The sequence below is a fragment of the Diplodia seriata genome (genome assembly GCF_021436955.1).
Source record: "Diplodia seriata strain FDS-637 chromosome Unknown scaffold_4, whole genome shotgun sequence".
NCBI classification, from domain to species: domain Eukaryota; kingdom Fungi; phylum Ascomycota; class Dothideomycetes; order Botryosphaeriales; family Botryosphaeriaceae; genus Diplodia; species Diplodia seriata.
This window is the reverse complement of record NW_027117311.1, coordinates 1-258,826: the sequence shown is the minus strand read 5'-3', so window position 1 is coordinate 258,826 and position 258,826 is coordinate 1. Positions and strand designations below refer to the sequence as shown.

The 258,826-nt window shown below is 57.2% G+C and overlaps 61 protein-coding genes and 1 non-coding gene across 62 annotated transcripts; 24 read left to right on the top strand and 38 right to left on the bottom strand.

Moving 5' to 3' along the window:
- Positions 1 to 1,265: 1,265 nt before the first annotated feature.
- SLS55_003934 (uncharacterized protein) lies at positions 1,266 to 4,631 on the bottom strand (the record flags this gene model as incomplete). Its single annotated transcript, XM_066775397.1, has 1 exon — positions 1,266 to 4,631. The coding sequence occupies one exon, from the start codon at positions 4,629 to 4,631 to the stop codon at positions 1,266 to 1,268; it is 3,366 nt and encodes a 1,121-aa protein (XP_066633278.1).
- A 1,455-nt stretch (positions 4,632 to 6,086) lies between these two features.
- Positions 6,087 to 7,557, bottom strand: SLS55_003933 (uncharacterized protein; the record flags this gene model as incomplete). Its single annotated transcript, XM_066775396.1, has 3 exons — positions 6,087 to 6,811; positions 6,870 to 7,130; positions 7,281 to 7,557. The coding sequence occupies 3 exons, from the start codon at positions 7,555 to 7,557 to the stop codon at positions 6,087 to 6,089; spliced, it is 1,263 nt and encodes a 420-aa protein (XP_066633277.1).
- A 451-nt stretch (positions 7,558 to 8,008) lies between these two features.
- SLS55_003932 (uncharacterized protein) lies at positions 8,009 to 9,169 on the top strand (the record flags this gene model as incomplete). The annotated part of the gene is made up of 2 exons (XM_066775395.1): positions 8,009 to 8,606; positions 8,664 to 9,169. 2 exons carry the CDS (start codon positions 8,009 to 8,011, stop codon positions 9,167 to 9,169), a joined length of 1,104 nt encoding a protein of 367 aa, XP_066633276.1.
- Positions 9,170 to 9,297: 128 nt separating this feature from the next.
- On the bottom strand, positions 9,298 to 10,401 carry SLS55_003931 (uncharacterized protein; the record flags this gene model as incomplete). The annotated part of the gene is made up of 1 exon (XM_066775394.1): positions 9,298 to 10,401. One exon carries the CDS (start codon positions 10,399 to 10,401, stop codon positions 9,298 to 9,300), a length of 1,104 nt encoding a protein of 367 aa, XP_066633275.1.
- Positions 10,402 to 10,869: 468 nt separating this feature from the next.
- SLS55_003930 (uncharacterized protein) lies at positions 10,870 to 11,921 on the bottom strand (the record flags this gene model as incomplete). Its single annotated transcript, XM_066775393.1, has 3 exons — positions 10,870 to 11,288; positions 11,660 to 11,776; positions 11,840 to 11,921. The coding sequence occupies 3 exons, from the start codon at positions 11,919 to 11,921 to the stop codon at positions 10,870 to 10,872; spliced, it is 618 nt and encodes a 205-aa protein (XP_066633274.1).
- A 542-nt stretch (positions 11,922 to 12,463) lies between these two features.
- SCP1 (calponin) lies at positions 12,464 to 14,549 on the top strand (the record flags this gene model as incomplete). The annotated part of the gene is made up of 3 exons (XM_066775392.1): positions 12,464 to 12,633; positions 12,726 to 13,216; positions 13,270 to 14,549. 3 exons carry the CDS (start codon positions 12,464 to 12,466, stop codon positions 14,547 to 14,549), a joined length of 1,941 nt encoding a protein of 646 aa, XP_066633273.1.
- A 4,264-nt stretch (positions 14,550 to 18,813) lies between these two features.
- Positions 18,814 to 20,594, bottom strand: SLS55_003928 (uncharacterized protein; the record flags this gene model as incomplete). Its single annotated transcript, XM_066775391.1, has 3 exons — positions 18,814 to 20,382; positions 20,544 to 20,550; positions 20,590 to 20,594. 3 exons carry the CDS (start codon positions 20,592 to 20,594, stop codon positions 18,814 to 18,816), a joined length of 1,581 nt encoding a protein of 526 aa, XP_066633272.1.
- Positions 20,595 to 22,737: 2,143 nt separating this feature from the next.
- On the bottom strand, positions 22,738 to 23,546 carry SLS55_003927 (uncharacterized protein; the record flags this gene model as incomplete). The annotated part of the gene is made up of 2 exons (XM_066775390.1): positions 22,738 to 23,097; positions 23,541 to 23,546. 2 exons carry the CDS (start codon positions 23,544 to 23,546, stop codon positions 22,738 to 22,740), a joined length of 366 nt encoding a protein of 121 aa, XP_066633271.1.
- Positions 23,547 to 24,247: 701 nt separating this feature from the next.
- SLS55_003926 (uncharacterized protein) lies at positions 24,248 to 25,471 on the bottom strand (the record flags this gene model as incomplete). The annotated part of the gene is made up of 3 exons (XM_066775389.1): positions 24,248 to 25,145; positions 25,199 to 25,315; positions 25,368 to 25,471. 3 exons carry the CDS (start codon positions 25,469 to 25,471, stop codon positions 24,248 to 24,250), a joined length of 1,119 nt encoding a protein of 372 aa, XP_066633270.1.
- A 503-nt stretch (positions 25,472 to 25,974) lies between these two features.
- On the top strand, positions 25,975 to 26,569 carry ORM1 (sphingolipid homeostasis protein orm1; the record flags this gene model as incomplete). Its single annotated transcript, XM_066775388.1, has 2 exons — positions 25,975 to 26,107; positions 26,154 to 26,569. The coding sequence occupies 2 exons, from the start codon at positions 25,975 to 25,977 to the stop codon at positions 26,567 to 26,569; spliced, it is 549 nt and encodes a 182-aa protein (XP_066633269.1).
- Positions 26,570 to 33,950: 7,381 nt separating this feature from the next.
- Positions 33,951 to 38,433, bottom strand: SLS55_003924 (uncharacterized protein; the record flags this gene model as incomplete). The annotated part of the gene is made up of 3 exons (XM_066775387.1): positions 33,951 to 34,451; positions 34,498 to 38,091; positions 38,287 to 38,433. The coding sequence occupies 3 exons, from the start codon at positions 38,431 to 38,433 to the stop codon at positions 33,951 to 33,953; spliced, it is 4,242 nt and encodes a 1,413-aa protein (XP_066633268.1).
- An 808-nt stretch (positions 38,434 to 39,241) lies between these two features.
- On the top strand, positions 39,242 to 40,737 carry SLS55_003923 (uncharacterized protein; the record flags this gene model as incomplete). Its single annotated transcript, XM_066775386.1, has 4 exons — positions 39,242 to 39,428; positions 39,487 to 39,560; positions 39,726 to 39,809; positions 39,862 to 40,737. 4 exons carry the CDS (start codon positions 39,242 to 39,244, stop codon positions 40,735 to 40,737), a joined length of 1,221 nt encoding a protein of 406 aa, XP_066633267.1.
- A 604-nt stretch (positions 40,738 to 41,341) lies between these two features.
- Positions 41,342 to 42,880, bottom strand: SLS55_003922 (uncharacterized protein; the record flags this gene model as incomplete). The annotated part of the gene is made up of 1 exon (XM_066775385.1): positions 41,342 to 42,880. The coding sequence occupies one exon, from the start codon at positions 42,878 to 42,880 to the stop codon at positions 41,342 to 41,344; it is 1,539 nt and encodes a 512-aa protein (XP_066633266.1).
- Positions 42,881 to 43,363: 483 nt separating this feature from the next.
- On the top strand, positions 43,364 to 44,495 carry rrp4 (Exosome complex component rrp4; the record flags this gene model as incomplete). The annotated part of the gene is made up of 2 exons (XM_066775384.1): positions 43,364 to 43,563; positions 43,643 to 44,495. The coding sequence occupies 2 exons, from the start codon at positions 43,364 to 43,366 to the stop codon at positions 44,493 to 44,495; spliced, it is 1,053 nt and encodes a 350-aa protein (XP_066633265.1).
- An 8,471-nt stretch (positions 44,496 to 52,966) lies between these two features.
- SLS55_003920 (uncharacterized protein) lies at positions 52,967 to 53,395 on the bottom strand (the record flags this gene model as incomplete). The annotated part of the gene is made up of 2 exons (XM_066775383.1): positions 52,967 to 53,243; positions 53,268 to 53,395. The coding sequence occupies 2 exons, from the start codon at positions 53,393 to 53,395 to the stop codon at positions 52,967 to 52,969; spliced, it is 405 nt and encodes a 134-aa protein (XP_066633264.1).
- Positions 53,396 to 54,205: 810 nt separating this feature from the next.
- On the bottom strand, positions 54,206 to 54,311 carry SLS55_003919. Its single transcript has one exon. It is a non-coding gene; the product is annotated as a tRNA-Ile (tRNA).
- Positions 54,312 to 54,918: 607 nt separating this feature from the next.
- SLS55_003918 (uncharacterized protein) lies at positions 54,919 to 55,595 on the bottom strand (the record flags this gene model as incomplete). The annotated part of the gene is made up of 3 exons (XM_066775382.1): positions 54,919 to 55,098; positions 55,181 to 55,486; positions 55,542 to 55,595. 3 exons carry the CDS (start codon positions 55,593 to 55,595, stop codon positions 54,919 to 54,921), a joined length of 540 nt encoding a protein of 179 aa, XP_066633263.1.
- Positions 55,596 to 56,525: 930 nt separating this feature from the next.
- Positions 56,526 to 58,196, top strand: SLS55_003917 (uncharacterized protein; the record flags this gene model as incomplete). Its single annotated transcript, XM_066775381.1, has 3 exons — positions 56,526 to 56,745; positions 56,947 to 57,343; positions 57,404 to 58,196. 3 exons carry the CDS (start codon positions 56,526 to 56,528, stop codon positions 58,194 to 58,196), a joined length of 1,410 nt encoding a protein of 469 aa, XP_066633262.1.
- Positions 58,197 to 60,829: 2,633 nt separating this feature from the next.
- On the top strand, positions 60,830 to 62,149 carry SLS55_003916 (uncharacterized protein; the record flags this gene model as incomplete). Its single annotated transcript, XM_066775380.1, has 1 exon — positions 60,830 to 62,149. The coding sequence occupies one exon, from the start codon at positions 60,830 to 60,832 to the stop codon at positions 62,147 to 62,149; it is 1,320 nt and encodes a 439-aa protein (XP_066633261.1).
- A 13,738-nt stretch (positions 62,150 to 75,887) lies between these two features.
- SLS55_003915 (uncharacterized protein) lies at positions 75,888 to 81,624 on the bottom strand (the record flags this gene model as incomplete). The annotated part of the gene is made up of 4 exons (XM_066775379.1): positions 75,888 to 76,671; positions 76,819 to 79,355; positions 80,191 to 81,275; positions 81,621 to 81,624. 4 exons carry the CDS (start codon positions 81,622 to 81,624, stop codon positions 75,888 to 75,890), a joined length of 4,410 nt encoding a protein of 1,469 aa, XP_066633260.1.
- Positions 81,625 to 82,102: 478 nt separating this feature from the next.
- Positions 82,103 to 83,958, bottom strand: SLS55_003914 (uncharacterized protein; the record flags this gene model as incomplete). The annotated part of the gene is made up of 2 exons (XM_066775378.1): positions 82,103 to 83,848; positions 83,953 to 83,958. 2 exons carry the CDS (start codon positions 83,956 to 83,958, stop codon positions 82,103 to 82,105), a joined length of 1,752 nt encoding a protein of 583 aa, XP_066633259.1.
- Positions 83,959 to 87,288: 3,330 nt separating this feature from the next.
- Positions 87,289 to 89,483, bottom strand: SLS55_003913 (uncharacterized protein; the record flags this gene model as incomplete). The annotated part of the gene is made up of 6 exons (XM_066775377.1): positions 87,289 to 87,877; positions 87,958 to 88,080; positions 88,259 to 88,415; positions 88,478 to 88,891; positions 88,964 to 89,181; positions 89,266 to 89,483. 6 exons carry the CDS (start codon positions 89,481 to 89,483, stop codon positions 87,289 to 87,291), a joined length of 1,719 nt encoding a protein of 572 aa, XP_066633258.1.
- Positions 89,484 to 90,989: 1,506 nt separating this feature from the next.
- SLS55_003912 (uncharacterized protein) lies at positions 90,990 to 92,021 on the bottom strand (the record flags this gene model as incomplete). The annotated part of the gene is made up of 2 exons (XM_066775376.1): positions 90,990 to 91,690; positions 91,763 to 92,021. 2 exons carry the CDS (start codon positions 92,019 to 92,021, stop codon positions 90,990 to 90,992), a joined length of 960 nt encoding a protein of 319 aa, XP_066633257.1.
- Positions 92,022 to 92,475: 454 nt separating this feature from the next.
- Positions 92,476 to 94,309, bottom strand: SLS55_003911 (uncharacterized protein; the record flags this gene model as incomplete). The annotated part of the gene is made up of 4 exons (XM_066775375.1): positions 92,476 to 93,100; positions 93,149 to 93,442; positions 93,493 to 93,753; positions 93,804 to 94,309. 4 exons carry the CDS (start codon positions 94,307 to 94,309, stop codon positions 92,476 to 92,478), a joined length of 1,686 nt encoding a protein of 561 aa, XP_066633256.1.
- A 1,638-nt stretch (positions 94,310 to 95,947) lies between these two features.
- On the top strand, positions 95,948 to 99,248 carry SLS55_003910 (putative NRPS-like protein biosynthetic cluster; the record flags this gene model as incomplete). The annotated part of the gene is made up of 3 exons (XM_066775374.1): positions 95,948 to 96,216; positions 96,270 to 96,327; positions 96,387 to 99,248. 3 exons carry the CDS (start codon positions 95,948 to 95,950, stop codon positions 99,246 to 99,248), a joined length of 3,189 nt encoding a protein of 1,062 aa, XP_066633255.1.
- Positions 99,249 to 99,982: 734 nt separating this feature from the next.
- SLS55_003909 (uncharacterized protein) lies at positions 99,983 to 103,507 on the top strand (the record flags this gene model as incomplete). Its single annotated transcript, XM_066775373.1, has 4 exons — positions 99,983 to 100,020; positions 100,072 to 100,831; positions 101,173 to 102,969; positions 103,496 to 103,507. 4 exons carry the CDS (start codon positions 99,983 to 99,985, stop codon positions 103,505 to 103,507), a joined length of 2,607 nt encoding a protein of 868 aa, XP_066633254.1.
- A 30-nt stretch (positions 103,508 to 103,537) lies between these two features.
- Positions 103,538 to 104,493, bottom strand: SLS55_003908 (uncharacterized protein; the record flags this gene model as incomplete). The annotated part of the gene is made up of 2 exons (XM_066775372.1): positions 103,538 to 104,386; positions 104,443 to 104,493. The coding sequence occupies 2 exons, from the start codon at positions 104,491 to 104,493 to the stop codon at positions 103,538 to 103,540; spliced, it is 900 nt and encodes a 299-aa protein (XP_066633253.1).
- Positions 104,494 to 110,761: 6,268 nt separating this feature from the next.
- Positions 110,762 to 111,982, top strand: SLS55_003907 (uncharacterized protein; the record flags this gene model as incomplete). Its single annotated transcript, XM_066775371.1, has 2 exons — positions 110,762 to 111,072; positions 111,121 to 111,982. The coding sequence occupies 2 exons, from the start codon at positions 110,762 to 110,764 to the stop codon at positions 111,980 to 111,982; spliced, it is 1,173 nt and encodes a 390-aa protein (XP_066633252.1).
- A 998-nt stretch (positions 111,983 to 112,980) lies between these two features.
- SLS55_003906 (uncharacterized protein) lies at positions 112,981 to 114,579 on the bottom strand (the record flags this gene model as incomplete). The annotated part of the gene is made up of 3 exons (XM_066775370.1): positions 112,981 to 113,032; positions 113,116 to 113,620; positions 113,676 to 114,579. 3 exons carry the CDS (start codon positions 114,577 to 114,579, stop codon positions 112,981 to 112,983), a joined length of 1,461 nt encoding a protein of 486 aa, XP_066633251.1.
- Positions 114,580 to 116,453: 1,874 nt separating this feature from the next.
- SLS55_003905 (uncharacterized protein) lies at positions 116,454 to 117,614 on the top strand (the record flags this gene model as incomplete). Its single annotated transcript, XM_066775369.1, has 1 exon — positions 116,454 to 117,614. One exon carries the CDS (start codon positions 116,454 to 116,456, stop codon positions 117,612 to 117,614), a length of 1,161 nt encoding a protein of 386 aa, XP_066633250.1.
- A 5,623-nt stretch (positions 117,615 to 123,237) lies between these two features.
- On the bottom strand, positions 123,238 to 126,245 carry SLS55_003904 (uncharacterized protein; the record flags this gene model as incomplete). The annotated part of the gene is made up of 3 exons (XM_066775368.1): positions 123,238 to 125,557; positions 125,615 to 125,941; positions 125,992 to 126,245. The coding sequence occupies 3 exons, from the start codon at positions 126,243 to 126,245 to the stop codon at positions 123,238 to 123,240; spliced, it is 2,901 nt and encodes a 966-aa protein (XP_066633249.1).
- A 4,315-nt stretch (positions 126,246 to 130,560) lies between these two features.
- Positions 130,561 to 131,436, bottom strand: CMD1_1 (Calmodulin; the record flags this gene model as incomplete). Its single annotated transcript, XM_066775367.1, has 6 exons — positions 130,561 to 130,595; positions 130,677 to 130,889; positions 131,011 to 131,136; positions 131,238 to 131,253; positions 131,321 to 131,377; positions 131,434 to 131,436. 6 exons carry the CDS (start codon positions 131,434 to 131,436, stop codon positions 130,561 to 130,563), a joined length of 450 nt encoding a protein of 149 aa, XP_066633248.1.
- Positions 131,437 to 134,640: 3,204 nt separating this feature from the next.
- SLS55_003902 (uncharacterized protein) lies at positions 134,641 to 135,897 on the bottom strand (the record flags this gene model as incomplete). The annotated part of the gene is made up of 4 exons (XM_066775366.1): positions 134,641 to 134,814; positions 134,867 to 135,181; positions 135,235 to 135,254; positions 135,783 to 135,897. The coding sequence occupies 4 exons, from the start codon at positions 135,895 to 135,897 to the stop codon at positions 134,641 to 134,643; spliced, it is 624 nt and encodes a 207-aa protein (XP_066633247.1).
- Positions 135,898 to 142,013: 6,116 nt separating this feature from the next.
- On the bottom strand, positions 142,014 to 143,663 carry SLS55_003901 (uncharacterized protein; the record flags this gene model as incomplete). Its single annotated transcript, XM_066775365.1, has 1 exon — positions 142,014 to 143,663. One exon carries the CDS (start codon positions 143,661 to 143,663, stop codon positions 142,014 to 142,016), a length of 1,650 nt encoding a protein of 549 aa, XP_066633246.1.
- A 2,491-nt stretch (positions 143,664 to 146,154) lies between these two features.
- On the bottom strand, positions 146,155 to 149,941 carry PRP24 (Splicing factor; the record flags this gene model as incomplete). The annotated part of the gene is made up of 3 exons (XM_066775364.1): positions 146,155 to 149,662; positions 149,742 to 149,835; positions 149,899 to 149,941. The coding sequence occupies 3 exons, from the start codon at positions 149,939 to 149,941 to the stop codon at positions 146,155 to 146,157; spliced, it is 3,645 nt and encodes a 1,214-aa protein (XP_066633245.1).
- Positions 149,942 to 150,939: 998 nt separating this feature from the next.
- Positions 150,940 to 152,109, top strand: mrpl22 (mitochondrial 54S ribosomal protein uL22m; the record flags this gene model as incomplete). Its single annotated transcript, XM_066775363.1, has 3 exons — positions 150,940 to 150,979; positions 151,101 to 151,919; positions 151,970 to 152,109. The coding sequence occupies 3 exons, from the start codon at positions 150,940 to 150,942 to the stop codon at positions 152,107 to 152,109; spliced, it is 999 nt and encodes a 332-aa protein (XP_066633244.1).
- Positions 152,110 to 152,474: 365 nt separating this feature from the next.
- Positions 152,475 to 154,153, bottom strand: utp15 (U3 small nucleolar RNA-associated protein 15; the record flags this gene model as incomplete). Its single annotated transcript, XM_066775362.1, has 2 exons — positions 152,475 to 152,810; positions 152,870 to 154,153. The coding sequence occupies 2 exons, from the start codon at positions 154,151 to 154,153 to the stop codon at positions 152,475 to 152,477; spliced, it is 1,620 nt and encodes a 539-aa protein (XP_066633243.1).
- Positions 154,154 to 155,117: 964 nt separating this feature from the next.
- On the bottom strand, positions 155,118 to 156,466 carry MRF1 (Peptide chain release factor 1, mitochondrial; the record flags this gene model as incomplete). The annotated part of the gene is made up of 2 exons (XM_066775361.1): positions 155,118 to 156,119; positions 156,197 to 156,466. 2 exons carry the CDS (start codon positions 156,464 to 156,466, stop codon positions 155,118 to 155,120), a joined length of 1,272 nt encoding a protein of 423 aa, XP_066633242.1.
- A 490-nt stretch (positions 156,467 to 156,956) lies between these two features.
- On the top strand, positions 156,957 to 158,839 carry SLS55_003896 (uncharacterized protein; the record flags this gene model as incomplete). The annotated part of the gene is made up of 2 exons (XM_066775360.1): positions 156,957 to 157,121; positions 157,178 to 158,839. The coding sequence occupies 2 exons, from the start codon at positions 156,957 to 156,959 to the stop codon at positions 158,837 to 158,839; spliced, it is 1,827 nt and encodes a 608-aa protein (XP_066633241.1).
- A 23-nt stretch (positions 158,840 to 158,862) lies between these two features.
- SLS55_003895 (uncharacterized protein) lies at positions 158,863 to 160,260 on the top strand (the record flags this gene model as incomplete). Its single annotated transcript, XM_066775359.1, has 2 exons — positions 158,863 to 158,869; positions 159,281 to 160,260. The coding sequence occupies 2 exons, from the start codon at positions 158,863 to 158,865 to the stop codon at positions 160,258 to 160,260; spliced, it is 987 nt and encodes a 328-aa protein (XP_066633240.1).
- Positions 160,261 to 163,228: 2,968 nt separating this feature from the next.
- Positions 163,229 to 165,427, top strand: SLS55_003894 (uncharacterized protein; the record flags this gene model as incomplete). The annotated part of the gene is made up of 4 exons (XM_066775358.1): positions 163,229 to 163,287; positions 163,343 to 164,190; positions 164,270 to 164,599; positions 164,652 to 165,427. 4 exons carry the CDS (start codon positions 163,229 to 163,231, stop codon positions 165,425 to 165,427), a joined length of 2,013 nt encoding a protein of 670 aa, XP_066633239.1.
- A 2,078-nt stretch (positions 165,428 to 167,505) lies between these two features.
- On the top strand, positions 167,506 to 169,038 carry SLS55_003893 (uncharacterized protein; the record flags this gene model as incomplete). Its single annotated transcript, XM_066775357.1, has 4 exons — positions 167,506 to 167,646; positions 167,991 to 168,487; positions 168,545 to 168,902; positions 168,958 to 169,038. The coding sequence occupies 4 exons, from the start codon at positions 167,506 to 167,508 to the stop codon at positions 169,036 to 169,038; spliced, it is 1,077 nt and encodes a 358-aa protein (XP_066633238.1).
- A 1,956-nt stretch (positions 169,039 to 170,994) lies between these two features.
- SLS55_003892 (uncharacterized protein) lies at positions 170,995 to 173,041 on the bottom strand (the record flags this gene model as incomplete). The annotated part of the gene is made up of 2 exons (XM_066775356.1): positions 170,995 to 172,983; positions 173,033 to 173,041. The coding sequence occupies 2 exons, from the start codon at positions 173,039 to 173,041 to the stop codon at positions 170,995 to 170,997; spliced, it is 1,998 nt and encodes a 665-aa protein (XP_066633237.1).
- Positions 173,042 to 175,801: 2,760 nt separating this feature from the next.
- Positions 175,802 to 177,709, top strand: SLS55_003891 (uncharacterized protein; the record flags this gene model as incomplete). The annotated part of the gene is made up of 3 exons (XM_066775355.1): positions 175,802 to 175,842; positions 175,902 to 176,321; positions 176,383 to 177,709. 3 exons carry the CDS (start codon positions 175,802 to 175,804, stop codon positions 177,707 to 177,709), a joined length of 1,788 nt encoding a protein of 595 aa, XP_066633236.1.
- Positions 177,710 to 179,343: 1,634 nt separating this feature from the next.
- On the top strand, positions 179,344 to 180,487 carry SLS55_003890 (uncharacterized protein; the record flags this gene model as incomplete). The annotated part of the gene is made up of 2 exons (XM_066775354.1): positions 179,344 to 179,638; positions 179,772 to 180,487. 2 exons carry the CDS (start codon positions 179,344 to 179,346, stop codon positions 180,485 to 180,487), a joined length of 1,011 nt encoding a protein of 336 aa, XP_066633235.1.
- Positions 180,488 to 185,963: 5,476 nt separating this feature from the next.
- On the top strand, positions 185,964 to 190,234 carry SLS55_003889 (uncharacterized protein; the record flags this gene model as incomplete). The annotated part of the gene is made up of 5 exons (XM_066775353.1): positions 185,964 to 186,021; positions 186,105 to 186,388; positions 187,074 to 187,468; positions 187,556 to 189,878; positions 190,211 to 190,234. 5 exons carry the CDS (start codon positions 185,964 to 185,966, stop codon positions 190,232 to 190,234), a joined length of 3,084 nt encoding a protein of 1,027 aa, XP_066633234.1.
- A 935-nt stretch (positions 190,235 to 191,169) lies between these two features.
- Positions 191,170 to 193,951, top strand: SLS55_003888 (uncharacterized protein; the record flags this gene model as incomplete). The annotated part of the gene is made up of 3 exons (XM_066775352.1): positions 191,170 to 191,322; positions 191,377 to 191,781; positions 193,256 to 193,951. The coding sequence occupies 3 exons, from the start codon at positions 191,170 to 191,172 to the stop codon at positions 193,949 to 193,951; spliced, it is 1,254 nt and encodes a 417-aa protein (XP_066633233.1).
- A 354-nt stretch (positions 193,952 to 194,305) lies between these two features.
- On the top strand, positions 194,306 to 196,342 carry SLS55_003887 (uncharacterized protein; the record flags this gene model as incomplete). Its single annotated transcript, XM_066775351.1, has 3 exons — positions 194,306 to 195,383; positions 195,438 to 196,275; positions 196,327 to 196,342. The coding sequence occupies 3 exons, from the start codon at positions 194,306 to 194,308 to the stop codon at positions 196,340 to 196,342; spliced, it is 1,932 nt and encodes a 643-aa protein (XP_066633232.1).
- A 3,176-nt stretch (positions 196,343 to 199,518) lies between these two features.
- On the bottom strand, positions 199,519 to 201,465 carry SLS55_003886 (uncharacterized protein; the record flags this gene model as incomplete). Its single annotated transcript, XM_066775350.1, has 4 exons — positions 199,519 to 200,782; positions 200,861 to 201,055; positions 201,109 to 201,247; positions 201,369 to 201,465. 4 exons carry the CDS (start codon positions 201,463 to 201,465, stop codon positions 199,519 to 199,521), a joined length of 1,695 nt encoding a protein of 564 aa, XP_066633231.1.
- A 639-nt stretch (positions 201,466 to 202,104) lies between these two features.
- SLS55_003885 (uncharacterized protein) lies at positions 202,105 to 203,956 on the bottom strand (the record flags this gene model as incomplete). Its single annotated transcript, XM_066775349.1, has 4 exons — positions 202,105 to 202,722; positions 202,779 to 203,439; positions 203,502 to 203,664; positions 203,884 to 203,956. 4 exons carry the CDS (start codon positions 203,954 to 203,956, stop codon positions 202,105 to 202,107), a joined length of 1,515 nt encoding a protein of 504 aa, XP_066633230.1.
- Positions 203,957 to 206,182: 2,226 nt separating this feature from the next.
- SLS55_003884 (uncharacterized protein) lies at positions 206,183 to 208,565 on the top strand (the record flags this gene model as incomplete). The annotated part of the gene is made up of 4 exons (XM_066775348.1): positions 206,183 to 206,357; positions 206,443 to 206,837; positions 206,887 to 206,980; positions 207,028 to 208,565. 4 exons carry the CDS (start codon positions 206,183 to 206,185, stop codon positions 208,563 to 208,565), a joined length of 2,202 nt encoding a protein of 733 aa, XP_066633229.1.
- Positions 208,566 to 209,238: 673 nt separating this feature from the next.
- SLS55_003883 (uncharacterized protein) lies at positions 209,239 to 212,084 on the top strand (the record flags this gene model as incomplete). Its single annotated transcript, XM_066775347.1, has 4 exons — positions 209,239 to 209,431; positions 209,484 to 209,522; positions 209,575 to 210,700; positions 211,154 to 212,084. The coding sequence occupies 4 exons, from the start codon at positions 209,239 to 209,241 to the stop codon at positions 212,082 to 212,084; spliced, it is 2,289 nt and encodes a 762-aa protein (XP_066633228.1).
- A 661-nt stretch (positions 212,085 to 212,745) lies between these two features.
- Positions 212,746 to 215,538, bottom strand: SLS55_003882 (uncharacterized protein; the record flags this gene model as incomplete). Its single annotated transcript, XM_066775346.1, has 8 exons — positions 212,746 to 213,099; positions 213,171 to 213,258; positions 213,319 to 214,826; positions 214,883 to 214,939; positions 214,993 to 215,050; positions 215,106 to 215,202; positions 215,249 to 215,312; positions 215,359 to 215,538. The coding sequence occupies 8 exons, from the start codon at positions 215,536 to 215,538 to the stop codon at positions 212,746 to 212,748; spliced, it is 2,406 nt and encodes an 801-aa protein (XP_066633227.1).
- Positions 215,539 to 217,906: 2,368 nt separating this feature from the next.
- Positions 217,907 to 219,695, bottom strand: SLS55_003881 (uncharacterized protein; the record flags this gene model as incomplete). The annotated part of the gene is made up of 5 exons (XM_066775345.1): positions 217,907 to 218,076; positions 218,127 to 218,704; positions 218,754 to 218,953; positions 219,003 to 219,283; positions 219,338 to 219,695. 5 exons carry the CDS (start codon positions 219,693 to 219,695, stop codon positions 217,907 to 217,909), a joined length of 1,587 nt encoding a protein of 528 aa, XP_066633226.1.
- Positions 219,696 to 221,313: 1,618 nt separating this feature from the next.
- SLS55_003880 (uncharacterized protein) lies at positions 221,314 to 223,143 on the bottom strand (the record flags this gene model as incomplete). The annotated part of the gene is made up of 5 exons (XM_066775344.1): positions 221,314 to 222,239; positions 222,302 to 222,333; positions 222,386 to 222,445; positions 222,507 to 222,974; positions 223,079 to 223,143. 5 exons carry the CDS (start codon positions 223,141 to 223,143, stop codon positions 221,314 to 221,316), a joined length of 1,551 nt encoding a protein of 516 aa, XP_066633225.1.
- A 1,377-nt stretch (positions 223,144 to 224,520) lies between these two features.
- SLS55_003879 (uncharacterized protein) lies at positions 224,521 to 227,905 on the bottom strand (the record flags this gene model as incomplete). The annotated part of the gene is made up of 4 exons (XM_066775343.1): positions 224,521 to 224,760; positions 224,796 to 225,166; positions 225,378 to 225,972; positions 226,859 to 227,905. 4 exons carry the CDS (start codon positions 227,903 to 227,905, stop codon positions 224,521 to 224,523), a joined length of 2,253 nt encoding a protein of 750 aa, XP_066633224.1.
- A 450-nt stretch (positions 227,906 to 228,355) lies between these two features.
- Positions 228,356 to 230,012, bottom strand: SLS55_003878 (uncharacterized protein; the record flags this gene model as incomplete). Its single annotated transcript, XM_066775342.1, has 2 exons — positions 228,356 to 229,738; positions 229,800 to 230,012. The coding sequence occupies 2 exons, from the start codon at positions 230,010 to 230,012 to the stop codon at positions 228,356 to 228,358; spliced, it is 1,596 nt and encodes a 531-aa protein (XP_066633223.1).
- Positions 230,013 to 230,697: 685 nt separating this feature from the next.
- On the bottom strand, positions 230,698 to 232,572 carry MgSUC1 (putative beta-Fructufuranosidase; the record flags this gene model as incomplete). Its single annotated transcript, XM_066775341.1, has 1 exon — positions 230,698 to 232,572. The coding sequence occupies one exon, from the start codon at positions 232,570 to 232,572 to the stop codon at positions 230,698 to 230,700; it is 1,875 nt and encodes a 624-aa protein (XP_066633222.1).
- Positions 232,573 to 233,042: 470 nt separating this feature from the next.
- Positions 233,043 to 235,088, bottom strand: SLS55_003876 (uncharacterized protein; the record flags this gene model as incomplete). The annotated part of the gene is made up of 2 exons (XM_066775340.1): positions 233,043 to 234,809; positions 235,026 to 235,088. 2 exons carry the CDS (start codon positions 235,086 to 235,088, stop codon positions 233,043 to 233,045), a joined length of 1,830 nt encoding a protein of 609 aa, XP_066633221.1.
- A 956-nt stretch (positions 235,089 to 236,044) lies between these two features.
- SLS55_003875 (uncharacterized protein) lies at positions 236,045 to 237,696 on the bottom strand (the record flags this gene model as incomplete). Its single annotated transcript, XM_066775339.1, has 11 exons — positions 236,045 to 236,069; positions 236,128 to 236,379; positions 236,437 to 236,649; positions 236,697 to 236,759; positions 236,811 to 236,994; positions 237,044 to 237,146; positions 237,193 to 237,260; positions 237,309 to 237,378; positions 237,429 to 237,466; positions 237,587 to 237,633; positions 237,686 to 237,696. 11 exons carry the CDS (start codon positions 237,694 to 237,696, stop codon positions 236,045 to 236,047), a joined length of 1,074 nt encoding a protein of 357 aa, XP_066633220.1.
- A 2,867-nt stretch (positions 237,697 to 240,563) lies between these two features.
- Positions 240,564 to 241,943, top strand: SLS55_003874 (uncharacterized protein; the record flags this gene model as incomplete). The annotated part of the gene is made up of 2 exons (XM_066775338.1): positions 240,564 to 240,570; positions 240,655 to 241,943. 2 exons carry the CDS (start codon positions 240,564 to 240,566, stop codon positions 241,941 to 241,943), a joined length of 1,296 nt encoding a protein of 431 aa, XP_066633219.1.
- Positions 241,944 to 244,041: 2,098 nt separating this feature from the next.
- Positions 244,042 to 245,092, bottom strand: SLS55_003873 (uncharacterized protein; the record flags this gene model as incomplete). The annotated part of the gene is made up of 3 exons (XM_066775337.1): positions 244,042 to 244,080; positions 244,131 to 244,300; positions 244,825 to 245,092. The coding sequence occupies 3 exons, from the start codon at positions 245,090 to 245,092 to the stop codon at positions 244,042 to 244,044; spliced, it is 477 nt and encodes a 158-aa protein (XP_066633218.1).
- Between the last annotated feature and the right edge of the window lie 13,734 nt (positions 245,093 to 258,826).

The following is a 258,826-nucleotide window of genomic DNA, read 5'->3' as shown; positions in this document are numbered from 1 at the left end:
GGGGGGAGCAGCGATGCTGGTGGTAGGGGGGGCGCTGGTGGTGGGAGTAGGACGTGGGGCGATCGCTTCAGTAGTTGGAGCTTTGGCCGGGCTGCGGCGGAGGAGCCGGTGAAGACGCCGCCGAAGAGGCTGCAGGGAGGAGGGGGAGGAGGGCATCCGGGGGAGAAGAGGAAGAAGAGTGGGAGGGTGCAGCAGCAGCAGAGGCATCAGCAGCGGGATGAGGATGAGGAGGGGAGGAGCGAGGTTGTGGATTTGGATTGAGCGGGTGGGGGGGGGGGGGGGGGGGGGGGGGGGGGGGGCATTTGGCGTGGGGAGTCTGCCGTGGTCTTGGGACTGGGCGCCCTGCGCTGGGGAGGGTTGGATGCGAAATAGAGAGATCGGTGAGGGAGGTGACGAGCATGTTGTTGGAGGTGAAGAACACACGGGCAACGGAAGCACACATGGGTAATACGGCGTTAACGGGAACGAGCGAACAGGATTTGTAGATGATACCCCCCTTCAACCGGGTCCGTTTAATCGGACGACACAGGCAAAAAAAAGAAGAAGAAAGACGCCTCAGCGGCAGCACCGGTACTATTGTGTTGAGGACTGCCAACACTTGATAGATAATTTTTGTTCAATAGTCATGCATAACGATTCAAAAGCGAGTTTCTCCATGTGATATGCGTTGCCCACATGCACTTGTACATGAACTCAATGTCCCCAGCTCCCAACCTACCTGACGCGGACTAGTAGTGTTATCAAACAAGTAGAGAAATCATCAACACTACATCCCATCCATGTACCAACCACATTGGGGTGCAAAGGAATAGAGCCTCCTAAGCCGTCTCACAGAGATATCGCACTCGAATTACACGGGCATGTCCGGATGTATTCGTACAATCTTTAACACTCACGTCTAACGTCCGAAAAATGCGTGCGCCAACTACTACCCATATGAGAAGATTTCGGCTCCTTTGCATATGGGCTACGGAGCGGTCGAAATCTTTTTGCAGAGGAAAAGGAAATCCCGAATAGAAAGACAAACGAACGAACGCAGAGCCGAGGCCAAAGGATGAGGGAAAGAAACAAGTTCGAACCGTAATGAGGTTCAAGATGGTAGCCGGAACCCATGCATCGCTAGTATTCGGGAGAGAGAGAGAGAGAGAGAGAGGGAGGGAGAGAGAAGAAAAGCCAAGCCAAACCAAGCCAAGGCTCCGACAGACAGACATTCTCTCAAAGCCAGCCAGGTGGGAGGTAAAAAAAAAGGACCGGCCAGCCTCATCTCACTCTTTCTTACTCTCCCTCTCCTCCCCCACATCACCCTCCCCCTTCCCGTCCCTCCCATCCTTCCCATCCCCCTTCCCCCTCTCCACATCCCCACCACCACCACCCTCCTCCACCAACAACCCCCCCACCTCCCTCCCCAACGCCCTCCAATACCCCACCAACTCGGGCCACCACTCATCGCGCCACCCGGCCCACCCGCTCCGCCTCAGCGCATCGACGAGCGGCCAAACGGCGCAATCGGCAACCGACAACGCGTCGCCGGCAAGGTACGGCGACGAGGCCTTCCCGCGCTCCTCCCGCTCCCGATCCGCCGTCGTGCCGCCATTGTTGTTGCCATTGCTATTGCTGTCGGTGCGGTGGCGGCGGAGGGTCGTGGCGGCGCGCGTTTCTTCGAGGGCGGCGAGGTCGATGGAGAGGGCGCGGGAGAGGTCTGGTGGGACGGATGGTGGCGAGGGGGAAGAGGGGGAGGAGGAGGAAGAGGAGAAGAGGGTGGATTGGGGAGCGGTGCTCGTGGCGCAGAGGTACTTTGCCCACAGCCGGTGCAGGTGCGAGGCGTGCGACAGGTACGTCTGCGCGGCGGCGGCGGCGGCGCGGTTGACGACGGGGACGGCACTTGCGCCGGCGCTCCCGCCGCCGCCGCCGTCTGATGGCCGTGGCCGGCGTTGGTCGTCGTCGTCGTCGTCTGCCGCGGCGGAAGGAGAGGAAGAAGAAGAGTTGGGCCGGGGTGGTCGCGGTTGTTGTTGTTGTTGTTGTTGTTGCGAGTAGTGGCTTTCGAGGTAGGAGAGGATGAGGGTGGCGCCGCAGATCTCCGTGTGGTTGGAGGCGTCCGTGTCGCGGAGGCAGATGCTGCGGCGCTCGAAGTCGTCGGCGTGCCGCACCGGCGGCGGCTCGACGACGCTGTGCGCGAGCCCGAGCGCGGCGAGGTAGAGGCGGACGGCGTGGTTCTCGACGGAGCTGTGCGACGCGTACAGGGTCGGTGTCTCGGGAGGGGGGTCCCGGACGGCGAGGTGGAGGACGTCGGAGCCGCGGCCGTACGTCTGCTCCCAGTCGAAGTCGGTCGCCTGGTTCTCCGCCCCGAAGGCGCGGACGAGGGCTTCGGCCTGCTTCTCGTCGCCGTTGACGACGGGCTGGGCCGTGTCCCTGCTCTTGGACGTGGCGCCTTGGCCCCAGATTTTGCTCGAATCGTTGCTGAGGAAGGTGCCGATGTGACGGAAGGTGAGGCTTATGCGCATGCCGGCGAAATCTTTCTCTAGGCTGGATTTCTCCTCGGCGGGGCGCTTATCGGCGTTGATGCCGTGTAGCCAACGCATGTTCGTTTGTTGGCCCAGAACGAAGGCCGAGTTGTGCGGCATTGCCACGCGTTGTGTCTGTCTGACAGCCGTGGCCTCGTCGTCAGCTTGAGTAGGCTTCGCTGATCGCTTCGTGCGGAGGCGCATGGTGCGTTGCGCGCCGAAGCTGACGTTGACGATGCTGGAGCCTCGTACAATGTCGAGTGTTTTGTCCGAGTGCTCGGAAATATAGTCTTGCCCGTCGCGGTAAAGCTGAATCAGGACGTGGTTGACTGGGTGTTTGACAAGCTCTTCAACCTGTTTTCGTATGCGTAACACTGCAGGGGAGAAATGCAGCAGTGGGAGGGATTGGTCCGAGGGATGTCTGTAGACCGGCATGGAGCCATCTGCTCCCATTTCGCCTTGCACGGAAACAAGGCGTGGCACCTCACCCTGGTTGTGCAGCATCTTCTGCCACCGTACTTCATTGTAAAGCTTGTGGAAAACGACTTCTTGAAATGTCTTTTCCGGGGCTGCAGACGCGCGTAGTGACTCGGGGAGGAAGTCAAGTACAAGTCGTGAATCGCCTTCACCAATCTCGTCACACGGACCCAAAGTAGGCAGGGTAGACAAGCTTTGGATCTTTCTTCTCGATCGTGATGTCGACGGTCTAGGTGATTGAGAACCGTGACTTTCGTTCTTGGAGACTCTTGCGCCATCTGCTGTGGGTTGAGGCGTCTCAGGCCGCGACGTCGACGACTTTAGGGTCTCGTGTGGACTGCATTTTCCACCGGTAAGTTTCGCAGCCGAGGCCACTGTTATTTGGCCGCCCCTTGATGGTGGTGCCGTCGCTTTCTCGCTCTCGTTCTGTGGGCTGTTCGATGTGTCCGGCGGCGACTGCGACTTTTGAGACGGTCTCCGACGCACTCGAACCTTGGATTTGACCGAGCTGGAGCTGCGCGGCGTTGGTTGCGGCTCGACACGGGGACGAGAGCGGATGGAATGCCTCTCCAGAAGCAGTGTAGTCTCGTCCAGCAGCGCATCGTCGCTGTCGGCCACGTCTGCTACCTCGAGGGGGGTGGCCGAGATGGAGACGGCGCTCTCAGAAGCCGGCTTGTTCGCAAATTCAGCTGGCTTCGGCGGAGAAGAGCGGCTGCTCTGGGCTTCGTCCCTGTTGTTGGGCTTGAGGTTCTTCGGCATCCCACCCAAGTCGCCGTCGGCGCCAGCCTTGCGAGCTTGAGAGGTACCACCTTTCGCCGCCTTTGCTGCAAGCTCCGCCATCAGGCGTGTGCTGGAGATGGTGTGGGCGCCCATGTACTCAACCATCTGGCGGATGGCCTCCTGGTGCCTGTTAAGCTGGCGGTAGCCGACGCAGTCGTCGACCAGGTAGATCTCGATGCCATGGCGGGCGGCCTCGACTGCGGTGGCATAGACGGAGATGTTGCTGATGCAGCCGCAGACGTACAGCTCGGTGATCAGCTTCGCTCGCAGGGTGAGGAGCAGCGTGGTGTCCTTGAGGGCCGAGTAGCGGGTCTTGGTGATCAGAGTGTCGGCGGGCTTGATCTCGCCCGCGACATCGTCAGCCCAGTCAGCCCCCCGGCTGCCCGCCACGCACACTTCCCGCCCCGAGCCGCGGGTAAGGAACAGCTCATCCTCCTGCGTGGCGTCCGCATCCTGCTCCACGGTCCGAGCCCGCGCTTGCAGGCGCCTGAGCAGCTCGTTCGGGCGGCGGCGGCGTTGGCCCGAAGGGGGCGGCAGCTCGTCCTGGGTCAGTTCGGCACCGCTGCTGGCGTCGTCCTCGGGGCTGGGCCTCTGGCCAGGGGGCCCGGTGACGATGGCGTCGGCATCGTCGGCGTCCTCCACGGGCCTGTTGGGATCCAGCTCAGTGCGGACCCAGATAACGTGGCCGGCATGGTCGCGAAAGGCCGGGACGAGCTGCTTGATGCGGTCCAGCAGGCCGGGCGGCTGCGTCACTTGGAGCTTGCCATCGGGCGAGCAGAAGTCGTTCTGCAGGCCGACGGCAATGAGGGCCTGGTGGGTCTGGAACTGCGGCTGTTTCTGAGCAAGCAGGTCGGCAAAGAACGACGAGGCCATGCCGGGGAGCAGACTAGACGGAATCGACGAAACGCGTGGGACTGAGAGGCGGCTCGCGGTTCTGCGTCGCGGCCAAACAAATAGCGCTACGCGCTGGAGAAGGATCAGCGAAGGGGCAGGGCAGAGGCAAGCTATCGACGCCGAACCGGGCCAGCGGTCACATAGTGTTTATCATGGCAGGCCCTAACGTCGAGTCGCACTGGACGCTGATGCTCGGGGCTGGAGGGGCTGCAAAATTTCCAGCAGCGGCGCGAGAGTGGGCAACGGCTGGCACCCGCGTCGCTGCAGGGCTGACAGGGAGCGCGGCGCTGACTCGCTGCGTGTTCTTGCAACAGCGTCTGCCAGCCTTCGCCGCCGCGGTGGTTGTCAATAAGGCAATAAGCGCGCGGCCCTGAGTGCGCAAGTGTGGGAGGTGCAAAACCGCCACTGCCCTCGCCCGCCCACGGGCCACCGCCACACGCCGTTTCGAGCTTTGCCTGCCCCTCCCCCCTTCGCTTGGAGCCGCCGCTCTCCGGCCTCTACACGCTACACGGCCTTGCAGAAGTGACGAGTTGCATCGCCGCGCCACTGCCGTTTCTTTTTCTTTGCGCCGGCCATGGCCTCGCCTGTTCAGGAGACACGTACCGTAAGGGCACGATGCATGGGTGCCCGTTGCGGGCCAGGGGAGCGCGCTCTCGCAAGCCCCGTCCGTGTCCTCCTCACTTCGCCGCCCACACGAGAGAGGGCGCGCCGAAGACCGATGCAACAGAACGCAACCGGAGACGGTCCCGTGCAGGGGAGCGCTCACGAAGCCACGCCACCAAAAAGAGGACACCACAGCGTTCCGGCGCCCTGGAATTGCCAACTCGAGCAGTCGGCCTCTCTGCGGCGCCGCCTCTGCCTCCATGCCCACCGCGAACGCCCTCACCAGTCCCCTGCGCATATGTACAATGCTTGACCTTCTGTGCCACCCACCCGCTATTCTTCACCAACATCGCCCCGGTTCACGCCCGCGTAGCATGCAAAGACTCCGCCCGCAGCCCAATCGCGCCCCTCCGAGATCCCGATCCTATGCGCGCAATTTCCCATGCGCCTAAGGCCACGGATCTCGAGCCTCCAGCAAACTATTGATGCCGTTCTGTCGGATCCGATCGTTCGATGCGCAAAAGACCCGTGACCATATAAATGACTCTGTCCCTTCAAACGCGCTCCGCAATTGGCGCCCGCCAGGCATCCACGCCGCTTTGGGCCAGCCAGCATCCTTTGAGATGCATAATGAGAAGTCGCCCCGACGCACTCGCAGCACCCGTGCTGGCGCGTCAGGCACACGCGCCGTTGCAATTGGGCGGCGGAGCTGTCTCCCCCAGGACCGGGTGCCATGCGTCGCAGGCTGGACGTTGACAAGAAAGCAACGGCGCATGGGCTGTCCATCTGCAGGGTCCTCGCCGGCCCGCTTCTTCTTTTACCCGACTTATCTCACTTTCCGAAGAAAGCCGTGATTTTCCTGCTGCCGTCGCCCGCCGTCGCCGCACGGTCCTTCTGCGTAGTGCCATTGCTTGTGGCGCTTCTTGTCTTCCTGCCTGGCTTGGTGGAGCCATTCGCCTTGCTTTTGGCGGGAGAAACACTGGCCTGGCTCGACTTGGCTGCCTTCTGGCGCGGCGGTGAGCCATGCGTTTCATCTGGGTCGTCTGCGTCTTCGTGCTCCCGCTTGATACCACGCTTGTCCTCGTTACCAGAGAGCGCTGGCAACGGTGCATTGTGCTCTGTGCCATCTTCGTCCGAGGTGCCACGAGCCTCACCTTTGACGTGCCCGATCTTGTCAATCTTCGCGCCAGCAACCTGGTCTTCCCGCCTAACGGCCTTGGCCTCGCCACTGCCTTTGGCAGCTTTCCTTTGGTTGTCGAAGAAGTTGGAGATATTGCTCTTGTTCTCCTTGGAGTCTATTGGGATAATGAAGGAAGGCGAGTCGTTCCCAACCTTGCCCACCTCTTTGCTGACGGGGTAGCACTCCAGTTCGCCGTCAAAGGGCTTGAGAAGCGACTGTAGGTCTGAATTCCACCGAGTGCGGCCCGGATCAAGCCACTTCCAGAGAGCTTCAGAGCCATTATTGAAAACGACAGGCATGCGGTCATGCAAGAAGCTGAGCTGCTTGTTCGAGTCCGTGGTGATGATCGTGTAGGTGTAGAGCTTCTCTTCCGATCCTGCACGTCTAGATTAGCGGCGGCCCAGTCGCGCAGTGATGTAACCTGCATGCTGTACCTTCGAACCTGACGCAGTCCCACAGCCCCGCGAAGCACATCAGCTGGCCATCCTTTCGCTTCACGAAGTAGGGGATTTTCTCCTTGCCGCCGTTCTTCTTCAGCCATTCGTAGAAGCCCTGGCACACAACGATGCAACGCTTCCGATGTTTCATCGAGTTCCAAAGCCCCCGGTTTTCCGCGAGCGAGTCGTCACGGCAGTTGATCGTTTTCATCATCGAACCGTAATCCGGCTTGCGTTTCATCCAAGACGGAATAAGACCTGCAAGGTGATCAGCGACAGTTTGTTGAGGTTGAAGTCACACGAAGTTGTGGTAGCTGATATTCGTCAGAGCATATGGTTTGACTTGAACTGGCCCTTCTGCACAGATAGAGTGATGTTCTCCGCGCCAATAAGTCATGAGTGTCTTACCCCATTTCATCGCCTGCAGCTTGTACTTGGTATCCTGTGATGTAGTGGCTTCGTCGGCGACCGGGACATGTTCGGTGTTCTCGTCCTTCTCGTCAGACTCTCTGAAACCGGAATCGGGCAGTTCAGCTCGGTAGACGAGCCCGTTGTAGCTGGGAGCGAAATTGTAGGTTGACCGGACTTGATCGTCGCCTGGAGCTTCCTCGGAGGGCATCTGCGACTGCTCGAGCTGCTGGCGCACCTCGGCCGGGCGCAGTCTCAGAACGTATCTTCCACACATTTTTGCTCGGTGTAACGTTCGTTCGACGGTACCTAGTGAGAAAGAGGCGATGCGGAGGTTCCGTGGCTCTGCTGCCTTTTTGATCGCGTCGTGCGGACGTCAAAGGCGGCAGTAGCAGCGATGACGCATGCCAGTTCCGGGATCCGCGCTCAGGCCCGGGCAAGCGCGACCGTAAGGCTGAACAAAACCTCCACTTGACGTCCAGCGCCAATCTCTCAAGCCGCCACCACAACCCACCATGCTTTCGCGCGCAACTTGCAGGACAGCGCTGAGGAGTGCCCGGCGCCTCCCAGCTGCCAGGCCTCCGGCGACCGCCAACGCCCGCACCTTCGCGACGAAAGCTCCAACGCGCCCACGTCTGCTTCCACCGTCGCCGTCGTCACGCCTTGGTCGCCGCAATGGATCGACCATCGAAGGCGCCAAGATTCTCTTCAGAAAGCACCCCATCTCAATGACCGTGGTCTCAGCAGTCATTCTGTTTGGCTTCGGTGTCCTCATCTACGCGCCATATGTCTACCATTACTACATCGTCGGCGCATTCCACAACTTCCCCGAGCCAGTCGCAAAGAAGCTCCGTCGCGCCCTATATTTCAGCCAGGAAAGGTCTCTAGATCCGAAGCTAGCTATCAAGTACTACCGCGAAGCTTTGGCCGCCGCAGATGAGGAGGGCATGGACCCATTCAGCAACGAGGTTCTCGGCATCAAGTTCCAGCTTGCCTCGCTGTTTGAGCAGCTTCAGAACTACCAGCGAGCCATTGACATCTTGGAAATTGTGAGGAGGGATTGTTTGAGATGGGTTGATGAATTCGGCGACAAACACTGGAATGATGGCAAGAGGACGAGAGTGCTCGGCAAGACGATTGGCATTAGCGTGAAGCTCGGTGATCTGTACTCCAACCAGTACATCCAGGACACCGACAAGGCGGGAGAGAAGCTTATCTGGGCTGTCGAGACTGTTCTAAGGGAGAAGATCAGGCGTGAAAAAGAAGGTGTAAAGGAGGGTGAGGGTGACTGGATTACCGATGAAGAGATGGGCGCGTCGATGGAAGGTAAACACCCTAAACGTTGCATCGTCTCAAAGGAATATTAGCGCTGACAGTTTTCAGCGCTTGCACACCACTATGAGGGATTGGACCAACACTATCTTGCAACTCCATTGTTTCTTCAAGCGCTTACCGCTGCTAACCCCAAATCATGTCATGCTGCCACGCTCATGAACAACCTCGCCATATCGATCTCTCAGCAGCGCCCGCCCCCTGGCTTCGGTACGCCTGTCAACAACATCTCCCCTCCTATTTCGCCTTCGAATCCTTCTACCCCGGCACCGCTTCACACTCTACCACCGGTAACCGAGCAGGCTCGTCAATGGGCTACTAAGGCCGTGAATCTTGCATCGTCTCTTGCGCCCCCAGAGCGCGATGAGGAGTGCGACCTCGCATGCGCGGTGGCCACCCACAATCTTGGCGAATTTGCAGAGATGGAAGGCAGGATCTCAGAAGCTAGGAGGAGGTACACCGAAGCGTCTAGCTTGGCGAAAGCTATCGGTTTCGAGGACGGTTATCAGAATTCAGAGGAAGGCATCAAGAGGCTCAACGGAAAGGAAGACAAGTAGGGACGCGGCGCATACCATCATTGAGGAACAAAATAAAGGCTGATGCCCGTCTTTTATCCGTAATTCAGCTAAGGCCGGAGAGCCTTTCTCTAGCCAAGACTATCAAATCGATAGCATGATTTCTCCGCTCACATGCTGAGCTTCTCCCTCAGCCACTGCTCCACCCCCGTGGACTCGATATTGCGCTCCGCATGGATCGTTTTCTCCTTATCCCAGCTCACGCCATTGCCCTCTCCAAAGAACACGCGGTACCTCTTAGTCTGATCCTTAGGGTCCTTCTCCAGCTCCGCCCGCAGGTGCTCCAGACTCCACTCCTCGCGCCGCACCTTCGCCCTCCTCCCCACCACCTTCTGCACCACATCCGCCAACTCCCCATACGTCAGCGTCTCCCCCGCCGCAAACACCACACTGCCCCCATCCTCGCCTCTGCTCCCCTGATCCCCCGCCGGCGGCGCCACCACCAGCTCCGCAACCACGCGCCCGATATCCCGCACATCCGTCAACGTGACCCTCGTATCCCACCCGCCCAGCGCCCTCACGACGACGCCGCCGCCATCGCTCAGGGGTTCCGGCCCGCCCGCCCGCAGCGCCGGCCCCAGCCCCTCGACCACCCCGAACCACTCCTCGAACACGAAGCTCATAAACATGCCCGTGCTCACGACCGTCCAGTCCACCGCGCCGCCCGTCGTCGTCGTCGTCTTGGCCTCGCGCAGCAGCGCCCGCACCCCGCACTGCTCCGCCATCAGCCCCCCCGCGGCGTCCGGCCCCGTCACGTCGTAGTCGGCGCCGAACTGCCACGGGAAGAAGTGTATTTTTTTCTTCTTCTCGTTGTCGCTTTTGTCCGCGGCCGCAGCCGCCAGCACCGCCCGCGCAATCAGCGCCTGCGTCCCGCTCGTCGCCGTCCCGCCACCACTACCAGCATACCCCGTGCAGCCGATGACGACGTCGTGCGGCCCGCGTAGTATTAGCGCTGTCAGCTCGCGCTCGGCGGTCGCTGACCCGAGATCGAGTCCTGCGAAGGTGATCGCGGCGGCCGGGGCGAGGGCGCGCAGCGAAGCGAGGCGCGGGGTGTCGCTGAGCGTGGACGGCCGCAGGGCGATGGTGAATTGCGTTGGGCCGGTGCTGAGGGCGGGGTGGGTGGCGAGGGAGGTGAGGATGGCGGTGCCGAGTTCGCCGGCGCCGAGGAGGAGGATGGATTTTGGGGGCGGGGGCGGGGGGTGGGGTGAGGGCATTTTGTTGGTGTTGTTGTTGTGGTGGGTTGGCGCTTGGTGTGGATGGGTTGTTCTGGTGGGAGTAAGAAGACGTGGTTGGTTGACGATCTAAGTGGTTGAGTGAATGGTTGGATTGGAGTTGAGAGAATTGATCTTGATAATGTTGGAGGAAGTGAAGATAACAGGATTGTAGATTATATAGAGCACCCCGCTACCCCTCCATGTAAGTGTGCTGCAGATTGGCACTAGGACTCTTGGCTTGCCTGATGCACCTTCCGGATTTAGGATATAAAGCAGGTACATAATTATTCAGCCAACCCCGCCAATCGTTGGTGCTAGAACATTGATTGGCTGCGGAGAAAAGGCAGCATTCAAGGATGGGCATCTCAAAAGGATATAGGAATATTCCAGAGTGTGGATTGGTAGTATCTTACTCAAACACCGATTTTCCGTCTATTATCTCCGCACTGCCCCACATCTTCCATTCCCTCACTTCTTCCTCCGCGCAATCTTTGGCGTCCAGGGTGCCGGCTGCCATTCCTGACTTTTGGCTTCTTCCCACGGTGCCGGTGTCTTCTCCTTCGTCTCGCCCTTGAAACGCCCCTTGTCCACGTTCTCTTGGCCCTTTGTGCTGGCCTTCACCTCGTCCGGCGCGCCAGCGACGTTGCGCACACCCTGTCTCTCTTCAGGCTCCGTCTGTGATGCGTGTGCTCCCGGATCACGCGGCTCTAACTGTGGAGCGGGCTGAGGCTGCGGCGGGGGGTCGAGAGCGGACGGCTTGGCGGCCCAGCGGGCATCAGCCGCGGCTGCGAGCTGTTTCAGCTGTGCCTGACGCATCACATCCAGTTGCTGTTCGCCGATGGTAGGCGGGTCGGACCGAGTGTGACGGAGCCATTGGATCCATTGTGCTAATAAGGGCGTTCGTTAGCGTTTATGGATCGGCCGTGCATATATATAGTGCACCGCTTAGGGAAGCGAAATGGGCATGGTAGCAAAACGGTACGTGTTTGCGTGCGCCGAACTTTTTTATGAGCTTTGGTATGCGGCTGAAGCTGTAAGGAGGCTACATGCCAGAGTCCTCCAAGCAACGGCTTCAGAGGAACTCCGCTGCTTCGTGCGTGCCATGTCTGCTCCGGTGTATGTCTACAGCAGAGTGGCGCATGAATCCCAAGATTGTGCCATTTCGCTTCCAAATTCTTCTCGAGCCTCGATGCAAGATATAGGGGTGGATGTTGTGGCGTTGAGATGGGCAGAAATTGGTGGAAGACAGGAGACGTACGGGTCAATTTAACGTCGCCGAAGTGGGTGCGGCGGCTGTACTTGACAATGCGACGGAAGCGCTGGGCCCCGTAGACTTCTTTGAACTCCCAGAAGGTGTTGCCGGCCAGGTCGAAGCCTTGGGTAAATTGTTAGCCTGGTCATATTGCGCCGACGAGGATGATGCCTGGGGAGCGCGCACCACGTAGCCATTGCTTGCGCCAGGGCAGGTTGAGGGCCTTCCACCTATACCACAGCTGACTGAGGCGCCCGGGTTGCGGCATTCTGGGTCGTGGGGTGCATCGCTGGAAAGCGCAGAAGTCGACGCGGCGAATGGTGATGCAAGCATTGACAAGCGTCGGCGGAGCTCGTGCTCGCCTCCGGGGCTGCCGCCGCCCGCCCGCAAGGATGACCTCACGTTTGCCAGGCTCCAGGGGAAGTCGCGGCCGGGCCCTGCGCGACGGCAAGCTGGACATTCCCGTGCAGCGCGTTGCGCCGCCCAACCACGAAATTCGGTGGCGGGTCTATAGCAACGGCTATAACGCCAGCACACTGTAGAATGCCAGGCGCCCAGCCACGCGACGGCTCTGACGTCTTGGATTATATCTTGCGCCCGACATCGCGTCGCACGCCGCCCGCTCCCGCCCAAGATCCGCACTAGCTGCGCGGCCACGACTTGGGCGCATTCCACCCCCGAATCCCTGGCCGTGCCCAAGGACACGCCCCTCCTCACGGATTACCACTCCTAATTTCTCACCCTCAAAAGCACCCCTCACCCTTTCTTCTCCCGGAATCGCTCCAAAGTGCATGCCTCTCCGTCGCAACCATGGCCAGCGTCAGCAGTCTCGACCAGGATATGCGCCGTCTGCGCATGCAGAAGGCCAAGGACCCCGCCGCCGTCAATGAGACAACCCAATGGATAGAAGAGACGCTGGGACAGAAGCTGCCGCCGGGCGACCTCATGGACGCCCTGAAGGACGGCACCATCCTTTGCCAGTACGTCCGCTCCCTCGCTGCGCGCGCCGCGCTCTCCGGCGCAAACCCGCATTCCCCGCGCGCCACTCTAGGCTGACACATTCCCTGCGTAGACTGGCCAACCTCGCGATCCCGCCGCCCGGCATCAAGTTCAAGAAATCCGCCATGCCCTTCATGCAGATGGAGAACATTTCGCACTTCCTCAAGGCCTGCGAGAAGCAGCCCATCGGCCTCCACGCCCACGACCGCTTCCTGACCGTCGACCTGTTCGAGAAGAAAGACCCTGCCCAAGTCCTACAATGCCTGGCGTCGTTCAGTCGCATTGCCCATTCCCTCGACCCGGCTAAGTTCCCCACGTGCATCGGACCCAAGAAGAGCAACGGTAGCCTGTCGCCCGGGTTGCCAGGGCGTGACAGGGGCCTGAGCAATGCTAGCACCGGCAGCGGATCCGCCAACAGGCCACCGCCGCTCAGGGCTCTGAGCCCCGCGGGGACCGGTGGCTCGAACTCATCGAGCGGAGCCAAGTCGCCCGGCCCGGTCAGCAGCTGGAGCAAGAGAAATGACGAGCGTGTGACCTCGCCGGCGTGGAACATTGCACAATACGGTCAGTACGGCGGTCATGATGCATCAGCTGGATGCTAACGGTGTTTGATATAGGTTATATGGGCGGAGCAAACGCAGGTAATCAAGGTGTGGTATACGGCGCGAGGAGACAGATCACTACGGCAGCGCCTCACGTCCCCAGTTATGCGGAGAAGGAACGCAAGCGTAAAGAGCAGGAAGCAGAGGCGGAGCGTAAGCGCATACAGGCGGAGGAGGCTGATGCGCAGCAGCGCGCGGCGCGTGAAGCGGAGGAACACCGGGCTCAGGCGGAAGAGGAGCGCCGGTGGGAAGAAGAGACGCGCAAGCAACGCGACCAGGAGAAGCTGAAGGTGGAACAACAAAAACGTGAGTGGGAGGAGCAGGAGCGTAAGTGGAAGGCAGACGAGGAGGCCAGGCTACGCGCAGAACGAGAGGCTGAAGAGCAACTCGAAAAGGAGACACAGCACACCAGGGCCAACAGCGACGCTAGGCTCCGAGGCCAGTTCCTGAGCCAGTACCAAGCCGAACAAGCTTTCAAGCCCCGTAGCCGACAAGTCAGCCGCAACGACCCGGAACTCGAAGCCGAACGACAGCGCGTAGCCGAACTCGAGAGACAACTGGCCGAGGCCAAGGAACGGGAGCGTCAGTACCAGCGCGAGCGTGAGGAGCGCATCCACGGGTCCCGTCCCGGTTCGGCACGCCCTCCCTCTCCCCCTGAAAGTAATGTATCTTGGGCAGGCGACGAGCGCGAGTACCTCCGCCAACAGTGGGATGAACATAACCGCGCAGCTCCAGCTCTCCCCTCGCGTCCGCTCCCGGATCCGGCTACCGCCTCTCCTCCTCCTCTGTCCCCTCGGCCTCTCCCTAACCCTGCAGATTACATGTCCGCCAAGTCTCCCCTGTCTCCCAAGTCTCCCTTGTCTCCCAAATCTCCTCTCTCGCCGCCTCCATCAAGCCGTACCGACCGTTTCCTCGCGTCCAACCCCGCTCCCTTCTCTCCGCCTGCAAAGCGTCACACCGCCGCCTCGGAGATCGGCTTCAGCTCCGCCGCAGAGCGCTCAGCCGAAGACGAGCGTCGTGCCGCCTCCCAGCAGAAGACCAAGGCTGGCGGTTGGGCCAGCAAGTCGCTCTTGGAGCGCGAGATGGAGAGGGAGCGCCAAAGGCAGAAGGAGTGGGAGGAGGGCCAGCAGCGCGTGAAGCAGACGCCGCGCGACGCGAGCGCGGGTAGCAATCCCGGCCAGAGCTGGGATGTCAACCAGTACGGCTTCACCGGTGGCGATAGCCAGAACAGGGTGGGAAGCGGGATCGCTTTCGGCGGACGGAGACCGATCATCGGGCCGCGTCCCAGGCCTTAAATTGGAGAGGCGGTTGGACAGTCTTGTTTGTTGCTACGAAAGGCTTTTTAACGTGTTCGATGGTATGAATCAGGAATTGGTGGGAGTTGAAAACGTCATGAACTGGTCGGGGAAAAGGGGTCGGTCGGCTGGAAAAGGGGATGGATGGATGGAAGGAAGGTGTTTTCTTTTTTGCTTTTTTTGATTTTGGGGGATCGATAATCGGAGGGCGATCGGGAGAAGGGAAGATTGGGATTTTCTACTTTCCCTTTTTGCTGTGCGTAACGGGAGCTGGTGGATACCTGGTTTTTGTTTTCTTTTTTCTCTTCCCCTGTTTTGCTTCATACCTCTTTTTGCTTTCTTGAGTTTTGACCGACCCACCTCCTTTTTGGGGTCTCTGCATGGTGTGGTCCAGCAACATGGCTACTACCCTGACTGCGCTAGATATCAATTTGAGCTTTGTGTTTCTTCGTTCTTCTTCTGGAGCTGCGGGGATTGACGGGAGTTGTGAATCGGTCTCCTGTGGCGCCACCGATTACCCCGACGTTTTGATAATCTCTTACGTCGCACGATATATGCCAACAGCAGCATGTAAGACCTATATTTCTAGTCGGTGTACATAGCCATTCGTGCTCATGCTGCCGCATCAGGGCCCCATGGCAAATACTTCGGGTTGACTTTGGGCAGTAGCTTCGTCCGCCCGCTGCTAGCCCCCGCAATTGCACTTCTTGCTCTCTCGCCACCTCTGCCACATATTGTACCAGATATCCCGCTTATGTTTAAGTAGAGTGAAAGCCACAAGCGGAAGTGGTGTGGACCGCAGTTGCCGTTGACCGGGTGTCCGACACCTTGTAGCAACATCTTTTTTGCCTCTCGAGATTCCCGGTTCGAATATCGTCGAGCTACCTGACATTTTGCCCTACTTGTTGGGGTCCCTCTCTGCCTACCCGTCGCGCGCTCAAGTCACTATGCCCCTTCGCCACAATGCAACGCAGCTCACTTCCGCGCAAAGACACTCCCTCGCACAACGTCAATAAAAGTCACTTCAGCACAAATACTGGCACCATCCTGCAGACATGTCTATGGTTGAATTCAGAGCCAAATCTACACTCCGTACACGATAAATGAAGAAAACATGACTTCGACCTCCAGATGCGTACATCGATTAGCTGTGAGCATGGATGGACAATACCTTCCTGAAAGACAAATTTACACGATGGTCAACTCTACATCTGAGTATCCTTTCAGCCATAGATAGTCTCCGATGCTGCTGAAAACCCCAACTCGACAATAAAACACCCCACGTGGAGATTCGAACGGTAGCAACAAGATTCCGTATATTCTGTTCCATCTCTTTTGAGTTGCAAGCAAGAAATGGAGATTGTCCTCAACTGCCCTGTCATCCGTGTACTCAGCGGTCGAATCCCAATCAAGGTAATAATGAATGCGGTCCTGGTCCTCAATGGGTCTGTGAAATTTGTCGACTTTGAGCTCGAACCGGGTTATCAGTTTACCACTGAGCGTAATGGATGATCCAGGCTTGACCGCAATCATGGGGTCATTCGAGGCAGCCGGCAAGTGGTACTGAATCACGCGCAACATTGGTGTATGCCCCCAGCGATGCCAAGTCACACCTTCATCCCTGGACGCCCAGCTCCAGGAAGGAGCACTGTATGTTTCCTCGTTTGTCAGAGCGACGACCATGTCCTTGAATGATTTTTTGGGATGATCAATGTACCAGCACAGGTCAGAGACGAAGCAATCATCTAACCATAGTCCGGCGAGGTACTGTTTCGGGTGGCCTGCGTCTTCCATTGCCCTGCTGATGAACTTTGCTGCGCCAGAAATTGCACTCAGCTTATCGCGCACAAACGTGATCTCTCTCTTGGAATATGTCCATACTACGTCGGACCAATAAGCACTGTTCTCGAAATCACGTTCTATACGCAGCAATGGTGACGTGTGGTAACCATCCTCCAAATGGATGTTTTCAAGGCATCTGAACTGTAACATCTTGTTTCCAAAGATGAGCAGTTTTGCAGAGAATTCTTGCTCCTGCCATACCCACGCACGGCTGTTCCATCTGGATGCATCCATGTCGACGGTCTCTGGGTGTGTATTTTCACCATCCAGAAAGATTGTGTAGTGTCCAGAGATATCTGGGTCCAACGATGATCGGAAAGGGATGCGCAAGGTTGGTGCCCTTGATCGGCGAAGAAAGGATTCGTCGCACGCAGTGCTAGCAGCTGCACCAATGGTGATAAAGGCGTGAGCAAAGATGTCGCTCATTTTCCCAGATTCTTGCTCCCAATCTGTGGGACTATCTTGGATGATACAGAGTGCATCGATCCATAGATACCGAATTCTTAGCTTCCGTGCGACAGTCACTGCCTCTTGGAAAACCTGTGGCAAGTTGGACACAAGTATCCGTTGTTGGTGACTAGCCAGTGATGCTAAAGTTGTTTTCATTGGCACTGAAGACCCCCAGCAATAGCTGAGAGCCGCATACATTGCCCCACCCTGTTCGTTCTGCAGAGGTAGTCCAGTGATGTCAATTAGTGCAATGTGATCCGTGTCGGCGTCGGCGTCGGCGTTGGCGTCCAGGTCTAGTAAGCGTGTTGGCAAGAAGCCAGCCTGTGAGCGTTTGGCACTACAGAGATCATGGTTCGCGGAACAATCCTTGATCCACGTGTTGATCAAGTGGACGTTTTTTGCGGACAGAGGACCTTCATGGTCCAGTGGGTATCGGGAGATCCCTAACCAATTCCTGCACTTTCCTAAGCATAATCGTTAGCAGGATTCTTGTCATGTATGTACAAGCAAGAAATTTGACGCCACAAAGCTTACCTACCTGGCCTGGCCCCCACTGCGAATTGGAACATATCAGCCGGCTTGTCATCGTTTCCAGGATGGCAGATGAGCACTTCCAATGCTCTGAGACGATATTGAGGAGGATCATATACCCTGCGGCGTTCCCCGACCCATCTATATCGGATGCGGAAGCGGATAATCGAGGACGGCGCTTGCCACCAAGGCTCTTTCTTGTATCTGTCGAGAAACAATTGCTTGAGTCTGTGGCAAAGTTGGCAGCCTCGCACAGCAGCACAGGCTGGAAGCTCGGACAGATCGGGAGGCTTAACAACCCGGACCCATCCCGTATTTGCAACACACCGTCTGACGTCGTCGATGTCGCTACCCAAAGTACTTTTTTGCCATCCAAATAGATCTTCTTTCGTCCAGCCACGGTCTCTGTGAATCTTGAAGAGGTATCCATCCCCTGAATAGGGATAGAAATCGAATTTGGCGGTAGCGAAACGAGAAAAGCCCAAAGCGGTTGATGCTCCATAGGGACTTTTCTGTATAGAGCCGCCGGCACGAGCGTCGTCGAGAATCAAGTCTCGTAAGCATCGCTTGCAGAGTGTGTTTTCAGAGGACTGAACGGAGGGACAAGGCTTCTCTTCCGCCGAGACATTAGTCTGGGCAGAGTGTTGCTGGCCGGCGGCCATTTGTGGAAGAGAGTGGATGCTGTACGGAGCTTTGATGAGGCTGACGAAGGACTCGTTGAAGGCGGGGCAACAATGCGCGACTGCGTCTGCTATATACCCTAACCTTGCTTACTCAGTAGCTACCCCCCAGCTTAGCTCAGCCACCAAAAATTGGTCGGGTTACACAGCATGACGGGCAGAGAGGCATGGATGTTCGGACATTCGCCGGTAACGAAATCTTGTACACCTCCAACAAAGGAGGATGTCGTTGCCGGTGAACCTTAGAATTTTAGAGTCTATATGCCTACCGCTTAAAACCTATCTTAAGAAAACCGTGGGAAAACATATATGTTATAATTTACAAAGCTAATATAAAAAGATTCGTCGACTGAAGTATAATATTATGTTGAAATAGAGCAGGCAAGATAGCTTAGTCATATAAGCGGGGTATGCCAGGGACCCTAGGGTCGCCCTCCCCTTCGCTCCTCATGCTGATACAACACTCTTCACTACTGCAACAGGTTAATAGTCGAAACGTTCCCACATGGGCAGAAGCGGCGATACGACAGCTTGTTCGAATATAGCGAGTTTCAACCACTACAACGGATAAGGAAAGACAATAGAAGAAAAAGAAGAACGAAAAGAAAGAAGAGAAAAAAAACCCGCTATGTACACATCCACCCCCCATACCCTCCTCCAGTCCTCCTCAAGACCCAGCAGCCCATCCCCTTGAAAGCCACGACCGCATCCTCTATACAACAGCACATTCACCATCACCTCCCCTCCCATCTCCATCGCCCTCACACCGCCCCAACCCTCGCCCTCTGCGCCACCGCCGCACCGACCCTCACCGGCACCGGCACCCTCGTCGTCACCCTGCCCACCTTCATAGCCTGTCCCTGTCCCTGTCCCTGTCCCTGCACCCTCACCTTCCCCTTCCTCCCAGCCGCCGCCGCCGCCCCAACAGCCTCCAGCACCGCCACCGTCGCCGGCTCGAAGCTCGGCACATCGTCGTCATTGTCGTTATACGCCAGCGGCGAGTGTCTAGAGGCGCGTAATCCACCACCGCTGGCACCACTAACACCACTACCACCACCACTACCGATAGTAGTAGTAGTAGTAGTCGTAGGCGTGATGACGACGCTGCGGAGCGGGAACCTCTCCGTCGGTTTGGAGGCGGCGGCAGCGACGGTGGGAGATGGGTGGCGTTTCATCTGCGGGAGGGCGGAGGCGGAGGCGGGGGCGGAAGAGGTGGTGATTGTGGTGGAGGGGGAGGGGGATTTGCGTTTCTTGGTGGTTGTGGTGCTGCGGCGGTTGATGTTGTTGTTGACGTTTTCGACGACGGCGGGCGCTGTCGCCGTGCGGCCGTGGTTGATGCGGTTGACGATGTCGGCCTGGGCGTCGCTGATGCTGCGGGAGTGCGTGCGGGTGGCGGTGGTTGTGGTGGTCGGGAGGAGAGTGTGGCGGCGCTTGCTCGCCAACGAAGAGGGCGGTGGGAGCGACGGCGATGGAGATAGCTTGGCGGCAGCGGTGTTCGGCGGTTTCGCAGGAGAAGGAGGCGGGCGGAAAGTGGGAGGCTGGACGGAAGAAGGGGAGCGGTCGTCGAAGCGCGAGACGAGCCCTCTGCGGCCCGTCGTCTCCTTCAACACCTCCTCCAGGTCGTCCTCCTTCCTCCTCACCGCATGGTCCGGCGAGCGGAACACCCTCCGCCTAGACGACGCAGCAGCAGCATTGATCGCCTCGACAACAGCCGCAGCAGAAGCAGCATCGCGCTTCCCGCCCGGCGCACCAACACTCGGCGGCGACGACGACGCCGACGACGACGACGCCAAGCACGGCGACGACGGCGGCGTCCTCGCCACGCCGCCCACACTCTCATCACTGCTGTCCTCCTCGTCCTCCTCGACCACAACCCCACACCTCCTCCCCACCGTCTCCTTCAACCACGCCGGCGTCTCCCCCACGCCCACACCCACACCCACATCCCCACCACCCCCACCCTCCCTCCTCCTTCTCTCCACCGCGCACTTCATCTGATACCAATGCGGCACGGCGCCCACGCCCACCTTCTCGCGCAGGGTGCGCAGATCCGGCATCTCGTGCTTGAACAGGCATCCCTGCTGGGTGAAGTCGCACTCGCCCGTGCGGATCCAGTAGGTGCAGTACTCCTTTTTGGCGGGGTCGGGTTCGCGGCCCGAGGGGGGGAGGAGGGGCCCGGGGGCGGCGTCGTCGTCGTCGGCGGCGGTCTTCTGCGCGTGCCGCGGCGGCTTGGTGGGGTTGTTGGTGTTGTCGTTGCCGAGGATGAGGGGGCGGAGGGTTGTTTGGGAGTAGGTGCGGTGCTGGAGCGGGTAGCGCTGCTGCTGCTGTTGCTGTTGCGGGCGTGCGGCGGCGGCGGTGGTGGTGGTGTCCGTCGGACGCGTGGTAGCGGGAGTCGCAGGCTGCTACAACAGATAACCCGTCAGCACAACCTACTCACTTCGCCGGGGGAAGAAGAAAAAAAAGGGAAAGGAAAAACTCGCGGATCACTCACAACGAGACTATACATCTGGCCGCTGGACGGAAGCTTCCCGAGGTACTTCATGCCCTGGGCGCCGTCTTCCTTCAGGCGGCGCGGCGCTTCTTCCAGCTCGACCCCGTGCGGCAGCTCGTCGACGGGGACGACCGGGACGTAGGCGCCGCCGTCGCGTCGGATGAACCAGGTGGGGCGCAGGTACGCTTTGTACGGCGTCGTCATGGCCGCGGCGGGCGGCGAGGCCGGCGGCGTGTTCATGTTCGTGTTGTTGGGGTTGCGGAGCATGTGGCAGGCTGAAGCAGTAGTAGTGGTGCGCAATGTCGCAGTGGCTCTTGACGGAGGGTGGGATCTTGCAGTGGCTGGCCATGAAATGTTGGCGCTTATATTATAGAAGCTGAGGTGGGAGGAGGGTGAAATCAGCAGCGGCGTGGAAGTGCGGAGCAAACATGTTAAACAACGAACCGCGTGCAGCTTGCTGTGCGAGCCCGCTTAACCGTGACGGCGGCGGGCCCCCGGGGGACTCAGACAACGGGGCTTTGCGTTGTTGTTTGATCTCATGTCATCCACGGTTGACATGCGTGTCGTGAACCATTTGCCACCACGAGACGGAACTGCAGCTGTGTTTTTTGTTTGGAGCTCGTGGGGATGCTGGGAGTCCGCGGGAGGGGCAGCGGTCACGAGCGACCTGATGTCTGAGACACAAACAGCATGCCGAGCCTGCTGTACGACAAACGGTACCAAACCAGGTTGCCGGCATTCTAGAACCCATCTAGCCTGGAGTTTGCTTTGCAGTGTCAGGAATAAGCGAGCGAGGATTGCGGCATCATGTACCTAGATATGCGATCAGCTTTCTTACTTCCTGCTTGAGTCGCATGCGCAAGCAGGTTTGGATTCCGCGGTATTGTGATCGACAAAGTAAACTTCAGGAATATGTGCGTAAACTTTGGTTCCGGTCAGAGACATCCATGTCACACCCCCAAACAATCCTCAGGGCCTGGAAACCCTAAACAATAAGGATGTTTCAACCCGGGACTGCACAAACCCCATCGTCTCTTAGGGCAACGAGCCGAATGTACGGCATCCGGCGTGAAAGAATGCCTGCCCAAAGCGGCAGTCAGTCCAAGTCGAAGCCCAGACGTACCATCACCAGCCCAGCCCAGTCGACGAAACACCCAAAACCTCGAACCCAGCCGCCCGGCCAGTCGTCGCCCCCACCAGCCTCGCCGCCGCCGCCGCCGCCTCCCTCCCCTCCCTCCACCCCACCACCACCTCTCCCACCTCCCCGCCCCGCCCCAAAACGCCAACCAACGGCCCACCGCTCCGCCCACGACGCCCCGCCATCACGCCGCCCCGCCACGAGCCAGAACGCGCGCCGCGTCTGCGGCAATATGTCGCGGATATGTCGGCGACGTTTCACCTCATGCCGCAAGAAGCTAGCTGCGTCACGCAAACGACAGCGGCAGGAAGACGACGTACGGTGACGATGGTACATACGTGAAGACGAGGATATCGCCTTGCCGTACGTACGTGGTCCGCGAGCCGCCATGCATGTTGACCGGCTGGATCGTACGTGCGGTTGGCCAGCGAGCGCGTTGCTGTTGGAGCGCAGGTCCGCGCGCGGCTGGGCGCGAGAGGTTGGGGATGACGACTGTGCTGGTGGTGCTGGGTGGGGACGGGAGGGGCGCCGTGGTGGAGGAGAGGTGGCGGTGGGTGGCGCGCGTTGAGGGGGGGAGGGTCGTGTCGACGTTCTTGTTGTTGTTGTTGTTGTTGGCGGGGTTGTCTGGGGCGGTGGGGGCGGCGTGGTGGTGTTGGTGATTTGGGATGCCGCGCGAATGCCGTTGGCCTTTGATGGATATACGTTCTGAGGGGAGGGGTTCGTGGCTTTCGAGGATGTCGTGGAGCTGGGTGATGATGTCGAGCTGTTGCTCGGTGATTTGTATGATGATGTTGAGTTCTTCTTGTGCCTGCAGGAGGTCTATGACAAGTCTTGTACTCGGCGAGCGGTGTAGACGGTATTGCTGCAACGTTATATTGTTGGCCAGAGGTTCTTGAGACGTTGAAGTCGGAGGGTGTGTACGTACCAGATGGCCCAGATAGTCGGCATAGCGGTCGACTAGACACAGCTTCAAATCTGCCCAGAAGCTCCGATGTAGTATGCCACTGCTCCGCTTAAACAGGCTACGGCTTGCGTCATCGCAGTGTAGTCCGGATTCTACTCCAAGCGGAAGAAGCTGTTGCGGATGTCGCGGAAGGTGACCTCGGCGATTCTGGAAGTCAGCTGCAGAGGTGACCAGCGGGACTTCCAGCTTTGATTTCTTGAGAAAGTCACAATATGCCTTTCATCAACGACTAGGATCCATAGTTCGTCCACATTGAGTCCGCACGGATAATGACCATACAAGCTGCGGACTTTCAAGTCAAGGCCGCGGTCGTTTGTCCACGGCTTATGTTTCGAAAAGACCTGGTTGTGCTCCCGATCGCTCATGTCCTCCAGGCGGTAGAAGTACTGCAGAATCGACCTCAGCATGTGCGAGGACCCCCTACTGGACGGGAACCCTTCGCTCGGGTCGACCTGGAAGCGAAGCGGAGGCGGTTCCCCTGCACCGTCCAATCCAGGAACGGCACGCTGATGAGCATCGGACAGCAGCTGTCATCCTCGGACTCCCAATCCAGGCGCTGCACAAACGGCGAGAAATACCGCCCGTGCCTCGAAAACCGCTCGTTCTCATAGATACAGTGCTGCACCTTCCTAAACGCCGCAATCACACGCGCGGGGTCCACGCTCCAATCCGACAAGGCCAGAAGGCACTGGAAAAAGACACCGTTAGCCATCAACCCGTCGCGACACGAAAGGCAAGCCGCACTCCTTCCAAATACTCCGAGAACTTGCTAGAGATATGACTGCAACCTCTTCATCAGCCAACAACCCTACCCAGCGCGCCCCCTAAAAAGAAGGCCAAGACCAAAAAAAAAACCCCAGGCGCGGGAGGGGAACGAGGGGGAGGGACACCGCACCGGCATAGTCGGTGTGGTGGTGAAGTGGGAGAGAGAGAGAGCGAGAACGAGGAGAGAAGAAAGTGTGTGGGTGTTGTGCAGCAACTGATGGGAGGGAGGTAGGTCGGGTAGGTAGGTGGTGTACTGCACGCGCTAGCAGGCATTGCCGTGTTACATGCTACCATTAACATTTGTGCTTGCACCGCCACGCGGCGCATCCATGCTGACATGCGTTGACGTGCTGACGTTCCTTTTTTTTTTTTTTTTGGCGCGCCTTCTGTCGATCATTCCCCAGTTGCCGTCGATCATGTGGGTGGACATGGCCGCAGGCAGGGCGACCCGACCGTTCCTGCAGGCTGCACTCTCTCGTGCTTTTAACCGGACGGACGCCATGCCGGATCGAGTGCGCATTACATACAGCAGAAAATGATGGGCGATTGATTCGCAGATTGACTCCACGTGCAACGAGCAGAAACCAAAGGTTAGGCGAAGTGATAATCGCTCGTTCATCCATGGTCCCCGTTCAATTTTTAAGCAGCTGAAGAGAATAAAAAGACCCATTGAGCATTCTGGTGTTTTTGCGCCGTCTCATCACCAATGTTAAACCCCGCTGTCGATGGTATCCCTCCGTGCGTAAGCCATTACGAACCAGATCATCCCAGCGATGCCATGCCATGCCACGACTGATAGTACAGAAAAACGCCACAAGCAACCCGACTCTGCAATCTCTATGAAGCGGAAGAAGCAGCGGCAGCCGCCGCGGCAGCAGCAGCCGCAGCCCCTCCTCTGGCCGCCTTCTTCCGGCCTCCCCTACCGCCGCCGCCACCCTCGCCATCCTCCCTCTTTCTCTTGCTCGGACGGCTGCTGCCGCCCTTCGGCCGGTACGGCTCGTCATCCTTGTTCTTCTTGCCCCTCCCACTGCCCGTCTCCGGCACGAAGCCATCCTCTTCGTCCGGATCGCCCTTGATGGGCGTGGTCGTAGCAGCCGCAGCCGCCGCCGCCGCGGCCGCCGCCTGGCCGCGCTTGCCGCCGCCCCTCCCGTTGCCGGCGCCCTTGGCCGGCTTCTCGCCGGGCTCGCCCTTTTCGTTTTCCTTGTCCTGCAGGAAGACCTGGGGCTGGTGCTTGCGCAGCCAGTTGTAGACCGAGTCCGGGTTGCGGATCTGCAGCTCCTTCTCGCTGGGCACGTCGCGGGCGGGCAGCCGGATGGGGCGGCCCGACGTGTCGTTGGGGTCGTACAGCGCCGGGTCGCCCAGCGCCACGTCGAGCTCCTTGAGGTACTCCTCCTCGTGGTTCGGGCTGAGGTAGCCCGCCAGGCTGTCGCCCACCAGGTCGTCGGGCAGCGACTCGGGCGGGTAGTGCGTGTGCGGCACGTGGACGAGCTCCGCCAGCGCCTTGTGGTCGAGCCCCGAGAACTTGGCCGTCAGCGCCGCCGACCGCTCGGCGAGCTCCTCCTGCGATATCCGGCCGGCGGCGAAGTCGTCGCGGGCTTCTTGCAGCTTGAGGTGGATTGCGTCGGGGTCGGACGGCACGTCGGCTTCGCGCGAGGCGGCGAGGTTGAGGTCGTAGCGCATGTGCTGCGGGACTTTGGGCTGCTCGTTGATGTCGAGCAGGAGGTCCAGGAGCTGGCTGCGATGCGTGTCAGCGAGGCTGGTGACGGGGCGGGGGGACGTGTCGCGTACTCGTTCTGCTCTTGCAGACGGCGGGCCAGGGCAATGGCCTTGTGCTCCTCCCTGAAGAGCGTGTTGCTCTCGCGCATCCGCTCGTCGAAGCGCACGCGCATCTTGCGATACTTTTTCCTAGACACGTTCAGCGGCACGGCCGGCGGGGGCAGAGAGCGACGAGACGGACCTCCACGAGCGGATCGAGGGCTTTGCGGGCGCGTCTGCGGCGTCGTGGTGAGCCGGGCGCAGCGGGGCGGCAGCGGCAGCGTCGTCGGGCGGATGCGCGGCCATGTCGTCGTGGGAGGCCATGCGGCGGGGCGCGATGATTCGATGGCGGTGGTGGTGTCGGGGCTGGACGCGAGGTGGATCCTTGGAGTGAGGTTGAGGATCCGGCTGGGGCCAGGTGCTGCAGCTGCGCGCTGGCGTCCGGGGCGGGTGATCCCTGCGCGCTCGGCGTGGAAGCTGACGTTCGCCCTCTCTCGCACTTGAAGGGGGGCCTCCACCGTCTCGACCTACTCTTCCCGCCCCCCGGCTCCAATCCCTCTCTCTCTCTCGCCCACCACTCCCATCGCTGCCTCGCACTTTGGCCGCCCACAGCCGCTCGTTACCCCCGACCGCATCGTCCCGTCGTGCGCACCCGTCTGCCGGCCAGCCACCACGCGCAACCCACGCCCTTTGTCCGACCCCAACGACCCGACACCACCGCCAAACTGTCGCCCATACTCCTCAACCGGACTACCTCCTTCCAGGTAGATCCGCATCCCGGCCACCTCACCACCGCCCATGCCGAGAGGATGAGCACCGAGAAAGCCGGCCGCCGGCGGCGCTCGTCGAGCCTGATGTACACGGAACCCCCGGAGTCTCTCGAGCACATCAGCGACCAGGCCGCGCTGCCGAACCTCAACTCGCAATGGGTCAACGCCAAGGGTACGCTCCCCGCCGCGCCCCCCGCTACGCCTTCTAACGTCCGCAGGCGCCTGGGCCATCCACATCGTCCTCATCGTCTGCCTCAAGGTGCTCTACGACATCATCCCCGGCGTGTCGCAAGAGACGTCGTGGACGCTCACCAACATATCGTACATGTTCGGCAGCTACATCATGTTCCACTGGGTGCGCGGCGTGCCGTTCGAGTTCAACGCCGGCGCGTACGACAACCTGAACATGTGGGAGCAGATTGACAACGGTGACCAGTACACCCCGGCCAAGAAGTTCCTGTTGAGCGTGCCCATCGTGCTGTTCCTCATCAGCACCCACTACACCCACTACGACCTCACCTTTTTCCTCATCAACTTCATGGCCACCATCGCCGTCGTCATCCCCAAGCTTCCGGCGGTGAGTCTTCGATTCTGTCCTTTTTTCCTTTCTTTTTTTTTCGTAGAGAAGTGCTGACATGCCGCCGCAGACACATCGGCTGCGCCTAGGTCTTTTCTCCGACCCGCCGGACGAAAGCTAGCCCTCCGAGCCGTACGTCTCTGGTCTTCTTCCTCCTGTATTCTATATTTGAAGAGGTGCTCAAACAGCATGTCATGCATTCCTTTTTTGTCTCCCTCCCCCTCAGCCAACGAAAAAAAACCGCCAGCCTGGAAAGAAGAAGAAATTTCCAGAAAAGAACACTCGGGTCCAGGAAAGAAAGAAAGAAAAAAAGCCACACCTTACTCACCTCTGCCTACCGCTACTACTTATTACTAAATAATCTCCGCGCTTTAAACTCGGGCCTCACTTTTTGTTGTTGTTGTTGTCGTGAACGGAGAGACAGCGCAAAACCAACAGGCAACACAGCAAGAAAAGCGATTCAACAGGGTTCTTTTTTGTCTCTTTTTCAGCGAGGGGAGGGCTCAGAAACCACCGAAAGAAGAAAAGAACACTTGAGATCTGGGTCTCGGTTGTAGCTGTCCTCTTGGAGGTTGGGGGGGAGTAGATATCGAATCTAGTTCCCGCGATCTGCGATGTTTTTCTGCCCCATTCTTCACCCTCGTGCAAGGCCGGCCACATTCTCGACTCCAGCGATGTGATGACCTTTTTTTTTTTTTGTTGGTTTGTTGGTCATCCTCTTCTTCTTCGCCGTTTCTTCACCGCAACCTTCGATAAAACATGAGGGAGCACTCTATCTGACACGCACGACCTACTCTACACTCCCCCCAAAGAAAAACCCGGACCATTAAACCCGACCGAAATCAGGGTCCCCGCCTGCCGGCCGCTCGGGCGGAAAAAAAAAAAGGAAAGGAAGCGCCGAGAATCATGCCGGGCCTATCGTTCGAGAACCTTGTTTTTCGAGATTCGCGGTGAGGACCGACCGACCGACGGAGGTGGTCCGCGTACATACCTCGGGAGATACGATACGATATGGACAGATACTGCTAACGAGGGTGAGGTGAGGGGGCCAGACGAGGGAACGGACCATGAGCGTGTCAGGGTCGCGCGCATATAGTTTGGAGAGGGGGGAAGGGTCTGCTTGGCTGTTGTTTGTATGTACTGTACATCGGACGGTATGATGGTCTGGCATGGCGTGGTATGGCGGGTGTGTGCGCGCGCGCCCGTTGTGGTCGGCGTCGGCGCACCCGCGGCTTGGTTCCTATTTGTTTGGTTGCTCGTTTCGGTGCTTTGTGTGCACTACTGTGTAGGATGATGGGCTTTTGGGCTTAAGCTATGGCTTTTTTTTTTTTTTTTAGAAAGATAAAATGTCTTGTCCTTTTGATTGTTTTCCTATCCTCGCTCTTGGTTGCTGAAGCAATGGGAGCGTGATGTCGTCGTGCCATCTCACCCACGCCCGCCCGCCGCCGCCGCCGCGCGACAACGAAAAGGGGAACGCGCGAGAGTGCGCTTCCATTGGCGGGGGGGAGGGGGGAACAAGAATGCGCCGATTAACACGCGCGCGCGCACATGAAAAATAAAATGGTCGTCGTTGCCTGGGAAAACAAAACGAACGACCGTTCCAAGTTGGCTGGCGCGCGCAGGAACGAAATCCGTCGGTCTGACGACGGCCTTCCGCGCGGTAGTTGCCCTCTTCGGTTAGGCCGGGTAGCGTCACGTACCCGGACGAGGGGTGGATGGTGCGAGCCCGGGCGAGACGAGGAACAACGCGTCGTTTCTGCGTGCCAGTGTGGCATGAGCGAGACTCTACGATGGGGCGACAAGTGTGATGTTCATTTTTCTTTCTACTTGTTTCTTGGTCGTCGCGAGTCGGGGAACAACCGGGTGAGGCGTGGTGTGGTGAGGTGAGGTGCGGTGGTGGTAGTGGTGATGATGCGAGCGCAGGGATGAGTGGATTTCCCTGGCAACTCGTTTCGAGCGGCCGCGTGTGGGGCAAGGGTCACTAGTGGGGAAAATAACGGCGGCGCATGGTGCGCATCGCGGGTGCTTTGGAGAAATTGCGGTTTGTTGTTGCCTCTCCTTTTTTTCGTCTTCTGCTGTTCGCTTGGTGTGCGTGTGGGGAGAAGGGGAGCATGCTCGGGCCACTGAGGGGCGAGCGAGGGGTCGGTCGTCTTGTTGGTGCGAGGGTCTTGTTTAGGGTTGCTTCTCTACGAGCATGAAGACTTCTGCTGTCGCTTGTTGGCATCGATTGATGTTTGAGTAACTGCGCCGCTGAAATGGACTTTATTCGAGGCGTATGATTTAATCTTAATAGAGAGAGAAATACAGTCAATGGACATTAGTACTACACTTGCTCAAAAAGCCGCAAGAAATGATCTCCGTCTGTAATTATTTTTGAGCAAGGCCCAAGACCTAAAAAATATAGGGGCTACCAATAACCAGGAAGATATTAACTCCAGAACTCGGTGAGCTAGGAAATAGATCGAAGGGCGTTCCTTACTCCATGTTAAAACTTGAAGCTTTCCATGCGGTGTCCTTCCGTCGGATTTTCTACATCCCAGCCGTGATATTGGTGTATGAATGGCTTTGCCCGCCGGTACTCGTCAATGGGAAGTGTCGACAGGTTTCTCCTTTGCATCCAATGGTCGTGGTTATAAGGCGGTATGACCCATGTCATATATCCTCGAATACTTTCTATGCTTAACATATAGTTTTGGACATGGTAATCTAGCCCCACTTGGACCACCATCACTTAATGGATACTGTTTCTTGCGTTTCGCCTCCATAAGTTCCCAGATAGCGCCTCTTCGTGCCAAGACGTGGACCAGCCGAACTTCCCAGTGCCCCTCAGAGAGTGGGCGATCCTGCTCGAGGCGGAAGCCGAGTTCGCTTTCTTCGTCACGTATCTCTTCCCAGTCTTTGTACACTAACTCAATACTTTGGCGGCCATGCTTCCATCCGCAATATTCCCATCCTACTTCGCCTCCTTCCGCAAAGTAGGGTCCACATAAAGGCCGGTACTTAAGCTTTCTGCGAATTAACGTGCAGCAGCAAGTGTGTGTTATACCAATCTCATCGCTCCTTTAAAACCTGTCCAGCTACTGGCTATAAACGTACCTTAAGGTATCCATCTCTAGACTCTATTAAGTCATCGAAATCTATAACGCCACATCTGCGAAGAGTTTTCGATTCCCCAATAGCTTCCTCGAAGGTTACTTCGTTCTTAAGGCATCGTTCAATAGCCGCGAACCCAGAAAGTCCGCCTTTACGATGTTCTTAAGTTAAATCGAGTACAAAAGTAAGAGACCATTGGCTCAGCTCGCCTCTAGACTGAACTGGATTGACTTACCGAGAACTGTAGCGCTCGCCACATCCCGCTCGCTGGAACAGTTGCATATAATGGGTCGAGTAGGAGAGCATGCACTCTAAACACTGCGGGGTACTCTATAGCAGCGGCAGGTACATTTATCTAAGAAGCGGAGGCTTCCATTGTCTTCTGCCCTTTACTAACGCCGGCTACGTGAAACGTTCGGAAGGACCTTCTGCACCGAGGACGGTAAAAGCGTCCACGGAAGGCACTCACCCGCACGGTCGTTGGCAAAAGGTCCTTGTCGGTAAGTCGACGTCGCGCTCGCTCAGCATTTCAACCTGACAAAACTGTATCCATAGATTCTTCTTGGGAGTTTAGCAATGCGTCGCATTACTCTTATAAATGTTTAAGCTCAAGTTAGTGTGTTGCTCTTCTATTAGCAACTTAGATCCTAGTTTACTCCTTTACTCCGAATTTCTTCAGACCAGTCTTGCGCCACTAATCTCTTCCCGACTCTCTCACCACGGACTAACTAAACATTGCAGCCAAGAAATCCATCGAATAATAAGGTTATTTTAAGAAAAGGATCAGCAACCAGCCAAGACGTTAGCCTCGAATCCTTCAGCGCCACCCTAATAATGGCAACCGTGTTCACAAAGGGAATAACTCAAAGTATGTTTTTTATGTATTTTATTTCTCTCTAGAACCTAATGGATCCACACACCATCTAACATGAAGCATCGCAACAGGGAGCCTTCGATAGGCTCGTTGAGTTTAACACTACTCATTCTGCTTAGCCTTTGCTGCGCCCCTGCTCTCGCTTGTCCAAACTGTTCCATGGGCACAGACGATGCCCCTACATCCCAAATACCCGGCGTCGGATTCACACTAACAGCTGAATATGGGTAAGAGTCAACTCCACATCAACTCCAGCGTGACATCTGTCTCGTCCAATCATGCTTGTAGTCAGGCCCTTCACTATCCGAAGCTCGAAGTCATGTTTTCCCCGATCTCCATGCACGTGGAGTAGTTATGGCCCTATAATGAACCATATCCACTACCTGAAAACATGCCGCAAACACTCCTAGAAAAGACACGACTAACCACCCCCAGCACCGCCTCCATCTACTACCCCAACGGGACAACCGCCAACATCGCCAAAATCGCCGGCGGGCCCGCCTACAAAGCTTTCATGCGCCAAGTCTACCACCACGCCTTCGACCCCCGGCCGCCGCCATCGACCCCTCCCGCCCCGCCACCACCACCACCACCATCCCACTACTACCCGACCACCAACACCACCAACCCGCTCCTCTGCATCCTCCTCCACACCCTCCAATCCCCCCTCCCCCCCCTCCGCCTCCTCACCCCCTTCCTCTGCCCCGCTTCACCACCGTCCCCCGCCCCCGGAGATATCACAGCCGCCATCGCATCCCTCACCCCCCTTCTCTCCCTCCTCAAAACCGCCACCGCGCAGCACCTAGACTCCCCCAATCCCCTCACACACGCCCTCATCGCCGGGCCTAAGGGCGACAGCGCCAGCGCCGACGACCCACTGCCCGCCGCCGACGGGGCTGCTATAAAAGCGGCGCTGGAGGGCGTGGGGATGCGGTATGTCGGGCGGGAGAGGAGAGACGTCGTGAGCGCGGAGGTTGCGGCGGCGGCGGCGGTCGCGAGGGATGGCGATGGGGATGGCGATGGGGGGGTCGTCGGGTGGGAGGAGGAGGAGGTTGGGGTTGTTGTTGTGGAGGTGGTAAGGCGGGGCCAAGGCGGGTTGATGGCGGTGGTGGCGTTTTTGGGGGTGGATGAGGGGGTGGGGGTGTATGAGAGGTTTGGGACGAGGATGGTGGTGGTGGGTGGTGGTGATGGTAATGATGATGATGGGGGGTGTTGGGGGCGGTTGGAGGCGGCGGTGAGGGAGGTCGTGGCGGGCGAGACGCCGCTGGAGTTGGGGGTTGAGAGGGTGGTTGTGCATGGGGATGGGGCGGGGGTGGCGGGGGTGAGGGAGGCGTTGGGGAGGGTTTTCGATGAGAGGTTGGTTGCCGAGGCGTTTGATGGGGTGGTTGATCCGGTTTTTGCGGCGTCGGTGGGTGTTGCCGAAATCGCGCACAAGTTCATGGCCGAGTGGTGAAGCGGGACTCCGGGGGCGGCGTTGGGATCACTTCAGTCAGGTCTGGTCTGTACGAGGATGGATGGAGGAAAGCCGTCACCTAGTATGGGTTGAGGAAACTTCAGTAGAAGGTCACAAGCTCAAAAAGTTCACTGAGACAACGCACAAGTCAAGAGCCAGAGAGAGTCAAAAAAAATAAATTAAAAAAAGGATGCCCCCAGCACAAAAGCGCTGCAGCCCGCCCAACCCCGACCTTAGGTAGTCGTCACCGATCCAGCCCTCTTCTCTCAATCTCGAGCCCGGGCGCTCTTCCGATCTTCAAGGCTAAGACAAGAGAGTTCCATGACCTGCCCGGAAGCAACCCCAGGGCCGCAGCTGGACCCTTCAAGCCTGCCCGGACGCCGGCACTTACACTCTTCGTGACCAACCCCCGGCCGGCGGGCTAGCCAAGAAGAAGTGTAAGCGACTGCGCGCGGACAGGGAAGGGCAATCAGCCAGGGTGAGGTTGTCAGGAGAGGCGATGGAACTCTTGTCTTAACCTTGAAGATTGCAAGAACCTCGAGATTAAGAGAAGAAGAGCCGGATGAAGAGGAAAAAGGAAGAAAGATGGAGGGGCGGTGCGGTTTATATATGGCGGCGGCGAGAGGGTGGCACGGGGCCGGGCTGCGTCGTTTTGGCATGGCAACGCGTCGCGCTAGACCGGAACAGGGCGGGCTTGGGGCAGATGTGACATTTGGGAAGGCGCGACCGGGTACTGTGCCTGCCAGGTGCCAGGGTCACGGGCGCGCCGCGCTGCCTATGACGTCTTTGCCAGCGACCGTGCGGGTGGGTGCCTAGGTTCCGTGAGTGCCTTCACCATCGTCGGTGCAGATTTTCAGTGAGTGAGTGAGTGATATTTAGGAAACTGTCACCACCACCATCTATCTCCCCTCACCATCGACCGAAGCTCTGGTGACCTCCCGCGAAGCCCTCAGCTCCTCCCACCAAGCTTTTCGAAGAGAAGAAAAAGCCAGGTAGGGCGACCCCGAGCACTGTAAAGTAACCTCTCCCAGCCAACCACCAAGCCCTTCTCAGAAGCCACGCCAGAAACCGGTTCACTTCCAGTGCAATCCCCAGTACTTTTCAAAACGCCAACGCCCCAACGCACATGCTCGATGCCGCATGCCCACCCATTGCAATGCCGCCAACGCCGTGATCCCAGCCGCAAAAGAAGTGCAAGGTGAGAAAGAAAGAAAGAGAGAAACCACCCCTCAGGCACCAGCACCACCCGCCGGCCGCTGCTGCGACTGCGCCAGATACCCACTCAACGCCGCCGCAACCGCATCGTCGCCATCATCATTCCGGCTTCCACCGCCTCCGTTCACACCACCACCACCACCCATCGGCGTCGACGCGCCGGAACCATCATTACTCCCCAGCACAAGCGGCGGCGGATGCGGTAGCGCCGCATGATGACCGTGACCCGGCAGTCCACCACGCGCGCCCTGCATCCCCAACGCTTGTCCCTGTCCCTGCCCCTGCTGTGCCGCATACAGCGCGGGCAAGCCAGCGCCCCTCCTCTCGCCCTCGGCCTGCAGCTTCTTCTTCTGGACGAGGTGGCCCTTGACGCCGCGCAGGTACTTGACGGCGGCGTCGACGAGGTGGCGGGGCTCGGAGCTGTGCTTGAGCGCCTGCAGCATCTCGCGCACCTGCGTCTCGGACCCGATGTGCGGGCACGTGCGGCCCGCCCCGAAGTGCGCGAGCCCGCACAGGTTGCAGTGCTCGGCCCCCGCCAGCTTCAGCGGGCAGGCCCCGACGAGGTGCGTGCGCGTGCACGCCGGGCACCGGCGGACGTGGCCGGGCGGGAGTGCCAGGTCCGACGGGTAGGCGGGCGGGAACTGCGGTTCCGCGACGCGTTGGAAGCGCTTGACTGGGGAGGAGAAGGTTATGAGTTAGAAATGACTGTGGGGTTGGAAAAGGGAATGCCGTGATGGTTTTGCTGTTGGAAGGGATGGGGGGAAAAGACTGCTGAACGACACTAGGGGCGATGGGGTGGGTGGCTATTTACGTCGTCGTTTTTGAGTAGGCGCCTGTGTGCGAGTGGGTGCCTTTTGCTTCGGAGACGAAAGCTTCCTTGCCTCCTCCTCCTCCTTGTCGGCAAGTTCTCTGCGGACCGCAGACTCAAGAGCTTCCCTGAGCTCCGGCGTGAGGATCACTCCCCTCATTACCAGCCGGGCACGAGCAGCAGCCATGGCGTTGTTGAAAGCGGACAGAGAAGCACTAGAAGACTCACCAGTAGGGCCAGGAAGAGGCTTCCGTGGCTTCTGTGATGCCTGGCTAGCCGCGGCCAGACCCGAGACCTTGCCGTCAGGAGCCGGCCCAAGCTCGCCAACGTCAACTTGGTCATCCCCGTGAAGACTTTCCTCCTCATCGCTGCCTCCGTCTGCGTGGAAGTCCGTGTCGCTGTCGCTTTCAACGCCACGTCGAGGACGACCGCGTGGTTTGGCTGGGGAGCCTTCGGCAGCATCGGCGCCGTCTTGACGGTCGTTGTAGTCGACGAGCTAGATATTGTCAGTGGGAGCGTGCGAAGGGTACGGGCATACTTACACCGCGAGCACGTTTGCCACGACCAAGTGCTTCAGCCTTTGCCGCCGCCTCCGCCACTGCCGCCTTTTCACGTTCTTGGAGGATCTTGTCCCACACCGACGGGTCAGGCGGAGCCTCCTGTTCGTCCCCAGCGGGCAGCGTATCTTCCAGCGCCCCAGCGTCATTCGCCCAAACACGAGCAAAGCTGAATTGTGTCTCTGCTGAAGCGTCCGTGCCGGTCTTGGTGTTTTCCATCTGGGTACGATCCAAGAGCTGCTCGATGGATTTATGGTCGTACTTGATATCCTGGTCGCCACTGTCGGAGAACAGCTCAGCCGCACCGTGTCGAAGGACGGATTCAACGTCCTTGTCCTCTATATCCTCATCATCTAAGGATTCCACCACGACGTGATCCAAGGCCATCTTCTTGCGTCCGATCTGGACGATCTTTTCTTCGGCACTGGAGCGAGTCATGAGCTGGAAGCACAGTACCTTCTTCTTCTGGCCAATGCGATGGGCACGGGAAAGAGCTTGAATATCCTGGTGGGGGTTGAAGTCGGGATCCAAGATGATCACCGTGTCGGCAGTCGCCAAGTTAATACCGACACCTCCGGCCCGGGTAGATAGCAAGAATGCAAATAGAGGAGAATCAGGAGCGTTGAACTCGTCAATCCGTTTCTGCTTCTCCAGAGAGCCGATGGTACCATCAAGACGCCGGTAACCCATCTCTAGGCCATCCATGAAGTCTTCGATAATATCCAGCATATCAAGGAACTGGCTGAAGATTAAGACGCGATGGCCCCGCTCTCTTAGCTTAGGTAACATGAGTTCAAGAAAGTGAAGTTTTGCCGAAGCTTCGACCAGGTTCCTATGCGAGATTGCAGCAACGTCTGTTCTCTCTTCAATCTCTTGGCTGTAGATGAACGGATGACACAGGCACTTCCGTAGCTGCATCAAGATGTTGCTGAGATTAGCCCGCTCATTAGGTTTGAGCTGGCGATCTGTAGAGAAAAGAGCCTTGAGAAGCTCTGGGTTCTTCGCAAGGATGGACTTGTAAAGCTTTTTCTGAAGCACACTCATCGAGAGCGGCACGATAATCTGTGCCATAGGTGGTAGGAATGTAAGCACCTGCGCCTTTGTACGCCGGAGAATGTACGGACGGATGAGGTCATGAAGCTTGATGATCTTTTCCTTGGTCATCTCTTCATATTCCTCTTCAAGGGAAGCCGCATCGATATCATCGTCAAGAAACTGTAGAAGATTAAAGAGCTCGCGGGCGTTGTTCTGTAGCGGAGTGCCAGTGAGCAGCAGACGGAAGGGAATCTTGAGAGCGTTCAGGGAGTTGTAGAGTATGCTGTTGTCGTTCTTAAGGCGCTGGCCCTCGTCGACTATCAGACCAGCCCAGTTGACGCTCCTAAAGAACTTCCTACAGCTGTCGTCCGCGGCAGCATCATATGAAGTTACCACGATATGACAACAGAGGCTCTTCTTTCCCTCCGGAAACATCTCATACTGGTATGCCATGTTCCGGGCCTGCGAGGAGCCGAAGTAAGTAACGACGCGGAGAGATGGAGCCCAATGCTTAATCTCCCTCCTCCAGTTCGCGCACGTCGAGTTTGGCACCACAACCAAGAATGGGAAGCAACTGTGGTCTTGGATCAAAGTCGCTAAGAAGGCAATGACTTGGATGGTCTTGCCCAGACCCATCTCATCAGCCAGAATACCATTCTTCTTGGAGTACCACTGGTAGTAGAGCCAGTTGAGACCGTCGATTTGGTACTTCATTAGCTCCATTCCAGACTGAAGGATATCCGGCTGCTTCGACTTTTCCAATTTGGTAAAGGGCTGACCACGAGCCTTCTCAAGGCGAACCTGCAAGGGGCCCTTCTTAGGTGTGTTGGTGTAACGGCCAAGCACCCAGTCGTTGTAAGCGGTGACAAAGTCGGTCCAGCGATCACCGTCCTCAGGTACCGGAACTTTCTCCCAGACGGCATCTTCATATCCAAGGCCCTTGTATTTGATAAGAGCTTCGTCAACCTCCTTGATGCGCGCCTTATCGATCTCCTCGCTTCGAATCTCGACGATGCTGGTGTACTTGACATCCAGGACGATGTCAATACGAAGGAATTCCTCCGGAATTGCGTCTTCCGTCCTCATCTTAGGGCCGGTATCCTTCTTGAAGAATGCCTTGCGCATGGTGAATGCCGTCACTCCCCAGGTCCAGGCTCCTGGCATCCATGCTGCACGAAAGTAAGACAGCTTCTCCCACTTTACGAGATAAGCCTTGTCGTCCTCGTCGACGTTCTCGCAGGACGTGCCGGCAATGTAGTTTTCTTCGTCGACCGGCTTCCAAGCGATCAGCCCAACGACCTTTGCTGGCATTTCCATGCACTCCTTGCACTGCCAGGCCTGAGAGTATTCCGAGAACCTACGCTCGGCGGTGTCCTCTTCGTCTTCTTCGATATCCATATGGTGAGGAGACTTTGGCGGAAGATGGTAGAAATGAAATCCACGCCAGCACGACAAGCAGCGGAAAAGAACGTTGAACCGGTTGTTGATCAGACCCGGGCTCACATCGGTGATGGGATCCTCTCCATCGTTATCCTCGCGCTCACGCTGTTCCTGTATGGCCGACTTTCGTTGACGAAAAGCCTTGCATGACTTGCCCGACTCTTTACAAACTTGACACCTTCCAAGGTCGGGTGCGAGCATGTCCTTCTTGTGATGAGCATTGACGCAACGACGGCACTGAAGGACGAAGTTGTCATCTGCCGTCTTGGTCACCAGATGCTCGCGGCCGGTACGATGGCCAAGACAACCTTTGTGGTACGCGAGGATGCACCCCTGGCAATAAATCAGTGGCCCAACGGTCGTGCCCTCACCACAGGTGTCGCACTGCTGGATGTGCCAGTTTCGGAATGGATCATTACGATCGAGTTCCTGGAATATCTCGCGGGCGCCAGTAGCCTTGGGTGCAACCTGACGCGTAGGCTCGTCGTTTCGGAACAATTCCTGGTCAATGCCCAGCTCTTCCATGGTATTCTGGTGCCGGGTAGCGCGGTCGGAGCGGCGTGTTCCGGTGCGCAGCATCTTGGATGAGAGGTCCGCATCTGAACCTCGCTTTCTCTTCCGGCGAGGAAAGACGTCTGACTGCACAATGGCGTATGGATCCGAGTCTGACTCGTCTTCCTCATCTTCCGAGACCTGCTCACGATATGCTTGCCTGGTAAGCCGCGTTGCAGGCCGAGAGGCCGGTTGTGGCTTCTGACGGGTGCGCCCGCTGCGCCTCACCCGCGGACCGCTGTCGTCGCTTTCTTGCTCAGTCTCAGCGTCCTCATCATCGTCGTCCTCGCTGGAAGCCAAGGTGATCGGGCTGGTCAAGCGACTCGTCCGGTGGGAGGGCTTGGTGAAGTGCATGCCTCTCTTGCCGCGTCGCTGAGTCTGACTCCTGCTTGTGGAGACGCTACCTTCATCCTCGCGGTCCAGCCTCAGCCGCAACCTCATGTCGCTGGTGAGGTCAAGGTCGTCTTCCGAACTTGACGGTTCTGGATTTTGCTGGAAACGTTCAAGGGCAGGAGGCCCGTTGTCCAGTTCCAAGAGCCGCTCAAAAGGTATCTTTGGGTAGATTGTCAGTAGGTGGGAAAAGAAGGTGGAGTGAAGGATCGAAGAAGACTGGCTTTAGAGCAAAGGGAGTAGCTGGACTTGTGAGGCAAGCGCAGCAGCATGAGCATCCGTGCAAGAGCAGGTGATAGTCCCATACACGATTCTGTCACGTGCACTCAATCCAGACGAGCAAAGAGTCCATCTCACCTTCTGAGTATGCGTATCACCAAACATGACGGTATATTCCAGAGAATCCACATCTTCATGTTCTCTCAGGACCTTGTAGATCTTCTCCCAGTCCTCCAGATATTCATACTCGTGCGCATTCGCGATTGGCGACGGAATGATTTGCATGGTGTGTGTCTTCGGTGCGGGCGTGCGGGTAGATGCGCTTCGTGATCTCGGTGGAGAGGAGGGCTCCGCGGCGGACACCACCTCCACGTCTGAATCATCCGACATTGTAACTGAGCTGTTCGCGTTGCCTAAAGAGTGGAAAGAGTCGTCGATCGCAAAGTGCTGCTTGGGCGGGGCGAACGGTGCTTGATGTGACCAGAGGAGCGGCGGCGGAACAAGACTCGTACCAACTGGCCCGGCTGACGGCGGTCAATTGCAGTATTGTTCAGGGATGGACATGAGACGAGTTTCGGAAGTGCGTGTCGCGACCGGTTCGCTCCACTGGCGTTTTGGTGGCAAGTGAACGCGGGCGGCGAAAGATCGCAGGTGGATGAGTGGTGAACGCGGAGCGGGAAGACGCGTCGCGGCCACGACTTACTTGAAACAAGCTAAGCAGTACGAGATCGCCGCGGCTGCGTCACCCTACACTTTGACATTTTCTAACCCCGACGGCCGCTCGTTCGCCACTTGTACGCGCTGCACGAACGCTCGCAACCTCCGCACAATGATTGCGCCCGCCTCCCGGACCTGCCAGGCTTGGTCGCGCGAGCTTCTGCAATCCGTCGGAATAGCGCAATGCTGCCCGCGCGGCAGTCGCGCAATTTCAACAAACTCCGCCATCGCCCGCGGCTTGCGCGAGACCGCCGCTGCTGAGCACCGCTACCCTGCATCCAGAGGGCGTGCTCTGTTTCGTAAGGAACTAGAGGCTTATGATGATAGAAGGGACGAAGACCTCAAGCGAAAAAGGACCGAAGATCACTTGGCCAAGATGAAAGTCAAGATGGACACCGCCAAGAGAAGGGCAGCGGAGACTATGAGCGGCCAGTCGGTGCATTTTTCAGAAGAGGCCTTGGAGGACTGGGACTCTGAGGAAAACACTCTCGGATTCGGAGGAGAGTCCATGGACATGGAGGAGGCAATGAGATTGGAAGAGCGACAAGTGCACGGGTATCTAGGTTGGTACGGTCTTTGAACTTCCTGCGGACATATTTGCTTACTGACACTTTCCTACAGAACCTCGATATGACGGGCCAGTTGCTATACCCTACACGACGGCTGCCTCTAAGTTTATATATGGAGCTTCTGCCGTGAGAGCAGCACTCATTGCCAAGCGAAGAGAATGCTACAAGCTCTACATACATGATCGTGCTCTCCGGCGAGCAAGCAATCCGGTCAAATCCGAACGGAATCATACAACAGATGGGGCGGAATCGGGGGGAGAAACCGTAAAAACACTGGCTGATCTGGCGGAGAGTATTCCTGGTCTTACGGTGAAAATGGTCAACGACAGCTTCCTACCTGCCATGGACAAAATGAGCGACTATAGACCACACAACGTACTGCAAATCTTCCCGTTCAACAACAACAGCTCCACTGACATGGCAACAGGGCGTAATCCTCGAAGCATCTCCGCTCCCCGTCCTCCCCGTAGTAAACCTACGACCCGTTCAACGAACACGCCCTTATTTCGACATTGATCTCGACAAGCAAAGCCGAGAGGAGGCCCGCATCAACGGCACCAACAGCCGGCTCAAGTACAACAGCCACGGCTGGCGCTACCCCTTCATCCTCTACCTCGACGGCATCGTCGACGAAGGCAACATCGGCGCCATCATGCGGACGGCCTACTACTTCGGCGTCGACGCCGTCGCCCTCTCCAAGCGCGGCACGGCGCCAATCGACAGCGTCGCGCTCAAAGCATCCTCGGGCGCCGCCGAGGGGCTCCCCATCCTCACCGTCGCCAACCCGCACACGTTCCTGCACCGCAGCACGCACAACAACGGCTGGCGCCTCTACGCCGCCGACGTGCCGCTGCCGCCCCGCGACAACTTCAACGTCACCGCCGACCACACCTACGCCGCCCTCGACCCGCTGAATACCTCGCCCCTCGTCTCCTTCACCCGCCCCCACACCCTCGCCACCCTGCGCGACCACTCCCCCCTCCTCCAGCATCCCGCCATCCTCATGCTCGGCGGCGAGGCCGCCGGCTTCCGCCACAGCATCCGCGCAAAGGCCAACTACCTCGTCGGCGTCCGCGGCACCGCCGGCCTCGCCATGGGCGTCGACAGCCTGAACGTCAGCGTCGCCGCCGCCCTGATCATGTTGGAGATGTTGCGGAGGCCCAAGGTCGCGGATGTGGTGAAGAGGAGGGTGGACCAGAACTATGATTACGGCAGAGAGAAGAGAGAGAAGGCGAGGAGGGACGCGAATCAGTTGGCGAGGAAGACGGACGACTCGGTGAGCAATGATGAGTTGCTGTTTTAGGTGTGGATGGGGGGTTGTGGCGGGAAAGATGGAACGCGGCTTTATGAATTTGTATATATATGGCTGGAGCGTACGTCGTGCACTCTCAACTACTGTAAGCTTGGAGTAGGTGTGCTTCATTTTTCTGCTCGCATGTCACCAAGCTATATGTGTTGACACATGCTGCATCATGCATTGAAGACTATTATTGGTGACAAGAGTAGAGAAGATACGCAATTAAGGAGGTAGATGGAGAATGGGGTTCAGCAACAAACATTAGATATCCTTCGTGTTGGGAATGCATACAACAAGAACGTAGCAAACATCCCGTACTCGAAGCGAACAATGATGCTCAGACACCACGTAGGTGCCACGCCTATACGAACCTCGCTTCCTTGGTAACTCCGTTATCCGTGTGCGATAGCACCGCATTACCATTACTTATCCGTGTTCGGGGTCATCGTTGCTGAAATCGTCGTCGTGGTGTTGGTGATACGCCGTACAAGAAGAGAGAAAGAAAACGCCCTCGCTATGCAAAACGCAAAAAAATCCGATTTGAGGAAAAGAGAAAAAAAAAACCACTTAATCAGTCGATTAATCAATCGAAACCGGCCGCCCGCGTTCTTCATTCCGTCTTGGGAAAGTGAAGCTTCAGCCTGCCCTGCAGATTCTTCCGGACGAGGGCGTGCACCTCGGCGGCGAGGTCGGTCGACCAGAAGGCGACGCCGAGCTCCTGCGACGTGTACCAGCTGGCGCGGTCCATGTTGCCGCTGCCGAGCACGACGAACTCCTCGTCGACGACGGTGAGCTTGAGGTGCGACTGCACGGGCTCGTCCTCGACCTTCTCGCCATCGCCATCGCCATCGCCATCGCCGCCGTCCTTGTTGCGACGTCGCGGCTCGTAGTACTCGATGTGCAGGCGGCCGCGGATGGTGGGGTGGCGGCCGGGCGGGTCGCGCTCCGTGTCGTAGATGGGCGTCTCGGCGGGCAGCTTCTTGTATTTCCGCACCAGCCGCTTGACCTGGGCCGACGTCGTGGTGCCCGCGGTGCCGAGCTGCTCGAGGATCATGAGGCGTTCGCTGGTGACGATGTCGACGTCGACGCCGCGGGCGAGGGCGGCGAGGATGGCCTTGATGACCTTGGGGCAGGTGAGGTTGGGGGTTTGGATGTAGACGGAGAATTTGGCCCGGGCGAAGAGTTTCAGGAGGAACAGGTTCAGCGGGGTGGAAGGCGGCTTGGGTGCGCTAAGGCACGGGATGGGCTGGAACCGTGGGTTGATGTGGTGCGGCGACGGCAGGAAAACCGTTGGGATGGTTTCGCCAGTGGTGCTGTTCAGGTAGGAGAGCCAGGGGGGAAGCTCTTGGACGACGCTCAGACGACGGTTGAGGATGGTGACGGGATCCTCCTTGGTCTGCAGAGGGGGGAGCGGAGGGAGTTCACCGCTGCCTCGGCCCCAGAACTCGTGCCAGAATCTGATGAAGTTGTTGACGACTGGGCCGGAAAGCGAGAGACAGCCCTCAAACCACTCCTCCCAACTGACGTTGCAGCTTGGAAGAAAGACCAGCTGGCGGTCTACGCAAACGAACTTTGGGTGCATGACGCTAAAAGGCCTGACAAAGATGCTCTTGATCTCCAGGTCGAGACCAGAGAGCTCCTCTGGAGGAGGAAGGCCGAGCTTTGATACCCATTCCGACGGGGGGTAGACGTATCCATTCAGAGAACCAGTCTGGAGGAGCTTCTGGGAAATGGAGCGAGAGGAGAAGCCAATGCGCACGCGGATCTTGGGGGCGCCGGAGTCGCTGGCATGGCCAGATTTGCGAGATAGGATCTTCAACGACTTGCACAGCTTCTCCAGAGAGGTCGAGCGGGCCCAAAAGCAGGTGACGAAGAGGATCTCGGACTGGGCGTTCTCGATGCGCGTCAACGTTTCAGCGAAGATGCTGTCGCCGGTGCCAACCTGGAACGAGTGGGCGTGTGAAGAGGTCACGAGGCTTTTGGCATCGTTGGCAAAATAGTTCGGATCGTCGCCGGAATTGGAGGTGGTGCGTTGTGAAAGGGATTCCGACCAGTCGGCGACAAGGTCAGTGAAGTTGTTGCGCTCGTTTGTGGCCGGCGGGCTCGTATTGTCGGGCCGCATCAGCGTCTGCGTGCTGGAGTCATCCATGACGGAAAGCGAGTGAATGGTAGCGAACGTGGGACTGGAGGACGATAGCTGTTTAGCTAGAGTAGACGGGCTGGCATATATGAAGCATCAACATAGCCACTTCTGGATACGAAGGAAAGTGGGCAGGCTGCGCCCGTGGACGGATCCTCTGGTACCAAAAATAGCGCCGGCCAGCTGGGGCATACCGCGCATGAGAGCTGCGCTGATCCTGGAGAGCTTGCGTAGTGTTTTTGCCACGGGAAGCGTGCTGCCTGGAGAGCGAGCGAACAGGCAACCTGGCACGCTGGGGGTAGGTTATAAGCTGGGCCTATGACGCGACTTGCCGCGTCGCCTTTCCCCTAGCGCGAACTCAATAGTCGTGGCCGTTATGCGGGCCCGGCTGAACCCCGGCTACACTCAAGAATTCCAGCAACACCAGAGCTGCTATCCGCAACTTTCTGTCTGCCACTTCAGACCCGCTCACCGCTGCGCCCCGCCCCAAAAATGCCAATCACCATCCTGCGTCCCGCTGCGGCGGCGCCCGTATACGCCCGGCCGGGTTCCGACGACGAAGATGAGGCTTTCGACTCTGACGGTGACGTCGACATGGAGGGTGCGTCGCGCGCCTCCAAGCGGGCCCGCACTTCGCACAAGAGCATTGTCACGCCCGGAGAGACGGTGACGGATGACCCCCAGTGGATGCGGTATGTCCAAGTTCGGAAACGCACAGGCGTCTCCATGCTCACGCTGATCCTCGAGCCAATGCTAACGGCACTGCCACAGTGGTCACGGCACATACATCCCCGACGACAGCACTGAGATCATCTCCACGGTCGCTGGCACCGTTCTCAAGACGAACAAGCTCCTCTCCATCACACCCCTCCGCACGCGTTACATACCAGAAATTGGCGATCTCGTCGTTGGCCGCATCGTCGAGGTTCAGTCTAGGCGTTGGCGGGTGGACATCTCCGCACCACAACTTGCCGGTCTGCCTCTGTCCGCTATCAACCTGCCTGGTGGTATCCTGCGGAAGAGGACGGCAGTAGATGAGCTGAACATTAGGACTTTCTTCACCGAGGGAGACTTGCTGGTAGCTGAGGTTCAGACTATTCATCAAGATGGAGCTGCGTCGCTACACACAAGAAGCTTGAAGTACGGAAAGCTACGCAACGGATACTTCCTGTCCGTGACCGGAACCGGCGGCGGCGGTGGTAGGCAAGGTGGTGTCGCTCGCTCGAGACGCCAGGTCTTCACACTAAGCACAAGCCGCGGCGGAGAGATTGACATTGTCCTCGGCGTCAACGGCTATATTTGGATTTCGAAGCACGTGGAGCCTCCGAATGCGGGCAAGGATGTCAGCATCACTCGTATCGAGGAGAGTGTGTCGAAGGAAGTCTACTCCAGCCAGAACGACGATATCGAGGTGGAGACAAGAAGAGAGATCGCCCGAGTTGCCGGAGTGATACGAGCGCTTGTCGAATCAGGGGTACGTGTTGATGAAGACACGGTTGTGAAGGGCTACGAGGCCGCCCTGGAGCTGGAATTCGAGGAGGCCGGTGACGGCAAACAAGGAGCATATTACCTCGGAGGCGAACGGGGAAGAAGGGTTGTGGAGATTGCTCTCAGCAACGCTTGAAGCTGTTGCTCAACAAGCTCAAGGAACCAATAAAAGCTGCAGGTAAGAGAGGTATACCCCTGCTCTCAATTAAGAAAAAAAAAAAAAAGACAATTCCCGCCATCGACTCGCATTGCACAGTGGAATGATGTCTCCGCCGCATTTCCACCTCGGTCGGTGTGGTGATCTGTCTCATGCAACGCTCGCGGCTCATCGCGGATCCTTCAAGACCGATCTATACATGTAACAGTTTAGATTCGCGACACATCCGGTACGAAAGACGACGATTGGCGATGACGCTCCCTGTCTGGTTTGACGTTGTCTTACGCGACACATATGTTGACAGCCTTCGTCTCTTCGCTTCGTTCTCTCGGGAACCCTTTCATCTCCCAAACTAGTGTTCGGGGCTTATGTTACCCTATACTTCTTTTTGTGGCGTGCACTCGATCCCGATCCGAGTCTCCCCGCAAACGTTCTCTTTTTTCAGACAGGGAATCAGCCTCTCTGCAGGAGACACGAGCGTCTGCGCAGCCCCAAGCAGGCTGCCATGACGCACCACCCAGTGCGTTGACGGCGCGGGAGCGGCAAGCTTGCAGCCGACGTCCCCTAAAGTAGTCCGATGATACCCGACGCGTTGAACGCCGGGGGTCTGACGAGATATTCGTCATGGCGAGGCTGGCTAATGAGTACTCTGCATTCCAGTTCCGGGAGTCGTTCCAACGGGCCGTCTTCCGCGCGCGATGTTAGTGGTCAGCCTTGCGTCGCGGAACGGCCCAGGATGCCGTTTCTTAACAATCCTGCAGTCCCCATGAAACAAGCGCGGATCTACGAGATCGGTGGAGGATGACCATTCGGAAGCCATTGATCTGCTGCCGAATGCCAAGTTCCGGAGACAGCAGCGCTGCATCGGCAAGGGCTCCATGGCCGGATCTTGACGCACCTCGGGGGTGGCAAACGGGCGCACTTCCCATTGGCCATACGCAACCTTGCAGATCTCGTAGCTACCGAACTCCTGCACCACGTGGACATGGGCGACGAATCTAGCCAGATACACTGGACAAACCTCCTGGGGCGGCTCTTGATCCCGATTCTCCCGTCTTGCAACTGACAACGTTCCACAGCATACTCCCCTTCCCCTCGGGCGCAGTAGGAGACGTTGCCGCCCAACTCTTGCAGAAGCAAATGCAGAACTACCTTATCTTGATTGCGTTTCTTTTCCCCATCTAGATGGCTTCCCTTGCCCGCGACCTGTAGTCATCTTTCAGATCTGCATACCGTTCGCACTGTCGGTGCAGATCCTCGGCTTTGCCGCAAGGAATGAGCGCGTCTGCCTGGTGGTGCCTGATCCGGATTCGGTAGGTCAGCCTACCTCGCCGTCGCCACATTGCGGGCCTCCTTGCTGGGTTTCCGCCACCCCGGAAAAAACCTTCCTGTGCCACGGAGTAGCGGCGCCCATGGCGTACCTTACAGCCTCTTCTGTCCAACCGGATTCCTTTCCCTCCTTCCCCGGCTACAGCTGTGCTACAGTGACTACAACACCAAGCCACAGCAAAGTAAATACTTACCGGCCAGCGCGCGTCGGGGGGAAAAAAAAAAGAAAAGCCAACATCAGGGAACAGCGAGCTGTCATCTCACTACCAGACCGGTCCCGCCCCCATTGGGTGTCCTTGATATGCCTCATGCACTCGACGCCGCTCTCAGCGGTCTTTACGGGAACCCTTAAATGTCGAGGGGGGGAAGTCGCCCGTTGGCGCAATGTCCAGCCTTGTTTACCAAACACCTTCATCCGAACCAAGACGTCAGGCATGGCGGGACCCCCCGGCAATGGTACGTTGCAAATGACCTACCTCCAAGAGCTTGGGACCCGGTTAACGAACGGCCTTCAGTTTCCACGGCGGCCGCTCGTCCAAACGCCCCGAGTCTCGGCGCCATACTCCTTAGAGACGACAGCGCTCTGGCGTCCTTCCTTCGAACCGAACCTCTTCTTCTCGATGACGCCCCCCGCATCATCCCCTTCGGCTTGAGGTGCGAGAGGATCGAGGGAGATGTACCACCACCGCGAGATGCGACGAGAGGTGTGGGCTCGACACCCCGCCGGAACTCGTGGCCGAGGGGCCGCGACCGGCCAAGCAGCGTTGATGGCAGCAGTCTCCGGGTGTCTGCGTCCGTGTCGGATCTGGAATGCCGAGGTGATGTGGCGACGGTCGCTGCTACGAGGTCGAAGCGAAGGGTCATGAAGCAACGGCTTGAGCTGGAGAGGACGCCGATTGAGGAGGATATACTGTTTGTTGGAGCATGGGCTGAGTAAGAGCATCGCAGGTTTCCGAAGGCCCAACGAGAGTTCGGCTAGTGCTATACAAAATCGTATCAGAAAGTTTCCCTAAACTTTAAATAGACGGCGGTTCCTGCGTTCGGGGCCTGGACGGTGCGGCCCGTATGGACGCACGCTCTGATTGGTGGGCTCGGGGCTGGAGTACCGAGCACCGGCACTGACATAAGCCCCGACGCCCGTCTCGCGCTCACGAAACACCGGAACGCCGAATTACAGACCCGTGTGTGACACTTTCCTCTCGGAAAGACGGACTCTCAGCTCGCTTGCAACACTCAATGCGATCGCCCGGGCTGCGGCGGAACGAACATGTCAGTTTGTGCAAAGCCCCATTGTCTTACCCGGCGATCCAACGCTTGATGCCGCCCTCACCGCACATCGAAGACGACGCGGCTCCTTGCGATGGCTACGAATCAAGCTTCCGCCCAGGCAGCAAGTCAGCATCTGCAGCAGGATAGGCTGATGATGTGCTGATCCCAACGCCTCGCTGCGATCCTTCAAGCTCCACGTGGGGAATCCGGCTTCGTCGGCAGCGGCCTCGCGCCCTCGGCCGACCCGACGGGACGCCGCATGCACAACAACAAGCCACTCCCATCCCACGAGGCCCTGCTGCTGACTCGGCTTGCAGCCCAGCTACAGCCCATAAGTACATACTTTCCCTTCGCTCCCATCCAAAATTTCCAGCATCCATTGCGATGCCCCCAACACCGTAATTCTTCGCCCCCAACGACCATCTGCATTTCACCCGCACCGCAAACGACATGTCTCAGATCCTCCGCCCCCTACGAGCGAACCTAGGCACCGTCGCCGCCGTCGGCGTCGGCGCCGGCCTCATCTACGCCTACGCGAAACCCAAGCCCCCCACCGTCTTCGGCGGCTTCTTCAACCCGCAATACCTGCGGCTCGAAAGCGTCGAGGAAGTCACCCACAACATGAAGCGGCTACGCTTCGCCTTCCCCAACCCGGACGACGTATCCGGCCTGCCATTGACGTGTACGCCTTCCATCCACCCTCCCACCGTCCCCCACACACGAAAAAACACCCGCCGCGGCTGACACACCACCATCCAGCATCCCTCCTCACCCTCTCCACCCCCTCCTCCCGCACCCTCCCCGTCCTCCGCCCCTACACCCCCACCACCACCCCCTCCACCCGCGGCCACCTCGACCTCCTCATCAAACACTACCCCGGCGGCGCCGCCTCGCCCTACCTGCACTCGCTCGCCCCCGGCGACGCCCTGCTCTTCCTCGCCGCCATCCCCGGCTACCGGTGGTCCCCCAACGCGTATAAGCGCATCACGTGCATCGCGGGCGGCGCGGGCGTGACGCCGGTCGCGCAGCTGGTAGCGGGGATTGTGGAGGGGGAGGGGGATGAGACGCGGGTGGATGTCGTGGTGGGGGTGGGGAAGAAGGGGGATGTGGTGGAGGGGGTGTGGGAGGGGCTGGTGGAGAGGGCGGGGGGGAGGGTGAGGGTCGTGCATGTGGTGGGGGATAAGGGGGAGGGGGGGTTGAAGGAGGGGTGGAGGGAGGGGTGTGTGTCGAAGGAGCTGTTGAGGGAGTTGGGCGTGGAGAGGAGGGAGGGGGCGGGGGCGGGGGAGGGGCAGAGTGAGATGGTGTTTGTGTGTGGGCCGCCTGGGATGGAGGAGATGTTGGTTGGGAAGGGGAGGGGGGGCGGGGGCGGGGTGTTGGCGGAGTTGGGGTTCGGGAGGGATCGGGTGCATAGGTTTTGAGGGAGAGGGCGGGGGCGATGGGGGTGGCTGTACGATGGATGGATGCTGTTGCGCGGAAGCGGCACCTTTTGCTTGATGCGGTGGATATCGTGAGGAACTTGTTTGATGTAGGAACGTAGGCAGGTAGTGCAGTGCATCTCACCGAATATGCTGATGAAGCTAAATTTCTTGGGTACCCACTGTGGCTCTTGGTATGGAGGATCGGACGGCATTAGGATTGATTGACGTGTGAGAGGCTAGAAGGAGTCGTTGCAGATCGAATTCCCTGTTCTGTGTGGAGAGGGACCTGGTGGATCTCTTGGACATCATCTCCGAGTATTATTGATAGTTTCCGTGTAAAGTTGGGGTTAAGTAGAGTAAAGCGGAAACGGATAGATAGAATAGATAAAGTAGATAGAACAGAACCCCACGATGTAAACCCGCGACCCCACGCTTCACAATGCACGCAACATAGCGCCTGGTATTTATATCCAAGGCGGACGAGAAGCCGCATCCGCTGATTGAGGGCGTGTCGAATGTGGAAAGTATACGGTGGAGTCGAAGAGGGGCTGCTTGGAGCATACGATTGTGAATAAGGATGAGGAGGATGGGACGTTTAAAAGGTCGATTACCTTTTTTCCCCCGCGTATGTCGGTCACGGTTACGTAAGTTCATTCGATATGATGCAAAGAGGGACGGCGCTGCTGAATGTGTGGCTGTAGGGAACACTTCTTCCACATTCAACAGATGATCCCTGTTACGGCGACAACAACCAGGATCGAGAACGAAGTGTATCGCCATAAGAATACAACCGACAAGAAGTTCAACGATTTGTGCGAGTTCTACAAGCAGGTTCTGGAGGAGGACAAGGAACTCTGCGTCGGAGCCCAGCGAATTGGACTCGGGCGTTTACGTAAACGGAGAATTCCATCCCGACAAGGAAAGAGTAAGATACCAATTGATCGATTGACGATGCTTTCCACGAACACGAAAGCAGGAACCACTACACTTCCAAGAATCTATAAGAAAAGAGCTGATGGAACACCGAAGCAAAGAGAAACAGCAGAGTGGCGTGGAGATCTGGCCTGGGGCTCCGAAACCCGCTTGAGAGATGAAAACATGTAAGCTAAAGGAAGAAGAAATGTTTTGTTTAAAATTGAAGGCAGAAAACTGCGTAGCTCGGTCAGAGTTGGCGCGGTGAGCTCATGATTGGCCAAGCGATCGATCGCCGCCGTATCATGCAGCATCGCGTTCTAGACTTATTGCCCACGGCTGAATAATTCGGACAAATGGTGACAAAAAGCACTTGGACACACGTGACCGTGCGGCGAATAAACTGAGGTAGGTCAATAATGATTTGTAGATAGGTATTTTCCCCCTGTCCGTATAATTTCCGCAAGCTATGAATTTCAGGCTCAGCAAATGGCCATTTGGTCTCTGGAGTTGCGGATTGTGGAGGGCACGTGGGTAAGCCTGAAGGCTCAGCCGCACAGCCCCGCTCCAGTTTATAGGTATAAGTAGGTGGGGCTTCGCTTGTTCAACTTCTCCAGAGCCACTGCAATCTTTCGAGTTACGCAACAAAAATGGACGTACAAGAAACCTGTTTCACTTGTAAACATCTCTGGCCCGACAGGGACTCTACTCTTGCTCGCAGTTCAAGAGCTATCATATCAGTTGATCAACTCATGATGACCACGGGATCCGGTTGCCAGATTTGCGGCCTCTTAAGACGATTGATGGAAGCCCAATCTTTGAGCACTGGGTATCTTTCCTACGATATAAAGGAGAACCTACCAGTCCACCTGACATACCGCAAAAACTTTCAGGAAGATCATAGGGCTTTCCGCGTTTACAATGCTTCAGGTATATTATGATCTCGTAGTCTTCTATCGCTATCAGCTGATTCGGTTGCACAGAAGCAAGTCTTCCTCAGACTCGGTTTTTCGGTAATTCGAGCCCTCCGTCGTACGACCAAGAATCGAATAACAGCGAAGAGTCTTTCAGCTTCATCCGGAGCTGTATTGCGGACTGCACGGCCGGAAAACGGGACCATGTGGACTGCGAAAATAAACACTTATCGCCGCTACCTCGCCGTTTACTTCGTATCAGACCACACCCGTTCAGGCTCATTGAAACCCATGGAGAATCCGGGAAGTACGCTGCACTGTCTTACTGCTGGGGTCGTGAACCAGAGAAGCACTTCAAAACGCTTTCCTCGAATCTGGAGAGGATGAAATCAGGGGTTCTGTGGGAAGATCTACCTCCGGTATTCAAGGATGCTGTAACAGTGGCGCAAAAGCTTGAGGTCGACTTCATCTGGATTGATGCGCTGTGTATCGTGCAGGACGATGTCATAGGTAAGACCCCAATTCTTGATATCGCAGGACTCATTAGTGTCGAATCGCCGCTCAAGGCTAATTAAGCAGACTGGGAAACAGAGTCCTCGAAGATGGCACAATACTACGAAGGAGCTTATTTCACCATTGCGGCGGACTTATCCAAGGACCCTTCGATCCCCTTTTTGGGTCGGCTACCCCAAAAGTACCAGACCATTAGTGAAACGGTTGATTCCCATACCATTTCTTGCAAAAGGATCCAGAGCACCATCGACATGTTCCCTAGTGACGCCAATCCATTAGTGAAACGAGGATGGACTTTTCAAGAGTCGGCATTGTCAAAGCGAACTATCCATTATCTAGCCGGTGGCCTCCTGTGGGAATGTATATCAACAGTGGAGACTCAGCAGGACATTCAAGGCCAAGAGGTATTGCCTCTATCTAATACGGGGCTTTCGAAGCAATTTCGCCGCATTCTAACTAGTCAGCACAATGAGAGGCAAGAACAACTCTCTTGCTCTAAGCGAGAGTATAGAGCCTACTGGTGTCGGCTTAAGGGGTGGTCGAATCTATTATGCATATATTCATCAAGGCGCGTTACCAGGGGTACCGACAAGCTACCGGCTTTCAGTGGGATTGCAAGCGCTGTTCATCAAGCCTCCGGCTGGACTTATCTTGCAGGAATTTGGAAGGAGACACTTCCACATGCTCTTCTTTGGCTCACTGATTTCAACACTGGCGTTGGAAATCCGCCGTCGCCCATGCCCGCCAGCGAAGGCTCCCCGAGCTGGTCTTGGGCGTCAATCAATGGGGGAGTGGGATTCTACATATCTGAGGAAGCACAGGCTCGAACAAGCGACGCAAGGGTCTTGCATGCTGAGTGCGCGGCGGTCGGACTTAACCCGTTTGGTCAGACAAAAGGTGGTTACATCACGCTCCGGGGAAAAATTACCGTTGCTCGTCTATCGTTTCAAAGGCCTGATTATCTTCTAAAACCATTGAACGGTCTAGTTCAAGACTACCCTTGCATGGACACTGACGTGGAGGAATGTCTCTGTATGACCCCAATATTCTCTGGGGTGAAGACTGCACGAAGGAAACCTGCATGTGCGATAGCTGGTCGGCGAGAACTAAATAGTGTCTTTGTTGAGTTACTTCCGATTGCGAGAGAACCGTGGGGCACGATGTACTACCTCATTCTTGGGCGATCGGATGTGGTTCATGGTGCGCATGTGCGTCTTGGTCTTGTTAGATTCTACCGGTTTGATGTGGAGAGGTATCGTTCCGGGGAGTTGGAAACCCCTATCATAGTAACGATCATATAGATAATGACATTTCCTTTTCTATAAGTTGTAATTCTGTATACTCGTCAAAGGTGAGAGCGATGCACGATCTTCAGGGCTGCCTTTGGGAGATATTTGAACATGTCGACCCCTCTAATGTACTTAGCGGGTTATATTCCGCATATATTAGCTTTGTATCCCCACTGAGCTGATGGTTTGCCTGCTTCAAAGGCTCGTAAGAATTTTATAACTGCTTTTCTGAGCGTCGCCGTGGATACTGAGCACCGGTGTGGTTGGCGCAATAAGGTTCGCTGTGATTACTAAGATACTGAAATTCGGGCCATGGCTGACAATATCGAGATGAGTGAGACGTTGATTAGGGCTCTTCTGATCATAGTAGTCAGAGAACGGAAGGATAGGCGAGCTACATATCTTTCTTTATTATCTTGAATTACTCTCTAATTAATGTTCCCTCATGGGTTTATTTGCGATTCAAAATACATGGATGATGGGAAGGTGCGTGTATCGAAGGATTTCACTGCCTCAGAAGAGTTTTTAACTTGTTTAATGGTTAACAGAAACACTGTAATGCTTCAAAAGTAGAAACAGCAAAAGCAGAAAAGTCGCCGGAAAAGAGAGAGTGACCGCGATAATGAACTCGTGCTAACTCGTGCTTGGAATGAAGGTCATAGTTCATAGACCATAGCGCTGTGCAAAAGCCAAGAGGTAAGAAGATGATGGAGATGTATGAGAGCCATTTCACATTGTCTCCCAGCTAGTTCGCATAGAGTGAGGCCCTGGTCTGCGAGAGATCAATAATCTGGGCCACCGTAAGCTTATGTCCACACGCCGTAGTCCATGTGCACGTTCTCTCTGTCTTCAACGACATTCCTGATCGACTGCCCGAGGATCCCCAGGCTCCGGGAGAGCTTGTGCACTTGAATGAGGGTGCCGTCGACCACGCCGCGCCAGTACGACGTGTCTTCCATGCGCTCCCGCGTGTCCTTCTCAAAGGCGGCACACACGTCGTCGATCGACCTTATCGAATCTTGCCGCTCCTTGGTGATGTACACCAGCGCGATCTGCATCAAGCGCGCCTTAAAGAAATCCGTGCTCTAATACGCAGCCCATTCTCACCGGCGAACCTGTTGGCGTTCCTCGCGCTTGGGGGCACGGATGCCACGCATAAAGCCCTCGTCTTCCTCGACGTTGAAGATGGAGCAGGGGTCGACGACCAGCGGCGTCCAGCTGGTGCTGAGGCCCATGGCGCGCTTGTGCTGCCTGTGCTGTTTCTCGTCTTCGTCATGGTTGAAAGCGCACATCTGCCCACACAACCATCAGCACCGCGAGGCTGCAGAGTAAGCCGACGGCTGGCCACTGTATTGCCCTGTTGTGGGTCAGTTTGGGAACACATGCCGGGACTTGCTGAGCGGGGGCTGAGTGACCGGCTGTTCCATCACCGCAGAGCCCTACGTATTCATTCTTTTGCTGTAATCTGATAGGCCGCAACCGAGCTTTCGATCACAAGGAGATGACGACCGAAGTACTGTAGGTTATGTGTGTTGACGGAGGGTACGTCGATCATGGTACCGATGCCATTGTTATGTTGAAGTGTTGACCTTGTTATTGGATAACTGAAACGAACCGCTAAGGAAATGATTGGCGCTTTATACCAGAGGTACCTGTCAGGGCGAAATCGCTATACGTACTTTTCGGACTTTCGCCCACACGTACTGCTTTACATTTGAGAGCGTAGTAGCCACAGGAACGTAAAGATAAGCATTCCGGCACGCTGTCTTCTACGTGGGTGATATCGAAACGTAGGTGTACAAAGCATCCGGTTCCTCCTGTAGCCAAAACAGTGCACAACGACAACTTACCTAATGGCCTTGGTGGGTCCTCGTGAGAACTGCACGTTCGACAGCATCCTCGGACAAAAGGGGATGTGTTCAGACTCTTGTCCACAAACATTATGGCTCCTATCAAGGTTGCAGTGTCCTACTCTCGTACCTCCTGGCCCGGCGGCAAAAAGGGAACCCTCCCAGACATCCAGGAGGCAAAAGAAGAGGATGTGATGGTCACTACGAGGGTCGAACTCGCGACCTTGGCGTTAACTCTTTAAGCCCTCTGGGAGGACTGCCAATATTAGCACCACGCTCTAACCAACTGAGCTAAGCGACCTCTGAGACCAGCAGTCACTACTGTGACTCCTGATTGTTGAGGTCTGCTCAGACAGTCGCGTTTATATCTTGCACGTCAGAAATCAGACGTTCGAAGAAAGCGGTCGTGTGAGTAAAGGAAAATTTTGTCGTGGGTCAGAGCTCAAAGCTCGGACCAGGATAGGAAGGAGCACGGATGGGGTAGTTAGTTAGACGAGAGAGCAACACACGGAATAAATAGAGCGATATGTTCATGATAATTGTGGTTTGTTGACGCAGCGTTGATGTCCGCTATGATGGCGTCTTTTGTTGGCATTCTGAGATTTCCCGGGTAATGAGAGGACGGAACAGAAAACGATGTGCGTGCTGTGCTGTACTGCAAGGGACCAAAAGCCAACCAAGAGTGATGCTTTGTGGGATATGTCGTGGAAAACAATGTGCGAGCATGCCGGGGGACGTGATGACATTAACGGCAGCAAGAAACTGAAGACGTCGCAGATTTGCAGCCAAGAGAGATGCGCGCTAAGCACAAGAGCTCGCGAGCGTGGAAGCCAGTCCACTTCGCGCTCCGCGGAACCAACTACTCCGTCCCATGTCTATGAAACGCGTGCGGGTGTTGTTCAGGTGGTTTACATCCTGCCCTCGGGTATCAGCTCGTAGTCGCCCTCCTCGGGGAGCACGATGGCAGCGCCGACGAGGCCGCAGGCCGTCAGGATGGTGATGGACCAGCTGACGGTGCAGAGGATCCACGAGCTGTCGAGGCGCCAGCCCGGCGGGAAGAAGCGGTCGTCGTGGTCGAAGAGGAAGGCCTGGAGGTTGCCGGTTAGCGCACGCACGAGCATCACCCCACAAGGAAAATCTCTTCCGTCCCAGCCCATGCCCAACACGTACCACGATGGCCATGGAGGCGCAGGAGGTGGCGCCGGCGACCATGAGCAGGCTGGAAATCATCTTCCAGCCCTGGTCGCGCTTCTGCTTGCCGCCCAGCAAAACGACAGCGTATCCGATGAGCACGGCGAGCTCGATGACAACGGCGAAGGACATGAGGAAGCCGACGGTGCGCCAGCGGCTGCAGAAGGACCACGAGTCGCCACGGCAGTCTTCTTGCAGGGGGAAGTCGCGACAGCTGCCCGTGACCGAGTCGCAGAGCGTGTGCAGGCCGTACGACACCTGGACGGACTTGCCATGTTTGCCGTGCTGCGGAGCTTGTAAGCAGGGACGCGCGAGGCGTTGAGACAAGCTTCAGACTTACGCCTTCGACGTCGTAGGCAAGCCAGCGCGGCTGGACGATGCTGGCAATGGTCATGGCGGTCGCTGTGGCGGAGCGTCAGCGGGAGCGGTGCTGGCAGGCAGCGACATGGACGTACCGGCCAGCGTGAGCCACAGGCCAATGCCGTAGACGATCCGCCGGGTCATTGTGGCAGACGGTGGTGGGTGTTCTGTTGGGGTCGGTGGCGTGCACGTTGCAGCCTGGAGAGCGGAGCAGCGGGGATGGCGGTGGCGGCTGGCCTTCGCAGGCAGCGGGAATGGGAAGGGAAGATCTGGTAGTGCGGGCGGCAGGGAGCAATATGTACGAGTGCGGATCGATCGTGGTGGTGCAACGGTGGTGTGGACGCAATTGGCTGGGGCATATTACGTAGGTGCACCCGGCCTTTTCACCGCCATGACTCGGGTGCCAGCCTGCCACACCTGCCCAGGCCCGCGTGACGGCTGCCAATCCCGTCCCCATCGAGCCGCAGCTAGCCCTCACGCTTTCCATCATCCTCGCCCCGTTTCCCGCAGCTGCAGCACCATCGAACTCAAAAAACCACTCGCCCACTGTCGGCGCAGTCCCGCTCAGGAACGCGAGGCCCCGGTCCCAGCCATCGCACCACTGCTGCTGCTGATGCTGCTGCGACGATGCGCGCAGCCGCACTGCGGCGCACCTGCCGACTTAAGACGCGCAGTCCCCGCGCTTCCCCGCGGACAGTCCAGTTCCAGTCCCGACGCTCTTTATCGCCACGCCCAATAAGCCGCAATCGTCCTCGCTTGATAGCGATGCGCCCGATCACCTCTCGGGCCGCTTCCGGCCGCTGAGCCTGTGCTCACTCAAGCCTCAGTCAACCACTGTTGTCAAGGCTCGCGTCGCCCCGAACGGCATGCCGGAGATGGCCGCCGCGACTTGGAGATATCTTCGCCCGGCCCTCGTCCTCTGGACGCGCAGTGCATTATTCCAGCTCGCCCTTCCCCGCCCGAGATGCTCTACGCGCATGCAACGCTTATCACCGTCAACGCGGCGCGTGAGATTATCCTGGACGGCGCAATTCTCGTGCGGGGCGATACTATCGCTGATATAGACAAGTCCCATGTGCTGATTAGCAAGTACCCCGGCGAGGAGCGGACGGACCTGACTGGTCGGATCGTCATTCCGGGCTTGATTAACACTCACATGCACACCGCCCAAACCCTACTCAGAGGTACTTACTCATCCTTTGTCACCACCTTATCTCTAATATCTCACCCTTGGCTTTCCTCAACAAAATGCGCCACTTTCCTCACTTCCTGTCTCTGATTTTGTTTTCTGCACACGTGGTTCAGATGAAAACAGCGCAACTGGCGCCGTGAAAGAGCTTGGAAATGCATCTTACAGGCCCTTGATCTGACCACACCGCGCTCAGGAGCTGCCGACGATCTTGAACTTGTCTCCTGGCTGTGCGAACGCATCTGGGTGTTGCAAGGCAACTTCACCGCCGACGATGGTTACGCCGCCGCCCGCCTCAGCATTGCCGAAATGCTGAAGTCTGGCACCACCTGTTTCCTGGAAAGCATGTTCGCCGACCGCTACGGCTTCGACGGCTTGTGCCGCGCCGTCGAGGAGAGCGGCATCCGCGGTTGCCTGGGCAAGATTGTCATGAACGTCGGTACCTACGCCGCAGACCCCAAGTGGGCCATGCACCCAGGCCTGATCGAAGACCGCGAAACGAGCCTTCTCGGCACGCTGAAGATGTGGGAGAAGTGGGACGGCAAGGCGAACGGCAGGATCAAAGTGTGGTTCGGAGCAAGGACGCCCGGAGGGTGAGCAGCTCCCACGCAAACCCCTTCCATCAAAGCTTGCTCACAAACGCACCCCCACAGCGTCAGCGACGACCTCTTCCGCGAAATGGCCGCGCTCTCGCAGCAGCACGCCATCCCCATCACCATGCACTGCGCCGAAGTCGCCGCCGACCGCGCCTTCTTCGCCTCGCGCACGCCCCCGCACAACACGCCGTCGTCGTACTGCGCCTCCGTCGCGCTGCTCTCCCCGCGCACCGTCCTCGTGCACATGGTGCACCTCGACGCCGCCGACATCCGCGCCGTCGCCGCGTCCGGCACGCACGTCGCCCACTGCCCGTCGTCCAACGCCAAGCTCGCGTCGGGCCTCTGCCGCGTCCCCGACCTGCTCGCCGCCGGCGCAAACGTCGCCCTCGGCACCGACGGCGCCCCCTGCAACAACACCTGCGACCTCCTGCAGGAAATGCGGCTCGCCGCCATCGTGCACAAGCCCGCGTCCGCCCACCACGGCGCCGATCCGACCCTGGTCCCGGCCGAGACGGTCCTCGAGATGGCAACGATTAACGGTGCGAGGGCGCTGGGGTTGGAGGAAGTGGTCGGCAGCTTGGAGGAAGGGAAGAAGGCGGATTTCGTGGCGCTGGACATGAGGAAGGTCGAGCTGCAGCCGTGGTACAGTGCGGTGAGCGCAGTGGTGTATACGTGCACGGGGCGAGATGTGGAGCTGGTGGTTGTGGATGGGAAGGAGGTCGTGAGAGGTGGAGCGTTGGTGTCGATGGATGAAGAGAGTGTTTGGCGGGAGGCTAGCAGGAGGGGAAAGGAGGTTGTGGAGAGGGCTGGCCTGGCGGGGAAGGTGGGTGGGAGGTGGCCGACGAGGTAGATTGGTGAGGGAAGTGGGGTGTATCTCGTAGGAAAAGAATGGAGAGACGGCGTGGAATGCGAGGAGGTGCACGATCGTTGCAAGTTCTCAGTTTGCGCGTTACTGTGATCTCTGAGAGAATATCCATATTGACGTCCTGTATACAGTTATGCTGATTGGATCCTCTTATCGCATGCAATTGCCGGATCAGGAAACGAGTATCGACGGCGTATGAGCTCGACCATTGAAACCGCTAAACTTTCTCCAGTCCAATCCCGAACCAGAATAATAGCCGGCCCGAGCAGAAGAGAAAGATGTGATTGGACCGTAGCTGCTGTCAAAAAAAGGCGGCTCTTCAGCCTTACCCTATGGGTGACTAGTCACCGTCGGCTACTCCGTTTTGGGTCTAAACCGCAGGCTTACAACACTACTCCCAAGCAGACAGTCACGAAGGCCGAGTTCTCTCTACTTTCAGCTGTAATTCGGGCTCGTCGTTCTGTCATTACCTCTTGGCCGATTGAGGCGTCATTTCCTTATAAGATCCCTCCCGACTGGCCAGAAAAGGAGCATCACCGCCGACCTCGCCGACCTCGCCGACCCCGACCAAAACGACGCTCGTCTCCACCGCGCCGCGTTCGTCCTGCCGCCTCGTCGCCACCACCAACGACGACAACGACGACGACGACGACGACGACGACGGCAGCAGCAGCACCACCCCGCCGATGCACGCCGCCGAGGACGAAGACGAAGAAGAACAACAACAACAACAAGCAAACCTCCTCGGCTCCGCCCTCCTGACACGCACCTCCAACACCAACGCCGCCGAGCCATGCATCGCCGTCACGCACCTCGCCCCCGCCCGCAGCGACGCTTGAGGTGCAGCAGCTGTATGTCACGGCGGCGGCGGCGCAGGGGAGTGTGGGGAGGGGGAGGGGGGAGGGGGAGGGGCGTGGGCTCGCTGCTGATGCGGGCAGCCGAGGGCGTGGCGCGGGCGGGGCGGAGGGTAGGCGGCACGTGTGGCTGGGCTGGGCGTGTGGGAGGAGAATCGGGCGGCGCAGACGGGAGGGCGTATGCAGGGCGGTGGGGGTATGGGTGGGGTGGGGTTGTGCAGGCGGATTGGGTTTGGTTTGGCGAAGGTGGTGGGGGTGGAGCGGGAGGGGTGACTCGTGAGCTGTGGTTGGGTGGGGTGGTGGGATGGGTGGGGCTGGTGTTTTTGGGGTTAAGGGTTGTGTGGGTTGGGCGAGATGGCTTTGGCGCGTGGAGGGCTTGCGGGAGAAAGTACTGGAGGTCGGTGGGCGGTATATCTTGTGGTTCTTCTTAGATCTTGAGGTGTATAGTGTGGTAGAGAGGTTGTGGAAAGTAGAGAATTTTCACTTTACAGTCATTCCAGGCGACGGCTGACGGGAGGAGGTATCAGCTTAGCCGTCGAGTACAGTTGCTGAGCTTTTCCCGTGCTTCATATGGAAGTGTAGGCCTACACTCCGTTTTCACTTGTGTAATATCCCTTCCGTTGCCCCCATAATCCCACCTCGGTGAACGAACGCGTTTTCCTTCAAAGGTTCATCCAGCCTCTTGAGTCTTGCCCCCAGATGACACTAGTGCCAAATAAGTAATATGTTAATCTGTTAATGGTGGCGTTGGTGCAATTTATCGTGCTGGTGCTAAGAGATGCCTGTGGAACGGGTGACTCAGGGGTTGCGTAAAAGGTGGGAGAGGCGGATGGGCTACTGTGTGAGCGGGACTAATTGCGAAGTACCAGCGGAGCGAAACCGTCGGGTGCGAGCAATCTTTCGGAACTTCTTTCCATTCCCTCGAAACTTTGCTCATTTTCGGCGGTGTGGTAGTACAAAGTGCGGGGATCCCGTCGCTTTGGTGGGGGCTGTAACCATGGCCGTCGACGCAATCCCATATGTACCTTTAAATTCACTTACTGCAGGCATAAACACTGTGTTCGAATTCGAGTTCTGAATCCGAAAAATTGGCGTTTGTACCGAGCGTAGATATGAGATTTCCAGCGTTTCTGATGAAGGCTAACCAGGCGGATGCAGCAATGCTGACAATCGAAGATTCGATAGACCCCGTTGGCGCCCAGACGTTATGCAAGCAATCGCACGCGAGAACCCCGCAAAGCTCCATAGAGACTCTACACATGTTTCAGCATCATATCCCAGGCAATCCTTGCGTCTTCCGTCTGTTGCTCTATTATTATTGGTTTTTTCTTTTCGCTCTTGGCAGTGTTGCTTGCAAGGTATGCTTGAGATTACGTACAAGGCTGGAATGGTTAACATGAGTCCGCCTTGAGGGGCTTGGCGAAGCTGTGCTGGCTGTCAGCCTACTCAACACGTATCAACGCCTCCGATATACTATTGGTGAACTGTTCATGTGCCCTCCGCCCCACCTTTGCTGATAGGTAGGAGTCTGCCTTGCAGCCTAGAACTCAGCATGGATTCTTCTTACGACGAGGCTGAGCCAAACTTTCTCATAGGCACGACAGCCCCCGGTGCATTTCTCTAGCTCTCCATCTACGCCTTTCTCATTTCCCTCCCCATCTTATCTCTAATCACACTGTCGAGCGCACCCAAGCCCCAGAGGTCTTGCGCAGCCAGCCAGAGGGCTGCGCTGCTCATACGCAGACCCGACCGACAATTTCAAAGATGGCTGATCCTTTATCTGTCGCAAGCGGCATCGCCGGCCTGCTCAACATCACTGGGCTCATGTTCAGCCGCATATACAAATTCGCAAAAGCCGCCAAAGGAGCCGAGTCCAGCATTCAAACACTTGCCAACGAGATCCGAACGCTTGCAGGCCTCTTGCAGAGTCTGTCTCTGGTTGCCATCGAGCTTGAGACAGGCCCTGTCGATTCAGCCTTTCAACTTCACCACGTCATATCATGCCAGCAGGTCTTGTTCAAAATTGAGCGGAGCACTCGCGAGGCTGACCCGGCAGATGCAGGCGACAACAAAGTTCGGTCTTTCATGAAGAAGCTCAAATGGCCTTTTACGTCCGCGGAGACAATGGAGCTGATCGCAGAGATTACCCGCCATCAACGCCTAATCACTGTTGCTCTCTCGGCCGACAGTATCACTCATCTTCAGCAACTTCTATCCGGCCAAGATGACCTTCGCAAAGGGATCAATGATATTCAAGATAAGCTTGACAGGCAACGGGAGCTTGCGACACGGATTACAATGGGCGAGGAGCGCAGAAAAGTCTTGGCATTCTTCGGAGCCGTGGATCCATCGACGAACCATGAGACCAGCAAAGGCCTTCGACACCGTCAGACTAGCCTATGGATACTATCCAACGAGAACTACCTCGCCTGGGCCAGCACTTCTGGGTCAAGGCTCTGGCTCTCCGGCATTCCCGGCGCTGGCAAAACTGTCCTTGCGTCTGTCCTTATCGACGAAATGATGCGGCAGAGTACTCCCGAGAAGGCGATCGCTTACTTCTACTGCGACTACAAAGATGAACAGCGTCAACAGCTTCCCAACATCTTGGGTGCAATTGCTTGCCAGCTCGCTCGGCAAGATGAATCTCAGCGCAATTTCGCACTTCTGCAGGATTACTACACCGCTTGTCATCCTCCCGACAAGCCGCCATCAGCACCCAAGGCTTCCATATTAGTTGGACTCATCCAGGACATGAGAAATTCCTTTGACGAGGTCTCAATCGTTGTCGATGCATTGGACGAATGTGGAAACAACCGAACGGAGGTCATGGAATCCCTGGCCGGTCTTAATGATGGCACCCTCAGCAACATCCGGACGGCTTTCTTCAGCCGTGATGAACTCGACATCAGGATAATACTGGAAGACTCCATGCACATTCCCATTGCAGCCCACAGTGAAGACCTCAAGATCTTCGTAGCCGAAGAAATTGAAGCTAGAATTCGGAAGAAGAAACTTCGCATCAAGAACCCTGCATTGAAGAATGAGATAATGGAGAGGCTGATTCATGGCGCTGATGGGATGTGAGTATAAAGCATGCCGGCAATACATGACATTAGCTGATTCATCTTCGGACAGGTTTCGCTGGGTTGCCTGCCAGATTGACTACCTTTGCACATTACCGCATGACAGAGCTCGTCGTGAGGCATTGGCCAGTTTGCCGCCTGATTTGAACTCAACGTACGAGCGCATCCTAGGCCGTGTGGCGAGCCAGCCGTCAAGCACGCAAAGGATTGTGCGAGATACTCTCTTTTGGACCATTAATTGCGCGGTCCGACCGCTTTTCATCGACCAACTCTGCGAGGCGCTCTCAGTAGATGAATCGACCACTCATCTGGACGCAGACTCAAGACCCGACGAAGAGGACATTCTGAAGCACTGCAGCAGTCTTCTTCGGAAGGGTGGGTGGGGTTTGGAGTTGGCACATTTCACAGTACAGGAGTACTTGTGTTCGGATGCCTTGAAGGGACATCGGGAGTTGGCATTCTTCTACGCAGGTCCACAGAAAGCCACCGAGTACATGTCCAAGATATGCTTGGCATACCTGAATTGTAAAGATTTCAGCCGTTTCCCGTTTCAAGACTATAAGGAATGGAGCGCATTCTTTAGATCAAAGCACCCTTTTCACTTCCATGCAAGCCACGGATGGACACATTACGCCTCCAAGCACTGGAACGATCAAGTCATAAGAGAGCAGGCTCAAATCCTGTTCCATCCACGAAAGTCCTTACAGTTCCTCAACTGGGCTCAACATGCTGCCATAGCTAATAGTTGGTTACATCAAGTGTATTTCCCCACAATGACGTCGGCAGTGACAACCAATGGCATCAGCCCGCTTCATCTGGCCGCAATGAATCAACTCGAATGGGTGGTAAAGTGGCTGTTGGAGGAGAAAGTCGATGTCAACCAGTCGAGTATGATTGGAACGCCGTTGCATTGCGCATTGCTGGGGTCTGGAGCTATCTTTGGCCAACTGCGGGACTTGGAATTCTGGGCGGACGGAAAGACTGAAGAAAGCACAGTACTGGAGCCCCTGTCTGTTTCCAAAGCAGATCCCACCTTGTCGTACAGGCACCACAGTGGCGAACATTACAACGCGCTAGAGATCTGCATTTTGCATAAGCGCAGCCCTAATAAGCTATTTGAGCTGTTCCCAGGGATGTCAGCTTGCCTCAATAGCCGTTGTCTTCGCAATCTGGAGGATGAAGTGTCGCATGGGAATTTCGATGTTGCCCAAGAGGTTATTGATTCCGTTGAAACAAAACAGCTCGATCCAAGTCTAAAGTCCCGAATAGACAAATTGGCTAAGACACTGGAACTGTCTAAGAAGTTTCCGGATCTGAGCCCGACAATCAACCTACAAGGGAAAGGCGATCGCGAGACATCGATGTCAATTGCTCAAGCGGTAATCCATGATAGGGTGGATGTCCTGGATGATCTACTCAAGGCTTCACCTGAGTGCGTGAGCGGTACTTTCTTGGACAAAGGAAAAAGGATGCTCCATCTGGCTTCTCGCCACGGTTCAGTGGGTGCAGCAAGCCTACTAATAGCACGCGGAGCAAACGTGGAAGCTGAAGATGACAATGGAAGAACTGCGCTACACGAATGCGTCTATAGCACAAGCGTGGAAGTGCTCAAACTGCTACATGGTAAAGACGCCAATCTCGCCAAAGTCGACAATGGAGGGAGAACGGTTTGGCATTTAGCTGCGGTTGAGAACAATGTTGCAGCGCTCGAAGTCCTGCTTCAACGAGATCCAAAAGTTACCGACAACCTTTCAACAGCAGACCCCAGAGGATTGTCCCCATTTCTCAGTGCCGCTGAAGCTGACTCGAGGGATTCGATGCTTGTACTGTTTCAGCATATGACATCACTCGACACAAGGACTGAGGAGGGCTACAGATCCGTGCACTTCGCGATCCTCCTGGACTTGTCGGACTTTCAAACCTTCATCGAAAGTGGCATAGATCTTCATGTTAAGAGTAATGACGGATCTTCCGTCATGCACTACTACGCGAAGAAACTTTCGTCAAAGGTGTGCAGAGACAACCTGCAAAACATGCAACACAAAATTTGTTACCTTTCTCACATGGGCATCAGTGTGACTGAAACCAATGAGAATGGGCAAACGCCCCTCCACGTACTTCTCTCTGAGAGATACAGGAACCAACGTACAGATCTGGATTCAGGTCTGTTTTGCGCCATCGTCAAGGAACTGGGCACGAGCGAAACGATCAGCCTCAAAGATTGTAACAGGAGAACAGCACTGGAGCTCTTCTGTTGCTCTCAAGTACCGAAAGAGAAGGAGGACTCTGAGGTCTTGCGAACCTTGATCACCTTGGGAGCTGACGTCACCGCAAAACTTTCATCCGGAATGTCACCCATCCAAACACTCTTCGAAGCGCAGTCAAAGGTGGGATCAACGGGCCATTATGCTCCAATGCTCAGTCATCTACTTTGCATTATGTTGGATCATACGAAAGATGACAATGAGCTCTCAAACACGTCTCTTGGAGCAAGAATCCTGTATTGGGCTGTGGAAGCAGGGAAAACGACTTTGATCGAGAAGTTACTAGCAAAGTCTGTTGATCCAGCCTGTCGTCTTCCAGAGAAAGGCTTCAACTCGGCTCTCGACTGTGCATCCCTCGTCTGCAGCCCGAAAGAAGTGTTCAGGGCTCTCCTTGAGAAAAGCAACAAAGATGCTCCTAAAAAGCCACACCCCAGGACTGGACGCAACCTCCTTCACAATTTGTGCTCTACCAACTTCGCCTCCGACTCGAAGTTAGACCTCATGGAGATGCTCATACATGAAGGTCTAGACATGGAACTCAAAGACCACGAAAACCACACTCCACTCCTTTCTGCAATCTTCATCAAGGTCTCGTACAAGACAGAGGTTGTGCGTTACCTTGTCCGTGCTGGAGCAGATACATCGGCTCAGGACAAGTACGGTTCTACTGCGGCCCACTTGGCGGTCATTTGTGGAGATTCAAACATTCTCCAGATCCTCGAAGACGTTGCCGTTCTAGACGAACTATGCAAGAAGACCGTTACAGCGAGCTTGGGTAATAGGTTGAATGCCACGCTGACAATCTCGGGTTGTACTTGCTGGCATATGGCAGCCTGCAATCCAGGAGGAGCAGCAGATGTCTTGCGGTATCTCTTCGAACAGCGTATATTCACCAATGTCGATTGCCGTACGAAGAGTGGAGAGACATCGTTGCAGATCATGGCGTACCTCGGTAATGTCGAGGGTTTGAAATACCTCCTCTCGATAGGGGCAGACCCACGGTCTTCGAATGATGCAGGCGAGACAGCTTTGCATCTTGCCGCAGAATCAGGAGAGGTTGAGATCATCAAAATACTGGCTTCGGCAGACGTAGAGGTGGGTGCTTCAGCCTCCGCAGGCAGGACGCCGCTTCATTACGCTGCGAGATACGGAATGGAAGAGGCGGTAGATGTGCTTCTCAAACTCAATGCATCATACGCTCCTGACAACGACAATATCACTCCATATGGATACGCACTCATCGGATCTCACGAAAGCACCGCACGAGTTCTTCAAAATCATGATTTCAACAGCCGAGGTACGTCACTGATCTGTCAAAATATGATATACCATCACTCACATTTTCGAAGGCAAGAGACTGTCCTTTGAGCAAAACATGAACACCGCATTAACGGTTTCTATTGAGCGAGGGGACTTCGATCTCTGCAAGCAGATCGTTGAACAAGGTATCAGGCCGAAGTATCTCCATTCAAATTGCGAGACTTGCACCCCCTGTTGTCCTGCATTCGCTCGAAACGACTTGGATATGGTGAAGTACCTCGTGGGGCACGGCTTCCCAGTCACTGGTCAACTTTGCGGTGATTGGCCTGATTCAGGGTTTACTCCCATCCTCCTGGCATTGAAATACAACAACAAAGAGATGTTTGAATTGGCGCTCGAACACACGCCTCGACCTCAACTTTTCTATCAAGAAAATCTGGTCTTTGCTGCAGTATGTTTCCGGAGCCACCTGTGTTTAGAGACACTTCTTGCCTACATTAAAACATACACTGGTCAGAGCAGCGCTCGAATGGATCTCAACGATACCTTGGAGCCGCAACCAGCCATCGAAGCTTCGCCAACTGGGTGTCCATATGAATCAAACCTCGAGGCCCTCCCTTCTGGTAGTATAGTGGATGGTCGGCTACGAGCAGTGGACCTTCTGTGGTTTGACAAAGGAAGGTTCAATACTAATATGGGCACGACCTTCGAGGAGGTGTTTGAAAGCTTCACAGCGTTATGTCTAGCTGCTCATCAAGGCGACGAAATGTCTACGAAGCTACTACTCCAGTACGGCGCAGGCGTAGATGTACCCAGCAAGACATGCAAAACACCACTTCATTACGCAGCCGCGCGAGGATTCTCGGGGGTTGTAAACATTCTCATCCAGCACGGTGCCGATGTCGATGCACGAGATAACTACCTCGCAACAGCGGCAATGAAAGTTACAGAAGTAGGTGACCCCGAGACGCTTCAGAAGCTCTACGAGCATGGAGCAAACCTTTCACTTCGAGACTTTTTCGGGCAGGACGTCTTGAACCACGCTTGCTCTTCATCAGCCGATCTCCTGGCTTTTGTCCTCAACAAAGGAAATCGTCCAACTCTGGACTATTATGGTTTCTCGCCACTGCGATTCGCTCTTGGTAGCAAGAATCCGGGCGTTGCATCACTGGCACTCAACTCGGCCTTGGCATTTGACCACGCCAACGACCTTTCCCGTGTTGGACTAGATGCAGTGGTCCGAGAACAGAAGCCGTCATTGCTGCGGAAGCTCATGCGCCGCGCCTCGCCCTCCTCTTTTCCCTTCCCGACACTCGAGCAAGCGAGATGCTTCGGTTTTGTCAGCGCTCTTCACATTGTCGTATTCGCCGACAAGCCCGAAATGTTGGAAATCCTGCTCCAATACGGCGCCGACATCGAATACCACGAAGAGCACGAAGGCACACCTCTCTACGCCGCCTGCGCCGCCGGCCGGATCTCCTCCGTCAAATTGCTCGTCCGCCGCGGAGCTGCAATATCCTACGATAAAGACGGGACCGTCTGGGATGGCGTGGGAGCAGCAAAGCGATTCCCAGAAATTGTTGCATGGCTTCTCTGCAGCCGCTTCACCAGCCAGAAGGCTCTCAACGGTTCAGCGGATCTGAGCACAAGGGAGAGGACATACGGGCTTTGGTCAGGTGTTGGAGGAATGGAAGTACCTATTGAAGGGGAGCTGAAGCGGCGCTATGGGGAGTCTCTGCTGGCGCACTGTGTCAGGATCAGCGAGTTTCGAATGAGTCAGCTGGGAACTGTGTGGAAGGGGTTGACTTGAAGTGGGGCGAGTGTTCAGGTCTACTGGCGGGGTATGCATCACTACAGGTTTGGCTGAGTTGGAATAGGTGTCATGGCGTTCCTTATGCTTCTATGTATGGTTAAATTTAGGTTTTTGTTCCCGTGAATCTTGCCCTGAAGCGTGATAGAACTGCCCTTTCAATTGACTTATGACAATCCACTTTCAATTCTGAGGGTGTATACTTCAGCCGCTGGGCTTTTCGAGGGTCATTCTTGGCCCTACTTTCTAAGTACACCAGCTTGACTGCTTTCCATTTTCGCCACCACTACTTAGTTCCTGCGGAACCAACACTGACCACTGCTACGCTATTCGACACCGCCAAAGTGTGCCTGGGAGATATGCAAACTGCGGAAAGTTTGAGATCATTTCACATATACCCCTCAACTGCTTCAGGCCAAAAAAAGGACGCACAAACAGACACAAAACAACAAGTCCCCTCCAACCCAACCCCTCCAAACTCCCCCTCCCCCTCTGCCCCTAAACCTCCACCTCCCCAAACTCCCAAACCACCTCATCCACCTCCCAATTCTCCACCACCGCCAACCTCTCCCCCTTCACCCCCACATGCCTCAGCGACCACCAATGATCCATCAACAGCACGCAGCCGCCTCTATCAGGCTTCTCCCTTACGCGAAACCTCTCCCACCCCTGGTGCCAACCCGCGGCGCAGCACAAGTCCAGGTTCCAGTCGCGCCCCAGAAACGCCCCCGACACGGCGCTGCGGAAGCCGAGCCACCCGTTCGACTCCACGACCTCCCACAGCGACGCGCGGCCGTCCGGCGCGGAGAGGATGATGCGCCCGCCGCGGAGCGTGATGGCTTGGCTGGAGAGCACGGCTTTGATGAGGACGGTAGCGCCGGGGTGGGGGGTTGGGGAGAAGTGCGGTTGGGCGGGGGCGTGGGCGGGGTGGATGGAGAAGGAGGTTGAGGGGGGTGTCAGGGCTGTGTGGATGGTTGAGGAGGAGGAGGAGGAGTCGGGGCCCAGGGGTTGGGCGGGGATGAGGTCCATGGTACGTGTGGGAGTGCTGGGTGGCCGGGTGCAAAAGCTGGGTTTGCGTTAGCGGCGGTGGGTGTTTGTCTAAGTGAACAATGGGAATGCTGGATACCTTTTGGATGAAAGAGCTAGAAAGAAGCGCAGGGCAAGTTGGTAGGTGGATTGGCGGGTGGAAGAAAATTGTAAGGGAAGATTGTGCGGCTATAAATACCCCTTAAAACAACGACAAATATATTGATCATTTATAGTTTGCTATCCTAGACGTTTCAGCAATCCATTTGGCGCTGGTAGATAGTCGCCAGTGAAATACGCGCCGTGACGGAACCTAAAACCAGCAGCCGCTGATGCGGCACAGCAAGTGGAGCGGCACAACAAGTGGAGCGGCGGAGGCTGAAGCGGCACAGCCAGCTGAGCGCACCACAACAAGTCAGCAATCGGGCAGGAAAATGCGGTGTGACGGCAAACGAGCAACTGCAACAGCTACTGCCGCAGCCTCGCCCCTACATCGCCAAACCCACCGCCGGCGACCTCTCCTTCCACCACCTTAACCACTCGCTCGGCAGCGCCAGATGTGGGGGCCGAGGGGTTGGGGATAGGGCGCTGTTCTGCGAGGGAGGCGGTTACGGTGAGTAAGTAAGTGAGTGAGTGGGTGGGTGGGTGGATTTTGTTGTGTGGGGGTTGTTGGCGGATGAGTGTGCGGTGCTGATGGTGTGTGGGGAGATGCAGTGCGTTTTCAACCGTGACGAAGACGAGAATTAGGACTGGCAGCATAAGCGCGCCATGGGCCGTACATAGGAACGGTCTTTCAAGCATTGTATTTTTGTCATTCGAATAGTATGTATCTGAACACAAATATCAAAGAGAATATCCGAATTGATAGTGACGCGCAAAGAAACCCCCCCATGAGAACGCTATAGTACTGTCATTAACATAAGAAATGTACAATATAGAAGGCGAAGTCCAACTTAGCGAAGCGTGATGGTTTTCACGACAGGACCAACATCCCTCCACGTACTCGACTCGATCTGTGCGATTCCTACCCTTTCTGCAATCTCCCCGAACCATTTGATAACCAAGCAGTTCAAGATTGGGGTACCGTTGAAATACTCCAGGTCGATGATATTGCGTAACCAAGGAAGTCCATAAACATCGACGCCCTCCCGTACATTGAAAGACGAAATTGCGATGAGTTCGAGGTCTGGGTGAGCTCGTATCGCTTCCAACCCCACGGCCCATATGGCCCCTCGCTTGGATTCGTACCTATTTTTAGGCGAGATGTTCGACGGGGAAGGCGGCGGTTTAAAGCACGAAAACGATTTGACTTTGACTGACTCGGCGCTAAAGCGCAGCCAAGCTACGGATGAGTAGAGAATCGGATCCTCGATTCCTAGAACATGGCTCTCTGGCAGAGAAAGGACGTCTACTGGCATCTCTGTTTCGATCTTGAGCTTATTGGAAAATCCAACCAGGTCCTGGAAGTGGTAATCTGTATGGCTATGAGGACGCTCGACGAATGGGTATAACCAGTCGATCTCTGTTTTCCATCCAATCCAAGACCAGGTAGGAAATAAGTCACAATGACTTCGGCTGATAATCACCTCAGTTGCGCTGCGTTTGGTTGGTGTTGGTGTTGAAGGGATCCAAAGCAGCGCCATGCCAAATGTGATCAGAGGCATTCCGAAGATGAAAGGACTTCCATGATCTTTTTCCATGGCAGACTGCAGAGCACTGAAGGCGTTTAATATATCCGAGTCGTAGGACAGATGTCTCTTCGTGTAGAGATGCACCAGTCCAGAGTATGTCGTAAACTCTGAACGATAATCCAAGTTGGAAAAAGGAGATGAGTGCAAATTGGGTGAAGCGTTTTCCCGTCGATATCTCTCATGATCGCGATAGAAGAGCCGTGTGCTCAGTGCGAAGAATAATGAACGCGCGTGTGGGTCATGCGGTTCAGCGGCCGAAGCAGTGGAGCAACGAAAGTAAATGCCGTTTGTGGTAAACAACAGGCATCGGGACGATAGCATGCGCTCTTGCATTGTCCATGCACGGGAATTGTACACAGACTCCTCAAACTCTGCATGCGTGTCAGACATGTCTCGTTCCAATCTTCGACCATTGACTGTTTCCGAAAAGAGGGGCGCCCTGGTCCCTCTTCGAAACCCGGCGAGCGAAGAATGAGCGTTTTGTGCGCAGGCGGCGATTACTGTAAGGTACGATCGCGCGTATATCAAATGCATTTGCCGGATGCCGGCGTACTTGGCATCGGAATCATCCTGTATCAGGCACAGAGAGTCCACCCATAGATAGGTTTTTCCGATGGCTTTCACAAGCTCGATGGTATCGTCGATGAGAGTCGGGACCCCTGAAAGCCGCGATAACGAACCCTCTTGTGATAGTTGAGCAAGATTGCTCTTTGTCGTTCGCAAAAACTTGGCGTTTTTTCCCCAGACGTAGCTTAGAGCAACATACTCAAAGCCTGTATCTCCTTTGACAAGACATCTGCGGCGCACGTCGATAAGAGTCAATTGAAAAGGTGGATCTGCCTCTTCGCCGTCGCCGCGACATCTCTCGTGACTGGTGCCGTTACGTCCACTGCGAGCCGCATCACACTCTTGGATCCAGGATCTGATACTGAGAGCAGAACAGGTCGATGTGTCATTTGTGTTGTTGGTCAGTTTCTCAGTAGCTAATGATGGCTGCTGGGAAAGGCAGAACCGAGCAGACCGCATGCCCTGGTTGCAATGAGTACCCGGGCCAGAAAGGTATACTCCGAAATTGCCGTGATATCGATCCGCGAGATAAACATGACCAGTGTCTCCCAAATCCTCATAAACAGGCATCATGACAAGGATTCTGACCATAAATTGGCAGAAAGGGCAGTCGAGCCTGGCCGAAACCTCGTTTAGCGTGCCGTAGAATGTGGTATGTCTGCGGTAAATCATCCGACGACGGAAAAGGAAATCAGGACCAGCGTTCAGTACATGGTCCATGAAATAAATTCGACATTTTGAGCAAACCTTGCTCGGTTCAGAACGCTCATTGCTGCCGCGGGAGAAGATATCGCGCAGGTTCATCTCATTTGGCCTACCTGCGGTATAAGCTTTCTGGAAATCAGAGGAGCTGTTTAAGTACTTACAGTTGTCAAGTGGAGTAAAATTCGTTCCTTCAGCACCAGTGGCGTGGAAAGAGGCGTGCTGAACGTCTTGATACCGCTATACGTGGAAAGGAATGATATAGCGGCCCTGGAGCAAAGCTTGAGCGGTGTAGTGCAAGATCAAATACCACTGAGATTTCATATGGTTTTGCCAACACTTGCTCGAGGGTTAGGCGTGAGTGTCGAGAGTGGAAGAACTGCGGGGTTGTTGAACGAGCAAGGCTGATATTGCTGCCTACTGGCGTTACACAGCATGGTGCAAGGCGTCCAGAGGCGGAGCTTCGAAGTGGCAATACTAGCCGAGTCTCGCTTGTGCGCCTTGCGTTGTCAGAATGGTTTCAGCCCTGACGCTTTCACAAACGAATACAGCCCGGAGCGTGATCGAAAGCGAACATTGTATACACGTCTCAAACCAGCCGATTCGCCAGCTCCTCGCCATCCAGCCACCTCCTCACATTCCTCGCCGTCTCCCGCCACCAAACATCCATCGTCTCCTCAAACATATACCCCGTATGCGGCGTCAACACCACCTGCGCCCTGCCCCCCTCCCCCCACCTCTCCGTCCGCCACCGACTCCCCACCCCAAGCGGCTCCTCCCAAAAAACATCCAGCCCCGCCCCCCTAATCCCGCCCTCCACAAGACACTCCCACAACGCCTCCTCATCCACCAAGCCGCCGCGGGCCGTATTCACCAGCACCGCCCCCCTCTTCATCGCCCCCAGCTCCTCCCTCCCCACCATCCCCCTCGACCGCTCCGACAACACGTAATGCAAACTCACCACGTCCCCCCGCGCGCACGCCTCCTTCTTGCTCGCGACCACCTCGAACGCGCCCCGCGGCAACCCGGCTTCCGCCGCCCGCGCGTCCGCGCCGTCTTGCGTCAGCGACGCGCTCCACGCCACCACGCGCATCCCGAACCCCAGCACCGCGACGCGCGCGGCGGCGGCGCCGAGTTTGCCCAGCCCGAGCACTGCGAACGTCTTGCCGGCGAGGAAGACGTTGAGGGGGGCGGCTGGCGGCGGCTGCCACGACGATGCCAATCCCCCCTTTTCCGACGAAGCGGTCTTCAGCGCGGCGTCGTCGCGCGCGACGTTGTCGGCCAGCGCGAGCACGAGCGCCCACGCGTGCTGCGTCGTCTTGCTGAAGGCCTTGTCCGCGCCGGGCCCCGCGTCGGACGGCGTGCCTGCGACGGGGATGGCGCGGGCGGCGCAGGCGGGGAGGGCGAGGCTGGCGTTGCGGGTGCCTGTCGTGAGGATGAGGCGCAGGTTGGGGAGGGACTGGATGATGGAGGCAGGCAGGGGCGTGCGTTCGCGCATGGTGGAGATGATGGTGTAGGGGTGCAGGCGCGCGATGAGGGCGTCGGTCGCGTCTGGCGGGAGCGTGTCGGTGTAGGTGTCGATTTGGAGCTCCGAGGGCGCGAAGGAGGTGAAGTGGGGGGTGGAGAGGCGCTGGTAGTCGTCCAGGATGGCCATTTTGATGGGCGCGGGGGGCGGGGTGGGAGACATGGTGAGGGTAGAGCGGAACCTGTGGTTGGGGCTTTGGATGCGGGAAATGGGTGTGGCGGTTCTCCAGAGGCGTGGCTTTGGATGGAGAGATTGATGCGGTTGAAGGAAATGGCGGGTGTGTGGAACTATTAATGGCATCCGTTGGCGTTGGATGGAGCGTTGAAGTTGAGATAGAGAAATAGTACACTGGCTGTGATCACGTCAAATGGCGGGGCACAGCGGCAATCGGAGGTGGGATGCGTAATGCGGGGCAGGAAAGCGGGAAAGAGAATAGCCATCGGCTTAACCCATTGCCGAGCAGTCATTGCTGATCCAACTAAATTCACAGGTTGACTTCCCATGCCACTTGTTTTCTTTTGAATATGAGTACATCGAAATTCATGCAATCATACCACCTTCCCACTACCCGGAGTCGGCGCTTCGACATGCCTGCTCAACAGAGCCCTTCCCAATGCACTGGTCTTCCGATGGTAATTAAAGGTATAAATCGATAGCGTCTTTCTGCAAAATCGCCAATGTCTCGTGTGGAACTTCCACCAAGCCTAGATGCATTACCAAGAGCCTTCTGGCCGTCATCGCGCATGCTTTCTCCGGGTAATTTCGCGAGCTGTTCCCCCGTAGACTCCGCAGCCTTTATGAATAAAAGTGACCTTTTAAGGCTGCAAGCAGGTATAGAATCACTATAAGTTCGAAGGGGAAAGAGCAAAAGAAGTACATTGCATGTCGTCTCGAAAAGTACCACGTAGGACCATCGCCAACATTTCCCGTCTAGGCAACCACGACACCGCAACTAAGTCATCGACCATGCAAAAACGACGGGTGGCGATCGGACAAACCGAGACTTCCATCAGCTCTTCGACGCACTCCTCCCGCGATAAAACCAATCTGCCAACCGCACGCCCCAAGCCATCCACCTCGCCTGCTTAAAAAAGAGTAAAACACCACACTAAACTCAATGTCAAGATCATGCGCCCTTCCAGGTATTTCCGCCGTCGAAGTGACACCAGCCAGTCCCGAAAGGTAACCCGCAAAGCCCACGGAACCAACGGCGCGCCATCCACAAACCAAGTCAAGAAAATCAACATACCGCGTCCCACCCCGATGAGATCCGACGCACCTTCGCCACCGCCCCATCCACCTCAGCCCTCACCACACTCCTTCTCGCCGGCACCAACCCGCCCACCGCGCGCGCCAAGGCAGGCATCACCCTCGCCCTCCGCCGCCCCCTTCGCCTTCCGCCTATCCAACCGCGACGTCCTCATCATGCACAGCGCCGCCGTCGCCGCGGTCGAGCATCAAGACGTCGTCGTCGTCGTCGTCCAACACGCCCCGCCGGATCTCGCGAACTAAGTCCGCAAACGCCGCGACCGCCGCGGGATCGTCCGGGGCGAGGGCGATGGATGGCGTGGTGCTGTTTGCCAGGTCTTGCACGTCTGCCACCAGGGACCGGAGGACGCAGTACCACCCCGGAGAGGCGCCGTTCCTGCACTTCGCCGCCGTGGACGCAGAGGTGGCGGTTGAATGGGCGTGGAGGGTGGTGGTGTCGATGACGGGGATTTTGGCGGAGATGGGGGTGGGGATGGGAAGGGTGGTGGTGGTGGTGGTAGATGTACCGATCAAGGCGCGGGCGTTGAGGGCCTGATGGGGATATGGGCGTCCGAGGGCCGAGGAAACGAAGAGGACGAAAGCAATTATGGAAGACTTCATGATGTGCGGAGTGTTCCTGTGATGAGGTAGGTGCTTGTTGGTGTCGGTGGAAATGGCATGCAGGTAAGTGCATTTATATACGCTCCTCATTGAAAGTCTGGAAGTCACATTTGATGGACGTTCTGGTGTATAGTAAGCAAGGACCGCGTAGGCCAAGAGAATTTGTGTACGTCATGAGCTTAGAGGGCCCGAGTTCTACTAACAAGCTAGGGGGGTGTTAACGTGTAAGGGATTTTCTCTAAACAGCTAAGCCTACTACGAATAGGTGTGATTGGCAATACGATATCACATCAACGAGAGTCCGCTTGGCATGTTTTCTTATTCAAGCAAAGGTCTGGCCGGGTTGGTTTGTCTTACTTTGACCGCCAACGCACTCCACTCTGTCTTCCATCTGCAATATGTGACAGATAATATAAATGAGGAAAATACATATCCTTACTAGTAACTTCCATAATGTCTTTGCCTTAAAAGCAATATTAGCCCCACATTACTAAAACCTCGACGCAAAACGAGGCCCATATATGTCGAAGTACTCGGGCCCGCACGCTTTCAAGCTAGCTGATCGTCTAGATTCAGATCTGTATGACTTTCTAGCTTTATCCCATGGGAGAAGTAACTGTTGTGATGCTTATCATCCGTTAGTCCAACCAATTCTTCTACCACTCAGAAGGTCGGCTACTTGATCCCACTGGTGCAACATGATTTGCGCCAGGGAGCGTCATTGAGGTGTCATTTGATTCAGATGTTACGCCAGATACAGACGGGTTTGGAGGCAAGCAAATGACCGTCATCCTTGGAAGTTGCCGAAAAGTAGCCGGAGAAAACATGCGGCTCCCATAAATGATTTGAAGGCGAGGCAGCTCAGACTAACAAGGGTGTATAGGTCAAAGCTAAATGCTACCTTAGAAGCAGCGTTGAAAGCGGCTGTAAGCTCGATCCAGTCATTCGTGATAGATCATACTAACCCACCACCACCTCCATCATCGCCTCCCAGGTATCCCCATCCGTCCAATTCTCCAGAATCATCAAACCGCCGCAAACCCCCTCATCAACCCACCCTTCCCCAACCGCTCAACCCACTCATACGCCGCCCTCCTAACGTCCTCATCATCCGCCTTCTTCCAGCGAACAACCATCTCCTCCACCCTCGCGGTCAACTCCCCATCCGCCTCGACATCAAACCCACCCAGCAGCTCCAGCGCCAACTCGATCCTCAACCGCTCCACGACGCCAAACGGGCCGCCGCCTCCAACCCATCCCAGCCCGAGCGCAACCCGCACGCGGTCCTCCCTCCCCTTCACGCGCTCCGCCACCTCCTTCTTCACGCGCTCGAACCTTCTATGATACACCACCTCCTCCCCCACCACCCTCCCAAGCACCTCCGCCACCGCATCCGCAAAACGCCGCCACCCCTCTTCCGCCTCGCCCACGCCCACTTCCACAACCCCCACCCCCGGCCACGGCAACAACCACAACCCCACGCCAAAAACATCCGGCAACGTCGCGGGCCGCGTCCTGGTCCCGTGCGCGCGGCGGCGCCACGCCTCGACCCCCTCCACGAGCCGCACGACCAGCGGCCTGGCATTCGCGCGCCACGCGCGGCCCAGCGCCTCCATATCGGCATCAGCGTCCTCGGCGCACATCCACGCGGGCGGCTCGAGCAGGGCGACCAGCGCGTGCCAGTCGCGCCACGAGCGGCTCGCTTCTTCCGCCCACACGGCCGGCGACGCGGACGTCGTCAGCGCGTCGGAGAGCTGCAGCACGAGGTCCTGGGCTAGCGTGACGTCGACGGGTGCATTGTCGTCCCCGCTACCACCACCACCACCGCGATGTTCATCCCCCGCCCCCGCCGCCGCCGCCGCCGCCGAAGACGCCGCCGATGAGGAGGAGGAGGAGGACGACGACGACAACAGCACCCCATGACACAGCCACTGCGCGGCCCCGCACCCCACCCACCCGGGCGCGATCGCGGCGCCCGGCCCGGCGGCGAAGAGGGCGAGCCAGCGCTTCTCGTCTTCGGTGCGGTCGCGCGGCGCTGCACGCGTGCGGATGGCGTCGGACGCTTTTCTGATCGGCCCCGACGCCGGCGGGTCGATGCAGGAATGCCGCATCCAGCGCACGGCGTCGACGGCGACGTGTTTTGGGATGAGGGCGCGTGGTATGGTGGTGAAGACGGCGCCCCAGACGCGGGGGTCGAGGGGTGGGACGGGGAGATCGTCGGAGAGGAGGACGGCGTCGTCGGTGGTGGAGGCGAAGCGCTGCGCCCATGCGCGTGTTGAGGACTGCAGCTGGGCGAGGGCGGGCAGGACGACGCGGCGGACGAGCTGGGGGACGATGTTGACGGTGGTGGTGGTGGTGGTGGTGGCAGGCGCTGTCGTCTTCGTCGACGTCGTCGTCGAGTTGATGTAGTGCAGCAGCGCGGAGAGCAGCGGCGGCACGCCGCGGTCTAGGTCGAGCTTGGCGGGCAGGCCGTCGTCCGGGCTGAATTTCGAGCCGGCGTCGACGATCAGCGTCTCCAGCGCGGCCAGGACGCGGGCGTTGTTGTTGGTGGACGTCGACGTCGACGTCGATGTCGATGGGGTGAGCATGCTGAGCAGGGCGTCGAGGACGGCGTGGCGGATGTCCGGGTGCGAGGCCGCCTGCAAGATGCGTGTGAGGATTTCGGTGGCGAAGACGGGCGGGATGTACGTCGCGCCCTGCAAGAGTTGGGCGAGGTGTTTGACTGTTGTTATCTTGACGCGGGGGGGAGGGGGAGAGGGATTGTCCGAGGGGTCTTGTTGTTGCTTCGCGGCTTGCAGGCTCGTCGTGATGGCGTCGGCGAAGCGCGTGATGCATGCGCTGGCGTCGGCTGGTGAGAGGCGGCGGAGGAGGGTGGGGGTGAGGAGTTGGCGGTGCCAGGAGCTGGCGTCGGGGAAGTTGGTAATGGCGTTGATGCCGAGATCGACGGCTAAGGCGGGTCTGTCGCTTTCGTGGAGGAGGGCGATGAGGCCAAAGGTGATTTTCTCCTGCTCGTAGGGGATGGTTGAGCCGGCATGGGCGCGCTGGATTTCTTCGAGGGAGTCTTGCGCCAGGCGGAAGAGGAGGAGGGGTGGTAGGGTCAGTGAATGGGACTTGAGGATCCTAAAGGCCCAGTGGATGTCCTTCTTGCCCTTTTGGAGGAATTTACTGTCGAGACGCATCGCGGGATACCTGACTTCTTCGGCAGAGGGGAAAGGTGATTCCAGGATCATTCGATCTGTACCGTTCTTGGTGTCGAGGAAGAGAAGCGCCGACATGGCACGCGACTCAAACTCCACGGCCGTGTCCTTTCCCAGAGTGGTGTACAGCTGATCTGCTGGCACACCTGGTACAGTCGGGTGATGGTCTTCTGAAAGCATCTTGACAGATCCGAGGTAGGGAATGTGTATGCTCTTCGCAATATCAATGTATACCAGATCAAGCCTCCTTTCCTTGACAGGTGCCATAGCGGGCGGGAGCGGATCCCATTCCAGAATCTCCGATGGATTCGCGACCCGCGGTATTCTCGGATCGTGCTTTGGCAAGTCCACCTCTTGAGGCGGATTCGCGTCTTCCTTCGGCCAGAATTCGAATCGTTCAGACAGAGTTCCACCTCTCCAGTATCGGAATGCCTCTGGTAAAGACATCCTGTCTCGGCTCAAAGGGCCTACTGCGTGCGCCCAAGCTTTGTCTACACGTCTCTTTTTCTCTTGTTGGTCAAGTGATTTCGGAACGAAGATTTCCAGAGCCTCCAGGTAGCAGTCTGCGAAGCCTTCGATCGCCGTTTGCATGTCTTCGTCATCCGGGTAGGGAGCGAGGGCATTAGCGGGGTCCATGAATAGAACTGCGTGAGCGCGTGATGCGATGTACGGAGTCAAGTCCTCAGGTGCCGACGCTCTCATCCGGAAACTGCTCGTCAGTTCTTGGATTGCAAGGCCACGAGGATACGGCTCGGGAAGCAGGGCTGTAGCTGGTAGGGACCGTGACCGGAAGTCTCGCCAAATCTCATCCCGGGCTTTGGCAAATTCGTCAAAGAAGCGATAGGTCGAAGGCCCGGCATTCTCGACGTCAACGGTGGACGAGTAACCCAGAACCCCTTTCCTATCTTCTGACGCGAAACGATCGGGGCCGGGCTGGAGGAAGGCCTTTTCCGCTTTGACCAGAAGTGCAAGTGTGTCTTCCCAGACGATGGCATAGATGTCATCCTCGGAAAAGCGACCAGTCTTCTTCAGTGCTACGGAGAACTTCTGCCACCGTAGCCTGATGACGTCGTGGCAGAGATTGCGAGTAGATTTCGCAGTGCCTTCGCCGGCAGCCGGTTCCCGCATTGCCATCACTATCGTCTCGACGAGAGTCCAGAGAACATCGTTAGCCTCAACGACTCTGTTCCGGAGTGCTTCGATAGTAGTTGCTTCGTTTTGCAAGTCTCCAGGATTCCCGACCAGGAGATGTTTAGCTTCGAAGATGTTGTGATCATAAAGCTCTCGTACTGTGAGCTGTGAGGACGTCAGCGATAGCCATAACACGAGCAAGGTCCTCGAACAAGGACATACCGCGTCTCGGATGTAGCGATGACTCCACAGAATAGCGTCTTTGAACACTCCCAGCGATCCACTGAGGAAAGCCCACCGCAAAGCATCTCTGGCGTGAGCCGCCCGATCCGGCTGCTGTTTACTGGACACAGCATTCTGTTTGAACTCGTCCATTCCTGCAACCGTTAGTTCCGCAATCCCAGGGACTCAAACCAGACTCACGCTTCGTCGCAAGGCCGACGACCTGTTCCGCGTCACCCTTCCGCTCCAAGAGATCTCTCCTCAGATGATCAAGATCCGCATCCGCCAAAGCAAACCCACCACACGCGCGCAGCCGTTCAAACAGCACCAACGCCTGCCCAGCCTCCAACCACAAAAACGGGCTGCGGTCCCAATTCAGAACCCGCATGCCCTCCAAATCCCCATCATCGTCCAAGTCGCCCCACCCCGCCTCCTCCAAGCACAGCCTGAGCCACGCATACCGCGCGGGGCCCCTCTCGACCCCCTCGAACAAAAACGCCGCCACATCCCTCTCCCTCTTCCGCCGCAGCGGCCCCGGCCCCACAACCACGCCCACAACCGCCGCCCTCACCAACGCCCTCAACGGCCCCTCAAACCCTCCTCCATCTCCATCCTCCTGCGACTGCGAGAGCCACCCCCTCGCCCACAACCTTGCCGCCCAATGCACCAACAACCTCCTCTCCCCCCTCCGCCCGTGCCGCCCCCACACGCGATCCATCTCCACCCGCACCCCCGCCGCCTCGGGCCACGCCGCCAAACACGCTGCTGCTAGGCTTACGATCTCGCGGACCTGCGCCACACTCGCGCTGTGTCGCCGCCGCCGGCACCGCCGCAGCAACGGCTCGACGAGGTCCGACACGAACAGCTCGGGCGGGAAGGCGTGCGGCCGCTGCTGCGCGATCGCGTGCGCTAGCGACCGCAGCACGCGCAGTGAGAAGTGCATCGAGGGCGAGAAGTTGGGTGGCGCCGCCTCGTCGTCGCTTGCGTGGCTCGTGGATGGGATGTTGGCGCCGTGCAGGAGCGCGAGGAGTGCGGGGCGGATGGCGGCGTCGAGGTCGCGGCGGCGGCGGCGGCTGTTGTCGTTGTCGGGATCGATGTCGAAAAGGGCGCGGTGGAGCGCGGCTTGCACGGCGGCGGGGTGGCGCTGGGTGATGATGCCTCGACCGCCGCCGTCGCCCGGGCCGTTAGCGGTTAGTTGCGAGAGGATGACGGCGGCGGTGCCGGCGTCGTCGTCGGCACCGCCATCGTCATCGACCGACGTCGTCGTCGTCGTCGTCGATAGACCCCGCGCCAGGGCGTCCTCGACGAAAGCGGCGGGGCAGGCTTGAGCGAGGGGCGCGAGGGCGCGGGAGAGCGGACGGCGGTGGTCGTCTCCACCACCACCATCACCATCACCACCACCGCCGCCGTCGCCGTCAGAAGACGAGGAGGAGGGAGGCCCCCCGCGAGCACGAGCGCACCCATCCAACCCCCCCAACGCCACCACCAGCGCCGCCACCTCCCTCCTCCTCTCCTCTTCGCCCCCGCCGCACCTGCCCACCGTGCGCGCGAACTCGGCCACCTCCTGCACGGAGAGGCATTCGCCGACGACACGCGCGACGCCCTCGGCGCCGCCGAGGCCGTCCCACGTCTCCTTCCACAACGACGACGACGACGACGACGACGACGAAGCGAGGCTCTTGCCGAGCTGCTTGATGCCGGCGCGGCGGACGGCGGCCGACGACGACGACGCGTTTTGCTGCGTGAGGGCGAGGGCGATGGCCGAGGGGGATTTGGAGAGCTGCAGCCAGATGGTGAAGGCGGCCGGGTGGATGGAGCCGTAGGCGACGCCGGCGATGAGGTGGTGGGTGATGGTGTCGGCGTCTGCGGTGAGATAAGGGGAGGAAGAAGCGGTGCGGAAGAGGGAGACGAGCTCGCGGGGGGTGGAGTGGCGGATTGTGGCGTACGGGAGGAGGGATTCGACGGATGCCATGATATACGTGTTAATTGGTTTTTTTTGGATGTCGGAGAGTTGATTGGGATGTTGTGAAGTAAGCCCCATTTTCAGCTTATATATAACGTCAGTTTTGGGGGCGAGGCTTTAGTTTAGCGTTGGAGTGGTGCCTTCCTTCCCGCGGTAACTGTTTCGGGCATGGTCGATGACTTAGCTGCGGTGTCGTGGTTGCCTAGACGGGAAATGTAGCCGTAAATGAGGAAACCCGCCCGTACCCATTCCGTCGGGAATTCATCGGCACAGCATCCGGCTACCTACCTACCTTAACTCCAACACACCCGACTCCATCCATCACAGCTTCTTCGTTGCGAAAACTTTCAGATACGTACGACTCACATTAACGCCATAACGCTCGTCCCATAACTCGTTACCCGGCCAGTAGAGCGGCGCGTTGAACGGCGCGAGGAACGGGTGAAAACACGAAGACTTGAGATGTTCAAGTACAGAAGAGAAACTGGGTCGTGAAAGATTCTGAGAGTCGCGCAATGTTTCCGGTTAGCAAAGGTAGAGCACACCTCATTACAAGCCAAGAGACGAGTTTCTGAATTATCCCCTGCAACGGGATGTCATCCACGTCTCCCCCTCTCCACGCTGGCCGTAGCTCCCCACGACAGCGAGAGCACCATGAACAAACCCGGGTATAGCAAAAACAAACTACATACATACGCGTTCCAACCTCGCATCCAGCTCCAAGCCATCAACCCCCCGACCCCATACAAACCGCCCCAATAACCCTCCCCTTCACCCCCCTATACGCCACCCCACCCCCCTCTCCCCCATCGCCCCCGGCCTCCACCTCCCCCCTCGCCACTTCCCCCAGTCCAACCAAACCCCCCCAAAACCTTTCATCCGCGCCCTCGTCCACCTCCAACATCCACCCCACCAGCGCCTCCATATCATCCACGTACCACTCCGCCAGGGCCCCCCTCTTCAGCCCCCCCGTTTCGGCGGTGCCACGCGGGTCCCAGAAAAACTCTGCGGCGAGCTTGGCGCGGAGATGGGTCGTCGGGTGGGGGGACGCGTTGAGGAGGAGGGGGGAGAGGCGCGGGTGGGTGTAGAGCCGGGGGTTGAGGGCGAGGGCGAGGGTAAGGAAGGTTGTAAGGGGGGTTGTGGGGAGGGGGGATGGTGTCGATGCCGTGGTGTTGGTGGTGGTGGGAGGGGCGGCTTTGCGGGGGAGGTTAAGGTTGGGGGGCGTGTAGGGGTTAAGGGTTGTGAGGGCGGGGGAGGGTGATGGTGCGGGTGCGGGAGTGGGTGCTTGGTGGGGAGGAGAAGCGGGAGGAGGAGGAGGAAGAGGGAGGGCGGCGGCGGTGGTGATGTTGGGGTGGGGGAAGAGGCGGGATTGGAGGGCGGCGTAGGGGGCGGCGGTGTTGAAGGAGAAGGAGGGCGCGGGGAATAGGGGCGGTGTGGGGGCGTGGTGGAGGGAGAGGAGGGCCGAGGCGGCGGTGGCGAGGAAGTCGATGCCGCACTGCGCGTCTTTTTCTTCCTCCTTTTCTTTTTTTGCTGCTGCTGTGTGCGCGCGCTTCGCTTCTGGCCGCGTTTTGCTACTGGCGCTTGGCGAGGCGGCAGGAGAGGATGAGGCGCGGCGCTTGCGGCTGGCCTCGGATGGCTCTGGAGCGGTGGCGAGTCGCTGTGTCTGCTCCATCTCCCTCTCCCGCGCAGCTGCCTGGGCCTCGAGCAAGGTGCGGATCTCAGGCAGACATTCTGGCGTAGCCGGGATAGTGTAGATGTCTGAGCCGGCATGGGTCGATGTCCCCCCGGCGGCCGACAGAACCTCCCGCGGAGAGGAGTAGTAGCTGATGCTGCGGCCGACGAGCACCTCCGGCGACGCCATCTGCGAGCTGCACTGGGTTGGAGACAACAAACATGGCGGAATACACGCCGGCGATGGTGGAAAGTCGAACGGAGGAGGGCTGGGCGTCTGTGGGGCCAAGTCGCGCCGTTCCGACACGTACGGAGGCGGTGGTTCGACGTCCTCTTCGCCGTCCGCGAGCTCTGCCGCTTTGCCCTTCCCGCCGAGCTCGCATTGCTCCCATTCAACCGGCTGGGCGCCGTGGTTGCCGTACAGGGCATCCCAGTGCAAAGGATACTGTTTCAGCGTGTCGTTGCGGAGATATTCGTATATCATCCGCATGCCTTGCTGCGCGTAGTCGCTCGGCTTGATGTAAAGCGTGAAGCTGAGAGCCCGGGAAAGGGATTTAATGCCAGCTAGGTGGCTGGCAGCAGTCGAGGTGCTTGGACGCAGCGCTTTGGCGTTCGACTTGGGCATCAGGACGTAACCGGGCTCCTGGAGGTCGAACCGAGCACGAAGGACGAATCCGGAGTCAGAAAAGCCGGCATCATGGACCGCGGGAGCAGATTCGCCGACGTCCGAGATCCTGAGAATATCGTACTCCAGGGGGGAGGTCTTGTAGGAGAGCACGTGGAGTGGAAGAACGAGTAGAAGCTGCCTTCTACGGGGCCTTCCAGACACCCTCACTGACACATTCATCGAGAAGCGCATGAAGGCTTGTTCCAGTGAAGAATCAAGGCCAACTCTGAACGACAGACCGGCATCTTGTTTGTTGATGGTAGAAAGAGAACCGAGAGTGCGAGTTTCGCAGCTGTCAGAATCCACCCACTCGGCCAGCACTTGCTCGTTGACGTAGTCCAGCAGGTCAAAGCTCTCGCTCTCCATGGCCATGGCGTCTCGCGCTCAGATTTGGATCATGAAAACACGTTGGACACTACTCATTGCACATTGTAGAAGTTAGTAAATGATTGTTTTAAGAACAGGAACCACTTCATTTTCGAGACTAAGACAAATTGCCCGGGTAAAAGCGACGGAGACTTGCACCTCCATTCTTCTACGAAAGCAATCTCGACCTAGTGCGCTACATAATAGAACATGACACCCAGCTGCAAAGAAGGTGTCCGCGCCTAGGACAAACCGGCAGAGTACCAAGGGTAGTCCGCCCAACCAACGCGAGAACCTGACCGCTATGGAGCGTCTGAGGATAGTCCTCCCTACCAGTTGGATCCAGCCGCCACAGAAGCCTCGAGAGGAGTCCTCGCGTTGGAGAACTGGCCTGCTGCAAGGGCATTCTGGGAGCAGATCGCAACTCGGCGGCTGAGAACGGGATCGCTGCAAACCTTCCAAGGGTGGTTCAGCACGTCGACTAGCGAACCAAACCGCTATAGCGCTCTGAGACCAGTCCCCATAGTCTATCCGCGACCAACTGCCGCGAAGCGTATGAGGGTGGTCCTCGCGATGGAGAACCGGACCGCTGCAAAGAGGCTTCGGGAGTAGTTTAAAGACAGACAAGTGAAGATGTAGTCTCTACCGGTTGCTATTCGGCGATGCCGACGAAACCGTTGGGTTGCACGTGTCGGAGATGGGTAGAAGGCGACTAGGCCAAGCCAACCGCTTCACCCCAACTCGTCCAACATGGCAATCCGCGGAGTCGTTTGTCCATCCATCTCAAATCCGATAAAGAAACGCGCGATGAACAAAAACAGGGATGGGGGACAGACGGAAAGGCGGATGGCGATGGGGAGTCGATGGAAGTGCGATGGCGGAAATGCGGTGGCTGGGGGCAGCGCGACCGACGAGGGGAGCGGCCAGCGACCGAGACGACGAGTGCGAGGTGCAAGGGAACCTGGGATGGCGACAGGGAGACGGGTTACAGATGCAGCCGATGCGGCGAGGACGAGTTGATGAGGATGGGGGTGGGATGCGATGGATGAGGTGGGTGAGTCGAAGGGGAGAGGGTGCGTTCACGCGGCGAAGTTTGGAGATGGCGTGCGCTCGCTTATGTAACGTTACCGTTACACGGGCGCACGGGCGCACAGCAACAACTTAACACCGCACCACGACCGACGCGGCCCCGCTTGGATCTGCGCGTTTCTCGCGCTGCACGGAGACGCGTCGCGCTCTCTTGCTCCGCATCGTGCGCGAAGCCCGCGAAAAGGGCTCTCGAACTTCACTCATGCACAAGGTACTTTCAAGCTGCAATGCTGCTGCCTACACCGGCAACGTGCACAGACCAAGCTGCGCCTCACGGAGGCACAGCATCCGCATTTCGAAAGCAACGACCTCTCCCGGCACCATAGGGCGAAAGCCAAAGGAAACCAACTGAGAGGCACAACACCCGATCCTTGAGCATTCCAAACCCTTCTCCCCTCGCAGAAATCATCCAACAATCAGAACCACAAAAAACACCTTCGCCTCACTCTCGCATGCTCACCTCACACCTGCATCAACCGTCACCCACGTCCCCGCTCCCCTCCATCCCCATCCCCACTGCCCGCCAATGACCGGAGAACACCGTCGAACCGGTCAACAAACGCCGGCCCCCAACCCAAAACACCCAACCCAGCCCCGCGCCGGCATTGCTTCAATCATCGCCCCAGTCCTTTCGCACGTACGGAGTACCGCGACCTTTTTACCCCCAGCCGATCGCGTGCGTGCGTGCGTGCGCCGGCGGATGAAATCCTCCAAACCACAAGAAAAGCCCAGCCCAGCCCAGCCCAGCCCACCAACGGGGCTGCCTGCAGCGGCTGCAGCTGCTGCAAGGTACGGCGCAAACTACCAATCGCAGCCACGTCTCCCGAGGCAATCCCTGCCCCACCACTTCGTTGCAACCGAGGGCTATAACGGTACTACTGCGAACAACGCGCTTCTCTTGTATCAGAAGGGCGGGCGCCGTTTGTCGAACTGCCGGAAATGGTAGAGGCTGGAGATGATCTACATAACAACACAACCGTCTGGATAGGTAGAGAGAGAGGCACAGCCACCCTCTCTGCTCTGACGTCCTGCCCGTTCTGCGTCCCGGCAGCAGCCCCCCATCTGTATGCATATGCGCCTTCTCACGTGGAGAGAGAGAGAGAGAGAGCGACATACGGTACTCCGTACATACATATGCCAAACCCAAGTTCGTGCATACCGCATTGTCTCATCCATCCCGCCGGGAAAGCAAGCCTCCTTGCATGCCCATCAGAAGGCAAAGCGCGAAACGAAAAAAAAAAGAAAAAAAAAGGGAAAGCAAACCCGGCGCCTCTGCCAACCGACCGGCCGCTCATGTTTTTCCCCCTTCACCGTTCCGTCGCCCATCATCATCATCCGGTAGATTATACCCAGAAAACCCCGACAGGCTGGGTCGCTGTTGATCAGAGTATATTACCGGTAATGCAGGCAACCGCGTGGCTGGCTGAAGCGAGAACGCGGCATTCTCGATCCCGCCAATGAAAATTGATCGAGGACCGCCGGCGGGGACCGGGGGGCACCGGGGGTGGTTGTTGCATAAGGAATTCCCACGCAGCCTGCAGGCCTACCTATGTCTTGTCGTCGACTGCGCTTTACTACGTGCGAGTCTTGAGTTGGGAGTCTACCGACTACATACGTCACCAACGTTTTCATGTAGTTTCGACGAGTAGTCTCCCCACATTGCATGTCCGTGTATATCTGGCTTTCGACGACTACCTATGTATGCATGGGATGAATACGCTGATGAGGCGTTCCGCTCGGGGTATATACTGTACAGCAATCTTCTGCCAACCCCACTGTGGCTTGAAAGAACATTTGCAGGAACCAACCAACAAAAAAAAAAAAAAAAAAGACATGGGTATATCTACTCGCGCTCCATTTACGTACAACAAAGCCAAAAGAAGATTCGTTACGGTCGTCACGTACGTCCGAGTGACAAACAAATCGGGAGAGCGGGAGCGGGGGGTAATGCCCCAATTCCCCCATCTCTCTCTCTCTCTTCCCCCGTCTCCCTCCCGATTCTCGAGGGGTAGAGGAGGTTAGTTAGTATAGGGAGAGCAGCATCTCCGCTCCTCCTCCTCCTCGCTCCATCCGCCCTACGCCTCCTCCCCACAAAAACCCCCAAACAACAGACCGACCCATCACACAACCGTGCCCTTGGCCTGCCTCACATCCTTGAGGTTATAATTCTTCCAGACCAGCACGCACGGAATCGCCAAGACGAGTATGCACGTAGCAGCGATGCACATGCGCTGCTGGGCAACACAATACGCCTTCTCAATCGCAACCCTAACCTCACCTCCAACCGGCTCCTTGAGCTGCTCAACAAGACTGCCATACAGCCGCTGGACATCCCCCTTCCTCCCCTCAGGCAAGAACTCTTCGAGCTTGACGGGAAACACGTTGGACCAGATGGCGCCGCTAACACCCAGCCCGACGGCGGAGCCGATGCCGTAGAAAAGCGACAGGAGCGCGAGCACGACGGCGACGCCGGAGCCGCCGGTCTGCGTGTTGTCGGGGGGGACGGCTTGCGCGACGGCCGACATGACGGCGATTTCCTCGCATATCACGGCCGTGCCGCCCGAGAAGGCGATGAAGATCTGGCACATGACGACGTACCCGATCGGCCAGCCGTCGGACCGGAAGTGGCACATGAGGCCCGTGCCCAGGATCATCCACGGGATGGCGATCAGGGCGCACCATTTGAAGCGGTTGGTTTGCCGGATGGCGCTGTGGGGGGAGGAAAAGCAGTGTTAGCGAGGGAAAAGGATCAGGCGCGCGGGAAGGGGGGACGGATCGAAAAAGCTTACAGTCCGACGATGACGGCCCAGAAGCACGAGCCGACGTTGTAAATGTTGCCGACGTAGCCGGCTTTGGAGACGTCGAGCTTGTGCACGACTTGGAGGTAGGAGGTGAAGTAATAGTCCCAGCAGCTATAGTTGGTTTCCCCCCCCGGTCAGTGCTCTGCTTCATCGTCGCAAGGGGGGAGCGAGGAGGTGGAGAAGGGCAACTTACTAGTACGCAACGAACACGACCGACGAGCAGCAGCAGGCGCCCAGGATGGTCCGGTCCGTCAGCAGGTGAAACGGCAGGAACCGCACGGGCGCCCACCACTTCTCCCACACGTAGAAGCCGGCCAGAGACAGGCCTCCGAAGATCAGCATGCAGATGATCGACGCGGAGCGCCACTGGTTCATTTGGTATGCTGCCAGCGTGAGCGGCAGGATCAGCAGCGCGAAGCCCGCGCAAAGGAGCACCATGCCAATGACTACGTTGATGCAGCGTCAGTATCATCGTCATGCTTGCATGAGTAGCGGAGTGTTAACGTACCGTCAAACTCGACGAAATAATAACGCAGGCTCTCCAGAAAGCCTCGCTTGTCATCCTCCCACCAGCTTCTCTCTTCGATCTTCCCTTCATTTACCGCCTTCTTCCTGTTGATTAAGAAGATCAGGGCCACTGGTGTCGTGACAACGGGGATGACGATGGTGAAGACGCCGTAGCCCCAGCGCCAGCCTTCGGGGCCGCGCGCGAGGAAAGTCTCGGCGGCTGAAGGCCCAGCGAAGGTAGTAGCAATGTAAGGCGTGGTGGTGAAAGCGAAGATGAGGCCTCGATTGCGCAGGGCGGATGTGTCGGCGATGAAGACGTCAAGCACGTAACCGATGCCGTTGAAGCCGACCCAGTAGAAGACCTGCGCTGCGGCGTATGTTTCGACATTTTTGCAGACGGCGAGTAGTATAAGGCCTGTGGAGCTCTGTTAGTCCATGAAACGCTTTGATCGGGGTTGGTGGGGGGTGGGCCTCAAGAAGTACGTACCTATCGTTGCTGTTATGATCATGGCGATATAACCTTGTGGCCTTCCCCAGATGTCGATCATCTTTGCGATGGGTAGTTTGACGACAGCACCAATGATGGAGGACATGATAGAAGCGGTCGTGACGAGTGAGTGCGCCTTGAAGTCGCTGTAGACGTACGGTAGCAGGCTGTTCGAGATCTGCTGCTCCAGAGAATCCATGAAGAAAACCATGAGGATCCTTTTCCCCAATACCCGTCAGCACACTTTTCCGGCAGCACTGTAACATTTCGGGGGCCCGTACAGCAGGTAAGATATCACCAACGCCTTTCTCGTCCATGTTTGTGTGATGGCTTCCACCTCCTTGACGCCGGCTTGGACGTGTTCGCGCTCGTTTTCATCGTTGTCGGCCCAGAGGATGGACGACCCCGCTTTGGTATTTTCGTCGAATGTGGAGCTGGGCTGCGAGCGGAGCTCATACTGCGGTTTGTGAACACGATCGTGTCGCGACGGCGATGTCGAAGGGTGGATGTCGTCGGTCATGATATGCTAGACGTAGGGCGACTGGACAGCAACTGACGCCAAGCAAAACCAGCGGGGGAAGCTGGCTAGTGAAAGGCGGCAGCAGATCTATATGTACGGGCGACGCTCCGAAGGCTGTGAATCGCGACGTCCGGGCGCAGGAGCAGCATTTGTGGAGCCCTGCTGCGGAGGCGACGAGGGAAACAGGCAGGCGAAGAGCCCACGCCGCATGCTGCCCGCAAATTCACGCATCGGAGCGTATGCAAGACAAATTGCTTGGCTGAACGCCCGCAGCTGATTCGAACATGGTCGTTACCGCAACGGCGGGTCCAACGCGCTGGAACTGCCGCATGGGGAAGCGATGACATCTGATCTGATTAGATTTTGAGCCCCTCGGCGAGTCCGACACAGGTGCGATGTCGGGCCGTGTAAGAGCGCCACCGCCCGGTTGCCAATCACGTCGTGAACCCGTCAAAAGTGCGAGTCAAGAGCAGGCGAACGCGTCACGGCGTCAGTTGATCCTTGGGAATCTAATCTTATCCAGCGGCCCCGCTCTGAGGGCAGCGCAGAGCCAACGTAAAACCGCTCAGCGGGGCTTCCCGCTGGCGGCGGGCCGCGACCGCTGCGAGGCTTCTGGCGCCTGCTAGTGTTGTCTGTATGAAACGAACATTTCCTTCCTGCAGGGGCGCTCGTGCAGGAGGGCTGCGGTAACCGTCAGGCCGGGTCTGCATGCGGCGAAGGGGATTGGGTGGCTTGACGATAGCCGAGCTGCACATCGATTAAAGGCGCTTCTCGTTCACAACCCGAATCCGTGAGGGAGCGACCCGGACCCGAGACTATTTGGGAGCGTGGTCCCGTGTATAGTGCTCCGGGGCTCTGCGCATGAATGGACGTCACTTGTTTAAGTTGCGAAATCGTAGCCGAAGTGAATTCGAAGACGGCCACCACGAAGCCTGAGCTATCCGCTCTCTTTTAGATCAGGATCCCAACGGCCCGTACTTTCAGCCTGGTTGATGTTTAGCATACTGTCGTCCGCTGCGCTACTGCCTGTATAGGTTGTCCCACTGTAAGGCCGAGAATTTCCTCTTGTGGCTAGCCCTTGGCAAGTAACCCACGGCGAACTTTGCTGGAAGAACGCCGGATAATGCCGAGCACTGTGCGTGTCGAGCCGGTAAAAATGTGTCAAGCTCTTCGGCGCCGGTAAACGGATGCGTCCATCACTCTGGCGATCATTTTGCAGTCACTATTGGATCAGTAAAGAGACGTGAAAATTCCATCAGTGACTCGGACAACAGGGCGGCCTCGGCCTCGGAGGTCGGGGTTGCCGCTGCATGTCCGGATGACCGGCCTTGAGAGAGAGAGAGAGAGAGAAAGCGAAGTCGGCGTCGTTGAGGAAGTTGTAAACATTCATGAGAGAGTAAGCTTTTCTGGGTCGCAGCCACATGTCTCCTACCTCCTCGCCGCTCGCGTGAGCAATTGCCCTTCCCCAGCTCCTCCATGCCGGCTGCGCCGCCACCATGCAGTAGCTCATGCGCTTCCCGGTAGCTTCGAAAAGCCCTCCTCCGGCGGCTGAAGCCAATTGAGCCGGTCGTATTCGTTCTCGCCCTCGATGCAATGGAACGTGTAGATGAACCTGCTCTTCTCGCTCAAGTTCTTCTCGCTCTTGTGCAGCACGTTCCCATGTATCAGCACCAGCGTGCCCGCCTTGACCTCGCCCATCTTGTACTCGACCTCGCTCTCAATCCCCGTGTCGTCGCCCAGCCCCACCGCTCCCTTCTCCCTCATCTCGCGTATCGCGGGCGGAAACGCCTCGCCCGCATTCTGCACAAAGCCGGTGCCGCCGGCGCCCTTGGCGGCCTCGCGCAGGCGCACGAAGCGCTGGCGCACGGGGCTGGTGCGGTGCGAGCCGGGCGCGAAGCTGAGGCAGCCGTTGCTGGCGGTGCAGTCCTCGAGCGCGTACCAGAAGCCGACGGCCGACGGCGGGTCGGTGTAGAGGAAGGGCGAGTCCTGGTGCGGCGGCACCGCGCCGCCGATCTCGGGCTGCTTGCAGATGACCATGCTCTGCAGCACGCGCGGGTCGCGGAACCCGAGCGACCGCGCGATTGCCGCGTTGCGCGCCGACAGCGACATGGCCCGGAACGGCGGCGACAGTTGGTGCAGGTAGTGCCCGATCTTGTTGATGGCGCGGTCTTTGGGCTTGGTGAGCTCGCCCGAGGCGTTGAAGGCGTCTGTGGAGGGGCGAGGAGGGCCATGTTAGCTGCTGGAGGCCTGCTGGTGGGACGCGAGGGCTGTGTAGGTACCTTCTTCGAAGAAGAAACGGATCTTGTCGCCGCTCTCGAGGAAGTAGTCGTCGCCAACATGCTCCTTCTCGCCCTGGCCGGTCGAGAACTTGGTCATGGGGTGTTGGTCGATGGGGAACTCCTTGAGCATCCTATGCGACTCGTCAAGGAGCTCCGCGACCGTCTTTTGCGGTATCGCGTCCGGGATCAAGAGGTAGCCATTTTCTTCGAAGAACTGCAGCTGTTCAGGCGACAGGCCAAGTTGCTCGGTGACGGCCATCCTACACGCAAGTCGTGGACAGGATGCTGCAGTGGAGTGCGCGGGAGGGAGGAGGAGTAGCAGGGTGTGGGACGAATTAGAGTGCTGATGATGTAGTAGGATCCGCGGTCGCGAGAGATCAGAGCTGCCCCGCAGACGCCGCCGGCCACTCGCGATAAGCCAAACGCGGGGTCACGCTACCCGCCGCTCCCCGAAACACCAGCCCTACCCACCGAGCTACTTCAAGTCCATTGCTCGGACTTATAACGTACGTAATCAAGGCGCAACACCTCCGAAAAACAGAGATGGGTGAACTCGAAAGAGAGTGGGTGATCGATACATGCGGCTGAAACAATATACATATTTCTCGCGTCCCTACAAGCCATCTAGCTGTCTTGTTGCTTTGCCGGCGCCAGTGAGCTCGCAATACCAATATAGACAGAGGAAATCTTCAACATTTGTGGGATTGCTCCCGTCAATCCTCTGAGCTTCTAGCCTTCCTCTTTTTCAACCCAATCGCTCTACCAATATCTTCCCATATTCCCAGCGGAGGTTCGGTTGCAGCCTCATACGCATCAATCATCGGCCTCTCCCAGACCAAGTCTGCCTCATGCGGCTGGACAACCTTGGTCCGCTTGATCAACTTGTATCCACCATACAAAACAATGCACACAAAAATCATGGCGTAGTAGGTGAAGAACGTCCCAGTATTCCACCAGCCCGGCAGGAAGACGGTGTATCCGTAGGTCGTGACAGTAAAAATCATGAAGAGCAGTCCGAAATACGCGGTATACGGTTGGTACCAGCCTTTGTAGGGAAGGCTGTTGCGGTCGTAACCCTGGGCCTTCAGGGCGCGGTAGAAGTAGAGATAAACAGTACACATGATGATGTAGTTTATCATTTGAGCAGCTTGCGTCAGGTTGGCCAGCCATTTCAGGCCTTCGGAGGCGCTCGAGCCCAGAGACAGGAACGACAGAAATGGAAAGACCATGGTGACCGCGAACGACCAGATAGGGATTCCTTGACGGTTTACCTTCCTAAGGAACTTTGGTGCATGGCCGTCAAGAGCAAGCGCGTACAGAGATCTCGTTGCCGCGTACCTTCAAAAATGAGTATGCCATACGTAATATCGCATGGTGTCAACTTACACATATGAGTTGCCTGCAGAGAAGATACTTGTCACAAGAAGCGCATTCGTAATATCCGGCAGTATGGTAATGCCCATGTTCTGCATCGCGATGACGTAAGGGCTAGCGCCGGCGTCGCCAGTTGCGCCTTCTCCCAGGAGATCGTTGATCTTGGGGTCGTTGTAGGGCAGCACAATGCCGACACAGAGGGCTCCAAGAATGAAGAAACAGCCGAAGCGCCAGTACACCGTCTTGAAGGCTTGCTTGATCGTCTTGCGGGGATACACGGCTTCACCCGAGACCATTCCGATGTATCTAGCGCTTGTTAGAACCAGCGGAGTTTGTTCATGGACAGGAGCGCATACTCTGGCCCCACAATGGTGAAAGCAGCCTGGTAAAACGCGCCGAGAAATCCCTCAAAGCGCCCAAGAGTGCCGGTGGTCACATATTCGGCGAACGATCCTGGAGTTCGCCAGTACCTGAACCCGTAGGCATCGCGCTGAGGATTGCCGCCGACCATGGTGATGAAGGTGAAGGCGAACATCATAAAAATGAGAATCAGCTTGCCTGACGACAGCCAGAACTCAGCCTCGCCGTACCAGCGTACGGCAAAGAGGTTGATGATGCTAGTCAAAATCAGCCAAGACGGGGGCCGAATTCACGTTATTTCACGTACGCATAGAGGACGATGCACGCGACGATGACGGCGGCGAGTGGGATGTTGTCGCTCCAGTAAGCCAGAACCAGATTGAGGGCCGAGATTTCGAACGGGATCAGGATGGCCTCGTATAGGTAGAAGTTCCAGCCTGCGGTGAAGCCGAGAGCCTCGTCGACCCATTTCGAAGCCATGCGCATCCACGAGCCGGTGACGGGGAAGAAGACGGCCATCTCGGCCAGGCAGCTGTTGACCAGGCCCAGCATGCAGCTGTACAGGGTGAAGGCGATGAACAAGCTGCCGGGCCCTCCCTCAATCAGACCATATCCGATGCTGACGAATAACGCGGTGCCAATAGAGCCGCCAATGGCTATCCACTGGATCTGACGGTTGGAGAGACGGCGATGCAGCTGGTCGGCATTTTCAGCCACGCCAACGGCCTCGAGCGACGGTTTTCGGTCTCGGACATCGGGCGACGACGTTTTCTCGACGGCTTTCTCGTGCGGCGGGGGCGACGGCGCGGTCATGGTGGGCGGTGCGGAGCGATCGAGGGACCCGGGGAGTGAGAGGCAGAATAAACGACGGCCATGGTCTGCGAGAAGAGTGGGAGGCAGGCACGGCGCGGCCGACAGTGGGCGACAGCTCCAGCTAGGTAGATAGCGGGTTGTGCGCCCGTGGCGGAGGCGGCGCGATTCCAGAAACGCTCAATGGGGGGCGATAAGCGGCGGGCGGACGAGTCAGAAGCGTTCGTTGGAGGGGCGGCGGAGGCGGAGGCGGAGGCGGCACAGCAGCGAGCGCGGAACAGCGCCGTATTTCGAGCAGCAGCAGTGGCGGGATCGCCGGCGCCCAGGATCAACCATCAACCATCAACACCCCTCTCCGCCGCGCGCTGCTCTCCCAACACGCAGCTCCCCTCCACCATGCCGTCGCTTTCGGCGTCCAGCATCACCATCACGTCGTTCTCACGGCCGGTCGATAAGTAATCGCACCACGGCGTCGTCGCTGCGGCTCCACTTTTCCGGTCGTCGTCTGGAGTGGTCGGTGAGGGTCGAGGAACGGTTACGAATGCGCGGAGGGTGGCCTTGGAGGGTGGCAGTGTGGCAGCGGAGACAGAGTGTACGACGGATCCAACTGCCTTTCTACATGCCGACGTGCAGATACCCTCGGCTTTCACCAGCAGCGCCAGCGCCAGCAGGTATATCTCTGCGTCGAGCGAGCCTTTTCCGACTTCCGCCCGCGGCGACATCATCGAGCCAGCTTTTGCCTCGTCCGCGGGTGGGTCGCCTCAGAGAAGCTTGATCTCGAACCTCACGAGATGGCTGCTCGACAACGGGCCGGCCCATGCGCCTCCCTGCGCCGTGGCTGGCGGGACGAAGGATCGATCCGCTGAGCCTCGAGAATCAAGCCTCCAAGCATTGCTTGTGCTGCTTGGCAGGTCCGATTCGCCCTCAAATGCTTCGTCCGGCCCGCGTCATGGCGGCTCGGCAGGGCCAGTTGGGCGGCGGCGGCTCTGACGTCTCGAATGCCTGCCGTGCGATCACAACTCTCTCGGCCGAGGTGGAGAATGGAGCCCCGACGCTGCGCTAGCTCTCAACCATCGCGCTTTCTCCTGGAGATAACGGCTGCACTGTCCCACTGTCGCCCAATCACGGAGCGCCGTCGAGCCCAAGGTCGACGACAAACGCGCCCTGAGACGCCTGGTGTCACTATGATCCTGACCTCTCCCTTGCGATCGCTGCGCCCTAGGCTCCGGCCCCGAGCTTCAAATGATCCCTCCGAGCATCCTTGCGCTCACCGGCTCGAGGTTTCCTGCACTGCTGTCCAGCCAGAGGCCCAAACTGTCTGTCCGTGGTCGGCGCTTTCGAGAAGCCATGTGGCGATGGGTCTGCCAGAAATTACCTCACCACCGAATACCGCCCGTCTCCATCCACGGCCCAAGGCCCTGGCCCGCTGCAGCTGCTCCATGCACCAGGCACGCCACGGAAGACACTGCTTCTCGCACATTTCAAATCGAGCAACTGTCTCGCACGAGCTGCTGTATATAACGTTCAGAAACCACCCGCTTTTTGCCCTTCTTCCAGCATCACCATTCTACTTTCTTGTCTTTTGCGTATACCTCCAGTTTCAGTGATACCACAACCGCGATTCTTGACCTTTTCTCCATCATGGGCTCCATCCAAGAAATTTCTCCCTCCAAAGGCTACGCCGGCCACTCTCCCTTCGCCGACACTCCTCTTCCTCGCCGCGTCGATGACATTGCCGCCAGCTGCCCCTCGAGGCCATGGTTCATCCTCCCGCGTACCTCAGATGTCCACGCTGAATGGCGCACCATCACGTTCGGTGAATTCGCAAAGGCTGTCAACGGAACATGCAAGTGGATCGAGAGAACTATCGGCCCCGTTCCGGATCAGCGTGAGACTGTGGCCTGGTTAGGGTAAGATCTTCTACGATCAAATGGTAAAACACACGGCTAAAACATGTTTCTAGCGTCAACGATGCCCGCTACGCCGTAGTTGTGACCGCTCTCATGAAGACCAACCGCAGAGTAAGCCATCACCAATCTACGGCAGCCTTGAAGAACGCTGCTAATCCCGTACCCAACAGGCTCTCCTGCTTTCTCTGCGAAACGCCGACGAAGCTCAGCTCCACCTCCTGCAACGCACAGACTCGACGCACTACCTCTACACCGATGGAATCGAAAAGAACTTGGCCGTTTTTGAGCAGCACTCCGAGGATATCCATGGCCACGAAGTCCCCACATTCGACGAGATGATTGCTCTTGGCGAGCAGCATGGTCACTTCGAGAGCCAGGGCCGTGAGGACGCACAGGAACATGTCATGGTCATTCACACCTCAGGCAGCACCGGCCTTCCCAAGCCCATCTACATGACCAACTCCTGGGTTGCGCAAATAGACCATCAAAAGTACATGAAGGCTCCTCCGGGTCGCAAGAACCGTTCGGAAGGCTGGATGGGACCGACAGCAGACGGCAAGCCCATGTTCATTCCTGCTCCCTTCTACCACACCATGGGCATGGTCTGCGTTTTCCGTAGCATCTACACTGGCCCCCTGGTACTTCCCCCGGTCGGTGTGGCGCTCAGCGCCGACTTGCTCAGCGAGATCCTCCTTCTCAGGAAGGCCACCGTTGGACTCTTCCCTCCTGCTCTGCTGGAGGAGCTGAGCGAGACCGAAAAGGGCCTCAAGGCGCTCTCGACTCTCGACGACATCTACTTCGGCGGTGCTCCCCTGGCCCCCGAAGCGGGCGACCGCATAAGGCAGGTGACCCGCGTCAACTCCATCATTGGTTCTACCGAAGCCTCGCTCATGGCTGCTTTGGAGCCTGAAGATCCGGCCGACTGGGAATATTTCGAGTGGCACCCCAACTCGGGTGTCGTCATGGAGGATGCTGGTGAGGGCCTGTGCGAGCAGGTCATCAAGCCCATCGTCGACCCCAGGTACATTTCTGTATTTGCCAACTTCCCCGAAATCTCCGAATGGAGAACCAAGGACCTGTGGGAGCCGCACCCGACCAAGAAGGGTCTCTGGAAGTACAAGGGCCGTCGTGATGACGTAATCGTTTTTAGCAACGGCGAGAAGTTTAACCCGGTTAGCTTCGAGAAGACTGTAGAGGATCACCCTCAGGTCAGAGGTGCTCTTGTTGTGGGCCAGAGCCGCTTCCAGCCGGCGATTCTCATCGAACCCGATTGGACCAAGGTTCAGGAGGGACAATCCCTAGACGACCTTCTTACCGACGTTTGGCGCTCGGTCGAAGAAGCCAACAAGGAAGCTCCTGCTCACGCTCAGGTCTGGAAGAACAAGGTTGCCTTCACGAAGAAAGAGAAGCCTTTCGTCCGCGCGCCGAAGGGTTCCATCGTGAGGCGTGCCACTACCAACCTCTACTCGCAGGAACTTGATGCTTTGTACTCCAACGAAGGCTTTGACGAGCAGCTGGGCAAGTTGTCCAAGGACGCTGATCTGCCCACTATCCGCGAGTTCGTTCGCAACGCCATCAGCTTGACCGTTCCGCTGTTCAAGGCTGAGCACACCAATGACCTTGACATTCTTGATTTGGGTGTCGATTCTCTGCAGGTCATGGCGCTCGCCAGCTCCATCAGCCACGCCATCAAGGATGATGCCGCGGATCGTGGCGCGAAGGTGCTTCCCCGCGACATCTACGCTAACCCCTCGGTCAACAAGCTGGCGACTGCTCTTGAGAGCAAGCTCTCCGAGTCCGACGCCGACGCCAAGCCTACGAAGCCCCGCGAGCAGGTCATGGCCGAGATGGTTGCGAAATACACCGCCGATCTCCCCAAGACCGCCGGCCCTCTGCCTGATCTTCCTGAGAAGCACACCGTGGTCCTCACAGGCTCGACCGGTTCCCTAGGCAACTACATCCTCGAGAACCTCATTGCCGAACCCACCGTGGCCAAGGTGTACTGTCTCAACCGCTCGGACTCGGCCGCCGCCCGCAATGCCCAGTCCTTCACCGAGCGCGACGTCCTCCCCGACTTCAGCAAGGTCACCTTCCTGTGCACCGACTTCAGCAAAGCGCGCTTCGGTCTATCGCAGGACGTCTACGACGAGCTCGCGGCGGCGACTACGCTCTTTATCCACAACGCCTGGGCCGTCGACTTCAACCACGCGCTCGAGTCGTACGAGCCCACTCACATCGCCGGCACGCGCCGCGTCGTCGATTTCTCCCTCCACTCGCGCTACCGCGCCCACATCAGCTTCATCTCGTCGGTCGCGTCCGTCGCCAACTGGCCGGCCACCGGCGGGCAGGGCGCAGTGCCCGAGACCTTTATCGAAAACGACCTCGCGCCTCTGCCCCAAGGCTACGGCGAATCCAAGCACGTCTCGGGGCGCATCCTCGCCGTCGCGGCGCACCAGGCGGGCGTGCCGGCGGCCATCATCCGCTGCGGGCAGCTCGCGGGGCCGCGGCAAGAAAAGGGCGTGTGGAACCGGCACGAGTGGCTGCCGTCGATCGTGCACACGTCGCGCAACATGGGCGCGGTGCCGGCCAACCTGGGCAACCAGGACGCGGTCGACTGGGTGCCCATGGACGCGGCGGCCCGCACCGTCTTCGAGACCAGCCTCGACCGCGTCAACCGCACCCGCGCCTCCGTCCCCCTCGACGTCTTCCACGTCGTCAACCCCCGCGTCGTCTCGTGGCGCACCCTCGTCCCCGTCATCCAGGACTACTACAAGAATCAGGGCGTCGACCTCCAGCCCGTCCCGTTTGCGGATTGGATGAAGGCCCTCCGCGCCACCCCGCTGACCAAGGACGAGGTCGAGAAGAAGCCCGGCGTCAAGCTGATCGATTTCTACGAGGGCCTGCAGGTCGAGGGCGGCGCGTTGCCGCCCATGGCGACGGCGCATACGGTCGAGAGCAGTAGGTGCTTGGGCGAGTTGGGCGAGGTGGATGGGGCGCTGTTTGAGAACTGGTTGAAGCAGTGGGGGTTTTAGATTTGGTTGATGGGAAGGTGGATTTGAATTGTATATAGAATGATGTGATCGAGGCGTTTTTGGGCGGAAAAGTTTATAGAGCTGTGGTAATAATAATGAGCTTGATGGTATCGCATTATCACTAGTCCGTTCCCGTGCAAGGTTGTCGAATGTGTGTAGTCGGGGTCTGATAAGATAAGCGTCTACTACATATGTATGTACCCCTCTATCAAGTTGGTCGGATTGGACTCTCCAACCGAAGGCAGTTAGCCTAATTGAGTAATCCAGATGTGGTCTAGCGTGGTCCGTCACTCATCACATTCTGTAGCATTCCGTCAAGGCGCGGAGAGCGTGGGTTCGAACAAAGCCTTGAACATTATTAACTGGATATCTCGGATCGACTCGCTCGAAAACACGGCAACGAAAGCGAGGGTCGGATGAGACTCCGACGGACGATCAGAATGACGCAATACAGTGGGTGAAAAGCCAGCCAGAAGGGGAGGGATCACCACGCAATCTCGAATCTGGAGGCGGTGGGCCGTCGCACAAAACCAGAAGCCGCAGCTGGTTCGCCGGCGTCCGCTGGCCATTCGTCCCGTCCTCCATCGCCGTTGCCCATTCGCCCGTTGCAGATGACAATCCGGCTAAACCTGGCCAGGCGCGGATAAATCGGTTTTCACGACCCACGCCCGCCTCGGCCTTTCGTACCATCAACACCGCCCTAAGTCGGGGCGCCCCGGCCTTCAACTTCGACCATGGACAAGTTCGAGCCGTCTCAAGGACTCGCTTCCATGTACGCTGGCCGTGTTCCTCGGTGCTCGTGCTGCTGCTAACTCCCATGCAGCGGCCTGGTTGCCTGTGTTGCCTACCTCACCGCGACCAGCGAGACTTCTCTCGTCTTGGACCGCCCTTCCACGTCCTGGGCAATTATTCTAGCCGCCGTCGCCGGCGTTCTCCTGCTATCGCCCAGGACCCGCCTATTCTTCTCCCGTAACGGCCGCTCAGGTCAGAAATACGCTGCCATCCCATTGGATGACGTCAGCGGAGATGTCCGCCCGTCAAGCCCGCCGCTGCTTGGGGGACCGTCCAACGTTCCCTCTCCACCGCGGCTGAAGCAATGGCTGCACCGCGCATTCCTAGCCCTCGTCCTGACCGGCCGTGTTGAGATGCTGCGCCGGACCGGGGTCAAGGCGAGCGCCGCGAACCTGGAAGCCCTTATTCCTTTCTACATCGCCCTCGCAGATCGCTGGCGGAAGCGGTCGAGGGCGGACCAGCATCACAACCGGAGACACGAGCACAAGGTGAACAGGCAGCCGCCCGCCGCCCAGTCGTCGTCGAAGCACTGGCTCGGCCCGGTCGTTTATGCCGCCGTCTTTTCGTGGTTCGGGAGCTTGGCCATATGGTACTCGCCTTCGTCCTTGGCTTCGACTTATATCTCGGACCATCATCTTGGCTCTTTGACTACGATAACGCCTTTGCAGATTGTCGGCACTACTTTGGATGTGGTCGTGGCTGTCTATCTGGCTGTTTCGCTCAACTCGCCGACAATGGCCCGTTCTGAGAGTAGAGATGCGGCTATACACTCAGTTGGGCTTTCTTTCCTTGTGAGTACGGTTTTTATATGTCACTAAGCATGGGCAACACAGCTGCAAGCGTTAAAGTTTGCTCGTGTGATATCTCGGTGATACTTATTTCTATTACAGATTACCACAGCTGCATGTATTGTTCTGGGCATAGTGGACAACACCTTTCGAGAGATGAGGCCCGTATTCTTTGAGTCTGAGAACTTTGCACCCCGCATCCTGAAGATTGCTGTCGCTGTGGGCTTTACGACTTTTTGCGCCCTCCACACTGTGAGTCAATACTCCCAGCTTCAATCTCGAAACCTTCCTCCGCTTGCGTATGCAGGCATCAATCTCAGAGCTATACCACTAACTCTCCACAGATCAGTCGTAGCGGAGCCTTGGATACTTCTCTACTGATTCTCTGCACCGTTTCGGCTGTCACACTCACCGCCAAAATCTGGAATCCACCAACCCCGTTTCTCGATACCCACGAGTTCAAGGCTCTTATCCCTCTGGGGTTTCTAGTAGGCGTGGTCCTCCACTCCGTTGCCGAGCTCAGAAAACAATGGTCCGAGGATACCCAAGGGAGACCGGAGCGTTCCAAGCGGCGCTGGAGCCTCTTTCACCTATACGGACTTCTCTTTGCGATCCAAACGCTGCTGGTGAACTGGGGCCGCGTGGACCTCCATGTTCACCCAGTGGAGACGTTGATTAACCAGGCAAAGCTGCAACACGACTCATGGCTGAAGTCTGCATCTGCGAGTACATCTCTGGCCGAGGCAACTCGCAACTATGTCGCTCGATACAACCAGACACCGCCGCCACTTTTCGATCAGTGGTTCGAGTACGCCATCAATCGATCTTCGCTAATCATCGATGAATTTGATTCCATACACGAAGACCTACTGCCATTCTGGTCGCTATCGCCTGCTGAGATTCGGAAAAGAACCAAGGAGGCTCTGGCCTCTCCTCTTGGCATTGGGGGAATCCAAATCCGGAACGGAGTGGCGTCGATCGCCGGGGACCCTCCCGGGACCCATCGTTGGTCTCTAGATGGCATTATCGCCATGATCGAAAAGTTTAGTCAATTCCTACCGGACATGGACCTCGCCTTCAACCTCAATGACGAACCCCGTGTATCCCTGCCGTACCACGAGATTGGGCAAGCTCGGGAAGCCGCACTGCGTGAACTGGCTGATCACAGAAGCAAACATGTGAGCCTGAACCAATTCAGCAAGAATCGAACCGAAGGCTGGACGGTGGACCCCAACGAGCCTCTTGACTTGGGGCGCTTCATGACGCTATCCTTTCACAACACCTGGGACTTCGCCTCCGCCCACTGCCCGCCCGACTCGCCCGCCCGCACAAACCGCCACCTCGATCCAACCACCCATTGCGCCTCATGCGCAGCACCGCACTCTTCCGGACTGTTCCTCTCCAACTGGACTTACGCAACCACCGACATATGCCACCAACCCGACCTCGCGCACCTCCACGGCTTCTACATCAGCCCCTCGGCCTTCGACCCGACCCAAGACCTCCTGCCCATCTTCAGCCAAAGCAAGGCGCCCGGCTTCAACGACATCCGCTTCCCGTCGCCGTGGAACTACCTCGGCAAGGCGCGCTACGCCCCGACGGACGACTTCCCCGACCCGCCCTTCGCCGCAAAGACGCCCGCGCTCTTCTGGCGCGGCGCGACGAGCGAAGGCTACGCGTCCGACGACACGCAGCCCGACGGCGCCTGGCGCGGCATGGCGCGGCAGCGCGCCGTCGCCGCCCTCGCCAACACGAGCGCCCCGCAGCCCCTCCTCCTCGCCGTCCCCAACAGCAACCACCTCCACTACACGCCCGTCGCCCCCGCCGCCCTGCACGCCGCCGCCGGGGGCAACTCCATCATCACCCCCGACGTCCACTTCACCAGCATCACCCGCTGCACGGCGCCCTCGTGCGACGCGCAAACCGCCTTCTTCTTCGGCGCGGGCGACGGCGCGCACCACACGGCAGACTTCCAGGCCCACTGGCGCTACCGCTACCTGCTCGACGCCGACGGCGCCGGCTTCAGCGGCCGCTTCCTCTCGTTCATGCACAGCGCGTCCCTGCCGTTCAAGCTGCAGCCCGTCTTCCGCGAGTGGTGGGAGTCGCGCGTCACGGCGTGGCGCCATTTTGTTCCTGTCGACGTGAGGGGCGTGGGGTTGTGGGCGACGATGGCGTTTTTTGGCGGCTGGCCACCGGGGGAAGCTGCTGGATCAGGGGGGGATGGGCAGGCGTACTACTGGGGGGAGCAAGGGGCGATGGCGGAGTTGTTGGCGAGTGAGGGGAGGGAGTGGGCGGGGAGGGTGTTGAGGGGGGTGGATATGGAGGTTTATTTCTTTAGGTTGTTGCTGGAGTGGGGGAGGGTGACGGATGATGAGAGGGTGGCGGGGATGGGGTTTGCTAGCGAGGTTTGAAGAGTTTGCTGGGCGGCGCGGCCAGACGAGGGAGGAGGGGGGGGGGAGGGGTTGGATAATTATTAGTTCGTGCTTGCTTGCTTCACTGTACGTGGTTGTGAAGACGCATGTGTATGTATGTTTGTACCATACTTGCAGGTATCGGGATCTATCTCCGCCATGGCAAACCCCAGTTTCAGGCAATGGAGGGAGGTGCTTCAGATCGATTTTGTTTGGCCATGTATACTCGTTGAGGGTCACGGTGGTGATTTAACAGACGACGACGTAATTTTGGAGTGAGATTCTACAAGCGGACTTCCTAGCGCGGTGCTGGGTTTCCCTCAACGCTACCTCTTCTTCCGCTATTCTTAATAACCCTTATGACATCTTCGGCCAACCCCTTTTGTTCTGCTATGTTCACCCTAGTGTTATGGTCCTTCTCGATATCCGCTGCCAGCTTCTGAGCCTTTTCGAGGGGTTCGTCGATCGCTCGTTTTTGCCGTTCGCGGAGAACCTCTTTTCTCCATATCTTGGCCGTATCCTCCCTTTTCTTGTAAGCATCCCAATGTCGAGCATTGAATGTCTCATAGCGCTTGATGGCCCACGGGATGATGTAGATGGACGACCCGCAGATGACGATGACCACGTAGATGACGAACATGTGCCAAGAAGGGCTTCCGGATAGCCTCCGGTCAGGATCGTACACGGACATGTCTTTTAGGTAAATGCCAAAACCAATGAGCAAAGTGCTGATCGAGGCGTTGAGAAGCAGAACGGGGACCTTGATCATCATTGCTGCCACTAGAGAGACTTTGTAATATCGGGCTCTGTCATCCAATTCGTCGAGTACTTCTTTCAACTCGGGAATTTTGGCATTCCTCTCTTCCTCTTCGAAGTTTGCCTCTTCATATGCCAACAGCTCTTCGTACTTTCTAGCAACCTTTTCAATTTCGTGGATCTCCTCTTTCTTAATCTGCTTGCTCAGGAATTCCTTCACCTCTTTGCCGCCGAGTAGATTGGTCATCTTCTGTTGGACCCGGCAGGAAAAGAAGACGGACAGTACTGCAGTAAGGAGGCTGATGATGATGCTAGCCTTGGCAATCCATCGGACTTCATCCAGGTATTGCAAAGACAGTGATGTGATGGCGACTTGGGCGACGATTGCTGCCTTTGGAGTTCTGTGTCAACCACGCGTCTCTGCTCTTTGCTCATATTGCTACTTACCGCTACTGCAATCATCGTGCAGTCGTCCGAGAATTGCTTCTTGAGCTGCATGGCCATTTCGCCATTGGTGCGAAGTATGCTGTCCTCAATGTGCCGCAAAACATCCACGGCATCGGGCCATATGGGGTAGAGAAAGGGGGCAGGAGTGCTGCCGCAAGTTTTTTGCACGTCCCAAAAACTTGCGAGGACCGGACGGACCGTATACTTCTTGATAGATCCCAAAAGACCGCTCTTCTTCTCGGTTGGAGAGGGCGGAGAATCAGAATCAGGAATATCAACCGTGTGAGACGACATTTCGGCCATGATTCTGCACTCACTCACTGAGCGTACCACAGACATCAGGATTGCGCTTCGTTTTGAGGTATAAAAAGACAAGCCGCCAGACAGCTGGCACGCAAACGCCTCCCTTTCCTCACTGATGGCCAGGCAAACCACTTTCCAACAACGGTCAAGACAGAACCAACCGGCATATACACCGCCGCCGCCACGACATCGACACCGCAACGATCCCCCCGCAAAGCCATCTACCCAGCCCAGCGCACCAATCGAACCAAACGCACGTCCTGGCATCCACCCACACCACCTCACGCCTCCGTGCACGCCCACGTCACCCCCCATCCCAGCAACCGCGCCCACATCAATGCCCATCCTCACACCATCAACGCCACCCCCACCCCCGCCAACACCGGCGCATACCCCCAATGGTCCCACTCCCCGCCCCCGGCAGCCCTACAAACCCCCCCATCAACCCCCGCCACCGCGCCGCCAGCCACCAGCATCGCGCCCGCGACCTTCCGGTTGCCCGCCCACAGCGGCACGAGCACGGCGAGACCCATGAAGATGTCGCGGGCGCCGTACACGATCACCAGGGCGTCGACGAGCCGGCGCTCGGGCGAGGAGGCGTCGGCGGGGTAGGATGGGGAGAGAGGGGCGAAGAAGGAGAGCGCGTGGGCGGGGCGCAGCATGGCGTTGATGCCGAAGAGGAGCGGGATGAGGCCGAAGATGGTGGCGGCGAGGCGGAGGAGGAATGGGGGGGAGGGCGGCATTGGTGCGGGCTGTTGCTGTTGCGTGCGTGCGTTTGGTTTTTTGTTGGGCGTGGGTTGGACGGTTGTGGTGGCCGGACGATGTGCGTTTGCGGGCTGGACTGGACCCTGGATCTGAGAGGCTGTCAGTGCTGCGGGGTGAGAACGGGAGACGAACGTACGTGTACGTGGATGCGGGTTGTTGCTGTCTTGCGAGCTGGTGATTGAGAGAGCTGGACGATGTTGGTGCTGGAAAGGCTGTTCGGGAGCGGAGAGGAGGATTTTGAGTGCGACGCGTCGAATGCGGGGAGACGCGGCTGCCTAAAATACTTTTGACGCGCCGCACGTGCTGCCCAGCCGGCCTTTGTTGGTGGCTGAGAGGTTATGGTTGCGCTAGGACCGAAATGGGCTGCCTACGCTCCGTTGCTTGTTGGTTCCTGTTGTATCTTCGCTTTGATTGGCGGGACCGCTCTCTCTCAGGTGCCGTTTCAGACCAGTGACCACCTCTGCTCCAACTAGATATCTTCTTCTACTGCAGCGCCGCATACCACCTGCTCATAGCATTCTTCTTTCCGTTGCATAGCGTATCCGACTGCTGCCACCTACTGCGCCTTCTTCTCTCGAAGAGCAGTACTTACCACAACCTCGCGACTATTCCACTCCTTTGCCTCCCTCAAGTGACTCTTAAGTATCTTTATCTCCTCTTTCTCCGCCTTTGCTGCTCGTTATCTCTTGTCTTATTCGTATCCTCGGGCAGAGCCATCTTTGCTAAAAGCTTTCGCAGATACTCCTCTATTTCCCATTGCGATTGCGCGGTGGTGGCTTTTGTCTCTGCTTCGAACTTCTCTGTTTCTTGTTGCGCCAACGCAAAGATGGATTTTTCCCCTGCTCCACACTCCTCTGTTTTCCGTTGCGCCAGCGCGGCGGTGGCTTTTGCCTTTTTCGCCCTCTCTTGCCTTGCCACTTCGAGTGTACTTTGTCTTGGATGTGTATGCGCATGATGTGGCGTTGCCCGGGAAGGAGGTGGAGGCGCTGTGCGTGCATCCCGGCGTGGGGCTGTTGGTCGAGTGTTTTTTGCCTGGGAAGGGGGTGTAGGTGCTGCGCGTGCATCCCGGCGTGAGGCTGTTGCTCGAGTGCTTTTTGCCTGGGAAGAGGGTGTAGGCGCTGCGCGTGCATCCCGGCGTGGGGCTGTTGCTCGAGTGCTTGCCTGGGAAGGGGGTGTAGGTGCTGCGCGTGCATCCTGGCGTGAGGCTGTTGGTCGAGTGCCTTGTGCCCGAGGGCGGGCTGGCACTGCCGGATGGTGGGGGTTTCTTCCCGCGGAGGACGATTGTCCTGATGGATGCATTGGTGGTGAGCAATGACAAGGCGGTTTTCAGAACGGGTAGGGATGCTCACGTTGTGACATGACAGACTGCTGGCCCGCGTAGGCTTTCAGATCCTCACGGATTGTTTCGAGATCCTCCTCAGATCCATTGACCAATCCTCCGCCGGATTTTTGCTCGGATCTTTTCTCGTGTACCCCACGATAGCTCCTGTCGTCGCGTAGGACTTGTTCTCCCAATTTTGCAAACGAGAATCGCTTTTGAGTTCTTGACTGGTCTTCAAAATCCATTTCTTTCAAGTAATGCAGGAATCCTTTGCAAAAGTGCTGGCAGTTACGCTTGAACAGACGGTAGGCCTGCGCACTGTTTGGAATCTCCTTCGCAAGGGGGATTTTGGCAAATTGAGTGTTCCCCCGGAGAAATTTCCTCAAGTAAATCTCAGCTGGTACTTTCATCAGCCATGAAACGAATGAATTTATGGGACGATGTATGCATACCGTGTAATGCGAACTCTTCTTTGGCAAAGAACATCGTGCACTCGCTCCTGGGTAACTTCTCTATCTCTGTAGGTCTGGCGTGCCATCCTTGAGGAGTGCCCCAGACACTTTCCAAGAACAAGTATCGGCGTTGTCTGTCGAAATTGATCGAGTAGAGACGGTAGCGGGGTTTCTAAAGATATATATCCAGTTTAGACCCAATTGCAACGCATACTCAGATACTCTGAGGTGATACTTACTGTGCCATCAATGTCGTCCTCGCAGGTGTATACCCCCCAGTGCGCCAAAGCTCTGTTCAAACCCGGGAGCCTGGAAAAACCTGGCATGCTCCGCAGGGCCCGGAAAGGGTTGACTGCGATGCCAACTTTCCATGCTTTCCGAGATTTCTCACCCTTGAGGGTTACTTCATCCCCATTATCCGCCCGATGCGTGAAGGTGACTTCGTTCCCGTGGGGGCGAACACCATACCTCGACTTGCGTTCTACTTCCAACTTCCCAGGTTGTGCAAGCATACGTTCGAGGAAATCATCAGGTCGGCTTGGTGTACCAAGATTCTCGGAGGCGCCTGACGTAACATGGGTGCGAGTAGACGTATTGCTGACCTGAGTTACCACAAGAAATCGACGACTTCTTGGTGTGGCATCGGGCTGAGCGGTGTTTCTGGAGGATTTCTTCTTTCTTGGAAGGGTCGGTGGAGGCGATCCGCCCATGGCGCATTGCGGCACCTATCGTTTTGATTGCATTAGCTTTCCGCATTCCCCCCCCCCCCCCCCCCCCCCCTCATTCTGTTAATGGGAGATATACCACAGTAATCCAAGAAAGGTTTCCGGCGCTCAAGCGGAACGTTGCGGTCGCACAGACTTGACTCGTCAAGGTAACGCACAGCAGTATCTCAGCTCACGGGCGTGGATCGTCCTCGGCGAACACCAGAGGCCGGCTGTGTTAAGTATGCGCAGCGACGGAGCTGAATTGACCCTGAGAGTGGGAGATGAGTCAGGGACTCGCCGTCAACGATGGGTGAGGGCGGGGAGCGTCGCGGCTTCGCCCCCCTTGGCAGACGTCATAGGTGTTGTTTGTGTAACATACACCAGCAGGTGCTGAGAACTTGCATGTGAACCTCACGTAGACCGCAAATAAATGTCTGCTAAGGATTTTCGGACGGAGTTCGCTCATGAGCCGCGAAACAAACCAGCTTTGTCTGGCCCATTTTCGTTCATTGCTGAAACGGGCTACAAAATGCGAGGCTGACATACATGATATGGGGCTATTTAGGGCTTCTACACGCATGAGCGCTCCGGCTGCTTGCTCATAAGCCTGGTCGCTCATAAGCCTGCTCGAGTCTTGTTTCTCAACTGATGATGTTTCACGCTTTCCTCGAAACTTCCCCCAGATCCGCAGTTTACTTCGTGCACCACGCCCCGTGAGCTCTTAAGACACCATGAGTCGCAAATCTCTTCGAGACCGCTTACTAAGCCTTAAACCCAAAGGCAAACTCGCAAACCTGCCTAAAACCCTGTTACCCTTACATTGGGCAGCCTGGGAAGCCTGCGAGGGTCCCGCACAGACATTCATAGATGCCGTATCTGTGGAAGAGAAACAAAGAGTCTTGAAAGAATGGATGGGGAGTCTCATGTCGCAGCTTTCAAGCGTGGGACTTATTGTAAGACGCAATGACCACGTACCTGAAACTAAATAATAACACCCCAAGGGCGCAATCATTGCAGCAATCATCGTCGGCGGCTTCGCATGGCCACAAGTTTCCGAGTCGCACATGGCAGCGACAGCGTTCTCGATGGTCAAATCCCTATGGTACTCTGCCTTGGTCCTGGCCGTCAGCGCAGTCACTACGAGCCTTCATCAAACAGTGTTCCTCCAAAGAGTCTCCACCCTAGCGCAAGACCGTCTCGTACCTATAATGAAAACGCTCCTTTCCTACGAGGGCAAGCCTCGTCAAGCCCAAATATTCATTTGGACTGCTGCGGTCGGTTTGTTGGAATGGAGTATATACCTATGGCTTGGTGGGTTTGCAGTATTCCTGTGGGACCAGACGCGAACGGGGCGGCATGATCAGCAGCGGTCGGATATCGCCGTAAGTTTCCAATCGTGCATGTACAGAGCCGGAGAACTCTTACTGACTTCGTATAGATTGCTGTTGTCTGTGGTATAGCATTCGCAGTCTCCGTTCTGGTATATACCTTCAGTATTACCCAGCTCTACTACAGGTTATCGCAGGCTCTGTAAGCAGAGGTCCGTGTATGATCCTCAAGAACGTACCCTCCTTCGTCCTCTTTTCAACGCAAAAAGAATAGGGCACAAATAAAATCTCTACTACACATCAGTAACTTTACCTACTTTATGACCTCTTCTCCCACAGTCTTCGCCCTTGTATCCACCGTCGTCACCTTCACACCCGCACCCTTCCTCCTCCTGCTCCCCACCCGCCCCACCCCTGCTCCCACAACTAACACATCCTCCTCACTCCCTCTACCTACTACCCCCTCCTTCCCTTCCATCCTCACCGACGCCGCGCTCGCTCCCTCACCACACCCTTCGGCAACACCTACATACGTTTCATCCCCGCCGCCCATACCATCCGCTCTCCACCCCCGCAGCTCCGTCCCCTCCCCGCTCGCCCCAGCCATCCCAACCCCATAACCCTCCCATCATTTGCAGTGCCACGCTGTATACTCGAGCTACGCAGCGAAACCCTCTGCCCCACCCTTACAAAAAAAGAAAAAAAAAACCCATCTTCAATGCCGGCGCGGACAGCGCGATCATCATCCCGCCAACCTCGGCGGTCTCAATCCCCAGCATCGGGCCGTACGACCACGACTGACCGGAGTCCGTCCATCCAACCGCGGTGGACGAGGTGAAGGCGGGTGATGGAGACGACGGCGATGACACCATTGCCCACGTGAGAGACGCATCGCGTCATTCTCAGACATCCTCGGTAGCACAAACAAAAGAATGTTCCAAAGGAGAGCACAGCTGGAGCATTTGCTAGTTGCTACTACGTTGTCATGGTAAAAATGCCTAACGTAAGAGCGGCAGAGGCGCCATTTCCCGCCGTTATTATGTGCCCATTTCCTCATATTGCTTCCAGGAGCGGGATCCCGGAAGCTGCCCCGGCTCTTCGCGGTGGTGACGCGGACCATAAAGAGTGGGGAGGTTTGGATATTTTGACCACTTGGCTCAACTTCATGTTTGACGGAGTTTGAAGGTCATCTCAAGCATTTTCTGCAGCATGATCACCATAAGATCTGCTGAATTGCCATGGGGGGCGTAGATCCAGCGGCAGTGGCTGGGGTACCTGGATGGCGGATATCGCCGGGCACGATACGGGTGGCATGGCTAGCTCGACGCCACATCCCACGTTTGCCCCGCCGCTTCGGCAGTCAGGCCAACAGCACGTTACATTGCCAGCCATACAAAGTGTGACGCCTTCGCCTGTAGCGGGGAACGCCATCAGCTCCAAGATATGGGTATCCGCAAGCTTCTTGCCGCCACCGTCTCGGCGGCTGTGGTAGCATCGGCCGCTCATGCGGGCAACGGGACGCTGGATCTCGCTGACAGCCAGATCCTCCAAGATCCCCTGCCCGTCTGGTTCGCCGAAAACCCTAGCGCCAATGGCACGGCCGACGTCTTCCCCATGCAGCCATGCAACGGCTTCACGCTCGAGGAGGCCACCATTGACGAGCTCCAAGATGCCCTGGCCAACGGCGTCCTAACGAGCGTGGATCTCGTCCTTTGCTACCTGCAACGGATCCAGCAAACAGACGAATACCTCCGGTGAGTCTCAACACCTCCTCAAGCCAACCACATACTAAGCAACCACAGCGCCATCATGCAACTCAACCCGGACTCCCTGCAAATCGCCGCCCGCCTCGACTCGGAGCGTGCAGCCGGCCGCGTCCGGGGGCCGCTCCACGGCATCCCCTTCCTGGTCAAAGACAACATCGCGACCAAGGACAAGATGGAGACGACGGCCGGCAGCTACGCCCTGCTCGGCTCCATCGTGCCCCGCGACGCCCACGTGGTCCGACGTCTACGCGAGTCCGGCGCGCTGCTGCTGGGCCACGCCACGCTCAGCGAATGGGCCGACATGCGCTCGACCTCGTACTCCGAGGGCTACTCGGCGCGCGGGGGGCAGTGCCGCAGCGCGTACAACCTCACCGTCAACCCGGGCGGCAGCAGCTCGGGCAGCGCCGTCGGCATCGCCGCCAACATGGCCGCCTTCGCGCTCGGCACCGAGACGGACGGCAGCGTCGTCAACCCGGCCCAGCGCAACGCCCTCGTCGGCATCAAGCCGACCGTCGGCCTCACCTCGCGCGCCGGCGTCGTCCCCGAGTCCGAGCACCAGGACACCGTCGGCTGCCTGGCGCGGACGGTGCGCGACGCCACGTACTGCCTCGACGGAATATATGGTTATGACCCCCGCGACAACTACACTGAGGCGCAGCGCGACAACCCGGACGTCCCCGCGGCCGGCTACAGCGCTTTCCTCGCGGACCGCACGGCGCTCAAAGGTGCCACCTTCGGCCTCCCGTGGCTGAGCTTCTGGCAGTACGCCGACGCCGACATGCGCGCGCAGCTGCTCGCCACCATCTCCCTAATCGAAGCCTTCGGCGCCACCGTCATCAACGGCACCGAGCTGCCGAACCGCGAGCTCATCGTCAGCCCGCACGGCTGGGACTGGTAACCCCCCATCCCTCCCTCCCCCCTCCCCTCACCACGCACTCACCACGCACCAGGGACTACGGCACCACCCGCGGCCACCCCAACGAATCCTCCTACACCTACATAAAGTCCGACTTCCACACCAACCTCGCCACCTACCTCTCCCAGCTAACCAACACCCCCGCCCGCTCCCTCGCCGACATCGTCGCCTACAACGCCGCCAACGCCCGCACCGAGGGCGGCGTCGCGGGCGCGCACCCCGCCTTCGCATCCGGCCAAGACGGCCTGCTCGCCGCCCTCGCCACGCGCGGCATCCGCGACGAGACGTATTGGCAAGCGCTGCATTTCTGCCAGCGCTCGACGAGGGAGGAGGGGATTGACGCGGCGTTGGCGGGGCGGGGGGGAGGACTAGGGGGGAGGAGAGTCGATGCGTTGCTCGCTCCGGCTGATGTCGCGCAGGCGCCGCAGGTGGCGGCGCAGGCTGGCTATCCTGTGGTCACGATCCCGGCCGGGGTGGGTCAGGTGTCGGGGATGCCGTTTGGGCTGGCGTTTATGGGGACGGCGTGGAGCGAGGGGGCGCTGGTGAAGTGGGCGAGTGCGGTGGAGGATGCGAGGGCTGCGGCGGGTTGGGGGCGGGCGAGGCCGGGGTGGAGGGGAAGAGGGGTGTGGAATTTGCCGGTCGACAATGCGTAGGGAGGTAGTGGGTTGGGGTGGGTGGTCTGGGGCTGTTGGGTGTTTGTTCGCTGTCGCATCTCACAAGCAATTGTGACAATGAAGTGGCCGAAACGTTCATTACCGAACCTGGTATCAGGCTCTTGAAGAGATGAAAAGGAAATCGACTGAGAATAAGAGATTAAGAACGATAAGGCAGCCTACATTAGTGAGAATAATTCGCAACTTTTACAACGGCCGCGATTGTCCCCAAGCAGAGATGAAAGCACAATTGCTTACAAATGGGAACTGCTTGAGAGGCGGTACCCTCTGTCTTGTAGAGCAAACAAGGATGTGTCCCTCCTAGTACTACGCCCTCGACGTGCCGACCAAAGCGCTCGCTGCCATAGTACCACCTTCGCTGGTATTGTTCCCATGTACACCAAGCAGTGCCTGATGCTATCGCCAACAGCAGCCACCCGCGCCTTGAATGGCGGCCTGTACCTTTTCTTGTAGAAAAGTGTCCAGTCCCAGTTAATCAACTTGCCGGTTCCTTCGTCGGATCTGACAATGCCAGTCCTTTTCTTCTCGAGTTCTTTCTCGATCTCCGCATTGGACATGTCTTCCACTTTGTCGCCGAGAGTGGCTCTCGCAACAGCAACCAAGTCGACAGCTGCTCGATACGATCCGTACCTGGTCTGGACATGGTATTCGCCCCTCGTCGAAAGCCACAGAGACCACAGGGAAATGGCCCAAAGGAGGTTCAGAATGGCGAAGATGAACAGCAGCTGGTAGGAAAACCCCCAGTGGTATTCCTTTCCTGGCTGGCACTGTCCGTTCTCTTTAATGTATTGTTTGCCGTACACTTTTTTGTTGTAGGAAAACAGACTCAGCATGGTTGGCGTGGTTATGCCCATTGAGTCTATTGGCTCGATTATGACGTTTTTGTCGCCGATGTCCAGGGTCCCGCAGGTAGAGTAAGCCTCGGGATCGCTCTCGCAATCAAATGCTGTACTCGATGTTAGAATGGAGTGTACCAAGAGAGGTCTAGAATCTAATTCTACCTTGAGAGAGCGAAATGTAAACCATAGCGTCGAATCGTTCCCCACTTTCGACGACTTCATACCCCTCGGACAGATTTCCGGTGATGTGGCAGCCGTTGCTCATGTTGAAAACACTACAATTCCCAATCACTAACACCACTTCTGGAAGCTCATCGCTGTAGTAGTCGATGGAGGCCTCCTCAATCTCGATTCGGGTAGAATATGTGGTGATGTAGCCAGTCATCGCGCTTACCATGGTTGGAAATGCGATCAGGTAAGCCATGATAAGCGTGATGACAAAGAGACGTCCTTTCCAAGCCTTCCAGAGCTGGGACTTCGGAGTGACGGTAGCAACGCGCCAGAGAGTAATCGAGGAGGAGGGCCCCAGAAAGGATATGTCAGAGAACAAGCGATGAGGAACGGCGGTAGTTTCCATGGCGCGCAGCATGGACCGAGTGATGACGACGTAAGAGATGGATACCAGGCACATCTGACCAATGCGGCCCACTCCAATGTCCCAGGCCAAGTCGATCCATTTTGCTTGCTCGAAGTTGTAGGTGCCGAATGCGAGGGTCACAGTGACAATGCTGGGTCGAGAAAAGAGGTTGACAAAGCTTTTGTAGTAGTAGCCGATCTCTTTGCTGTGGTAGGTATAATCCGGATCGATATCGTAGGCGTCGTAATCGAACTCGCCGTCAGCGTCGCACTTGTCATAGATGCCTTTGATATTTCCCGAGACGGGCGCGAAGAGGACAATGGGAAAGGCAATGGATGCGAGGACATATATCAACGCCAGGGAGTTTGCGATGGTCCAGAAACGACCCTTGGTCTGTCGCTGTAGAGTTGGGGACCCGTCACTCAATAACAGCCTGTTTGCATTTCCGGACTTGTACTCAGCCTCGGCCCCGGCCGGTCGCGTTTCCATTGTGTTGATTGCGTGTTCCGACAATGTTGACGCAGCTTCCTTTGATTTGCAGTAAAAAACCTAATGAGTCAGCGATGGTGTTCTTGTCAGATGAATAAACTATCTGAAAGCATGAGATGATTCTGTGGGTTTGATGTTCTGAGGCTTCGGCTTGAGAGAAAAACAGCATGGCTGAAGGAGCTAAGGGTAGTAAATACCAACACTTGAGCCTCAGCCTTGCCGTCTCACATGATAAGCAACCGAACTTCCAATCCCCCCTTCCTTAAATATAGGCAAAAAGGTTTTTAGCAGGGGTCAAGATTGGAGATGACTGCAGTCTGCCGAGCTTGGCAATGTGTTTGGTCGAAAAACACCAGGTTTGTGCATGTGGCGGTCGTACGCGGCGGCCTCTCGTATCCGTAATGCCAAAGACAAGTTTCATTGGTTACACGCCTTCATGATGGCTTGTCGTAGTAAGCAGTGCATGCGCCAACCTGCTCATATTTAGAAGCCAAGAATCCGCCACTACTCGCATACATGTGAACAGCAGGATTCGAATATGCCGCCCACTCATGGGCTCCTCAATCCTCTACTTCCTTCACAAGGCTGCCACCAATGAAATCACTCGCATGACCATCTGAAACTAACCACTTCATCTGAAATTCCGCATTTCATTGATTGTATATCGCTTCGTAACCTACTGTCAAAGAATTCTACTAACTGGTCGGCTTATTCGTTCAGTATCGATAGATTGCAGCGCATGAGACCTGTTGCTACCAAATCACTTACTATCAAAATGTTGGTAACACCAACATTTGCTCTTGCGTCATAGGCTTACGTCTACCCCGCTTATTCCCTCGTCCTGCGACAGACCATCAGTTGCACTTTTACTGACTTGATTCCGGGCTCGTTCCCTTTCAACCACACTCAGAGGCTCCATCGCCATGGACTCGGGAGCGGACGAATGGAGCCAGCCCGTAGCCCGAGACCTTCTTCAACCGGAGAATGACTGGGCCTTCCCAAGCGACCCGCCTACCCACGAGAGCGACAACGTCGACGACCGGTGCTCGGAGGCTCGGAATTGCACACATTGTGCTAAGGCGAGGGATATCCCAGGGATCCATCAACTTTCATGGGAAGACTGCCAGTATCTTTTCCACTCCGCTTGCCCGTGCGATGAGGCTGCTCTGCACATACCCGACGACCAGCAAGCGTGTGCATCCTGTCGACATCTAAGACTGCGACACTTATTCTCCTGCCCTGCCGAGGATGTGTCGGATGGGTACCGATCGTATCCAAGACTGTCTCATGGGAAATTTGTCTCGCTTGGACGAATAAGGGAAGTTATTGAACCGGCCGTGCAAAGAAGCTTTTGTCCTCTATGTCGGTTTTGGGCCGCATTGGCCGCGCGCTTCACGCCGGAGTTCTCGGGCCAGTCGTTTGTGATTCGTAGTACCGGCTACCTGCGGTATCTGACAGTCACGAGTTTGCTGGGCGCGGCTTTCTGTAAAGAGGCTTGGATGGACGTCAACATCCAATGTCTACGGCCACTGACTGGGGATCGTACTTCGCCGCTGCAAGAGGACCGTTGCGATCCCCCTCCGCAAAGAATCGATTGGAGGCGTGCTGCAGACTGGCTCCATGAGTGCTGTCAGACCCACGAGGGATGCAGCCCTAAAGAGGCAAGGAGCCTACCGACCGATTTCCGTGTGATCGACGTTCAAGAACGCAAGCTGGTCCTACCAACGCTGCCCTGCCGATACGTGGCTCTGAGCTACGTCTGGGGTTCCGGTCTGGATCCATCGAAGTTGATTGCATCTCGCTCGAACATAAAGAGTCTAGAAAAGCCTGGATCTCTCCGGCCATCTGCTCTACCACGTACTATTTCTGACGCCATGACGGTGTGCGAACGGCTGTCTGAGCGATACCTCTGGGCTGATTGTCTTTGCATTGTGCAAGACGACCCCGACGATAAGCGAGCCCAGATCGGGCTAATGGCCAGCATCTACACCGCGGCTGAGGCCGTGCTGGTGGTTGCCTCTGGCAGCAGCATGGACCAAGCAATCCCCGGAGTATCGGTGGACCGCCAGGGCAGAATCCAGTCCAGTGCTCTTGGGCTTTACCTCACAGAGTCCACACCGATGAAGCCGTGGAATCTCCTTGGATCAAGCGTATGGGCAACGCGAGGCTGGACTTACCAGGAGGGAATTCTCCCCAGCAGGAAGCTGTACATCACGGAGCGAGAAGTATGGTTCGAATGCGGAGAGGCCATCATCCGCGAAGACGCCTACGCCGACTGGGGGCACGAAAAGTACCTCAAGACAGGGGATTATAATCTGCCCGTGTCTATTTGGTTGGGGGGCTTGCATGCCTCAGTCAATGTCCCTGACGATGAACGGCCCTGGGATTCCTACGAACAGCACCTGCCTCCATACACCGGCAGATCGCTGAGCGATGACCGTGACATTTTCAACGCCTTCATGGGAATCTTGCATCCCTTGTTTGACGACTACGGTGGTACGACCTTCGGACTCCCTCTGGCGAAATTCGATCGTGCCCTTCTCTGGGCGAGTTCGGACTCGACATCTCCAATGCGCCCGGGTGTACCGACCTGGTCTTGGGGCTCAATGCGCGGTCAGATAGTTGCCATGCGATTGAGTTTCATCGGGACTTTGGTGAAGTGGTCGCAATACAGCGAGTCAGAGAAGGATCTAGTTGATATGAGTTATCCCGAGGATCAATGGTCGGAAGGGTGGAGAGTAGATCTCATCAAGGTCGCCACTTACTTAGCCATTGCATGGGCTCACGGTATCCTGGAGAAGCCGTGCCCTGAAGAGCTGGACCACCGATCTGTCTCTTTCGATGAACTCAACACCATTATGACCTTACGCTGGCCTTCACCCCGCGACTTTCTGGATGAAGCGCTTGGAAGCGTGAACCTCAAAAATTTCAATTCTCTCGAAGTTCGCAAAATAGGCATACTATGTGGCCGTGTACAGACAGCCGTTCTGAAGATCACGAGAAGCGGTCGCGAGTACTACGAGGAAGGTGGGTAGTATTTCATGCCTTGCTAAAAGCGTTAACTAATATACTGCAGTGAGAAGCTCATTTCTGTCGGGGGGAAGAGGGGACGTTATAATTCTCGATCACCGTGGCGACCGGATTGGATTCCTTGCCCATTTGCACGATCCCACACTTGAGAGCCAAATCGGCTCTGGGGTCCTTGATGGCGGTACAGATAGTGAATTCGTAGCACTCTCTGTGGCGACAGAAGAGCTACCTGAGGGGCTTTACATCGACGAGCGAACTCAACATGAGCCCGATTGGTCGGCGGAAATGGAGAGCCGACGGAAAAAGAAGATACAGGAATGGTCTGTCTTTGATTACGACCGCAGGAGATCCTATCCATGCTCCATCGTTAACGTCATGCTCATCTGGACCGACGCGGAAGGATACTCCTACCGAATTGGCATTGGATGGGTAATGATGACCAAGTGGGCTGAAGCAAAACGGACGTTCAAGAATATTGCTCTGAAATAGCTCCCAATTTCTGATAATAGAGAAGACATCTCTTTATAGGTATATTGTTCTGGAAGTAGGTTGCGTTCAACGCGCTTGCTTCCTTGACTCCGACAGTCCCCATCTGCTTCAACCTATCTTTCCTTCTGAGGAAGCTGAACCCGCTAGAAACTCTTCCACCTCGCGGTCGGCGTACCATAGAAGAGCTTCATCTAGTTCCACGATTGGTAGATTGAAGGTATGACCCGTGGATGCTACAGCACGGACATGGCCAGGGATTCCCTCGAAGGCAGAAATGATCTGTTAGGCGATGTAACCGTTGAAACAAACCGCCCGAGTGGAAGCCCGCATCTACATTGTGAGTCACTTTTAAGGATCCAGTGGAAGTCGATGGTTCGGCAGCGCTCGAACAGGTATCCGGGATCGGAAATCGGAAGTTGGCCATTCCTTTGCGAACCTTCCATTCTCCTCCGCACTCGTACTTAAATCTTCAAATAGCAAGGTTTTCTCTTGAGCTCTTTATCAGATCTCTCAAGTCGGTCTACCGACTTAAAACTTCTATCGTATTTACCGCCCTTCCAAAAAGTAACTTGTGTTCAGATCGACCTCCAATTGATTTTGCTGTTCGAATTTGGTTTATTGAGGAAGAGGGCGGAACAATGGAGAATGGAGAATGGACTTGGGCATCCTGAAGCAGCGGTAGGCGATGACGGCGCCGGCGAGGTCTCACGGGCCGTTGCTTGTTGTGCAGGGCGAAGGCGATACGGCTGTGCCGGCAGAGCTGACCATCGAAGCTTTCCACGACGGGTGTCGGTATGAAGGTGGTATCGAGTTGCTGCTTTATCCCAAGCAGGATCACTCTGGTGTGTTGGAGGCGGCGGCGCCGGATTGGCTGGGGTGGATCGATGCGCGCTTCGCGGGCGAGAAGATGTGCATGAAGATTACGAAGGATCCGTTCGATTACGCAAATATCAGGGCGGCGCCAGAGCTCAATCTTACGGGGTTGGAGCTTTGATGTTGCTTGAGGCGAGACATGGAAAGCATCTAGAATGGATTAAAAGTTAAAGGAGGTGGAAAATGAGGCAGTCAGATATCTGCACTATTCAATTGTCAAACGTCAGAACACCCTTTTTTCATAAGCTTTGGAGTTTTTCGGCTCCACCATCTTATCGACGTGCGATCACCAACGTCGTTGTGTTTCACCAGGCAGTTGCTCCATGTTGGGCCACATTTCATCAAGGGTCATCCTTTCGCTATTAATAAGTCCTTCAACGGGTACGCCAAGCCCTTAGTCTACTAGTATGTCAATCCACCATAGCTTCATGTCACCCTCAACAAGGTGGTTTGCATGACTATTGAAATTTTCGAGCCCGCTGCATCTTGTATGGCTTGGCTGATATTGTTATACAAGGCCTAAGGTTACAATCAATGCACTAAATCAGTTTCAGTGAGATAGCCAAGTAATATAATTACAAGATACTGGTTGTGGGTGGGCTGTCAAAACCCGTGCCACTAATCAAACGTATCAAGACATCAATGAGATTGCGACGGTCTAAACCTGCCTAGAAATGGCGTTTGTGGAAGTGTTTCCCGCGAAAGTGACATCTCGCACGCGTGCGGAGCCGCAACGCGTACCTGAGCTTTTGCTTTTTCCCACCACAGAGGATGCAACACGGGGAGCGCGGGGAACCACACACACGGTACCGGAAGGCGTACGAGTGAGGCTTGCTGTTCTCTTCCTAGGTGTCATCAACTTACCAATCCGCGCAGAGTGCTGATACCCCCCTGTTGATTCTCAAACAAGGGTCATCCATCGGCAGTACAAAGCTTAGCTCGTCCCAGCGTTCTGGAATGCAAACAATGCCGGCTCCTCTTCCGCTTCACCATGGAGGACAGAAGATGGCTCGTGCTTACTGTCATCTGTCTTGATCTCGCTCTAGTCCTCCCGATGATGCTCGTCCACGGCTATGCGAAGCTAAAGATTGAGAAACGGGTGTCAGCCAGCGATCTGATCGTGGCACTGGCAGATGCGAGTAACCCACGCGTACCTGCATGATCATGCATCGCTGACGCAACCTCAGATACTCTGGCTTGCCTACATCGCATGCCAGATAGCCGCATGCATGCACGGGTTCGGTACGCACGCAGCAGACCTGGACAAGGAGTTCCACTACACCGAAGCGCTGCGAGTACGTCCCGACCACTTTATCCCCAGCAGAAAGAACACCAACGACCTACCGTCGCCGCCTTCCTCCCCCAGCTAACCAACCCCCACAGTTCTGGTACCTCACCACCCTCCTGCACGTCCTCTCCGCCGCCCTCAACCGCACCACCGTCGGCCTCGCCTCCATCTCCCGCACCGCCTTCCCCTCGCAACGGCGGCTCGTCTCGATAAACATAGTCAGTTGATACCCCCCGCCCATCCCCCACCCACCCTTCTCACGTGCATCCCAGATAATCTCCAGCGGCGCCAGCATCCTATTCTTCTTCCTCCTGCTCTTCCAATGCCAGCCCATCCCGGCCTACTGGTCGCGCGACCGCGCCGTCGCGCGGGCATCCTGCTATACGCGGGACCTGACGGGCGCGTGGTATGCGTTTCTCGGGGTGAGCATGGCGGCGGATGCGGTGCTGACGAGCTTCGCGGTGGCGTCGGCGATGGGGAGGAGCAAGGGAGAAGAGCAGCAGGGGGGTACGGGTTGGGTGCGGAGGGGGGTTGCGGCGGTGTTTAATGTGTTTGCGTTTGGGTGCGTATTGCGTCTGTCCCGCTTGCTTCTTCTTCCTCCGCACACGCGGCCTCTCGACACTCCCTACCTTCATACCACCCGCCCACCGTAGTCCCGGGAGCTCGTTCCACTTCCCCCTCAAGACCCAAGGCTGACGAGAACCGGGCAAACCCCATCTCTCCCTCCAGCCACGTCATCGCGACCGCCGTGCAACTCACCCACGTCGCCGCGCTGGCCCGGGACTTCGACGACGCGGACCTGACCTGTAAGCAGCACTTCATCACCAACCCCCAACCCCTCCATCTCGCTCACAACAACCAAAAAACCAACAACAGACTCCGCAACCCCCTTCGCGCTCCTCTCCCTCGTCGGCCCCTCCACCGCCCTCCTCGCCACCCACGCCGCCAAAACCGCGCCGTACGCGTACAAGCACCTTTACCATCACCCCACCCTTCCGTCGACCGGAGCAGCGACGGCGGCCAACAGGGACTCCCTCGTGCGCGACATCCTGCGGGAGAGGAAGGAGGAACAGCGGCAGTGGGAGATGAGGAAAGGGAGGGAGAAAAGGGGGGACTCGGACGGAGAGGGAGAAGGGAGGAGGCCGTTTCGGCTCGTCGTGCTGAATGGGAGGGAGGAGGGGGCGGAGGAGGAGGAGGCGTTGGAGGCGGTGGTGGAGGGGGGGTTGGCGAGGTTGGTGGAGAGGGAGAGGGAGAGGGGAGATGCTGGGGGGTGATGGGATGGCGGTGCTGTTGTCGTTGTTGTTGTGTCGACGCTCGAGCAGCACGGGAAGGTTGGGGATGGATGTGCTTTTTTGGGTAGGTGTTCTGGGGGGAAGTTCCAGCCCGTTGAGTATGTACGTGGTCGGTCGAGCAGCGAGCGGTGCGGAGTACATAGCGCCGGCTACGTACCTAGTCCCCGGACTACTGCTAGACCACTCAACCCTATCCCGCGTCCACCTACCTACAACAATCCAGCCTTGCCTCCTTCTTCTCTTCTTCGCAACACACCCCGAGCGAGCGAGCCTCGACGCCCCACCGTGCCGTGCCACCTGCATCCATCCATCCGTGCGCACCACCAAACGTCGACCCCTCCGGAACAAACCGACCATCCAATCACACCACAGCCGTCCCTCATGACACCAACAACAACAGCATCAACCAGCGATCGCCGTTGGCACTGTGTCGGTGTCACTTGTGGCCCCGAGAAGAGAGGGCGGTGCAAAAAAAGCCCTACAAGTGACGTCAAACAGCCCCATATATCTCCATCCCATCCCCATCCCCGTCCTGTGGTCCCTTCCCCAAAATCCTCTATCTATGCCACCCCCCGCCCCTCCCTTCTGGGCACATGGTCGCGTGAAAAAAAGAATACGAAGAATATGCGTATGTACTACTGACACCACCCGTGCATGTCTGCCTTGCGCGCGCGCGCGCTATCCAAGTATAGCAAAATGTCCCCGGCCCGCGCGCCACCACACCACACCACCACACCGCAGCCGCCGTCGCCGCCGCACACGCATCCCAACGCGTTAGTTACGGTTTCACACGTCATCATCGAGGCGGGCAGGCGGGCGGGCGGGAGGCCTTAAATTCCCATGAGTGCCAACTTCCAAGGGTCTGGGTAGACAAATGTGGGGTGGGGGCACAGGGGGGGGGGGGGGGGGGGGGTCGTAATAATCACGGAGTACGTCCGGAGGAGTCGAGGAGAAACGAAAAGTGAGGCCGCCGCGCCGGGCGAGGCGGTGCGGTGGCCGGAAGCAAACAAAATAAGAAAAATCTCGAAACGCACCATCATAATCAAGCAGCAGGAAAAACAGGTTGTTGAGCGAGCGAGAAAAAAAAAGGAATTGCGACAAACGGGCACTCTGTGGCACATACATACATACGTCCGTACACAAAAAGGCCGAGGAAGCACCGCACCGCTCCCCTGTCTGTGTACCGACCTACCCCACTTCCAGCAGCGCCGTTATGCATGAAATTAGAGTTCCCGTTTGTGTCTCACATTCAATAACGACGTCGGCGATCCGTCTGATTGGCTGGCCGTGTATGCGCCACAATATGGCGACACCGCAAACCAATCAGCACTTTCTGGCCTCTTACCAAAAACAACGCATTTCATCGAGATCAGTCGAACTCGCAGATGATCCGTTTCTCTTGTATGTATCGATCAGGCTCTAAAGTCTAAAGACGTGAGGTGTGGACGGTAACAGACCGCCCCGATCTAGCCCATATTTACGCCAAACCATGCATACATGCCCATGCAGTTCAGGCTCAACATACAACAAAGCGCGCTTTCGTCTCCCGTAGGAAGAAGCGACAGAGCCGCGCAAAAAAAAAAAAAAACGCCCGTAGAAAATGCTTCGGACAAAAAAAACATTAACAACAGCAAAAAAACACCGAAACACCACGCCATGCCATGCCATATCGCATACAAGCAATCATCACGTCTCCCACCAATGCTTCTTCCTTATCCTCCCCGCCATGCTGCCTTCCACAACCCCGCGATCCGTGCTCCTCGCCGGCAGATGATAGCCCCACCTCCTCCTCTGCTCCCAGAACCACCACTCGCCCAGGCGCCTCGCCAGATCCGCCCAGGCCGCGGCGGCGTCGCCGTGCCTCTTCCTTACCTCCTTCACCAACACCTCAACGTTCCACGCCACCAGCTCCTTTGCTTCGTTCGGCTCCGACGCGAGGTCGGTGAAGCGGAGCGGGAGGGTGGAGCACAGCGGGAGGACGAGGCGGAACGACGAGTGCGCCTGCGAGACGGCGAGGAGGGAGCCGCCGGGGTTGATGGTGGAGAAGTGGAAGGGGTGCGTGTTGGCCGAGGCGTTGGTGGTCGGGAACGTGGCGTCTTCGACGAAGCTGCTACTGATATCATCCCAAGGGTTGTGGTCGTGGTGGTCGTGGAAGAAGGACGACGACGGCGGCGGCGACGAGCGGTTCGCTGTCGGCACGCTCCACTGCTGCTCGCGGATCATCGAGTGGCCCTGGTAGCGCGGCAGCAGCCCGCGGGCGACTTCGCTGCCCGCGTCGCTGAGGCTGTCGGTTTGCAGCAGTAGGTCGAGGATGGTGGGGATGATGGACGTCGGCGTCGCGGCGTCGGCGGCGTCGAGCTGGACGCGGGGGAGCTCCGGGTGCAGGAAGAGCAGCGGGATGGGGAAGTTGGATATGTGGCCGTTCTCAAAGTTGGATCGAGATCCGTCCGTCACGTCAAAGGCCAGTCCGTGGTCGCCCACCATCACAACAAGCGTCTCGTTCAGCGCGCCCTCCTCGTGCAGCATGCTTAGCAAGGAGTCCAGATACCCATCCTGGTACTTGATCGTGTTGAGATACATGTCGAAATGGTTGTAATTCTCGGGCGCGAATCGACGCTTGGCCAGGTACGTCTCCTTGCCCGGCCACGCCGCCGGCACCCCAAACGGATGGTGCGTCGTGCTGGTCATGTACGAGGCGAAGAGGCGGCGGCCATCGCGCTTCGCGTTGGCAAAGGCGTCACGAAGGTAAGGCAGTGACTCCTCCTCTGGGAATCCGAAGTAGTTGTTGCGTGGCTGCTTGGGCGGGTAATGGGCCGATGCCGGGTCGTCGAGTGTGTCGTCCGTCACAATGGTGCGGAAGCCAATCTGCTCATTCAGCGTGTACTGCGAGTCGAACTGGTCCGTCACCGACTGCATGAACGCCCAGTCCCACGGCGACGACTGGAAATCGTTTCCGTTCTTCTTGCCACGCCCGCCTTGCTCCGCCTTGTTGAGCATGTCCAGAATCTGAGGCAGGCAGGGCTGATACATCCGGCCTCGCACCTCCTCAGTGAAGTCGACGGGCAACGGTTCCATGCCGCAAATGCTAGTGATCAAACTCTTCAGCGTGTAAGCGCTGCCGGTAATGGCTCCCTGAACATTAATGCCACCCCTGTCCGGGCCGAACTGCGAGGTCCAGGCGCCCAGATGGGCGGTCTCGTTGAAAGCCTCGTCATTCTCGAACCTGGTAGATTCGCCAGTCAAAAAGGACGCCGTGGCGGTGAGGTTCCGCAGCTTCTTGTCCAACTCGTCAGCGACCTCAGGAGCCCCATACGAGGCAAGGATAGTGTCGTAAGCGTGGGTGGCCTTTTTGAAGGGGAACATGTCCTTGCGGGTGCTCTCCAGTGTGACGAGCAGCACATTCCTGATGGACGGCTTGTTCTGCTTCAACGCGTCGGTGAGGGGATGCAGCAGGCTCTCGTCCAAATTGGACAGCTTCATGGGGTCGCAAGACGGCTCATAGCTCCCGTGATGTCCACGGTGCGGAGGCGGCGGCGGCGGGGGCGGCGGGGGAGGAGGCACGCCATCTTCCAGCGGGTCCCACGGCCCAAATCCGTCTTCGTCTTCAAACCAGCCCGGAGGTGGAGGCGGCGGAGGGTAACCAGGTGGGGGTGGGCCGTGACCATGACCAGGCGGCGGAGGCGGAGGCGGGCGGTGGTGGCGGCGGCGGCACTCTTCGGTGAGCGGTTTCCAGTCCGGGGGTGGGGCGTGGCCAACAACTTTTTGGTACTGCGCAAAGGGAAACTCGACGCGCTGGGTGGGATGGGGCAGGCAGAAGTCGGCGTTGATGGGGCTGAAGAACAGCGATTCGAAGAGCGTGATGGGCAGGGAGCCGGACATGTGCGCGTAGGGCGCACTGCGCGGACGCACGCACTGCAGGATCAGCACGGTGAGGGTTGCGGCGATGACGGCAACGGAGACCAAGGCGGCCCTGCGCAGCGAGGGGATTTGGGCGCGGTCGGCCTTACTGTGGATCGGCAGGTCAGCACCCAAGCTGAGACACGGGGAGGTTAGGTAGGCGCACCTCGGCTCCACGTCGTCGACGCACGGGCCGTCCAGCTGCTCGTATCCGCTGAGCTGCGACTGCCCTCTAAGGTAACGATGCATCTGGCGGAAGGAGAGGCGCACCTCGACCAGCACCCAGCTGGTCGCCGCGTAGAAGCGCGCCGCCACGAGCCACGCGACGCACGAGAAGGCCAGGATCACCGTCGCGAACTTGGGCAGCTCCGACAGCAGCATCGTCAGCCCCGCCGGGTCGGCCGCCAGGTTGCCGGCCGCCATCCATTGCACCTCCCCACCGGTCGTGAGGTAGAAGCAGATCTGCGACGTCGACGTCGACGCCGTGAGGAGGCTGTGCTTGGGTCAGTCTGCAATCCACGGTTGCTGGAGGGAGGCACGTACGCGAGCAGGCCGCCGAGAATCCTCCATGTGCGGCCTCTGTTCGGGCGGAAGACGAGCAGGCGGCCGACGAGCACGAGGAGCAGGTCCGGCAGAAAAAAGGTCGGCGTGTACAGCAGCAGCAGCAGGATAGGCAGCGAGGTGCGGTGGCTGTAGAAGTGCAGCAGCTTGGCGGCGAAGGACGAGACGAAGAAGAGGGCGAACTGGTCCCGGGTGCGCAGCAGCACGCTGAGCGGCCAGATGGACGAGGGCTCCATCTTGCGGTTCGTCTGGGGTTCGCGTGCTTTACATGGCAGCAGAGTATATAAGTACTATCCTACTGCTGCCAGGGGTTCGGCAGCGGGACGGTGCCCCGTGCAGCAGCAGCAGAGCAGGACTGCCAGGTGTGGATGGAGGATTTGGCCGGGCCGTTGCTGAGCCACCACCCACAACCCGTTTTTTCGCCCGCTGCACTGAAACCCGCATCGGCCGCTAGCTTTCATTCGCCGCTTCAGGAACAAACTTCGCCTCTACCGCCCGCCTCGCTGCCCGCCTGCTCGCCCTGCTCGCCTGCTCGCCCTGCTCGCCTGCTCGCCTGCAACCCGGCAATCGTCCCAACGGCGTCATATGCGAATCGCGCCGCCAAGGCCCCTGCCCAGCCTCCTGCCCAGTCTGATCAGCAACGCAATTACCAAAGCACACGGCGCGTCATAGTCAGTCCGCACTCACCACCATATCCTCGTCACGGACTCGAACACCACCACCACCAGCACCAGCCCCAGCCCCACCTTGACCGCAACCATCTGCCACACCGTGACAGCACCCTCGCCCTCGTCCTCACCCTCACCCTCACCCTCGTGCGCCCCGTCGCTCATGCCCTCGATGCTGCACTTCACCTGCACCCGGGACGAACCTCCTCCTTCTCCCCCAGCCCGTTGAGGCGCGTCGTCGTCTCCGTCTTCTCCAACATGCCGCCGGTTCTTCACGACGTCGTCGTACATCTGCCACGCAACCCACATGTCGGCGCGCCCGTCGATCCAGTCAATCCAGTGCCCGAGGTCGTTCGCCAGCCGCCCGCACGTGTCGCCCGGGTTTTCCATTGGCGGCGGCTGCAGCCAAAAGACGTGGTGCTGGCTTCCCTCACCAGCCGACGACGACGACGTCGCGCTGCATCTGCAGCCGGTGCGGCGGACTGCTCGAGGATAGTGGGGAGCCTGCCGGCTCGGCCGCACCATGAAGGCGAGCAGGGAAAAAAGCAGGGGGAGCGTCGCAATGTGCATTGTGCCGGGCGGCGATGATGGATCAAGAAGGAAGAAGTTGATGGTGGAGGGAGTGTCGTTTCGTTTAAGCCGAGAAAAGACCACGATCGGACGGGGGGTGGTGGGATGGATGCGGATGCGGACGAGGAAGGTATGTAGGTATGTAAGGTATCCTCTTTTTAATCGCCAGCCAACCAGCCAGCTCCGCGCCACCCTCTTCCTGCTTCCCGAGAGGAGGCCCGACTGGGGCGGGCGTCCTGCTGTTGGCCCTAACTACCTACTCTCCGACTTTGCCGCAACGAATGATAATGCCTCATTCAAATCCTTGGGGGGAGATGGGCGAGGGAACAACGAAAAAACGCCTCGTGAGGCTGACTTTACTGCTCCCCACGCCCGGAAGCCATTATTTCAGATCGCATGCGGCCTGGGCTGTGTACGAGGGGCGCGAGCTAGTCCCATCTTCCCTGGCCAGGCCCCGCGGCGTCCGCGGGCGGTACGTAGCCATGTAATCCCAGAGTGCGGGGGGGCCCGGGGGCTGGGCTGGGCTGGGCCGTAGGTACTTATTCTTACCCAGCGCCGCGGATAAGGTCGACGGATAAGTCTTAGGGGTCCAAGGCTTTACGCGAGAAAGGTGACAGCGCGGCCCACCAGCAAGAAGCAGAACAACAGAAGGGGGACTCTTGGCCCGTGGCCTGTGGCCTGGGGCCATGGCGCGACCTGCCAACACTACTGCGTGCGCCATGGCTTGGCCGGGGCGAGAAAAAAGCGCGCAGCTGCAGGCGCCCGGCCGCTAGGAAAGCTTAGCAATGACCGGATACGAATCAGGGGGAGGGCAGCAGAGGGACTGGCCCGAATCGGGTCCGGATCTCCGCACGCTGTAAAGCTTGGCTTTGCTTAAACACGAGCTAATCCGGCGCCTCCCCGTTATCTGGCTTCTTCTCTCTTCTCTCTCCCCTCTCCCCGTTCCCGTCCCACCCCGCGCGCGAGCCCTGCTTTGCCGCGCTTCTGCCTCCACCACTCAGCACCAATAGCGCCCCCAGCACATTTCCCTCGGTCCCCCGAACACGAGGCAAATGTTACGTGCAACAGCAACCAAGTTCCCTCGTCAAGCGTCGGTCCATGTGAAGGGGAGAGAGAAAGCTTAATCCGTATGCGGTAGTTCGGAGTGGCCAAGCCTCAGTGGAACATTCCGCGGCGCGTTCCCCCAGACTCACCACACCAACGAGCGGTCCGTTCTTTTTCGGCCGCCCAAAAGCTTCTGCGGCAGTTAGCGTGAACACAGCCGCCGCCGCATTTTCGCTAGCGGGGGGGTGGGCATGTCGTTAGCCTCGCGTTGACGGGTTTCGTTGGTATGCATGTATGTACCTAAACCGCCGATTTGGAAACACAACAGCTGCCAGAAAGTTAGACGCACGGATCGGGCTGTACGTCGTGATGGGAGGCGCGCCCCCCGCCCGCAGTGGTTGGGTGGGTGGGTGGGTTGTTGACGGTTCGGCTGGACATGCCTAGTGCTCGTGATAGATACCTACGGCCGTTCATTCCGGTTCGTTCGTTCCGTCATGTGAAACCGCTCCAGCTACCACCGCCGAGTGAGACATCCGCAGCAGTTCTTCCCCGTTCGTCGATACGAATTCCACCCCCCCCCCCCCCCCCCCCCCCCCCCCCCCCCCCCCACCATCGCCGGGATGCTCTGCTCTCGTATCATTACCGCCCGCCTTTAGAAACGTCCGTCTCGTCGTCTGTTCTTTTCGTCTCCGCTAACAGCCCACACACGCGATGCACACGCTGTTTAATCGTCGGAGGCACGTGCACGGCTTGAAGCGTTCGGACGCGGTGTGTACATCATCTCGACACGACACACATATGCTCGATACATACCCTCGTCGGAGAAGAAGCCATGCTCGGTCGGTCCGTCCGTCGGTTATATAAGAAAGCGGGCAGTTTCGCTTCCTTCGAGAGCACGGCCAGCGACCGCTACATATACGTGGGTAGTGGTGAAAAGTGCCGCTGACCTCTCGCAGAGAGAACTGCCGCTTCCATAATGATGGTGATGTTTGTGCATATCCTGCCACGGGCGGTGGGTGTGGGGTCGCACACGATAATCCGTCAGTATATATATAAAAAGAACGAGACGTTTCGCCCTCAATTCTCAAAACGGGTGAGGAGGATCGATCGATCCCCCGGTACACGTGACGGCTATGACGGGACGGGGAAAGAGGACGAGGACGAGGACGAGGACACAGAAAGCAGGACTGGCAGCAGGACGGGAGGGGGGTGGATGCCCTCACCTCGCATTCCCCGGTTCGTTTCTCCATCTCCCCACCACTACCGTCCGTCCTCACACAAACGGCCCCGTCGCCGGATGCATTCTGTCGGCCGCTCTCTCCCTCCCCCGTCAAAACGGTCTCCGCGGACCCCGTCCCGCGGTCGTGCCCCCCTCGCGCCCGTCGTCTGGAGTTTTCCTTGCCATCCGATTGCTCTGATTGGCCCCCGTACTGCGTGAACGGTGCTTTCTTTCCCTCGTATTGTACATGCGTATGCACACTGTTAGCCTGGCGGGGTGGCTTAGCGGGAGCCTAGTGGTGGTGGTGGTGTGGTGTGGATCCGCCGATCGTTCGTATAAACTGTTGGTCGTCGACGACGGGCTTTTTACGATCGGACGCTTTCGGTATTTTTTTTTTTGGGGTTGAACGATTGAAATTGGATACGAGGTTGTGTGCATTGCTTGATGGGGAAATGATGGCGCTGTCGTGATGGTGGAGTGGATGAGTGGGAGATATGGGAGGGCGTTGGTGGTGGATGTAAGGGTGCGGGTCGGCGTCGTATTGTTTGATTAGGGAATGTGGCGCAGTTGTGTGCGTGGGCGATGGGGAGTTCTGTTTTTTGGAGTTTCGCTGGTGTGGGCGCCTGATGGGGTGAGGGAATATGACTTGGGAGGGGCATGAGGGTGATAAGAGGACAAGCAAAGACGGGTTGAAAAGAACGCAGCAGGCGTCGGAGAAGTGGAAAGCATCCTTAGTCGTTTGGTTGTTGATCAGGTGTTGCGAGAAAAGCGCTCTTTGGAGTGCGCAAGCCCTGACGCTAAAGGCCTTTCCGATGCTGGATGGAGAAAACGTGAGATCGAACGTCATTACTCCATCGTTTCGCGCAGGTCGAGCTCCTTTGTTGTGTCAGTAGCCCGTAGGCCGAGGTGAGACAGTTTCGATTACGATCTTTTCTCCAATGGTATGATACCCAACCAAAGGAACCCCCCCTCCCATTTCACGGGTAGCACCAACAATTACCACTCACCCACCCACCCAACCAACCCAAGCCGCAATCAAACCCGTTCCCTCTAATCCTTCTTGAAAAACCTCGCAAACTCCTCATCTACGCAACGCCCAAGCACATCAGCACACCTCACGCGACAACCCACCACCGAAAAGAAAAAAGGAGGGAGGGGAAACTCACAGTCAATGGTCCCGTTCCCGTCGACGTCGGCCTCGCGGATCAGGTCGTCGATCTCGTCATCGGTAAGGTTCTCGCCAATGGCCTTCATGACGTGGCGCAGCTCCGACGAGTTGATGGTGCCGGAGCCGTCGCGGTCGAAGACGTTGAAGATCTCGCGGATCTCCTGCTCCGGGTCGACGTACTTGGGCTTCTTGGACATCATGATGAGGAATTCTGTTTGCGGTTTCCCCTGGTTGTTAGCGTGTGGAGGGAGAGAAGGGAGAGAGCAATGGGGAGGGAGGTAGGTGGGGATAGGGTGATGGTTTTTCTTCTCTTTTTTTTTTTTTCTTCTTACCGTTGAAGTCGATGGAGCCGGTGTGGTCGACGTCCAGCTCGTTGATCATGTCGTTCAGCTCCTCGTCGGTGGGGTTCTGGCCCAGCGAGCGCATCACCTCGCCCAGCTCCTTGGCCGTGATGTCGCCTGCCGGGGACGAAAGGAAAGCAGAGCACGTCAGTCACAAGTCACGTTTTTGCGGGAGGTGGAGCAGAGGTCAAGAAGCGGGACCGGGGGAGCTGTCGCACCGTCTCCATTTTTATCCTGTAGAGAGGGAGCGTGTTAGGGGACGGCTGCTGGCCATGTGATGATGCGACGGGGGATGACGTACGAACACGGCGAAGGCAGCCTTGTACTCCTCAATCTGCTCGGGCGAGAGTGCGTCGGACTGTGCGCTAGTCAGTGGGCGGGCGGCGGCGGGGCGGCATTGGCGGCGATACGAACCATGGTGTGCGGATTTTTGATGTGTTGTAAAGGGGATGGGATCAGCTCTGCGACGGGGTGGAGTGTGGAGGGGGGAAGGGGGCAGACGGTGGAGAAGCCAAGAGCGCGAGGTTCCACGTGGATGCCGGGGTGTGGCGTCTTTCGAATCTTAGCGCTGACCCACTGCCCAGCCGCTCAGCTCTTGCCCGGCGATGCATTGCGTGCTCGTCGACGACGTCATTGCGCGAATGGGCGCGTCGGGGTGCCGCCACTATCATTAGGATCGATGTTTATTCGAAACATCGTCCTGCGAAGGATGGGCCTGTCTGGTTCCAGGGCAGCCATCCACCGTCGACCAGCTGCCTGAATAGGGGCTTGGTGGGGGCCATCTCGGCCGTTTCCTGATTCCACCAAATCCAGGGTCTCATCAGCGCTTTCACTGCCGCTTTAGGCTACATGTACACTTGGTCAATGGTGTCTGGCATGGTGGCCGACATGTACTGATATGCTAACAGTAGAAAACGATGCGCATACGAGGAGTGGTGCTGGAATACACCAAAGCGCGGGGCTATTGTTTGGTACAGTGCGGGCAGCTCGCTTAGGGTTGCAACTTCTGGTCGGCGAGACAGGACGTTGGAAATTGCCATGACGGCAAACTTCCGCTGCGCGCATTTTATCTTGATGAAAACACGTGAGTTATCTAGCGATCTATGTATGGTATGTGCTCTTCAATATCCACCAGTCCTCTTGTGCAGCCTTGCTGTGTAGCTTCGCGGAAGTTCTCCTGCGCCGCCTGACGCATTTGTCGGGATTTCTCTGAGTCTCGAACCGCATCCAGAGCTTCCGAGTAGCTCCATCGAGCCCGAGCAAGCCTCACCAACATGTAGGGGACTCTGCGAGGAATCTTCTCAACAATCTCAATCTCTTTCCGGAACCAATCACTGCTGATGTGAGCAATAAGTCATACAGGACTTGATGGGGTTCTCTCACCGAGCATCTTTGTAGTTACTTAACATTTGATAGGCGACTCCGACTTTGTGGCAGGCAGCGGAGAGAGGACCGGCAGATATTGACAGTGAATTCCGTCCTTCGAAGACCGCCATAAAAGCTTTCAACGCCAAGTCACAATTGCCACGTCCCAAGTGAATATTGCCCAGAATGTATAGGCGCCTGCAAAAGGTCAGTAATCAAAAGCACATTCCGTAGTGTTACTATGCTTACCCAAACTTGTGGTATTGAGCTTCATTTGATGCACCCATGGCTCTTTCTATCTCAACAGACTTGTTGACGACGTTTTCCGCTTCATCTAGCTTGCCCGCCAACTGTAAACATCTGGCAAGGTTTTGATAGGAGACTATCGTTTGTCCGGGAATGGAGATAGGTGAAGCAATTCTTATCTGGATGGCCAACTGGAATTGACGCTCAGCCTGTTCGTATTGTCCCTGAGAGGTGTTCCAGTTTCCAACTTGCATGTAACTGTTGGCGAGGAGTTGATCGTCTGTAGGGAGCAGACATTGGCGAATCTTTAGGGCGCGGTGAAAGCATTCGCCGGAATCGCGTAAGCGGTCGCATCTGGAATAGACACTGCCTCTGTTCACCAAGATCCTTGCCCCCTGGAGTGTTTCCATGCCGATCGTTTCAATGCATAGCTCTTCCAAGTGTTGAAGCCTATCATTAGCTTCATCATATTGCTCAATCTCCCAGAGATACCTAAGCCTCTATCAGTCTGAGGATTTGGCGGTAGGAGACGTTACCAAATTTTTGAAAAGGCCATTGGAACTTACCATGTACAATCGCATATCATGTCGATATATCCTGCAGGATCCTCCACTGTGGGCTTCAGTTGACGGACGAGTGTGTCAGCGGCCAGTACATGAGGCAGAAACAGCTCACATTTGGCCCATTGGTCATGCAAATGTGCTCCAAGGTGCTGTTGCGGAAAGCTTCGTGTTAGTAGACGCAAAGCAGTTCCAAATGCTTCTTCTTTGTCTTTTGCAGATACGTTGTTGAGCCGGACACGCTGCACCAGACGATGTACTGAGATAGTCTCTTGAGCTCTGTGCATCAAGATTTCGTATCGCATCAGGGGAGCTCGATCTCTGAAGTATCTGTATTCTCTGTCGTCAATTGCAAGATGACAAGAGCACGGAGAAAAGTGGTCTGGTACTCACTCAATGGAATCACTTGCGGTACCGTTTTCAAGACGTCTATCGTAAGTCCTCACTGGAACAAACAGCTCGTCGGGTATTCCATCAGGGTCGAACATGCAAAACACCGTAAGCAGCCTTGCAGCCCCGGGGTCCAGATTTGCAAGAATCATACGCCACGCAGACCAGAGAGTGTCTTCATATGGCGTACTTTGGTCTTGGAACTGGTAAACTGGGAGATCACTCTCCGGTTCGTTTCGAAGGAGGTCCCAAAGCTGGCCGATGGTGCTTTCGGTCTCTCTGATGAAGGCGCTTGCTTGCCTAAGCGCCAATGGGTGGCATGAGAATTTCTCTGCGACCGACAACGATATATCTTGAAGGCCCGCCTGCTTCGTGTCTGGTTCCTCCGTACTGTTCAATTGGCTGAGAAGGAAATCGCGTCCTTCGTGAGGATCCATCCCGCTTATTCGGATACTTCCACGTTCAGAGAATGCCATTGAAATATCATCAGCGATCTTTCCGTTCCGGCTTGTGAGAACAATTGACCCTCGACCATGCTCAGGCAGGTATTGAAGCAATGGGCGAGCTTCTTCCACGTTATCAAATATGAGTAGCCATGGGCAATCTAGGAAATGTTAGCAGGACTGGAAGTTGAATATTTCAAACGGTGCCTAACCTTGTTCTTCCAGCCAGACCAACACTTTAGCTCGGACTGTTGTGGGATCCGGAGATTCCTCAGTTGCAAGATTAAGGCGTCTCCCAATAGCAAGGAATCCTTGTAACAGCTTCTGGCCAGTATCTGCCTGTACGAATAGAACATGTCGAAAAACTCCGGACATGTCATGCGCTGCCTTTGCTGCCAACTGTGTTTTTCCAACACCCGGATGCCCATGTAGACAAAGGCATTTGATGGAGTTCTCTAAGCTTCTTGGCTGGACTCTGTCGCAGATCTCTCGTAAGACCCTTTGGCGTCCAAAGAAATTCTTGTCTAAAGGAAGGCGATCGGGCAAGAAAAGAGTAGATTTAGCCTCGAAGCTGACATCTACTCTCATGTCAGGTCCTTTTACTGGTATGCTTAACACTAATAACTTAGGTTTATACCAAGGTTCTTGCAGATATCCACCATTTGCTGAACGATCTGGACGAAGGCATGATTGCTTTCGTGGTCGAATTTGCAGATGGATCGATGATCCGCAGCCACAGGAAAGCGCTTCTCCGCCGATGAGCCTATTAGTGCAGACCGGTCGTCCACAATCTTCAAGAAGTCAGTGTAGAGCATCAATACAACACTCTTTGCAGCGACTCACGTGTATACTTTTCCAGAAAACCTTTCCAACCATGACTCTCGTCTTCTCGGTCTCGTAGAAACTCCTCAGCTCGATGGTTCCGTCTCTTGTTAATGATTCGAAGGCCTGAGAAAGCTCTAAAAGGTCGTTCGAGTTGTGCTTCAGTACGTCTAAGTATTGAGTTGCTGTAGATCTGGCAATCGATACGACATTGGTGATAACTTTGGCCCATTCGGCGGTCTTGGAGCCTTGATGCGGAGTCCCCAGAAAAAAGATGCCTCTGGTGCTTGTAAAGACTTCGGGACTTATAGATTCATTTCTGGACGTAGTCAAGGCCTGTCCGATGTCAGAATTGCAATTCGTCAGAAGTTACGGAAATCCATGCTTACCACTTTGACGACGAGCCCCCCTAAGCTATGTGCAATGAACAGCAATGGACGCCGAGAATCCTATGTTCATGTTTAGTATCCGATGACTGAACGTTATTGAACATGTTTGTCGAGAGTGGATACCTGTCTTTCTGCACTGGTTTGGTTGAGAAGTTGAGTCGCTATGGTTTTGAGGCTCGCGGTGGATCGGGAGATGATGTTGGAGTCATAGCCGAATGTCATTATACGAGCAGTCCTCATGTGATGTGGAAGAAGATCTCTTAACCACAACACAGGCTTGGATGGAGATTTGTATGTCCAAGTTTCAGCGGCGTGCCCACCAAGCCCATGGACAGCGATGATGCTAGCGTGCAGGTCAGATCACTTTCTGGTGTAGCCTTTTGAGACTTACTCTATCATCGGAGTTTGAGGAGCATATAGCACAGTCAAGCCTCGGAAATCGGAGCTTACACGTACACCCCTATATGCCTCAATTGCATTCTCGATTTGGTTCATGCTTTTTTGATCGTTTTTCCATTTCCGAAATGTTACTGTCGCCCCAAGTCGACCTGATGCTTGCGGCGCAATGCCGGACTCAAAGACTGAGAAGTCCTTCTGCAAGGTACTCAAGATCTCGCGGAAAGTGTCCTCGCCTGAGATTCCCTGAAGGTTGATTGTAGGCATGGTGTGTGCGAGAATGGAGTGGAAGGAGAATCATGAGGACAAGTAGTTGGCATGCCTACAATATTGTGCGATCGTCCAGCTTTGTATTGACACCGGCTACAACATCACTTTCTGGAAGTGTTCTCAGCCTCACCAAGGGCAGAGAGCTCAGAGAAGCACACCATCCCAGCAAGTGCGGGCCGCGTCGCGTGCTCGGTTGCTATTTGCGGGAAACCCTGCGGCGGCAGAGGCGGGGTCAGCGGAAGGACGTGCATGCGCCCGACGCCCGACAAGGCTGAATCCCGAATTCCCATTTAGTTTCGAGCTGCGCCATTCTACCAGGTAAAGTGCGCACGTTCCGAATGTTCTTTGACTTTTGAGGCTCTTGGCTCAAATTTGTATGGACATGTCAACCCCGACCGGTGGGCGCTCATCACAACGGTTTCGCAGATCAACAGGCTTGGGTGTCAGCCGACCTCCTCTGGCTTGGTGGGCAACCTTCTGCCTTGTTTTCAGCACTACCACCACCGACCAATTATTTCAGCCACATGAGCAGCACCGGGTGTTTGCATCGGGAAAATGGTAGGCAAATCGGCGGGAGATAATGCGCCTGTTAGCAATTGGTAGTTCGCGTCTACACAGCAGACACTTGATAAGGTTCGCTTGCAGGAGAATTCTGGTAAATGGTCAATCTTTCTGCTCGACGCGTCAGACATGCAGATCTGCTGCACCTGTGTTCGTTTGCAGCTTCGAAGTCTATGGATGGGTTCTGGTTCTCGAATACTTCATTGATGCTTCCCTTCAGCCTTGGGCATGATTTGGCAAGTTTGTGCATCAAAAACACACAACGCTGCAGTGCTACCTGAAGCCCCTCACCAAGAGCCGGATGTAGCCGTTACCCCATCCACCTGGGGGAAACCGCCGAACGGATAAATTCGTTGAGGCTAACACTGGCCAAAACTGACCTTCAAAGTCTGCTCGGCCAATATCGAGACCTGTACTGGAATCTCCGTCGGGAAAATTCACCATCTTCTCAGCCATTCTGGAAAATCGCTAAGTTCGAGAACAGTCTGAAATACTTGGCCGTTTGGAGCGCTATCTGCTAACAGTGTATAGAGTATGGAAGAACCTACTTCGAAGCCAGGCCAAGTTCAGCCTTGGCGAGATTGGTGGCCACCGAAAGAGCTCGATAAAATGACCTCTGATGAGCTCAGAGCTAAGCCTTGGATTGGGTGGAAGCCCGACCCTTTGAAGCCCAATGCCAAGCCCTGGCTTGATTGGGTCTCCCGAGACAACCACCTATACGAGGCCGACCCGAAGCTGGGAGGCAGTGAGACTGGAGGGGGTGGGCCTGGAGGGGGTGGAGGTGGAGGGGGCGGGAGTGGAGGTCAGCAGCCACCGACGAGTTCCAACGCCGAAGGAGGATGACTGGATAATTGTGATCCTGGTCGCAATCTCATTGGATTCGCGGGATAAAATCTCAGCAATAGCAGCAAAGTGCAAGAAGCCATCCCAAGGCATGGCTTAAGTTCACTTCGAAAAAAAAAAAAAAAACGCGTTATGGCAGCCTGATAAATTCCGTTGTTTGCAAGCTTTGCAAGCTTTACGAGTAGATGAAAGAGACAACAGAGATAAGAAGCAACTGCTGGAGTAGAAAGAGAAAGGCTAATCATATGCAGGCGCTCTCATAATCTCAGTGAGAAGAAACACGGTGGAAGTCGTTAAGGTCATCATGGTCATGATTGGCAAAGTCTCAAAGACCACAGAAAATGACTCACTCGGACCCATAAAAAACAAGGCATCGGAGTTCAATGCTCTCGCGGAGACGTGCGGCCTCCGAGGATCGTGGGTTTACGAAAGAAGTATGCGGAACACCTTGAGACGGTCAGTACATTAAAATGTAGAGGCGTGGAGATCCTACACCTTGCTACTCCGGAAGAGCGGCTGTCCCAACACTTCAAAAGAGTGAACTCGTTGGGCATTTGATTGTCGAGGAAGTACCAGCGGTGGTTGGAATGGTACTTGACGAGGAATTGTTCTCCGATGTAATGGGGGAAAATGAGGTCCGCCGCCAGGAAATCTCTCTCAACGTCAACCGTTTGCCAATCGCAAACAGCAAGCGGCGAGTCTTGCAACGGACCAAATAAAGGACGCCACACACTACCCCCACGTCAGCAGATGAGAATTGAGGTCGCTTGAGCAACCTTTCCACCCTGTCAACTCACTTTATGATCTGGCACTTCCGTTTCAAGAGTGACGAAGCCTCATCTCCCATGTGCAACTTCACGCGGTTTTCGCCGCTGAGAAATGTCTGGTCTTGTTACAGTCAGCAATTGGGGTAGCCAGTCATGACGAATTACGCATACCTGCATGGGCTGAAAGACTTGGTTGCCTGGGAGTGCGTACAGAATGGTCATCCTTCGGAGCTCGCTGCGGACGCTGCCGCTTCCTTACCTTGTGCTTCTTCAGCATGCGCCACAGGAATGAGAGGAGTGATCCGCAAAAGCTTACGGTGTGGTCGAAGATCTTTACCGTCAGGCAACCGATTGCGCTCCGCAGCATGCCTTCGACAGCCGGATAATACTGGCGTTGTATCCATTCATCCGACGCGAAATTCTCTTCGGAGCTGATTCCTCCGTAGCAAACGACCTGGAAGCCATGTCTATCCAATGAGAAACTGTCTTGACGATCTCGGATGTTGTGAAATGCGATGTTTGGATAGCTTCGAACGACTTGGTTGGTCTGTCGGCCGTCGGGAGCGGGAATGTTACAATAAAACGGCTTCTCCCTGTCGTACAACTCAAGCGGAGCTGTGTAATTGATCGAGCTGATGACTTCATCATCTAGACCAGGAGACAAGTCAGGACTGACACTAGTGGTGCTCTCCATCAAGAAATGGAATGCCTTGAAATCTGGCCTGAGAGGATGAGCTCAGCCTGATATGGGCTGTCAGAAGCGACATGTGATAACAGAAAAAGCAGCTTGGCAACACTTTTGTAAACTCGGCTTTATGCGTATGCAGCTGTAGGTTGAGGGATTAGCGCTTTGATGCATGTCTCTACATATGCACTGTTTCTTGGCAAGACGGTGCGAAGCAGCCACAGAAACCCAAATGCAACTAAGAGGCCACGTCAGCGTTACCCCGCGCTGTCACGTGTGTTGATCCTTGTTATACATTCCCGACGCTGTCCGCTGTTTGTCGATCCCCCAACGCAGCCTCGTTGCATGAGTATCTCCCGTCATCCTTTCAAACCCTCCCACACAGTACACTTCTTTGTTGGTGCGGCTCTCTGTTTACTCGTTTTCTACAATTTCCTTCTGTCACAAGTAGACGTTGCTTTTCAGCTCAATCAAAACCACATCCACCTAATACTGCTATCATATCGGGCTGGTTATCAGGCTGGCTATACTGATCACCTTCCCCACCATCGACATGTTGGAGCGGATTCGGAATATCTTCTATGGCTCTCCTAGTGGCGCTCGGAAGCCTCCCGATCTGGCTTTCAGAAAGGGTCCTCGGCTGGACCAGCAATTTACGAGCTGCTTCTTGGAAGAAAAGCATTTCCTGATCGAAGAAGTCGCCTTGCCCACAGGACCACTTGAGGAGTGCAACTTGGCGCAGAATGAGGAGGATACTGTCAGTTCCTTGAGCTTGTCACAGTAATCAACCGCTGACAATAAGGCAGCACTCCTGCGAAGACACCAGCACAAGGTACTACAGCCCTGCAGCTGTCATATCATGTTCGCACCAAGGCTTGTCAGGACGCGAGCTAGGATCTCACAAAAAACGCCTTCTAAATGATGAGGATTTCTGTGAAGCTTATTTCGAGAACGTGGTGTTTCTACTTGATGAAGACGACAACGGCGACCACTTTCCAAATGCAGAGATTCGGAGTATCCTCCATGGCTGGGGATGTAATCGGATATACAAAATCCATCGCGCCAACACAAGTGGTATCTTGAGTGAAGGGCCATGCTTCATCCATGGGCTCGGGATCCACCGGACGTGGAGGCTTTTCCCGGACATTTTTGAAGCTTTTCAGCTTCCATTGGTACAAGAGGCGGGCAGTGGCAGGTACAATCAATGTGAATTCCATCCCCAAGAAAATGGCTAACGACATACAAGATTCATTCCCGTTACCTATATGTGGAATGGGAAGCTCATGATCCCCGTTCCATCACGACTCCACTATCCCAGAACCGCCGAGAAGCCTCTTGCTGGTATACGTGTTGGAGTCAAGGATGTGATTGACCTGGAAGGAGTGCAGACTAGCGCTCAGTGCCGCGCTTTCCTAGATACATTTCCGGCTCGTAGCGCCTCGGCGGAGTGTATGGCGAAGCTAATAAGTCTGGGGGCGGTGCCCGTCGGCAAGACAAAATGTACTCAGTTCGCGTCAAGTGAACAACCAACTGCTGATTGGGTCGAATTCTTTTGTCCATGGAACCCACGGGCAGATGGGTATCTATCGCCGCGAGGAAGCAGTGCAGGTAGTGGATCCGCAATTGCTGGCTACAAGTGGCTAGACGTAGGGGTTGGGACTGACAGTACATTTTTCCTGCCTTTATATCTTAGCAGCGCTAATAGTTATGTAGCCGGCGGTAGCATCCGAGGTCCAGCTGCTGTAATGGGTCTTTTTGCAATTAGGCCAACGGTGGGGGCTACAAGTCTCAAGGGTGTCCTCTTGGCCGCGGAGTAAGCTCATGCTCCTGTCCTTGTATATCGAGACCAACTGATACTGCCTTAGGTCAATGGACACTGTAGGGTTCATCTGCAGAAGTGCCTACCTTTTCAACGAAGTTACGAAGCTGTGGTTTAAGCCCCCAAAACCTCCAGCTGGAAAGGTGACTCCCACCACGGGTTTTGCATATATTTTGTTAACTTCGAGATAGGAAGTCAAAACACTGCTTTTCCCAATCGACTACTGGAATCAATGGCCTCAATCTACAACGTTGGGCTTGAGACACCAATTTGTTTCCCGACTTGAATCATTTCTTGAGATCACACGGGTTGAGCTGTCCCTCGCTCAGAAATGGGAAGATGATAATCCCACTGGCAATGGAGTAGCAATGGATGAATTCCTGCAAGCCGTGAGTATTCCAAGCTTCCTGGTACATGGATTTTGACTCATTACATGCAGCCTTTCATGAATATTCTCTGGAAAACCTATTGGGACACATCCAAAGAATTCCGTGAGGAGCACAAGAAAAGGTTTGGGAAGCAACCTTATGTCGACCCCGTTATCCAATACTGCTGGTATGATTATTTTGATGAAAAGATGAATTCTACTGAAGGTTGCATTAGGAAACAGGGCTCGGAGCTCTCGAGTGAAGCTGTCAAAGACGCTCGGAATCGGATCGAGGTCTACGCAAAATGGCTAAACGAAAGCGTTTTGCTGCCCGGCCACGTGATGGTATACCCATCTGGTGATTTGAGTCCGTTCTACCGAGATACCTATCGACTGTAAGATAGCGTGGTTCGCACCGATCAATTATACACTAACGGCGATAGACCACCGGAAGAAATGCCGCCTTATGACTGGTCCCAGCGCGAGGATCACCAAGCCAGCCTCGCGGGACTTCCTGCTTTGACCTTTCCGAGTAAGCTTAGATCTGGACCCTCGTTTCCAATGCTCATGAATATCTCCAGTCGGCCAAGCAGAGTATACTTCGAAGGTCACAGGACAAAAGCACTTTCTGCCTGTGAACATGGAGATTATGGGACCCAAAGGTATTTCAATAGCAACAAATTTTCTGGCGGTCATCAGCTTCTAATCAGAAGATGGCAGGCTCGGACAATGACCTCACTGATCTTCTTCTGAACATGATGCCTAAGAAAGGATACCAAATTTCCGTGGAGACGGGTGAGTCGGCGTACAAGGAAAACGATGCAACAAGTGAGGACGGGAAGCAGTGCGCATAGGCAGACATGTATTTCCATCGATTCTTTACGCACCGGCGCATTTCCAATCGTGCAGCCCCTCCACCTCGACAGCGCCATCCTTCACCTCCGTCTCTCTTTTCCCTCCCGCACACCATCGAGCTTTTTCCCGCACAGACACCGAAGAAGCAAGCCACGACAAGCGCCATCACCCCCACCCACCCACTGCCAACGACACAAGCTCCTCCCCCCCTCAACATCAACCGCCCCTAACCTCCGCCCAAGCGCCCAACTCCCCATCCCCCCTCAGCCTCTCCATACACCCCCTCTCCAACCCCAAATACACCTCAACCCCCTCATCCACGCCCCCCTCCCCGCCCCCCGGCCTCCTCGCCGGATAAAAGAAACAATACCCATCAAACACCGCGCTCGCCCACCTGAGCGCCCTCAGCGGGCCGAATCCGAAATCCCCCCGCTCGTACGCGCGCAGCACGCGCCAGCTCGTCGCGATGACGTCCAGCCCCAGCACGACGTCGACGTTCATGTCGACGCTGCCGACGCCGCCGCGCGGGCACGACGCGATCCAGTTGGTTGCGCGCCGCAGGAGGGTGGGCGAGCGGTAAAGCCGCACGGTGGCGCGGATGGCGAGGGCAATGGGGCGGAGGGTGGATGGGGAGAATGGGGCGAGGAGCGTGCGGAGGGGGAGGGTCGTGTGCGAGAACATTACGCAGTTGCCGGGGTAGGCGGGGGGGAGGCCGATGGCGGTGGAGGGGGGCTCGGTGTCGCTGCTGGCGGACGTGGTGGTGGTGGGGGAGGACGGGGAGGAGGAGGGGGAGGAGGGGGAGGGGGAGGGGGAGGAGGGGGAGGGGGAGGAAGCGGTGGTGGTGGTGGTGGTGCTGGGGTACGTCGGCACGTGTGCGCGGACGTCGATGGCGTTCATGAGGGCGACGGGGCGGGCGTCGGTGGGGACGGCGGCCGGGGCGATGCCGTGGAGGGCCAGCCGCGAGCGCGTGATGCAGCGCCACATGAGCGCCGTGAGGCAGTCGTTGGTGGACACCCAGGAGCCATCGTCGTCGTCGTCGACCTCGGGCGAGCTGGCGAGCGCCTTGAGCGCCTTCAGCTTGGAGGCCGGCACGTGCCAGATCTGCGACTCCATCTGGTCCGGCGTCACGCCCGCCCCCAGCGGCACGCCGTCGGGCATGCAGCGCATCGAGGGCACGGCCGGCACGCGGTAGTCGACGGCGGGCGTGTCGGCCGGGACCATCAGCGGCGTGCGGTCGAGCCAGGCCGGGTCGAAGGGCTTGGGTGCGGCGCAGGTGGCGTCGAAGAGCGGCCGCGTGTGCTCGGCCCAGCGCGCGAGGATGTTGTCCATGCCCCGCGCGTCGACGAAGCGGTGGTTGACGCAGAGGCCGATGATGAGCCCGCCCCGGATCAGGTTCAGCTGCACCAGCGTGCACGGGATGCCCGACCCGTCCGCCGGCAGCTCCGGGAAGGGCGTGAAGGTTGGGGGGAGCAGGTCGGCATTCTCCAGCTCGCTGACGGGGAAGTGCCGTGCCGACAGCTCCGAGTAGGACGGGTAGTTGGTGCGTCGGAGGTCCTTGATGTGAACCGTGAAGTGGGTTTGGTCGCGGGTGCGCCTGGAGTAACTGTTGCCTTTGCTGTCCTCATGCACGCATCCTGCGAGGAAGCGGTACTCTTTCATAAGCTTTTGTAGGCCGGTGCATGTGTTTGAGATAATGGCGTCCGTGTCCGCGCCTTCGTCAAGCGAGTACGTTAAGGTGATGGGGTTGGAAATCTTCCGCATCACCGCGTCGAGGACGCTGATGGGAAACACCTCTTCCGGTGGATCCAACCCAAGGTCAGCCACCTGGATCTGAACTGTCTTCGTGGAAGGTTTGCTGTGCGGCATAGTGGCTCTGCGTGTTGTAAGTGTGGTGGTATTTTGGGAGAATATTCACCGTGGCACAAGTCGCAAGTATGGCTATCGTCGCCCGCACCAGGCGGCCTGGGCGGGGATATCCTGGCTATCCCATACGTGTAGACCCCATTCCTGGTGACCGCTTGTGTCTTTGATAAGGGATTATCGTATGAGGAGCCACCGTATTTTGCGTTCAGAAAGGCCAGGATCTCTAAAGTCAGTCCACTTTCGTGGTCCGTGCCGCTCTGTTAACACTTTACCCCCCTCATACCACGGTGGATACTACTTTTTCAGTGGGTCTTAACTGCTATAGGTTATTTCCCGCTTACTTCTAGCATCTCTTTGACCCCTATGCTCTGCAACGTTGCGGGTGTATGTCGTACGTCAGGCTTACTTTTGATACGGGTCTGGTAAAAAGTTGAAGCGACGGTTTAAGGGGACTGGGGCGGGAGGGCTCGCTGAATCATGGGCCGCGCCTATCGCGCCTAAAGCATAGGTGATCTACAACATGGCCATTGGCGGTGGGGTCATGGCTTCCCGGAACGAATCGGATTTTCCCCGACAAATCCGAGCAATTGATCGATGTCGTTCTGGCCAGGTTTCCATAGGGAAGTTTAAGCGGCTTCAAGACCGAGTGAAAGGGGTTAACCGCTTTCCGACGCATGGTTGCCGGGCTGTGTTGAAGTGAGGAGATTCACAGTACTAAGCTTCAGACCTTGATCCAACCGCACAAGCCACATAGGTAGTCGAACCATCTTGTTCTACATCTTATAGCGCAGTCATCTACAGTTCTCCATCGCCAATTGACTCCGTTTTCTCCAGGTTCATGTCGTCCCAGGCGAGCAGCGGATAGGCTCGGCAGGAGTCCGATGTATAGGTAATGTGCCACGAGGCACCATCCGCTCTGGGGTTAGCTCGGACCCACTCGGCATCAACTCTCGAGCCCCGCTATCACCGCCGGCAGCGCTAGTGGGATGACGAATTCCTGACTCGTTCCTGCTGCCCTGCGTACGAGTCTAGACTGTTAAGAAAATGTGCGATCTCGATGTTGACTATTACTTTTTTTCCCTTTGGCGGCGCAAGACGAACATTCGAATAGAGAACCAGAAAGGTAGCCGATGATACTGGTTGCAATGCAATATAAACCTTATGAACCTCAACATCGACTCATAAGGGTAGCTACGCTCCACGTCTTATCATGACAGATCAGCCCAGAAGCCGCTTCCCCGCACAAGAACAACACCTTACACTACACGGGCACCGAGAGACAACAGCCAGCTTCTTCAACCCGCCAAAACACCGGCTGCCGCCGAGCGAGCCACTCTGGTTGCTATCTACGTCCCCGCCGCGACACACAACACACCAACATGCACGCGCCAAAAACCACACTCACAGCAGTCAAAGACACACGGACAAAGTTGGAGGAGGGGGTAGTCTCAACATCAAAACAGACCCATTAACCGAGCGGGCCCAGCCGGCCGCGGCGAGCCCAAGTATCAAACAACCGAAAGGTCGAACAAACAACCCAGCAGACACATTAGAAAACAAAAGTGCGTGCGCGCAACATCATACCACCATCACAACAAAAAGCCCCAAGCATTCCCGCCACTATTTCTTTCGCCGCCGCCGCAGCAGCAGCAGCAGCAAAAACAACAACATTACACTTCTACGCGCACCAGAGCGATGAGAGAGGAGAGGAGAGGAGAGGAGAGAACCCGACCGACGACCGAGCGACTCGGGAAAAAAAAGAGAAACCCAGACACTAGAAAAGAGCCCCAGAGCATCATCCCCCCACTCTGCGCCGGGAAGCACCATTCATTCCCGGCATCAACATCAACATCAACATCCACAGCTGGCATTACGAGCTTCCGCAGGGAAACAAAGACCATTAACAGCCAACGACTGTTCCCGCCCGTGTCGTTCACAAGGAGACAGACAGAAGGGAAGGGAGAGAAAACAACCACCTGTTGTACTGCCCACGAGCAAAATCGGACTCGACCCGATCCGAATGCTTTGCACGGAGAAGGAGGGGGAGGAGTAGACCCGACCACCCACCCAACAACCAAAGAAAGGAGGAAGAAAAAAAGAGAGGAAACAGTAAGGGGCCTGTAACACAATGCACAACACATGTATCCATTTTGTACACTCGACAGTTCTTTAGATGCGTTCCCCTGCCTCTTCTTTTTAAGAAAAGAGAACTTCGAACGTAGTGGGAACTAAGCAAGGGAAATGAAAAGGGAAAAACAAGAAGAAAAAAGAAAAGAAAAGGTGGAAAGGAGAAAGAAATCAAAAAAAAAAAAAAGACGAAACAGTTTATCTTCCCACACAATGTATTTGTAAACCCCATCCCGGAACACCTAGCACGCCAGTGATATGATTGCTGTGTATGTGGTGAATTTTCCTTTTGCCCTTTTGATGCAGACAACATGATAATGTTCCTCTCGATTCTTCGAAACCAACCCGACACCCCTCCCTCCATCACTCAAGCTTTGGCCCCGCCATCCGGCTCACCATCATCTCCATCCTTCCCCTCACCGTCGTCTTTGCCCTTCCCCCTCGACGCCAAGAACATGGCCTTGAACTGAGCATTACTCTTGCTTCCCGATGCTTCCGTTCCCGTCTCTGCCATCTCCACATCTTTGCCAGCCGCTGACGCCGAGGGGCCCGTGGCCCTCTTGACCCCCAGTCCACCCTTTCCGCCTCTGCGACCACCTGGCACTCCGGGGCGGCTGACCCGCGGAGTCGGCTGCATGAACGTAGATTTTGACTCCACCTTCTTCTCATCCTTCTTCTTGCCCGACGGTCCGCCGCCGCCTAAACGATCAACCTTCTTCTCGGGGCCCGCCTTCTTCATTTCCTCCACCGTGCCAACGCGGACCCTCCTTCCTGGTTCGATCTCGTGGCCGTCGACCACCAAGCTGGCCTTTCCAACATCCGAAACGTTAGCGAACTCGATGATTGCGCCTTGGTGCTGAGGCATGAGAATGATCTTCCTCAACGCCCCGTGAGGCTCGACGAGAGAGCGAATACGCGCATCGTTGACCGTGTCCGGGATGTTCAGGAGGGCGATGGTGCGCTCGCGGCGGTCCCTCGGGGCTGTCGTCGTCCCATTCGTCTCGGCGGCAGTATCTCCAGAAGCAGAGCCGGGTTCAGGAGAGGCCGAAGTTTGGCCAATGATGGCAGTGGCTTGGCGTTTGCTGCCCTTGGGCTCCGAAATGCTGGAGCGGAGGATACGTCCTTTGAAATCCTTTGCATCCACAATGTCGGCTGCCTTCTTCGCATTCTCGGTTGAGTCGAACTCTCCGAAAGCAACACCCTTCATCTTTCCGCCAAGGTTCCTCGGAATGCGCACGTTCACGAATCCGTCCAATGCTGATAGAAGGTCCTGTACCTCCTGGTCCGTTGCGCTGTGCTCGATGTTTCCAATAAAGATCTCCCGACCCTCGTACTGAGCTCCTTCGCGGGCTTGCTTGTGAGCAGGATCCGAAACAGGTGCCTTGAGTCTGAGATTCTTTCCCAGCGGCTTGCCATCCATAGCCTTTGATGCTGCTTCCGCTTGCTGGGTGCTCGCGAATGTGACGTAACAGAAACGACGATGGGTGTTGAGCTTTAATGATGGGAAGCGCACCGAGACGATCTCACCGTGTTCCTTGAAAAGCTTCCGGATATACGCCTCATCGGCCTCGGGCGGATAGTTGGTGACGTATAGAGTGGCACCAGTCCCAACCGAGACCCTGACGCTTTCGCCTTCGAGGGGCTTTCCGTCGCGTGTGACCGCAGTCTTCACATCTTGCTGCGTTTCGAACTCAACCGTGGCTGATTGCGTGGAACCGTCGGCGTCGGGGGAAAGGCTGATGCTGTTAATATTACCGCAGCCGTTGAAGAACTGGCGGACTCTTGTTTGGGTGGCGGAAGACGGGATGTTCCTGACAATGACAGTCGTGTGCTCCCTGTCGCGTTTCAACTGAGCCGCTCCTGACGATGACGCCTCGAGGTCCATTGGCTCCACGCTTGCTTCCTCCGCTTGCCTGCTCTTCTTTGCAGCTGTCTCCTCGGCAATAGCGTCAACGTCCCGCTTTCGCTTCCCGTTCGCTGTAGCATCGTCGTAAGCCTCGGCAGCCACCTCGGTGGTAGCGAGTACCTGCTGTTGGTAAGCTGCGGCAGCTTCAGCTGCTTCTCTCTGGCGCCTGGCAGCCACGTCCGCCCTAGCCTTTTTTGCCTCGAAGACGGCGTAGCGGTACTCGTGAACGGACTCGTTCTGCTCACAATGGTTGATGAACATGTCGATGAGCGCCTCAGGCCAATCCATGGTGACGACCTTCTTGAGACCCTGGCGAAGAATGTTAGTAGCTTCGCGAGGCGACTCGAGCGATTGTCCGGCGTTCTCCTTGTCCCGCATGCACCATTTTGACCAGACGACCATCTCCCAGATGTAGTAGCGGTACCAGAAGTCATAGCTGTTCTCGAGGCGAGGGACGAGGGCTCTCCAGCAATCGCGGGCTGACTGTGGATGGCCGCTTTGGGTGATGAACTTGATGTTGATCCTCTCCAGACGATACTGAGGATCACCTTGGAAGTCCTTGCCGTATCTCTTCTCCCCAATCTCCTTGACGTGTTCCAAGGCCGATCGGATGCCAACTTCAGCAATGTCGACGTCGTCCTCGGACGAACGAGCATCGAAAGCCTTGCGGCGGAGGAAGCCGCACCATGCAATGTAGACCTTGAGCAGCTCTTCGAGACCGCCGACATCCAACAAACCCGTCTCGGTGGCGCTGTGCTTGACACTCTCCATCTCGTCGAAAGACCTGCCTTCTGCTTCGAGGGTGAGTAAACGGTGCGACCAGAGCTCTCCGGACCAGGGACAGTGACGGGTGCCCCTCTCAAGCACGGGCAGGACCTCGACGCCCGAGTCTGGATGCTCCATGAGCAGTTCGACGTAGTTTTGCCATATGGTGGCATCGATGGAGAAGCGAAGGGTGGCACGCTCAAACAAGGCATTGATGAGGTGGAAGCTGAAGACTCCCTTGTTGCGGAGCTCCCATTCTAGATAAGCTGAGTAAGCCTCCCACTCGGTATCCTTGTCTGCAGCCTTGACGGCCCTGTCAACCTTCAGCTCATGGTGCTCACGCAACGCAAACTGCTGCTTGGCCTGGCTTGCACGCTTGGTCATGGTCATCATGGTCTCCTCGTACTCGGAGTTGAAATAGCGGGAGATGAAGGTGGAGAACATCTGGAATGTCTCGTCCCACGTCGCATGGGGCTTGAGGAGGCGGTCGACAAAGGCGTTCTTGAGGTGGTGGAGCTTCTGGGGTTCCGGGCGAGCTTCCTGGTCTCTTAGCATGATCTCCATCCAGCGATCCCACACGAGATGGCTGTCGTTCATGTGCCATTGAGTGGCAGGCAGAGCCTGCTCCCAAACGTCCTTCATTGCCTGCCACGAGAAGACTTCCCGACCCAGCATCTTATCCTCCTCCGTCCAGTCTGCAGGCTCCACGTCAAAGGCGGCCGCCCACAGCCAGTACATGTAATCGCCGTACAGGCGCCAGAGCGTGGAGCTGCTGGGCTCCTCCTGCACGGACTTCAGACACAGCTCCATCAGGCTCAGGCGTTCCTCGGTGGAACGCGCCAGCATCTTCTCGTCGTTTATCCAGGCGACCCAGCTGTCCTCGCCTATCGCAAATTTTGCATGCATTGTATGGCGCGCGTGGCGGAGCTCGGAGAGCAGGCCGTAGGAGAAGGGATCGCGGGAGGCGTCGGGGGCGTCGGGCGGGCGGACATGGTCGCGGAGTCCCTTGGTGAGGAGCTCAACCAGGCGGATGTGTGACGTGTAGTCGTACGAGTTTTCCTTCAGCCTCGCGACCAGGTCGTTGATCTCCTTGTTGTCGGGGGCGGACAGCGAGTTCGCGTGGAAGACGCGCGGCTGCTCGTGCATGGTGATGTCCTTGGCCGAGGTGGAGGACATGGTGCGAGTGATGTTGTGGACGTTGTAGCTGTGGCGGGGTCAGCAGGAAGTTGGCGGGGGCCGGGGGACAAAGCGCCCGGCGAGGAAGGAGGGGACTCGGTACTCACCCAACGGAAGGAGCGCGCTGGAAGACCTGGGGCGACCGCAAGCCTTGGCTGCTCTGGCGAGTGGTCTGCTGGTGATGCTGCATGGACGCGAGATCTGCGCGGGTCAGCACTGTTGCCGCCGCGGGCGCGCGCAGCGGATCGCTCGTTCTCGACTCACCTGCCAGCGTATCCATGCCGGGGGTGGAGCCGTGTCGGTGCATGGACGGCGGCTGCGGGCGCTGCGCGGGCGGGGTGCGGGCTTCAGCGATGTGCGCGAGCGGACTCCTGATGTCGCTGGTGGGGGTGCTCGTCGCGCTCAGCATGCCGCGGCCATTGTGCGCCGGCGAGGGACCCGGCGACGGCGCATGCTGCACTTTCTGGTACTGCAGATACGAGTGGGACGTACTGGCCGAGGGCAGCTGCGGCAGCGGGATGTGCTGTGGCGGGGTCGGCTGGTGGTGCGGCGGGTGCTGCTGCAGCTGCTGGTGGTGGTGGTGGGCAAGCTGCTGCTGCTGGTGCTGCTGGTGCTGTTGCTGCTGCTGCTGCTGCTGCTGCTGCTGATGCGGGTGCTGATGCGGCGGCAGCTGTGGCGGCGGCGAGTACTGCTGGACCTGGCTCAGGCCCGACGACTTGCGCGACTTGGCCGGGCGGCCGGGGCGCTGGAGCGGCGACTGCGAGGGCTGGGGGCTGCGCAGCGGCGGCGTCTGCGATTCCTCTTTGGTCGGCGAGTCCTGGGGACTGAGGAGATTTGCGATGTTCATCTTTGCTTGGGGAGGACGGCGCGGTGGTCAGGTCCGGGAGGGGTGCGACATGGCCAGCTCGCCGGCGCGGGGAGGGATTGGAGATGCGTGGTTGTTGTCGTTGGATGATGATGGCTTAGGTCGCGCGCAGACGCCTCTCTGGAGCACTGGCTTGGGCCGAGTGAGGTCAATTGTGGGATCGCGCTAGCTGGGCCTCTGCCACACCTGGCCCACTCGTCAGCGGCTCGCTCGGGGCCTCACGCGATGCGATAGAGAGCTGCACGCGCGGGAAGGATGCGGCGCCCGGTGGTTGCAGCTGGCACGCCCGCGCTGACTATTGCGCCGTTCCTGGGTCTTGCGGAGGGAGGCAGCGCGCGCCGGCAGCCTGGTCTCGCATCACCCACGCGGAAAATCTCTGGCTGTATGCCCGGCCCGTCCAACCTCAGCACCCGCTCCCGCTGCAACCACACCCCCCAGCCATGAACGTGAGGATACCCGCGAGACGGCTGGCCCGGCCAGGTAAGCTGCCGATGCCCTGCTCGCTCCCAATGCCATGCCCCATTTCTCTGAATCCCCGCCGCCCTTGCACCACGCACACGACCCCAATCCGTTGCCTCCCCAGCTAACACCCTCCTCCCAGCCGTCTCCCTCCCCCTCACGCCCCGCCGTCCCTTCATCTCGGACATGTTCAGCAAACTCCGCAAGCGCGACGGGAGCGAGAAACCCGGATGGAACCCCCCGAAGCCCAAGGTCCAGAACCCGCTGCTGGACAACTACCTGCGCACCAAGCCCGACTCCAAGGCATCCGGGCAGCCGCAACCGCAGCAAGGCTCGCTCACCTCGGACTCCATCTTCGCCGACGAGCCCTCCGGGCCCCCGTCCCAGGACCAGGACGCGCCGGAAGCCACCGCCGCCGCCGACCACAGCGAGCTGTACCCGGGCCGCGACCGGGCAGCCATGGCGATGGCGCTGCACCCGGACCCGCGGGGCGACGCGCGGTGGGCGCGCAAGATGGTAATCCGGGAGACGCGGTACCGGGGACGGGTGACGCGGGCGGTGGCGCTGAAGCGCAGCGAGCGCGAGCAGCTGCTTGCGTCGCCGCTGATCAAGACGTCGGTCAAGAAGCTGGGCATGCTGGCCCGCCAGATCCAGGGCAAGCCCGTCGACGAGGCCATCCTGCAGATGCGCTTCAGCAAGAAGAAGGCCGCCAAGAAGGTGCTCGAGCACCTCGAGTACGCCCGCGACCACGCCGTCGTCTCGCGCGGCATGGGCCTCGGCGAGGCCGAGGGCACCAAGGGCGACCCCGTCGAGATTGAGCTCAAGGATGGCCGCAGGAAGCTGGTTGAGGATCGCACCGGCATCTATGTCGACCAGGCGTGGGTGGGGAGGGGCCCGTATGGCAAGGCGTATGATATTAGGGCGAGGGGACGTGTGAACGTCTTGCGGTTGCCGTCGACGAGTAAGTCATCGCATTTGCAAAGAAGGTCGTGGAAGCTAACGTGAATGCAGGCATCTCGGTGGTTTTGAAGGAGGAGGCGACGAGGATAAGGCAGTCCGAGGAGAGGGAGAAGAAGCGCGCCAACCGTAAGGTGTGGACACACCTGCCTGACAGGCCCATTCAACAACAGCGCCAGCACCTGCTGTGGTAGACTATCGCCAAGATATGGGCTGATGGCCGTACATGTAAGGGTCTGTGGTCTTATGTCCCGTGTAACAATACATGAAACCTTTTGTGAAAGATACTTGCCGGTGAAGGCATGTAAACGTTTTTCCCCTTTCAAATGTCGTGGTACGATTTCAAAACTTTTCCTGCCCTGAAAGCATGTCATGTTTTTGCACGCCCACCAGATATCACTAAATATCCTCCCCAGAAGTAATGTGCCCGTCCAAAAACGCCAACGCTATGCAAGAGGTGTTGCCACACTCATATCCCTTCACACCCAGGTCTTCCACTTTTTCATAAACTATAGCCGAACCGCACCAGTAACGAGAAAACGAACCCAGGGTGCATTGCCTATGCCTGACTTGTTCCAGCCATCAACATTTCGAGCATGCCCTGTGTACTCCACGCTTGTTGGCTGATTTCGGCATTTCTCCTGACCTTGTCGTGTAGCTGATCAACCAGAGCATCAATCTCCGCACTCTGACCCATCTCCTCAGAGTACAGATCCAGCAGCACGAATGCCACATCCGTAGCGAGCTGCACGTGACGAGGGTCACCGATGCTCTTGTTGAGCCACTTGAGGACGGGCTGAAGGGTGATCTCATCACGGCCATTCAGAGCCGTGCGCAGTGCGGAACGGTGGCGAAGAGCTGTAAGGAGGGTGAGAGTGTCCTGCTTAGACGGGTTCTAAAGTTATCGTCAGTTTAAATTTCAGGGCAAAAATAGACCGCCCAAGGATAACGTACCTGAGCCTCAAGGACGAGATCAAGTGCCTTTTCATACTGGCCCTTGCGAAGGGCTGTCTCCCACTTGCTCATGTTCTTGATCTTGCCGCGCTCGTTTCCGTCGATGATGATATCCGCGCCCTCGCCAGTGAAATCCCGTCCACGCAACCTCTTCTCCCAACCCTTGCCCCTCTTCTTGTTCTTGCGGTCATATTCTTCAAGTTTTCCCTCCATGAGCGCCTTCATCTCCTTGGCCCGCTCGCGGGCTGCCACCTTCTGCTGGCCAGATAATCTCGTCTTGAGCGACAGAATGCCATTCTCCATACCGACAGCCAAATGCTTGTCTTCCCTCTCGGTGCCCGATGCAATCACCCCGAGAGACAGAATAGGCGAGGGGTACTTGAAGCCAGCAACGACATTCCAGCCGGTCGTCTCAAAAACCTTGACATGGCCATCCAACCCACCACTGAGAACTCGTTCGCCATTGTTCGCCAGCGCCAGACTCGTGACGGTCTTTTGGTGGTTGCGCAGCAGCTGGAGGGGACGGCCAGCCACCAGATCGAGCACGGAAATAGTGTTCTCGGCCGAGGCGAGCAGCGTGGTGCCGGATGGCAGAGGGAGGACGCTCTCAACAGCGGCGGCATGCTTGAACGTCATAACAGCCTTCCCTCTGATTCTCGGGTCCCACAGGCGGACCGTCTGGTCGTAACTGCCCGAGAACAGCAGGTCGGCCGCCTGTCCGGGCATGAAACCACCGCATCGCACGTAATCCTGGTGTCCCACGAACGTCTGGGTGCTCTTGTCGGAGGGCAGGTCCCACAGGCGCACGGTGGTGTCGTCGGACGCGCTCATGAGGGTCGTCAGCTCGGCCGGGCTCCACTTGGTGACGTGGACGGGCTGCTTGTGCTCCTTCCAGGTCTTGAGGATGGCGCGCGAGTTGACGTCGAAGGCCTGGATGGCGCCGCTGTCGCCGCCGGCCAGCAGCACGCGGCCGTCGCGGCGGATGTCGCCGCTGTGGGCGCGGTCCTCGACGCCGAAGCGGGTGATGGTCTTGACGACCTTGCGCGTGCGGCTGCTGAAGACCTGCACGCGGCCGCCCGACGTCACGGCGAACGTCTCCGGGCTGTTGAGCTGCGTCGCCGAGGGCGCGAACGGCGGCGCCGAGATGTGCGTGACGGGCGACGAGTGCGGCGACGGCAGCAGCAGCTGCGACGCGAACGTCTTCCAGTACTTCTGCTCGGGCGTCAGGGCGGACGGCGCCGCGGGCAGCTTGACGGGCTGCAGCGGCCGGACTTCTGTTGCCATTGTCGCGTGTGGGAGGGAGCGTGGGCCGGGGGAATGGGGGCGTGCTGGTGGTGGTCGTGGGTGCGCAACGCGGGAGATATTTTTCTGAAGCAATGACGCCGGATCCCTGCAAATCTTGGCGGCGCGCGTGTCAGGACTCAGGGCTCGCGTTCGGTCCCCCGGTCCCCAGATTCACCGGCCCTCCAGACAACCGCATCCTGCTTTCCGGCCTCTCTCGCGTATTTGCGTGCCAATTCCGCTCGCTATCAATCTCTGGTGTACTCGCAACTCTCGTATCGTCATCAATACTCCTGTCACACAGCACCATGGACCCCGGGGATCCAGCTATGCATGCCGACGACCCGCAACCTTCCATCTTCCGCTGGGTTCTTGGCTTCCTGCTTGTCGGAGCGGCATGGGGAATGACCACGCCCTTCATGCGGCGGGCTGCCGTCAACTACACTCCACCGGCCCGTCCGTATGTGACCGATCCGAGCGTACCATGGCTGAAACGCAAGCTATGGGGTGTCATATACGCCGTGATCGACCTTTTGCGGCGGCCGGCTTATGCGGTGCCACTGCTGATTAATATTACCGGGAGCATCTGGTTCTTCTTGCTACTTGGTTCTGCCGGTAAGTGCAATAAAAGATAACCATGCAGCACTCCATTGGCTAATCGTGTGCATTGCAGAGCTCAGTCTTATGGTCCCCATCACGAACTCCTGCGCATTCCTATTCACCGTCTTGGGCGAGTGGTTGGCAGAGCGCAAGGTTATTGAGAGAGGTAAGCAAGAGACTGCCTGGTTGACTCCAAAGCCGATACTCACATTCAGTTCTAGATACTTGGTTTGGAATGGCGCTGGTGCTCGGAGGCATTGCTTTGTGCGTGACTGCAAAGAGATAGATCGTGTTTTGTTCGCTGTTCTTATTCTCCTCCATTTGTGGTATCTATACAATTACATGATTTCTACAGACATCTATACACTCATTTCTTTTCCTCGCTCTCTTGCAAGAGGACCATCTGCTGGACCTCCTGATCGCTCATCCACTGCCTAACACTCTCCATGGCTTTTTCCAGATTGTCACCTCCTTCAATCACGTCATCCAATCCATGGATCGTCAGCCCACTACGGTGGTCTGTCACCCGCTGCTGCCCCCAGTTGTACGTCCTGATCTTATGCTCACGGCCCATCTTGGCAACGCCTATGACGCTCCTCCGCAAGTTCAGCGCCTCCTCTTCCCTGGCTTCCCGCCTCAACTGCGCTATTCTCGACCGCAGCACCTGCCATGCCTTGTCCCTATTCGCTCTTTGCGACCTGGAGTCCTGAATTGCTGCCACCGTCCCGGTCGGAATATGCGTCAACCGCACCGCCGACTCGGTCTTGTTGACATGCTGTCCGCCCGCCCCGCTCGCCCTCATGATATCCGTGCGCACCTCCTTCGGATCGATGAAATAATCGCTATTCGGGTCCTCGAAATCCATATTCGCCCCCGCGCCTTCGGGGAAACTCGGCAGCACCAGCACGCTCGCCGAGCTAGTATGCGTGCGCCCTTTACTCTCGGTGGCGGGCACGCGCTGGACGCGGTGGACGCCGGCCTCGCAGCGGAAGCGGGCGTAGGCGCCGTCGTCGTCGACCTCGAGGATGGCCTCCTGCAGCGGGGCGTCGGAGCCGCGCGGGTCGCCCATGCCGTCGGCGTCCTCGTACTTGACCAGGTACGCGCGCAGCCCGCGCCGCGCGCAGTACGCCTGGTACATGCGCAGCAGGTCCGCCGCGAACAGCGCCGCCTCGGACCCGCCCGCGCCCGGCCGGATCTCCAGCATGCACGGCAGGTGCGCGAACGGGTGCCTGGGCACCAGGCTGCCCGTCAGCGTCTGCGAGGCCCGCTCGAGCTGGGCCGCCGTGTCGGGCAGGTCGTCGGCGGCGAGGTCGCGCAGCTCGGCGTCGGCGGTGGGGTCGTTGACGAGGCTGCGGAGCTCGGTGAGGGACTGCGGCGCACGCGGTTGGTGGAGAGGTTAGAGGACGGCGGTTGTGGTGTTTGGAGATGCCCGTTGGGGTCGCAAACCTCGTTCGCCTTCTCCCATTCTTGCAGAGCCGCGACGATGGGAGCTGCTTCGCCGGCCTTCTTGGCGGTGCGGGTGTCGAAGCTGTCGACGAGCTTCTCGGATAGCTGGGCATGCTCGGCGGCGACGGCGCGGGCGCGCTTGAGCACGGCAGATGAAATGGAATTCGGAGATGCGCTGGTGGTCTGGCGGCGCACAAAGGCGGCGGACCTAGCGGGGAAGGAGGAGCGCAGCAGGCATCGGCGGCAGATCCAGCCTGCGGCGGCGTTCATGGCGAGAATTGGGTGTCGGGTTAAACTTTTGGAGCTGAGCGTCACACAGCGGCCACAGCATCGGCCCGTGTGTTCGGTTGGCCGGGGCTTGGCAGGGACCGCGGGGCCAGGCACCCAGGCCAGCCCACCTCTCTCCCGCGGCCAACAGCTGCTCGGCTGGCTGGCAAGTCCTTCGTCTGTCACTGCCTTCTCAATCCGGCTAATCGCAGATGCGCAGTCGGCCTGTCACGGTGATGCCGAGGGACAGGGCCGGTTGAATGGGCCGCGCCCGTGGTGAATAACGTAATGATGAAGGACCCCGCATAGGCAGCTGGACCGGAGATATCGAGCTCAAGGTGGGATGTGACTCTATCTGTAAACTTCTAGATCGTCGTCTCCGTTGTCGCAACTTTTCTTTGCTCTCATATTGATCGTCACACTTTCCCATTGCGCTTCTCTGGCTTCCGCATCGATCGTCAACACGCTTGAAAGATACCGTCCAGTCTCCAGCATGCCTCTAAATCCACAGGCCATCTATCCGGCCACGGACCCGGACTTCATCCAATTCCCCAGCCGCCGAAGCACCGTCCACAGCACCAAGGGCATCGTCTCGTCCACTCAGCCGCTCGCAACCCAAGCCGGGATCCGCATCCTGCGCCAGGGTGGCAACTGCGCCGTAAGCCGCCGCATCGAGTTCTCCAAACGACCATCTGACACGGGCAAAACGCACAGGATGCCGCCGTCGCGGTCGCGGCGGCGCTCAACATGACGGAGCCGGGCAGCACGGGCATCGGCGGCGACTGCTTCTGCCTCTTCTACGACGCCAAGACGAAGAAGGTGCACGCCATGAACGGCTCGGGGCGGGCGGGCGCCGACGTCTCGCTCGAGAGCATCCGCAAGGACCTGGGCATCGCGCCGGGCGTCGTCGGCAGCATCCCGATGACGAGCGTGCACGCGGTGACGGTGCCCGGCGCCGCGGCCGGCTGGGTCGATGCCGTCGAGCGCTTCGGCAGCGGCAGGCTGTCGCTCGAGGACATCCTGGCGCCCGCCGTCGAGCTGGGCGAGGAGGGCTTCCCCGTGTCCGAGCTGAGCAGCACGTTTTGGCACAACAGCGAGCAGACCATCAGGAATGCGAGCCCCAATTTTGCCGAGATGCTGAAGAAAGACCCCGCCGCGAAGGACGGCTGCAGGGCGCCGAGGCCGGGCGAGATCTTCAAGAACCCGACGCTGGCGAACACGTTCAGGCTGTTGGCGAAGAATGGGAAGAAGGGGTTCTATGAGGGGCCGGTTGCAGAGGCGCTGATCAAGGTTGTGCAGGACCTCGGAGGCCGCCTTACTCTGCAGGACTTGAAGAAGCATGCGGAGCTGGGCAGTGAGCCGGTGGATGCCATCTCGCTGAAGTTCCACGGGCAGGGGGTCGGGGAGCTGCACAAGGAGCACATGCATGACGGAGGAGACGAAGGCGTGGAGGTGTGGGAGCACCCGCCCAACGGGCAGGGCATCGTGGCGCTGATGGCATTGGGCATGCTGCAGGAGCTGGAGAAGGCGGGCAAGGTCTCCAGGTTCACGCACAAGGACCACAACTCGGCAGAGCACCTGCACGCCGTCATCGAGACGCTCCGCATCGCGTTTGCGGATGCCAGCTGGTGGGTCACGGATCCGAACGTGGAGACGGTGCCCACCAAGGAGCTCATCTCGCAGGCATACCTGGCCGAACGCGCGAAGCTCTTCAACCCCGCGAGTGCGTCGGACATCCCAGACCACGGCTCGCCGGCGCACAGCCACAGCGACACGGTGTACTTCTGCTGCACGGACAGCGAGGGCAACGGCATCTCGTTCATCAACAGCAACTACGGCGGCTACGGCACGGCCATCATCCCGCAGGGCTGCGGCTTCACGCTGCAGAACCGCGGAGCCAACTTCAGCCTGCAGGACGGCCACCCCAACGTCATCAAGCCCGGCAAGCGCCCCTACCACACCATCATCCCGGCCCTGATCACCAACCCGTCCGACGGCAGCCTGCACTCCGTCTACGGCGTCATGGGCGGCTTCATGCAGCCGCAGGGCCACGTCCAGGTGCTGCTGAACATGCTGGTCTTCGGCCACTCGCCGCAGACGGCCCTGGACGCCCCGCGCGTGTGCATCGGCGCGGGCATGCCGGACCAGCGCAACGAGCAGAAGGCGGTTGACCGGACCGTGTATCTGGAGGACGGCATCCGGCCGGATGTGGTGGAGAAGCTGAAGGCCATGGGCCACCAGGTCGAGGTGGTGGAGGGGCACCAGCGAGGACTATTTGGAAGGGGCCAGCTGATCAGGTGTCATGTGGAAGACGGGCAGACGGTGTGGAGCGCCGGCAGCGATCCTCGCGGGGACGGAGCGGCGATGCCAGTGTGATTGACACTATGTAGAGATGTTAGATGAGACGTGTGAAACAGGAGGCGAATAACAAAGCAACAAAGATGGCGCCGCCACGTGCCCGTCCGGGGAAAGACTAGGGTTCATCAGCAGGGCCGGGGGAAGCCGCACCCGGCCCGTGCGCGGCGAAAGTAACAGGCCTGCTTCCATCCTCTTCACCAGCCGTCCAACTGCACCTCCATCCCAAACTTTTTCAACAACACCGCCCCCGCGCACCCGCTTGTACCAGTGCCCTCGACGGTCGTTACTCGATTGTGCTCAACCATCGCTGCTGCTGCTCGGTAAGTCGCGCCCGGCGCAACCTGCAACCTGGCGCCTTGATGAGGGGCATGCCAGGGCTGTGCATCATCATTGACTAACTCGGACCTCCAGCCCGGCGAGACGATCTACACACAACCCCTGCGCCCCCAGCGACCGCAGGCCGAACGCTACCGGCACCCCGAACACACGCCTCCCCCATGGACTCGATGCGCAGCCTCAACACGTCGCTGCCCTCGGCGCGCCGCCGCCCGCAGCCGCCGGCTCAGCTCCTGCAGGCCTTCAAGACGGCCGCGCTGCAGGTCACCAACCTGTACAAGGCCGCCGCCACCGACCGCGACGCCGCCCACGAGGAGGGCTACCAGGCCGCGCTGGAGGACATGCTGAGCTTCCTGGACAACGAGAACCTGGGCGTCGGCGACGGCGAGGGCTGGCGGGTGCGCCAATGGGTGACGGAGAAGCTGCAGGAGGGCATGGCGAGCGGCAACCACATCGACAGCGACGACGAGAACACCACCACAAACAACACTCCCGCCAGCCACCACCAACAACAACAGGACGACGATCACCACGCCAAGCCCGCCATTCGACGGAGCTCCTCCTCGCCCATCATCCAACATGGCCGCGCCGAGGACCCCGCCGTTTCCGCCGTCCCGCCCGCCGTCGCCTCCGTGTCGCCCGAGCCTGCCTCCCACGCCACGGCCCCCGAGCGGCCCGCCTTCGACGCCACCCTGCCCAAGGGCGACTTCACGTTCCGGGCCGCGCAGCCGCTGCCCGCGCAGAGCGATCTGGACATGGACCACGAAGCGGAAGACGAGGAGGATGAGGAAAACAATGCCGCCGCCGCCGCCATGCCCGCCCACCAGATCAACGTCTTCCCCCGCCACCATGGCCGCGCCACCCACCACCACCACCATCACCACCACCGCAGCGCCAATGGCATCAACCGGTCCAACCACGCCAGAGACGGGAATCGCAACAGCGCCGCCGCAACCGCGGCTGCTGTGGCGCAGATCAACAGTATTGGCCAAGGAGCGGGACTGAAGAGGCGAGCGCCGTTCGGCGACTTTTTCGACATCACAGGAGTAAACAACGGGAAGGACAATTTTGGAGGAGGGGGGAAGAGGGGGAGGTTCACGTAATTGGTTTCTCACGTCATCATCGCCACTTAGCATCATTGCATCGACAGGGTTTAGAGGGGGGAGAGTGGGGGGCGTTGTAGAACGCTACATACTGCAATGGGGTCTCTTTTACTCTCTCTCGGTGAAGGGGATATTCTTTTCCGGTGTTTTTTTTTTGTTCGTTCGCGGGCGGGGTCTATACAAGTCGAGGATATCCATATACCACAGGGCAGCAGTGCCGGCATAGGAAGCATACTACGGGAGTTTTGCAAGGGGCTAACGTTCTTTCTCTTCTTGTTGTGTTATTGCGGATGTTTGGGATGGGTTCTGTTCGCATCATGTGGGGAGCTGCATTTGTCACGCCGGGGGCCTTTGCTTCGGTATCGGTGGATGGAGAGTAGGATGATGAGTCACAATGAACCGGATTATTGGGTTGGAGAGGGGGCACCATCGAGGGATCCTTTTGTGTGTGGGTTTTTTGCTGCATGTTCGCTTCGACGCTACTCTCCCATCTGGTTGGGGAATTTGGTACTCGGGATTTGACGGGTTGTTGTTAGCGGTGGTGGATGTTCAATACCCAAATTTATGTGTCGGTCGGTGTGGCTGGCTGCACACTATGCTGTCGAGTGCGTTTCGGCACGGTCACATGTTCTTTTGCGTCACGTCAGGCGGTGTTTGACCACTGGCGTGAGTGGCGTTATGATTGTCAGAAAATGGGTAATCACGTTCCCGGCGGACCAGTGAATTGAAGGAACCATTCTTGATGATGTTTATCCCTTCGCCACTACAACGCAGATGCTGCACAAGCATTGAGCGGAGATTGTCAATCCTCATTATCTCCCAGCGAATCTTGAAATACAACCTGTCGTGTAATTGCTTAACAGAGCAGAGATGCCCACCTTTTGCGCTTTCCTAATCCCATAAAGTTGCGCCAAAAAAAAAAAAAAAAAGAAACGCCACCCAATGCACCAGAGACCGGCCATGATGCCTCCACCCGATCACCTTCCTTCCCTTCCTCCACATCCATCCACCCACCCATCCGTCCACCCACAAACTTCATCGCAGCCTCAGTATCCCCACCCGCAACAAACCCCTCCCCTCCTTCCCCTCCCGCCAGATGAATAGACGTCGATCGGTTCAATTTTCTCAATTCACCAACCGATACACCCCCAACCCCACCAACACGCCCGCCAGCCCCGTCACGCCCGCCCTCCGCGCGCGCAGCCCAGCCGCCGTTTTATGCGCCAGCACCCCCGCGCGCTCCCGCCGCAGCTGCGCGTGCCCCGACACGTAGCTGTAGACGCCGAGCCCGATGAATGCGCCGGCGCCTGTTTGAACCCCGTCATGTCAGTCAGTCGGCTGTTGGGGTTTCTGTGTGGGTGAGGGCGAGGGCGGGGGCGGGGCGGGGTGGGGTGGGTGGGGAGAGGACGGGAAGGAGGAGGAGGGGAGGGGAGGGGCTGAGGGGAGGGTGAGGAGGGGGGGAGAGGGAGGGAAGAGCGTAGGGACCGTACCCATCACCCGGCATGGCGTGCAGTCGTCGATGCGTTGCTTGTCCTCCTCCAGCATCTTGCTGAGCGGCGGCGGTTGCTGCTCGATGGGGAGGGCGGGCGCGCGGTGTTGGGCGGCGAGGGTGGCGGCGTCGGCGGAGGCGTTTTTGGACATGGTGGCTGCCTCTCTCTTTTTTTTTGGTGGTGTTCGTTCTCGTTGCCGGTGGTGGTGGTGGTTTTGCGGTGGGCTGGGCGGATGGGGCGGGAGGTTTGGGAGCGCGTGGCGCGGCGTGGCGTGGTGTCGTGTCGTGTCGTGTGGTGCCTGGGAGGAGTTGGGTGAGGCGGGCGGGACGGGAGACGCGACGACGCGATTGCGATTGCGATGCGGTTGTTGGCGCGAGTCATGTCGGCCATGACGGCATGGGCGGATGATTGCTTCGAACACTACAACGAACATGTCACTCTGGGTGAGTCAAGGATTGAGAGGTTGAGGATAATTTTGGTGTGGGATTCTGTACCATTCGAGGACGTGGTCGCCTTTACAGAAAAAATTAATATTGCGTGTTGAGCAATTAAGGCTGGTGAAAAAAAAAAAAAAAGGACGGCCTCACAACACACATGCATACAAGTACTAAGACAAAGAGGCGATAGCATTACTAACTGGAAAGATGCTTGTTCTCCAGCATTGACTCAAAAGGACGCCAACGAAAGGAGACAGAAAAAAGTGGAAACAGAACAAATACTACAATTCGCTACCATAGAACGGAAGAGCAAAAAGTCAGTCCCATAAGGAACTTATAAAACCCCCTTTCGAAGATTTTCCCCCTTCAGTGAAGGTGGTGAGAGTGGGTGAGCACTCTCATGCCATAGGTCTGCTTCGCTCGGGCAATTCCCCTTTCGGCAATGCCTGAGGAGCTAAAGTGACGGCACAATGGTCGCCACGCACCTCAATCGAGCCAGACCCTTAGGCGAAATGAGAAGTTCGCTGCAAAATTTATATGCAACACGGACGCAACTCGAGTGAAATGCTCTCCCTACATTCTGCCTTTGATTCTCAGGTAAATATTGACAAACCGTCCAAAGAGTAGACCCGAGAGCATTATAGGTCTGCATGAGTACTCCAATATCTCTACTGAGAGGTATCAATGATGTTCGAAGAGGACCCGGAAACAATATCTCACTCACCCAACACCTTGTCGAACGCTTCAACCAAAAAGTCTTCACCATCAAAGTCTGTCTGCCATCTTACCCACTTCCACTGTAGCTGTTCATCGGGCCGGGCTCAACCGACCCTGTCATCCCTTCAGTCAGGGCTTCTTTCGGCATTCGACTATTCCGAGTCCCTTCGGATGACCTCGGGACCTTCATCCGAGGGTGATCTTCCTTTCGGATGGTAGATCTGCTTGATGATCATTAGCCCTTGTCCATGCTCGAACACGTATATATCAGAGCCATTCCACTCCTCGAGTTGAATGCCTCGCAGCAAGAACCAACCCCTCACCATGAGTCCTCTTCCAGAGTCCAAGACCGACGTTCTCATCATCGGCGCCGGGCCCGCGGGGTAAACCTGCACCCAACACTTCCAAGCGCCGAGAGACTCTGACAAGTGCTTCCAGCCTCATGGCCGCCCTATGGATGGCCAAATGCGGCATCGACTTCCGCATCATCGACAAGCGCGCAACGAAAGTCTTCAAAGGCCAGGCCGACAGCCTCCAAGCCCGAACCATGGAAATCCTCGACTCCTTCGACATCGCCGACAACATCAACAAGCGCGCCGCTCACCTACTCGAAACGCAGTTCTGGGTACGTACCTATCAGCCCGTCTCGCACCGCACACACAGAAGCCTCCCCGACGGCCCGCTGATGCTCACGCGGCGCAAGGCATCCGGGGAAAACGGCGACGCCATCGAGCCCGTCGGCACTGCCTCCGAGTACCATCCCGACCTCAGCCGCTTCCACCAGGTCCTCATCAACCAAGGTCAGTCCGGTTTCCTCCTCCAAAAACACACACACACGCCACAATCGTGCTTACTTACACGCAACGAGGCAGGCCAAATCGAACGCACGCTCCTCGACGCCATCAACTCCCTCGCCAACATCCGCGTCGAGCGGGGCGTAGCGCCGACGCGCCTGCATCTCGACTCGCACCACGAGAGCGCCGACAACCCCCGCGCACACCCGGTCGCAGTCACGCTGCGCCACCTGACCGAGGCGGAGATGCCCCGCGCCTCTGTCGTCCCCCAGCCGGGGTCCTTCGGCGTCAATCCCGGCGACGAGACCGAGCCGGAACGCGAGCCGACGGGGAAAGAAGGCGCGGAGGAGGTGGTCCGCGCGAAATACGTCCTCGGCTGCGACGGCGCGCGCAGCTGGACGAGGCGGCAGGTGGGGATCGAGCTCGTTGGCGAGGGCAGAGATGCGCTGTGGGGGGCGGCGGACGGCGTTCCCGACGTCGACACCGATTTCCGTGAGTGGTGCCTGCCGTGGTGGTGGTGGTGGTGGTTTTCGCACGGCGACGTTGTTGGATTGAGCTGACGATGGAAAAGCCGACCTCGGCGTGAGGGTCTTCGTGAACACCGCGCGAGGGTCTATGATGACGGTTCCGCGCGAGAACGGGATGATCCGTGTTGGGGTCAAGCTGGATGGCGACGTCGACAGGAGTCTGGTCTCGCCGGAGATGGTCATGGCGCGAGCGCAGGAGCTCCTGGCGCCGTATAAGATTGGCTTCGCGCATTGCGACTGGCATGCCGTTTATCAGAGCAACCAGAGACTGGGGACGGCGTTTTCGAGGCATGAGCGCGTGTTTCTTGCCGGAGATGCTGTGCACACGCACTCGCCGAAAGCGGGGATTGGCTTGAACTTCAGTCTGCAGGACAGTAAGTTTGTCTACGCGAAGCCGGGGTGGAACTCACTGATGTGGTGGTTTAGCGTACAATCTCGGCTGGAAGGTTGCACATGTTATCAAAGGGATTGCCAAACCGTCCATCCTCAAGACATATGAGATGGAACGTCGCGAGGTGGCTCGGCAACTCATTCGATTCGACGAAGACTTTTCAGCCAAGCTTTCGAGCGGGGAGGATGTTCAGAAAGCTTTTGCAGACGCTCTTCCGTTCACCAGCTGCACTTCGATCGAATACGGCCCGAGCATGATCGTTGCGAAGACCAGCGCCGGCACCGTGGGCAAACAAGAGCTGGCCCAACACATCGTTGTCGGTAGACGGTTCCCGTCACAGCAGGTTGTCAGTCAAGCCAGCGGCTGTCCTTTGCAGTTTCAAGAGCGGTTCCCCAGTGATGGCAAGTATCGGGTGGTAGTCTTCGCAGGAGATATCGCCCGCACGGAGCAGCTGGAACGAGTTGAGGTGCTTGGGCGAACGCTCAGCCTGTCACGCTTGTTCTCTAAAAGACACTCATCCAGACAGGAAGGGGAACAGGGTGTTTTCGATGTTCTTGTACTGCATAGTTCGAAACGGGAGGACGTTCGTTTCTGCAAATTGCCTTCGACGCTTTGCACTCATTCGAGGTCAAACGTTTACGCTGACAATATTCCATACGTGGGAGGGCTCGGAACCGCATACCAATCGTACGGTGTGGACAGACTGAAAGGATGTATAGTGGCCGTGCGTCCGGACGGGCATGTCATGTTTGTTGGGGAATTCGAGGACGCAGGCGACTTGAATGAGATGTTCTCAGAGATTCTGCTATAGCCGAAGAGAACAGGGGCATGTTGGTCAGCCATTTCGTTAGAGATAAAACCTATCCATTGTTTTCTTAGCCGTAATTTTGATTCCTTTCTCGACGTTCAAATTATCCTCGGACCGGAGGAGGTTTGTTGTAGTCGCACAGAGGTTATTGCGGAATTTTCTACGTGACGTATCTCAGCACGGGACTTTTGTGATTGAGAGAACCGAGGCACGAGAAGCACCTCGGAAGCCGGAGAATTCTCAAGCCTGTGGACTTCGGATGTAGGTGCAATCCTTTGATGCAAGGTCTCGGTAGTTCGGCCCGAGAAGTCTTCACGATCCCTTACTATCCGAAACTTCATCTTCGGAGTCCAAATACTAGAGTCTTACTACCGCGAGGATATTGGTAAAGTCAGTTTCGGGCCATAGTCATAAGCAAAATGATGACAGTTCAATTATATCCCACAGCATGGAGCCTTAGCGATGACGAGGTGGTGGTGGAGTCTCGGAACTCGGATGTGATTTGCCGGAGACCCAGACTGCAGTTTCCGAGTGCTTACAACGGCCGATGTAGATCATAATCATACTGTCTCTGATTAATAATTCGTGGCGCAAACTACCTCGTAATCCGACAGACCGTATGGCATTATCAGTGCTTGTGTGCTGTCTTCTCGAGGAAATATGGGCTCAGGACAGTCAGCCGATTGTACCGCGCTAACCTACTTACCCCGCCTGTTCGGCCTGTGAGTCCTCTAACCGACACTGATACGCTATGCCTCAGCAGAAACGTCCCAGACAGCCAGTGGCCTGCCTGCTTTGCCGCGAAAAGAAAGTGAAATGTAAGCGCTCTCAGTTTGCACTTAATCTGTGATGGACTTGACAAGCCTGAGCAGGCGATGGCCACCGTCCGTGTGCGTACTGCATGGTATGCGTAACTCTTAGTATACATACCCTGTCAAGTCTGTCAAAGTACTTACACTTCCGTAGAAGCACGACTGGGAATGCAGTTTTCCTTCGAGTTCGCGGAAGAAAAGCCAATTCACCAGCGACCAAGGTTGGTGAACGAGGCGAATATCAACTCAATACATCTGATGATCCATGTAGATGTCAGTAAACGGTTGGCGAGAGTGGAAGCTCTCTTAGGCACTCAGAATGCGGGGTCCTCACTTCAGCCTGAAGCCAGGCCAGCTGCGCCAATCTATGACCAAGAACTGGTGCCCTCATCGGGTTCAGATCATCAACAGGCCGTAAGATATTGCTCGTAAATACTGATTATAAAACTAAAAGATACGCACAGCCCCGATGGACTGAGCAAACAGGCCGCCTAAGCTCACACGCTGTAACAAACACAGTTGCGGAACCTGGGGGATCTCTGTTGAATGAGAATATCCACTCAAATCCCTCGGAGAGACAGCGGACCCGGCTACCACCAGCCGCAAATGCACCACCTGGAACTTGGAAACAACCCTCGCAGACATCGACTCTTCTCGATCCAACAAGAAGCGATTCGCCGTCGGACCATGAAAGCGGTATCGTAGAGCAGAACGTAAGTGGGCACAAGCTACGGGTTACACTTACACACGACTAATCAATATGGTAGGCCACACTTGAGTACCATGGTGAGAGAGTCCTCGAATTAGTTGCGTGACAGCTGACAGTTGCGGTACCAGGAGCTGGCTCAATGTTATCCGTCTTCTCCAAGCTGGGTTCTCAGTGGATTTTCAAACAAACAGGCGCATCGGGGTTTGAGTCAATGGCCAGCTCATTAGCATCTCAGATTGCGAGCTGGTTGAAACTCACTCAACGCATTCCCGAGGAGCGCACGGCAGAGCCTGACCGGGATACGGCGTTGAAGCTATCTTCTGGTAAACTTGTCCTTCCTAATCCCCATTGAGTGATTAGTGTCACGTTCGATAGCATGTCCAGTTGACGTCAAGATCGTATTAGCCTATTTTGAGGACACCGATATGTCCTTTAGCATCTTACACCAGCCGTCTTTCGAACTTCGGCTACGACAATCTTTTGACACACCCAGTTCAAGCCCCGAAGATCCTGGTTGGTATGCACTTCGTAACACAGTCTACGCCGGAGGACAAAGAAAGATGCTCAAAGACGCGGGCATAGTAGACTTCAACGAAGTCCACTCGAGCGCCTTTCCCTATTTTGCAAACGCGTTGACGGTGCATACGGAGATGATATACTACAAGTCATCAATTACCGCTGTTCAAGCGCTTGCAGCAATGGTGAGTAGATGTCTTGGCATGTCTTGGGTGCTGCAAAGGCCGTATATTCTCATTACGCTAATGGGAAACCAGGCCAATTATGCCGAAGCGATTGGAGCCCCCAGCCTCGAATACACTCTGCAGTCGAACGCCATGCGGCTAGCCCAATCCAAAGCGTTACATAGAAGGGTTCCTCATGCTCTGGGCTTGTCTCCATTTGAGGTGCAGCAAAGGAGTCTCCTTTTCTGGTCTATGTATATTCACGAAAAACACATAGCCTATTGGTCTGGACGACCATCCGTGCGTGGTTCCAAGCATGCAGCTGTTTTTCGACAGCATCATATTCGCTGACACCACTTTTACAGGCAATCGATGATGACAGTATCACTTGTCCCCTGCCCGAAGTACTAGGCTCCGGCAATGAGAACCGTGTTGAATATTTCAACCACCTCATCCACTTGACTCAGATACTATCGGCCGTCTTGAAATTCGTCATGCGCCTGGAGACACGAGGGATTGCTCCAGACAAGGTATTCCGTCGCGTTCAACATCTGAACGCCCAGCTCCGCACATGGGCAGAGTCTGCTCCTCCGACATGCCGTCCCGATCCTCTCCGGAAAAGCTCACTTCCGCCCAGCGTGCCCATCAATCTCATTCTCTACGTCAGGTACACCTACCATGGAGCAGTCATCGCCTTGAACTCCTGCTTCACATATCCTTGGGTTACAGAGCGTGTCAAGTACCGCGAGGATTCCAGATTCCAGAAACAGATTGACGAAAGCACGGCTTTGGTCGCCGAAATGTCTCGGCTCACAATTAAAGATACCAAACATATCGACATTGACTTCACATCACCCGTATGGTAAGGCAATCTCTCGGCTACGCCCCTCGGATTGACCAATGAGTTAAAACTGTACAGGCTGGTGTTCTACTACCCCCTCGTGGGCCTGCTCCATCTTTTCGTGCACATCATCAAATCGCCGAGAGCATCGACAGTCCAATACGACCTTGCTCTTCTGGAAGACATTTGCGGCCATTTTGCTCGGTTGAAGTATACCACCTCGTCAGCGCTGTCTTTCCCCCATCTCAAGGAGCTCTGTCGCTTCGCCGAGCGTACCGTTGAGTCGATATCCTCCACGGACGATGCTCACCAAGCCATGAACGGTCATGCTGGTACAATGCCCAGCGGATCAAGTAATCTGGGATATGGCATTCCAGGAAATCCGCCCGAGGGAGATGACGAAACTTTAGCCAACAGTCTGACTGATTTCTCAGAGGTAACAAAGCATTTATTTGATTGATTTTTGGCATGCTGATGGGTTAACAACGTAGGCGCTGGACTTTGACTTTTTGGACGCAAACCTCAGCTTTGAACCGCTGTATCCGACTTATAGAGAGAATACTCTGCTCTGAGCCTGCTGTGGCGTGGAAAACCTCAGCTTTATATATACACCGCTGAGGCTCAAGGATGCGGATATGGGGGCAGAGTTCCAATTTGTTCAGGCAGTGGTCTTGTTTCAAATCAATAGATCAGTCTATCGCGGATAACAGTAGCACTACTCTCTACGAAGAACACTCCCGGCAGACGACCCCAAAACATCCCAAATCCATACGCATCCCTTCGGAAGACTCCACTCAAACGCTGCTCAGAAAAGATAGTCACGCCTGACAAAGACCCCCATGTCGCTCTACCTCGAATCAGTGTACGTGACCGTAACGCTACAGAAGTTTTTCCAAGTGTTGGTGGATGAGCAGGAGGCACCGTAGTGGAGATGCGACTGCTCGGGAAAACAAAGCTGACGTATTCCAACGGCTGAATGGCGTCACCAGGCCAGGCGGGAATGCACAACAGCTTTGAGTGACAAATCAACTTGACTCTTCAGATTGCTGCCTAAAGCGTCTCAGATGCAATCGATTAGATCTGAAACTCCTACGCGGCAGGAGCTCCCAATGATATCGTGTTGATCTTTCTGATATCGGGTGGCGTTTCGTTTCGGGTATGGCTTGCTGTCGCTTAGCCGCTCCAACCTCAATATAAATCCACCCAACTTGCTCCTCACTTCCACGCTCACATGTTGCGCTACCCGCTTGAGGTGCTGTAGTTCTTTTCTGGCACATTTCAATTTCAATACGAATCCTCGTTTACATCACGTGAGCTACCACTGCCTTGCCGTGTACGCCATCCTGATGCTCCCAGGCCATACTGAAAGAAACGCCATGGCAAGCAACCCCCGCCTCGGCGCCATCATCCGCCCGCTCCAGCTCATCTGGCTCTCCATCCAACGCAAATCTCCCTCCCCATCCACACCCATACCAGCACACTTATTTCCCGACGGCCAGTGCACTACGACGCTCTCAAAGAAGCCCTCCGCAAAGACGGCCTCGCCTCACTCACAAACCCCCAACGGATCCGAGACGCCGCCGTAGCAAAGCTCTTCATCACACACTGTACCCTCCCCCCTCCCCTCCCTTCCCCACCCCCAACCCAAAAAAAAAAACCCCCCGCATATATACCAACCACCGCGCCCCAGCCGCCGGCTTCATCGCCTTCGAATCCACAACCATCGTCCCCACCCTCGTCCACTCCGCACGCGGCCGCATCCTCGAGCTCGGCCCCGGCCCCGGCAACCAACTGCAGCGCTTCGACCCCTCCCACGTCACCACCATCTTCGGCGTCGAGCCAAACCCCTACTACGGGTCCTTCATCGCGGCAAAGCTCGAGAAACTTAATGGTCTGCGGGACAAGTACGAGTTGCTGACGTGCGGGGTCGAGGACAGCGATGTCCTGCGGAAGGCGGGGGTGGAGGAGGGCAGCTTGGACGCGGTGGTGAGCGTGCAGGTGCTGTGCGCGGTGCGGGACGTAAGGGGCGTGGTGAGGGAGGCGTGGAGGTTGTTGAGGCCTGGTGGCGTGTTTGTGTTTTGGGAGCATGGGAGGAGTGGGGATGGGGGGACGGCTGTGGCGCAAGGTACGTGTGTGACGTGGGGGCCGCTTTTTTTTTTTTTTTTTTTCGGAAGCTGCTGTGTCGAAGGAAGTGATTGGCTGATGTGATGTGCGAGAGTAGCTTGTTTGAATCCCGCTTGGAGCGCGTTCGTCGGGTGCTCTATGCGCCGGGATATCAAGGCGGATATCCTGGATGCTGGTGAGTGGGAGAACCCCGATGAGATCGAGGTGGCTGACGATCCGTATACTTGCTTGCCTAGGATCTGGGGCGTGCTCAGAAAGAAGGCTTGATTGGAGAGCGGTTTTATTTTGTCGTGAAACCGCCGACTTATGCGGATTGCAATGTTGGTAACGCAATCAAGAAGAATTGAGCAGGAGCCTTTGGACCATCTGCATGTCATATTTTCTTAATGACGACGGCAGGTATATTAGCGCTCGGGTGGAGTTTGCATGACAGACGAAGATCCCGACTCCTCCTCCTCCTCCTCAGTAATGACCCAACTACTCCGCCGCGACCTCGCCAGCAACCGCTCCGGCTCCTCCCCCGCCGACGACCCGGACACCAACGACACAGACTCCTCCGGACCCGCAGCCAAGACCGCACGCATCTCCACGCCGCCGCCCCCATCCACATCCACCAAGCCCTCCACACTCCCATCCACGGGTGCGTGCCGCCAATCCCTCTGCACAACTCCCTCTCCCACATCGATGCCCCAGCGCCACGTCCTTGTCCTCCTCCTTCTCAACCCACCCTCTCCATCCGCCTCCGCCTCCGCCATCTCCATCCCCCCCGGTCCCAGCCCCGGCGCAGGCCACCACCCCAACCCCGCCCTCTCCCTCTCCCTCCCCACCCCTCCGCCACACCCACCATCCTTACCACCCCTCAACCCCCCGACCAGCCGCCCCCCCGCCAACCACCCCATCCTCGCCGCGACCGACCCGGGACCCTTCGGCAGCAGCGCCGTCGCGGGGAAGCGTGCAAAGACCCACGCAAAGCACCCCGCCACGGCGGCGAGCAGCGCGACGAGGGCATACGTCGCTTGGGGGGACTGCATGATGCGCGGCGCGAAGAAGGTGATCGTCCCATTCCCCGGCGCCGTCGCGCTCCCCGGCGCCGTCCCGGTCCCGTTCCCATTCCTTCGAGTAGTATCAGCACCACCACCACCACCACCACCAGCGGCGGCGGCAGCAAACGGCCGCATCTCGGTAAGCATCTCAACCGTATACGCCACGACCATGTCGCTCACGGCGTCATTGAAGGCGCGTCGGTCGTCGAGCAGAAGGGCGGACGCGTTGTTGCGCCGCAAGTCGTACTCGGCGTGCGCGGCCAGGAGTTCGAAGAAGTTGAGGGCGGCGCCGCGGGTGGGCCACAGCGACGACGACGAGGAAGCGAGGCGGCCGGGAGCGGCGAGGGTGAGGTCGTGCAGGTCGAGGAGGGCGGAGCCGTTGGAGGCGTATGCGTAGGGGCGCAGCCAGCTGGGGAGGGAGGCGGAGGCGTTGTACGCGCGGACGGGGGCGATGGAGTGGGGGTCGTAGGCGCGCGGGGTCCATGTCGAGGAGGGAGCGGAGTAGGCGTACGTGGTGCGTACTGAGACTTCGGCGAGGGAGAGGGCGCAGGAGACGGCGCGGAGGGTGGGGAGGGCGACGGTGAGGGCGTCTGGTGCGAGGAGGAAGCCGGTGGTGAGGTTGTAGGATTTGTAGGCTTTGGTGGTGCCCCAGGGCGTGGTGTTGGTGAAGGGCTGCTGCTTGACGCTGGTGTAGTCGGCGAGGAGGACGCGGTAGGCCGAGGGCCCGAAGGCCGTCATGCCGACGAAGGTGTCGTTGCTGCCCGGGCACGAGCCGCCGCTGTTGCCGTCGAGGTAGTAGGTGCCCGGCTCGTCGTCGACGGGGATCAGGTCTTTGCATTGCTGCGAGGCGCAGTCGGCGTGGAAGGTCCAGCAGTCGGTGGAATCGGTGTATTGTGCCCAGATGCTCATGTCTGCGTCCGTGCAGTTGACGTCTACGGAGATGGCGGGGACCTCAACGTCGATGGTGCTGTTGGTCAGATCAATGTCGTCGCGGAGATGGCCTGGGCTGGTGATGTTGCTGAATACCAGGTTGTCGAGGATGCCCGCTCTTCGGGGCACGTTGAAGGAAGGCGTTCTCGACCACTCGGCAAACTGGGAGGCTCGCTGCACGCTCAGGTATGATCCTCCAAGGTCGTAGGTGCTTTCGAGATTGCTGACGATGCTCGTGTCGATCGAAGGCTGAACCTGCTCGGTTGTCGTTGCCAGGGTGACGCTGTAGAGGCCTGCTGCAACAATCTTGATTACAGGGATGAGAAGAATGGCAATGGAGGAGGCAGTTACGGAGAAGCCATAGCTTGAAACCTGTGCAGCTCGCAGCGGTACCATGATGTTTGGTACATCCCGCAGGTTCTGCAGTAGTGGCTGTTTCTCAAAGCCTTTCCTTTGCTCTTTGCCAGACATGTTCCATAGCGTTTTGTAAGATGACATAGTCCTCACTGCTGCGTCTACTCCAGAACAGGCATATCCAATCAGAACGAGGATGGCCGTTGGGACGAAGGTGAAGACATTCGAAGAAGTGGTCGTGTTTTGACAAATGCCATCGTTCGCGAGCGACAAGTGGAGCAGAACGGCAAGAGCCACTACAATAGCTACAAGCGCAATGATGAGGGAGACCTTCGACGCTATGTGTAGTGGCATCGGACGCCAACCAGGGTGATCTGACAACGCTGGAGGCGTGTGTTGTGCCGCTTTTTCATCCTGCAGAACGGAATGGTACCGGAGGTCAATTGATACCGCATTCTGCTGCCGTTGTAGTTGCCACGACACAGGCGCAAAGGCCTGCTGCATATGCTGTTCTGTGGTTGTTGCCTCACGAGCAAATGTATGCTCTACGTCTGGTCTGGACCTTGACAAAATGACGGCTGATGCAGCAAGCGAACCAGGATCCTCCAGCAACACAGTTCTCGGCCGGAGGATGGTAGCGAGCGCGATTGATGCACATCCAATGAGGACCAGTACTGCTTGGAGCGCTCGGAGTGAGGATTGTCGCACATACAGGCGTGCGCTTGTCGACGATACTGAACCAGAAAGGTCACTCGATGTGTTCTGCCTGGCATAAGTGTTGACAACTTGAGCAAGTACATCGCCGCCAAGAGCTTCCACAGCTGGCCGCAACTGGTCTGGGTTTTCCAGATAAGTATCGAGAGAGGACTCCTGCTGACCGTTGACGAGGAGAGTGAAAAATGGGTCGACGGTGATGTTACTGTCGGATAAGGTTTTGACTGTCGTAGTGACCCAGAATCCATCCGCAATTGGTGTGCTCCCAGTTGGTAGTACATTTGTTCCTGCATACACATTTTGGAGCTTGGTATCTAGCGGATTGCTGAGGTAAAGCCAAAGTCCGGGAACGGTGGTCTTTGTGTCGACCTCCGACCGTGTGTTGTCTAGCGTGTAAGACACTATCTCGCCGGTCGAAGCATTCGCTGTTACCCTGGTTTCTTGCGTATAGAACCTGGGCGAGCAGGCAACCCCGAGTGCTTTAGTGATATTGTAGAAGACGTTACCCTCGGCACAGTGTTTCCTACCAGCACAGTCTGTACTCTCGTCCATCGACACAACCGTCGCAACCAAAGTGTTTGGGGTCGCATTCGCAGCACAGGACGTGACGTTGAGCCATGCTTTGATGTTGGTCCGCAATGGTGCATGATAGTCGGTTGTGAAGTTTTGTCGGATCGGTAGAGCACAGTTGAGGTCTGGGTTTCCGCTTGTATCCGCCGTGACTTGGTGATACACGTCGCCATCTTCCCAGGTGACATTCAGAGGGTGACAGTTAAGGTCTGTGGAGAAGGCATGTACCGCTCCTTCGATTGTAGCATTCTCCGGCACTTGATCAGACTTCATCGACTCGAAAGCGAATGCATCTTTCGTCCAAGGGGAATACTGGCCATTCGGAAGACGTTGCGAGGCAACTGCAGCATATGGCTTTGCACCTCGGTGATCGAAGGGTATGGGAAGTGTTCCATTTGATAGCTCCAAGGTGTTGTCGAAGGAAAAGATGGAAGATTTCGTCAGGGCGGCATCGGTTGAAACAGCAGCAAAGAGGTTGACGAAAGTAAGGGCATTGGCCAGAGCAACCGATGCGCCGCAGAGAAAACCCATGGTCAGAGCGAGGAAGACAGGCCAGTGCCGGTTCCTTCCGGAGTGGACAAGCGAGGTGATTTCGATGTTTGTAACATAATCAAGAAGGATTGAGCAGGAGCCTTTGGACCACCTGCCTGTCATTTGCGCCCAGGGTGTTATGTTCTTGATGTCGCCGACAAGAGCTTTCCAAGCGAAGCCAAGGGCAACGACGGCAATGGTGGGCAGGTATCTTGCCGCTTGGACGGCGGTTGCATGGTTGTGGTCAGCAGGAAGGCCATCATCCCGCCTGACAACGAGGTCCAGAGCTTCCAGACACGCTACAAATACGAAGCAGTAGACGGCGAGAGGTATTGCTCTGGACTTCCGCAGTGATGATGGGATCCATTCTTGTTTGTCTGTCTGCCTTGGTAGTTGCGGATCGGATCGGCTTGGACGACGGAGAGTGGGGTCTCGTTCCCAGGCTGTGGATGGAGAGTCAGTCACTCTGTCAAGCATGTCTGCAGGTATTACTCGCCTGAGCCAGACATGGTAACCTAAGATTTCTGAACATGACATTTCTGCCAAGTGCGCAGAAGAAGCCGGAATAAAAGGGCGGGGAGGTATAAGCAGGCTCTGGATGACCGACGATGCATAGCCGCTTAGAGGGCGTTTTAAGATTTGGGGGCGAGAGCCAGCTAATCAGAAGGCAGTAGCCTGTAGTCGAGGAATACTTCGCCGAAATGCCAAGGTCACACTGTCGCAGCCATGTCCTATAATTTCATGAATGGAGTCGTCAAGCCATGGCGTATGCGTCTGACTGTTGTCAGAGTGATCGGCAGCTTATTTTGGGCGCGAAGGGTCAAGTGGCCATGCCGAAGTTGGTAGGACGAGGGCTGCCATTCGTCAAGAGGGTTGCTGACAAAAGCGTACATGATAGGCGATGCACGAGTCATGGCGGGCGAGGGTCCAGGGCGGCGACATCATCGGCGCAGCTGGCGCGACACCGGCGAGAGCACAACTGAACTCCGGCAACCCAACCTACCTTTCGCTCCAGTGCCACCTCTCGTTGCCTGGCGGATGGGGCGCGCTCGTTCACCAGCTGCCCGCCATGAGCCAAGTCGAGGCTCTGTACATCTTCGATGAGCACAAGTACGTCGATCCACCGCCCCGCCGCCCCGTCGACCGCCGCGCTCACCACCACCAAAAAGCAACCTGATCCTCGAACACGTCTACTGCGCCCGTCCGCCCGCCGCCCTCCACCTGCTGCCGCTCTACCTGCAGCATCCCGCCCCGCGGCCCTCGCTCGTCTACCTGCCCGCCACCAACCCGCCCACCCTCGTGCACTCCATCATCCAAGACCGCCTGCTCTTCCTCGCGCCCTCCAGCGTCGACACCGAGCCGCTGCTCGTGCTCGAGTTCCTCCACCGCGTCGCCGATGCCATAGAAGACTTCCTGGGGTCGCCGCTGCTGGCCACCAAGATCGAGGCCCACTACGATGTCGTCGCCCAGCTGCTGGGCGAGATGTGCGACGCCGGCATCGTAGCAAACACCGAGGCCAACGCCCTGCGCGACGTCGTCGAGGCACCGAGCGTCATGAAGAACCTGCTGGGCAACATGGGCCTCCCTTCGTACGCGCCCTGCCGCCCTCCAACTGCAACCCCCGCCCACCGCTAACGCGCCCGCCCCCAGCTCGTCACCCGCCCTCAACCCCGCCAGCTCCTTCGGCCGGCCCTCCCTCAAACCCACCCTCACGCCCCCAGGCAGCAGCCCCAACGCGTCGCCCGTCCCGTGGCGCCGCGCCAACGTGCGCCACACGTCCAACGAGCTCTACGTCGACGTCGTCGAAACCCTCTGCGTGACGCTAACGCCGTCGGGCCGCCCCATCTCTGCCTTCGCCAACGGCAGCATCGCCTTCACGGCCAAAGTCAGCGGGATACCGGACCTGATCCTACGACTCGAGGCGCCCGGGGGCGGCATCGGGCACGTCGTGCAACTGCCCGTGTTCCACCCGTGCGTGCGGCTGGCGCGCTGGCGCGAGCGCCCCGGCGAGCTCAGCTTCGTGCCGCCCGACGGCCGCTTCGTGCTCGCGGGCTACGAGGTCGACCTGCTGGGCCCGGGCTTCCTGCTCGACCCGCACAACCTGAAAGGAACCATCGCGAACAACAAGGGCCCCGCCCTCAACATCCCCGCCAACGTCGAGGTCAAGACCGGCCTCGGCCCCGCCGCCGCCGACTTCGAGGTCCGCCTGTCCCTCTCCCCGCGCTTCCGCTCCACCGCATCGGCAGGAGGAGGAGGCGGCGGCGGCGGCGGAGGCGCATCTGGTGGTCGTCCCGGCGGAGGGCTCGGCAGCCGCTCCGGATCGGGCTTCAGCGCCCACAGCGGCACGTCGGCCGCGCCGCAGCTGTCGGACGTCACGGTGCGCGTGCCGCTGCCCGCCGGCGTGCGCAACCTGGCCGACGTGCGGCCGTCGCGCGGCGAGGTGACGCAGTACGCGCCCGGCGACGCCGCGCTCGAGTGGCGCGTCGCGTCCAAGGACGTCGCCGCGCTGCTGCAGCTGGGCATGGGCGCCGTCGCGACGCTGCGGTGCTCGGTCGTCGGGAGCGGGTCGGCGGCGCTGGACGAGGACGATGCAGCGGCGGATGGAGAGGGTGGGGAACAGCTGTTGGCGGTGACGGGGGCCGGCAAGTACGATTATGATGATGCGGATGGCGCGACGGCGGCGGGAGTAGGGGGGTATCAGTCGGGCTCGCTGGCAGCGAAGGAAAATGCTAATGGACATGGCGCTGCTGCGGACGGAGATGCCCGTGCGGAGAGGAGGAGGCTGGCGAACAGGCTGCTCATGCCGAGCAGCGCCGCGCTGAGCTTCCAGGTCAAGGGCTGGTTGGCCAGCGGCGTCAAGGTGGAGAGCTTGAACCTGGACCAGCGGAAGTCGAGGGGTTTGGGGGCCGGTGTCACGCCGTACAAGGGCGTCAAGTATCTGACTGTGAGTAGGGACGGCGTGGAGGTGAGGTGTTGACGGGGGAAATGATGCAATGGATGGAGGCATTGCTTGCGTGGAAATGAATGCACATGATGAAGCGGCCCCGGTTCTGAAGATGCAGACAGTTTTGGGGTTTGGGGAAAAAGAGGCTGGATGAGGCATTGAATCACAATCGAATGATGGAATGAATGTATTTTTCGCTAAAGTCATTGATCGAAGCAGCTCTTCTAAACCGGGATATCATTCGTGCAACAAACATGGTCGTGAGCTTGGCTGTTTCGGCCGAAGGGAGAGATGCCGCATGAACCCGGCAAACGTTCCAGGGCGTGACAGCGAGCCATCAATGGTCTACATCAAGCAAGGCCAGTCACCCAGCTACCATCCAAAAGACGCTGCAGAGATTATAGTAGCTCGAAGATGGTACAATGGTTTCTATGCTGGCTGCTGCTGACGCAATCGGGGGGTAATCTCCATCATCTTGATTGGTCCATTATTCTACAAGGTGGTCCAGTCGCAGACCAAGGCCCAATTCTCTCTTCGTCCCCAATCTCCTCCCAGATCTTTCCTCGGGACTACCGGGCGGCGCTTGCGACAAGAAAGTGACGGCTGGTGAGCGGGGGGTGGGCGAAGAAGCAGCTTATTGGCCCAGAGCCTTGGCGCGCTCGTCCTCGAGCTTGGTGTAGAAGTTGTCGCGGTGGCGGACGGCGGGGACGTGGTAGCCGTACCACCAGCCGTAGCCGGTAGCGGTGCCGAGGCCTGGTGTCGCTCATCGTTAGCGCGGGACTGCGGTACTTTTTTGCTTTTGCGGATGGATGCGATTCGCGCGCGCGTCCGGGGGGGGCCATCTGTGGACGGAAGGGCGGAGAGAGTGCGGAAGAGCTCGGTCTACTGCGCGCCGGGAAAAAGGGATTGCGGATGGTCGCTGAAGAGAGGGGTTTCACGCACCGAGGGCGACGGAGAGGTCGAGGACAAGGCCTCTGCGGAGCATCTGTTACGGGTGCGGGTCAGCTCCAATTGCGGGGGGAAAGGGCGGATGGGAGGCCCCCCGGGGGCGAGCTCGACATACTCCAGTGATGGGCTTGACCATTTTGGCGGCGGGGAGCGGAGAGGTTCTGCGGAGAGCGGGCGTTGGGGAGGGTTGCGGTTGATGCGGGTGGTGTGACGCGCGAAGCTGGGGTTCGTCAAGGTCGGGTTGCACCTTCGCACCGGCCACAAGTAAGGCCGGCTGCCGAGTTGGCTTCACGGCAGCAGCTGGTAAGCATATTTGAGCTCTCCAAGCTTTGTAGAGAACGAGACACTCTTCTTACGCAGGTGCTTAGACCAGAAACTTGGATGTAGATGCGTTTCCGAAGTCAAGGAAATCAAATTTGTTATTGGTTGCAACCTCTTGCGTGTTCAGGTGCAGTATTTCTGCGAGGCAGCTGCGGGTGGGCTCAATTCCTTTGTCACCCGCTGCGACCTGGCCCGAGCTGGGTCTTGCCGCGACCGCGCCCGCCGCCGGCCAACTGCAGCTCTGCCTCACCACACTTTCAACCTGCACCATGCGCGTCACATAGCGCGAAAAACGAACAATTCCCGCCCGTCACCACATACCACCCAGCTTCCGACCGTACGCATACGATCCGTCCTCAATCGCTCGACCTTTACCACGCCCCACGCGAAACTGCGCAATGATGCCAGGACTGCGCTTCCCGGATGCTTCCTCGACGCAAAACCACATCGCAGGCACCAAGCGCCCGCTCGCTCCGGACGATGAACAATTCTCTTCGAAGCGCCGCCGCGTCGTGCGCCACGGCATCCGACACAAGCAGCCCTGGCGCGAAGATCCGGCAGTAGCTGCGCCGCAGGACGAGGCCTTCTTCCAGGCCCAGATCCTGCGTGCCTGTTCCATCAGCTTGACCGCCGTCGGGTTCGAGAGCGCGAAGCCGACCGCGCTGGAGGCGTTCCGCGCCCAGGTCGACGAATGTACGTGTTTTTCCTTTCGTCCTCACAACGGTACCAATTGGGGAATGAGCGGGCAGTGGGTGGTTGGTCGGAAACGGGGACTCTTTTTCGTGCTTTTGAACGGGAGGCTCACGCATCTTGGCTCATTCTCCAGTCATGCTCCACTTCCTCTCCGACGTGCGCGCCTCGATGGAGCACGCGCGCCGCACGACGGCCACGCCGACCGACTTCGCCCGCGCCCTCGCCCACACGGGCTACACGGCGTCGGACCTCGAGCCGCAGCTCGCGCTGCCGCTGCCGCCCGCCGTCGCGCTGCCGCCCGTGCCCGACGCGCCGCCGGCGGAGGTGCCGCCGCCGCGCCTCGAGGCCGTCCTCGGCGCCGAGCTGTCGGGCGCCGCCGACAAGAACGCGCGCCCCTACATCCCCGCCCACCTGCCCGCCTTCCCCAGCAAGCACACCTGGCAGGCCACCCCCGTCTACAGCTCGCGCGAGACGGACCCGAGGAAGATCCGTGAGCGCGCGACCCAGGAGGGCATTTTGGCCGAGCAGGCGCTGAGGAAGCTCATGGCGGCGAATCGCACGGGGTCGAGTAGGAGGCGCGCGTTGGGAGGCAAGGATTCCGCTGCTGCGGGTGGTGGTGGTGGTGAAAAGAGGAAGTCGCCGCCGGCGAGCAAGCAGATGTGGGAGGAGGCTATGCGTGAAATCATACGCGAGGATGAGATGAAGCGGGGAGACGTGATCATGGGCGGCATGGACGACGAGCAGAGCGGCGGCGATAAGACGAACGATTTCGTGGTGGATACGGGCTTGCTGGTGAACTACGACAAGAAGTATTGGAGGAAGGGGGCACAGTCGACGGCATGGTCGTGATGTGGGAAGACTCGAAACAAGCGAGTCGAGGCGTCGAGGGTCAACGAGTGAAGGGAGGAAGGAAGGAAAGAAGAAAGAAGGCAGTGAGTGAGACAGTTGAGGATAAGCATTTTTAGCGCGGCGTTCTCGGTGTTTGGTTTGCGGGATGGCGCGTGTCAGGTGGCGTTATGGTCTATGGATTTTCGGGACGGGAGAGCTAGTGGCTGCATCAAAGAAGACGAAGATACCACGGTCGGGGTGCGATGGTATGCAGAATCAAGGCTCCGCGCGAAACAGGCCTGCGGCGTGCTTGAGAAATACACAAAAATGATTTCTTTGTTTGCTATGACCAATTCTTGAACAGGCAACCGCCTCAGCGTGTAATGGTTGAGAGATGGCTTGAATCCCTTTGGCTGTGTCAACTACAGCAGATGCACCCGGAGATTGCGTGCGAAGCAAGACATTCGTTCCTGGGTTGGGTGAAGACGTCACAGCCGATGCTCGTTGTCCTCCCACGACGTCGTCTCGACGGTCAAGCCGCCCGCGCACCTTTTCAGCACCCAACAGACGGTCAGCACCTCGCATCTCGACATCTCGTCACTCCGTCACAGCCAGCCGCCCAAGGGAGGAAGGGAAAAGAGGTCGAACGCACCTTCGGAACAGCCGCTCTAGCGGGCGGCATACGACGCGGCCGTGCGGGTCATTCCGGTTCTCAACCTCGCACTTGTACTGCACCATCTCCAGCAGCTTGCACTTCTCCAGGTCAACCGGCGGCTTCCTGCGTTTGCCGTTCGGCTTGTAATTCACGCGCACGCTGAGCTCCTCGGGCGGAAAGGCTTCGACGGGTGGTGCCATCGTCGTTGCGGATTGATCCAGGCGGAGAAAAAGAGTAGGGAAAAGAGGACGTCACCACCTTGGGAGCTTTAACCACGGAGAAATGCCCCGCGCGACGGCTGCGACTGAGCGGGGAACCGGGTACAGGTGAAGGCTTCTGTCTTTGCGGACTTGACGACGGATCACGGCGAGATGGGCGCGGAGGTCTCGGGGCGGAGGTTGTTGGGTGAGGTTGAGGAGGCCCGGCTGGACGAGGTGCGTGGTCTTCCCGCGTCTCGACAACACCCTACCACCACACCAAAGGCACGATGCGCTGACTATGCTCTAGGTCCTGCATTCGGTGAGGCTGTCTGCGCAACCCGGGCTGAGCGAAACGCGATTCGGAATCCCGCCGCTGGACCGCCTCCTACGCTTATTCGAGCAACCACGTCCACGCCACCACGACCCGCCCTCTCCGCCGCTCGACCAGCCCCAGAGACACCGGGCTACTACTACCAAGCCCCCACTAGTCGAACTCACCTCTGCCGGCCTCGGCGCGGGCAAGACGCAGCTACTCTACCTAATCACCACTCTGGCCATCCTCCCCCGCACCTACGCCGGCATCGACCTCCAAGGAAAAGCGAGCGCCATCGTCATCGTCGACACCGACGGCCACTTCTCCGTCACGCGGCTCGCCACCGTCGCGAAAGGCCACATCACCCGGTGCAGCCGTCGCGCACAACAGCAGCAACACCGCCACACGACCATCGACCCAGCCGCCGCGGACGCCCTCATCGCCGCCGCCCTCACACACGTGCACATCCTCCAACCGCAATCACAAGCCGCCCTCATCGCCGCCCTGCGCGCCCTACCCGCCTACCTCTTCCCGCGCACCACCGGCACCGGCACCACCACCACCCACCACCATTCCACACACAGGCCGCTCCACTCCATCCTCGTCGACAGCGCCAGCGCCTTCTTCTGGCCCCTCCGCGCCGCCGACGACGACGCCCGGCTACCCGTCAGCAATGGCGACGGCGACGGCGGCGGCGGCGGCGGCGGCGGCGCGAGGGCCACATCCACATCCACATCCACCACAACAAGCGAATCCTACACCACCCTCGCTCGCACCCTCGTCGCGCTCAGCGCCCAGCTCAACTGCGCCATCGTCGCGACCACCACCACCACCCCGCTCCTCCCGCCCTCCTGGCACGCCGCCTTCGCCCCGTCCCTCCGCCTCGCCGTCGGCAGAGCCGCCGTCCGCCCGTTCGCGCCGGCGATGAGCGTGGCCGAGGCGCGGGGGGAGCGCGGGCAAAGGCAGGGTGTGGTGGAGAGGGGGCGGTGCGGGGTTTGGGTTGAGGGGTATTACGGCGGCGGAGGAGGAGGAAGTGGAGAGCAGCAGGCGTATTGGGGGGCGAGGGAGGCGTGGGAGGGAGGGTTGGCGGGTTTGGAGGGGTGGGTGGTGGATGTGAGGGGCGATGGGGTGGTGGTGGTGGAAGGGGGGGAGGGGGATGGAGAGGGCGAGGGGATTTGAGATGAGAGGCTTGAGTGGTGGCTTGCTGCTTCTTGCCCGGGGCTTGCAGTGGGGGAGATAAGGCTCGGCCCGCCCGCCAGCCGCTGCCGCTGCCGCTGCCGCGCTGCCCGTCTGCGACGAAGGATGGCGGTATGGAAGCGGGATCATGGCAAGGGTCGAATGGTGGTGGTGGCGTGGGAGTGCGGTCCGAAAGATTGCTGACGTGCTTTGGCGTCAATGCAAGGGTGTGAAGACTTCGGGTGCAACAACAACGAGATATCTACTGGGGTCCGCATGACTGGAGGAGGGCCGGCACTAGCGAAGGTTCGCCAAGTTCTGGGTCCTGGCTTTGCTGACTGCAGCCGCGATTGGTAGGCATGCACCGTCTAGGCACGTTCGTGCAACGTCCAGCCTTACTACGTGGCTTCGACTAATCCACGATACGAAGTTTCGGTTGTCGCATTCGCTAAGGCGGTTAGGAGTGGGACATCTGACTCCGTTAGCCGCGCCATTGGCAGTCTGCATATGTGCCCACAGGGTTGGCCGGCCAGGTTTGCAACAGATGATGTCTGGTGACCGGTGCGCAGCTCTTGCCGTCCTGATGATGGAGCCATCCGATCTTCACAACAAGTGCCCACGACGATCACTCGGCTGAACCGCGGCCAGCGCCCAAGACGGCAAAAGAGAGACGAACCATCAGCGGACTCCTTTTCGCCCGCCACCACGGTTCCTCTAGCGTCCTGATGCGGGCGCGCGGCATTCAGCACGGCTTGGCAATGAGAGGGTGGCTAACGAGGAGCGCCCAGGAAGTACGCCATCGAATTCTGTGACACCCGGCCGGCCTATCCGCGACGCCTGCTTCTCTTCGTAGATATCCCGGCGATACATCGCTAGAGCTAGGGAACAGGACTTCCGTCCGGGCTTGGTGGCGTGGTTTTGGCACCCTGGCTGCGGGGAGAGAAAGGAACAGTTGGGTCGACCTTGCTCTCGGACTTTCTCCGCAACGCAAGGCCTAGGTACCTGGCTGGCTCGAGCCACGTACTTACATCGCCCCGTTTCGCCCGCCAACTTTAATAGGACCACCTAGTCAGCGCTGTGCCCGTTCGCCTGGTACCAGGAATATTAAAGAGCGATCGTCCGGCACTTGGCCTCGCTTTTGCCCTACGTACCGACTCCTCCCCCCCCTAACCAATGGATGTTGCTTGATTTCAACACCACCTCGCGTCTTTACCGCTGCTTGAGTTTCGGGTCCGCCTTTAGTCTTCTCCTCAATTCGGACAGTCGAGGTCCGCGGCTTGGTAGGCCCCAAAGGAGAAAGCCAGCCCGTCATCTTTGACTGAAACAAATATTGAACCGGATTCATAAACAGCGGCCGCGCGTTCCCCGTCCTCCCGCCCGCGGCTCCGGTAGAACCCCATGTGGAGTGAGGTCGGATAGAACGGACCTCGCCCATACCGCCTTTGTCAATTCTCCCGCCTTGTAGTGCACATCTCCCTTTCTTTTTCTTTCTTATATCCTCTGTGGAACCTCTTTCCTCTCAATTCCCTTTTGGAGATCCACCTACCGCCCGCGCCCGGATCCCCGGCCCGCCCCGATCCCGCCAATATCGTCCCCCGCTCAACCCGTTTCAACTTTTACCGGCCCCGCCCTTCCTCCTCCCTTCTGCAGAAAATCGGAGATGGCGTCACACAATGCCTCCTTTCTCACCCTCCACGAGCCGCTGCTGAGCCGCGATCTCCACGTCGAAATGCCCGGCTTCGTCGTCGACAATGTCCGGCTCTTGCTCTTTACCTCGGCTTCCGCCCTCTTGGTCAGCATCGTCGCCGCCGCAGCACTGTTTTGGGCCAGAGACCCGCTCGCCGCTTTCCCGGTCATCGGGCACGAATGGGGAGATGAGAAGAAGAGGCGGGAGAGGTTCGTGACGGGGGCGAAGGGGATCTATTTGGAGGGGTATAAGAAGGTTTGCCTTCACCTCACTCCCTCACTCACTCGGTCTTGGTGGGGGGTTCGTTTGTGTTGGTGTGCTGATTGAAGGGGCGGTATTGTTGTTGTTGTAGTTTAAAGACGGCGTGTATCAGATCACGACTGTGAGACGTAAGCAGTGCCACTGTACGAGGATTGGATGCGGGAGGCTTTTGAGCTGATTCGATTGCGGAGTGTGCAGGGTCCAGGACGATCGTCATCGCGCCAAAGTATCTCGACGAGTTGAGGAAGCTGCCGGATGATGTGGTGTGCAACCAGTGCGCAGCCGATGAGGTGAGGGACTTCACTTTTGTGTCGTCATCAACCTGCACACGTCCCCCTTTGTCAGGGCTGTGGGAAAGAGACGATTGGCTGACCATCCTCATCCCACAGACGCTCGAGAGCAGATACACCATGCTCAACACCCACGAGCCGCTGCACGGCCACGTCCTGAAGACGCTTCTTACCCCCGGCCTGCGTACGTCCCGTCTCCACCTCCCTCCCTTCTTGTTCCCCCGGCCGCCTCAACCCTTCCAAGAGCAACCATAGCCTTCCCACTACCACCAGCACCACCAGCTAACAACCACAGGCCGTCTCAACCCCCGCATCTCCGACACCATCACCACCGCCGTCCACAACACCCTCCCCTCGTCGACTTCCTCTTGGACCCCCCTCAACGCCACCTCCGCCCTCCTCCACATCGTCGCCGCCGCCACCGGCGCCATCGGCGTCGGCACCCCGCTCTGCCTCGACCCGACCTACCTCGACGCCTCGGTGCAGTACGCGGCGAGCGTCATGCGCGCCATGGCGGCCGCCAGCCGGGTTCCCAGCTGGTGCCGGTGGCTCGTGGCGCCGTGGTTGAAGGAGGTCCGGGAGCTGAAGGGACGGATTCGTGGGATGGAGGCGTTGGTGGGGGGCGTGATGAGGGCGCGGAGGGAAAACGGGGAGGAGGCGGAGGACCTGCTGCAGTGGACGGTGGACGGCGCGGCCCGGTTCGGCCTCGACGCCGAGTGGAAAGTCGTGCGGGCGTACCTGGGCTTCGTCTTCGCGGCGGTGCACTCGACGACGGTGGTGGCGACCAACGTGCTGTTCAACCTCGCCGCCATGCCGCCCGAGGTGACGGCCGAGCTGCGCGACGAGATGGCGGCGGCGCTGAAGAGACACCCGGGCGGCGGCGGCGGCGTCGTGACGTTCGACGCCCTGCAGGACATGCCCAAGCTCGACTCGTTCATGAAGGAGACGCTGCGCCTGTACCCGCTGCAATTCGGTACGCACCTCCCCTCCCTCCTCCCTCCCTCCTCTCTCCCGCCCTCCCTCCCTCCTCCTCGCCCACCCGCTAACCCCCAACAGCAAACTTCCAACGCAAAGTCCTCAAGCCCTTCTCCCTCTCCACCGGCCAGCTCATCCCCGCCTCCACCGTCATCGAGGTCCCCACCATGGCCGTCTCGCTCGACGCCTCCCGCTTCCCCCATCCGCACCGTTTCGACCCCTGGCGCTTCTGGCGCCTGCGCACCGCGCCCGGCGCCGATCCGACGGGCCACCAGTTCGCCACCGTCGCCGCCGACGGCACGAATTTCGGCTGGGGCAGGCACGCGTGCCCCGGGAGGTGGTTCGCGGCGAATGAGATTAAGATGGTTGTGGTGGCGGTGTTGGGGGGGTGGGATGTTGGGATGCCGGAGGAAGAGGGGGGGAAGGAGGGGGAGAGGGAGAGGGAGTGGGGCGGCAGGAGGTGGCGGAATTGGGAGTATGGGAATTTTGTGAGTTTTGCGTGCATGCCCCCCTTTGAATTGTTTTTTTTTTTTTTTTCGGAAGTGTGGATGGTTGGATGGATGGATGGATGGATGGATGGCTGACGATTGTCGTGTGCGCAGTGTTTCCCTGTTCCTACGAGGGAGCTGCTGTTTAGGAAGATTGAGACGTAGGGTAGTGTATGAGGGAATGGAAATGATGACATCTGGAGATAGCATCGATTTTGCGCGACTGATCGGGAAAGGGCGCTGGGTAGGAGCTGTGCGTCAGAAGTCTGGGGATGCACATGGGTGCATTTGCTTGGCATCAACAGCTGATTTGGCGCGCCGAGCCCCTCTCCAGGCTGCCAAGTGCAGGGGTTGAATGCGCGTGTGTGGAGAAAATGAGCGCCAATAGGCGGACGAAATGCCATAGACGATCGCCTGCACACGGTGAATCCGACTGGAAAACAGGTTTTTATATCCAGAAGCTTACAGTGCATGCGTACGCAGGAGATTGACAGCCTCGCACGCACCTTTCCCTTTGTCATTTTCCCTCTCACATCCTCTTCTCATCGAGTTTCGTTAAAAGCTCGCTGGTCCCATGGATCCGATCAGCGCGTTCTCTTTGGCAGCTGCCGTCGCACAAATCGTCGACTACGGAACCCGCATTCTCTCCGATACCTACGAAATCTCAGGCCGCACAGCGCGTGATGTCGAACTGTCAACCATATCCCAGGACCTCTCGGATCTGAGCAAGCAGTTGGAAGTCCAGCTGGATAATGTGGAAAAGCCGTCTAAAAGCGCGTTGCTCGATGTGTGCAAGCGCTGCGTGGATGCCAGCGATGATGTGCAGAACGCCGCCGATACGCTCCGAGCAAAGCGAACAAGAACCAGGGTTTCTGCGAGTACCTTCGTCTCGGCTCTGAAGTCGATTTGGACTGAGGCCGAGGTGGAGAGGTTGCGCGACAGCTTGACGGAGATCCGGTCTCAAGCGACGATTGCAGCCTTGGCCTTAGTCTGGTATGAGTGTCAAAGAGTGGCTTCAACTTCGGAACACTGATGCATGCATAGGGAAGAGACCAAGCAGGACGGCCAGAGGGGCGTTGAGTTGAGGAACCGGCTCGGTGAACTCGCCGAGAAGCTTGACGGACCAGCTCGCGCACTTGCAACCGATCTCAAGGAGATGACATTCCTACATGAGCCGGTCCAACTGTCACGGAAGAATCGAGAGCTTATTCGGATCATCCAACACACTGACTGGGCGTTCTGGGCTCCCAATGAAGGCGGCCAGCCGTTCAATGTCCCTCGGCCCGTCGGCAAACTCTCGAACGATGACGTTTCGGTGGCGGCCAAGATTCTGAGCACTCTACCGTTTCGCGACATGGACTCGCGAGAAAAAGCGATTGCCAATGTCTACCCAGACACTTTTGAATGGATCTTCCGCGACGGCCAAGCCGACAAGCAGGGACGAGAGCTGCAATGGACGAGATTTCCAAGCTGGCTTCGGGACACGTCCGAGTCTATCTACTGGATAACTGGTGAAGCTGGCTCGGGGAAATCGACTCTCATGAAATTCATCTTCGAGCATCCTCAGCTACGACATCACCTCCAGGAAAACGCCAAGGAGCTCCCGCTGATGCTCGCTGGGTTTTTCTTCTGCAATCCTGGCTCCAATATGCAGAAGTCTCAAGAAGGTCTCTTGAGAACTCTCCTTCACCAATGTCTGAATGTCAGGCAGGATCTCATTCCTGTTGTCTTTCCCCGGCGCTGGGCCTTGTACAAGCTTCTGGGATCTGATGCAATTTGCCCAGGATGGTCCCGGAGTGAATTAGAGGAGCGTTTCGATACTTTTTCCTCCTTGAACGGCAAGGAATTTCGGCTTGCGCTAGTCGTGGATGGGCTCGACGAATTCGAAGGAGATCACAAGGCCCTGATACAGTGGGCTAAAGACCATATTGCCTGCCGTGGTATCAAACTCTGTGTCTCGAGCCGGCCCTGGAATCTATTCTCAGACATGTTCGTCCAGGCGCACTCGTTGACAATGCAAGACCTGTCCAGGCGCGACATCGAGCATTTTGTCACGACAGAATTCAACAACTGTCCCACATTTCAGAACCTGAAGAGACTCTTCCAAGATGAGTCGAATCGACTTCTCAGCGGGATTGTGTCCAAAGCCGAAGGCGTCTTTCTGTGGGCCATCCTCGTCGTTCGGTATCTGCTCGAGACTTTGACCGACAATCCATCCCTGCCACATACTCAGGCACAACTGGCCGCGATCCCGACCGACATCATGGGCCTGTACACATTCATATGGCGATCGATACCTCCCGAGAGGATTCCCATGTCCTCCAAATTGTTCCTCCTTTGCATCTTCCAGAATCCAAATGTGCGCAAGGTTACTGCCGAAACTTTCTGGCTGGCTGCTCAGGACAACCATGCCAGATCCCGGGCCACGGTAATGGATGACAGCGCACGCCACGGTATTGCAAACGTCATGGAACAACTGCTGAACGGGCATACCCGCGGCCTCCTCGAGATCTCAGCCGACCAAGTCCGCTACCTCCACCGCTCGGTCCGGGACTGGACACTGGACGGCGTCATCCTGAAAGAGATGTGCTCGAAAGCGCCAAAGGATTTCGAACCGTGCCTGCACATCCTCGAGGCGTTCCTCGCCCAACCCCCGCGCCGCGTATCGGATGCGTCGGACCTCTTCCAACTCGCCACCTTCTGCCTGAGCTACGCGGGCCTCGCGCTGGCGCAGTCGTCGTCGTCGTCGTCGACCAAAAACGCTCCTCGGCACGACCGCATCGTGCACGCGCTCGACCGCGCCAACGCGCTGGCCTGCGACTTGAGCGTCGCCGCGTCCGCCCAAGGCAGCATCATCCCCCCGCGTGATCTGCACGTCGACTCTGCGCACCCCGACGCCGACGGCTTCTCGCGGGGTCACTGGGCGGCGCTGCATCACCACCCCCGCATCGAAGACTCGTTCGTCGGCGTCGCCGCGCAGTGCGGCGTGTTCGAGTACGTGCGGGCGAAAGTCGCGGCGGACGAGAAGCTCTTGGAGCCGAAGCGCGACAGGGTCTCGCTGCTGGAAAGCGCCGTGTTCCCTGGCCTCGCCTCCATGCGGCTGCGTGGCGAGGTGGCGCCGTTCGGTATCCGGCCGTCGCCGTTGAGGGATAGGGACCGGTTGCGCGTCGTTAGGTTTCTGCTCGATAGTAGCCGCCGTGTGCGGTACAGGACGGCTGGCGACGAGTCGCTCTATGACGTGCTGGTGGAGGCAAGGCGCGAGGAAGAGCTGTTCCCGGGCCTGAGGGCATGGTACGATCAAGTGTTGCCGCTGTTGGAGAGATATGGGTATGGGCCTGAGGAGAGCGACGGGCGTGGAGCGGAGAAGGTGAATAGCGTCGGAAGGCGGCTAAGGAGCGTGCTTGTCAAGCTTTGTCCTTGATATGCATCTTGAGTGATATGGCTGGTGCTTGAGTCCTTTTGACAAAGGCTTCAGTGAAGGCCAGCGAGTAATATCGTTGTCCAGAATGAACGTGAGCGCCTTCAATGAACAGGAAGAATCTACAGAAGCCAAGCGAACCATGCGGTCCTCGCAAGTCGGCAAGTATTCCACGCCATGACCGACCACCCCTTCTTGGTCGGCCAACAACGCGTAATTGGCCGGCCAATAACGCGTCATTAGCGACTATGCCCCCTAGTCGCTTAACTACGTGTTGTTAGTCGACTATGGCGCGCTTTAACTAGCTATTAAGAAATTTTAAGGGGTATCTATCTTGCTAAGAATTTAGCTATTAGAGGATATAGTCGCTTATTTACGTATTGTTGGCCGACTAATTACGCGTTGTTGGCCGACCGGTATATAATATAACGTATTTAGTAAAACACCCCTTCGCCGCCGCACTAGCTAAGAATCCGCGCTACGGTCGACTAACAATACGTATTTTAGCGACTAGGGGGCATGGTCGCTAATGGCGTGGTATTGGCCGACCAATTACACGTTGTTGGCCGACCGAATCGCCCCGGTCGGTTACGGCGTGGAACAGCAAGGGAAAGCGGGGTATCTGATGCATCCTCGCTTGATGTTTCCTCTTCTGTGCTGTTTGTCGAGGTCGGAGTGGGCCCGCTTTCAACCATCAGATATAGCCGGTCGCCTATCATGTCAGCTCGATACGGAAGAACAAGACGCTGGAGTCGTCGATAAGAACCGGTTCTGTCTTGCAGATAGATATGGGCTTTGCACGACGTTAACGTGACATCAAATGGTAGCGATGCGGGTTTCAGATTCCTGGAAGGTGCAGATGCAACCCGACCCCCATTCTTCCGGGTCAATCCTTTGTGGGCCTGTATAAAACCCATTTGTGGCGGGTTCACGAACTTGTTCAAGCGCAATCCTCAAGAATTGCGGAAAGTAATCTTCGCTTTTGAGTCCGCTCGCCCAAACGCAAAATGGTGCTCGATATCGCGATTCTTTTCTTTGCGCTTGTCGTGTTGATGTCGGAATTGACCCAAGGATTGGCGATAAATGATACATTCCTCCGGGCAACACGTACGTCAGGTCGACAACGATGGGCAATCTCGGCAATCGAAGCCGACATCAAGCGTTATGGGACGCGAATGAATCGTGGTCGGGGCGTGTCTGGAGAGAGTACAGAGTGAGAAGATTGCATCTACCGGGCCACATGGGGAAAGCTGACCTTGAGAGTACTCTGATCGATACCTTGTGGGATGAGAACCAAGACCTGGTCGATCAATTCCTGAACAATGACTTCCTGAAGTCTCAGGCAGACGGAGCTCCCGAGGACACGGTACCTTCCTATCAGTACTATGCGATTGTGAGTTTCGACCTATACTGCTCCTTTTGAGACAGGTGCACTGATTTTGAGCAGCAAGACTACTACTACCTTGTGGACTACGTACAATACAAGGCGTTGCGGATGACGACGTTCTCTGAGACTTACCCCACGAAGCTGCTATCCGTGTTAGCAGAGGAGGCGGTGGCCATCCAGGGTGACATCGACTACGCGTGGTCTACTCGCAATGACACACTTGGCACCAGTCTATCTGTACCGCTTGATGTTATCGATGCTGGCAAGAGGGGTGTCGCTCAGCTTGCATATTCGGACTGGCTCCAGAAAAACCTCGATCTCGGATGGTTCACTCTCCACGTCATGTCTATTCCGTGCATCTACGTAAGTCTCTTGAATGCTGGGGCTGGTGCCGTACTTACCGGGCGTGGCAGGGATGGGTCAAACTCGCCGAACACCTTGACCAATCCAACACAACCAGAAAAGGTATGTCGCGTCTCCGAAGAAGCTCGACAGACGGTGCGCTGATGTTGCAGACACTGTGTTCTACAAGACGTGGGTCGAGCCGAATCTTGATCCGGTTTACGGTAACTCACTCACGGGTAAGTATCGATTCCCTGTCTTTGGCTGAGTGGACGAAAAGCTGCTGACATGGCTGGAGACTTCCTCGAGGCGAACAAAGATGAATATTATTCGACCAACGCGAATCAAACTTGGACGTCGGCGTTCCGCCAGGCTATGCATTTCGAAATCGACATGTTCAAAAGCGCAGTTGGAGCGTCTTTGCAGGACCTGGCTTAGTGTCGATCTCCGGGTAGATGTATATATGCAACGTCAGCAGCGTCTACTCGAAAGAACCGAACGAGTACTCCTTCACGTCCATGAGGCACTCCAGCCGTTGTTATCTCACACGCACTGACCAATCCCTTAGCTGTCAGAAAGTTCTGAGTAAGTGGATTGGAACTAACGCAGTCGGTCGATTAGTGTCACCTCGGCAGATAGCGCAACCCCAATCAGCATACATGCCCGCCCTGAAATATCCGCCCCGCCCATCGCCTCCGCTCCCAGATTCCGCCAGCCACGTAGCGCCCGCCCGCTACTCACGGCTGTGGCGGCGTCGTTCCGCGCAGCATGCAGGGCAGACGTGCATCGAACCCCCCTTTTCTCCAACCGCGCACTTCCGCCAGCAGATACAACAATGCGGCAGTAATCCGGCGCTCCCACTGGATGAGGCAGTAAGCCCTAGGGTTGGGCCACTCAGATAAAAGCCATATAAAGTGCCCGGCGTCAGCGCGGGGGTTGTCGTTGACCACCACACACCACAACGAACGAGCACCAAAGCCGCCAACACATCATCTTCTCTCCTTCTCTTCCCCCCTCAAACTCGATCCTCGACCCTCGACGCTCTTCCCCTCCTCCTCCACCTCCACCACCACCACCACCAAAGAACCAAAACAACAAAAGCCAGCCAGCCAACCAACCAACCCCGCGCCAAAAAAAAGAGAGAGAAAAGATGCTCGAACCAGCCATCCCCCCGCACCTCCTTACCCCCGCCGGCGCCCGCACCCAACCCCCGCGCCTCCCCGCCCCCGACTTCGCCCCGCCCAACGCCGCTTACACCGCGCGCTTCCCCCGCTCCCTCGACGGCCTCGCCATCGCAACCATCTGCGCCCAGGCCCGCGACCCGTCCGCCACCCTCCTCCCTGTCGCCCTCGATGTCTTGGACCCGGTGCTGGGGTTCCTGAAGGGCGAACGGGGGGGAGGGGGAGGAGGTTGCGAGGCGTGGGACCTCGTGGCGTTCCGCGATGTTGCTGGGTGCCATAATGTTGGTGTTGTGGCGTACTGGGCGGGCGGCAGGGAGGCGTGGGAGGAGTGGGCGGGGAGCAGCGGGTTTGAGAAGTGGTGGGGGGGTTTGGTGCCGGGGGCGGGCGGGGCGGGCGGGGTGGACGGGGCGGCGCAGAACAATGTCGGCTGGTTCCGCGAAGTCCTCTTCCCCTCCATCGACCGCTACGAGACCATCTTCTCCAGCGCGGACGTGGGAGACGAGGGCGGCGCGCGTCTAAGGGAAGGGTTGAGCGGGCCCGTTCGCGAGCATGTGTATTGGGGGAGCATGAGGGATCGGATGCCGGCGGCGCAGGTGGATGGGTTGGTCGGGGAGACGGAGACGGAGACGGAGACGGCGGGGGAGGGGGACGGGCCGACGGAGGGCCGCAGGGTCGTTGTGAGGGGCAGGCGCAATCTTTGTATCATTCGCTCCGGGCAGGATTGGTCGGATATGGTGCCGAGGGAGCGCAAACTGTATCTCGAGACGATGCATCCGGTTTTGGTCCGCGGCATGGATTTCTTGAGGGATGAGGGGAGGGCGATTGGGTGTCACAGTTGCCGGTTTGTGGACGAGTTGGATCCGGCGGATCTCGGGAGGGAGACGGAGAGGACGTTTGGGTTTGCGTTTTTTAGGGATATGGAGGCTTTGGAGAAGTGGTCCAAGTCGCATCGTACGCATTTGGATATTTTTGGCCGCTTTTTGCAGTACGTCAAGGAGCTGGATGGGGATATCTCGTTGAGGCTGTTTCATGAGGTGTTGGCCCTGACGCCCGAGCAGCAGTTGCTGGAGTATGTTGGGTGCCATTCCCGGACGGGTATGCTTGGTGTGTAGAGAAGATCTCAGGCGCATGTTTGTTGGAAATGAAACGAAATCAGCTGCGCTACTGTGGGTCTATGTGGCAAGCCCGGGTGACTGACATCACAGCTTAGTTGTATGTATCTTAACAAAGACAATCAAGGGCGGCTCTCAATCTTCAGCTGTTTGGGGTTTGCTCGCCGGATCTATTTGCTGTCGAACAACTGTAATCAAACGTGGTCGGATGGTATACCTTGCTCTGTGTATATATTCCGATGCCTGCCCTCATTTCTATGCACCATTCATTACTTCCGCTTTCATTGGTTACCGCACACGATCTTTCGAGACCCTGTTAAGTTCCATCTCAGAGGGATTTTTCGGTGGCGCATCATGGAGGCACCGTGTCCTTTGAAAGACCACTACACAGTCGGTTGGATTGCAGCCCTCGACAATGAAGTCACGGCAGCCATTCAGATGCTTGATGCCAGGCACCAACGTCCCAGCGATTTTGTCCAAGGCCTCTCTGACCCTAATGCGTACGTATGGGGAAGAATCGGCGACCACAATGTTGTCATCACTTTCCTGGGAGCGGGTGCGTATGGCACGACGCCGGCGGCAACCACAGCGAGCTATCTCCTCTCCGCCTTCCCAAGCATCAGGATCGGTCTGATGGTTGGAATCGGCGGTGGTATCCGCCGCAACGGCTTTGATGTTCGGTTAGGCGACGTCGTCATCAGTCAGCCTGACGGAAAGTCTGGCGGTGTCTATCAATACGACCTCCGCAAGGCCCGGTCTGGTAACGATTCCGAGGCCATCGGGATACTTAATAGGCCTTCCGAATTTTTGCTCAAAGCTCTGAACCTGCTGAAAGCTCAGCATCGGGCGAACCCATCGAAGGTCCCCGAGTATCTCAACCTTGCCACTGAGATCATGAAGGAGCCTCCCAACAGAGCTCCCGGCTACGTCCACCAGGGAATTGAGAACGACAGGTTGTTCAAGTCGACTTTCGCTCACGTATCCGCTGTTTCCACTTCTGAATCCGAGCCTGTCGAAGAGGACTTTGATGCGGACGACCCTGATCCGGAAGAGCTAAGCCTGACCTGCCCCCATTGCCCGTCTGAGAAGGAAGTCAAGCGCCAGCCGCGTCCTTCAGGAGCCATTCCGCAGTTTCACTACGGAACCATTGCCTCGGGCAACACCCTCATCAAAGATGCGGAAGAGAGAAACAGGGTTGTGAAGCTTGTTCCTGGCAACTGCATCTGCTTCGAGATGGAGGCGGCGGGCTTGATGAACAACTTCCCGTGCCTGGTCATTCGTGGCATCTGTGACTACGCCGACTCGCACAAGAATGACAGATGGCAGCCGTATGCAGCTCTGACTGCCGCCGCGTACGCCAAGGAGTTCCTGGAGACCGTTCAAGGTGGAGAAGTGCAACAGCAGATTCCGCTTGCTGAGCAGCTTGAAGATAGTTAGTGCCCTAAGAGTTCCGTTATGTAGGAAAGAGTATGCTAACTCACCCAAGTTGCTGAAAGAGTGAACGAGATTCGAGACACCACTGCTGCTACCAACGCGACGGTACTGGCTGCCCAGCTGAGGAAATGGCTTTCACCACCAGACCCTTCGATCAACTATACGGCGGCGATTCGTGAACGCAACAAGGGCGCCGTCGGTACTGGAAGCTGGTTCCTAGAGAATCCGGTATTTTTGCAGTGGAAGTCAACGAACAATTCTATCCTCTGGCTACATGGTCATGCTGGTTGCGGGAAAACAGTCCTCGCCTCCACAGTAATTGAGCACCTCATGTCTGAGGCCGACAGAGTTCCAAATCGTATCATCCTGTACTACTATTTCACTTTCAATGATACGCGAACTCTGTCTCAGAGCAGCTTGATGCGATCTCTCGTCAATCAACTGTGTCACAAAGATGGACGCACAATGAAGGACCTGCAGGGACTTCGTTCCAGAACATCAGGATCTCAGCCATCCGATGACAGCTTGTCGGAAGTTTTCAACTCAATGACCAGTCATTTCAAGCATACCATGATCATTCTGGATGGGTTGGATGAGGTCGAGAGGCAAAACAGACCGGATGTCCTCCGATGGATTAGGAATGTCGTGTCCGGTGCCGTCACGTCGGACATACGGATATTTGTATCGAGCCGCGATGAACACGATATCGAAACGAGACTGGGAGATCTTCACCTGGTGGTCCAGCTACTACCGGAAATGATCCAAGCGGATGTCAAGGAGTACGTCCACAAACAAATTCATGACGAAGAATCCAAATTGCGTCGATGGCGTCAACGGCCAGATGTTCAATTGGAGATTGAGAAAACATTGACCTCTAAGGCGTGCGGAATGTGAGTTGACCAGTGTGCAATTTTCTTTAACAACGAGCTTAATTTGGACAGTAAAATGGCTGACTGATTCAGGTTCCGTTGGGTGGTGTGTCAAATGCAAGCCATTGAAGATTGTCTGGATCTTCTGAGCCTTAGGGAACGATTAAACTCTCTGCCGGAGACCCTGGACGCTACTTACGACCGCATCATTCAAGACATGCTCAAAAGAAAGCAAAAGGGCGCCATCACACTTCTTCAGTTCCTTGCATTTACAAAATGGGCTATAAAGCTTGCGGAAGCTGTTGAAATCGTTGCTGTTGATCTTTCAAGTTCTCCACCTTTTGATCCGGAAAATAGGATGCCCGACCCACTTGAAGTTGCAAATATCTGCTCAAGCCTCGTATCTATGGACCGTCCCCACTTCGAACTCGTGTACTTACGACTGGCCCATTATTCGGTTAAGGAATACCTCCTCTCAGATCGGCTCCAGGGATCTCTTCAACACCACTTTTCTGAGGTAAACGCCCACGCTTCCATCGTCAATACATTTCTTGGGTACTTCGAAAGCGTCCTACCGTCCATTATCGGCAACTATTGGAACGATAACAGGCTTTATCCATTGCTGGAAACGGCCGTCTCTGGGTTTGTTTGCCATGCAAGAATTGGGGAGAAACAGAACCGGACAACGGAAAATATCAAGAAGTTTCTCAATCACGAGGCCCCCAAAGACTGGCTAGTTGACCGGGGACTTCTATCCATAGCTCGTAGCCCTAGGACTTCTTCTAAGATTTCTACTGACTGTTTTCCTGGCACCAAGGACGGAAATTACGAGCCCGTGGATCCTGAGAAGTTGACACCCTTTTTCATTTGCATCCATTGGGGACTTGAAACCACAGCTGTATCGTTCATCGAAGACAATGATGCTGAGATATCTACGAAAATCGCCTACCACGATGAAACGACCGAGGAAAACCACTTCATGTCTCCTCTTTACTTGGCTGCATCAAAGGGCCTACGGAATATCGTCCAGGCTCTTATTGCTAGAGGTTTGAACATTCAAGAGGTCAGTGGAGACTTCGGAACGCCTCTCGGTATCGCTTGTTTTTACCAGCATGATGAAGTTTCCACGCTGCTGCTTGAGCACAGTGACAGGAGTAGAAATGATTATAGCCAGTATATCAAGGATGCATTGGATAATGCTCTTGATCCGTATGGTTCACGTCAACATTCCTGGCCAATCATCCACAAACTTCTCGACGCCATCATCGCCCTGGAGAACCCGGGCGCCCTTTTTCTTGGCAGTTGCCTCCTTGCCGTGCTCCTATTCGGTAATTTGACGGGGGTTAAAAGTATGATACGGGAAGGATTTCCAGTCGATGAAGTAGCATTGCACATCGAACAGTTGTTCAAGTGGATGGACGACGATTTTCTTCTCAATGCTTTTCAACTGCTCTCGGAGGATCGCTCGGGAAACTTCGCACCCGAGACATTCCACAAGCTTGCCCGAGGAGCACTCATATCTCCAACATTCTATCGCACTGATGAACCGCTCGAGAAGACGTTAATCTTTTTCGTATCACATGGGGCCAGGTGCGATATACGCGACGAATCTGGGGACACGCCACTACACCATGCAGTGTTGCAAGAAAACAGACGGGCCACGGAAATTCTCCTGGAGGTTTCGTCATTAACCTCGTCCTTGACCGATGACGGTCAAAGTACTGACAACGAAGCATACTTAACTTTCATTAATGCTAAGAATTCCAATTCTAAGACACCTCTAATGTTGGCAGCTACCGAAGGCTTTACTGAGATGGTGCAGATTTTGTTGTCGAAAGGGGCAGATGTAAGTTTGGCAGACAGATTCGGGAACATGTCACTACACATCGCTGCAGCATTGGGTCATTTGGAGATTGTGAAACTTCTTGTTCGGTACGGCTCGAACTTGAAGTGCCGCAATAATAACGGCAACACACCATTAGATCGTGCTCGGAGTGTTTGTGCGTTGCGTGAGACTGAGTGGGCGTTTCTAGTATGCGATGCTGTGGTAGAATTCCTGGAGTCGCAAAGCTATGAACGGCGGGAAACATCTGAGTGAGCCGAACGTGCTTCCAAAGCTACTTAAGGGAGAATACTGGAAAGAGGGTAGAATGTCTTATAGCCTGGAAAGTCAAGCAAAGGCATCGGTCATATTCGCCGTGCAGACAAAAAAAAAAAAAAAACGAGAAAGGTCAACGGGAGCATCCATGAAGTGGTCTAAGAAAGACCTGTTCTGCTGCAGCTCAAGAAGCGCCGACGAGGGATCGCCTTGGTGGCCGCGACCGATCTTGTCCACCCCACTCCTCACAGATGACATTGCCACCTTCACACTACTCTCGCCGGCCCTACTAGAAGCGGCGGATACAGTCTCAACCCTCCTCAAAGCACGCATTTGGGAACGGCAGCTGCGCCAATGCCTCTGCGCTAACCTCCTCGTCCCTCCTAAATCATCTCCCCCATCTCTCCACACAGCTTCCTCATCTTCTCCGGCTCCCCATATGGCATCCGCGTCAGCCCGCTCAGCAGAGTCGCCGTCGTCTCCATCCCAGCAATCATAAACACGCCCGCATTAACATACATATTGCCCTCCTCCAACCCCGCAGCGACGTCAACAACCCCCTCCTTTCCCGCCGAGCACCAAATTCCAGCTATCCGGCTCCTCGCCACCCCTATCCAGCCTACGGTCCACCTCTTCGCACTGTGCGCGTGGTGCATGCGCCTCATCTGATTATGCCCATTCTTTCGACAAAATCCTTACGCTCGATAGGGAGGTATTGGGGCCGGTGGTTTGCAATCTTGACAACTATTCGAACGCATCAGAACGAGGGCTTCCTCCTTGGCGGGAGCCACGATTTGGTGGCACTGGTGAGGGAGTCGAGATTGTTAGGGGCGAAGGGGAACAGTGGAAGGGGTTTGATTGAGTGGTGGAGAGAATGCGGTGGAGGATTGCTTGGGATGGGCTTGGCAACAGGTTGTCGGTAGTGAATTAAACGCTGATAACTCTCTGCCTCAAGGTGAAAATGCGAGTCTCCAACTGCTTTGAGTTGGAACTGTTACCGGACGGCTGGATTGATTCCACGATGACTCAAATTTTTGTTAAGGTCTTCCATAGGCTTACCTGGTTTTCTACTTGATGTTCGTAACAGCCTATAACGCGAAACTGGATGAGAATTCTGTTCAAAGCTCAAGTAAAGTGGATACCATCCACCCAGTCGAGGCCAATACCTACGCCCTACAAAGCCTGCCATCCCTCTCCACCCAAGCATCACTGCCCACCACAGTCGGCCCATAAAACAGACCATTCGGATCCCACGTCCTCTTAATCTTGCTCAGCCTCTCATAATTCGCGCCATAGTAGTCCTCCTTCCAATTCGGATTCAAATAACTCGCCTCATTCAAATACGTGCCGGACCCGGGCGTCAGCTCCGTCAACCGCGGCACCACAACCTCATTCAGCTTCCGCTCCCTCTCGCGATTGACCGCCTCCTCGGCCGCAAAGTCCCACGGCATGACCGCCAGCACCGACACCAAGCTGTCCCGCCACTGGGGCAGCAACGCATTCGGCGCCACCGCCTGCCTCTCATCCGTCTCCAACGCGACGCCCGCGAGCACGAGCCCCGGCGCCTCGACCTCCTGCAGCTCGCGAAACGCATCCGCCAGCGCCGCGGCGCCGCCATCGCCCTCGACCACGGCCCGCGGCACCAGCCGGCCCGCCATCATGACGTTGATGTTCATCGTCCCGCGCGGGATCGGCCCCAGGTACGCGGCGTAGTGCTCGTAGAACGTCGGGAAGCTGGTCACGTTCATCTGGAACGCCACGCCCAGCCCTTCCAGCGCCGACGTGAACGGCGCCATCACCTCGCGCACCCGCGCCTCGTCCGCCCCCGCCAGCGTCAACGGCACGATCCGGAACCCCGCCGACGACATGCTGAACCCCACGTGCCCGCCCGCGTCGACGATGCCCGGCAGCGCGGCGAGCAGCGCTTGGACGCCGGCCCAGAACGCATCAGTGTTGTTCGCGGACTTCGCGAACGCGAGCGCCGCCCCGCCGACGCGCTGGTCCGCGTGCAGCCGCACCGTCACGCTCGCCGCGACGCCGTACGCGCCGGGCCCGCCGCCGGCCAGGGCCCAGTAGAGATCCGCGTTGGTCGTCGGCGACGCGGTCACGACGTCCCCCGCCGCGGTGACGAGCTCCCACTCGAGGACCTGGTCCGCCCCCATGCCGTGCATGGTGCTGAGCGCGCTGTGCCCCCCGCCCTGGGTCCAGCCGCCGACGAGGCCGACCGTCGGGCAGTTGCCGGTCAGCACGACGTAGCCGGCGGCGGTCGCGGCGGCGAGGGCGTCGGTGCCGCGGACCCCCGCGGCGAGCTTGATGGCGGGTCCGGTGTAGGGGGTTGATGGGTTGTTGTAGGCGGGGATGATGGTGGTGCTGCGCATGTTGTGGGTCCAGAGGCCCAGCGAGCCGGTTCCGGTGCTCTTGCCGAGGAAGCTGGGTGGCGGGCGTGTCAGTTCTGCGGGGACGGCGGGGAGGGATGGGTGGGTGGGGGAGGGAGCGGGCTTCACTTACTCATGGCCGGTGCTGCGGACGACGAGGCGGATGTTGTGCGCGTTGGCGAACTTGACGCCCGCGGCCATGTCGGCGGCCGACGTCACGTTGATCGAGTACACGGCGTCGGCGCCGAGCGCACAGGGCTGCTCCCGCGGCGTGAAGGGCGTGCAGTTCTGCCACACCGGGTCCATCATGGCCGTCGGCGCGTCTTGGCTGGAGAGCGTCAGTCGGGCTTGCTTCCCTGGTGCGGTGTGGCTTGGACTCACAATACAATCGGCCATACCCATTGCGACTTGAGCTCGGTGCAGGCCGCTTCGTCGTAGTCCGGGTCGTGGCAGACGTGCGCGAGCGGCTTGTTCGCGATGAGCTTTCCCGACACGGTGGTGTTGAGCTCCGCCCATGCGTCTGCTGCCGGCCAGCATGCGTCGCCGGGAATGCACTTGCAGTCGGTCGAGTTCTGGGCAACTGCAACTGCCGCGAATGGCAGCGCGTGCAGGGCAGCAACAAAAACACGGGAGAGACCCACCATCTTTGAACGTGAACGAAAGCAGTGGACATCGATGCGGATACACGAGGTATATATGGGCATTAAGCTCGGTCTCGGAGCTCTTATTAGTGTGCATGAAGGATGCGGGGATAGCTGCCCACTCCGGCATCGTCCCCAACGGCTAAATCCAAACACAGCTCTAGGGCTTATACTACTATATTATTTCCAGCCCCCAATAGAGTTTATTTGATTCCTTACTTCTCTGTCCTTAAACCTTCTTGGGTAAAGTCTTGCTGCTATTCGTGCCTCTCGATAAACATCCCCGGTGAGGTCGTCCCGATGGTCGCTCAAAAGCAAATCATCTCCGGGTAGGCTAAAGGCGGCAGATCTCCGTCTCTTACTCCACCCACAGCACTGAGCTTTTTCGAAGCTTTGCTTCTCTGCATTCACATGTGACAGTCGCGCCCGAAAACTCTCTTTGTCAATCTAAGGACTACTTGTCGCAGGACGATTGTTGCAAAAGTAACAACTTTTGCTCGTCTTCCTGATCGGATGTAAAACCGAGGACCTCGCACATCGACCCCTATCCGGTGAGTACTGGGCTTGAGGCAGCAGAAAGAAAAGGTACAACCAAGCGGCTTAACCGCATGCGTGAGACCTGAGAACGTCTTCTATCCCAGTACAACAATTTCGCTCCTGGCGTCGACTCGTTCCCATGCCGACTTATACATCCTGCCAAGACCCACCCGAGCGGCCGTCCGCTAACAGTTCCAACTCAAAGCAGATGGAGACTCGCATTCTCATCCTGAGGCACAGAATCATCAGCGCTTGATTCAGTTGCGACAACAGAACCATCGCTGCTCTGCTCTTGCGGCTCTCCAATCTCTTCAGTATCAGCCTTCCCGATCCCCATTGTCGTCACAGCCGTATGGGACAGGCTCGCCTTCTCATCCGCTTTTCCCGCATCCTGACCACCCTTCGCCTGCGGTCCCTCAACTTCTTCGGTCCCAACCCCCTCACGGCCTCCTGTCGCTCCAGCCACGGGCAGCCCCGCCACATCTTCATTCGCCTTCCCAGGCCCCCTCAACCTGGGGTGCTCGCGATCCTCCAGATCCAACGTTGCAAGTGGCTCGCCATGTTTCGTCATCGGGATGGCGTCGGTGGCGCGCGACCAAGTTCCGGCGCCAACCCCTTCGTGGGCGAGACGTTGGAGCTGCAGCGTCTCGTTCGCACACCATTCCAGACGCGCGTAGTCCCTGAGGCGGTGGCGTTTCTGCACGCAGCCGAGTACTGGTTCCAGGACGAACGAGATGAGGATGATGACGGAGCCGGTGGCGAAGGCGAAGCAGATGCCGAAAAAGCTGAACGAGACGTGTGCGTTGCTGAGGATCTTCTGGTTGGCGTTAGCCACGACGACGGCTTGCAGTAGCGCGCACGCGAGATGCGAACCTGGTTTCGGCATATTGCCCTTTGCGATGTCGTGGTCGGCTCCAGAACCCATTGCTGGAGGTTGGCATTCGCGCCCGTCGCGTAGCTGATGGCGGATGCCTGTTGATACGCTGAAGCCGTGGCAAACCAGTGTTGGATGTCTAGCTGCCACTGGTTGGCCGGAAGGGGGCCTTGTATACCACCGCTGAGCGTGTCTCTGGACTTCAGAGACTGCGTCCCCAAGTCGCCGACCACTTGCTCCACCCCGAGACTGTCGAAATACATCCAGCTGAACATGTCCCACAGTGCGTCTTCTCGGAACAGGATTTCTGCGCTATCGTATGTATCCCAATCTCCACCGAGAGGTGTGCAGCGCTTGTCTTCCGGAAGCTGGGAGCTGCAGAGTTGCGTTTGGCTTGTGCATGCCAGCGGAGATGCCGACTCATCTTGGCCGTACACACTGACTGAAGACCCATTGTTCGATAAAACCCCCGGCACGACATCGGCAACTTTGTGGGTAGCACGGTACCAGTCATCGATTGTTTGCGTGTTGAAGACAACTTGACCGGCCGATAGAAAGAATAGGAGGACGTTGGCGTCCGGGCGCTCCATATTGGCGATGGGTTGGAAATCAGACTTCGTGTCAACAAGGGAGCCATTCTGGTATATTGCCCTTTTCATGCTTTGAGATTGTCAGCTCCGAGTAGCGCGCCCCGAGTCTGCAGGGTTTGAAAGTCAACATACCCAATGTCGTAGTCTGCGTTGGCACTGTTGGCGTCGGTCTCTATCAACTCCCAGATGGCATCGTTTGTGTACTCGTATGTGAAGTTGGCATCCACAGCTTCTCCATAGTAGTACCGGGTGTAGGATCTGTCGCCTGATATGTTCCAAGTCGTCTTATAACCCTCTGTCACTAACGGAGAGCAATGAAGGACCCTTCTGTATTGGAATCTCCCTTCCAACGGCGAGTTGAGGCCGAGGTCTCGATGGCTATCCACGTATCCAGTGTCCATCAATAAGCTCGTGTTGCTGCCCCGACATATACCCCCGTGGAAAGGGCAGCTGGCATTCGTCACGATAGTCGATTGTAGGTTCTTTTTGATGAATGTGCCACACTCCAGCTCACCTGACGTGTCCGTGTTGTAGCATTGCTGAGCGTAGTTGGCTGCGTTCTGCATCTTCTTGTTGTAGTAGGGCATGGCCAAGGTCTGGTAAAGTGTATAGTTGACGGAGAAGGAAGGGCTAGCCAGGAGGCCACAGCGAGGGCTTGCGATCAAAACTTCATTCCCCAAGGCGACGTGCGAGGAGAGACCACTAGCCGTTGCAAAGGCTATGATAAACAAGGTCGCAAATGCGATAATGGGGATAACTCGGGCACATGATTGACCGGAGCGCCGGGCCCATGTAAGTTCGATAAGGGTGATGAGGCCAGACGTAGCGTTGGAAGAGTTTCGAAGGATTGCTTGACGCTGGTGGTAGAGGCCGTCTTGAACTGTCTCGGAAGATAGTAGCTGATGAAATCCAAAGCACGCAACTCTCCAGGTACGGGACCCAACCACGGTGATGAACAATGCCAGAAAGGCGATCATCAAGTTGGCTTCAGAACGCCCCAAAGTGAGCCTGGCGCCGAACACGGCTCCGTGAGTCCAGTCTGTCCAGACCCCAGTGTAAACATCATGGAAGCCCTCTGGGCTTGAAGAAGCGTCGAGGAGCATTTCTTTTACTCCGAAAGTCAAATAATGGACACAAAAGCAGTAAAGAAAATGGCTTGGGTTTCGAAATTCGTACTGTCCAGCATATCCCTCTTAAATAGGCATATGGCCAGCCGGGAGATCACAGCCTCAACGTGGCTCACTGCATGCTGACAAAAAGGCTGAATTTGCCTACTGACAGACCATGATAACTCGCACGCGAATTTTTTTTTGGCTTTTTTTTTACCGCAATGGGCGCACGTGCATTGCATTTTATTCCAGGATTGCGATAAGTAACGAATTCATAAAGCCTTTCATGATCTGAGATTTGCTATAATGACTTCAAGTGTAGAACAAGGCTAGCTTTCAGGCGAGCTGCATTCAGCCCCCAAAAGCACATGTGAACCCAGCCTGATCGCACTGCCAATGGAAATGGGGTGGCAACGGGGCAACCCTGCCTCGTTTTCCCTTTCCGATGGAACATACAGCTTCCCAATAATAAGCACCAGGCAGCACATCATGCGAAGCAGGGAAGGGAGGGACGGATTGTTGGGTTCTCGCATTGCGCAGTAACGGAAGTATCTCGATGCATCAACCGTCAGTAGGTAAGGAGGCATATATACACCAACCACCTTCGAGAGACAACTTGGCTCATTAGTTAAGCGAGAACTAGTACGGCTGGAGAAGATGGAAAGGTGATATGGCCTCGTTATCGGCTGGTATAATTGATGTGGAGGACGTAGATACGAGTTCTCGCAAAATGAACAGCTATTTATTTTTGTACGCGGGATGACCTTGTACAAGGCTGATAGAAATTGCGCCCAGCTCCTATAAATAAATAACTAAAAGTAAACACTTCTGACGACCGATAGGTTTAACGACGGAGAAAAAGGCAGAAGGGTTGCCTCTTGAGCAACTAGTAAGAAGTGACAAAAACTGTCGCATGATTTGTTTTCGTTAAAAGGGAAGGCCAAAGGAATCTTGCGCAATTATAAGCTTCTTTTCCGTGGCGCGTCTCCCTTACTGGCCATCCCCCGTCCGGGGTGCTTGTTTAAGCTTAGGCCCAGCCTGCCATTCCTCATCGGACCCGGTGCGGATCGGCCGGGAAAGCGGGCGGGGTAAGAGGGAAAAAGAAAGGGCGGTAGCGTAAGGATTTAGATGCAGAGGGGATGGATTCCTCCGTGAGGGGCACTAAGGGGTAGAAACAGGAGCCTTTAGTTACGACGATACAACGGAATGCCCGACGCGACCGCTCTACGTCTATGAATCTCGAGGCATACTAGGAAGCTTTTACATATCATTAATATGATATTGTCATCGTCTTATGAAGGCGTAGGCTTTTGGTGAAGTTGAGGTATTACCGCATTCGTTTCGCATGTGATGATAAGGACGTCCGCTTTCGGTAAGTTTTTGAGGAAAGCTCATGGAATGATGTCATGATTGGTGTAACTCGCATGAAATATGTGAGCGACTAGCTCCTCAACTCGGTCTCCACAGGTACGATATGCGATCCTGTGCCGCAATTTCATCTGGTCGTCTCATGGCAACCAGAGAAAGCGTATCTCTCACATGCAAAGTACCTTCAGGATTGTATGATGAGATAAAGGTCAATCGTGCTTTTTCACATGTTGTCAGCAACATGCAACATATAAGCTGCTGCTTCTGTCCCGAGAAAAGCGTCTCCGTGTCAACACAGATTGCAGCAGACGTTGTGACGTCGCAACCTTGTTAACAATGCATCCTTCTCGTCCAAAGAAGCGCCTCATCGTGTGCTGCGATGGAACCTGGCAAGCCTCAGACAAGACGTACGGCACCAGCCCTTCCAACATCGCCAAGCTCAGCCGCATGATCGCCCGCGAAGATGGAGACATCCCACAAGTGGTCTACTATCAGTCGGGAGTAGGAACTGGTACATGGGGGGTATTCGACGTGGGCATTTCAGGTTTGAAGCCACACGCCTATCCGAGCTCCTCAACGCTGACTGCGTGCTAAAGGCAGCTTTGGTATTGGACTGTCGGAAAATGTCGCGTCGGCGTATCACTATCTGTCAACAAACTTCCATCCCGGGACCCACGACGGCCAGTTCGCAAATGATGAGATCTTCCTGTTTGGCTTCTCCCGCGGCGCTTACACGGCTCGGGTCCTCAGTGGGCTGGTCACTGAGATGGGGCTCCTCAAACCGCAGCACCTGCACGAGTTCCCCCGCGCGTTTGAGATCTACAAAAGACTCGGCAGCAAGGCGGCAAAGAAGGTCGACAAAGGCAAACTCTTCGATCGATGGGTGGATTACTTTGTCGGAAGCCTACCTACGGCTGACAGGGAATTCTGGCATGAGCTCAGGAACAAGACGTATGATGTGAAGGTCAAGGTGGTGGGGGTCTGGGATACGGTACGCACCATAGTGATGAGCTGTATGGCTTTCGGCTGACCTGGGGCAGGTGGGTGCGCTTGGAATCCCGGACAGTTGGTTATCGACGATATTCCCTGGGCTCAGTAAACCGTACCAGTTCCACAGCACCGGGCTCAACACCAGTAAGTCCAGACGCAGAAGCAATTCCATGGCTGACTGTGGCGTGTAGAAATCGAAAATGCCTTCCAAGCCCTTGCTTTGGACGAGCACCGCGGTGCGTTCCCGCCAACATTGTGGTTCCTGCCCAAGCATCTCCTTCGCAGGCCCGACTGCCCGAACCTCAAACAGTGCTGGTTCCCCGGCTATCACGAGTCCATCGGAGGCGGGGGCGTCAAGATGCAGTCCCTGCTTGCGCAGTGGTTTCCACACATCATGAACCGGATCATGCCCGACACTTCGCAGATGCACGAGGTGACTCTGGCCTGGATGTGCGACCAAGTCAACGGCCTCCTCAAATTCGACGACCACGTCGTGCAAGACATTCTGCTCAAGCACGGCAAGACGCGACCCGACTGGGCGGCGTGCAAGGAAACCGACATGGTCCAGTGGCTGAGGTTCTTCAAGCTCAGCTCGTTCGGGGGGTCGCGCACCAGGACGCCAGGCCGGTATTTCGAGCACCAGACCAACGAGACCATGCACCCATCCGTGCACTTCCGCACGAGCGAGGTCAAACGCCTCCACTACACCGCCCGGCCGCTTCGCGAGCGCTTTGTCTGGGCTTACTTTGCCTGGCTCCCGCAGTTCCACTTCAACTTCGCCACGCCGCTGTGGCTCTTGGGTGAGGCATTCCGGCTTTTGGGCGTAGCCCTCTTCTTCCTGGGCGCCCCGATCCGAGCCTTCGCCCCATCGGTCTGGGAGTTTGCTTCGGATCTTTGGGACCTGGGCGGAGACATTATGCACATGGCGGCGGCGTCGATTGCCCATCTCGGCCGGCTCGGACAGCGCTTCCCCTTCGCATTCTGCTACCTGGACGAGCCGCTCTGGCGGTGGCAGAAGCGGTCGACGGACCCGGACAAGCCCGACGGCGCGAGCTGGGTGCGGCGCAACGTGCCGTGCTCGGTCTTCTTCCAGAATGGGCAGGAACAGGTGCACATGCAGGAGTGGGTGATCCGCGAGTCGGCTTCGCACAAGACCAACTTCGAGAAGGAGATGCTGCCGGAGCACCTGTGGAACAAGCTGGACGCGCGCAACCGGCAGTCGATCAGGCACGCCGAAGCCGCGCCCGACTACCGCATGCAGTTCTGGACGAGGACCGACTGGGCGCACCGCCACGACCAGCCGCGCCTGGCCCACGGCCCCGTCCGCCAGCAGGTCGGCATCCCCCATCCCATCCACGCCCTGCACGACACCATCCACCACGCCTTCGGCGACGCCCGCAGCGTCCACGAGACGGCCCACCGCATCGAGGACCGGGTCGCCGACGATCTCCGCAGCCTGCCGCACAAGATCCAGGACGCCCTCGACTCCAAGACCCACCTCATGCACGACGGGCTGCGCGGCGCCGTGGGAGCGGTGCACGGCGCCGCCGACAGGGCGCACGAGGGCATCGAGGGCTTCCGCGGCCACGCCCACGACAGGCTCAACGAGCTGCAGGACGACAACGGCCACGTCCACCTGGGCCGGAAGAGCAAGAAGCTTGGAGACAGCAAGGGAACGAGTATGGATGATGATTTTCTTCGCAATGGTGGAGCCGTCCAGGGTCTTTGATGGCGAACTGATGTCGTGGATCTAAAAAGTGTGCGTTAGTCAAATGTCAGGGGCGTTTTCCTTTCGGTGACTTGTCTCAGCCATGCTCGTTCTATCCACATGGTTCCCGCCACATGGCTGCTGGACAAGCTGCTGAGCTTATACCAAGTCCTCAAACACAAGTGAGTTGCGATTTACGCGTTGCCCAAGCGCGCGCCAATAACACTAGTCGGACGCCGCGGCTTTTTTTTCTTAAAGGATGACCTGCATGATCCTTCAACGATCGTTGCCGATAAGGCTGTTTGTGATGCCCCGTTTCGGCTACCGTGCTCCTATTGGCCGACGTCTGCGCCCCCATGTCGGCGGGCGGGGACGCGGATCCGTGGGACAAACCTCTTGCGTCGGCCACTCACTACACCCTCAAGCCCTCAGAAGGTTTCAGGTCTCGAGACGAGCGACCATGGCAGCCACGGGTCCATCCGAAGCAGCGCCGGCCGAGGTGCCACAGCCATGCGGTGACACATCCGACCCGGATTTCGAGAAGGCGCCGGCGACGTTCCAGCTGGCCAGCACCGCAGCCGGCGGCGCCCAAGACCGAAAGCCCGCCTTTCTCTTCGTGCACGTAGACGGGGCAAGCGAGAAAAAGCAACGGTCGAAGCCGCGCACACGTGAGCGCGAGGTCCGCAGCCACATCATGATTCGCACAAACGAGAACAAGCGGCGGGCGGGGGTCGAGGTGGTCGGCAGGAACCACCAGCACGCAATCGCTAATCTGGCGGCAAGGATACAGCAGCAAGCCATCCAGGACGTTGGCACGGGCCGGATCGATCCGTTCGACACGCTGCCGGTCAAGGAGACGCCTGTTTACCGTAAGACGGTTGAGTTTTGTAAGCCACAGTCCCCTATACAGCCTTGTGTGCCGCTAACGCCAACGCCCAGTCTTTTTCCACATGCCTATTCAGATCCCCTACTCGGACGGTTAGTACGTTCTTGGCACTTCCACACCCTGTACCTAATACTAGCCATTCAGACGAGCTCGTGCTTGAGAGTCGGACCGTAAGCCCGCCGGCGTGGGCCAAGTCGTTCTGGCGACTGGCCAACGACGAGCCCGCCAATTTCCTCGCCATCCTCTACTACACGGCCGTGGTGTATGGGAGTCTGCCTGGAATCGAGATGTGCGCGGAGCACTTGCTGTGGGCGCAACGAGCACTTGAAATGATCCGAGACTGGATAGCGTCCGGCAGCCCGATATCCGACTCCATCGCATGCGCAGTGGCCTCGTTGGCGACGTCTGCGGTAAGCATCGCCCCTTTTGTGCATGGGAGCCGTTTTCGCTCACACGGCCACCAGAGTATCCAAGGCCAGTACGAAGCCTCTGACAAGCACTACGTCGGCCTGCTCGCAATCGTGCATGCCCGGGGCGGCATCTCCACCTTCGAGCCCTTCATCCGGCGCGGCCTCATCTGGTGCGAGTTCTACTACCGCATCCGCCACATGACCATCCCGGTCCTGCACCAAGAGCTCTCCCCCGAAAGCTTGCAGCAGTGTCGAGCCAGCTTCCCGCCGGCGCTGCAGCAAGAGGCCCTGCGCCGCCACCGTCTCGGCCAGCGCCGTCTCCCATGCATCGGCGCGGACCTCGACCTCATCCTGCTGCACCTGCACCACCTGAGCATCATCCAAGACCCGAAGTGGGGCCCGCACACGGACAGGGCGGCCATGCGCAACCTCCTCTACGACTGCGAGTACAAGCTCCTGGTCATCCTCGCCGCGCCGTCCAAGGCCCACGACGACGAAGCCGCGCCCATGGCCATGTCGGCGGCGCAGAGGGTGCGTTCGGCCGTGGCCCAGGCGGCGCAGATGTTTCTGCTGGCCGCGTTGAGGGAGATGCCGCTGCGCAGGGCGCTCTACGACCTCCTGGCCGAGCGGCTGACGGCCACCATATGCGTGCCCGGCGCCGTCGACCAGTGGATGCGGGTGGCGCATCTGCACGGCTTGGTCTGGGTTTTGTTCGTCGGATGGGTCCTTTCCGCGCGGGGCATTGGCTGCAGGTCGCAGAAGTGGTTCCAGGAGCGTCTCACGCAAACCATGTGGCAGCTCGACCTTCGAAGCTGCGAGGACTTGGACGCCGTCCTCGCGCAGTTCCCGTCAACGGACGCGTTTTGCAGGGAGCCCTTTCAACAGCTCCGGTCCTTGCTATCCGTCGTAGACGAGGAAGGCGGAGTAGGTCATGAATTGCAAGCCATCTGAGCATCGTCAGCCACGTCTCCTACCAGACCGGTGAAGCGAAGCACCGTGCGGGATACGGATATCATACATACTGTAAGCATCGAGAAGTAAGCACTAACACGGCACAACTAATAAGAATGAGACGCCGAAACGATAGGCGGCGCCCGCGGCTAAAGCCGGCCCCCACCGCCGCCTACTTAAACACCTACCTACGTACACCCATCCAGCGGTTATCGCCAACCAGAAAAGGACCCGTCGACATCCCTCACACATCCGAAATAGTTCACATCCTCTGCCGCGCACCGCTCTTCCGGTCTTCGTACCCGCCACTCCCCGACCATCATGCCGCCCCCCACAATCGCACCACCACCCCCCGTCTCCAGCCCGCTCTCCGCCATCGGCAACACGCCAGCCGTCCGCCTCCGCCACGTCGCGCCGCCCTCCACCCACGCCGCCGTGTACGTCAAGCTGGAAAGCCTCAACCCGACGGGCAGCTACAAGGACCGCATGGCGCTCCCCCTCATCGAAAGCGCCGAGCGCCGCGGCGCGCTCAAGCCAGGCATGACCGTCGTCGAAGCCACGGGGGGCAGCACGGGCTCGTCGCTGGCCTTCGTGTGCGCGGCCAAGGGGTACCGCTTCCAGCCGTCGTCGTCGCGCGACGCCTTCGCCCCCGAGAAGCTGCGCACGATCGCGGCGTACGGCGGGGTGCTGGACGACTTCGCCAGCCCGGGCGGCATCACGAAGGACCTGTTCCCCCGCATGATCGAGCATGTGAGGGCGCTGGCGACGAAGGAGCCCGAGACGTATTTCTGGACCGACCAGTTCCACAACGCGGATGCGTTCGAAGGCTACGCGGCGCTGGCGGAGGAGCTGGTGGCGCAGTTCCCCGCCGGCATCGACGCTTTCTGCAGCACCGTCGGCACCGCGGGCATGGCCATGGGGGTGGCGCGCGTGCTGAAGGCGAAGTGGGGGCAGCGCGTTCGCGTCGTCGTGTGCGAGCCGGACGGGTCGCCGGCCATCACCGAGGGGCGTGGCGGGAGTCATGGTGTTGAGGGCGTCGGCGTCGGCTCCGTCCCGCCGCTGCTGGACGCCGCGCTGTACGACGAGGCGAGGGCGATTTCGGAGCAAGAGGGCCGCGAGATGGCAAGGAGGTTGGCGAGGGAGGAGGCGTTGCTGGTGGGCACGTCGTCCGGGTTGAATGTTGTGGCGGCTGTGGCTTTGGCGGAGGAGCTGGGGCCCGGGAAGACGGTCGTGACGGTCGTTTGTGATACCGGGTTGAAGTACTTGAATGGGGATCTGTTTTCTGGGGTATAGCGTTTTGGCGGGTTTGAGTGGATATAAGGACCATGAATAGGGCCGGATAATTGAGGTAGAAGGTGAAAGTGGTGTGTACATTGCTTTGTAAACGGATGCAATGAGGAATAGGAAAGTGACTACTCTGGTTTCGGTAGCTTGGACCTGAGATTGACATTTTGCAAATTTAGAACATCAAAATACCTATCCGACGAAACAGACTTTTACATTCGTAACATGCACGTTTTCTGAAAGCAGGACATCCTGTTCAATACACCATAGCAACAGTCATCAATTAGTTATTGAGGGACGCATCTTGCCGAGCATGTGTTAAGCGGCCGCACAGTGAAGCTACCGGAATGGTGAGACGTGGTCTCTGAGCCTCGGTGAGTATCCCACCCGATTGACGGTAATCCTACAATTTCTTTACTCAATTCACGAGGCAGCTGATATCGCTTTCACCCATGACCTTCGAATTCTCTCGGGTAGCTCACGCTCCTCAACATCACCGCCCGAGATCCACAGGACTGCATATCCTTTAGATACATATCAGCACCACAAGATGTCGACATTGCACAAAAACCAGCCAACTACGCAGAACTCTCAGTCCGACCTATACATACACACAACCCACAAAGCCCCCGCCCTCCTCCCCGCACCATTCCAGTCACAGACACAGCCACTAACCCACCACCTCGATCTCCGGTGCGCTCCAAACATCCCACCCTTTGCTCTCCGCCCTCTCCCCAAACGGCAGCAGCGCCGCGAACCGCATCGAGTAGTTCCCCGGCGCGACGCGCGACCCGTTCGCCAGCGCGCCAAACCACCAGAACGTGTGGTAGCTGGCTTCCGTCTGCGCGTTGCGGTAGACGTCGGACACCGGGAACGCGAAGACGTCGCTGGCATTTTGCGTCGCGGGGTCGAAGGAGTCGTACGACGTCGCCCCGTTCCAACCCGTCGCGGCCCCGATGTACCCGTTGGAGCCGACGACCGGCGGGTATGCCCACTGGGATTCGGTGAAACCGGGTTCGTAGATCTGTTGGGGGGGAGGGGGGTGTCAGTGGGTGGGTGGGAGCGGTGGGGGAGGGGAGAGGGAGGGAGACGCACGTCCCAGCGCAGCTCGACGGTGCCCCATTTGAGCTTGACGTAGACCTTGGGGAAGTCTTGGGATTCGCGGGTGAGGTTGAAGGTGTAGCTGGTGGTGTTAGCTGGCGTAGTACTACGTCTGGGGTTGCGGAGATCAAGTGATGCTTACGAAGATTTCGTCTTGATGTCCTCGTCCGCGACGCCCGACGTGGAGAACGGGTAGGTGGTTTCGAAGACGGGCGTCATCTCCTTGTTCAGGTCGGCCGCGAGGCCGAAGTACGGCACCGACAGCTGCTCGCCGTTGCTGGCCGTGATCACGATCTTGCCGCTGTACACCGGGAGCGCCGTCGCGTTCAGCCCCCCCGGCAGCGTGAAGGTGAAGGTGGCGTTCCTGCTCTCCCCCGGCGCCAGCGTGAAGTCGCCAGACGTCGGCAGCGCCACCCCCGGCACCGCCTCGATGGGAACCAGCTCCGCGAACGCCCTCAGCCTCGGCGACGGGTAGACGTCCGCATCGAACACCTCCAGCGCTTCGAAGCCAGCCGCGGCCTGCACGCCGAACTCGTACGTCAACGCCACGTCGCCATCGTTCGTCACCCGCACCGTGTGCGTGTCCCGGAAGTTGGCCGTGTCGTTCAGCTCCAGCTTGTCCCACGCCAGCGCCGTGCTGTAGTTGAGCACCTTGAACGCATTCACCAGACCATTACCAACCTGCGGCACGGGCGCCGCGACGTCGCCGTAGTCTGTCCCGTCCGTCGACCACGGCAGCGCTCCGCCGCTGGCCACGATGCGCGCATGCAGCTCCTTCGCGAACCCGGCGCCGCGCACCTTCTTGCCGCCCAGCGCGCCGACGTACAGCGCCGCGACGCCAGCAACGTACGGCGTCGCCATGGACGTCCCGCTCTGCACCGCGAACCCCCCGTCCAGGTACGTCGAGAAGATGTTGCCGCCCGGCGCGGCCACGTCCGGCTTCAGCGAGAGGTCGTACAGCCCGCCCCACGACGTGAAGGCGCTGGGCCCGCCGCCCGCCGCATTGTACAGCCCGACGACCGAGGCGTTGGCGGTGAAGTCGGCGAGGACGGTGCCGCCGCCGGACACCGTCGCGACGATGGCGGCGCCCGCCGAGGCCGTGATGAGCCCCGCGAGGCTGCCCGTGGCGTCGGTCGAGAGCGAGACCAAAGGGCTGTCGTTGTTGTAGAAGAGGATGTATTGCGCGCCGAAGGCTTGCAGGTTGGCTTGCTTGGTCGCGAACGTGCAGGTGCCACGCCGCACGAGGGGGATGACGTGGGACAGGTTGCCGGTGCTGGCGGGCAGCGCGGAGCAGGCGTCGGCGGCCTCGGAAGTGTTGAGGGTGAGCGGCGTGATGGGCCAGTCTCTGATGGTGGCGGGGAAGTTGGACGTCGCGGGGATGTAGCCGGCTGTCGTCGTGTTGGACGAGCTATTGGTCAGAAAGGTTAAGGAGAAGGGCTGCGCTGGGAACGTGTCCGCGTCGACCGACGCGATGGCCAGCACGTCCTTGCCCGATGAGCCGCTGCTGGCGAAGAATGGGCCTGCGTCGCCAGAGTTGCCCGCCGCGATGGTTACTACGACGCCTTTGTTGACGATGCGGGAGGCGACTTCGGCCCAGGCGCCGTCTTCGAATCCGCTTGCGCCTCCGATGCTGGCGGTGATGATGTCGACCTGCGACATGGTCAGTCGTTCTGCAAAAAAAAATTGGGGTCTTCCCCGACACTTACATCGTCAGCGTAAGCCGCGAGGAATGACTGAATCAGGGTGTCCTCGTCGGTAGAATCCTGGGATGATGATGAGTGTCATTGTTTGCAGTGGAGCACGGAATAGAGCTTACGATGGTCGAGAAGACCTTGTAGCCCCGAAGCGTTGCCTTGGGCGCCACTCCCACCCAGCTGCGATGGGATTCAGCATCGGCCCATACATACAACAAACACATCTTCCACTTACTAATCCGTCTGACCGGCAATGATGCCTGACACATGAGTCCCATGGCCCATCTGGTCCATGGGGTCGGCATCCGGAGTCTTTTCCTCGAGCGGCCAGGCTGCGCTCCATCAGTCTTTGTTCACCAGTTTAGGGTGCTGACTTACTGCCATCACCCACGAAATCGTAGCCGCCACTGACTTTGAAGCCGTCACCAATACCGCCTCCAAGCTGCGCAACCGATCAGAACCGAAATCCCAGAGTCTCAGGCACTTACCGCAGGATGGCTGTAGTCAATGCCGGTATCCACGACGGCAACCACCGCACCCTCGCCGTACACGCCGGCAGCATGCAGCTTGTCCACGCCGGTGGACGTATGCACGGTGTAATTCGCCGCGGCCGCGTCGTCGCTGAAGGTCTGCAGGTCGGTCGGGGGCGAGAGGCGGATCGACTTCATCGGCCACACCCTGGCCACGCCGGCGAGCTGGGCCAGATCGTCGACGCTGCGGCCGTCGGCCTCGACGCTGACGCCCGAGAAGACGTCGCTGTCGAACGTCTGCACCACTCTGATTCCCGGCTCGGGCGCAGCCCTCAAGCCCGCGGCATCCTTGCCATGTGGTCAGCTACCGGCGGCATGTACATGGCATCACTAAACTTACGGCGTGGTACTCGATGATGAAGCGCTTGGGGACCGCCGCCGCCGAGCTGTTCGTGGAAGCGGTCTGCCCTTCTTGGCGCCGATGATGGTGCGCTAGAGCGGATGCGCCGCCCGCGATGGGGAGCGCGTGGAGGAGGTGGCGGAGAAGGAGCATCGTGGACACCCTGGATGCGCTGCGTGCGCAACACCACCCGCTTTCGCGCTACTGTTCTTATACGCACACCACGGCGATGCCGTTATCGACGGCGACCTGCGCGCAATCGCGGCGGACGCGTGCTACATGACAATACGGATGGAAATGTCGCGACGCCCTCTCAACCTGCCTGTTCGAGGCACCCATCGTTCGTATATCCATCCAGCGACGCGGGTGAAATGAGGTGAAGGTCTTGGAAGCGGCAGGGGGGCAGCTTGGCGCGTATATACGTATAGTAGAGAGGCGTCCGGGCAGACATAGATGCGGCGAATGGCCCGCACGCCCACGTATGTATAGCGGCTGGAGTACGTAGCTAGTGCAACACAGCATTAATATCAATCCTCGGACCCTTTTCCTGCGCTTCGAACAGGGGTACGGCAGACGCCGACACAGCACGTATCAACCTTCCTCTTCCAGCCCGTCGACGGTCCGGAGGCATGTTAGCCGGGGGTCCCACTCCGAAGCCCACCCCTGCTTAACTCATCTCGGCAAGTGCCTCCGATCCGCCCCATCCCCCACCTTTCTCGTCTTCTTCCTCCGCCCGCTCGAAGCTCCGCCGCCCGCCCCTAACCCTGAGCTTGCCCGGATTCGGCTTATCAGAGACATGTATCGTACCGTATAACTCACTGTGGTAGTTGGATCCATACCTGTGGCTTTATCAAAAGAGCTCATCAGCCACAGCAAGGATCGTTATCTCTCCCCGAAATCGAAAAGACCAAAAAAGTCCCCCAGTCCCCATGCGATACCTAATCCAGCGGCCGGCGGCCGGCTCCTTCGCCGCATCGTGATCGGCGGCCGTTTGGTTTCGCATCCCTCTCGTTCCTGCGTCTCGCGTTTCGCGCTTACGCATGCATGCGCGTGCTGCTGCACCTGTTCCCCGGCCGAACAGCCCCCATCATCATCACCCATCCCAACCCGGGCACCTGCTCGCGTGCGCGACCACCGAAAAAAGCAAAGATTGTCCCGGATAGGAAGGATGATTGCTGATGCAGTCGGAGATTTTGTCGGGATGCAGACATGGCTTCCCTCCGAATCAACAGGCGGCAGCCTGCAGCGGGATCTTCGCGCTCGATGAGGCTCTTCCCGCCCGCGCCCCCCTGGACCTATTGGCCAACCTTAATCCGTGAGCTTAAAGAGGGAATCGTGTTATGTCACGATAGGCACGGGTGTTGTGTTGGATCGGGAGTGCGCGGGACTGCCGCCTCATCAAACCAACGCTTCATGTTATTCCCCCCCGTCGGCAGAAGTACGTATGTAGTCGTGCATTATTATTGATATGGGTCACGGTGTGTTGCCAATCGGTGTGGGGCCGCGCCGCATCCGTCGACGACACAACAGACGTGACGACAGCCGGGAAAGGAAGTGTGGACTCGTTCTGTGGGATATGGGCAAATTTTGCGGTTGCATACCCGCAACTTTCCGACCGTTGGGGACGATCAGCAGATAGATACTGCGAGATCCGACACATGTTCCTCGATCCCCATGCGCCGCCGTGCATTGATCAGGGAACCCACTCACTCGCAACTCGAATCCGTTGGCCAATGCTCGAGCTCTCTCTCTCTCTCGCTCTCGTCTCGTCACAAACGAATGGGATTAATGGCGCAGATGTGATGAGCCCCGCGGAAGCGGAAGTGGAGGGAAACTTGTAAAACTTTTTTTTTGTAATTCGCATGAAGGGGTATCTGTCTATCGCTGTACTGTATTTTTGGTGTTTTTAGCCAACAAACTCCATCACTCCGGAAAAACCATCGTATGCACACGCTACACGTCGAATTGGCGCATTTGGAAATGTTGTCGCGATCGGAATACTGTTGCACGCGGGGGGGAGTTGTTGTCGCAATCGGGTAACTGTCGCAATCGGGTACTGTTTTTTGCCGCATTTGGTGACAATGTCGCATTCGGTGGTGGGGGTTGGTGCATGGGTTGTCGCTGATGATGTTGATGATCACACACACACAATCGAATCGCACACGCTTAGTCGACGGTGGGCGGGCCCTGGTAGTTGCGGTGGCCCCAGGCGACGTACCAGCCCAGAGACATCATGACGAAGGCGAAGAACACAACGGACGCATAGTTCATCGTTTCGGCGGCCACGGGGATGGTGGTGGGCATGCAGAACAGCGGGATGGCGAGCAGCGACCAGCCTGGGATTTCCGTCAGCACAGGGGGGCACGCAGTTGGAGGGGGCACGCACAGAGGGACACGACGTTGCAGAAGACGCCCAGCTTGCCGAGGTAGAAGCTGCCCTCGGCCACCTGGCCGCGGCCGGTGATGAGGCTGATGGCGATGGGCACCGCGTACGACGCCGTCAGGCAGATGACGCCGACGCCCGAGAAGGCGTTGAAGGCGGCGGTGGAGCCGAAGTAGATGGCGCCCAGGATGATCTCGACGACCATGGTCAGCATCATGGCGTTGAGCGGCACGTCCAGCTTGTGGTTGACCTGCTTCCACCACTTGGACCCGGGGATGGCGCCGTCGCGCGCAAACGCCCACGTGCACCGCGACGTGGCCGTCGTGCAGCCGATGCCGCAGATCATGGCCAGCACGAACAGCGGGATGGTCAGGATGAAGGCCCCCGCGTCGTTGCCCACGGCCGCCTTGAGGATGGCCGGCACCGGCTGCCCCGACGCCAGGTTGATCAGCTCCGTCAGGTCCGGCATCACGAACAGCAGCGGCAGCATGAACAGCAGCCCGGCGAACGTGTTGAGCACGATGGTGCCGACCATGGCCTTGGGCACCTGCGTGGCCGGGTGCTGCACCTCCTCGCACATACTACGAACGGTTAACAAGCCACGCGTTGAAGAGAAAGGGAGAGGCTCACGAGATGATCATGCCCGTCGACGACGTCGCGTACGCCGCCTGCAGCAGGCCGACGCAGAAGGACCAGCCGGGGGTCCAGCCCGACTGCGGCTCGAAGTCAGTGAAGACCCACTCGCCGCTGCGGCGCCCGTCCTTGGCGCGCACCAGCACCGTGACGATGATGGCCAGCACGCCGGCAAAGGTCCAGTAGATGGCGGCCGTCTGTACGAAGTCAGCAGGGATGCCCCAGAGTAACTAAAAGAGTACGCACGTCAATCAGCGGCAGGATGCGGTTGCCCAGCGACGAGGTGGCGTTGGCGACAAAGGTGATGGCCACAAAGGTCAGGAAGATCTGCCACGCGCTGGCGTCCCAGATGCCGACGCCGGGCTCCGTCTCGAAGATGTTGATGCACGACACGAAGAACAGCGTGGTGCCGAAGTTGACGGCCAGGGTGATGGTCACGTTGCCGACGACGTACAGCCAGCCGCAGGTCCAGGAGGCCAGGCGGCGGTAGCTGGCCGGGGCGAGCATGAAGGTCTGGTAGTAGACGCCTGGAGGTCGTCAGCGCGCGAAGCTTAGGGTTATTAGGGTTAGGTTAGGGTTACCGCCGGCCGTGGGGTAGACGCTGGTGATCTCGCCCAGCGAGGCGGCCACGCAGAGGATGATGAAGGACACGCCGACCCAGCCCCACACGATGTTGGCCGGGCCGCCGCCGACCAGCGGGTAGTAGAAGGTGGTGGCCAGGCCGTAGGGGATGGCGGCCAGCACGAAGGACATGAAGGCCACCTGCATGGTCGACCGGTTGCGGGACAGCTCGGGGGCGTAGCCCATGGCCTCCAGCACCGCGTCCGCCGAGCCCACGGCATCCTCGGGCTCCGACGTCTTGTCCACGCCCTTGCCGGTCAGGCTGAGGTTGCGGTCGAGGCCATTGCCCTTGGTGTCGTAGGTGGGCGGCGCAGCCATGGTGGCGGAGAGTGGCGGGAACTGGGGGCGACGACGACAGAGACAGAGACAGACCGGTCCTTGGGGCAGTTTGGGGTGCGAAGAGCTGCTTGGATCGCGGTCGAGGCGGCGGCGCGGTGGTCCTTATGGCAGGGCTGCTCGGCGGCACTAGCGGGGCAAACGAGAGATTGCGGCTTAGGCTGTCAAAAGGTTTTTAGTCGGCGGTTTACGACAGGGGTGACGTCAACTCCCCACGCGGTCGACGCCCTGTTTGCCGTCCACCGTCGGCCCGTCTCGCATTATTGGGGCCGTGGTGCCCGCTCTCCGCTGCGATGATATGCGTGTGGCACGCGCTGGCGGATGCTGTGCCTTTCTCTCAGAGCTGCCCCCACGAGCGCAGTCTGTGGGCGCCGGCACCTGTCGCGGCTAGCGGCCCTCTCCATCTCAGGCCTCCAGCTGGGCGAGCCCTTGCCGTATCTGGCTCCGCGGCACCCCCCGTTCGTGGGATTGGCTTGCCTATCTGCCGCGGACGGGAGCTGCGAAAGCGAGGCACCTGGGCCCTCTGCGGCGCAGGCTAACCACGGACGCCCGTCGGATCAGGCCAGGTGGCGCCGCCCTGTCGTCGACCACTGTCGGACGCTCCGCCTGGAGACATATCAGCAGCCCGCAGCCCGCAGCCCGCAGCCAGCACCGGCACGTGGCTTGGCGGCAATCGGGTGTCACACTGTCACACTGCCACAGCCACCATCGTGTGCGCCGCGTCGCCAATCGGAAACCAGGGTCCTAAGCTGCAGACGGGCGAAGAGGAAGTGTTCCAGAACAAGGCCAGAGGATTCGGCGCCAAGGGGAAGCTTGCCGACGGCGGATAGCTCCCGGAGGCGTAGTTTCAAACCTATCTCTAAAATCGCGGCTCCAGGTAGCTTCGGGGTGCGGGAATTCTGATTGGCTGCTGGCCCAATCCCTTTCCGATTCCATTGCATAACTCAGCCCTGGACTCTCCGACACTCATCATCGCAGTGCCCGTCTCTTTTACAATTGCAGTGGCCGCGACTCGCTAAACCGAAACTTTTACCACATCTCACACCACAACTCCCACGACAGTGCATGGCCGCCGCTCTTGTGCAGACGGCCTCCACTGCATCCTCGCTCTGGGTTACGTAAGGCACGGCCAGCGACAAATCGGCGTGCAAATAAATGGGACCCCATCCTTTCTGCTGGTGTCGGTGTGGGCTGCGGGTCCCCGAGCCTGTTGAAACACCAACAGCCTTCTTGCCTCACGATTGCCCCCTCTCTCCCGGCTTGATACAACTAAATCCTACCGACATGGAGGTGAGGGATGAAGCGACAAGCAATCGGACCATGTCGAGTCGTCTACGGCCGTGTGGCGCCTCCAGCTTCGTCTCCCCACGGCTCTCCCCGCCCTCCGCGTCTCTCTGACAGCTCAAGCCCCCGTCTGATCATTTGCCCGCGCAAGCCACAGCGCCACCGATGCTCCTGCCATGTTATCATCCCGCGACGTCGAAAAGGAGCGACAACTCCATGATCAACCGAAACAGAGACAAAAGATACGATCACCAATGCCCTGCTCACACAACAGACAATGCATTAATACCACATCGGACTGCAACAACGGCCGGCACTACTCGGCAACATCGGAAGAGTTGCCCCCCCAGCCCGCCGGAGTAATTATCGAAACCAACAGCGCCTCCGAGGCTTGGCAGCTCACCCGCACGGAGCCCGTCGCCTCGTCGACGTCGACCGCGTAGCTCTCCTCGCCCACCACCACCGGCAACCCGTTGCTCTCCCGCGTCCACTGCGTGCCCGCCCAAGTGATATCCCGCGCCTGCGCCCCCGCACCCGGGCCCGTCAGCCGCCTTACCCTGACTTTCCTCTTCACCCCCGACGAACCGTTCTGGTGCTGGTGATCGACGCCGAGCGACAACTCCACCGTCTTGCTCGGCCGCCGCGCGCCGGTGCCGGTGCCGTCGCCGTCGCTCCCGCGCCACAGCTCGAGGTTGACGACGGCGACCCTGGTCAACCTGCCTTCGTTGTACGCCGCGTACGCGGACACGTCGTCGTCGCCCGTGTCCAGCTCGACGACGCGCAGCGCCCCCGCGGCGCCGATGAAGTCGGCCACGTAGACGCAGCCGTAGTAGCTGCCGAGCGTCTGCGGCGCGAGCGTCGCGTTGTTGATGACCGTCGCCGCCCCCAGCCACGGCGAGAAGGGGAAGCGCGACCCGAGCTGCATGTTGACGCGGGTGACGCCCTGTTGTTTTGTGGTTGTCAGAGGGGTCCGGTCGTGGATGGCATGGCGACGGGTAGGTGGGGGGTGCGGTGCGATACGTACCAGGGTTGCGGCGTACAGCAGCCAGTCCACCGTCCACAGCGCTGTGCCCAGGCTCGCTGTCAGGTCGAAGTCGCGGATCCCGGTGCCGTTGCCCAGCGCCGATGCGGCTTCGGCGATGAGGAAGGGGATGGAGGGGTAAGCGCGCGACATGTAGGCGATGCGGTCTTTGAATCTTGCGTCCGTCTTGCTTCTGATGGCGGCCTTGTTCATCAGCGTTGCTGCGTGTTCGCGTCAGTTTTTCCCTGCGGCAAGCGGGTGGGTGATGCGTTGCGTTACGCACCGCCAAGGTCTTCGCCGTCTTCAGACTGATAACTATTCATCGAGTCAGCTCTCTCCGGCCTGGTGTGCGTTCTCGGCTGCTTACAAGTGCTCGGACACGGCTTTGACGAGTTTCGGCGACAGCCCAGCGTCGAACGCATTTTCCCTGGCGGCCCTCAGTCAGCCCTACACGCGCAGCAGGAGGAGCAATCCCAATCCCCACGCACTCGTTCCACGGATCCTCGACGAGGTTCGACAGCGCCAACGCCTGGAACCTCGGCCCCGGACCCAGCGCCTCGACGCCTTCCTCCAGCGCTCCCGCGAACTCCGCGAATTCGCGCACGTAGTGGGCAACCGCATACCCCGCGGGTCGATCCGTCTCGTTGGGGAAGAAGCCGGCGCTGCCGTACAGGTCCGGCTCGTTGCCTATCTCCAGCGCGTGCAGCGTGCTCCCTGCGGCGGTGATGCGAGCGACGCAGTCCCGCGCGAACAGCACGGCGTTGCTGAGGTTGCGCCGCGCCAGGAACACCTGCACGTCCCACACTACGTCCGCGCCCCCGGCGGCGAACTGCGCGAACCCGTCTAGCCACCCCCGCCCCACAGTGATGTTGGCGAAGAGGCTCGAGTACGTCGCGAGGGATGGCTGCTCGAACCGGATCGCTGCCGCTTGCGAGGGGTCGTAGCGGAAGTGGTCCCTAAGGCGACGAGTCTGTGATCAGCGTTCGTTCGGGTCTCCGATCCTCCCCGCGTTTTGGGGTTTTTATTTTCCCTCCCCGTTCCTGGGCGAGGTCTGTCTTACTGCGTTGTCCCGCCCACGCGCAGGTACGTCGGCGCCCCCGTCTTCTGCGAGAATGTGGACAGCATGTTCACCGAGTATTCGTTCGGCGCCGAGGCGTTGCCTGGGTACCTCGTGTCAATTGTGGTCGTGGGATTGCATGTGGGTGGGCGACCAACCGCTGTAGTCGATGAAGTCTCGTCCTTCTATGGCGAAGCTCAGGAACGACTGGTCCAGAATCGCGCTGGCGTGCGGTGGGACGCTTCCCGGCGCCGAGAGGTGGACGCAGCTCTCCGCCGCCGCCGCCGGCTGCATGAGGAGAGGGAGCATTGCAAAGGGAAAAAGTTGAGACAGCATCTTGACCGACACACTAGTGCTTCTGCTGGAATGTCTTGGGGGAACTGGTAAGCAGAAGGACGCCCGACCTTTATGGGGCCCGCGACCAGAGAATCCATCGGCGGGGGGAAAAGGCGGGGCACAAAGTCTTGGGCGCGGGTAGGCAGGCAGGCAGGCAGGCAGCAGGCAAGGAGAAAAGAGGTTCTGTGCGGCTCCAACAACGCTACGCCGGCGCTGGAGATTGGGAGCATCGCCGCCGTTCGCGCCAAGCTGCGCGGCCAATAGACGCATGCAGTCTCCTCCTGCGCCACGGGAGTGAATCAGCAAGGAGCATTATCGATTCCTCGTCCGAGGGCCTGCATCCGGCAATAATGGTCGCGCAACTTGTCTCCCGCCGCATGACGTGGCCCCGCGCCGGGAACCTTGTGGGGGGGATGGAACCTGAGTGATGAGTCGTCAGCATGAGCGGTGTTCTTTAATTAGTCGCCCATCCCCCGCAGCTCTCCCCACGCCCCGTGCCCCGCTCCCGCTCACTGCCGACGCCGGGATCCTTGGTCCTTGGCCCAGACCCGTGGCAAGCTGTTTCCTCCCCGAAGTTGCGGTGGTTCCGGCCGATGGTGGTGAGTGCGACGCTCGTACTCTAAAGTACGTATCTGTCCGACCACGGCATCCGAGTGCCGGCATCGCTGTCAGACCATCCCCATCGGCAGTAACGAATAAACAACTAAATGCTTCGCTCGTTTCGAACGGCAGTCCGCGGGCTCCTTTTCCTCGCCGCCATCTCGGTCCTTTCGGATCCATCCTCCTGCAGATCTCTTGTCTCAGTACCGCGCGTACAAAATGCCGAAAAGCCTCTTACTATAAGCTTAACAGGCGTTTCTTAAGCATGTCTCGGGCAGGTGTCCCGTGTGCCATTGTTCTCTGGAGATTCCGTGCCACGCGCCAAAGTTTAAGACATCTTTTTAGCACGCGGAGCACAAATAAGGTTTCGACAAAGTTACCGTACCACGTTGAAGTCTAATAATAATATCTTGGCCTTTGACGTTCCGACTCGCGGCCACGCGAATTCCATGGAACTTTTTATTCTCATATTTCTTCCCCCTTCTCTCCGCACAGCTCATACATGTCCCTCAAGCCGGGTTGTACCCCTTGCTCCAATCCACGCAATTCACATCCAGCAGATCCTCGTCCAGGTTGCGGCAGGTAACAAGATTCGACCCGTTAATGGTGCGGATGTCGATGTTCTCAGCCACGATATTGGAACAAGTATCCGGGCTCGAGCAAACCAGATGCGCCACGATGGGCGAGAAGACCCTATTCGAGCGGCCGCGCACATTGCGGAACGTGACATCGGTAATCTTCAGCTTCGACTACAGTACACCCGTCAGCTTCGACGACGACGTACCGATCTCACACCACTCCTCACCGGATGCTTGAAACACTCCTCCTCGTCGTCCTGGCCGTAGCACTGGGTGACGGTCAGGCCGTAGTCGACGTTGTCCAGCCACATGCCGTCGTAGGTGACGTTGCGCACGCGGCCGCGGCCGCCGCCGCCCGCGAGCGTCGCGCTCTTCTCGCTGAAGGCGTCGGGCCACACCTTGATGCGCGCGCCCTCGGACGAGTTGTACATGGCCGCGTTGCGCACCAGCACGTTCTCGACGTAGTCGACCCGCCCCGGGTACTGGCCCAGGCTGCCCACGCTCATGCCGTGCGTGCCGTTGCACGACATGTTTTGCACGAGGATGTTGGTGCTGTTGGGCTTGAACGAGACGCAGTCTGCGGGGGTTGGTTCGCGTTAGTGGGGGAGGGGGGAAAGGGAGGGAGGTTGCGAGGGACGGACGCACCGTCGCCGTTCGTCACGGTGGAGTTCTGGATCGTGATGTGGTCGGACCGGTATATATCCCATCCTGCACTCAATCAATCGTCGGTCAGCCAAACCCCACACACACACCCAAAGCCGGCCCCCCGGGAGACGCCGTCTTCTCACCATCCGTGTTCTTCTCGAAGTTCTCGTTGTCGCTGACGCTCCGGATGGAGATGTTCGTGAACACGACCTCGGACGAGTTCGCGACGAAGTTGTGCCAAAACGGCGAATTGACCAGGCGCAGGTCCGACACCGACCCGCCGTGCATCTCCACCGTCGCGAATAGCACCGGCCGGCGATCGTGCTTGTTCTCCGCGTAGTTGTCCCACCACGCCTGGCCCCTCCCGTCGATGGTGCCGCCGCCGTAGACGTGGACATCGGCCCCGCCCAGCTTGAAGAAGCTGGTCGCGTTCTGGAAGCCGAGGTCGAAGGCGCGGTCGAGCCAGTGCGGGATGTCGTCGGTGAAGGCGACGGCGCCCTGGATGTCGATGTCGATGTGCGCGAGCCCGCTCATGTCCAAAGGCTCGCCGACGACGTACGACTGCGTCGCGGGGAAGAGCACGTGGCCGCCGCCGTTGCACGACTCCAGCGCCGCCGCGATGTGGGCAGAGTCGTCCGTCGTGCCGTCGCCGTGGCTGTCCACGATGCAGGTGCGCGTTCGAGCCGGCGACTGCGCTGCCGCCACCGGCCGTGCCGACCTGAGGCTCCCGAGGAACGTCTCCGATACGGTTGCGGCCCACGCGCCAGATGCGCACAGGGCCAGGGCGAGGCCCGTCGCGGTCGATCGTCGAGGCACCATCGTGTCGGCGGATGCTGGTCAGTTCTCCTGGCTGATCCCGGATGGGACTGCCGACCAATTTATATGCATGGTCCTGCGAGATAGATTCATCCCGATGCACTACTGCTCGCGAGATTCAAACGATACCGCGAGTTTGGACGGGAAAATTCATCGTGGCCAAGGCCGCCCCACGTCTGCAGCTCCCCCCGCTTCCCCGCCCTTATCCCCAATTTGTGGGGATGGGGATCGCGCCGCACGTTCGCAACCGGGGAAACCAAGATATCTTGGCTGAACAAATGACGGTGAAGAGGCTTGCCGGGGCCGGAAAAGATCGAGGCCGGAAACGTGCGTGCCGGAAAAGTTGCCCATCAAGTCATGAAGCTGCATAGCCGAGGCATCCGGTGCAGCCGCCTTGTGCTCGTTGACCGTGGTTGAAGATGGTGGCTGCACGTTATTGCTGCTCTCACCAAGTTCCCCAGCTGCGCGCAGGCATCGTCCCCAGCATCTCGCCCAAGCCCACAGCTCGACGCCCATCCCTCAGTCACTCCCCCTGCCCCCCCACCCCGCAATCCAGCGCCTCCCTCACCCAAGTCTCCTCCCCCACACTCCTCTGAAACTTATCCACCGCCCCCAGCCCCCCTTCCCCTTCCCCCACCAGCACGGCCCCAAACAACGCTGATAAAAACCCCGTCACGACCGCAATCATCCTCGCCCCCTCCACACCCCCCAACAACATCTCCACCACCCCCTCCCTCTTCCCCGGCCCCAGCACCCCATCAACCAGCAACGGGAAGTCGCAGAAGTCGAAATGCCCCGCCCGCCGCACCCCCACGTCGCGCAGCCACCCGCTCTGCGCGGCGTTGAAACGCGCCCACGTCGCGTCCGGCGGCGCGCCGCGTGGCTCCTGATCCTTCGCGAGGGCCAGGAACGGGCCTGCCGATGCGAGGTCCGGGTACGGCGTTGGCGTTCCTGTTCCGTTGCCCGTCAGGTCGCCGATGTCGAAGAAGTACCACCCGTCCAGGTTGGCGCCGGCGGCGACGTGCACCGTTGTCGACGTGGTGGTGGCGTTTGCGTCTGCAGGTGATGAGAAAGGCGCCTGCTGCTGCTGCCAGCCTTGCTGTTGTTGTTGCTGAGCAGCCATAACCCCCGCCGCCGCCGCGCCCCCGATGCTATGCCCAAACACCCCCACCCCCTTCGCGCCCCCCAGGTCGAGTCGCGCCCCCCAGCCCCGCTCCCTTACCAGCGCGGACAGGTACCCGTCGCTCAGCAGCGCTTGGGCGTCGGCGACGCGGTGCTTGTAGATGCGCTCGTACTGCATCCACGTGTAATTGTGCAGCGGCGGGAACGCGCCTTTCGCCCCCCCACCACCATAACCATCCGGCAGCGGCAGGTACGGCGGCTCCCCCGGGTGGTCCAGCGCGACGACGAAGTAGCCGTGTGACGCGAGTTCGGAGAGTAGGGATGTGTAGAAGAAGCAGGGCATGCCGGCGCCCGGCAGGAAGAGGAGTGTGGGGGTGCTGGGGGGGAGGTGCAAAGGGGCGGAGTCGGAGGGCTGGAGGGGGGTGGCGAATGTGGAGAGGGCGGAGGGGGACAGGCCGAGGGCGGGGCCCCAGATGAAGGCGTTGGTGGCGTCTATGTAGGGGAGGGTGCGGTTCGGCGCGGAGAGGGTCGGGGCGTATATCGTTACGAGCATCTGCGTTCCCTCGCCGGTGCCGTTGGGTGCGGTGAAGTCGTCCGGCGTGGTGTGGTTGAAGACGTGCTGCGTCTGCGTGACGTGGTAGGGGCCGGTGGGCTCGTACAGCAGGATCTCGGCGCGGGCAGAGATGCTAGCGATGCCGAGCAGCGCGAGGGCTGAGGCTGCGATGGGCTTCATTGTCGGAGAGCGTGCGCGGGGTGTAAGCAGCAGGATGACCCGGGCTGGCCAATGGCACGGAGGAGAGAGATGTTTGTGCAATCCACGTAAAGCCGGATGGCAAATAGAGGTGTTTGAGTGCCTGGAGAGAGCGGATCAAAAGGATGGGCTGAGGTCAACGGAAGTAGCCTACATGGCGCGCCCCCCACCTTCCCTACTGGGCCAGTGTTGCCTGCTTACACGCTACTAACCCGTCCTGGCAGTTAGTGTGACCTCCGCCCGAAACATCTGTGAAACACCACGACTCACTGCGCAACGAGTACGAATAGGAACAGTCCTTCAACAATTCATTACACATGTACATACACATTCCCCGCCATCCCAGCTCCATACCTCGTCCACCACCCCCCGCCCTGCCACCAGTAAGAAAGTTTTGTACAAAAAGCCGACACACATCCATCCCACCCCCTCCTACTCCTCCAACACCTTCGCCACCACATCCACCGGCAGGTCCTTCGCCTGCTTCGCCTCGGTCGTCGTCTGATACTCGGCCCAGCGCCACATGGGCACCTTGGCATCATAAATCTCGTCGATCTCGGCAAACGTGCGATTCTTGGTCTCGGGCATGAGGAAGAACACAAACAAAATAATGCCGACCATGCAGCCGGCGAAGATGAGGTACGTCTTGGCGCCGAGGTTGGCGCCGTCGGCGGCGGTGAGCTGGGGGACGGCGATGGTGGTGATGACGGCCGTGGTCTGGGCCCAGGCGATGGTGTAGCTCATCGTGTACGAGCGCAGCTTGATGGTCGCGATCTCGGTCGGCATGACGTTGCTGAGCGAGTAGAAGGACGACGCCCAGAAGAAGTTGAAGATGAAGGAAAGCGCCGCGATCCCCAGCACCTTCGTCTTGTCGCCCATGTCGAACGCCAGCCCCCCCGCCGCCACGTCGATGGCCAGCAGCATCGCCATGCCCGCCAGCGCCAGCGGCCGCCGCCCCAGCCGGTCGATGAGCAGCGGCGCGACCATGGTGCCCGCGAGCGTGCAGCACGACGCGATGATGGTCAGCGCGAAGGGCGACGCGACGCCGATGTCGACGAGGAAGACGGTGGCGTACGTCGTCGACAGGAAGACGCCCGAGCACTGGTTGAAGGAGAAGAAGGAGCCGGCGGTGACGGTGCGCTTGAGGTTGTCGCGGTCGAAGATGCTCCAGAACGACACTTCCAGCGCCGTGTTGCGCTCGTTGTCCTCGCACGCCTTCATCACGCGCAGCTCGTCGCGCACCTCGGCGTCGCTGTAGCCGCGCAGCTTGCGCAGGCTGGCAAAGGCCTCGTCCAGCCGCCCCTTGCCGATCAGCCACTGCGGGCTCTCGGGCAGGAAGGCCGTCAGCGGGATCAGCACGACCGGCAGGCAGCACTGCACCGCCAGCGGCACCATGTAGGAGAGCTTGTCCGGCCGCGCGTGCGTGCCGTACACGACGAGCGTGGCGACGACGCCCGCGAGCAGGTTCATGATGTTGATGGACGCCACGACGCGCCCGCGGATGGCGACCGGCACCGTCTCGCCCAGGTACAGCGGCGCCGTCGCGTTGGCCACGCCCATGACGAACGCGTTCCAGAACCGCCCCGCGATGAAGCCGCCCAGGTTGGGCGCGAACAGCTGCAGGAAGCAGCCGCCGATGGAGATGAAGTACGAGCCGACCAGCGGCCACTTGCGCCCGAACTTGTTGTTGAGCGGGTACGCCGCCAGCGCGCCCAGGATCGACCCGACCAGCGGCACCGCGAACAGCAGGTTCTGGTTGCGCGCCGTGAAGACGAGCTTGCCCGTCGTCGGGTTGGGCCCCTGGTACTTGTCGACCTGTGCCTGGAGTTAATAATGCGGGGGAGCGGCGCGTGTGGGGAACTGGGGAAGCACTCACAAACGGCTCGAGCGCGACAATGGGCGAGATGACCTTGTCGTCGAAGCCGAACAGGAACGAGGCGGCCGCGAAGACGGTGCACGTGGCGACCAGCAGCGCGTTGACCGCCTTGCCCTGCGGCTTGATCTCGACGTGCTCGTGGTACTGCACCTCGCCGTCCGACTCCATCTTGGACTTCTCCGTCATCACCGTCTGATCGGCTTCCTTGGACATGGGTGTGGGTGGGTGCGCGCGGCGCGGCGGGCGGGATCGGGGGCGACGGCGGGATTGGGGGGGTTCCGCTTAATTAGTAGTCGACCACCGGGGAGCGGGCCAAAGGGAGGATGACGCGGTGGAGATGATGATCCGGGGGGACGCTCCTGCAGGTTATATACGCGGGGTGCAGGCCAGACGCATACATAGCCAGTGTCTCCAGATCCGCGTACCACGCGAAGATGCGCTTGGAACCCGGGATGCCAAGCGGGGGGCCGGGGCTGGGGTTGGGGCGTGATGGCACGATGGGGAGCTTCAACCCCGGGGAATCTGGGGTCACGACGGCTGGAAGGAGAAATTTCGGAGACGTGGCCGCAGGGCCATTCCGCCGTGGAACGCAGGTACGGCGAAACCAGGGGGGGCGGCCGCAGTTTTGTCTTCAGCCTTAGCCGCGACGTGGCGCTCGGCTCTGCTGACGCCTGTCTGACCATGAGAGCCGCGCTGCGCCTCTACAGAACACGAGTATACATCACAGACGACGGGCATGGGAGCGGCCAGCGCGCGGGAAATTGTTGCATGCAATAGGTATCGATTGGAGAAATTAACGATGCACTGTTGCGCCGTGTGTCCATGCGCGGCCAATGCCGTCTAAGTCATCTACATCTGTACACTCGCAGCGAACGGGCTCCCGCTTCCAAATTAAGCTCTACGCGCACGACAATCCATCCCAGACCGAGCACCTTGTAACCTGAGCATCGCCCTCGGCAAACAGCGCGAGCCCAACGCACCGGGCGTCGGACGTGTACACCCTCGTGGTGATGGCGGTGCGCTCGTTGACAAACACCTCCAGCACGCTGCCGTCGTAGAAGGCCTGCACCCGCAGCTTCTCCTCCGACTCGGCCCCCGTGGAGACGTCCCGCGTCGTGAACAGGGTGTGGGGAGCATGCTCCGTCTGCATCTTGACCGAAGACTCGGCCAGCACGAGGTCGGGACGCTCCACGGCGAAATCCTCCTCTGCGGGGCTCCAGTACATCTCGGTGCGGCACTCCACATCTGCGTTCCCGTTAGCTTCTCGAACAGCGGAGGGTGGGCCGGTGGAGGGGCGGAGCAATGACGAACCTTCGGAGTGGAGAACGGCGATACCCACACGCGTGCAGGCCTGTGCCACGGCAAACTCGCCGTCGAGTTCCCATCTCGTACTCCTGAGGGGCACGTGGATTCTTCCGTCGAGCGGGCCAAGCGATGCGGCGGGCAGAGCGGTCTGCTGGGCCGAGCGGCGTAACTTCTGCAGCCTCCGGTCGGGAGATACTCTCATCGTCCGAACTGTCGACGTTCCGTTGGCATCTGACTCGGCCTGAATCGACGTGATGGACTTCAGCGGCGACTTGCGGGCCTTGCGGACGTTGCGGACGGTCATGAGACCGGCATTTCTGGGCAGTGAGAGGCAGCCGCTCCACTGTTGCTTGATCTGGAGATCGACGGGAAGATCGTCCTCCGTGACCCAGCCAATGACAACCTGCTGCTGAGTCTCGGGGTCCCAGAATCCGTTGGCGGCGTAGAACAAGCCGTGGTCGAAGACGCCGCCATAGGCGTAATCCACCAGTGCATCCGTGCTTTTCCTTCCTTCTTGGGACCGAATGTCTCCAGCAACCCAGAGTTGACCACGAGGTGTCCGCTTGCTTCCCTCCTGGCGGTACATGGACTTGCAGCCCTCAGCGCCGAGGATCAGGAACTCCTGTGATGCACCCTCGTCGTCGGCCAGCGTCATGAAGTTGGTGACTTCCCAGTTCACCCCCAGGTCGCCCGACCAGTGCGAAGGGCTTTTATTCAGCCCAACGTCCATTAGCGGGCCCAGATATTGCCATTTGGTCAGATTCGAGGCGTCCACTGCGTAGAGGAAAACGGTGGGTGTCCTTCCAACAAGTCCGCCGGAGATGGTGGCGAACAACTTCCCGTCTGCGTATTCTCCACCCAGCGCCCGGGCCATGCTGGTCCACGGCGCAACGTAGGGGTCTCTCCAGCCCGTCACGGAAACATCTTTCGGCGGGCCGTTCAGAATCGGGTTTCCCAATAGCTTACTCCAAGTCTTGCCGCCGTCCCTCGACGTTGCGATTGCAAGCTTTTCGCTGCCAACGTTGTAGGGGAGCGTGTAGTGGATGGGCAGTTTGCTAACAGCGGTGTAGATGTAGGTCAGAGTGCCGTCTTGAGCGCCGTCGGGTGCCGTGGGCCGGAAGCAGCCCGTGAAGACACCGGCATGGTCGTAGGCAGTGTCTCGACTGACTGTGGGCTTGGGCGCGACCTTCCAGGAAACCAAGTCGTGCGATGTTGAGTTGCCCCAGACAATGTCTCCCCACTCGGCGCCGTCGGGATTCCACTGGAAACCGACATGGTACTGGCGAGTGGCCGGGTCGTAGCCGGGAGCACAAGGATCATTCATCCAGCCGACGGGCGCGATGTTGTGGTAAGAAGGCCTCCATCGCGAGAAATCGTCTTGCTCGGGTGTGACGGCGACTTGCGGTTCGTCCTTGGGCTCCGGGGCGAGGAAGTTGGTGATGCGCTCGATGAGCACGGTGCTGGACATTTCGGCGGGCGGGCGCGGGGCGAAACTGGCGCGGGATCAAGGGCTGGAGGCAAAGCGACAGCAGGACGGGGTTGCGAGGAGTTGTGTGTCGTTGGAGCGCCGGGTGACGTAGTTATTTTAGCCAGACACGCGACGACGCGCTGCCCACGGACGCGGCCAGCAGCACGCCTGTCTGAGTGGCCAACTGAACTTCACGATGGGCAGGGGCCGAGGCTGCAAGCGGGAGCGCCTAACGGGGAAATGCGCCGGGGAAACTCAGGCCAAGTCTCCCCGACGATTCTCCTCCTCCCTCTGCTCCTCCTCCGCTGCCATCTCCACGTCCGCCGACCCCAGATCTCGCGACGTCAAGCCATGTCAGCCGACCCCGCACGACCCGCCGCTCTGGGGGCCTGGAGCCGCGGCGTTTCCTCAGTGCCGGCACTACAAAGCCCAAGACCCGGCTTCTTGGCAGGCATCCAACGGCAAGAGCCTCAGATGCCGTCAACGCCCATCTCCGGCCCCACCAGCGCCGAGAGCTTGCTGAGAAACGGGTGTTGGCCCGCCCGGATCTTCTTGAAGAGGTCGAGGAAGCCGTGGATGAGCGGGTCCGACGGGGAAAGTGAGGCGCTGGTGTTGTTGAAGGCGTGCGGCGACAGCGCTGCCACCTGCGCCCCGTAGCTCATGCTCTCGCTATAACGCTTCGCCGCCACGGCGCTTTCGACGATGCAGTACAGCTTCTCGATCTGTGTCCCGTCAGCCAAGAAGCCCCCGCTTCCGTCATTTTCGCGTGCACTCACGAGGCCCACGCCGTGGACTTCCAACGACGACAGCGACAAGCCCGCGCAGACGCGCAGCGTGTTCTCGGCGATGGTCACGGCCTGGAACACCTGCAGGGCCGGGTGTTCGGCCTGCGGGGACAGGATCTTGTGCGAGAGGCAGAGGTTCCAGAAGCGGTTCTGGAGCCATTGCTCGTTGACCATGAGATCGGCAATCTGCGTGTCCTTCAGCGTTGCGCTCATGAACCACGACGGCGGCGTGTTGGTGAACAGCGAGGCGTGGCTGCCCGTGTTCTGGATGCTGTGTCTCGTCAGGCTCTCGTAGATGGCGATGGCCATTTGCTCGTCCAAGAAACGGCACCTGCCGCCCGTCTTGTCGCACTGGCTGTTCCAGCACCGCACGAAGTTTTCGTCAATCGGGTCGAACAACGTCATCAGCCTCAGCAGCCCGAGCATGCCGTTCGACTCTGCCTCGTCGTGGATGACGATGCCCAGGTCGTCGCCCTCGGCCGCAGTCGACACCGACTCGAGCAGAGAGCGCGTCTCGGTGCTCGGGTGGCCGAGGAAGGTGATGGGGTGCTTCTTCTCCAGCGCATAGGCCCTGCATGCTGTTAGCGGTTTATGCGTGCATGTGAGGGGCAGCTCCCACCTCTCGGTGACGGCAAGTAGATAGTAGATCCTGAGGCGTTGCTGCTTCTGCTCGGGCTCGCAGCTGGCGTAGCAGTCGGAGCGGCCCAGGCCGAAGACGGAGCCGAGCTCCACAGCCTCTTTCAGGCGGAACCAGGCGGCGTTGTGCTGGTTTTTCTGGAACAGGCAGGCGAAGAGGAAGACGCTGGTCAGGATGGCGTCCAGCGACGGGTTCTCGCCGAAGTCGACCGAGGCGCGCATCTTGACCGACTCGGTGAGCATGAAGTTGACCATGTTCTCACGTGACGAGGCCGAGGACCACTCGCTGATGCGGACGGGCTGGATCAGCGAGAAGGCGCTCAGGGCCAGCAGCATGGCGCCGAAGTCGGGATTGGTGCGGTGCTCCTGGCTCAGCAGGCGGGCAAAGATGGAGGAGCGCTTCAGGATGGGCAGGGTCGGGTACAGGCGCTCGAAGTAGACATCGATCCAGCGGATGAGGTTCTCGTCGGTGATGCCCAGCGGCCACAGGCTGGCGGGGTCGGGCAGGCTGGGCGGGCCCTGGTGCAGGGAGCCCGCCGACGGGGCCGGGGGACGGGCCAGCAGCGAGAACATGGGGTCGTCGAAGGCGTTGTTGGACGGCGGGGCGGGCTGGGGCTGCGAGGCGGGCATCAGGTAGTCGTCCTCGCTCTGGGTCCAGGCGTCGGGCGGCGGTGCGGGCTGGTGAGGCAGACAGCCCAGCATGTCCCACGAGGACTGCATCTGGTCGCCATCGGGGAGGGTGTCGGCGGAGCGGCCGGGCGAGATGGTGGGCGTCTGCAGCTGCTCGGCGCTCCGCCAACCCTGCTGCTGGCGGATCTCGGCTAGCCGTCTGCGGATTGCGGTCAGCACGCGGGCAGAGGGCGATTGGCGAAGCAGCGCTGTACCTTCCGGCCGGGCCTCTCTTGCGGTGCGGGGTCTGATATGTGCATTCAAAGTTGCGGGCAGTGCAGCTGGCGCAGGGCTGGGTCAGGTCGCACTACCACGGCCACTTACGTTAGTAGGTCGCATGCGCGCCGCGCGAGGCTGGGTCACCTTGATCTTGCGCAGCCGGCACTTGTCGCACGCCTTCTTGGCTTGGGGCTGGGACGGGTTCATGGCGAGGGTTGATGAGGAGGGAAGACTGAGCTGCGCGTCCGTCGAGCCAGGATTTCTTGGCCCCAACTGCACAAGCGCACCGCCGCACTAGCGACCCCGGCCTCCACACTTGCATCCTCACTTCCACACTGGCGCCACGGCAACTTGAATCACGAGCGATGCGCTGCGACCGCGCTGCCGCTGCTCTAATAATACTAACCCTAATGCACGCATCGAAACATGCGACCCTCGCCCGCGACGTGTCTGGAGCCCGGCGCTGCAGTCACGTGCGCGGTGTTGCGGCGGCGCGTCATCGCCCCTGCCCCGCCGGCGCCAAGCCCCGCCCTCAACGCGTCCGGCGCGTCGCCCTCGCAGCTCGTCGTCCTCACGATCCTCCTCACCACGCCCGCCGCCGCCGCCTTCCCCGCAGCCCACGGATCCTCCGCTGCCATTGCGCCGCCTCACGCTCCCTCGAACCGCTCGCCCCGATCCCTCGACGCCCACACAGCCCACACAGCGTCGCAGGGCGGCCGTGGCACGCGTCGCCGTGTCTCAGGCCCGCCGCTCTCCTCTGCACTCAATAATGCGCCATGCGCTGCGCTAGGCCCTAAGCATGCGAAACGTGCAGTCTGATTTAGCTGTTGCAGATCGTCAGGGGCAACGATGAACGGCTAACGGCCCCAGCACCAGCCCCGGTGCCTTGGCTCGCTCTCTTGTTCAAACGTACTGCGCGCCTCGACGAGGCAGCCAACGACCAGACACATCTGGACATTCCTCGCAAAGGGTGGCTCGCCGTCAGGCTCTCGCCGGGTGCACGGTCCGTGCTGCGCTTGAAGATCCGAATAGGATGCATGCCCATATTTCTGCCACTCGGCGCTTCTTGATCCTCTAGCATGACTCTAACTTCTATCATCTGCCATTGGCCACACATCCTCATCAAACCGACGGTGAATTCCATCCGACTTCGCACCGCCCTGCTACACATCTTTCCCCTCGGCTTCCCTGGACACTGAGTCAGCAATCACAGCCCTCACACAGATCATCGCTGTGTGAAACCCACGCATCCCTCTTCTGCAGCCACACCGCCAGCGTCAGCGTCGCCGCCGCGCACACGATCAACCCGGCGGTAACCGAGTTGCCCACGAGGAAGCGCGGCGCGTAGTTGGTGTTGTACGTGATGAGCGGGATCCACGCATTGAAGGCGTACGCCACCGAGTTGGTCGTGCCGAGGATGAACTTGCGCTCCAGGCTGTCGCCCGCGCAGTGCTCGTTGACCATGGTCAGAAATACGGGACCCGACCCTTGGGCGAACCTGCATCATTTGATCCCGAGTCAGCAGCTGTGACGCGAGCCATCGGATCGTGCGTACCCGGTGAGGTAGAAGGACGCCCATTTCAACCCAAACGGCACGCCGTCCCACACGGCCAGGTTCGTGGCGGCGAAGAAGCAGACGGTCAGCGAGAAGTAGACGATTGGCGCCCGTACCTGCAGCCCGTCACTGACCCAGCCGTAGCACAGCGTCGTCACGATGGTGATGGCGTTGATGACAGTGGGGTATGTGTTGATCTGGGACACCGAGTAACTGCCTCGCGTCAGCCATGAGCACCAAGTGTCCTTAAGTGTGGCTACCGGTCAAGGCTCTTCAGCCAAAGGTTCATGTAAGTCCCAATGTTCTCGCTGCAGATGAAGAAGCTGGCGGTTGTCAGTATCATCTCGGCAAAGATGCCGTTGGTGAGCTCTCACGTGTAGTAGGCCGTGTAGACCCAGAAGTGCCACTTCTTGAGGATTCGCTGGAGTCCTTTCAACGTGAACGGCTCTTCCAGGTGCTTTCCAGCCTTCCTCATCCGCTCTAGCGCGAGCTCTTTCTCCGCGGGCTTCAACCAATGCACACGAGTGGTACTGGGGAGGTCCGGCAGAGCGTAGTAGCCTAATGCATTCAGCCTTTTCTCTCCATCCAACTTGAACTGACAACGTACCCCACACAGCCATGGGCAGGGTGATGACGCCGTCAAAAATGAAGAGCCACCGCCACCCCGCAAGACCGTGGACACCATTCATCCCGGTGTGCAGCGCCGCTTGCTGCTCCAATCAGCCCAAGTACGTGGGAGGCGGTCAGCTCACTCACAAGATACCCGCTGAACATGGATCCGATAAACGCCGACGCAAAGAAGATGCATGCTCTTTTGCCAAGTTCTGTCTCCACTCATCAGCATCGAGTTTGTCGGGGCGCAAAGAACAAACCTTGCTTGGTATACCAGCCGCCGAGCACCGTGTGCACGGCGGGATAGAAAGTGCCTTCTGCAAGGCCGACCTGTTCCACGTCAGCCGCGGAAAATGCAGCGCCAGACGAACGCCCCTTACCAGGAACCTGCAAGCGTACAGCTGATACGGCGTCTTGACTGCAGAGCTGGCGAATGTCACGATGACCCAGAAAAGCTCCCAGCTTGGGCACCAGAGCGACAGGCGGACCGGAAAAAAGTCAGCCAGTGCGGTTCAACTGTGAGTGGCGGCATGGATACCTCGTGTGCAGATCAACTGGGACGGGATCTGGGAAATGACATAACCACTGCGAATCAAATCAGCGGGGCTCAACAATTCCCGTTTCCCGAGCCACTCACATCGTCCACATGGTCGTGAAAGTCTGATACTGATTCCCCACGACGCCCAACTCCTCCTTCATCCCGGACACGTACGCGTTCGCTACCCATCCATCCATCCATCCCGATCAGACGTTACGCAAGTGCACAGTTCCGAGACGGGCGGCGGCTTACACAGATTGTTCGAGTTCAGGTTCTTCGAGAAATACGAAAAGCCCGCCCACGTGAGGATGAAAAAGTCGAGCTTGGCGATGAACCGCCGCTCCTCGCGCCCGCGCTCGAAGCTGTCCCACACCAGCTCCCGCATGCGCCGCCGGAGCGGTTTTTTGCGTTTCTCGCGGTGCCCGTCGGCGTCGGCCGGGGAAGGTATGGGCGTGACTGAGGTCGCCGCGGTGGCGCCATCTTTGGTAGCGGCGGTCGCCATGACTCTTGGTCGTTAGGATCTCTTTCTCTTTCTTTCTCTCTCTCTCCTGGCGCGGCTGCGGCTTTTGAGTAGATGCTGGGTCGGTATCGAAACTTTCGGCTTCGGCAGATTTGGGGCGGTGCCGGTGCGGCGTGGGGAGCACGCAATATGCGGGTGGATGGTGTCTTTGGGAGATCGTCGTGGCCGCCGCTGGGCTGCTGTGATTGGGTGGAAGGGCTGGCTCCACGAAGTAGCTTCGGTTTGGATTAAATTCAAAAGAACTCGAGAATGTTTGCCGTTTGCACCCACTATGGCTATGTGGCTTGATAAGCAAATAACCGGGGCCTCTATCACGCGGTGCAACATGTATCTATGTGTGAGGCACGAGTACAGGGTCATCTGAGATGTGGATGAGGACTACGTTGTTTCGAGCAACTAGAGCAGGGGCGTGTGGTGATCTTTGTGTATCAGGTATTAAAGTTGTGGTCTCTGCTACTGTAGAGTATTGCTCCATTGCTTGAAACGAAGATTATGGTTTGAAATGTGCATTTCTCGGCAAGGAAACAATCGCGCCCAGTGTTAACGCTCTCTCAATGTAAGCAAACGCCATAGGCTAGTGGGGTATGTTGCTGTCGTAAGGACCATGGTAGGAAGCTTGGGACTTGTCTTGTAGAGGGAGGGAGGAAACCGGAAGATATTGATACCAGGCGATAGCAACCCGCTACCCGAAAGGATTGTAAAAAGACCATGTAGGACCATTTATTATTATTCATTGCTTTTTCATCATCGTCTTAGGAATAGAGCAGTGCTGTTCTTCATTTAGCGTCTTGGAGTCGGGCTACTTCTTAGGCACGGCAGAGTCCAATGTGCTTTATCTGTGTAATTGGGCCCCTAGTCGTATGCATGACTAGAAACCGCTGCGGCGTCTATCCATAACCATGAAGCTCCTAGTCACGGGCGACGCGAAGGCTACCACTTCATCGACATCCTCGGAATCGATGACGCAGCTTGCTTTTTCATCTTGCATTCTCTTCTTCTGCCGGTAGACTTCTTGACCACGATCCGTCTGAATCCACTGCCGAAATAACTGAGGTTCGATCCGGTCGCAGGCCACCTCGTTCCAGAACCATCCATGGGTCAGGATCCAGCTGTCCAAGTATTGTTCATGCGGTGAGGCCCCCCCGGAGGAGTTCTGAGCGCAGTGGAGCATGCCAATGAGAATCTCCAAGCCCTGCCAAGTGCCGCATGATTCGTTATCGCCGTAGGTGTGGATGAGTTCGCGACGCAGAATCTCACTGAGCCTGCCTGAATTCCTCTTGTTAGTCGATGTGAGATGGGGAAGATAGAGGTAGCTGGTACCGCTGTCCTCCATAGCTCTAAGTCCCGTCTTTGCTAATTTGGCCGTGTGATCAAGGACACCCGAGTGAGTGTGAGATTTTCAAATTGTGGCAAAAGGTTGGCAAAAGCCCGAGGACGCTGTCTGTCGACGGCGCTCGCTGTGGTGAGTGCGTCGGTGATGACTGGTAGTGTCGGCGGCGCTGAAGCTGGAGATGCCTTGCGCCGTTGGATGGAGCGCAGTGCCTGATGGTTCGTGTCGGAAAGCTGGTCGGACTGGTCGGCGTACAGGCCGAGTGGTCAGTGGTTGAGAGCGGTGTGCCGCTGGAGTGGGCCCGATGCTGAGGAGGTGAACAAGTGATGTATTGGACTGCCCAAAAGAAAGCACTAAATACACCCTGGAGTATGGACGCGGAAGAGCGTATCACGTGCAAAAAAAACACAGTGCACCTGCAGCCACCTTGCCACCAGACCTGTCCATAGCTCTCACGCACAAATTCACCCAGTCCTGAAATCCTCTCAATGCCACCGCAAACTTGATCCCATGCGTCAACACCACCCCCCGGTCAACCTTCTTCGCTACAACACAACACCGCCGCCGCTCGATGGCCACCTGTCATGGGTAGTTAAAGCTATTGTCCGGACGAGAATGTCGAACTAAAAATTCTACACACACGTCCGGACGATGGCTTCAACTACCTACGTATTGGCCCACCCGTCTCATGCACAAGACTGCCATTGCACCAAGAACGAACCAAGCCTAAGTCCACGGCGATACATTCACTGTCACGATCCATCGTAGGCGATTGACTTCGCCTCGGACGGACACCGTTATAGAATATATGTGATTTATTACCCGATTAGAAAATAATTATTTCCTAATCGGGTAATAATTTTCAGTAGGAAGGATTCCGTTATCCCGTCAAGCACACTGGCTGTTGAGGGCCTTGATATCGTCTATGTAACCGAAAAGCACGGCAATATCGGACGTGCAGATGTGCCTTCCGTTGCTGGGTTGGTGCAGGAGAAATTTGCTCAAGAAAACCATAAATCTGCCTAAGCCGCCAGGATTCAACCATGATGTGCTGCCCTCGAGTCGAACTGCTATGGAGTTGACGTCGAAAAAGATTTCACGACCGGGATGCCGGCCTAGACGCTCGTATGGCCCGTGTGCCATGAACTCCGCCACAGTCTCCACCAAGAGGGAATCTGTTGGGGAGTAGCGAGGTGTGAAGTTAGACTTATACACCAGCACAGAGTTCCAACAACGCGTTCAGCACTCTCCTACAGCTGTTCGCAGATGCAAAATGCATCCAAATCCTATGCCGCCTGGCCACACCCAACCAGATCCAGAGCCTTGACTGGTTCCAGGGCCTATTCGCGATCCGTCATTCTCCCAGAATCCACTGGAAGTCCTTCGACGATGACAAGAAAAGCTTTGGGAGCGACTTTTGGTTCTACGCGCAGAACGAGTTCTACCAGTACAGGAGAATCCACGACCAGGCTGGCAACGCTATGTGGACAAGGGCATCGACATTTGCTGAACAATTCCATACTGCAGATGTTCGAGTGCCTTTCCCACATTGGATGAGAGGGACACCCGCTACCGCCGCTGGGTCAACAGACGCAGGTTACAAGGCGGATCAAGTGACACCGTTCGAGGGAGCATTCACGACGCAATTTCCGAACAAGCAATCCTTCGAGACGACCACCATGGTCACCCTCCTCCGAGAGAGTGATCGTGCCAAGGAAGCTGTGGCCAAATTGGCCTTCCCTACTGCGTCCGCCAAGGGGAGGTTCACCCAATATTGTTCCACCCGCCTATTCAAGGTTGAACTGAAGTTTCCGAGGACCACGCACGAACTGGTCCTACCCTCACCGGGCTCCTACGTTCGCATCAAACGCGCCGATGCAGAAACTATCTACAACGGGATGGTGGCAGAGCTGGACACGTCCCTTGACATCGTCGTGATTGGGACGACCAAGAGCAGCCTTGACACAGGTACACCTGGCCATGTACTTGAGAATGTCCAGGTTGACATTGAGAACCCCACGTACCTCATCGACCAACAAGTCCTGGCGGTCACAGACACAATACACCGTGCCGCCAAGGCGCAAACTGCGCCTCCTACCACATTCCATCTCCGATCATTGCTTTGGGGGACACGATTGACGTCCAAGCTCAGCAGGGATATGGAGTTGAACTTTTTGATGAAAGGCTCGGAAAATGCGGAAAGAGTGCAAGTGGCAATCGATAGGATGCGATACGACTTGGACCCTTCCCAGAGGACTGCCTTTGACTCGGCCATTCATGATATCACCGACGGACTCGCGACCATCCAAGGGCCACCAGGAACCGGAAAATCCGCAACAATTGCACGAATTACGGTGTCTTCTGCGCTTCTCGGCGAGAAGACAAAGTTCACCACTCCCCAGAATTCAACTTTAGATGCAAACTTGGAGAAGGTTGTTGGAGTCGCAGATTTCTACGGTATTTCTGACCTGATCAACATCGTTAGGATCCGGGCAAACACGGTTTAAAAAAATAATTGTGCAGACAAGAGGCGATGGCGATGGCATGGGCTGTTACGAACCCGTTGATGCGGATGCCTAAGTCACTTGCATGAACCGCGCCGAACGCTCAAGTTTCGGAAACTCCGAACAGAAATCTTTCAAGTCCCCCCTTTCCGGTCGGGTATAGCTGGGGTCCGTGAGCATGCCGACGAGCATCTCGGTGGTCGCTTCTTGGAGCTGCGGCGCCAAAGGGTGCAATCACGTCCAATAGCTGGCCTGAGTCAGGAAGAGGAGTCCGAGCTGACTCTCAAGTACAATCTGATTTCGGAAAGGGTGCTGCAACAGACAAACATACTCTTCGTCACTCATCACAGGGCGCAGTGCATTGCCCTCAATACATGGCCCGCCCGTGTTTTGATAAACGACGAAGCGGGAGCGACAAGTATTCCTCAATTCCTCCAGAGCATCACGCCACCGGACAGGATCCACACCGTAGTGCTGGCCGGTGATCCACAACAATTGAGACCACTTGATATCTCGTGGTAGGAAAAGAAATCGGAGTTCGCAGAGTGGGGATCGATGTCGATCCTTAGCCGGCCAGAGACGATTTTCAGCAGAAAGGCCCTGACATTATCCCACCAGTACGGGATCCATGGTGAACTGACGCAGTTTCTCGAGAGAGAGGTAGAACGCCGTCAATACAGGGCGCTTGGTCATCCTCCAAGTCGAACCTGAGATAGGCCAGCTTCTCGGAGGATGCGCCAACGGCACCAGCAAATTGTCTGGCATCCTGGTTTGCCGCTGCCTGCGCGACTGGAGTTATGAATGGAAGAGTGGCGGAAGGAGCGTGAGTCAGCGCTACAACAGGCATCCTCTTTCCGTTGTTCAGCGAATTGCGAGTGAGCTGGGAGCCGCAGAGGATCACTTCTGAGGACGGCTGGTGTGGAGACTAGGCGCGAGGCGATGTATCCGTATTGTCAACAAAGGTGAATATTCCTTGAGGTAGTAGGCTGTACATCCTGGCTCTGAAGAACGGCTGAGGACGAGAAATTTTCTCCAGCGACCCGACGGTAGCAACTGAACCATCCTTGAGAGTGAGGCGAGCAATCACCGGTCGCGACGGCAGGTTCGACACCGAGGAAGGGCGGTCCACCGTCTGATAAGCGGTCCTGAACCAGTGCTCTGGATCGATGTCTGACGCAGCGGATCAGAATTAGACTTGCTCTGCGTGTGATTGTTGGCATTGCACTTACTCTGTGCCATCATGCCCGTCGATACTTCCGACAGCCTTTTGCTGTAGTTGAGCGCGAAGCTCGCGGACCCGTATGTGCTTGCAGTTGGGAAGAGTTGCTGGCGGGGAGTGAGGTTGTGAAAGGTGTCTGCGTGGGGCGGGCGAAGCGAGGTGGTCGAAGTCCCGACGGGACACTCGAGAATGGCTACGTTAACTCGAGAATGGCTACACTGCCCTCGAGAATGGCTACGTTGACTCGAGAATGGCTACGTTAACTCGGTAATGGCTAAGTTGACTCGAGAATGGCTACATTAACTCGAGAATGGCTACGTTGACTCGAGAATGGCTACACTGGCCCGGAAAACAGCTACGCTGACTCGAAAATGGCTACGTTGACTCGAGAATGGCTACACTACCTTCGAGAATGGCTACATTGATTTTGACAATGATTACGGTGCCCCAAATCCCAGCCGCAAAAAGCTACTCACATCAGCCTAAACCTTCCATGCTTACAAGCTTTCCCAATGTTTTTACGCGCCAGTTCTGCGCGTACGGCTACCACGCGATCGTATACAGTGAGTACTGTCTAAAGTTGAAAATATTTACGTCGTTCCCTCCACTATGCCTTCAGCTGTGCTCTCGCGATCGTTGACGGCAACGCCGCTGTTCGATGCCATCAGCAAACTGCCACGCGCAGGCTAATTCATCATGACTATCAAGGAGCACCCTCAGTCTTCTTCCGGCGAGTAGACCGGCGAAGGCCAGCTTCGTTATGCGCCTTGCGCTTCCGTGAATCCTTTAAAGATATAGGCAGTTGAATACAAGATCCGGACGCAAATGTACGCATTTAAAACGTACATTTCCGTCCGGATCTTGTATTCAACTGCCTATGTCTTATTCTTGTTCCTTCTGTCTGATGAATGCATGCAACCTCTGTCCGCCATGTCAGCAAGAGTTTTGAAACACAAAGAAATGTAACTCACAGTGGCATTGTTGTTGAACATTTGGATAACATGGTTACCACCGGCTGGCGTGACGCATTGTGGAGTCTCCAACAGTTCGGCGACAGCATTCAGATACTGGGCCGGTTTTTCCGTGGCATCCATCAGTTCATTAGTGGTATCCGAGGCCTGAATCTGGGTGAGAAGAATGTCTGCCCAGCCATTAATTTAGGACTAAAGGAGGACGTGACCACCGAATGTAAGCGTCGGGTTTCCATTTCGCCGAAATACGAAATGGACAGTTCCTGTCGGAAAAAGAACCACGTTATCCTTTCGAAGGACAAGGTAACACCAGCGGCCAGCGGTACTGTCGGTGTCAGATAGCCATGCGTCTCGTGCATCGCCACGAGATGCAAGCCAGCCAAAGCCAACTTCACCGTCCTATACAGCCAGTTGGCGTCTAGCATGTCCAGGGGAGAGCACATGCTCCCGTATGTCCCGCAGAAGGCTTGAGTCTTTATCTGTCCAGGGAATCTCCACTTTCGGGGAGGGGAAGCGCATGTCGAGCACATTCCATGGTGACGGTGGTGTGTTCGAGCCTTGGAAAGCTCTTTGACATCACGAAGAGTTTTTCGAACAGCCGAGGGTTCGCTTACCGACCGACCGCCGTCGTTGACGTCGACAAGCTGGAGATGATTCTTATATGATGCCAGAGTCTGATCAACACGGGTCGTACCTTGTAACCAGGTGTGAATCTTCTTTGAAGTGAAAATCGGCACTCTCTCTTTGGTGTATCTTGTTGAGTCTTCGAACAGAGTCGTGTGATCCAACTCCAAAGCGTCATGGTTTTCATCTTCCTTGGCGCAAGCTGGAACAGCTTTGTGGAGAAGAGCGAGGTTGGTCCTTGCGGCTTGCGTCTGCCATGTCTCGAACTGATCGTCGCCTCGGAACTCAAGTAGCTGTTCAAGCTCAGCGATTACGTGACGCTTGAAAGGCTCGTCCATTTCCGCTTTGTCCACGCTTGGTGCCTCAGGATGGCGAGTATGATTGTCAGCGACTGGATTCCATCTTGGTTGGCATTTGCGGCTCCGCTTCGCCTACCGGTGGCCCGTCGGGATGAGGAAGCGGAATTCGGGGCGCGTCTGGGATTGGCGGGGTCGTATGCTCGGAACGTAAGTTGACCGGCGGCGGAGCTGTGATTGGGCCCTATGACTGTGCGGCGGAAGGGGTCTCTTGGTGAGCGGGACTTGACGAAAAGCTTTCTGGAAGGTATCTTGAGTGACGGGCGGACACAGCCGGGGCGGAAGTGAGAGGCGCTGGCACGGATGTATCACGCGGGCGCAGATGGAAGCCGTCTTCGATGGGGTCACTGGCACTGCGGCCGTGACGTCATGCCAGCACCTAAGAATGACAAGCTGGCTGGCCCAAATTCAAAAACGGCAGGCCGCCGGCTGAGGTGCCTGCCATTTCTGTCGCCGCGGCTCGTGCGCGCGGCCACACACTTTGCCGCCCAGCGTAAACACTCTTCCATTCTCTTCTCTACTCCTCCGCCCCGCAACCTCAACTTCTCTTCGTGCGGAGGTGACCGTAGACTGACACGGTCGCCAAGCTGGCGATTCAACCTCGGCGACTCTGCTGCGACAAGGTCTCTCTGCTATCGTCCGCATCCGCTCTACTCTGCCTCCCACCGTGTTCAGCCCCATCACGCACCGGGCACTGTGTTGCCGTCAACTCGGCCATCGAAACCGACGTCCGCAAAGTAAGTGTGCCGAAGTCACATTATTGCTCCTGAAAGCCGACTAACCTCAGTAGGCTCGACTTGCTACGTCTGACCATAGAAATGGCGACGCCAACCGCCAGTGGTATGACAGTCCATTTCTGCATGATGAAAATACCAGAGCTGATCGCCGGCAGGCCAACCCAGGGCTGCTGAGATAGAACGATGGTTTGAAAACGCCGAGTTCTCCCAGCACAGGCCTCCTGGTATCAAGAACCTCCCAGGATCAAGGCGGACCTGGACACCTCACAGCGACTTGCATATGACTCCGCAATTCATAGCATTCGCGACGGAGTGGCTTTGGTCATCGGGCTACCGGGCAACGGAAAGTCAAGGACGGACGCCGCGATAGCCGTGACAGCCACACTTATGGGGGATAAGGTTAAGGTCGTGGCCCCACCGACGGACCAGCAAAGAGCTTTCTGGAGTCGGTCTACAAGTTGACTGTAAGGTACAATATGCTGGGAGACACCGTTAACATTTGCCGGTTGAACATTAGAATGGTGGAAAAAAGCATTTTGGAGTCTAGGGACGACTAAGACTTTAAGCCATCCGGGATCGACACGATAGACGCTAACCAGGCCATGCCGCCATGCTTCTAATCGGAAGCAATAGACTGTCGACTTCTACTTAGAGAAACTCGCTTAGCTTTAGATTCTCACTTGCATAAACCGCCCTTCGGTGGGCTCGCGATAACCGTAATAAAGACATGACGAGTCGCTTCTTACTTCTCCGCGGTTAATGCATTTAGCCCGACCCTAAGGCGGGAAGTAGCCGAAAGAAGAAAGAGAAGTTACGAGACTTATTCTACTAAGTCGTTAACCGTGCTTAGGGTTAGGCGTTCTTACATTTACTATACTCTTAGCTACATCTAAGGATTCGATGCGCGCGCCAGTAGCCGGCTAATGGCATTAGAGGCTTTCCTTAGGGGGCAGTATTAGGTTAGGTTCTTTAGCTGCAGAGCCGGGGTTATAGATTAGCGGGTAAGAGAGATCTAAGGCTTTAGAAGAAGAGTAATAGTCTTCTAGAGGGGATCTTTTCCGAAGGGCTTACTCTCTTCTTTAGCCGCAGTCTTTAACCTCTTTTGCCTAAGGCTTTAGGCGAAGAACGATAGCTTTTTAAAGAAGAATCTTCCGTAGAGTCGACGCCCTCTATTTAGCTACCATCTTAATACCTTCTACCCGCTTATTATCTTTCCGCTTACCAGCGCTTCTTATAGAAAGAATAGAGTACGAGATTAAGGCCAGGCCTCCGTTCTTTAGCTAAAGCGAGATTAGAGCCTAGGGGCTTAATTATTAGCTAGAGTAAAGTTAGAGGCCTTTAGATAGATTATTACCGAGAAAGATTAATACTCGTTTAGCCTAATTATTAGCCTCTCTTCTCTCTCTATTATTCCCGTCGGCTAGATTTAAGCTCTATCTACTCGTCTACCGCGCTCTATAGTTTCTCTATCTCTTTTCTATTACTTCTTCCCTCTCTCCTCCGTATCTTTAGCGAGGTTCGGGGTCTACGCGTAGATAGAAGTTCTCTAGCTCGCTAGAACTAGAATGTCCGAAGACGTAGTCGCTTTTCTAGCCCCTCTCTTCGCAGGTGTTTATACCCCCTAGTAGCCGAAGCTACTATCTATTAGCCATCTCGACCTTTCTATATAGATGGCTACGAGGTCTCGCCCTAGCTTTTCCTATTAATCTCGGTCCCCTTCGAAGAAATCTATAGAAGAGGAATTTATCCGAGAGACCCTAGATTACGGTGCCGACGGGGGCGCGCGGCGGGGTAGGTTTAGTATATATAAATAGAAAAAAAGTAGAAAAGAATAGTAATATATAAAGAAAATAGAAAGAAAAGTAACTACCCCCCCTACTTCTCTTCTACACTACTATTATTAGCTCCGGCCAGTATAGTATTCTGCATTAAATCGGCCTAGACTCTATCCGAAAATAAGATACCTAGTTTACGTAAAGCGGTGTGTAGAATAGCTATCGCCTTAATAAAGTTCTTCTTTACTATCTAGTAGTTAACTCGTATAATGTCGTCTAGATTAATCTTATTACTAAAAACAGCCCGCTTAGCTGCTTTATTAATAGGCTAAGATAGCTTAAGGCAGGCCCTCTTATCGATATACGTGCGGCGAAATTGGGAGCTATAGAGGCAACGCCGGCCGTAGCTAAAAAGATTTAAGCGGTAGCTTAGCAGCAGCTTCTAATCGGCCGTAGGCGCTACTAGCAGATTATCGATAAGAAAGAAGCGGGGGACAGCGCGTAGAGAGATAGGCGAAGCAGATAAAAGAATACCGCGGTAAGCTTTCGCTATATTCGTCTTTCGTTCCCTCTTAATAACCGCATCGATGCTAATTATTAACGGGCCTAATAGAGATGCGTTATAGAGAGCACTAGAGCGAAGGCTTTAGAAAAAGGGCGTATTAGCGGATAATAGCACGGTCGAGAGAGGGTTAGCCTAGTCTAGGCCTATCTAAACGCGCTAAAACTTAGTATAGATGTACGAGAAGCGGAGCCTCGGCGAGACGAGGCCGAGAACGTTCGCGGCGATATTAGGGGAGCGAATATTATAGCCGTAGATCTAATATAGTAGCCGCCTCTATAGCCCGTCTATCTTCTTATCGAACCGGGTAAAGGCGCGTTCTGCCTAGGCCTAGGCAAAGACTAACGCCCCCCTATACTTAAATATAGGCGCTAGATACCGCCGATAGACGTTAAGCCGGCTAGATACACCCTAGCTATTAGAGTAAAGAAAGAGAAAGCCGGCGAGTTTCGCGGCCGCCTCTATGCGCTAGGTAACGTAAGACACGAAGTTAATACCGCGGGCCGTAGTAGAAAAGTCGAGGTAGGTAGTCTCTTATATCTTTACGAGATGGTAGATGTAGTTTCGGGCGAGTGGCAAGAAGAGTTTACTAGCGCTATTAGCTAGAGAGGTAATAACTTTGCATTTTAGCGGGCTTAGGCGCAGTTTTAGCTTTCGTAGGCCGGCCTATAGCTCGAGTAGAAGGCGCTAGGCCGCCCCGAAGTCGAGGGCGAGTAGCGCGCCGTTATCGGCGTAGAAGAGAACGGAAAGAATGCCTTAGAGTTACTAGCGGTTTAAGCGGAAGATTAGGCCGTCGAGGTAGATATTAAATAGAAGAGGCGAGAGCGGAGAGCCCTACTACAGCCCGCGCGTACGCCGAAACGGAAGGGAGACACGGCCGTTAATAAGTACGCGGGAAGAGACGTTAGCAAGTATTAAAGAGACGAGTAGACGAAGCATAGATCTCCCGTAGAGTCTCTTATATAGTGTCTAGAGTAGAAGGGCGTGGTCTACTATATTAAAGGTAGACTTAATATCTACGAAAACGGTAACGCGAGAGGCCCCGAAGCTAAGGGCGTAGTATACGAGCGCGGCGTTAGTCTTAACTAAGTAGCCGGCGCGGAAGCCCGCCTAGGTAGAGTTAAGCTCGGTCTAGCACTAGCCCGAAACGGCGCGGAGAAGCAGCCGCTCGAATAGCTTACGCACGACTAACTTTAGCGTAACGGGGCGAAGGTTATCGGGCGTTCTAGAGAAGGCGGGGTCCTTAGGCGTTAGATAGATCTCCGTTATACCCTAGGCGCGGGGCGTGTGGCTAGTAGCGGCGCAGCGGCGGAAGAGACGGGCGAGTAGATAAGAAATACGCGTACTAGCTAGTGCCTTAAGAAGAAAGATATAAACGCTATCGCCGCCGTAGGCCTTTTTCGTAATCTAATTCTATAGTTCGTTAAGCACGTTTTCTAGAGAGAAGGCATTCTAAAGATTGCTCTCCCGCAGCGAGAGCGGAACGCTAAGGCGAAAGCCGAGGAATAGTAAAGCCGAAAGCTTAAGTTAGCGGTCTCGGGGCGCAGTATAGCGGCGGGCAAGGCGGAAGCGTAGTAGATCTAGCGGGTCCCTTTCTACCTTCTTTAGAGGAAGAATCTGCGTGTTAGTTACGCTCGACCTTATAGTAGTCTTTAGCAGGCGGGGCGCAGAACCGCGTGCAGGAGAAGAAGAAGAAGAAGATAAAGAAGTAGATAAAGGTTTTAATAGTAAAGAAGATAAAGACTAGGCGGATAATACTATAGTAATATAGTAAATTATCTTAAGTATAGCATCGTTTAAGATATCGACCGTCTAGGTAACGTTCTAAATAGCTAGCTAGTAGACGGTACGCATAGCAGCGTCTACTAGCAAATCTAAACCCTTCCGACCGAGGTGTTATATAGTAGGGCGCATCTTAGATACGGAGAAACGGGTAGAAAGAAAGATATAATCCTTAAACGAGTAGCGGAAGAAGATATTCTAAGAAGCCGATAGTAGTAGTAACCGCCGCTATCGCCGCATTTTTCTTAGATCGACGGTAACGTGTGCTACGTAGTAATAATTTAGGCCGTCTAGAGAGCTATCTCGGGCAATAGCATCGTTTCTTAACAGCCGCAGGTAGATATACTAGTAAAGGGCTAGGGTTATAAGGCAGTAGATAAGGTTTAAAAAGCAATCTAGGCCGGAGCCACTATTATTATCTAAAGCTCTAACCGTTATCGGCTCTAGCGGGCGTATGTCTCTAGGCGGTAGAGTTATCTAGCTCGTTAAGATAGCGCGCCTACCCTCGGGCGTAAGGGCACCCCTCTAAGAGACTAGTATAGGGAAGCGAACGTTAATATCTTTAAGAACTAAATCGGATGCGAAGAGGGCGGCGGTAGCTAGCTCGGCCTAAATAGCACCGTCGGCTAGGCTAGAGGGCTAGTAGACGCCGGAGATACGAAGACCCGAGGCCGGGCTAACGGAGACGTAGTGCTCGCCGCTCTAAATAGCCTCCCTAGATAGTACGAGACGCTTAGCCCGAAGGGTACCGAGGAGAAAAATACTACCGTATCTTCGGCCCGGCTTTAAGGGCTTAGAATTAATGCTCGAGAGGTAGCTACTATAGGTAATCTAGTAGGGGTCGGTCTCGTACGCGTGCTAGCTAGCCATCTACCACGTCTCGGCAACGAAGAGAAGGTTAAAGACGGCTTCTCTAGCTAAAAAACCACGGTAAAGCTACTACTTCTAATTCGTTAGGCCCTCGATATTAATATAGCTAACGCGGAGCTAGCTAGGCTTATACTACGCCGAATCTAGTAGCCTTATTACTACGCTTACGTCGCCGGCCTTTCGTGCCTAGTAGTAGTGGTAGTAGTAGTAGTTCCGTAGTTCTAGCGGAGGTAAAGGGGCTTACGCGCGTAAGATGGCAGGAATAGCAGTATTTCTATCCTTATTTTTCTTCCGGTCTAGAGTTAGTAGGCGGCGGTTGCGGGTCCTAAGGCGTGGCATTAACGGGGGAGGAGAAAGAGAAAAGAGATAGAAAGAAAAGATTAGTAGTAGTTATCTTTAGTTTTTTCGTGTCTGGCGAGCCCTCTGCCGAAGAAGGGCTAGTAGGCGAGCGACGACGCTTCTACGGCCGGTAGATAAAGACGAGGTTCTCGTTAGATAACGTAGTATTAATTATAGTAGGTAGGTTCTCGTTAGATAACGTAGTATCGATTATAGTAGGTAGGTCCTCGTTAGATAACGTAGTGTCGATTATAGTAGGCTTTTTAACTACTCGGCCTTTAGCCGCAGGTAAAACCGTCCGCAGTGGTAATAAAGAGAAGGAGGGTAGATATTAATAAACGTCGATAGAGAGGGCTTCGAGAAACTTACTCTTAAGCTTAACTACGAAGCCTACTAAGCGTAAAAGATTAAGGCTAATAGGCTCGGTAGTACTCTAAAGGCGAAGGCGGAGAAGGTTTAGGCCGAACCTTAGAAAAGAAGTAAAAAGAAGGGGGCTTAAGTTCTTAACCGCGTGTTTAATAAAGTCTTCGTTTCTCTAGATATACTTGCTAAGCGTATAACGCTACCGCCTAGTCGAGTTACTATTATCCCGCCTCTAGAATCTACTTAGCTAACGAGAGGCACTTAGTAATCTCTCGCGAAGCAAGCGTCCTTCTACGCACCGAGAGTAGGCAAAGAATTCGGGGGTGTCTCGGCCTAGGTCCTTAATAATATGGTCGAATATTATCTCGGCTACCTCGCGCCAGCCGTTCTAGAATAAGAATTCGATTATAAAGAGAAAGAGGGGTAGGTTAGAAAGAATAGTTATTAGAGCTAAAGAGTAACTATAAAGAAAGAACGGCCTTATATACCTTAGCTAGCTAGTTATACGCCTCCCTATAGTAGATTCCGGTAAGCCGAATCATGTAGGTTTCGAGGTCGAGAGAACGCGTTACGCCATTCTATTATATTACCTTAAAATCGAACGATTTTTAATTGTTCTCGTAGCGGTAAGCTATTAGAGGTATATCCGTTACCTCGAGTAAGCTATTAGCGTTTGGCTAGAGTATATCCGTTACTCTAAGCGTACCGGTAAGCTATTAACGTTTAGCTAGAGTTTATTTATTACCCTAAGCGTAGCCCGGGCAAACTCTTTATCTCTCGTCCGGACCTAGCGTAGGGTGGAAACGGCCATAGACTTATTAGTAAATCGGCGATGGCCGGCCTTAGAGTTACTATAGAAAAGCGATGGCCGGCCTTAGGCCTACTATAGTAAGAGCGGGATAAATAGACCGAGGTTCCCCCTCTTATTTAGAAAGATAGACATACCTAACCGAGGTTCTTTCTTTTATTTAGAGAGATAGACACACCTGCCTACGAGACGAAGAAGATATCTCTTTTATAAGTAAGGTTACTAGATCCCGCCCGCATTTAGATTAGTATACTAACGAGATTAAATAGTCTACTAGTTAGTTAAAAATATCGTACGCGAATAAACCCTCGGCGCCTACCTTAAATATTCTCCGCATTCTATTTAGCTAGTAGCCCGCGCTTTAGGCCTAGGTCGGACTACTTAGATAGAGCGAGTATAAAGCGGGCATTCTCTACTATCTAAACGTCGATTACGTGCTATCGGCGCTATCTAAAGGCGGATTAGTATAGCTTCTCCGCCGACTTATACCGGTAGACGCGCTGCCTCCCGTCTTTTTATAGAAGACGCTCTAGGCGGAAGCCGATAGAATTAATAGTAGCACGCCACCGCAGGCGGATAAGACGAAAATCGTGCCTAACTTCTAGCTAGAAAAGACGGAAGTCGTGCTTAGCATCTAGTTAGACGAGAGAAAAGTCTTACCTAGTACCCGGCTAGACGAGAGGGAAGTCTTACCTAGCACCTAGTTAGATAAGAGGGAAATCTTATCTAGCTTCTAGCTAAGCTAGACGGCACCGCGCGGTAACGCTAGTATAACGCCGCCACTAAAAGACGCGTAAGATAAGAAAGAGGCATTATTATTAGCGTAGTAGCGTCTACGCGTAGAAGCGAGGCTCGCGGCTCTAAGCACGTAGAAGCGCTAAAACCGCGAGAACACGTTAAAGGGTCGAAAGGTTTAATTAGCGCTACTAAGGGGTTTACTTTCGGCAACCGTTAGCGCCAACTAGACGATAAAAAAGAAGCGGTTAAGGCGGCGAAAGCGTACGGCCAACACTAAAGTAAAGACCTAGAATAAAAGAAGAAGAAAGCTAAGCTCGACGCTAGTATCGGGCGATAGTAATAGAAGTGGCGGTAAAGATAGCGATAAGAATAAGGACTTAAACGCCGACGCCCCCCCTATTAAAAAGAGCAAGAATCTATTAGGGGAGAAGAAGATACGTAAGAGTAAGAACCCATTAAAGAAGAAAAAGATACGTAAGATAGCGGTAAACCTAGCACTCGACGAAAACCGAGGTAGAATAATTAGCGGCCTCTACGACCTCGTAAAGAGACTCTAGTTCTAGATAGTAAGCGGCAACGACCCTAACGATTCGGCCGTAATAGCAGTTACTAAGCATCCTAACAACGACGGTAGGATGGCCGAGGTTAGAGCCTTTTAGTAAGTATAGAAGGATATTATCGTATAAGAGAAATAGACGGCCTAGGCCATAGCGGCGTACTATTAGAAGATAACCCGGCTATATAAAACGTATATATAGGTAGTCGCGGCCATCTAAGAGAAGAGAAAGGTAAGAAGGTCGAAGCTTATAGCGTCTAAGAGCACGGCCGGCGGCCCCCGTTCTAGCGGCGTTAAAGCGACTATAGAAGCTAAGCTCCGCCTCTTTACGCAGACGCGAGATAGGCCCGACTAGATAGCTAAGATAATAGGCTAGTACGACTTACTCGATAGCCTACGCAAGCAAGGTAGCGGAGACCGTAGTTTTATTAATTAGGTTACCGTCTTTTAGAAAAAACTCGAATAGGCTGTAAGCTAGAAGTTTCTCGAGCACGAGCTCGGCGGCGGTAAGGCCGTCTAGTTAGCGACGCTAGAAGTTAGCTAGCCTAGGCATTAGATCGAGAAGGATACTAATAGAAAGACGCTAAAGCTCTTTACGGGTATAGTGTATAAGGTCTAGCCGATACTCGGTCGAGACTGCGCCGCTATTAGGCGTATACTAAGACTTAGTAGTAATAGGTACTAGGCGCTTACGGATAATATAGTATCTTAGATATAGAGCCTAGAAGAAGAAAATAACGATTCGAATGCTAGGTTAAGCTAGACGCAGCCACTAGCCCGGGTATTAAAGTTAATAAGTGGCAGCCTAGACAAGAATAGTAAGAAAGAACCTAGTAAAGAGAACGAGAATACGAACGAGTAGTAGAAGGGTATAAACAACGGTAAGAAAGAACCTAGTAAAGAGAACGAGAACACGGACGAGTAGAAGAACGAGAATAGAGGTGGCGAGAGCGGTAATAAGGACACGAACGAGTACGGAGGCGGCGAGAGCGATAATAATATATATAATACGGTCGCGCTTAACGATTATATAGACTACTAGAAAATAGTAAGCAGTTTAAGACCCTCGAGTAGGTTTAGCGTAGAGTATTACCCCCCGCCGGGCGTGATGCGCCGTAGAAAGCCTACCCGGCGGGTCTAAGACATACGAGTAGGTTTAGCGTAGAGTATTACCCTCTACCGGGCGTAATACGCCGTAGAAAGCCTACCCGGCGGCGTAGCTATTTCTAACCTAAATATCTACTCTTCGCGTGCCTCGATTAACCCTAACTTTTTTTCTCGGCCTCGCAGGGCGCTATACTATAAGAAACTAAATTTAATCTTATATCGGATCGATAGTTGTGGTGGCATTACGCTGCGAAGGCGCTAGTACTAGAGGTACGAGTAGGGTAGGTTTCTAACCTAAATATCTACTCTTCGCGTGCCCCGACTAATCCTAAATTTTTTTCCCGGCCTCGTAGGGCACTACACTATAAGAAACTAAATTTAATCTTATATCGAACCGATAGTTATGGTAGCGTTACGCTGCGAAGGCGCTAGTACTAAAGATACGATAGACCTCGAGCTTAAGCTCGAGAAGCCGGCGCTAAACCGCGCGTAGATCTCGGCACTCGTTATAGGTCTCTTCTACTTTCTTAGTAAGTTACTCTGCTAGCCTTCTTATAGGCGGAGATGCTAACTGCGTTGCGTGTAGACGGATCTATTCTTATACTTCTATACTTCTTTCTTAACGATATCTACTATACCTTATTTACGTTTATCGCTATTACCGTCGTCGTTCTACTTATCTTCGGTTACGTTAAGGCAAGTGCGACCGGCTGCCCGAGAAAAACACGCTAGTATAGCGCGTTTTAGACACTACTTATAGAGGCATTAGCGGCGGCAACTAGGCACGCCATTATACGCGCGGTAGACTCGTTTAAGGCCGGTAACGACTAGACGAGCGTAAGACGAAGCTACGAAAAGTTTATTAGTTCGCAATATATATAGTAAGATAGATGGCTCTTAGTAAATTCTTACTCTACGTGCCCCTTCTCTTATTAGGTAGTATTACTATCTTTCGCTACTAGACCCTAGATTATATGCTTCTAAAAGCTTTGCCGAGCATCTACTTACGGTTCCGTTCTAAGCGTCTAAATTACTACCCGCCGCTTATACTTTTACCCACTTCGCTAGCCTTATATAGTACTTCTACCTAGCTATTCGCTATTTAGTTAATGCCGCAACTAATCTTTATTTACCCTCTATAATTACTTGCGCTTAGCTATTCCGCTTAGCCATCGCGCTTAGCTATTTAGCTTAGTTATTTAACTTAGTCAGCTAACATGCCTTTCTTTACTAAAGTAGATGGTAGCTAGCCATTCTACTTAGCTATCGCGCTTAGCTATTTAGCTTAGTTATTCGACTTAGCTAGCCACCATGCCTTTCTTTACTAAAGCAGATAGCAGGGTTTAGCGTAGAGCATTACCCCCCGCCGGGGGTAATGCGCCGTAGAAAGCCTATCCGGCGGCGTAGCTATTTCTAACCTAAAAACCCGCTCTTCGCGTGCCCTAATTAACTCTAACTTATTTTGTAAGCCTCGCAGGGCACTATAGTATAAGAAATTAAATTTAATCTTATATCGGACCGGTGGTTATAGTAGTATTGCGCTATAAAGGCGTTTATACTAAGGTGCGGGTGCGTTAGCGCTGTTATAGGGCAGAGCGGCCATGCTAAGCATCTACTACCGGTATTTATATATAGCTTCTTTTATAGGTACGATCTTACGGGTTATACGTAGAATCGACTCTTATTCTCTCGTTATAGACCTCTTCGTTATTTACAAGTAAATCTCTCTTTAAAGATAATGCTTATTTATTATTATTTATTTATATTCGCCGTCTCGTTATGCTAGAGCGTCTGCCTTATTATTTTATACTCCTCTACTCTTAGGCTTATTAAGCGTAATAGCCTAACACCCTACTACGCACATTAGCGCGGACTAAGTTAGAGAAGATGGTATTCTTACGGCGGTTATCCTTCTACTTAGGGTTCTAGCGGATGTAATTCTAGGCTCTATAGGCGCTAGCTAGTCTCTCGACGCTTCTATTAAGGGTGCTCTTAATTAGCTATAGGTCTAGCTAGTCTCTCGACGCTTCTATTAAGGGTGCTCTTAATTAGCTATAGGTCTAGCTAGAGGGTGTTAGTAAGGCGCATCTAAAGGTTATTAAACTAGCTGGTGGTAGAAATCTCTGTCTTAGTAGTAGTCTCGGTAAAGCGGGCATAGAAATCCTTAAAAGCCTTATTAGAGAACATCTTAAGCTTAAAGTAGCTTTCCGGGGCCTTCTTCTTTAGAAAGTAATCTATAAAGACCTAGGTCGGGTAATCTAGAATAGACTAAGTGGTAAGACACGCTAGAGAACTATTAGGCTTTATGCGTAGTAATATATGCTAGTTAGCCTCTCTATCTATACGCCTAAAGATGTACGTAATCTTATTCTATTTAGGGTGGTAGTGGCGGGCCTTAGTGCGGAGTTTACTAAGAATGTTAGTCTTCTAGGCCCGAAAGTTCTGTTTCTTATTATTGCTAAAGCGCGTAGAATCTAGGAACTTAGCCCTACTTTTAGCCGTCTAGAGAGAGTTACGTAGGAAAGCTAATCTAGCCCGAGCCGCATAAAGAATGTTATCTTATAGGTTAGTAATTTCTTTCTTCTATTGCTAGACTTCTACCTTTAACCGACGCATTGGTAGGATTACGATACATAGAAGTTATTCTAGAATATAAAGACTAAAAAGGTAATAATTCTGCCGTATCTTTAAGAGATACGAATCTACTTTATAGATAGAATCTAAAATATCCTCTCTCGAAATCTAATTCTAGAATCTAATTCTAGATTCCGTTTCTAAATTCTAATTTCTAAATCCCGATTTCTAAATCCCGATCCGGGATCCCGATTTAGAATATCGATCTAGAATCCCGATTTAGAATCTCGATTTAGAATCCCGACTCGAGATTACGATTCGAGAAACTTAATACTTAGATCGGGTTCTCTAGATTACGATGCGTAGGTTAGATTATTAAGATATCGGCCTATAGGGTAGAAGACTATAGATTAGAATCGTAACACGTATGCTTACCTAAGCCACGAGCTTCTCTATATTCTCGCGCTCTATCTACTTCCTATATCCTCGAAGATTAATTGCGTAAGCGTTGTTAATCCGTTAGTAGTAGGTAAGGGTATGGCAAACTACTATAATTAGAAGGCGAGGGTCTTTAGCAAAGGCGGTCTAGTTAGTATCGATATTTCGGTTCCGAGGGTCGAGAAGAAGGTATAGATGGTAAGGTTAATTCGAAACGAAGGTAAGGGGCTAGTCTAAGATAATCTAGTTAGAATTAATATTATTGTTCGGAAGAAGCTGCTAAATCTCCTCTAGAATCTAAATATTCGAAGGTAGATTATCTAGAAAGAATTTCTTAGTGGGCTAGTTCTATTTCTTCTCGGAGTAGTAGAAGTTGCGGTAAGATCTAGCTATAATAAAAGTAAAGATCTATTCTCTTCTCTAGTAACGTTAGAGTACGAAAACTTTAAACTTACCTTTTCTAGATAACGCTCTCTCTAGGTTTTGCCATAGGTAAGAGTAAAGAGAGTTAGTAAAGAGATACTTTCTTCTTAGTATAAAGTAGGATAGACTTATACTTGCGGATAAGAGAAAGACTTAAAAGAATAAGCTTAGAAAAGTATTACGACCTATAAAGAACGAAGTTTAATTTAGATATAAAGTAACGAAGTTTCCGAGCTAAAGAAAATAGAGAAAGAAAAGTAGAGATTAACGGGCTTTTATACCCGCAGTCTATTAACTAAGAAACGAAAGAAAAAATAGTTAATAGTTTATAGAATGCTTACGGTTAAAACTATTCTTCTTTTTTACTGTTTAGTAGTTTAGATATTATTTATTTTATATATCTTTTATTTTGTAACTTGGTAAGCTTTATTGCTACTATATAATTTAGTCCAGCAACTTCTCTGTCATCTAAATATTTGGTTATTAGTTTTTTAGGGTTAGTTTTGGTTAGGGTTAGGGTTAGGGTTAGGGTTAGGGTTAGGGTTAGGGTTAGGGTTAGGGTTAGGGTTAGGGTTAGGGTTAGGGTTAGGGTTAGGGTTAGGGTTAGGGTTAGGGTTAGGGTTAGGGTTAGGGTTAGGGTTAGG